Genomic DNA, 288,358 nt, shown 5'->3' on the forward strand with positions numbered 1-288,358 from the left:
AATGAATGGAGTAGCTTGGCCTTATTAACTTCTTTGCTTCTGCCACCTGAAAGATCTCTGTGTATTTGACTTTGGTGATCAGTATGAATCATAAGAATCGCTAAAATGAGTATATTGGCTATGTTGAAGCTTATTTTACCCATGGCATATAATTGCGAGCTTGGACTTAAAATGATGGATTCCTTGCTATTTATGTACAATAGTTTTAAAATATGATTTTAATATGATTAAATCTTTGTGCTTTATGGAAAAGTTTAATCTAAAATACTTTCAATCTCAAATTTTGAATTTTCCTTGGTAAAAAAATGTTCAGTAATGAAGAATTTCCACCTCTTTCAAATTCTTTAGTCAGAGCTGTTCCCCACAAATCAAAAGTATTTCATTTTAAAGATGAAACTAATACTAAACTCTACTAAAGCTTATAGAATCAAAAAAGATAAGAATATTTGATATTTATTATATTAACCTGAGATGTGGGAGTAAGACAGTGGGAACAAAAAGCAAAAAAGATAGAAAAAAGAAATAGGAAATATTTTAATGTGGTGAAAATATTAAGAGATTATACTGGTATAGAAAAATAAGGGGATATAAATGTAACGGTAAGGAAGTGCCTGACAGAAGTCGGATTAAACAGGAGAACAAAGTCTACATTTAGCTGGTAAATCTAAGTAGACAACTAAACTACATGTTTAGAAATTGTAGTTTCATGAGGATAGATCCTGTGTGAAATAGATGTAATAACAGGTGTTCAGACTGGGTTTTAGGAGGTGATTAAGAAACAACCGAAATGTTGAAAACTTAACAAGGCCTCAAAGCCCAGCCTCATGATTTATATATGTATTAGCTCAATGGCCAGCTGAAATTCATCTGAAAATGGCTAACTCTTGCCATTATTTTGCTTATAGCATATATTCAAACAAGACAGCCTATTTTGTGTTGGAAAATCCATCAATATACTTGTCGTTGTGTCTGTGTGTGAGTTACAGCATCCCTGAGTACGAGTAGATTAGCAATTACTCTAGTGGGATAAAGATAGAGGGGTATATAGAATGTCTCCCCTTTACACAAGGAAAGGAGCTCTGAGAATTTTTTTTTTGGTTTGCTTATGTTTATACATCTGGAATGGGTACAAGACGTAGATGAATAATGACTAAGTTGAAAGAGCGATTTGTTCAAGTGCTCTTCAGCATCCTCTCATCTGCCGCTAAAGTCAGCTATCATCTTTTAGTGCCCTATTTCTTAGAAGTGCAGCTTCTGCAGCAGCTAGATGATTCTTCAACATAGTCAGGAAAATGCTCGCTGCTCTACAGGTTATGAAAGTGTTAGAGAAAGGTTATTTCATCCTCTGCACCAGTAGTTTTCAAATTTTTGAGTTTCAGGACTACTTTATACTTCTGAAAAATTATTGTGACCCTCTTGCCTCCTAAGAGCTTTTTTTTTTTGCATGTTAATTATATCTACTGATATTTATCATATTAGAAATTAAAACATCTTAGTATTATTATGAAAAGTTTTGACCTCAAGGAATGCCTAAAAAGGTTTCAGGGACCTCAAGGATCCACAATTTGGGAACCACTGCTCTGCACTAATGAAGGTAAACGTTTATCTTCCTTTCCTATATGAAGGAAGAGATGAGTTAAGTAAAAACTTTTTCCCCTAAAGAATATGTGTCTTCAGATAAAATTTTGGCTTGTTATATAATCTAAGTAATAATGATGATGAGGAGGATAATACTCTATTCTAAACTTCTAAAGATGAATGATTTAATTGGCATGGATATTTCCTCTACTAAATGCAGACACCACCACCACAACCCCTTCCACTCCCAAAAACACACACACATACACATACACACACATATATATCCTGGTAAAGCCTCAATAGGTGATTGTATGAGTTGCTGTTGACAAAAATAACCATCACCTCGTAGTTAACCTTCTGGTAAATGAATTTTTCCAACACTCCAGATTGTTAAACAGTCAACCAACAAGCATTTATTAAGCACTTACAATGTGTTAGACCCTTTGAAAACAAAATAAAAAAGTCTTTACCCTGAAGGAATTTACATTCTACTTGGGGATACAACATGTTCACAGATGAGTAAAATACAAGGTAATTTCAGGATAAAGAGAAAATTTTTAAAAATGGAGGTGGAGGGTAATAAAAAATGGTTCACAGAGATAGCACCTGATCTACCTCAAAGAAAGACAAGGATTCTAAAAAGGAGAGATGAGAAGTGGGCACATTCCATTCATAGGACACAAATGCAATGACTAATCATTGGCTATTTTGAGCCAGGTGAGATCTGTAGATCTTACTGTCTGCTGTCATAGCCTTTTTGAACTCAAAGCCCCTCTCATCACATAAGGAGGTATTGGTGGAGGAGGACCTTACAGAAGTAATAATGGCACTTGTAAGCACTTTCAAGCTTTTCAAAGTGCTACATACACCTTATTTCACAAAGCACATAGTTTAAGTCAACTACTCAGATGTGTCTAAGTATGTTTACCATTATAGAAACATGTAGATTATATGTCTTTTCTTAAAAATAAACTTAATCATTTTGAAATCCCACTTAAATAAAACAGATAATAGATTTATAAAAACAGTAAATTAAAAATACAAAAGGACCTTTCTAAAGAAATTTTAAATAAAAACATTCATGCTTTTGCCAGATTCCGATTGCAAATTGGAATCAGGTCTGCTCTCACTTATGCATTAAAGAAAGGATGTCTTCTGTGTTAGAAGGGAAAAAGACTTTCCTCAAGACTTCTTTAATATAATCTCCTTGTTATTTATGTTAGATATAGGCAGAAAATTGCTTAACTAGGTGTCTGCATGGAGCAGCCAACATTCTTGTGCATGCCTCTCGACAGCTGCACACAGAAATGATGTAAAGTAATTAGGTAGCATCACTCCACCAACTGGAGAATTAGGGTGGGGGATGATGTTTGTTCTTTTGTGTTCTGTTCTCCAGAAAGAGTGAGAGTAAAATTTGTATTCAGAGAGCTGACCTACCATTTGCTTAACGCAATATCTTCCATTTCTGCCTGCACAAGGCACCTTCTACCTCCTGCTGCCTGCCCAACTTTGGGCACATCTAGACCCTCTAGTGCAAAGAAGAGCAACCTACCCTTCTGTTGCACTGTCTTCCTGCCTATCCTCCCATCTGACCATCTGACTGTAGGCCTTCCATCTCATATTGCACTTGCCTCCAGCCTGAACTCCAACCTCTGCTGGGAAGAAGAATGGGACTCTTCATTCAATCATGAATATTCTCACACTTGGTCATAACCTCCACATGCCAATGAACCTCCTTAATTCCTGCCTTCATATCAGGGAACTTCAACATACATAATGCTTCTCCCTCAAATTTCCTGACCATTCAATTACTGAACCTACTCCTCTCCCATAAGCTACTTTTCCACCTCACCTTAGCCACACACAAAGATGGTCATACCCCCGTCTTGCTATTATCCACAAATACGCTACCTATATGTTCAAGAATTTCACAATCCCCTAATTGGCCATAATCTATTGGCTTTTCTCCTCTCCCTCACCCTTCCCTTACAAAACTCTGCTCTTCATCTGTATTGTGACCTTCAGCCCTTTGACCCCTCAATTACCTCCAAGGCCATCTCTTAGGAACTAATCACTCTCTCCTCCCCATTTTCTCCCTTTACTGTCCTCCTCTCTTGAATCTCTAGTTCCCTCATCATATCACTGATTAGGCCCAACCAAACTCCAGTCTTGGATCACTCCCATCACTTATCACCTTCATTCCTACACACATGCTGCTGAATGAAAGTGGACAAAATCCACTCGGTCATTCTGACTGGGTGCGTCACAGTGCACTACACTACTCAGCTAGGCCCTCAATCCTACTATAGATCCCTTAACAACCCACTATCCCACCTTCCACAGTAGTTTTTCTACATCTTTTCATCCTTCCTCAAACATCCTGTGACTTCTTTTCCCTTCACTCTGTCAGCTGAGAAACTTGACTCATATTTTATAGAAAAAATTGAGGCCATTTGCCATAACTCCTACTTCTCTCCTCTTCCTCAGTTCCTATCTCTCAGATGCCTTCTGCCACTTTCTTCTCCTTCACTCCTGTCTCATATAATGAGGTAGACCTACTGCTCACTGAGGCTAACCCCTATAACTGCTGAAGGGATCCAATTCTATCCTATCTCTTCCAACAGATTGCCCTCTCTGTCATCCTTACTTTATGTTAAACCATTGACACTTATTTTAAATCATTCCCTGATTTCTGTCTCATTCCTTATTGCCTACAAACATACCCATGTCTCCATTATCCTGAAAAAAATCCCTCACTTGATCTGTCCATCCCCATGAACTATCATTCTAGATCTTCCTGCCCTTAATAGCTAAACTTGAAAAAGCAGAGAACAACAGTTGTCTCCATGTTCTCTATTCTTAACCTCTTACAATTTGGCTTCCCACACATTCCACTGAAACTTCTCTCTTCAAAGTTACTAATAATCTCTTAGTTGCCGAATCCAATGGTCTTTTCTCAATTCTCATTCTCCTTGACATCTCTGAAGTCTTTGACACTGTTGAGCACTCTCTCTTCCTTGATACTCTCTTCTTTCTAGATTTTTAGGACGCCGCTCTCTCCTGGTTCTCCTCACATCTATTTTTCTGCCTCCTTTGCTGGATCCTCTTCCAGGTCGATTCTATTCTGAGCCTTCTTTTCTTCTCCCTTCACTGAGTGATCTTATCAGCTCTCATACCATCTCTATGCTGATGATTCTCAAATCTACCTATCCTGCCCCAACTCTGCTTACCTCCAATCTCTCATCTCCAACTGGCTTTCAGACATCTTGAACTGAATGGTCTACTGACATCTTCAACTCAACATGTCCAAAACTATTCCCTTCCTTCCCCCCTGCCCACTCTCCCTATTACTGTAAAGAGCAGTACCACCCTCCCAGTCCCTTGAAACCTAGGAGTCATCTTGGCTTCTTACTATCTTTCAGCACCCCACACTCCCCATGCAATCTGTTGCTGAGGCCTATTGATTTTGCTGTTGCAACATCTCTTGCAACACGTCTTCTCTTCTCTGGCACTGCTACTACTCCATTTCAAGTCCTCATCACTTCACCTCTGGACTATTGTAAGATCCTGCTAGTAGGTCTGGTTGCTTCAAGTCTCTCCCCACTCTACTCCATCCTCCATATAGACACTAAAGTGATTTTCCTAAGCACAGGTCCCATTATCCCTGCCCCCCTTCTCCATACCTACTCAATAAACTTCAGTGGCTCCCTATTGCCTCCAGGATCAAATATAAAATCCTTTCTGGCCTCAAACCCTTCAAAACCTAGCCTTTTCTACCTCTCCAGTCTTTATATACCTTACTCCCCATCACGTATTCTTCTGAACATTTTCTCTGCTGTCCTCCATGCCTGGAATACTCTCCCTCCTCACCTCTGCCTATTGACTTCTCTGGCCTCCTTTCAATCCCAACTAAAATCCCACATTTTACTGGAAACCTTCCTCAAACCCTCATATTTCTAGTGCCTTCTCTTTGTTAATTATTTCCTATTTATCCTGTATATAGCTTGCCTGTATATAGCAGCTATATATGTGTACGGGCACACATACATATATTTGCATGTTGTTTCCCGCATTGGATTAAGCTTCTCCAGGGCAGGGGCTGTCTTTACTTTCTTTTTATATCCCCAGTGCTTAGCACAGTGCCTGGCACATAGAAGGTGCTTAATAAATGTTTATTGATTGATTGCTTTCAATAAACACAGGAATTTGATTTGACTAAATTCACGGATGCTTTCTCTTGACAAATTAATGTGATCTTCAGTCCTTAATCTGTAGGTCAGGGAACCAGACTTTGGTTAAGTAACACAGCATTTCATAATCTCTAGTCTCTAGTCTTAGAAAATAATCTGAAATGAATGAATGCAAAACATGGTATTGCGGAATTTGTGAGTCCACTATCCATTGCACATTAATCCCCATCAAATCACCCCAGATTTAAAAATAAATACAAGAATGATATTCCGGTTAGTTATCCCTTACTCCCACTGCTACTCCATAATTAGAATAAATTTTTCAAATGACCAAAAAATAAAACTATTCTTACCAGTGGGGCAGCAAACCTCTCAGAGAAAGTATAAGCCAAGGACTGAAGGAACAAGCTAGGTTTGTTTCACTGGTATTTTCAGAGGGGAGTAGAGAATTTGACAATATGAAGATTAGAGAGGGTTCAAAGGAAAGTCATAGAAAGAGAATAAAACCTCTGAGGGGGGAAAAAGAGATTGGAATTATTTATCCAGGAGAAGAGAAGGCTGGGCAGGGAGTCATTTAATAATTGTCCTCATGTATTAACTAGCTATTATCAGTATACCCAAAATAAGGAAGGGCTTTAAGCTGAAGTATGAGAGATTTAGGTTCAACAAGTATATGGAGGAATTTCCTGATTGTGAAGTAATTTTTGGAATAGACTTTGGAATAGGTCTCAGTGGAATATTTTCTCTGACGAACTTTAAATTGTAGATTCTTCTTTATCTGTGGCAGGTTATGAATAGATCTGCTTGAAGCCTGGGAGTTGAGGAGATGACTTCTCAAGGTTCCATCTAGCCCTGTGATTCTTAGCCACTTCAGCAGACCTCCTGGTGATGGGAAACACACAGTTTAAGGAGAGGCCCTAGAAGAATTCAGGCAGAGAAGAAAGTAACAGCAGCTGCATCAACAGTACCTATTAGAATATCTAACTATAGGTGAGTCAGGTCACCTTGATCTAAGGTACTCCTTCAGACTTGGGTGAGCGGAAGAGGAGCACTGCCTTTGGTTTGGGGTGGGGAGTCTCCACTACCCTTCCGAACCTCCCAGGCAAATGCTTAGTCAGCTGAAACAGGAGACATAGAACGATGTTTGGCGGGTGACTCGTGGGAGCGACCCACTGCAGGAACCCTGGGAGAAGAGGCTGGAGGGGAGAGGAGTGAGCCCCTGGGCCATAGCATCAGCACCAGAGGGTTCCACTCTCCCTCGTGTGTCTCCAACGCCATTCTAGCTTCCTCAGGAATTGCGGTGCCCTCCCCCCTGTTCAGTGGCTTTTTCTTTTTCAGTTGCTGCAGGAGAGTCTCCCCTTTCCAAGTGTCTGGACCTGGGGGTCATGCAAGTCACTGCCACCACTGCCTTCTGTGGAGAAACGGAGGGAGGGAGGGGAGAGGAAGAAGAAAGGAAGGAGGGAAGGAGGAAGGAAGGAAAAAACAGGGGAAAGAGAAGAGATAACACCTCCTCTTCTTTCTCTCCCTTTTCTTGGTCTCTCTGCTCTCTTGTCTCTCCGCGCTTTTTGTTTCACTCCCTCCCACCCCTCCTCCTCCTCCTCCACCGCTTCAGTCTCGATAACTGAATTTTCGTTCCTCCTCCTCCTCCTCCTCCTCCTCCTCCTCCTCCTCCTCCTCCTCCTCCTCCTTCTCTTCCCCCTCCTCCTCCTCCCCCCCTCCCCCCCACCTCACTCTCCTCCTCCTCGCCTTCCTCCTCCTCTTCACTCCCCCTCCCTTCTCTCCCTCTGCACCCTTGCACACCAGAGAGGAGCTGCTGTAAGAGAGGAGTGTGTGGGAGAACAGGAGAAGGAAGAGGTGGCCGTGGTGGGTGTGGGTGTGTGTAAGGACACGGACTCGCTTCTTGTTCTTGCACTTGCAGTCGGCGAGGGAGCCCGAGGAGACCTGGTGAGCCGCAGTAAGCGGACTTCTGCTAGGAAGATGCTGAAAGTCACCGTACCCACCTCTACTTCCTCCTCCAGTTCTTCCTCGTCTACCTTGTCTGGGAACGCCTCGGCCACTCCCGACTATTGGATCGAGGGCTCCAATAAAGATTCTTTGGATGATTTCTTCGAGGTGGAGACGGAGCTGGGACGGTAAGACGGAGGAAGAGGAGGAGATGGAGTGTGTGTGTGTGTGGGGGGGGGGGCGGTGGGATGGAGGTGAGGCGGGGTGCAGAGGCAGGAGAGCGGGCCGGCTGCAGAAAATCGGGGATTCTGTCCCTCAGTCTCTGTTAGCTTCTCTGGCTGCCGTAGCTTAGCAAAACCAGACAAGCCGCTCCCGGCTGTGTGCAGGTAAACAAATGGGAAGAAGGGAGTGTGCGTGCGTGCTTCAGGGGGCCACAAGCGGAAGGGAGCCTCCCCACCCTCTGGTTTTCAGGGACACTGACTTTCTCCCTTTCCTTGCTCCATTATCATCATCATCGTCATTATTATCTCATTTCAATTGCTCCCTCAGTACAATTAACTAAATTTCGAGTGGACACTTCTTGGTCAAGGTGTTCTCCTTGCAGAGGAAATTTAGGTTTGCTGTAATAGTATGGAGCAGTATTCGATCCCTACGCCATCCCTGTTCTCCCCAGCCATCTCCAGCCCCAGCCTCTTTTTAGGCAGCTTTCTCCTCCACTTTTGAACCCCACTCTGTCATCCATCCTAATTCACTTAATCCAGGACTACAACCTATTTGAGCGTCCTTTTGTCTTGGGGATGGGAGGAGCAGAAACATGACAAAAACGTTAAAATTTGATTCCCCTCCCCCTGCCCCATCTTGCTCTCTAAATTAAGTGACATTGGAAATTAAACTTAAATACCAGCTTCCTTGCAGTGGTTGTTCAGAAGCAGGGAGCAGAATGAATCACTTACAAGAGTTTGTGGCAGAATAGTAATCTAGTGATGCTTTAAAGAAAAAAAATGCAGCATAAAGGGTTTAGATGAGTGATCATTAGTGAGAAGGGTCCTAGCTATTCTTCTTTCATGTATTGTAGTTCCTTGTTTAAATTATGTAGCAGTTTCTCCTGGGCTGCAGAATTATCCCTTCTGATCTGATGTTTACAGTGGCCTAAGACTTTTGCTATGGGACTGGTGCCATATGCTATTGTATTTTTACATTTTGGGTTCTCTTTTTGTTTTTCTATTCAGACATGGGGGAAATTCTAATTACTCATTTAAGATTCAGATCCTTTATTGTGGGAGCACCTAAAGATAAAAAGTTGTTGGTTCCTTTCAGTTTTCATGCTCGATGATGCCAGGAAATTCCACTGGGGGTGAGGGTGGAGGAGGGTAAGGAGTTTAGCTAATAGAGATTTCTTTTTTTTTTCTGTTGTTAAAAGTTCTAAATTAGATTTTGTAATTTGAACACTGTGTGCAAGGATTCAGAGAACCTTTTTCCTCATTGCTTCTCTTTCATTCTTCCTCCTTTCTCTTTCCCCTCAAATCTAATTGGGTTGAGGAGCTGTATTAGATGACTCTAAGATGCAAAACATTTGAATTCAAAGGGATAATTGTCAGTTATCGAATGTTTCCAAATGTACAATATTATACAAATGAAACATCCAGGTCATTGAATGAACTAAAAAAATTATCAATAATATGAAAGGTAGAAAGGTGAAGTAGATAGAGAATTTGCAGTGGGGTAGTGTAGGATTCTTACCTATGACACAATTGTTGTGTAACCATGGGCATGTCACTGAACTTCTTCATGATCTAGGCAACTGTTTAATACTTATAGATGATTATAGACTTCCACACTGGGAGTTTCTCCTCTGAAGAAATTACAGGTAGGGACTGTTCCTCTACTGATGAAATGCCAGTACTCTTCCTCCTTCAAAAAAATTGAAAAATGTATGTAAAATGTACATTCCAGTAACGGTAAATAGAACAACCTAATTTTGTAAATAAAATGATAGGTTGTGTTTCTGTGCAGAGGATTAAACTTTTAATTAAACAGTCTACTTAAATTTTTTTTGATTGGCATCTTAGAAATTGTTAGATCATTAAAGAAATTCTTATAATCAGGTTAGGAGGGGCCATTCCTGGCAGTAAACTTACATGCCTTTCTAAATATTGTTTATCGTAAATCTGTCATTAATATGCTTTGAATTGACATGTGTGAGCACATCTAAGAGTATCTAAGTCTAATAGGGAAAATATAAGAATTTTGAGGGTTATACTGAAATTTATAAGTAAAAAAAAAGAGACTGTGTTGATTGAATATTTATAGAATAACTTTCTGGTACATTAGCTGTAGCCTGAGAGAGCATGTCCTCAGAGCCAGAAAGACCTGGGTTCAAGCTCTGCTTCTGACATATATTGACTGTTTCAACCTGTGCAATTCGCTTTAACCTCTCAATGGTCGAGAAAACTCTTTAAGACCTTAAGCTGCAGAGAAGATGCCAAGCTGCACTACTAAGGACTAGCAAGGAATTTCCTGTAACAGTCCAATCACTATCCCATTCTGTCTAAATAGCTTGTTGAACATACTGTACTTAGTTCTCTTAAACATATGTTAATAATACCATAGATACTTCACCCAGGATTGAAGTATATTAAGATCTAAAGGTTTAAAATTATAAACTCTTTGGCTGTGCTCATTAGCAATAATCTAAAATGTTAATTATCTGTAGATTGCAGCATTAATAAGTTACACATTTTATGTCTCCTCATAATTTAAAAACTAATTTCCTGATCAAAGTCTTTTACTAATAAATAAATGGAAAACTTTAATTTTGTGGCATTTAAAAATGCCTTCTGTCCACATATGTCTTTAAAGCAATTAATATAGTTTTTAAGAGCAAAAGATTGTAATGATGCTATAATTGTTTATGGGACAAATTTCCTTTTAATTATACAATGATTGGAAAAATTAGAAAATTAAGGCTGAATCAACCAGTTTCAAGCCCTTGACTTTTTGGTCATAACTATATGACTTCAACAAACAAAATTAATAACACAAAACTGAACCAATTGATTGTCCGTGGGCCACTACGATACTGTCCTTTTGGATGACAAAGAGAAATGTTGACAGAATTAATTAGAGATAATTTATAGCTCTCCATAAGTTATAATCTTTATTATAAAGTAGTACTTATTGAATGCATAAGAACTTTGTTTCTCCCTACCCAATTTTATTTTTTAGGATCATCCCATCATAATCAACCCAAAGCCTTCTATCTATACTCTTTTTGAAGTATACTCTTTTGAATGATAACATTCTTAAGAGTTACAAATACCATTTTCCCATATAAGAAGTAAACAGTTTAACCTTATTACATCCGCTATAATTAGTCTTTCATATTTACCTGTTTATGTTTCTCCTGATTCTTATAAGTCAGATTTTCTGTTCAGTTCTGGTTTTTTCCCCAAGAATACCTGGAAGTCCTTTAGTTCACTAAAAATCCATTTTTTCCCCTTGCAGGATTACACTCAGTTTTGTTGGGTAGGTTATTCTTTCTATTTGCTTGTAACACTTTCTCCTTTACCTGGGAACTTTTAAACTTAGCTATAATGCTCTCTCAAGGTTTCATTTTGGGATCTCTTTCAGGTGGTGATCAGTAAATTTTTTCCATTTCTATTTTACCCTCTAGTTCTAGAACTTCAGAGCAATTTTCCTTAATAATTTCTTTCAGTATATTGCCTAGACTGTTTTTAAAATTATAACTTTCAAGTAGTCCAACAACTCCTATATTATCTCTCCTTGATCTCTTTTGCAAGCAGCTATTTTTCTAATGAGATATTTTACCCTCTAGTTCTAGAACTTCAGAGCAATTTTCCTTAATAATTTCTTTCAGTGTATTGCTTAGACTCTAAAATTATAACTTTCAAGTAGTCCAACAACTCTTATATTATTCTTCTTAAGAGAACTCACTATAAAGAAAGGTACAGGAAATTAGGGGAAGCTGATTTTTGGAGGCTGCATTTACAACAACAATCTAGAACTCCCCACTTCCTTGCTGTATACTCTATGACCTAGGGTGTGGCAGCAAAAGAAGAGAAGTCATAGTTCTGTAATTTGCATGAAGTCGTATTTACACAAAGTAATAATGAAGTGTCTTTTCTCTTTTAAAGAAGTGTTAGTTTACCTAGTTAGTCAGCAAGCATTTATTAAGACTTAGTGTGGAGGAAATTGTGGGAAGATGGTGGAATATGGCAGGAAACTATCTAATTTTCCCAAATTCCCCCACAAATACCTTAAGATAATGCCTTAAAGTAAAATTTAGAGCTGCAGAAATAATTAAAAGTTAAGATGAAGCACTGTCCAGCTTGACAACTTGGGAAGACATTAGGAAAGACCTGACCTCCAGGGGAGGTTCTGGCCTGATTGAAGTTCAGATACCAGGTAGATACCAGAAGTTGTCATTCAGAAAGCCCTGGGGGCGGTTGCATCTGGGGTGCTTTCCCACAACCAGTATGGGGGTTGGGCAGCTGATAAGGGGAAGATTGTGGGGCCCTCCACTAGTGCTGGATGGGGTCCCAGACTCTGACCAGATGGGGTCCCAGGATATGACTGCATTGAGGAGGAGTGAGGAAATGTTGGTGCATGTGGTCACTTGGAGGAAAGCATTGTCCCAGATTTCAGTTCCAGGGCAGAGGGGTGAGCTGACACTTGTAAATTCGTTTGAGGGACTGAAGTGAGCAAAAGTGTTTTTGGTGACAGTGGTGCTGGGGGCCCTAGTCAAGGCTCAAGGGCAGAGAGGAGTACCTGAGGTCACTTATAGATCAAGGTGTGAACTAGAGGAATAGTGACCATGCCTAGCCTTGGATTATAGAGCATTGGAAGAACCAAGGGGTCAAAGGCCACCAGATAGAGCTCATAAAACAATAGCATGAAAAACCTGAAGCCTGAAACATTATCCCATGCATCCTGGGAGCAGAGCCTACTCTAACATAAAGTGAACAGCCAAGAAATAGGCCATTTAAAAATGAGTTAAAAAAGCAGAGAAAGAACCTGATCATAGATAGGTACTGTGGTGATAGAGAAGATCAGCGTTCAAACTCAGAAAAAGACAAAACAGCTTTTTATAAAGCTTCAAAGAAAATGTAAAATGGTCACAACCAAAAATAGTTCTTGGGAGATCTTAAAAAACTTTAAGAATCAAATAAAGACAAGTTGAAGAAAAATTGGAAAAAGAAATGAGTAATGCAAGAAAAGTAAGAAAATTATAAAAAGAAGGTCAACCAATTGGAAAAAAGAGATCCACAAACTTATGGAAGAAAATAATTCCTTAAAAATTAGAATTGGGCAAGGGGAAGCTAATAACTTCTTAAGACACCAAAAAATAATAAAATAAAATAAAAAGAATGAAAAAAATAGAAGAGAATTTGAAATATCTCATTAGAAAAACAACTACTTGAAAAACAGATCAAGGAGAGATAATATAAGAGTGGTTGGACTACTTGAAAGTTATAATTTTAAAAAGAGTCTAGTCAATACACAGAAAGAAATTATTAAGGAAAATTGCTTTGAAGTTCAAGAACTAGAGGGTAAAATAGAAGTGGAAAAAATCTACTTATCACCACCTGAAAGAGATCCTAAAATGAAAACTCATGACAGCATTATAGGTAAGTTTAAAAGCTCCCAGGTAAAGGAGAAAGTATTACAAGCAAATAGAAAGAAACAATTTAAATATTGTAGATAGCAAGATGACATAAGATTTAGCAGCTTCTACATTATATGTGGAATATAATATTCTGAAGAGCAAAGCATGTGGGTTTGCAGTCAAGAATAACCCACCCAGCAAAACTGAGTGTAATCCTGCAAGGGAAAAAAATGGATTTTTTAGTGAAGTAAAGGACTTCCAGGTATCCTTGAGGAAAAGACCAGAACTGAACAGAAAATCTGACTTATAAGAATCAGGAGAAACATAAACAGGTAAATGTGAAAGACTATAGCAGATGTAATAAGGTTAAACTGTTTACTTATATGGGAAAATGGTATTTGTAACTCTTAAGAATGTTATCATTCAAAAGAGGATAGTTCAAAAGAGGATAGATAGAAGGCTTTGGGTTGATTATGATGGGATGATCCTAAAAAATAAAATTGGGTAGGGAGAGATAAAATGGAGCAAATTATCTAATATAAAAGAGGCATTAATGGAAGAACTGTTATGCTGGGTGGGGGGAGGTGGATAGGATGGAGGGCAGGTAGTGCTGTAACATTATTCTCATCAGAACTAGGTTAAAGAGAGAATAACATATACACTTAGTATGGCATAAAAGTCTTTTTAACTTACAGAGAAATAGGAGGGCAAGGAGATAGGACAAAAGAGGGACTTTTAGAAGGATATGTGGATTAGAGGGGCAGTAGTCAGTAGTAAATTAGAATTCTGAGGAGGGATAGGGTAAAAAGAGAGAGAAAAAGAAGGATAAACAGTGAGGAAAATAGAATGGAGGGAAGTACACAACTAGTAATTAGAACTTTGAATGTTAATGGTATGAACTCACCCATAAGATGAAAACAGATAGTAGAATAGATTTAAAAAAAAAACCCACAACCCTAGAATCTGGCAATATGTTGTTCACAAGAAATGCATTTAAAAATAAGAGACACCCATAGAGTAAAATAAATTCTGGAATAGAATTTATTATGCTTCAGATTGTATAAAAAAACAAGGGTAGCAATCAAAAACTCAGACAAAGTTAAAGCTAAAATAGATTTAATTAAAAATGATAAGCAGAGAAGCTATGTTATGTTAAAAGGTATCATAGATAATGAAGTAATATCGGTACTAAACCTATATGCACCAAATGCCATAGCATTCAAATATTTAAAAGAAAAGGTAAAAAAGTTCGATAGCAAAATAGATAGCAAAACTATAATAGTGGGGGATTTCAACCTTCCCCTCTCAGAACTAGATAAATCTAACCAAAAAATAAATAGGAAAAAAGTCAAGGAGATTAATATAATCTTAGATAAGCTAGATATAATAAACATTTGGTGAGAAATGAATGGGGATAGAAAGGAATACACCTTTATCGCAGTGGTACATGTCATCTTTGCAAAAACTCACCATATGGTAGGCCCTAAAAACTTTATAGTTAAATGCAGAAACACAGATATATTAAATGCATCCTTTCCCAGATCATAATGCAATAAGATTTACATTTAATAAAGGACCATGTAAATGCAGATTAAAAATTAATTGGAGACTAAATAACCTGTTTTTAAAGAATGAATGGGTTAAAGAACAAGACATGGAAACAATAAATGATTTTATTAGAATGATGGTGATAGGACAGCATATCAGAGCTTGAGGGGTGCAATGATTAGGGAGAATTTGTGTCTAAGTGCTTGTACCACTAGGGTAGATAGGGAGCAGATCAATAAATTGATTGTGCAGTTGGAAAGACTGGAATGGGAACAGATTAGGAATCCCCAGTTGAAAACCAGGTTGCAGGTCCTCAAAGTTTAAGATGGGAATTAATAAAATTGAATGTAAGAAAACCATTGAATTGGTGAATGAAGCTAGGAGTTGGTTTTGTGAAATAACTAGTGGAGTAGATAAATCGTTGATAAACATGAGTAGAGGCGGGAGAAAGGAGAACCAGATCACTGGTATTGGAAATGAGGGGGGTGAATGTACTACTGATGAAGATGAAATTGGAGTAATTATTGGGAGTTGTTTTTCCCAATTGTATGCCAATAAATTTGACAGTTTGAGTGATATGGAAGAATGCTTGCAGAAATATGGACTGCCCAGATTAACAGAAGAAAAGTGGAATTTCTAATTAAACCAATTTTAGAGGGGGAGATTAGTCAGGCCATAGATGAGCTTCCTAGTAAAAAAGAATCAGGACCAGATAAATTGGCAGGTGAATTCCACCAAAATTTTAAGGATCAGCTAATTCAGATATTAAATAGATTATTTGGAATGGTGGGTAGAGAAGGAGTCCTACCAGACTTTTTTTTGTGTGAGGCAAGTGTGGTGCTGATGCCTAGGCCAGGAGGAGCAAAATCAGAAAGGGAAAATTGTGGAACAGATTCACTGATTAATGTTAATGCAAGGATTCTAGGTAGGATACTAGCTGGGAGACTACAGCACCATATCACAAGGATTGTATATTATGACCAGGTGAGATTTGTACCAGGAGTGCAGGGCTCATCCAAAGTGATATATCTGATTATATTAGTGATGAGTAAACAAGTATCACATAATTATGTCAACGGATGTAGAGAAGACATTTGACAGAATGCAACACCTTCTTATTGAAAACGCTTGAAGGAATGGATGTAGATGGATTTTTACTTGAAATGATGGGAAGCATTTGCCTAGAGACATCAGTGAGCATTGTCTGTGGTGGAGATGGGCTAGAGGTCTTCCCAGTGGGATTGGGAGTGAGACAGGGATGCCCATGATTACCGATATTGTTCAGTGTTGTTCTGGAGATGCTGGCAAAAGCAATGAGAGAGGAAACGGAGATTGAGGGAATCAGAATGGGCCATGGAGTAGTGAAACTATCTCTTTTTACAAACTATGTGGTGGTATATTTGGAAAATCCTGGAGATTCAACTAGAAAGCTAGTTGAAACAATTAGTAATTTTAGCAGGGTAGCAAATATGAAGTGGATCCACATGAATCATCAGCATTTCTATCACTAGAGGAATCTTTTTAGGAGGAGATTGTAGGAGATGGTTCATTTGAGGTAACTGCAGGCAATGTGGTATGCTTTCCATCCATCCCAATTGAATTGCCAAGAGGTAATTTTTCTGAGCTGGAAAAGGTAGTGGCAGAGTTCATTTGGAAGAGCAGGGGGTTGGGAGTGTTGGGAGAACTGGTATGGGGAAAGGTGGGGGAAGGAGGCTATCAGTGCCAGATCTTGCACTCTATTTTGGGTTGGTGATTGTCAAGGCTATTTGGTGTTGGCCAGGAGATGGAATGGTGGATCAGTGGAATAGAGTGGATAAACAATGCACAGTGGTGAAGGATTATGGTTACCTTGTATTTGATGAATGTGAGGATTTGAGCTTTTGGGATCGGAATTCACTGTTTGGTGAAGATGAGCAGTCTGGCAGAAACTAGGTGTAGACCAGTGCCTTGTACCATTTGCCAGGGTAGAGTTTGTTGTTTTTTGTGTTTTGGAGGGGGGAAGGCAGGGCAATTGGGGTTGTGTCTGAGGCCGGATTTGAACTCAGATCCTCCTGACTCCAGGGCCGGTGCTCTAATCACTGTGCCACCTAGCTGCCTCGTGAGATGAAATTTGTAAAATACTTTGCAAACCTAAAGGCTATAAGCTGTGGCTATTATATGTTTTGGACATGTTGCATTTGATGTGACAACAGGATATGCGTTATCAGGTGTGCAAAAGACAGTTGGTGGTGCAGAATGGGTTTCAGGAAGGATCTGGATTTACAGATCTGGGGTCATTTATCTAGAGATGATAATTGATCCCATGAGAGATGATGAGATCAATGTAGGTACCATAGAAGAAGAGAGAGTGCCAATACAGAGCTTTGAAGGATACCCATGAATAATGGGCATGACTTAGATAAAAATCCTTGAAGGAGACTGAGAAGGAGCAATTACATAGGTAGAAGGAGTCTTGTCAAAATATAATTTGAATATATGATAAAAGCCATGCAAATTTGTAAATAGTTTACAGCAATCATTGCCTTTAATACATTCCATTCTGTCTAAGAATAGAGGTTGAATTTGCTTCTGTTCAGGCTTGTATTATTCTAGAGGACAGATAGTCATTTTTCCAGTGACCTATTTCTTCTTATGTATTTTTATGCTTTTTCAACTGATGAAGTAACCTTCTTCCCCTGGAAACTTTGGTGAGTGTCTTGGAATAACAGAACTTTTACTTGGTATGCTTTGTGAAGGTAATTTAAGTATGACTACGTTTACCCATTTGCACCCCAACCACCTGCAGAGCTCTTGAAATAAAAACGACTCATGGTATGGTTTGATAATTTGTTATGACGTACCTGCCTTATCTACTTTTTGTGCTCTGCTTCTGCCTGATATCACAAACATGAGTTTCCCTCTGGAAGTTCTTTTGCTTAGAGCCTCTAGCCAGGAACTAAAAGTTCACACTTTTGTACCTTTCCCCCTCCCCCACCCCAGCTTTAGCAGAAACCAGGCCTCAGGTTGGTCAGGCGAAAGGTCAGAGGCTTTTACGCATGCTTAAACAAGTCATTTGAGGAGGGCATGGTGTAGGCAGTCATGGGTCTGTATCTGGCCAACGAAGAGCCTGGTGGGAGATTCAAGGTGAGGGTCTATTAAAGGACTGGTGTCCAACTGAGTCATTTGTACTTTCTCCTTGTACTCTGTTCAGGGGAGGTACCCATTTATTCAGGAGGAATAAATGTAAATTATAATTTAAAAAAAAGTTCACACTTTTGCCTCTGTGCTTATATATCTACCTTTCTTCTCTCCTTGTTGTAAGCTGACTGAAGATGGATTGCTACTTGGAGAATTAGGAGGGAGAATTTATTTGTCCACTGCAAAAGGGATTGGAACCAAAGGGGATTAGGAGTATGTGGAAAGAAAGATTATTTCCTTTTGTCCTAGTGGGCAGGCACCTTCTCAAGATGACAAAATTCCAGTAGCTCCTGGGAAATGAGAAAATTAGGGATCTCTTCCCAGCTCCTCTACAAATGTAGGGCCTCAAGCCTTAATAAATTACTAACCCTTTGCTTCTCCATCTCTGCATTAGGACCTGTGATAACCACTACCTCTCTATCTTGCAGGTGTTAAAAAGAATGAATGCGTTTATGTTGGGCAACTATCTTGTGACTTTGAGACAGGAGATATTTTGTGGTTATTTAGTTTCACCATCATTTTACCACAGAAACAGTTCAGAATTGGGGGTGAAATATATGTTAAAATTGAATGTGTGAAGTGCCCTCAGACTCTACCATTATGTAATGTTAACTACAAAGTAAATGTAATTTGGAAACACACTTCATGCAAAGAAATTTTTAAAAGTTGTCAGGTGTGTTATAGAATCAGTGTTTTGTGGAAACACACGTTTCCCATGCTTAAGTATTATTAAATAAAAAATAACTTCAACTGAAAACAGATCCAGGTGCTGCCTGATACTGCCACATACACTGTTCTAAGGAAATTTCTTTGAAAAAACACTTTCCACACTAACCACAAGGTAGCTTCACAGCACTTTATTCTCATAAACACTACCCACAAAGCTAGGTATCTGCAGAACCCAGATTAGGAATAAAGTTGTGGGTGGTAGGCAGATGAATTAACTCCATTGCCATTTTTGGTGATTCTTTTTTATTCCCTCCTAATATACCTAAAAATATAACATTGCATTTTATTTTCTTTCAACATTGGATTTACAAAACTTACAAAACTGAATTTAGTCAATTATTCAGAAAATTGAGGCCCAAATCACATCCACCTGGAACTGATAGATGCTAGGAGCAGGTTTGGGTTTTTTTGTTGCAGGAATTATGTATAAGTGACCTAATTTTCTTGTCTCTATATTTATGTAGAAACAACTAAAGAGATTATAACTCAAAAATGAAAATTTTAAATTCCAGTTTGTAAATTAGATCTAAATAGTTGTGGTTCATTATTAATATTATATATATATATATATATAATACACACACACATATATGGAATCTAATGAATCTGTTCTCTTTCTCATGAATGCTAATGGAGAGAAGTAGTAGTGTGGATAATATTAAATCACAAGAAACTTGATTGAGTCTTAACTTCCTGTCACAGTGTTGTCTAAGACAAAGATTAAATAATTAGAGAAAGAAGTAGCTTGGGCACTGTCTTAGAGAAGTTATGATGCAACTCTAGTCGTCTTTGGTCCAATGACACTAAGCCTTCCCCCTTGATGCTTATCTTCTAAATAGACTCTTTTCTGTTCTTTATCAGTGTCAGTCAGCAACCTGTTAGACCTCCAACTCAAAAATCTTCCATGGCTTCTTATTGATTCTAGCCTTAAAAGTAAATTCCTCGGCATGGCATTTAAGGATGTCCACAGCATGGTTCTAAACAACCTCTCCAGATTTATTTTGCATTGTTTCCATTTGCAGTTAAAATGACTCCATTTTAAGAATGATATTAACTTCCCCAAAACACCATAGCTTCACACAAGAGAATCCCATTGGCTTCCTTCAGGGCTCCATTTAGTGTCATCTTCCCTGGGGAGTCTTTCCTGAATTTCCTGCTGTTAATACTCTCTTATTTACTCTTATCTGTGTACTAAAGTATCCATCCAGTAAAAAGTAAGGTCCTTGAGGGTAGAGAATGTTTTTTTTTAATTTATCTTTGTTTGACTAATATGACAAAAAAAGGAAAATGATAAATGTTGGAGGGGATGAGGGAAAACTGGGACACTAATGCACTGTTGGTGAAGTTGTGAATGGATCCAACCATTCTGGAGAACAATTTGGAACTATGCCCAAAGTACTATAAAACTGTTTATACTCTTTGATCAAGCAATACCACTGCTAGCTCTATATTTCAAGGAGGGGGAGAGAGAGAGAGAGAGAGAAAGAGAGAGAGAGAGAGAGAGAGAGAGAGAGAGAGAGAGAGAGAGAGAGAGAGAAAGAGAGAGAGAAGGACCTACTTGTATAAAAATATTTATATTGGATTTAAGTGAGGCAGAGTTACATTGTTAATACAGACAGCATCTTTTTTTCCTAAGGCAATTGGGGTTAAGTGACTTGCCCAGAGTCACACAACTGGTAAGTGTCTGAGGCCACATTTGAACGTAGGTCCTCTTGACTCCAGGGCTGGTGCCCTATCCACCTAGAAGCCCCTGCGTCATTCTTTTTTAATTTGGGCATCTAGCTACTTTCTAGATTTTTAGCTTTGACTGCTAAATCTCATAATTCATTTTTTAACTAACTTTATTACAGTGTTCCACCTATTTGTCCTAGTGACCAGCTCCATTTACTACCCTTTCTTTCAGTTGCTTTTATTGCATGCATCCCAAAACATTATATTTTAGCTCTCATTCAGTGATAATCTTGAATAAGATATGTTTGTTTCTTTTAGTGGCAAAATTGATTTCAGTGTGGTAGATGTACGTTAGATGTTTTATGTTTTTATGTGTGTGACTAAGATATATTCTGAAGGCCCAAAAATTTCCTTTTAAAGTGGGCTCCTATTTAAATAGGAAAGGAAATAAGCACTTATTAAGTACCTACTATGTGCCTGACACTGTAGTAAATGCTTTCCAAATATTATCTCATTTGTTCCATACAATAACTGTGGGAGGTGGGTGCTGCTATTATCCCCGTTGTTGAGGAAACTGAAGCAGACAGGTTAAGTGACAGTGTTCAGGGTTGTTACACAATAATTGTCTGAGGCTGCATTTGAACTCAGGTCTTCCTGACTCTAGGCTCAGTGCTCTATCCATTGCACCACTTAGCTGCCTGTACATGTCCCAATATGTTCCTATGACATCAAATCAGAATTTTGACACTAGAACAAACCTTGGGTACACAATTCTGATGTCACTCCACTCTGCATCTGCTGCTCTGCCTGGATTCAACTCTACTGGAACAAGATGTCCCTTCCAGGTTAAGCTCATCACCTCTAATTTCATCACCATGCTGCTAACTCAGACCTTGACTGACACCACTTCCTTTAGCTTCTTCTACCTTCTGATTGGTTGTTTTCTTGAAAAAAATACTGGAGTGATTGGCTATTTCCTTCTCTGGCGGACTAAGTCAGAAGTAAACTGACTTGCCCAGGGTCAGACAGCTAGTGAGTGAGGCTGGATTTGAACTCTTGTCTTCCTGACTGCAGGCCCAGTGCTCGATTCACTGAGCCATTTGGCTGCCTCCTTCTGATTGGTTTTCCCCCTCCACTTTCCCACCTTCTTTTATTTGTTGTTTGGCCCTATTAGATTGTAAGCCCCTTGAGGATAGAAACTGTCTTTTTTATTATTCGTTGCCAAATTAACTAATCAGAGTCATGCCATTACTAGCAGTAATCAGCTGGTTTGAAATCAGACCTCCTGACTTTCAAGTAATTACTGCTTGTCAACAAATATTATATGTAAAAAGCACAGAATATTATATTTTCTATTGGGAGTCCAGTCTCACTGAACATATTTTCAGATAATGATAATAGAGGATTTGGTTTCCCAGACATTGTCCTGGGTCCTTATTATGACCACAGGTTTGATTTTTGTCCTGGCATTGAAGATCTTTCATTAATTGGGTGAACCCTTCTAGCCTGGCCCACTATTGCCACATCAAAGTCACGTTAAGACATGGGGCTATCACTGGTTCTTGGCCTTGACAAGAGCTTTTGTCCCCCATATTTATAATACTACACAAAGATTGAAATCTGAAAGGAGGAAGAACTAGGGGTTGCTGGACAATCAAACAAACAACCTCTGTATCCAGCTCTGCCTCCCCCAGGGACTGAGCCTGTTTTCCAGACTTTTAACACCACCCTGAGATTCAGAACTGAGCACCTCTAAAGAGAGAAAATCCATTTCCACTGAATCTGAATGGTCTGTATTGCTCACTGTATTGGTGAAGAGTAAGGTCCAGATTTATTCCTCTATATAGTGGATTTGTCCTTTATTGTTCCATGCCTCTGGCTTTTGCTTGGTGCTAGAATTCCTTCATTTGGTGCAGAAACTCAGTGTTGTCCAGGAACTACTTCTCTGTAGGAAACCCTGGTCAGAAATTTGGCCTTGTTCAGGAGCTTTCTACTCCATATAATTTCCTTTATCCACTGTCATATTTGGCTCTCTGGCGGGAGGGGGCATGCCTCACAGATGCACAGGCTTCCCTTCTAGGAGAATTGCTGCATAAGTTCTTTTTGTGGTAGCAAAGAATTAGAAATTGAGGGGATGCCCATCAATTAGGGAATGGCTGAACAAATCGTGGTATATAGTTGTGATGGAATCCTGTTATACTATAAGAAATGAATGAGCAAGTTGTTTTCAGAAAAACTGGCGAGAGTTACATGACCTCATTCAAAGTGAAATAAGCAGAACCAGGAGAACATCGGACATACACACACACAGCAATATTGTACAATGGTCAATTGTGAATGACAGCTATTCTCAACAATACAAAGATCCAAGACAATTCCAAAGGACTTATGATGAAAAATGCTATCTACCTCCAGAGAAAGAATTGATAATCTGAGTGAAGATCGAAGCAGGCTATTTTTTACTTTCTTTTTTTGTGTTTTACAGCATTACTAATATGGAAATATGTTTTGCATGATTGCGCATGTATAACATATCAAATTGCTTACCTTCTCAGTGAGGGGGAAGGGAGGAAGGGAGGGAGAGAATTTGGATCTCAAGATTTAAAAAAATGTTAAAATTGTTTTATATGTAACTAAAAAATAAAAATATTACAATTGTTAAAAAAATGGCTGCAAAATTTTTGTGTGTAGCCTCTTTCCTATCTCCCTATCTCATCTCTGGTTCCCTCTCTCTGCCTTTTAAAGGTCATGTCCAAGCGAACAGCCCAAGGTTTATAAAATAGCTAGAATCAGGAATCTTGAATGGGATATTGATGGTACTTGAGGACCCAAGACAATACCTAGGCAGAATCTTACTTAAGTTAATAATTATCATTTTAATAAATCTACAGATTGAACCCTAATAAATAGTTTAGGTTGTAAGCTCCTTGAAAGAAGGGTCTTTGTCAGATCTTCCTTTGTATACTAATGGAAACATTTATATAGTATTTGGAAGTTTGCAAAGCACTTTGCTCACAATAACCCATCGACATCAATAGTGTAAGCTTTATCATCTCCATTTTACAGAAGAGGAAACTGAGACTCTGTGGAGTGAAAGGCCATCCTAGGGTCGCATAGTTATTAAGTATTTGAGGTGGAATTAAAACCCAAATCTCCTTTTGCAAGTCCATCACACTCACACCATACTGCCTCTTTCTATTGAGAGTGCCTACCTAAGTACCTTGTACATAACAGTTGGTTAATAATAATGGTCATAAGAGCTGACATTTATATATCCCTTTAAGGTTTGCAAAATGCTTTTTACTTGCCTAGGGTCACACAATTAATAAGTGCCTGAGGGAGGATTTGAATGCATGTCCTTATAACTCCAAATCAAGTATTCTGTCTGCTATGCCACCTAGCTGTTTAATAACTGTTTGTTGAGTTGGAAAAAATTGAATTATGTGTTGTTGGTGGATGTTAGAGTGCTACTGCATTCTTGAGATGCTGTCGTAGCACAAAAATTACTAAACAAATATCCATGTGTAGCACATTCTCTGGAATGACTATCCTAATTCTCATTCTATCTCAATTCCCATTAATATTGTCAAATTAGGTCCTTAGTGGCTAACTACTGACTCCTCCCTCAGGAGGGGGAGTGTGTGTGTGTGTGTGTGTGGGGGGTGCCTGCCACCTAATAGGTACTATATAAATGTTTATTCCCTTTCTGCACTGATTGTTTTAAGCCCAGTTTGTGCCTAAATTGCTTTTGGTCCATTCAGTTGGGCTTTATGCTTTCATAAGATTTTTGTAATATGATTATAGTTTCTATTTCTACCTTTTTTTCCTCCCCCTCAGTTGTATTTAACCCCAAAAGACACTCACACAAGCCAGCAATACAGTAAGTTGACACATTAATTTGGAGGAACCAGTTTCTTTAAAATCCAGCAGCAAAAATAAAACAGAAAGCGACTCTTGAAGGACGAAGATTGGGAATAGAGTTCATCACTCTGAGAGTAGGAGTGGTAATGGGGGAAAATTTGGATGTCACCAGTTTTGTTCTTGGCTTATAGATGTGCCACAACAGTTCCATAGTTCAGTTCATTCCCATTTGGCAGTCTCTTTCCTGCAGGCTCACTTGCTGTTATGGGAGCAGCAGCAACAAGCAAAATGCACTTACTTTCTTCTTTTCCCCATCTCCTCTTCTCCAGTTTCTTATGTCATCAACTCTTGTTGGAATCCTTTCCTCCCTTAGGGATGGGACATTTGCTGAGCCTCCCAGCCTCAGCCAATAAGTACTGGACACTGGTTGCTAGCGTTTCTGAAGCACAGATGAAATTAAAAACAATCTCTTCCTTGAATAATCAAGTTGAGAGGAAAGTTAAACAGCACACACAAGTAGTCAAACCAGTAAGCATTTATTAAGGCTTACTGTGTGCCAGGCACACAGTCCTTACGTCAAGAACCTTTCATTCTAATAAGTGAAGAAAACACAAAAAGAAGTTGGAAGACACCCATTCCTGGACATTGTAGATAAAGTCTCAGAGGAGAATCAGGAATGATATGGGTAAACTGGCTGTCCTCCTTAAGATGGAAGGTTCTGGGAGGAACCAGTCATTCAGAGGGAGCTGCCAAAGGGACAGACAGTATAGTCCAGGACTAGAGTGAGCTTCCAGGGTGAAAAGGTTTCTGGGACATGGTAAAGAAAGACTGGGAAAAAGAGTCAAGAGTGCCTCCTGGAAAGGAATGACACACAAATAATAACTTCAATTGAAATTAGAATATGACAAAGTTCATAGGAGAGATCAGAGTGGCATAGGAGATTTGAAGAGGGAGGTGTAATTTTTATCTGGAAAAATTAGGTAAGATTTCATGAAGGAGGTACCGTTATATGAGAGATATAAAAAATGATGAAGCATGTCTTTGAGTCAACCCTAGTTTATACGTTGTTATATTGCTGAATCCTACCCATTGTTTAAGGTGCAAATCAAATGCTATGTATTCTCTCATACTTTCAGTAAACAATAACTTCTTCACCTTGACTTTCGCATAGTACTTGTATCTTATGTACTTTTCGAGTATTATTATTTGTGTATGTTTTAATAATCATATATTACTATAAAAAGGCAAGGACCATGTCTTGTTAATCTTTGTATCTTCCTCAGTGTCTAGCAGAGTCTTCTGCATATATTAGGTACTTATTAATATGGTTTATTGTTGCCCACCCTTGTTCTTTTCCTTTATGCCACTATTTTAAAAATTCTCATGTTTTATTTTTCTTTTTCAAAATTTTAATTAATAAGATACAAATATTGTACCAACTTTACCTGATACTGTATATCCAACTCTTTAAACCCTTAGCATGATGTAGTGTTAGTCATTAACATTTATTAAGTGCCTACTATGTGCCTATTACTATGTGCCAGGATAAGAAATTAACAAATATATCATTTGCTAGTTGAAAAGGAAATGGATTTGGAATCAGAAGTGGGATATACAAATCCCTTTTCTGCTACTTAGTGTGCCCTTAGGCAAATCATGCCACTTCTCTGGACCCAAATATCCTTATCATAATTTCTAAAATCCTACTCTAAATCCTATGATTCTTGGCCCAGTAACCTAATCCTTTCCCCTATGCTGTCAGGGCACTACACTATAGTACCTCACTTGGATCAGATCCCCTAAGGCCTGGCGTTTCCTATTTTCTTGACCTTTCCCTGTTCTTCCCTTTCCTTTCCAAAGACTAATATGTCCTTGTTCTGTATCTCATATTTTTGGTCCCTGTTCTCTGTGCCTTCCAAGGTGAATGCAAGTGAATCTCTGCTATGTGGCTAAAAGAGAGGATTTGAGTAGAAGCTGGCAGCCAATCTACTTTTAATAATAGCCTTCAAACACAATTCTGTCCTTTTTGGGCTCAGTCCAGAGTAGTGACTCCTAGGCTTTATTTTCAGGCCAAGAGAAGAGAAGGATAGTGCCAAGGATGGCACATGGGGGAACTATGTTTGGACCTTCAGTGTTCTTCAAAACATTCTGTATAGGTGACCTACTTTGTATATGTATAGAATCAGATTTGCGTGGTTCTATTATTCATAAGATGGTGTTTTGTCCCACTGGCACCTCAATATTTTCTATACTCAATATGATTCATCTATGGGTTCAATTTCTTCTCTCATACCTTCCCCATACTCACACCTTTGCCCATTACAATACTTCATTACCTGTTGGCTTGAAAAATGTCACTACTTGGCAACTCACAGCTTATTACTTCCTTGTCATATGGCATGAAATTTTTTCAGTGCCAACTTGAAGGTTCTGCTATGAAAAAAACAACAACTTGGCATTTCTTCTGTGGTCATATGGTTCCAACAGGTTTCTAGATGCACTTTCTAGAATGGCTCATGGTGATCAGTTCAGTAGCCTTCAAAAATGTAAGTGAAAATAATAACTCACATTTACTTGGTGATTTTAGACTTAGAACAAAGTTTTCCTTAGAACCACTCTATGAAGTAGGAATTACTATCCTCACTATGCAGCTGATTAAACTGAGGCTTATAGAATTTGAGTGGCCCTGGTCACACAAGGAGAAGTCTCACCCAGGTTTTCCTGAATTTAGTCTGGTGCTTTTTCCACTCCATCATGTGACTTCTTCAGAATTCCCATCAGAGATCTGATATATTTACTTGCTCTTTGAAATTTCTGCCTATGACTTACATCCTTTAAAATATTTAGATGACCTGAGGATTCTGCTCAGGTGACTAGCAGCTAATACTTCTGTGTTAAATTCATGGACTCTTTTTTTTTAGTGTTGTAGTAACTGAATTTCCTTCACATATGCTAATGTCTGATATTGTTGTTGGACCTTAAGGTCTCAGAGGGCAAGGATCATATCTATTAACTTCCTATAGTTAAAAAAAAAGAAAAGAGCAAAGTAAAGATGGCTGGGGGGAGGGGATGTGATGCTTATTTTTTTCCAATGGTGATGAGATATTAGAAAGGCAAAAGTGACTGTGTAGATTTTCAGCATGGGAATTGGTTGCTCTTGGTAGAATCATTTCTGGATGGGTTAGGTGAATTGCCCAGGGTCACATAGGTATGCAGTAAATATTTAGAATTCAAAACTAGGTGTTCTGACTCCAAATCTATTACTCTTTCTATTGCATCATTTGGCTTCTCTAATGATCTTTATGCTCTCTTCTAAGATTCTATTATCTGAAATTTATTGAGTGTTGAATTTTAGAAGTTTTCCCCCTGCTATCTCAGATATTCCATGTCATAAGGAAAGCCCGATTCACCTTTGTTAAAGGATCCACCTATCAATGGAAAACATACATGTATAACTAAGGGATTTGAGACATTGGTGCTTTGACTATATTTGGGATTCTGGAAGTGCAAGTCTTGGTTATTATTCCAAACCAAATTGTTTTGGTACAGAGGTCTCCTCAAATTTTACATAAGGTAATTTTTCAGAGCTTTCATTATTGATAGAGAAATAATGTAGCAAAATGTTTCATGTAGAATATATCTATTCTCACTCCAACTGTATTAAAGTCAACTGCTTGTGCCATTGATTTTTACACAATTAATGTAATTTACATAGCCTGAAATTATATCCATGTAAACTGTCATTTTCAATTTTGTAATCTGTATAAAATAGCTTCTCATAACCTCTATGCTGAAAATGCCAGAGACAGGACCAGAAGGACTCAAAACACATCTCTATTCCAAAATATATGCAGAACTATTTCTGGAAGCAGAAGCTATGAGTATAATCTCCTGTTGCTCAGCTTGAGATAGCTTTCCTTCCTCGCTCCACCGCACATTTTTTTTTTAACTTTTCATTCCCTCGACTAGCACTTTTCCTCCACAAGAATATTCTTCCTCTTCCTCACCTTCCCCTGGCCTCTGGCAAGTGAAAACACATTTTCTGCCCTAGAGTGTAATGAGGATAGAAATCAGTGAAACTGGATTTGTAGCGTCTTGGACCAGACGGGAGGAGGTGTTTACTGGAGGCAGATGGGGTCCAGAGGCTTATAGCTGAAATAAGTCAGTGATTGCTATAAGTCGGACCTTCTTCCTGTATCATTTCTTAGGAAGAAACTCCACAGCACTGAAACACTAACACTGAAGGGTTTAATATGAGTAATACCATTATCACATCAGAGTTCAAATCTGATAAAGTATAAAGAGAGACAGCATAAAAACATTGTGCAAGTAAAGGACCTATCAGAGGTAAGGGTGAAATAAATTAAAGTTTTTATTAGTGATAACTTCTTTTTGATATATTTTAAAATATCACCTTCTGTAAATCCAAGTTCTACTTATAGGATTCCAAATGTTCCTTCTCTGCTTCCTACTTGTCACTCCAAATGAACTGAAAAGTCAATGCTAGAATCTATCCTTCTCCCAGTTTTTCCACGAGGAGATTTCATAATTCTTAACTTTCACTCTTTTCTGTCTTTTTTTTTGTTATACCTCTTCTGCTTGCATGCCCCACCAATGCCCCAAATTAAACATGTACAGAAACAAGTTCGCTACTTTCCTTCTAGCTCATTTTTCATTTACAACTACTCTGTTTTTTAAAAAGATAAATTTTTAAAATAATTATAGTTTTTCCTAGTATCCGCCCTCCTCTCCTTCCCAGAGAGCCATCCCATATAACAAATACAATTTTTAAAGGCAAAGAAGAGAAAAAAATCAGTACAACTGATAATACATTGAAAACTGAAAAAAAAAATCCCAAATGAGCAATGTGCTCCCACCTCCATGAATGGTTGTAGGTGGCCTTTTAGATCTAGTCATTCAAGTTAGCTTGATATTTATAATTTTGTTACATTCACTTTTGTTTTTGGGTTTGTTTGTCACATTTACATTGTAGTAGTCATTGTATATTGTTTTCACGGTTCTGTTTCATTCAGCATCAGCTCATGGAAGTATATAATTTTTAATAGCTCGATAATACTCCCTTATATTTATGCACTATAATTGCTTAGCTATTCCCTAGTTGATGAACATCTACTTTGTTTCTAGTTCTTAGCTATCATAAAAAGTGTTCCTATAAACTATTTTTGCGTATATGGGAACTTTCTGCCTATCAATGGCTTCCTTGGGTTATAAGCCCAGTAATGGAGTCTCTGGTTTGGAAAGGATGGACATTTTAGTCACTTTATTTACCTAATTCCAAACTGCTTTCCCAAATGGTTGTACCATTTCACAGCTCTACCACTTATAATTCCACAATTCCTCCAACATTGACTATTACCATTTTTTGTAATCTTTGCCAATTTTTAGGGTGTGAAATAAAACATCCGTCTTCTTTTAATTTGCATTTCTCTCAGTAATGATTTGGACTTTCTCTTGCTACTAGTGATGTCATTTTCATGTGGCTGGTTCATACTTTGCAATTCTTTTTTGTTCATAGCCTTTGATCACTTATCTACTGGGGAATGTCTATTAGCAATTACAGTATAATCTTTAATGTTAAGGTCACATACTCATTTAGGATGTATTGTAGAATAAGGTGAATTGTGTTAGTCTAAGTCTAGTCTAATTTTGCCACACTGTTTTCAAGTTTTCCCAGCAGTTTTTTTTGGAGGGGGGAAGGCAGGGCAATTGGGGTTAAGTGACTTGCCCAAGATCACACAGCTAGTAAATGTCAAGTGTCTGAGGCCGCATTTGAACTGAGGTCCTCCTGACTCCAGGGCCAGTGCTCTACTCACTGTGCCACCTAGCTGCCCCAGCAGTTTTTTTAAAAATCATCAATAATAGGTTCTTTCCCAGGTAATTTATGTTCTCCGTTCCATCAAAGAATGAGTTACTGAGTTTTTTTGTTTCTTATTTTCCTTGTCTAACCTCTTCCACTGATCTATCTCTATCTTTTTAACCCATACCAGATGGTTTTTATGGCTACTGCTTTAGGTTTGAAAGTGCTATTCTTCCTTCACTACTTTTCATCATTTCATTTGATATTCTAGATATTTTGTTTTTCCAAATGAATTTGTTAGTATTTTATCAAGTTTTGTAAAATATCTCCTTAATAATTTCATTGATATAGCATTAAAAGTTTTAAGCATTAACTATGGAAGTGTTGTCATTTTTATTATATTGGCATGACCTAGTCATGAGCATTGACTATTCCTACCGTTGTTTAAGTTGTTCTTTATTTCTTTTAGGAGCACTTTGTAACTTAATCTATACAATTATAGATTCTTCCATAAAAAATATTTTAGTAGAATCATCCCCAGATGTTTTATGGATGTTGTAGTCATTTGAAATGAAATTTTCTTTCCTCTTGGATCTTCTCATTATTATATAGAAATGCTGTTGATTTTTGAAGATGAAATTGGATTAAAGATAGCAGGAGACTAAACAAAAATCTTAGATAACTTAATCTCGGAAAAGGAAATTGAACTAGTTGTAAAGGAACTACCAAAGGGAGGGAAAAAACAAAGCAAAATAAGACAAAAAGCCCTTTTGATGCTAATAGATTCACAGAATTGTATCAGACTTTTAAAGAACAATTAATACCCACAGTATACCAATTATTGTCAACATCTGAGAAATAAAGAATCCTACCAGAATTTTTCTGTGGGACTAATGTAGTCAAAATACCTAAACCAGGGAAGGATAAAACACAGGAGGTAAAACAGAACTATAGACGAATAGCATTAATGAATATCCATTTTAAAATTTCAAATAAAATCATGGCAGGGAAAAGAAACAAAAAAACCCCTTTTTCTTAAAAATACAAAAAAGGAAATCATCTTCCAAATGAATGTACTTTGGTTGTTTCTGAAGAAAGACTGTTATTATATCTGCCAGTAGTGTGCAAAGTAGCGTAGTAGAACTTTTCAGCTAACCTAAATAAAGGGAACTAACCTTTTTTTTTGGAGGGGGGAAGGCAGGGCAATTGGGGTTAAGTGACTTGCCCAAGGTCACACAGCTAGCAACTGTGTCAGGTATCTGAGGTCGGATTTGAACTCAGGTCCTCCTGACTCCTGGGCCGGTGCTGTATTCAGTGCGCTACCTAGCTGCCCCAAACTAACCTCTTTTTAACGTGGTTTTTTCTGTTCAGACATAATTTCCAAAAGGCAGTGAATGTGGCTGAGTGGAAATAACACCAGGCTTGAAGTCCTCTTATTTCTTTGAGCCTTGGTTTCCTTACCTGTAAAATGAGGAAACTAGATTACATGATTTTTATGGTCTCTTACCATTCTAGGCCCATTGATTTAAGGCTTCTTGTCTCTTTTGAAAATACAAATATATCATGGAGAAGTAGCACATATTGCTCTATTTACAACTTTCTGCCAAGTTATAAGCAAAGTTACTAGTACAAAGACAGGGCTGACCCTCTGCAATATTGTAAAGTAGGTACAATTTGTCATCCAGGACCCTAGTCTCCCCTTTCCTATTCTACATATTATTCTCACCTTCATCCCCTGCTTGTCTAGTTGGCTCAGGCTCTCTTTTTTCCTCCTCTTCCTTTTCCTCCAGTTCAATCTATCCTTTCTTATTAAAGATGTAAAAGACTGAATAAGTAATCTGCTACTACTTTCAGGGATATTTACATTTTAAAAAGAGACAAGAAACCTTGAGTCTAGGTACAGAAGTTCTCTAAGTGTAGAATAATAGACATCAGTGTACAATTGGAAGAAATATTTAGGGGGACAATACAGTCCCCCTAAAGTTTCAAACAATATTCATTTATTTTGAATTCAATTTTATTTTATTTTCAGGTCCACATCTTCTTCCTTCCACCACCTCTATTGAGAAAAAAGGAAAACAAAACCTATTACAAATATGTAAAATCAAGCAAATATGTTCCTACATTGGTCTTATCTGTATTTGTGTTTGTATACACACAGAAATTTTTGACAATATTTCAAATATAATCAATCATATAATATTTGAAAGATAGCTATTAATATATGTTTTGTGTAGTATGATAGTATTATCATGAGCTAATTTTTAGCTGTGGTGTTCAACAACAACACGACAACGTAAACAACATCATTTGGACACTGAGTAGGTTGATTTAAAAATATATTCAGCAGCAATGATCATTTTATTTTTAAAAAACTTTTCTTTAATCACATCATCTCTCTGTGTTTCTATCTTTGTGTCTGTCATTCTTTCTGTTAATGTGTCTCCATTTCTCTCTTCTCATACAAGATTTTGAGAATTTACAAATTGATTCCCTCATGTGGAGACAGGACTCTCCCAATATGGTTATTCCTTGAAAACATGAAGTTAAGTGAAACTGCATTACAAGGGACAGCTGGTTTCAAACGAACAGTGCTATTAATGAGATAAGTAGACCAAAGCTTTAGTGAGTTAAGGGTACTTAAAGCTCAAGTGTTTCCCTGGATTTCAACCAGGCATCCAGTATCATCCTGGGAAATTGGCCAAAGAATACTGCAACGGGGTTTTGCAACATTACAATGAAGTTTAGTTATAATCTATCAATACCATTATATCAAAATGACATTGAGACAACATTATTTGGAATTTGCCTGTATCTTGTAAAATCATTTATGACACTTGTAGCAAAGTTCATATGCTTTGCATACATTTTATGTGTACTTATATTGAATATTTTGTTTCTCTTGATAGAATACAAGTCCCTTGAGGACTAGGACTATTTCATTTTTCTTTTATATCTCCAGCACCTATCACACAGAAGAAGCTTAATAAATTCCTACTGATTTATTTGAAAATTCTAAGATACATGGAGATTCCCAGATGAGAGAGTATGCTTAAGCATGAATGTTTTGCCCAAATCAATCAAATAAAAAATTGAAGTCACACTAACATCTGTTTTTAAGCATGTGCAAGTTAAGGTTTGAAAATTGACTTTTAGCCTGTGAAAAATGGAAGTCTATTGTAAAATGATCCCCTCTGATGATATACCAGCATCTTTTTGATATTGATCTTTCTCATAATAAATTCTAATTTATATGCTATATAACAGAGCATATTAGTTATAACTCACAGAATAAGCATGATGATATGTCAGAGAACATCACAATGGAATATAACATATAACAATGGAATATAACATATAACATGGAATATAACATATAACAATGGAATATAACATATAATATAACATAACGTAACAACATAACAATGGAAGAATCAGAAGAACAGGTCACATGCTGCCAGTATATTGAGATTATACTATGGTTGTGAGGTACTGGAATGCATGGACAAAAGAAGTTTTGTAATATTCTCAAGAGTTTGAGAAATGTGGACGGCTCCCTTTAAAAACATTCAAGGTCAACTAAGAAACCATTAATCTTTGAAACAGTAATTTGAGAAGTGTGGCAAATATTGTTTCTACTTCAGATATGAAAAAAATGTAAGTGCTAATAGCAAGTGAAGTACAAAGAGATCAGTTTGCTCAAAACCTCACAGAAATATGTTACCATGAATAATTACCCTACTCTTACTCTCCTTTATCTTGTTTGTCTTTATCCCTATTTACAGTGCCACCAAAATTATGTGTGTGTGTGTGTGTGTGTGTGTGTGTGTGTGTGTGTCTGTGAGATACGATCGGACTTGCATGAAGATCAGTGTGGGAGTGACTTGAGACAGGCAGACCAGCCATCAGGCTATTGTAATAGTCCAGGAATGAGATGATGAGGGCTTGCACTTACAGTGTCAGAGTAGAGAAGATGGAATATTCAAGAGATGTTATAGAGCTAAATCAACAGTTTTTGGCAACAGATTGGATATCACAGGGGTGGGAAAGAGGAAGAGAATGAAATGCTAAGGATGATACCTAGGTTTTGAGCCTGACTGAAGAGATGATGGTTACCTCCACAATAACAGGGAGGTTTGGAAGGGGTGAGGATTTCAGGGGAAAATAATGAGTTCTGTTTTGGACATGTTGAGCTTAAGATTTCTATGGGTTTCAAGTTGTTCAGTAGGCAGCTGCGGATGTGAGACTGAAGGTCAGTAGAAAGTTTAGAACTGGATAAAAATCATCAAATGAAATAGCATAGAGGGAGATGAGAAGAGGGCCCAGGACATGTTGCTATGGGACACCACGTGTGGTTAGCTCACACGACCTAGATGAAGATCCAGCAAAGGAGCCTGAGAAGGAATAGTCAGAGAAGTTAAGAGAAGAGTCAGAAAAGAGTAATATCATGAAAACTTAAAGAGAAAAAAATGCTTAAGAAGACAGTGATCAGTTGTGTCAAAGGCTGCAGAAAGGTCAAGAAGGCTGAGAATTGAGATAATAGGTTTGTCAAGATACTGTTACTAACTCTGGAATTGCAATTGAATGCTGAGGTTGAAAGACAGATTGTAGAGTTATAAAGAGAGTGAAGAAGTAAAAGGAAAGGAAGTAGAGGCACCTTCTGAAAGAAACAACCAAATGAAAACTTTCAGGAACCTCATAGCTAAAATTCAGAAATTCTAGGCAAAAAAAAATACTACAGATAACCATAAAGCAAGAATTCAAGTACCAAAAACCATGGTCAGATCACACAGAATTTGACATCCACTCCTTTTAGTTTTATTTTTGTTTTAAAATATTTTTCCAATTACGTGTAAAAACAATTTTTAATATTCATTTTTAAAAAATTAAGTTCCAAATTATTTCCCTTCCTCTATCCCCTCACCTTCCCCTTCTCCCACCCCATTGAGAAGGCAAGTGATTTGATATAGGTTATGCATGTGCAGTCATGGAAAACATCTTTCCATATTAGTCATGTTGTAAAAGAAAACACAGACAAAAGTGTGAAAAAAGTATAAAATAGCATGCTTTGATCTGCATGCAGATCAGTTCTTTCTCTGGAAGTGGATAGCATTTTTCATCATGAGTCCTTCGGAATTGTATTGTATCTTTGTATTGCTGAGAATAGCTAAGTCATTCATAGTTGTTGTTACTGTGTACGTTGTTCTCCCGTTTCTGCTCATTTCACTTTGCAGTGGGTTCATGTAAGTCTTTCCAGGTGTTTCTAAAATCATCCTGGTCATTATTTCTTATAGTACAGTAGTATTCCATCACAATCATATATCACAACTTTTTCAGCCGTCCTTCAAAGGATAGACACCTTCTCAATTGCCAATTCTTTGCCACCACAAAAAGAGCTGCTATACATATTTTTGTATACATAGTTCTTTTTTTTTTTTTTTTATCTCTTTGTGATACAGACCTAGTTAGTGGTATTGCTAGGTCAAAAGGTATTCACAGTTTTATGGCCATTTGGGTAGTAGTTCCAAAATGCACTCCAGAATGATTGGATCTATTCACAACTCCACCAACAGTGGTTTAGTGTCCCACCTTTCCTACATCTTTTCAACATTTGTCATTTTCCTTTTCTGCCAATCTAATAGGTGTGAGGTGATTCTTCAGAATTGTTTTAATTTGCATTTCTTTAATCAATAGCAAATGAGAGCATTTTTTCATATGACTATAGATAGCTTTGATTTCTTCTTCTGAGAAGTGTTCATATCGTAACTATTTATCAGTTGGGGAGTGACTCATATTCTTGTAAATTTGACTCAGTGCTCTCTGTATTTGAGAAATGAGGGCTTTAACAGAGAAACTTGCTCTAAAACTTTTTTTTTTAGCTTTCTGCTTTCCTTCAAATCTTGCCTGCATTGGTTTTGTTTGTGCAGAAACTTTTTAGATTTAATGTAATCAAAATTAACCATTCTACATTTTGTGATGCTCTCTATTTCCTATTCAATCATAAATTCTTCCCTTATCAATAAATCTGAGAGTTAACTATTCTATGATCCCCCAATTTGCTTTGGTGTCACCCTTTATGTCTAAATCATGTATCCCTTTTGATCTTATCTTGGTATACAGTGTGAGATGTTGGTATATACCTAGTTTTTTGCCAAATGGCTTTCCAGTTTTCACAGCAGTTTTTTGTCAAATAGTGAGCTTTTGTCCCAAAACGAGGATCTAAACAACTATCAAACACTAGATTATGATGTTAATCACATTTTATGTGTTGTGAACCCAGTCTATTCCACTGATCCACCTTTCTGTCTCTTAGCCAGTACCAGATTGTTTTGATGATTACTACTTTGTAATACAGTTGAAAGTCTGGAACTGATAGACCACCTTCCTTCACATTATTTTCTCCTATTAATTCCCTTGATATTTTTGATCTTTTCTTCTTGCAGATGAATCTTGTTATGATTTTTCCAGCTCTATAAAATAATTTTTTGTAGTTTAATTTGCATGGTACTGAATAAGTAAATTAATATAGGTAGAATTGTCATTTTTATTTTGTTGGCTAAGTCTGCCCATGAGTAATTAGTATTTTTCCAATTGTTCAGATCTGAGTATGTGAAAAGTGTTTTGTAATTGTGTTCATATAGTTCTTGGGCTTGTCTTAGCAGGTAGGCTTCAAAGTATTTTATATTGTCTGCAGTTATTTAAAATGGAATTTCTCTTTTTATCTTTTGTTCTTGGACTTTGTTTTGTAATGTATAGAAATGCTAATGATTTATGTGGGTTTATTTTATATCTTGCAAGTCTACTAAAATTGTTAATTACTTCAGCTAGTTTTTTTTAGTTGATTCTCTAGAATTCTCTAAGTATATCTCATCACATCATCTGCAAAGAATGATAGTTTTATTTCCTTATTGCCGATTCAATTTCTTTTCTTCTCTTATTGGTATACGTATCATTTCTAGTGTAATATTGAACAATAGTAATGATAATGAGCATCCTTGCTTCACTCCTGATCTCATTGAGAAGGCTTTTAGCTTATCCCCATTACAGATAATGGTTGCTGATGGTTTTAGAGAGATACTTCTCATCATTTTGAGGAAAGCTCCATTTATTCCTATGCTTTCAGTCTTTTTCATAATGATGTGTTGTATTTTGTCAAAAGCTTTTCCTGTTAAGATATATTATATTAAGATAATAAATGATTTTTGTTGTTTTGTTATTGCTATAATCAATTATGCTGATATTTTTCCTAATATTGAACCAGCCCTGCATTCCTGGTATAAATCCTACCTGATCATAGCATAGAGTCCTTGTGATATATTGCTGTAATCTCCTTGCTAGCATTTTATTTAAAACTTTTGCAGCAATATTCATTAGAGAAATTGGTCAATAGTTTTTTTACTCTGTTTTTGTTTTCTCTGGTTTAGGTATCAAAACCATATTTGGGTCAAAGAAGGTATTTGGAAGGACTCTTTCTTTGCCTATTTTCCCAAATATATATATGTATATATATGTGTGTGTGTTTATGTATGTTTGTGTATATATATATATTATGTATATTATTGAAATTAATTGTTCTTTAAATGTTTGGCAGATGTACACATGTAGAGATATATATTTTCCCCTAAGTCCTGTTTTGGTTGCATCCCACAATTTTTGGTGTCTCACTGCTGTCATTATTTTTAATGAAATTATTGATTATTTCCATGATTTGTCCTCTGATTCACTTATTCTTTAGGATTAAATTATTTAGTTTTCAATTAATTTTTAATCTGTGGTTCCAAAGTCCTTTATTGAATAGAATTTTTATTGCATTTTATTCCTAAAAGGATGTGCTAAATATTTCTTCTTTTCTGCATTTGTTCATGATATTTTTATCCCCTAATGTACATGGTCAATTTTTGTGGATGTGTCAGGTACAGCTGAGAAAAAGGTATACTCATTCTATTTCCAATCAGTTTTCTCTAGAAGTCTACCTTATCCATTTTCTCTAAAGTTCTATTTCTCTTCTTAACTTCTTTCTTATTTATTTTATCGTTATCATTCTAAGAGGGAAAAACCAAAGTCCACTACTAGAATATTTTTATTATCTATTTCCTCCTATAATTCATTTAACTTTTCTCTTAAGAAAAATTCTATGACATTTGGTGCATATATATTTAGTATTTATATTATTTTCTGTGGTACCTTTTAGCAAGATGTAGTTTCCCTCTTTATCTTGTCTAGTTAGGCCTATTTTTGCTTTTGCTTTGTCTGAGATCTTGATTACTACTCTTGCCTTTTTTTTAACCTCAGCTGAAGCATAATAGATTATGTTTGAGGCCCTTATTTTAAGTCTCTGCATGTCTTTCTGTTTCAAGTGTATTCCCTGAAAACAACATATTGTTGGATTCTAATCCATTCTGCTATCCACTTATGAGTGAGTTCATTTCATTCACATTCACAACTATGATTACTGACTGCATCTTTCTCTTCATCCAGTTTTCTTCTGTTTATTTTTATCTCTCTCTTTACCCTGTTCCTCCTCAATCATCTGTTTTGCTTTCCTAATTCCCTTAATCTGCTCTTCCTCTTACCAGTTTCCTACTTTTCTCTTATCCCCTTCCCCTCCTACTTCCTGTTGGGTAAAATAAACTTCTATACTCAACTTAGTGTGTACATGTATTCTGCTGTCTTTGAACCGTTGTGGTGACAGTGCAATTTAACTGTTGCCTGTTCCCCCTCCCATTTTCCACTCTACTATAAAAGTTCTTCCTTTAATGCCTCTTTTATGAGAGATAATTTGCCCCATTTTTCCTCTCCTTTCTTTCTTCTCCCAGTTCATCTCTCTTTCTCACCCCTCCATTTAAAAAAAATCATCACAACATAATCAATTCACACCACTGCCCTCTGTCTATGTAGACTCTTTCTAACCACCCTAATAATGATAAAGTTCTTAGGAGTGATGTGTATCATATAGGCATATAAACAGTTTTAACCTAATTGAGTCCCTTATGATTTCTCTTTCATGTTTGCCTTTTTATGCTTTTCTTAAGTCTTATATTTGAAAGTCAGATTTTTTATTCAGCTCTGGTCTTTTCATCAGGAATGCTTGAAAATCCTCCATTTCATTAGATGCTTATTTTTCTCCCTGAAGGATTATACTCAGTTTTGCTGGGTACATTATTTTGATTGTAATCCTACCTCCTTTGCCTTCTAGAATGTCACATTCCAAGCCCTCTGCTCTTTTACCTTGGGAGCTGCTAAATCCTGTGTGATACTGACTGTGACTCCAGTGTATTTGAATGGTTTCTTGCTGTATTTTCTCTTTGACATGGGTGCTCTGGAATTTGGCTATAATATTTCTGGGAGTTTTCATTCTGGGATCTCTTTCAAGAGGTGATTGGTGAATTCTGTCAATTTCCATTTTACTCAGTTTCTAAGATATTAGGGCAGTTTTCTTTTATAAATATTAAAATATCATGTCTGGGTTCTTTATTTGATTGTGGCTTTCAGGTAATCCAACAATTCTCAAATTATCTTTCCTCAATCTGTTTTCTAGGTCAGTTATTTTTTTCTATGAGATATTTCACATTTTATTTATTTATTTTTTGGTGGGTGGAAGGCAGGGCAATTGGGATTAAGTGACTTGTCCAAGGTCAGACAGCTAGTAAGTGTGTCAAGTGTCTGAGGTCGAATTTGAACTCAGGTCCTCCTGACTCCAGGACCAGTGCTCTACTCACTGCACCACCTAGTTGCCCCACTTTAATTATTTCTTAATATATTTTGTCATTATTAACTTCCATTTGCATGATTCTAATTTTTAAAGCATTATTTTCTTCAACAAATTTTTGTGTCTCCTTTTCCATTTGGTAAACTCTGCTTTTTAAGGAATTCTTTTCTTCAGTGAGGTTTTATATCTCTTTCTGCCAATTTGGCCAATATTGTTTTTTAAGTTGTTATTTTCTTCAACATTTTTTGTGCCTCTTTTGCCAAGCTGTTATTTCTCCTTTCATAATTTTCTTCCTTCACTCTTATTTCTTTTCCCAATATTTACTCTACCACTATAATTTAATTTTTAAAATAAGTTGGTTTTTTTAAAGTTGTAACAGGAATTTTTGTTGCATGACTGTCCAAATTGTATCTTTCTCTGAGGCTTTGCTTATAGCTATTTTCATATTGTTGTCTTCTTTTGAGTTTGTGTTGTGATCTTCCCTGTCATCACAGTAGCTCTTAATTGTAACTTTTCCCCTCATTTTTCCAACCTTTTTCTTGACTTTGATCTTTATGTTAAAGTTGGGCTCTTCCAGGAATTTATGAGGGAGTATTCTCCCAAGCATTAGACTTTTTTTTGGTGGTATTTTATTCACAGCTAGTTCTGGGTGTTTGTAAGTGGTGTTTCCAAGGTAGTATGATCTGGGGAGAGGTGTGGTCACTGCTTTCTTGGTCTCTGCTGTGGTCTTTACCCTGAGAGGGCCCCTGACTTCTTATAACCCCAAGTGCTCTTGTTCCTCAAGGCTCCAGCTCCCTTGTGACCAAATGCTCTCTTCCTTTGAACTGTGACTCTGAAGTGGGTATGAACAATGGAGCTGCTGAACATCACCCTGTCCTGCTCCCTTTTCTAGCACATGGGTCCCCTGTAATCTCTTTCTAACCAGTTGACCAGTCTCCTTACTATCTCTGGGCTGAGAACTCTGAAGCTGCTGCTGTTGTTGACACGGCCATCAAGTACCACAAGTTTGTATTGCTGCCGTGTTCACTCTTGGTCAGCCCACAGTCCTGTGTTACAGACCTCTCCTTCTGACATCCTATCTTGTCTTGGGCTAGAAAAATGTCTTATCCTGACCTTTTGTTGGCTGTGCTACTCCAGAATATGAGTTGAAGCATTATTTTAAAGTTGTTTAGAGGGGAATGTTGGGAGAACTCTACTGTAGTGCTTCCTCTACTCTGCCCTCTTGGCCAAGAGACTTCTATTACTGTATTTACAAATTGTACAAATTTCCTACTGTTCTCTGTTTTGTCCATTTCCACAAATACAGAGGGTTACACTGATTCTATTTTTTTCTATTATTCTTGGCATCCTTCCCTACTACTGATTTAGATGCAAAGATTTTCATTATTTAATGGAACCTTAACCACAGGTCATCCACATGGGGTGAAGAACACCACAGAGGTGCAGTGGAAATGAAACAAAGCCTCTTTTTACCTTTTGCGTTTCTAGTTTTGCACATTTGCCAAGTTCTGTCAATAGTTCTTGTCTGACTCAATGCGTATTTTACGTTTAATCATTTTAGCAACTAATGACTTCCTTTCTAGCTTTTTATTGTTGCCCATCTTGGAAGTTATTTATTCTTTTTTTTTTGCACTGAACCCAAAATGAACAATATATTCTTGAGATGTAATCTACCAAAGGCAAGAAAAATAGCCCAGATTTTTATGCCAATTCATGGAAAAGTTTACAAACATGGATTCAATAATGTAGGCAATATGCAATCTAAAACGATTTTCAGTTCTAGGGGTCTGTAAGTTTTTAGTTTTTCCAAGGATGGTATGATCTAAGGCGAGGTGTGGTCACTGCTCTCCTGACCTGTGCTCTGGTCTTTGAGTGACCACAAGCACTCTTTTCTGCCTTGGAACTATGACCTAGGGTCCCTGCTCCCTAGCTTTGGGACTTCTACCTGGAACCTTGCATGGACAATGCAGCAGAGTCCTGCATCCTGTAGCAGCAAAAGTCTCCTGTAATCTCCTTCTGACCAGTTGTCTGACCCCCTTATCATCTTGGGCTGAGAGCTCTGAAAGCTGCTGCTGCTGCTTGATTCAGTCACCCTGCAAGGCTTGCTGCTGGCCTCTGCTCCATTCTCACCCCAGTGAGACGGACTTTCCCTGCTGACCTCCTAAGTTGTCTTGGGCTGGAAATTTGTTTCACCCCATCCTTTTGTTGGTTCTGCTGCTCCAGAATTAGTTTTGAGGCCTTATTTTGAAGTTCTTTGGAGGAGAATTTGGGAGAGCTCAGGTGAGCCCCTGCCTTTACTTGACCATCCCATGCTGAATTCACTTCTGAATGCGCCATTGTGGATGAGTCACTCTTCGTTGTAGGACTGGGAATCTTCTCTTGGGATCAATTCACTATTAGGTTAAGTCCTGGCTCTTCTGCTCTTTGGCATTGTATGGGCAGACCTAAAACTCTGTCATGAATTCAAGCTCCCAGACCTCTGACAGCTTTCTTCCCTCACCTTTTGAAGCTTACAAGGTTACAGCTTACTTTATTCCATATCCAATATTTCTCCACCTCAAATAGGAAAGGCTAGACACAACAGGGACAGAAGCAACATCAGGGCTTTGTGTCACCTCAGGTAGCAAGAACAGGCCACTAGTGCTAGCTCTCTTTTCCCCCACTAGGGGAAATTATCAAATTATGTCAAATTATTTATAGCTCATAGACTATCTTCACACTGATACACTCATGTATTACCTAGGGTAATCAGAATTTCTTCTCTTAAAGATTATTAAAGTTTTGACCTCCATCTAATAGGAAATCTTTTGAGCAAGGCAATCAGTCTTAAACTTGGTCCTGGGTTCATTTTAGGCCGTCTGGAGTTTAAGATAGGGTATGGACACCCTGGAAAGTTACACACACAAACACACACACACACACACACACACACACACACACACACACACACGTTAGCAGAAGACCTTAACAGAAAAATTAAGAATGGTCTGTTCTGCTTACCATGAGGAAGAGGGATGACAATGTCAATTTTAAGATATTCAAAGGTTTAATTTATGAATAACAGTGACTATTTTCTATAGAGATCAGATATAGGTATAGGTTAGGTAAACTTCTGTAGAAATTTAGGTTAGGTAAAAAGTAATAGCTTTCTGATCATTATGGTTAATAAATGTGTAATGTTATCTTCCCTGGAATTCTGATAAGACATGTTCATCTGTTTGGTATGGCTTTTATACGATCCTTCTTTAAAAACAGGAGTTGGTCACTTGCAAGCCAACAAATCTATGGAATAGACTCTATTTTAGAATCCAATATGCATCCCATTATTAATTGAGTTTAAGTAATGTCAGTTTCCATAGTAGATTAAAATAGATTGTTTCTAAAGATAACTTACACTGCAGTTGTGTGCCTGTCCCCAAATTAGACTTTTTGAAATTTGTATCTCTTACAAATTTAATTTTTAATTTTTTAAACAAACAGATTTTTAGTTTCCTAGACTACATAGCTATAATATATCAGTCATGGTGAGGAGGGGCCATTATTCCTTAGAGCTCCTTGCTATTGTGAACAAATACCAGAGTGTGATAGTGGCTGGATATAGTCCTTGGCTTATACTTGTAGCCCTTGGCTCACTGAAATAACAGTTCTTTGTGGGCACAGCATATCATAAAGCCCTGGGAATGTAATAAACCAAAGAGGTCCCTAAGAGCTGATTTTCTGGGATGGAAAGTAACATTTTATTTAGCTATCATTCTTTGTTCTTTCAATAAATGTCAAGCCATTTTATTCTCATTTCCTTTCTTATTTCACAAAGTTGCCTGGAATTTGATTTGCAGTGAGTTTTGGCATAGGATCATAATTTTAAATGTCTATCAAAGTGTTAGGATAATCAGCAGTGAGGTGCAGTCAACATAATTCTTTCAAACTTATTTATATATTTTAAAAAAACTTTTGCTTTTATCAACATATGTATTTCTTCCACTGAGCAGATCTCAGTGTTTCAACATTGTTCCATCCTGTGTGAGTCTTGTCCTTATGCATCTTTATAAAGGCACTACCCAAGACATTGGAGGTCTTCCTTAGAATACTGAAGAGTACTAACATTCTTCTTAGGCTATCTAAAATGTTGCCTGTGGTTTTCCTTCATATATTGTCTTAATGACATCTTTTCATTTTTTTGATTGATAAGATTTGACTAAATTTATTTTTATGCCTTACCTGAATTTTAAAATTATGAATGTGAGAAACACCAGCAAACATGAACAAAACCCTCTATATGAATGCTGACCTCCTGTCTTCTCTAGCAGATTGTATTCTCCCACTCTCGAATCTCCGATCTTTCCAAAGTTAGTTTCTTTCCTACTGACTTGAAATATGTCCAAATGTAATAGCTTTTTTGGCAAGGTTGGGCTAGCTGCCTACAATGAAGCATATGCCTCTGAATACCCTAGAAATTTTCTTTCCTCCAAGAGAATAATCACCTCAAGATCAGGACTGAAGAATGGGGATTCCAGATATCTAAAGTTTAAAAAACCTCTCTGGAGGACAAGAAGAGAGTTGGAGACCAGCATCAACAGATGGATGACTTCTCAGGAGACTTGGAAGCCTCTGAGTGTTTCCTTTCCCTGGCTCACAGCTAGGCTTATTAAGAGAATCTAGCAGAGAGGAACTGAATTTTGGCTTCTATCTACCTCCTGGACAATAGTGAATCCAGGTGGAAGTGGGATCTTTGCCCTAAAATTCCCAGGAGCTTATCTCATTATCTCTTAGCCAACTGATGTCTTTGTACCTGGGCTTTTGAATTTTATTTATTTGTTTTTCTCCACTTGCTTTGGGAGAGGAAGAGCGTGGCAAAGACCTTAAGAGAACATTATAACCTGAGTAAGCCATAGTAACTTCTGCTGGGCAACACAAATCTTAAGCTATCCTCAAAAATTTTTTTTTCACTAGACCCCATCATCTTCTCAAGCTATTGCCTGAATCTTCCCTCTCATTTTCAGCCAAACTCCTTGAAAAAAAATCATCTAGACTTGATGCCTCCTCTTCTTCTCCTCCCTCTTCTCTCTCTCCTCAGCCTTCTGTGGTCTGATCTCATAATTCAACTGAAACTGCACTCTCCACAGTTACCTAAGATCTCCTAATGACCAAATTCGAAGATCTTTTTTTTCAGACCTATTCCTTCTCAAACTGTCTATTGCTTTTGACACTGTTAAGCACCCTCTCCTCTAGCAATCTCTCCTCTCTGGGTTTTTTGTGACACTACTCCATCCTGGTTTTCCTTCTACCTGTATAACTTCTCCTTTCCAGTTTCCTTTACTGGTTCATCATTCACATCATACCCCTAAGTTGTAGGCATTCCCTACATTTCTGTCCTGGACCCTCTTTTCATCTCATTCTATACTTTTGATAATCTCATCAACTCCGATTGGTTTAACTATCATCTTTATGCAGATGACTCTCAGATCTATATCTCCAGCCCCAGTCTTTCCTGTGAGCTTTAAGTCCCACATCACCAATTCAGTATTAGACATTCCAAACTGGATGCCCTAGAGCAAGGCTGTCCAAAATGCGGCAATATGATTTATGTGGCCTGCCTACAAGCATAGAAATTTACATAAATGCTTTAGTAAATGAAGCCGAGCTACCTCAGAGCTCTCACTAAAATGGCAAATCAAAATATATTGTCTATTGTTTCAATATTGTTTCAATAAAAACCTAAGGTTGGATAGCTCTGCCCTAGAGACACATGTTGAATGGAGACATCCATTCAACACGTCTAAAACTGAACTCATAATCTTTACCTACAGTCTCCTAACTCCCTTCTAAACTTCCCTATGTCTGTCCAAAGCACCAATACTGTTCAAGTCTCTTAGGTATAGTCTTGACCTTATAATGGATTCTTAACCTCCAAGATCCACTCAGTTGCCAAATCTCACCATTTCTACCTTTATAACATTTCTATCCCTTCACATCTGACCCCAGAGCTATCACCTTAGTTCAGGCTCTCATCACTTTTCACCTCCATATATTGCAATAGCTTTCTAACTGGTTTATCTGACAAGCGCCTCAGCACTCCAGTCAGTCAATCAATCAATCAGCTTGCCTACTGTCAAGCATTGGGCCTTTAGATACAAAGAAAGGGAAAAGATAGTCCCTGTTCTCAAGGATCTCATGGTCTAATGAGGGAGACAACATGAAAAACAACTATGCACAAACAAGATATTATATAGGATGCATTGTTGCCAAATTATTTTCCTTACGTGCAGAACTCTCCCTGCAACTTCCCTATTCAATCAATTCTAGTGGATCCTATTGCATCTAGGATAAAATATAAACTCTTCTGTTTAGCTTTTAGAGCTCCAAATAATCTAGTCCCAAGCTATCTTTTCAGCATTGCTGTAATTAGTTTCTCTCCTTCATTCTGTGATCCAGCCAATCTGGTCTTCTCGCTCTTCCTCACACAGGAGAGTCAATATCCCATTTCTTTGTCTTTGCAACTTGGTCATCCCCCCTGTCCTGGTACCTAAAATATACTCCTTCCTTAACTCCGCTTCCTAGAGACTCTTTCTTTCTCTAAGATGTGGCTTAAACATTATCTTTCAGATTAAATATTTTCTGTATCTTGATTTTGGCTCACATATAAAGAGGCCAAGGGTTAGTTGTAGATACACAAAAAAAATTTAATTAGGGCAAGGAACCAAACCACTGTCTAAATGTTAATAATTTTCCTAACTAGCAATTATGAGACATTCAATTAATCAACCAACCAACTGGCCTACTGTTTGTTAAATACTGGGGATGTGAAGAAAGACAAAAATTAGTCCCTGCTCTGGGAGACAACAAGCAAGCAACTATGTACAAACAAGATATATACAGGGATTTGTTGGAACCATTTCATGCCAGCTCTTGCTCCATCATTAAAATTTCAGTGTGAGTAGTTAGACCTTGGAAATTGGCAAGTGCTACAACTCAGGACTTGATTTATTGTTTTGTTGATTGCCTAGACTTAAGAAAAGTGATGGAGAAAATGTTAATAATGCATATTAAACTTTAAAACATGTCCTGTGTGCATTTTTCTCAAAAAGCCAGTTAAACATTTATTAAAACACCCCTGTATACATGAAAAATTAAACATAATCTCAAAGGTAAGACACCAATATTAAAGATGACTGGAGAAGGCTTCTTGCAGAAAGTGGGACTTTAGGTGATACTTGAAGGAGTCCAGGGAAGCCAGGAGGTGGAGATGAGGAGGGATAGTGTTTCTAGGCATAGGAGACCATCAGTGAAAACATTCAGAGTTGGGATATTGAGGGTTTTGTCTTCCCCAACAGATTACCCTCCTTCTTACTTTTCTTCAATTTCTCTATATCTACTGGCTCCTTCCTTACTGACGACAAACATGCCCATGTCTCCTCTATCCTTAGAGAACCTTCACTAGATCAGTACCTCCCTGCTACCATATTGTCCCATATCTCTCCTTTTCTTTGTGACTAGGAAGGAATGTGCAATTTTTACCAATTGTACCAAGTTTAAATATTCCTTTAAAATATGCTAGCTCCAAAGAAAATTGTCAGAATTATTCATGAATTGCTTTACATCCATCTGTACTGACTTTAAACACTATCCAAATGGCCCTTGTGTGTCATGATGAATGGAGAACTGCTTATTTTGCAACTAACTAATGGTTGGGAAGGCATTTATGAATTTTATGCTTGGAGGCATTGGGTCTAGAATTTAGCCTAATGTTATTAAGTTAATATTTTTCTTTTAAGTTGTGCCTGAGATCTTATTCTGTTTAAGTTTATTAAGCCCACTCCACTTTCCCAAACCATAGGGATGGGACCTGGACATGTGATTTTTTTGATATAGGGAATTCCTGGATGGGAAACTATCAGTGCCTACTAATGCACATTGGCACTTTATCAGAAACTGTTGGTGGAGCTGGGAATTGGTCCAATTTTTCCAGAAAGCAGTTTGGAACTAAGGAGAGAAAGTTACCAAACTGTGTATTCCCTTTGATCCAGCTATACCTCTATTAGGCCTATACACCAAAGAAATTGAGAGAGGGAGGGGGGGGAGAGAGAGAGAGAGAGAGAGAGAGAGAGAGAGAGAGAGAGAGAGGGAGGGAGAGAGAGAGGATCTATATATAAGAAATGTATTTATATCAGCTCTTTTGACATGGCAGCCATTTAGTAGTTTCAAAAAATTGGCTAGAATTTAGTGTGGGCAAGTAATAATAATAATAATAACAATTAATAATAATAAGCCTTGAAAGATAGGCTGAAACAATATTGTGGAATGTCTTTAAAAGCTAAAGAGGACTTTGTATTTTATCCTGGAACTAATAGGGAACCACTGGACTTTTTGAACAAGGGAATGACATATGCTTTAGGGATATTGATTTGGTGTGAAGGACTGATTGAAGAGTGAAGAGACTGGAGGCAAGGAGATCGATTAACAGATGATTATTGAATGAATGTATGAGGTTAGTGCAGTAGTCCAGGAGAGAGGTGATAAAGCATGGAATCATCAATGTGAGTGGAGAGAAGTGGATAGATATGAGAGATGTTATGGAGGTAGAATGTAAGCTCTCTGACAGAAAGAATTATTTCCATATTTAAATTTGTCCCCACAGTACAAAGCATAGTGGCTGTCATATAATAGGCATTTGATAAAAGTATGTGGATTTAATGATTGCTTGACAAGACCTGACAACAAATCGAATATGAGGGATGAAAGAACTCAGAGATGAGGTCTTTGTTGTGATGTTACTGATGGTTTGTGTCCAATTCTTTAGGGGTTCTATATGCCTGCTAACTTTCCCTTTTATTGACCCAGAAACCTTACATAGCGCGCACGCACACACACACACACACACACACACACCCCTCTGCCAACTGATGAATTATGATGTCATGGCATCATTGTCCTAGCAATCTGTGTTAGGTTGGGTAATGGTAACAATGGGAGTGTGGGGGTGTGGGTGATCCCTAGTGACTTCGTTGGAGACTGTACTCATGTCTGATGCTCGTCTCTGGTAGAAGATTAAAGGGATGGTGTAACTTTTCTCATCAGTTCTGCATTGGTGTCAATAAACTACTTTCCCAAGCCATTTGCAATAAAAGCAAACAAGTACAAACAAACAAAACCCTGGGGGGGGGGGCGGGACGGGGTGGGGTTTGAGCTGGACCCTGTAAACCTGAGAAGGGGTTAACTTTGGGTGTAGACACAATTTGCAAAGTCTTTAGTGTTGAGGAAACTTCAAAGCTCTTCTCTTTACTATAAAATTACTTTTTATCACAAATGCCAGAACAAAAGGCAGAACTGTTAGGTGCTTGTCCTGGAGTTAGTGAAAATTCGGACCCTGTCCTCTCCTACAGCTTTGGCAAATTTGATGGCGCTGTCAGTTACTCAACCAGCCACAGGGTCTGCCTTATTCTCTTCACAGAAATGAGGTGCCTGTCATAGAATGGAAGATGACCCACAGGCTGTTTGCCTCAACAAGGTAAATGGATGCCTTGGCCCCTAAATTGAGGCTGACTCTCAGCTCTCCAAGGCTTTGTGAAGAGTCTCATTGGCTTTCTCAGCTGTCAGCTTCTATACTATAGAGATGCTCTGGGGTATCTCAGCATAGCCTGTCCCTCCAGGCTTAGCTTCTACTTGATCAGGCAAAATTTATTTTTTTTTCCCATCCAGGCCATAATGGGGATATTTCTGTGTGGAGCTCAGAGGCTGCACCTCCAAGAATTTTTCAGTTTCTTAGAGGGACAGACATTCGGTTGTAATTCAGCATTGGATCAGAGGCCCACAGATAGGAAGTGCCAGTTAAGTTCAGAGACTTCATGAGGCAACCTTGGTAGTACTGGGGTGACAACTAGCATCACGTTGCCTGAGGGGGATATTGAAAATTTAACAGATTTGCTAGGGTTAATGACTGTATGAAGCCACTGTCTAGCTCTTATTGCTCAAAGGGGTACAGAGATGGTGAGTTTTGTTGGGGAATTCCTCAGCCCAAATTGGGTCCTAAGATCCTTCTAGACAGTATTTACTCCACCTTGGTGTCAGTGTGATGGTAGGTCAATAAATTAAGAGGCAAGGCTAAAAGATAAAACAGTTTAACTAACCGCAGCAGCTGATGGGCAATTGCCAGGCAGAAAAAAATACCCTGAACAAAGGAAGATATATACACACATACATAAGGTTTTACACAGCCTTAGGATGACATTATGAGTGGCAAAATGAGCCTATCAGGTGAGGCTGCTCAGGCACTTTCCTTATTTGGGAGGGTGAATAATAGAGAGAGGATGTTAGGTGACTTGGAGGATGTTAGGTAATTGGGACAGGATGTTGTTATGGGAGAAATATCTGTTCTCTGAGTTATGTGGTGGGTAACTGTTGGAAATATATGTCTGTGTGTACATATATATGTATATGTATATATATGCCACAATGCATAAATTATGGAGGTAAAAACCTAGTTTTTATTATTATATTCAAGCATAGATTCAGGTCTCAGAGAAAACCTGAACAACCATGAGGCTTCTGGCAAAGCTTGTTATAGGCAAAATTATGTCAGAGTAACAGAGAAATAATTCAATTTCATATTGCAATTTTGTATGTTCCTCTTAGGCCATAAAAGTTGAAGAAAAGATAGATCTGTAATGCTATACTTCCTTCAATGTCATAAAGGTTGAACAAATTTAGTTAAATGGAGTCAGTTATAGTCTCATACATCCCCTAAGGAAACAAACCTCAAATCAACTCTGTAGGCAAATTAAGTCAGGTTACAGATTAAAATTATGTTTAGAGAGTTCACAAATGGACTGGTTAAGAAGGAGGATTTGCATGTCTCTAAGAAGTCAAGGACAGTAAAAATTCTTGTTCTGGCTTCTTATCTGAGGAATGCTTAAGGTTCTAAGTAAATTTTCATATCCCATGGGATAGTTTTTGATTGGCTGAAGTTAATATTAACCAAAGAGGAATGGCCCGAGTCCCAAATAATAAAAGGAAATTTAAAAAAAAATCCCATAATGATGTTAACCTTAGGAAGAAAACATGCTAACCTTGAAGTTTCAGGAGGTGCCAAAGACCAGGTGTTTTTAGTTTTTTCTGAGGTTAGTCTTATCAGAATGTCTTAGCTGTGGAGGTCTCTAAGATAGTGGAGCCCTCCTTCTGGGTAAAATCATCCTGTTATTGAATAAAATGTAGCCTGAGGGTCTACCTTCATTTACATTGCCCTATAGCTCTGTTTCTTTGATTTCTAAGGTTATTTTCTGGGGAGAAGATATGTCCTTAACCCTCATAGTCTATCTTCTCCATAGTTCTAGACCAGGGCATCATCTGAGGCACCATATAAGAAAATGTCATATACACAATACCACAGCTGAGTCTGTAACCTGTGATGTTGGAGGTTGGTCATCTCTTCAGAATGAGAGGTGCACTAGGCATGACCTTTGTTCTATTAGTGAAGTTAATTTTCACCTCTTTTGGATTTGCCTGATATCAGCCAAGAGGGCACATCTAGGCTTCCAAATTGCCATTCAAAGGGTAACAGGTATGACCTGTAACTCTCCCTACCTCCCTTCTCCACACTGTGGCCTATGAGACTGAGGCTTCTTCCATGGGCTGAGATGAGTATACACTTTGGATGTGGCTGGTGTTGCATTCAGGTGTAACTAAGGCTTTTCCTACATTTGTAACCTGCCTGAGAAGAGGTAGGAGGATGCCCTAGAGTTAGGAGTGGCTCCCCTCCATTTTGGGGGAATCAGCATCTAAAGGCATTTGCTCAGGGTTGGGCAGCTATTTAATTTCCATGCAATTAAGCATGAGTTCTACCCCGCTGATGTAGAGGCAGGCCATATACCATGCCCTGTGTTCATCTATGTTCTGTTGGTATTTATTAATAAAGGTATGCATTTTCAGGCAGGTGAATTCCCTACTTTCCCTCTGAGTTTCTAGCTCTTCCCTTCCCCTCCTGTCCCCCTTAGCCCATTACCATCAGTTTTTTGGATGGTGTCTTTGAGGAGTCCCTCTTTCCTACCAGCAATATTCCTTTGGTGTCAGTGACAACACCCTGACCTGGTTGGGTAGCATGAACTTGCTTTTGCCCCATTTAGGATCAGATCTTTCACATTTCTCATCTCTCCCAAGGTTCTTCAGTATCCTGAGGGGTTGCAATTTCTCTCATTTCTGCCATTGTCCAGAATCCCTAACAATTTGTGTTTCCCAATTTTAGGGACCCAGTGATTAGCACCCCACTTCCATTTAACCATTGGATTAGCATTGGATTGGTTTTTGCAAAGTAATAATTATTTCAAAGTTATAGCAAGAACAAACATACAAACATTTCCCCTTAACACCTCTGAGGCATCCCTTCCATAGCGGGAGAGTGGGAGGAATTAGGCCCACAGCTTAACTCAATTCCTACTTTCAAGACCTACCAAGTTCAAGTCTAAAGCCATACCTTGATTGGTATTCCAGACTATTGCTTTTTAAGACTTCTCTTCTGGGCTGGCTGTAACATCTGACCTGGAATCTTGGGCTCCAAGATGCCCATGGCTTGAACACCCAGGGTGAGGACACCACTCCATGCACCTAGAACTGAAAAGGATAAACAAAACACAACAAAACCCCAAGATCATTTCATGGGGCCAGTGGCCCATTTGGAGAGGTGGAAGTGGCCCTCAGTCCCTTCATCCCCTACTGTATGGTGTCATCTGCTGAGAGGGAATGAGTCTTTCATCTCTGTATATGAATGCTGGAATGTGACTTGCTTACTCTGGTAGATTTAAAGACAAAGACAGTTCAGACTATAAAGCCAATAGAAAAAGGCTGCTTCCATCTACATGATAGACCAACACAGAATGTATGTCCACATATACACCAGTTCTCTTGTCTCCCAGAAGCAGGTCCCAAGCACCTTCCATGTGGGTGAAACTATTTTGAGCACTTCAAACATTGGTCTAATTACATCAATTCAAAACACTGAAGGTTCCCTATTGGCTCTAGAATTGAAGGTTATTTAATTTTTATCACATTTTTAAAAAAATTTCCACTTTTTGAGTAAGTCTTATAATGAACAGAATTATCATCACAATAATGCGTGCACTACACATATATGTAACTTACAAATAAATAATACACATATTGGGAGTATGTGTTCAAATTTTTTTTTATTGAAGGGATACATTATCAAAAAAGTTCACAGTTTTGTTTTTCTATTTATCCTTCCTCTCTCCTTAAGGGGTGCTACATCAGTTGTGTACAGATGTATCCAGAAGGGGACACAGAAGCCTTATGCTCTCAAAGTGCTAAAGAAAACAGTAAGTGTATTTAATTATATGTCTGCCTTTCCAAGAGACTGCAGGGACTAAAGCAGGGGTGGGGAACCTGCAACCTCAAGGCCACATGTGGCCCTCTAGGTCTTCAAGTAAAAATTCAAAGGGCCATACTTGAAGGTTCCCCACCCCTGGACTAGAGCATTCTGGGGTGTGGACTGAAAAAGATCATGGGAAAAGAGACTCTTATCCCTGACTGACTTTGAATATTGGTCATACTGAAAAACAATGAAAATTTTATCTGATTGGAATTTCATGGATCTTTGAAAGAAATTTGTGGCCTTATCTCTGTTTTGACTAAAACAATGTTCATATTTTTAGGGTGCAGAAAAGAGCAGCTTTGTGTATAATAGGAGATAGACCTATTGGGGCTCCATCCTCAGAATATGCACAATGTGTTCTACCTGCTGCCAAAGCCCATGGGGAGGCTTGGCGAACCTGCTACAGTAATTTCACGATGGTATATAATCTACATGTGCTCAGCAAAGAGCAGACACAGTCTGAGTGTTTCTGGCCTACTATCAATGTGACAAAGAAATGGATTTTTAATTTAACTGTTCGACTGGAAGTAGGAGTACATACAGAATACTCTAATGGGGACAGCCTGGTCATTTTCCCCACCTTCCTTTGGATTACATCCAGGAAAAAAAAGAGACTTGAGTTATTCCCCCAGAAGTCTTTTGTATTTATACTCTGTCCTGACTCAGTAGCCAGTCAAAAAAGTCCTTTCCTCACCACAGGGCCAGTGGGGGAAACAGTCACAGAATATTTGTGCATGTTTCAAAATTCATGTGTGGGATTGCTTCAAGATGAGCAAATACTTATGAGGGTTGGTTTCTCATTGGGGAGCCCCCATTACACTTAATAGTTATGATTCTGAAAAATTGTACATAGAAGGGTGAGGGCAGCTTAGAAAAATATCCCACTCCAACTAAAGAAAGCAATGATATATAACAATCTCACACATATACATACCCACCCACAAATTCCTGAACCAATTGAGAATATAGCTCAATAAAAAAATCGACAATGTAAGATATCAGACTAAAAGTGAAAAGTCTTTGGAAGCCACTGGATAAACTGGAGTGGCATTGCACAGGAGGCATCCTTTGATGGGCTGAGGAAATCTGGTCATGCCTTGATGGTCATCCATAAAATATTGAGCCAGTTTTAGAATTGTGCTATTGAAGCAAGGAAATTTAAGCCAGGCGAGATTATAGTTCTGGCCAAGCCCCTGAGAAGTAGTTAGTAATTGTGGGGGGTGGGGTGCAGGGGTAGAAGTAGAATACAGGACCTGAATCTCAGTTTTGGTTTCCTTTCTCCTCCCTTTGCCAGAAGAGTACCTTGTGAACATCAGAGCATCACAGAATGTAGACTTTTTGATTTATGGAATAAAACAAACATTCCCATAACATAGTATAATGAAAAAGATGATTGCAAATGAAGCTGCAAATCTACTAGGTACAACTTGCTATTCTTTTAAAATATACAACAAAGTTATCGTGTAAATTTATTTTTAAATTTTCTTCCCTTCCACTCTACCTACCCTAGATATGGCCACTATAGATGCAAATAGGTATATATGTATATATACATATATATATATATACACACACACACATATATGTATATATGTAAAATTATTCTATACATCTATTTATCAATTCTTTCTCTGGTTGCAGAGGGCATCTTTCTTCATATGTCCTTTAGAGTTAATTTGGGTATTTATAATAGTCAAAATAACTTATTCTTTCAAAGTCGTTCTTAAAACAATATTGCTGTTTCTGTATACATTGTTCTCTTGGTTCTGCTCATTTCACTCTTCATTATTTCGTGCAAGTCTTTCCATGTTTTTCATCATTTCTTATAGCACAGTAGTATTCCATCACAATCATGTACCACAACTTGTTCAGCCATTCCCCAATTGATAGGCATCCCTGCAATTTCCAGTTCTTTGCCACCCCACAGAGAGCTGCCATAAACATTTTAGAACATAGATGTTCTTTTCCTTTTCCCATAGTCATCTTTGGAAATAAACCTAGAAGTAGTAGACATTTTCATTAGCATCCTACTCCTAGCACTGCTTCCAGAACAGCTAATGCAGTGTCTGCACTGGGAGCCAAGAATAGATTTGACTTGATATGAGAAAATAGTCTAAAGATTCTATAAGAAAGCAGTACTAGCAGAGACCAGTCAGAATATCAAAGTGGAAGAAATAGTATATAGCTTAGTTCCTTCAATAACTATTCTAACAAAAATTTCAGAAGAGTGCCAGACCAAGTAATGGTCAGAACTCTAAAAAGAAACCAAAATGTTTCATCTTTCACAATGCGACTCACAAATAAAGGACTAGGACAGATACTATGGAAGAAGGTGGGCCAAAATCACAAAGCTAGAATAAGGGGTAAAACAGGACCACACTATTTTCTTTCTAATCCTAGAGAAGAGATTGGAATCTTGGACTCAGCTGCCATATAAAGAAGAAGTCTACGAATCTGCCTTTCTGACCAAGGAAAGGCTCTCTAAGATTCAGCTACTGAATCCAGGGATGAACACCTATTGCTCTGCCCCAAGAGAGAGCATCTAAGAGCCAGATGTCTGGTGTAGAATAGGGTCAATGTATTGTCATTCTAACCCAGGAGAGGGATTCTTGCCTCAGAGCCATAACCCTGGAGCAGCACAGAAACATAGTGCTGTTGCGCTGACTTCAGCCCCAGGATGCCATATAAGACAGGCCAAGATAAGCAAGGATCATACAAGGTTAAAACAGACCCAAAGGAGGTAGATAGAGTTTAGCATAGACCAATAGACGGAGCAAAGGCCCAAATCTGAGAGGTGAGGCTAAAAGGATGAATAAAGGAAAAAAAGAGCTATTAAGGTTCTAGAAATGCCCGGTCTTATGCGGCATCTTGGGGCTGAAGTCAGGCTATAACGAAACTGAGCACCACAGAATCATCTGAATTAATTTATTTAAGTATAAGTTGACTGAATTGATCTCCTTGCAATCCAAGGGACTCTAAAGAGTCTTTAGCACCACAATTCAAAAGCATAGATTCTGTGGTGCTCAGTTTCGTTATAGTCCAGCCTTCACAGACATACATTGTTACTGAAAAAAAAAACAGAGCTTTGACAATACAGACTTTTGTTGGCAAGGTCATGCCTTTGCTTTTTAGTATGCTGTCCAGATTTTCCATAGCTTTCCTTTCAAGGAGCAAGCAAGTGTCTTTTAATTTCATGGCTGAAGTCACTATCTGTAGTGATCTTTGGGCCCAAGAATATAAAATCTAACACTGTTTCCATTTTTTCTCCCTCTGTTTGCCAGGAAGTGATGGGACTAATTGTCATGATATTAGTTTTTTTATATTAATCTTTAAACTAGCTTTTACACTCTTTTCTTTCACTCTCATTTCTGCCATCAGAGTGGTATCACCTGCATATCTAAGATTGTTGATATTTCTCCCAGCAACCTTAATTCCAGCATTTGATTCATCCAGCCTGGCATTTTGCATGATATATTCTGCATATCAGTTAAATAAGTAAAGTGACAATATATAGCCTTGTTGTACTCCTTTTCAAATGTTAAACTAATTAGTTGTTCCATCTTCAGTTCTAATAGTTCCTTCTTCTCCCTTCTGCACCCCCCCAACCCCCCCTCCCAGGTTCCTCAGGAGACAAGTAAGACGATCTGGTATTGCCATGTCTTTGAGGACTTGCCACATTTTGTTGTGATCCACACATCAAAGGCTTAGTGTAATCAGTGAAGCAGAAGAACATTTTTTTCTGGAACTCCCTTGCTTGCTCCATAATCCAGTAAATGTTGGCAATTTGGTCTGTAATTCCTCTGCCTCTTCAAAAAAAATAGCCAGCTCTTCTGGTAATTCTCGGTTCACATATTGCAGAATCCTAACGTGCAGAATCTTAAGCATAACCTTGCTAGTGTGTGAAATGAACACAATTGTTTGGTAATTTGAACATTCCTCGCATTGCCCTTCTTTAGGATTGGGACGTAAAATGATCTTTTCCAATCTAGTGGCCATGGTTGAGTTTTCCAAATTTTCTGGCATTTTGAGTGCTTCACTTTAACAAGCATCGTCTTTAGGATTTTAAATAGCTCAGCTAGAATTCCATTACCTCTACTGGCCCTTTTGTTAGCGGTGCTTCCTAAGGCCCACAAGACTTCATTTTACAGGATATCTGGCTCTAGATCAGTGACCACACCTTCATGGTTGTTGGTGATGTCAAAATCTTTCTTCTATAATTCTTCTGTGTATTCTTGTCACCTCTTCGTAATCTCTTCTACTACTGTTAAGCCCCTACCAGTGTTGTCTTTCATCATGCTCATTTTTTGCATGAAACATGCAAAGGTGGCACTGTCCTAAGCTTCAGTACTTTTATGCTGCTGTTTTTCAGAGCTAACTCTGGAGGTCTGTAGGTTTTTGGTTCCTCCAAGGCAGTATGATCTAAGGAGAGGTGTGGTCACTCCACTCTTCTCCATCATGGAACTATGACCAGGTCCTCTGCTCCCCTGAGGTCATAAGTGTTAGTCATCTAGTGCACCTCTTAACTCTGGTACTGACCCAGAACTGTGCATAGGCAATGTGACAGTGCAAGCAAAAGGTCCCCTCTAATCTCCTTCTGACCAGTTGTCCTACCCCCTTACTGTCTGTGGGTTGAAAGCTCTCAAAGCTGTGGCTGCTGATGCTGAACTGCCCCCAAGATCTGCTGCTGCCATCCTGGCATGGCCTGCCCTTCAGGTCAGTGCTGGACTCCAGGTTCATCCACTACCCCATGAGATAGATCTTTCTCGCCAACCTCCTAAGTTGTCTTGAGCTGGCAAATTCTTTCACCTTGACCTTTTCCTGGTTCTGCCGTTCCAGAATTTGACTTAAAGTGTTACTTTAAAGTTGTTTGGAGGAGAATTTGAGAAAGCTTAGATTAGTCCCTGCCTTTACTCTGTCATCTTGGCTCTGTCCCAGACAATTTCAAAAGCATTTTAATATTTACAAAATTTTCATTGTGCTGATCATCCTATTCCTTTACCATCTATTCAGTCATCTCTCTTATTGCTCTTTTCTATTGCATCAAACTAGTCTAAGAAAACAGAAGTATAGTAACTCTTTAAATTTCTTCATAGACATAAAAATATCACAAGGTGATAGAATATAATTATCAATTTTTCCTAGGCCCTTATTGTGTAAACTAGTGGCATTTTTGGAGGTCTGTGATAAAATCTAAAGTCTTGGATGACAACAAGGAATAGTATATTTAACTTCTCACTGAGTAAGATAAACTGCTTGTTTGCCTAAAGTAAGGTAACTGCTGTCTCAAGTTCATTTTCATTATAATGTTGAAAACAGAGGTGAAATGTCATTGAAAGGGTTGGCAAAAACATCGGAGTCATAAAATACTAGATTCATAACCTGATTTGGAATAGGTAGCATCATGAACAATGAACCAATCAATAAGTATTCATTAAGAGCCTATGCTGTGCCAGGTTCTGTGCTATGCTTTGGCGACACAAAGACAAAAATGAAAAAGTTCATGCCCTCCAGGGACTCCCTTCCCTGAGCTTTGAGTAAAGTAAAGGAGGTCATTTGTAAAGTAGGGAAGATATTATGTGGGAGGCTTTCAGCTTGATATAGGGGAAGGCTTCCTAAAATCAGAGCTGTTCAGAAGTCGCAGTGATTGGAGGCAGAAGATTCTCCACCATGGAAGACCTTCCAGAAGGATCTGGATGACTATTAGATCCCTTCTGAGATTCTCTCTAACGCTGACATTCTATGATACTGTGATGCCACATGAAGCAGCTGAGAGAAAAGCCTCTGTGAATTTTAAATTGCTATAGAAATGTGAGTTGGTGTTATTTTAAATTTTACTCTGTAGGTTTAAAATGACATAAGTCAATATTCAGGTCATCAACAAGCACTTATTAAGCTCAGACCAGGTACTATGCTAAGTGCTAGGGATTCAAAGAAAGGGGAAAAAATAGCCCACAATCTAATGGGGTAGAAAGTATGCAAATGATCAGGTACAAATAAGATATTTCCAGAAGTTGATAAGGATTTAAGTTAAAGTTTTCCTACTTTCAGGTTTCCCTAGATACTATCCTTCTTATTCAAGAGAACTGGAAATAGAGTGCTATTTCACAATTATAAGAAGTAATTATAACACTCCTTTGGATATCCAAGTATTTTCATCGTGTTTATATTTGTTGGGATTTAGTACCTCCTCTGAGTGGCTTTGCAGAGATAGAGTAAAAAAAAATCTAGGAATAGGGATAGGTCTCCTTATTTTTTGACTGGTAAGAGCCCTGCCACTCACATCTTTACTCACAAAGTTTTCAAATCCTCTCTAGAGGAGGCTGGGTTGTAAGAATAGTAGCTAGTCATTATAAGAGGCAGAATGGTGTAATAGAGAGTGGGCCCTGAAATCAGAGAAATCAAGAATCAAGTCCCATCTTTGACACATATTGACCATGTGACCCTGGGTAAATCACTTACCACTCAAGGTCCTACACAATTCTAAGAATATAAGCTGCTGACCAGTTCTGATGGGCATTCATCACCAAAGAGAATTCGCTACACTAATGAAATCAAAGATCTGCACCAACCTTTCACTCTCCAAAAAAAGTAGTCATGTTAGAGTATAACTTGAGCCAGTAATACAAAAATATTTTCAATTGATAATATATTAAATATTTTTTAGTAAAACATGTAGTTCTGATCACATTTTGTTGTTGTTGTTCAATCCAGTTGTGTCTGACCCTTTGTGACCTCATTTGGGGTTTTCTTGGCAAAGATACTAGAGTGGTTTACCATTTCCCGCTCCAGTGGATCCATATTGTCAGGCAATCAGAAGTTAAGTGACTTGCCCAGGGTCACATAGCTAGGAGGTATATGAGACTGGATTTGAACTCAGAGTCTTCCTGACTCCAGGTCATAACATTACCCTTAAGAGAAAGAGCACATTGGAACTTTATCTAGGTGAGGGGATCTTCCATCATGAATTTGCCTATCATTGCTGCAGATGTATTTTTTTTTCCTATTTAGGGTCTGGGCATACTGGCTTTGAAATCTCAGTGCAGTAGAGGGGTAGGAGTAAGGCATCTTCTTTCCCTTGATCTCTTCCTCGGAACATACATAGTAAGAACCTTCTTGAATCCAAAAGGAAGATTCTTGCACAGATGTATAAGGTCTTGTTGTTCATTTCCCCCAGTATTTAGGCTTTCTTGTTCATTTATTTACTTCCCTCATATGTCTTGGATATAACAAGGCACATATTAGCCAGATCAGTATTGTAATGAAATCTTTCTTCCCAGCATTCACTTTATATTTTTGTAAAGTAAGAACAGACCTCTTTTTTGGCAGTGTTGAAAATGCCATGTGTTAGAAGGAAGGAAGAGGAAAGAGTGTGGAATAATACGTATGTGCAAATTGGGAGACAGTAAGTCTAGTTAGACTTTCACTCTATATTCTTCATAAAGTCTGTTATAAAGTCAGATTTTCACCTTGAGCTCTGGAAGGGATATTCATCTTTAAATAAATCCATTTATGGCACATGCACAACAAGCTACAAGGTGTTAACTTCTCTAGGACCTGGAAAAGTCTAGCTCCCTAACTATTAGAGAGGAAACATTCATTCCAGCAATCATTGGTGCCCATAAAATAAAACACCAAAAAGTCAGCATAGGTTTGAATTCCGGGGATTATATGGGCAATCAGATGAGTCTCTATTAACCTTGGATTCCCATAGCTGGAGAAATAAACTACCACATTTTCTGCATACAATATTTGATTTATCTTCCTAGGGCTTGGTCCTAAACTTGTGACATTTGTAATTTTTTTTAATGGTACGCCAGTCTATTCTTTGTCTATACCCTCCCCCCATCCCTTCTTTGACATTTTTCCTTATGATCACTCTTCTAATTCTCTTCCCTCTTGCTCTCCTGAAATGGTATGGTATGGCCTCATTTCAATTTTAGTGTGTTATTCTAATTTCAAGTCTTTTTTAAAAAATGTTGTGGAAAGAAAGGATTTATCTCCATTTAGAGTACTGTGAGGTACGGATGAATAGGCAGAAAGGACAGCAGGCAGGGGAACCTTTCATGCAGATATCATGACTAGATTTGTCTACTTCCTAATTTAATCTACTTCCTACCTCTAATGAGGTAGATTGTGAGCTTCTCTGTGTTCTACACTGCTACAACATCTCTGTTTCTCTGCTATACTCCTTAGAAAAACATAGCCCAGGTCTTGGAGGCAGAGAATCTTGTTTTAAATTCTGACTCTGGTACTTGGGATTTATAATTTCATAGAACTAGAAGGGACCTTAGAATATACCTGATCTAATCCAACCCATGATTTTGTAAATGAGCAAACTGATACCCAGAGAGGAAAAGTGATGTGCTCAAAGTGTAGAGAAGAAAGCACTCAAAATTTCATGTAAATATATATAAAGTAATGTGGTGGCTGATGGAGCACCTGTGTTTTCTTGGTGTTAATTACCAGCGCCATGCGAGGAAACTGAATTGCTTCCATTTGAATTGTCTTATGAAGACTCTGAAGATCACCTGGCAGGATAAGGTATCAGACACTGAGGTCTTTAGTCGAACTAAACTGCCAAGCATTCAAACTCTGCTTCAGAGAGCACAACTCCAATGGGCTGGCCATGTTGTTTGAATGCAAAACATATGCTTGCCAAAAAGACTACTCTATGGAGAACTCACACAGGGCAAGCACTCACATTGTGGTCAGAAGAAGCGATACAAGGACACTCGGGTATCTCTGAAGACCTTTGGAACTGATTTTTGACATGGGAGATGCTGGCACAGGACAGTTCAGTGTGGTATTCCCACATCAGGGAAGGTGCTGTGCTTATGAGTAAAGCAGAACTGAAATAGCTGAAAGGAAATGCAGGATGTGCAAATTTATAGAATCTACCCCAAATGTTCACATGGACTATTTGTGCCTGATCTGTGGTAGAGCATTGAGAGCTCATATTGATCTGATCAGCCACAGTCAGACACATTGAAACTTGACTCTAACATAGTGATGTCATTTTGGTCCTCCTTGAGAACGAAGGACAACAACCAAGCATAAAGTAATGATATTATTTTCACAGTGTTTTAAGTTTTGTAGGGCATTTTCTTCATCACAGCCCTGTGATAGAGGTAATGCAAATATTGCTATGCCTCATTTACAGATACAGAAACAGGTTAAATAGTGACTAGATTATTTCTTCGCAAGAGCCACAATATTATACAGGTCGTAGAGGATACAATGCTATGATTTGAAGGTCAGAAAGAAAGCTTTTTACTTACAGATCTGTCATAGAAGCCTGATGTTCTACCGTCCATTTCTTTGGAGTTAGATATTTTCCTTTCTTCTTTCTTTCACTTAAAATATATCCTTTCTGTATCACAAGAATATTATTTGTTAAGATGCCTTAATACTAGTTAATTTATCAGCTACTTTCCAAACTTGAGATCCGCTGAGATTAGAGTTAATAGAGAGGCAGCATGGTGTAGTGAGAAAGATAAGTGAATTTAGAGTTAAAGGGTTTATATGCCCCAGTTTTGCTAATATTACCTGTGTGAACTTGAGCAAGTTACTTTATATAACTAGGCCTCAATTTCCTCATTTTCTAAATGAGGGTGTTGGGTTAGATGACTGCAACAGCAATGTTACTGGCAGCTGCTGTGGAGGTATAAGACCAACAACACCAGCACACAGGAGGGCTGCTAGCAGAGGAGCTTTGACCTACTTTTCTGAAGGAAAGTAACTTAAAGTGGTTTACAATCTCACTTTAAATAAGCATACATAATATCATTCACTTAGGTCAGGAGGAAAGTCAGCACCCTGAACTTCAGAAAAAACACAAACAGGAATTACAAGCAGAAATTAACACAAATCAACAGACAGGGCTTCTGTCTGATCATAGCAATATACACATAGTCACCAGAGAGAGAAGCACCAACATCTGGGTTTTTCAAAGCCGGGAGGCTCCTTAATGCCTACCCAGAGTCTCATCTGGCTACATCACACAAATACTCTTCCCATGAGTGAGCCCCAAAGCAAAATTCTAACCTCAGAGTATATATACACTCCTTCAGGGTCAGAGGGCATTGCAACCCTCCAGCTTTAACTGCTCTAACTGCTTTAACTTTCTGCTCCACCCCGTCCCGTTCCACTCATTCAGCGAGCTCCTCCCAGCATAAGGTTCATGTAACTTAGGCTTCCATGTGACTTAAGCAGGATACATGGGCCTATTAATGGTTGAGAAGATCTTCAAATCAAACAAAAATACATTAACAATACATGGGGCACCATGATCTTTCTCATTCATTACATAGGAATTAACATTTCTCAAATACAACAAAATAAACCCATCACATTTTACATAACATAACAACTCATTACCAGAGTGACCCCAAGGCCTTAAACACAAAGTATATAACATTATAATCCCTTCAGTCCAAAACAAAAGTTCAAATAAAGTTCTTCTTGGGGGTGTGTCCCGCTCTTCACACAACTCCAGCCCCTGCTTCCAAGTCCTGAGGGGCATCTGGGCAACAAAGCCAACAAGGTAGGGTCCTTGGGGGTCTATGGCACTTCCCCTCACCCCCCACGGACAACTCCACCCTCCCCCGGGTCCCAGATGATCCCAGGGAGACACAGCAGTAAAGCACATTCAGGACCTTGCTGCAAAGTTTTTATCTTGTCCTGGGGCTGAATTGTGAGCTCCAGGGTTCCTCCTTTTATTGCATCCAAGTGCTCTTGGCTCTTGCCTGCATCCAACTGCTCCCAGCTCTTCTTGCCTGTGTCCGCAGGCAGGCAGCTCTCCGTTCCTGCTCAGTGGCTCCACAGAACCATAGCCGCAACCGCTTGGAAGCAAACAATAATCTCAGCCCCCATACTTTCCTTCTAGTTTGCAGATCCTGCCGACTGTGCCATTTTGTAACACCGATGTTGCTAACAGCTGCTGTGGAGGTGTAAGACCAACAACACCAGCACACAGGAGGGCTTCTAGCACAGGTTGTTTGATCTGCTTTTCTGAAGGAAAGCAACTTAAAGTGGTTTACAATCTCACTTTAATTAAACATACACATATCATTCACTTAGTTCAGGGGGAAAAGTCAGCACTCTGCACTTCTGAGAAAACACAAACAGGAATTACAAGCAGAAATTAACACAAATCAACAGACAGGGTTTCCAACTGTCTGACCAAAAGCAATACACACATAGTCACCAGAGAGAGAAGCACCAATATCTGGGTTTTTCAAAGCCAGGAGGTTCCTTAACACCTACCCAGAGTCTCATCTGGCTACATCATATGAATACTCTTCCCATGAATGAGCCCCAAAGCAAAATTCTAACCTTAGAGTATACATATATTTCTCCAGGGTCAGAGGGCATCACAACCCTCCACCTCTAACTGCTCTAACTTTCTGCTCCACCCCATCCTGTTCCACTCATTCACCAAGCTCCTCCCACCACAGGCTTCATGCAACCCAGGCTTCCATGTGACTTAAGCAGGGCACATGGGCCTATTAATGGTTGAGAAGATCTTCAAATTGAACAAAAATACATTAACAATACATTGGGCCCCAAGATCTTGGAATGTAATGGTAAGCAAAGTGAGATTTTTGCGGGATTGAATGTGCATTGAGTTCTAGCCAATCAGATGTGCATGAGTTTCAGCCAACCAGAGACTTACATGTGGCTCTAGCCAGTCAGATCCCAGCTAGAACTGTATATAAGGAGAGCCCAGAGTATGAGAGAAGCAGACATTGAGAGAGCTGGTGTCCAGAGAGTTGTCAGCATTGAGAAGAAGAGAAGAATGAAGAGAAAAGGAGAAGGAGAAGGAGGAGAAGGAGAAGGAGGAGAAGGAGCAGGAGAAGGAAGAGAAGGAGAAGGAGAAGGAGAAGAAAAAGAAGCAGCTTTGAGCTAAGAGCTGGGGAGAGGAAACCTAAAAGAGCTGGGAAGAGGAACCTCTGAGAGAGCAGAGGAGAGCCTCCAAGAGTGCAGAGTAGACCTTCCGAGAGCACAGAGGAGACCTCTAAAAGAGAAGAGAAGTTGTTAAAGTGAACTGAGCTGTTGACACGAGGCCTCTGGCCTTTGGGGGTGAATTGGGATGGTGTTGCTGGTAGTATGTGTTGTTGCCCTGTTAGGTGTCATTTTCACAGGGATAGAAGCTGTGGGCAGGAGCCCGTAATGCCTGCTGTCAAGAAGGAGTTGGGAAGAGTTTGGAGTGGAGCAGTCCCTGTGAGCTTGAGATGTGGAGCAAGAGTGGAATGCTGCCTACCTGTGAGTCTAGGCAACAGTTGGGAGTGGTCAGCCCATGGAGGAAGAAATATGGGACTTGAAGGTCGCCCTAGGGTCAAGATGAAAAGAGGACTTTGCTTGGACACTTGGTAGTGATTAAGAATATGTTGTGCTAGGTAAAACCCTAGCCTGGGACCCCCTGTTGTGTAAATAAGTGATTTGGGGTTGCAATGATACATGCAATGGAGTGTGATGTTCTTACTAGATGCAATGATATATATAATGGAATGTGATGTTCTTACTGTAACCTAGGGGCGTATATGAGATATATGATATACTGAGATATGAGGTATATATGAATGTTAAGTGATATACTTTGCTTAAAGATATTATGAATGTTATGCTTTGCTTTAATTGAACAGTGCTTGGTTTGTTGATGAATAAATAGAGAGTTCTACATACTGTGCGATTGGACCTCTGAAATTGTTCACAGCAGCGGTCCTCGAATGTGCTGCCGTGATTGTTGATACAATGACCTCTAAAGTGCCTTGTACTTTTAAATTATATGAGCTTTAGGACCCCAGACTTCAGAGACATTAGAGAAAGATGGCATTGTTAGGAATCTGTGTTTATTTAGCTTTGGAAAACTTGAATTGTGAAAAGAGATCAGGACCTGAAGACAAAGATCATTGTGATTTTAGTCACAAACCATCTGTGATGTTAATGAAGTCTCCCAGTTAATGAAGGCCCCAATTTGATTAACATTAGGAGAAAAATTTATGATAAATAAAATTATAATTTATGATAGATAAAATGATAAACAGAAATTTGAAAATTCAGGAGTTGTTCAAGTTATCAAGATAAAATTTATTATTTTGCTCAGCATTGCATTTTATTTCTACTTGTTCAGTTGGAAGATCTTAACCTGAGACTTTTAAGCCCATGTGGATTTATGCTAATAAAAGAATTTTTAAAAAAATCTGAACTTTGCATCATTGCCATATCTTCTCACCAGCATGTTGTACTGACATACACTTGCTGATGTGTGTTATGAGGAACACAAATAGTATAAATACAGAGGTAGCAAACCATAGATTAGCAGTGATGAAAACTTAAAAGCTTTCTGTCTTTGTCATGATGTCCTGAGGTCATATTTCTCAAATTACAGCCAAGAATGATGGATAGGTAGGAAATAAAGGAAAATTAACAATTTCAGTCTCTTACAAAAGAAAAGAAGGAAGGAAGGAAGGGAGAAAGGAAGGGAAGAAAAGATAAGGCAGAATATTGTGTGTAATTTTGCTATCTGTATTTACTTAGCTGGAACAGAATCCAAGTTACAAAGAAATTCCCTGCAGATGATGAGGTGCTAGAGTTCCCTGTGTTTGTGGATAACACCAATGTTTACAACATTGCAGAACCTCTTGGAAAAGATCCACAGCCAATCAAAAATATTTGGCCGATCATTTACAAAGTAACTACCAAGTGGGCAAAGAATGTCCATTTTACATACTTTGAAAAGTTGTTCAGTTATAATGTACCAAAGTGCATATTCATCAGTAGATATATCAGGAACGTAGTATAAATGAATAATTTGGTGGGTCCAGAATTAAGAGTGCTGGATTGCCTTTAGGAAACTGCAAAGCTCTTTTAATAACCCACAAACTTCTAGAAACAAGGGCCTATTTTTTTAATATTGAAATTTGCAAAGGCCCATGCTTTTAATACTAATATTCTGCTTGTACTATATAGCTCCATGACATGGAACACAACAGTCTCCAAAAAATTAAAAATAAATATCACACAGAACATATGTGATGAGTGTGAACTGGCTGTGATATTTAACAAAAGGGAACTTTGAAGAACAGGAATAAAGGCAGTCTTCAGGAAATGATGATATGTCATCAGCATTCTAGAAAAAGAAGATGGAGTGGTCATATGAAAATGATAGAGGGTAGCCCATGACAGCATAAATGCTCTATTGATATTCATATAATGTCATGAAAAAGTAAGGAAAGCCTCCAGCACTTTGAAAGACCAGGGCTTCTTAAATTTTTTCCACTTGTTTATAACCCTTAACCCCATATGGGGTCACGACTCACAGTTTAAGAAGTACCGAGAGGACATGGACAAGAGTCACACAAAGGGCAGGTACAGCTAGATGATCTATATTGTCAGAGGCGATGTCCAAAATGATGTGATCACAGACATGTTTAAGAGTTTGAGTATTTAATTTTTGCTTTTTTTCTTCTCTTCAGTCATTTTTAGTTACATCTGACTCCTCATGATCCCATCTGGGGTTTCCTTTGCAAAGATACTAGAATGGTTTGCCATGTCTTCTCTAGCTCATTTTAAAGATGAGGAAACTGAGGCAAACAGAACTAAGTGACTTGCCCAGGGTGACACAGCTAGTAAATGTCTGTGGCCAGATTTGAACTCAAGAAGATGAGTCCTCCTAACTACAGGCCAGGCACCTTATCCACTGTGCCACCTAGATTATTAACTTATTCTTAAGTGTTGAATAATTACTTATTATGTGCCCTCAGGCCCTGTGCTAAGTATTGCAGATACATAGAAGGACTAAAATATTTCTTGTGGAGACAACATAAATAATTAAGGATTTATAAGATATATATGAAGTAAATGGAAATAATGTATACTTGAATTCTTTTTTTCTAGGAATGTTAGTATCAACATGTTCTTGGTGATTTGTAGGAGAAGATAGGAATCTAAATCTAGCAGTAGAAATTCATACAGATGTTTCATTAAGATTGTTATTTTGTTAAAATAATTCCTGTGAAATTTCCATTAAGTTAGAGGAATATAACCAATTGACTTCAGAGGTGAAGCTGGGAAAAATGGTTGGAAATTACAGGGACAAAATAAAGAAGGATGTATTAGGAAAAACTTTTTAATAATGTGAGCTAATAAAAAATGCAATTGACTTGATAATGCAGTGAGTTTTCTATCTCTGGAAATTCTGAAGCAGAGAATGAATGAAGATTGAAGTGTGTTGTAGGAGGGATTTATCTGCTCAAACAAGGTGTTAAGGTAAATGTTCTCTGAGGTCTCTTCCATCTCTAGGCAATTGTGAGAAGTAGTGTGATATAGTGGATAGAGTCCTGGACTATCAGGAGAGCTGGGTTTTGAACCCAACTGTGACACTTAATTCTTGCTATGTGATCATGGTGAAACCACTTAATCTATCTGTTCTTCAGTTTTCTTATCTGTTAAGAATAATATGGTATTTATACTATCTAATTCACAGGATCGTTGTGAAGAAAATGTTTTTTATATCTCAAAGTTCTCTATAGATATAAGCTGTTATTAATCTTTGAGATCTAATTTTAAATTCTTAAAATATTTTAATATCAGATCATTGCTCTTTCATCTCTGTGGAGACTAAATGTCTTTCATTTTTTCCTTCATTATTTGCTCCATCAGGGGCTTACTATATTTTTCTTTGAGGTGGTACCTATTTCAATCACCAGGTTGGTAAATCAAAGAAAAACAGAAATGAGACCTTATTTAAAAAAACAGCCCGAGCTCAAAAACTGTTAGTTTTTGAAGATTATTTCTTTGATATCAGCTATTGGTCCTGTATTTTTCTCAGGAAAATAAAAACTCAAGTGGAAAATTAAAAGTTGTTTTCTTGCTGCAGTGATAGTCAATGTTGAACAAGCTCTGCCTTGTGGGCAATAAAAGAGTAGCTCTGTGTTTCTACTGCTGAATGTTGGTTTATCTTATTTAGTCATTCCTCATAAAAATTCAAGAATGTGTTCCTAACTGCAAATAACAAAGTGGCAAGGAAATACATTTTCAAAGTTTTAAATGTTCATAGGCATCATTGAGTACTGGCAGTACTCTGCCATGTCTGAGAGCTCTTTTCGGTTTCTAAATAAAGGCAGATTTTGTTCTTATGCTTCCAGTCTTACTGTCAAGGTAACTTGAGAGAGCCTACCCTTTACATTCTTCCAGACATTCTTATATGGACATTAAGCAGCCAGTGGTAAAAATGACATCAGAAATAGATCTATGAACTTTGATTATTTGTTTGTTAGATATTAGGTAGGGAAATATTACAAGGCTTTCCTTGGAATTTTTCCATCAAAGCTCATTGGTAGACTCCTCTCTGTTCAAATGACCATCCAAACATCAACTCTAAAACCTGATTTACATAATATCATAAGATTTAGGGCTGAATGGAAACTTAGAGGTCATGGAGTGCACCCTTTTTATTTTACAAATGAAGAAACTAAGGTCTAAGATTGTTACATGACTTGCCAAAATCTGTGACAGAGATGGAATTCAGATGCAGGTCTTCTTACTCTAGATCTAGTTTCATTGGTATACCTTTTCTATATTCTGTTACTGAAAGTTAAATGAAAAGTAAGGGTGCAACCAGAAAAATCATGTGTTAGAAGGTGATAGCCACATGCATTCAGAAGACCTAGGTTGTAAATTGTAGATCTGCCTCATATTAGCTGTGTCATCTTAGGCAATTCCCTTCTCTGCTCTGGGTCTCAGTTCCTTCATCTGTGGAATGAAGGAATTGGATTAGATCAGAAATTCTTAATGTGGGGCAAACAAAATTCCAAGGGGGCCCAAGGATGAATTTCTGGGGGCTCAATAAATTTGGATGGGAAAAAATTTGATAACTGTAAAAAGACTGATAAAATTTTGATAACTTCAACATAGTTTCTTTTATAATCCTATGCATTTTACTTTATGCACTTAAAAGTGTCATCCTGAGAAAGGATTCATAGACAGATAAGGGATCTGTGACACAAAAAAGGTTAAGAAATTCTGAACTTTAAGGTCTCTTTCAGCTCTAGATTTATGATCCTATGAAGTCTTAAGCGCAATAAAATACTTGATGCTCTTCTGTAGCCACAAGAGAGTAAACTTAAGGAATAAAATCTCTTCAAAGTTTTGACAAAGCTGTGATATATTCCTTAGGAATGCTTTTCATTAGAAATCTTTTCTATTTAATTAAATGTTCATTTCCACCCTCCTACCCTGCAGTTTTGCTGGATAAATTATACTTGGTTATGTTGGGTAAGTTTTCTTCACTGTAAGCCTACATCCTTTGATTTCTGTAGTGTTATGTTCCAAACTCTCTATTACTTTATAGCAGTGGCTGCTAAACTGTCTGATCCTGACTATGGCTGCTTGGTATTTGAATTCTTGCTTTCCAGGTGCTTGAAGTATTTTTTAGTTTGACCTAGAAGTTCTAGACTTTGGCTGCCATGAGGTTTCTTTTAGGAGGTGACTAGTGCATTCCTTCTTTACCCTATGCTTCTAAGGGATCTGGGCAGTTTTCTTTTTTCTTTTCTTAATTTTTTTTGTCATGGCTTTCAGTAATTCTTAAATTTTTTTTTCCTTGGCCTGTTTTCCAGGTCAATTATTTTTGCTATGAGACTTGCATTTTCTTCAACTTTTTAAGACCTTTTGATTTTGTTTTAATATTTCTGAATGTCTCATGGAGTCATTGGCTTAACTTGGTCTGTTCTAATTTTCCAGCAGTTTGTTGCTTGAGCACATTTTTGTAACTCTTGTGCCAGACTACTAATTCCCTTTCAAATTCTTCCTTAACTTTTTTTTTAAAAATTTTTTCCTCTAGTGCTCTCATTCCATTTATAAAAAAAAAACATTTTTAAGCTCTTTTAAAACTCTTGCTTCATCTCTTGCTAGAATTCTAGTTGAATATGCTACCAAGCTTTATTTTTCTTTGAGGCTTTGCTTGTAGTTGTTTTGTAGTATTTTTTTTTCTTTTGGGTTTGTATCTTGAGTGTCCCTGTCTGTGTTTTATGGTGGGACATTTTTTTTTGCTTGCTCATTCTTCTAGCTTACTTCCTGATTTCAGATTTGATACTAGGGATAGGCTCTAAACACTTCTGGAGGGAAGGTCTGGGCTATTTTTGCTGTTTCTTTTCTGGTGCATTGAGTATTGTAGGGACATCTCAGATTTGCATTGAAAAGCTTCCAGTGTTCCAGATTGGTCTGAATCAGGGCAAAGCTTAATTTCTTTCCCCCTGGTCTGAGCTCAGCCAGATCCTGACCTGAGTTTGGGTGTGAGCAATAGTAGACTGCTGCTAGACTCAGACACTATCATTTAGCTGGAGATTCAGCTGGTGAAAAAATGATAGAACTGCAGATCGCTTTTGGCCTGTGGTTTCTGTCATTCTTCTTTCATCTTCATGTTTCATACTAGGCTGGAAGCTAAAACTAAGACTGTGCTCTACTCTTGGGATCTGAGAAATATAGCTTTAGACAGTTACTTGCTATGTGACACTGAGTAAGTCACTTAACTTCTGTTTGCCTTAGTTTCTCCAAATGTAAAAGGGGGATAATAATAGCACCTAACTCTCAGCATTGTTGTGAGTATTTAATGAGATATTTGCAAAAAGCACTTAGCACAGTGCCTAGCACATAGTAAGCACTATTGAAATGCTTATTCTCTTCCCTCATTCACCATATAAGCTCTTAAAGGGCCGTACTTAGGCTCCTTAGGCTCCTCCCAAATCTTCTAGAATGCCTCACATCGGCTATTTGCTCAGAGAAGAAACTCATTTATAGTGATGGAAGGATTATTCTTGGAAAGTGAGGGAGCAGAGAAACTAAATAAATGAGTTTCTATAAGTGTTTCATAAAAAGGAGGTAAAGAAAATTATGGACTAAGCAGAAAATTCTACCCATAAATCTGATTAAAAGAAACCATATTTGAGACCTGCTCCATGGCAAAGTTAGTGAAACAGCCTCCAAAGTTTATAGATAATTGATGTTTGGTCATAACAGGATTCATCTCTCCCTTTTATTTCTGGTAATATGAAAAGGCATCAGGTACTTCAATTTAAAGTCAAGTAACTTGAATAAGACCTTTTTAAAAATCAATTTTCTGTCTGTTCTTAGGAGTCCTCTAACACCATCCCTTCATATTATGTCATTTAAATAACATCATTTCGCTTCTCCTTAGCGAGATTCAGTAGTCAAAGCTATAGATTCTTTGTATGTAAAATGTTTATGAATATTTTAAGATGAAAATGATCAATGAATGTGGTCTGGCATTCTTTCAAATAAATTGGCAATCCACAATGACTCTAGGATCATTAGCCCGAATTAGGAAATCTCTTATAATACTGTATGCCTTATTATTACAATAATTGTTTAGTGTTTTTGACATATATTAAATGCTGTCTTGAGTGAATAGATGATAAAAATGTCCTAGAGAAATGTGTACTTTGTTAACAGTTGCCATCTTAATAGACATGCCACTTTGCCTCTGCTGCTTGGCCTGCTTTCAATTCCATGGAACAAGATGCCTCTTCTACTTCTAAACTCTCAACTATGCTGCTAACTCAAGCCTTGATTAACACCCCACCTCCCTCAGTCTTCTCTCCCCTCTTTTTTAAAAAAATTTATTTATTTAATATATTTAATTTTCAGCGTTGATTTTCACAAGAGTTTGAATTACAAATTTTCTCCCCATTTCTACCCTCCCGCCCACTCCAAGATGGCATATATTCTGGTTGCCCCACTCCCAAGTCAGCCCTCCCTTCTGTCACCCGACTCCCCTCCCATCCCCTTTTCCCTTACTTTCTTGTAGGGCAAGATAAATTTCTATGCCCCATTGCCTGTGTATCTTATTTCCTAGTTGCATGCAAAAACATTTTCTTTTGTTTTTGAACATCTGTTTTTAAAACTTTGAGCTCCAAATTCTTTACCCTCTTCCCTTCCCACCCACCCTCCCTAAGAAGGCAAGCAATTCAACATAGGCCACATGCATATCCTTATGTAAAACCCTTCCACAATACTCGTGTTGTGAAAGACCAACTATATTTTGCTCCTTCCTAACCTATCCCCCTTTATTGAATTTTCTCCCTTGACCCTGTCCCTTTTTGAAAGTGTTTGTTTTTGATTGCCTCCTCCTCCTATCTGCCCTCCCTTCTATTGTCCCCCCTTTTTTATCTTCTTCCTCTTTCTTTCCTGTGAGGTAAGATACCCAATTGAGTGTGTATGGTATTCCCTCCTCAAGTCAAATCCAATGAGAGCAAGATTCACTCATTCCCCCTCACCTGCCCCCTCTACCCTTCCTACGGAACTGCTTTTTCTTACCACTTTTATGCAAGATAATTTACCCCATTCTATCTCTCCCATTCTCCCTTTCTCAATATATTCCTCTCCCATCCCTTAATTTGATTTTATTTTTTTAGATATCATCCCTTCAAATTCAACTCACCCTGTACCCTCTGTCTATATATATATATATATATATATATATATATATATATACACACACACACACACACACACACATGCCCATACATATATACATACATACACACACATATACATATGTATATGTATACACACACACATATATATTTATATATATATGCATATTCCCTTCAGCTATCCTAATACTGAGGTCTCATGAATTATACACATCATCTTTCCATATAGGAATGTAAACAAAATAGTTCCACTTTAGTAAGTCCCTTATGATTTCTCTTTCTTGTTTACCTTTTCATGCTTCTCTTGATTCTTGTGTTTGAAAGTCAGATTTTCTATTCAGCTCTGGGCTTTTCACTGAGAAAGCTTGAAAGTCCTCTATTTTATTGAAAATCCTTATTTTGCCTTGGAGCATGATACTCAGTATTGCTGGGTAGGTGATTCTTGGTTTTAATCCTAGCTCCATTGACCTCCAGAATATCGTATTCCAAGCCCTTTGATCCCTTAATGTAGAAGCTGCTAGATCTTGTGCTATTCTGATTGTGTTTCCACAATACTCAAATTGTTTCTTTCTGGCTGCTTGCAGTATTTTCTCCTTGATCTGGGAGCTCTGGAATTTGGCAACAATATTCCTAGGAGTTTTCTTTTTGAGATCTTTTTGAGGAGGTGATCTGTGGATTCTTTCAATTTCTATTTTACCCTCTGGCTCTAGAATATCAGGGCAGTTCTCCTTGATAATTTCTTGAAAGATCTAGGCCCTTTTTTTGATCATTGCTTTCAGGTAGTCCAATAATTTTTAAATTATCTCTCCTGGATCTATTCTCCAGGTCAGTGGTTTTTCCAGTGAGATATTTCACATTGTCTTCAAATTTTTCATTCCTTTGGTTCTCTTTGATAATTTCTTGATTTCTCATAAAGTCACTAGCTTCCACTTGCTGCAATCTAATTTTTAAGGTAGTATTTTCTTCAGTGGTCTTTTGGACCTCCTTTTCCATTTGGCTAATTCTGCCTTTCAAGGCATTCTTCTCCTCATTGGCTTTTTGGACCTCTTTTGCCATTTGAGTTAGTCTATTTTTTAAGGTGTTGTTTTCTTCAGTATTTTTCCGTATTTTTGGGGAGTCTCCTTTAGCAAGTCATTGACTTGTTTTTCATGGTTTTCTCACATCCTTCTCATTTCTCTTCCCAATTTTTCCTCTACTTCTCTAACTTGCTTTTCCAAATCCTTTTTGAGCTCTTCCATGGCCTGGGACCAATTCATGTTTTTCTTGGAGGCTTTCGATGTAGGCTCTTTGACTTTGTTGACTTCTTCTTGCTGTATGTTTTGGTCTTCTTTGTCTCCAGAGAAAGAATCCAAAGTCTGAGACTGAGTCTGAGTCCATTTTTGCTGCCTGGCCATGTTCCCAGGCAACTTACTTGACCCTTGAGTTTTTCATTGGGGTATGACTGCTTGTAGATTAAAGAGTACTTTGTTCCAAGCTTGAGGGGATGCGCTGTTGTTTTCAGAGCTATTTCTATACAGCCAGCCCTGCCACACCAGCAATCCTCCTTCCCCAAGAACCTCCAGCCTGGACCTCACTCAGATCTTAAGCAGTCTCTGCACTCCTGCTCTGATCTGCCACTTAATTCCTCCCACCAGGTGGTCCTGGGGCCTCAAGCAACTGCAGCTATAGTTCTGTAGCTTCACCACCCCCGCTGCCTCCAAGGGTGGTGGCCGAACGGCAAACTCCTTTCATTCTGTCCCCACAGCTTTTCCCACTAATCTTCTCTGTTGCCTTTGGTGTTTGTGGGTTGAGAAGTCTGGTAACTGCCACAGCTCACTGATTCAGGGCACTAGGGGCTGTTCCACCCAGCTCCTGGTCTGGCTGGTCCTGCTGCTGCCCACATTGGGCTCCACTCCCCTCTGCTCCCAGCTCTGTGCATGATAGACCTCACCCAGTGACCATCCAGGCTGTCCTGGGCTGGAGCCCTGCTTCCCTCTGCTATTTTGTGGGTTCTGCAGTTCTAGAATTTGTTCAGAGCCATTTTTTATAGGTTTCTGGAGGGACTTGACGGGGAGCTCATGCAAGACCCTGCTTTCCAGCCGCCATCTTGGCTTTGCCCTCCCTTCTCTCCCCTCTTGATTAGAGGGCTGGAGGGTGGAGTACCAAACTCCTCCTAATGCTTGACTTTATAGAGGGCAGAAACTGGACTTTCAACTCATTCCACTTTGTATCTGCTACTCTTCCTGGTTTCATCTCCATGGGACAAGATGGTTCTGTGCTGGGTACTCTTTGGTGTCCCCCCTCCCTGCCTCATTGTCCTTCCTCCTTTTATGTGTTGTCTCCCACTTTAGATTGTAAGCTTCCTGAGAGTAAGGACTGTATTGTATTAATTTATCCCAGTGCTTAACACAGTGACTGGCACATAGTAGGTGCTTAATAGATGGTTATTGGATTGGATTGGGCCTTGGATGGGATTGAGATGATCTTGGATCCTAGTTGTTAAAAAGCACTGGATGCAAAAGGAAAAGAAAAGGTAAAAAAGAAACAGAACTGGTCATCTCTAAGTTGTAGGAGTAACTAACTTTGCTTTAAAACTAAAGGTCAGAGTTCACTAGAGGTGCCAAGATACTGCTATTAATCACAAGGTAATGGGAAAGAAAAAGGGAAGAGAAATCACAAGGACTTCTGGACCTAGCTATGACATCTCCCACTGTTGCCTGCTTCACTGTTGCCTTTAATAAAGTAAAAAGTTTCTAAGACAGGTGTTTCTTTTAACTTTTATTTATTTTGTTTTTTAGGTGGACAAAAAAATAATTCGAACTGAAATAGGAGTCCTTCTTCGCCTTTCACATCCCAACATCGTAAGTGATTTTCCACCGTTCTAACTTGAATTGTTTCCAAAGCCTCAGTATAGATCTGTCCTACACCTTCTGTTAATGAAGGGGACACAAGTATATTTGTGGCAAGCCTAGTCTGTCTGTTTTCTTTCTTTTGACCACATTTACAACTGATACAAAATTGGAGGCTGAAGCAGGCTTATAGTAATTCATGGTGGTAAATATGACTCAAAGTAGCAGATCAGCAGCATTCCTCTTGTGCATTCATTTCAAGCACAAATTCCATGCCTTAAATTGGTTATCTGAGGTGGATAACGTGTTGCCATCTAATCACTGAGCATTTAGTGAGTGTGTTTTTTTCTTCTAGGAACCACTCCATTTCTCTAGGTCCATAGATCCTGAAATCCTGAAAAGACACTCTCATCCTCCCTACCTGTCTTTTATACTCTTATAATTAGAAATCTTCAAGTCTACCTTATAGTGAAATTTTTAATTTCCAAAATACCTTGAAAAACCATTCCTAACTTCAGATTGAATGCTGAACAATTAAAGCAATCAATCATTCAGTTCACTGTGTTAAGTACTGGGAACAAAGACAAAAATTAAAAAAAAAAACCAAATCTACCTGAAAGATCCACCTACCTTTTGGGGAACTTAATGGGAGGAACACTGGACTGAGAATAAAAGAACATGAGTTCTAGTTCTAGATCTGCTCGTAACTAGCCATGTGATTTGGGTCATATCATTTCACCGTTTGGGCCTCAGTTTACTCATCTGTAAAATAAGTGGGTTAGATTATATTACTTTTGAGATCTATTTCTATTTTTAACACACTGTACTTTTATGATGACTATATTTAGTGTTCAGATGCTGTGTACACAATAAAATGCCATAGAAATGTGAGTGAATATTATTATTGTTATCTTTATAATCTTGTTTTCCCATTGGGACAAGTAGCTCTCATTCTATCATTTCACTATGTTCATTTTTTTCTACAGCCTATTATACTGGTGGATGAAGAAAATAAATTGATGCTACTTTGATTCTATATTGTATTGATTTTATATTGTAATTGAATCTGCATCTGCCTAAAGTTAATGTTTCTATGTCCTTGAGTTGACCTCAGGAATTTAGCTTTCCTTTTGTGTTAGTTTAAAATTATAATTTAAAGAAAAGTTGCTGTCTCTCATACCAGTAGCCTCTGGGATACCTTCAAGATTATTATCTTTAGGCCCAACATGTTGACTCAGTACCACCTCCAAAAGATAGAGTGTCTGTCCTTGCCTGTCCTTATACAATTAGGGGAATTTTTAATGTCTTCCAAGGAAACAGCAAGTCTGTTAGTTTTGATCCACTCACAAAGATTACAAGATGCAAGTGGATTCCATAAAACAATTAATATTCCTTAATTGTCAAAGAGGGGCATATTGTGAGTGCCAGTTCACCTTTCTTAGTATAACCAATCAAAATATTCCTGCCCCAACCCTACGACTTATCACTTTTTTCTCCATGCTTACCAAGACCCCTTCTTTGTTGTGCACCAATAAAGAGGGTTCTTTTCTTTTCATTGGCTTTACTGAGGTTGTAAGTCTGACCCACTGTAACAACAATGTTACTTGCAGCTACTGTATAGGAGTAAGGCCAATAACACCAGCACACAGGAGGGCTGCTAGCACAGGTTCTTTGATCTATTTTTCTAAGGAAAGCAACTTTAAGGGGTTTACAATCTCACTCTAATTAAACATACTTATATCATTCACTTAGCTCAGGGGGAAAAGTCAACACCCTGAACTTCAGAAAAAACACAAACAGAAATTACAAATGGAAAAAATAACAAACCAACAGACAGGCTTCTAACTGTCTGACTATAGCAATACATACAGTTAGCAGAGGGAGAAGCACTAATATCTAGGTTTTCAAAGCCAGGGGGCTCCTTAACAGCTGCCCAGAGTCTTGTCTGACGAAATCACATGAACACTCTTTCAGTGAGTGAGCCCCCAAGCAAAATGCTAACCTCAGAGTATATATACTGTTTCCAATCAAGAACTCTTGATTCAATCAAAGTCTCTTGATTCAAACAAGGGCAAGACTCAATCAAAAGTACCTGATTGTCTTAGTGCTAAGAAGCACTCCAAAAGAAAAAAACAGCAAAAAGTCCCACTTTGCTTGCCATTACACCCACTTTAACAGTTATATGCATCACTGTTAATAAAATTATTTTGTTCAGAGCTCTGTACCTCAGTTTACCTTTATTAATTTTATTTGCCACATGAATAAAATATTTGCTTTTTGTTGAATAAAATTATTAGGATATAAGCTTATTCTCTGCAGAGTCATTGAAAGAATCCCTGGTACAACTCCATATGATTTTTATATCTTCTATCAGTTCTCTACACTTTGAAAGCTTTTCATTCCATGTGGTTTAGAGATTATTAATATTATGAATATGTGGATTGGCTTCATTATTATCTCAAGTGAGTGTCTGTCTAAGGCAAAGTACTTCTGAAGAGTCACAGAATCACAGAATCTCAGAGTTGGAAGGAATGTCTAACTCCTACCTGAACAAGAATCCCCTCAATGACATGATTGGAAGTGGCCATCCAGCCTTTGTTTGAAGATCTCTAGTCAGGTGGGAGGGGCCCAGTATCTCCTGACATTAAAATGCCTCCAAATGGTGTTAAACTATATCCATTCAAAGCCACTGACTTAGTTTGATCAGAAGCTTTTTTGGATGCCTATCTCTATGAGGCCAAAAGGAATTTGTACCACCAATATGCTGAAGGTATTGCCATAAGGATTATTCCTTCCTGTGCACTGAGAAAACTTGTAGAGCCTGGAACACCTGTCTGGAGTGCTTAAGAGTAATGGCTAAGTACTTATTAAAGGCTAGTCATTGTTTTGGCCTAGTCATTTACAAAGAGCTATCCATCCATCAATTTCTGCATACACGCCAGGGAACTGGAGAGGAAAACATTCCTTTATAAACAGATTTGATTATCTTGAAATAGGTCAATTTTAATTTTTTTAAAAAAAACATTCTAGTTTGTCTCCAGTTTCATGACCACTGATTTTTTTTCACCTTCAGTACATTTTCAGGCCATCATATAAACACAGAATTTGTTTAGTATTTGTCCCTTCTACTCTCATTTCCCATTCACTCCAGGCTCTATGATTTCAAAGCAGAATTTTGATTCTCTAAACTTAACATGGCTTGATATAATTCAGAAATATCGTTATTCTAATATAGTCCTGAAACTGGATAGTTTGTTTAAATAAATAGGGTAACTGAGATTTGTGATCTTCAATATGCCAGATAAAAGCTTCCCTATAAAGATAAGCGGAAGAAAAGGTAATAAGGAATTATTAAGCATATACTATGTGCTAGGCTAACTGCTTCTCAAATATTTTCTTATTTGATCCTCACAACTCTGTGAAGTGTGTTATTATTATCTCCACTTTACAGATGAAGAAACTGAGGCAGTTCAAGGTTAAGTGACCTCCCCAAGGTCATACAACTAGTATGCATCTGAGGCCAGACTTGAATTCCGCACCCAGTGGCAATATTCACTGTACCTCCTTGCTATCTCTGATAAAAGTCAAAATAGCTTGATTCTGTTTTGACCAACTTTAATGCTAGGAAGTGGCAAATGAGTTCTTTTGATCCTTTTCTACTATTTTGGTGTTGATGGAATGTTCCTTTAGTTTCAGTTAACTTGCCAGCATATAGTATTAGGAAAGGTGAAAATAATGAACTTGTGACTTTTGTATTCTTCTCTGCAGATAAAACTAAAAGAGATATTTGAAACACAAGCAGAAATCAGCCTGGTTCTGGAATTGGTCACAGGAGGGGAACTGTTTGATAGGTGAGTGGTCTATGAAAGTCAATTCTCAGAAAAGTTTATATTTTGGACTATAAAAAAGTATCTAGGGAGAATTTCTTCTGTTCGTCCATCCATCCATTCATCCAATATTTATTAAATACTGTATGCTAAAAAGTCTAGTAGAGGGGTAAGGCACAAACAGAGTGGTGAGTCACAATAATATATAATCAGCTTATTAAAGAGGAGCAGAATAAATATTTATGTGAGGTTTGTGTGGGAAGTCTGTAGCACTAAGAAAAATATAGACTGGTTAGTTAATTTGCATATCAGTTTTTTGGAAATTCCTCTAAGGAACATTTTTTAAAAAGAAATTTCTACCAAAATAAATTCTCAACAGGGAAAAGAGTACCATTGAATAGTTGTCAATTGATAGACTCCTGGGAGAATGATTTAGTAGACCAAAATCCATGGAGCGTAGGCAATTAAAGAGAATATTACAACATATAATTATGCTGGCAGACTATAACCAACTTTATAGTTATGTAAGAATGTTACTGTAGCTTAGAGGAAGAAATGTAAGTCTAATTGTATCTTATAAGAAAAATGTTATATAAGGGGAAGAACCAGTATTTACCAGTGTTGTATATTTATTAGAGCTTTAATGCTGGATATTCTGCTACACAAGGCATTTCTTTTAAATCATTCAGTTAAAACCCGATTTTTCTATGCAGCAGTTTTCTCAGAGCCCTGACCTCAGAGAGCTTCAAGTTGCCCATCACAGTATATTATATAAATGACTCATTTTGTAAAGTTATGCTTTTTTTCCAGGGGAAGCTAAGGGTTGAGAGTGGATATTGCCCCACAGAAATATAAACCCAGCTTAGCATATTGAAATCATGCATCTTGTCAGCAGAACTTTAACTCTGCCACTATGTGAGAAAACAGCATTACACATTGATTAAACATATTTTCTATCATTTTTTATCTAATCCATAAGATTATTTCTAACTTTTTGTATGCCTCCTATATTGGATTTTAAACATACAAATAAAGTGAGCTCTTATAACATAGATACGTACAATAGATAGCTACATAGTCCTTTATTTCCCTTGTTCATTTTTATTAAAGCCTGTTCATATTCACATCCTCTCTTTTTATAACATGGAACAATTCTGGATATGTAGTAGGTAGTCAATTGATTACTTTTAATTACTTTGTAATTTAATTTATCAATTGTATTAATTAAATGCATTGAAAGTAAATACATATTAATGCATTGATAATTGTTATTTTTATAATTTAGCATTTAATGTTTCTTACCATATCCTGCCTCTACCTTGTAGAATTTTCTAGTTATGTAGTTCATGTCTTTTAGACATCTTAGAATCCAGATCTGAGAGCAAGAAGATCGCTTATAAGCTTCTGGAAGTGTACTTACTGTACATAGTAAAATTCTTTTCATGTTGTAGGCACTTAATAAATATTTGTTAATTTGAATTGAATAAACAGAATAGAAGTTGGGTCATATTCTATCTATAGCAATCATCTACTTCTATACCTATCTGTTGTATAAGTTTATCTTTGCATCTATTATCTATTTCTCTATTTTCTGTGTCTGTAAGACTTTTTGCTTATCAGTATGTCTGTTTGTCTGTCTGTTTCTCTTTATCTAATTACTCATATCTGTTTCTGTGCGTATTACCTATTCTTAGCTATAAAAAAGGTAAGAAAATTGGAAATGGAGTCAGAGAGCCTGGGCTCAAATCTCAGCTCTGCTACTTACTAACCTGTGTGACCTTGGGTCACTCTGAGCCCCAATATCCTCATTTGTGAAATGAAGGGGTTAAACTAGATGATCTTTAAAGTCTCTTCCAGCATTAATGGATCTATTTCTATAAACATTTTCATCCATTTCTATAAACATTTTGATAGAAACAATATTTTCATGGACTGGCTAGGGATATCTTAAGACTCTGCCCCATTCTAAGAAGACTTAATTTTTCCTTAAAGAGAGTTGAAACTATCCTTGAGATTTAATTGGGTTAGGGAACTAAGACCCAGTCCTTGATGTAGCACAGAAAAGTCATGAAGAACTCCAACTGGCTCCGGAGAATTTGGACCAGCAAGATTGTCAATGTGACCACATTGGATAACTAACCCTGGGAAGCTGTATCCAGCTAAATCATATATCCTTTCCCTTCTCTGAATGTCCCTCCTCTACTATAACTAAGTAAACCTCCCTTTTCTAACTCTTAGGTAAAATTCTAAGTGTCTTATTTCATTCCAGTGTTGTATCTGAGCCACTGGACCCTCTTGGTCAGCTTTAACCCACCGTAATATCTATGCAATCTACATCTGCCTGTGTATTCAGGAACATGTTTGCTTTGATGTATGCTAAAGGACCATAGCTAGTTGGTTGTATTAGGCATGGTTTAAAGTCAGCTTCACATGAAAAAGGAAAAGAAAAGGGGTTTTGTTAAATCCAATGATTCTAAGTTTATCAATTTCATATATAATGACCATGTGATATTTTAATGAAAGTCATTTAAAGATTGGCAGACAGCCAGTAAGCATTCAACAGAAACTCTAAACTCAGTGGTTTTTATGGGTGGGATTTTTTTCAAATGAAAAATTTGCCAACAATACCAATAGAATCACTAACACTGAAATAGACTTGTTTCCTCCATTAAAATACTGAATTTCTCAGTTTTTAAAAAAAATTTCTTCAGGCTGAAACTGTCCCTGGATTAGAATATAAGTTTGAAAATTAATTTTATTTAAATGAATTTTATCTAAAAACAATTTGAATCTAATTTAAAAAGGAATTACATTATGGTTACTTGAATTTCCAATCTATTATAGTGATTACCTTTATTTTTATACTAACAATGGTCCTGATCAGTTCTTCTTAAACATTTATGCATAATCAAGATGATGCAATATAATATATGAAATGAAAAAATTGTTCAGAAATACTTTAAATGAAAACAAATTTCTTTAGGATTCTAGGCAGATACCCAACCAAGTATCAGTTTCTGGTTGCCCACATTTTAGCAAACAGACTGAGAATAACTCACCTAATTTGATTTGTTTCTGTGAAAACATAACATTAGGAGAAAGAACATTATGGGGTAAGTTACTTTTACAACTTTACAGTAGGGTTTATAGGATTTAGTTATATTAATGTGAAGTGATATTGATTAGGGCTAAATTATATGGAATTTGACTGTGGACAGTTGTTTCAGTTAACATGGGAACTTTTGAGGGGCTTGTAGAGCACCATTATCCTCTCTCTTTCTAAAGCAGGAAAGGTAACCTGTCATAATGGATAGAGTTCTGGATTTGGAGTCAGGAAGGTCTGGGTTCAAATCTCACCTCTGACACATACTAGTAAGGTTAATGGGGTATAAGATCTTCCTCACCCATTAAGGGAAGCTTGCTGAGGGGAAGCTTGCTTGTAGGAAGGCTTCCACACCTTTGAGCACTAAGCTAATTAGGCACTGAGTCTTGAGGGTTGTCATGCCTTCTGACTCTGAGCCTATTAGCCAAAAGAGTATATATTCTGAGAGGTAAGCATTTGCTTTGGGGGCTCACTTATGAGAAGGATCTTGTGATTCCCTGGTCGAGACTCTGAGTGACCATATGTTCAGAGCTCCCTGACTACTCAGATGTAAAGGCTCTCTAGATCCAGTGGCGTATGTTAAGTATGTAGCAATATTGCTCTGATTCAGGCAGTCAGAGCACTATCTGTTGGTTTAATTTCTCTGCTTATATTTCTCTGTATTTTCTCTGAAGTTCAGGGTGCTGACTTTTCCCCTGAACTAGTGAATGTAATTAAAAGAAGATTATTGACACCTTTTTGAGCAGTCTTTCCTAGTAAAGCAGATAAAAGAGCCTGTGCTAGCAGCCATCTTGGGTGTGCCAGTGTGATTGCTGTTACATATGGCATAGTTGGCAGAATCTGCATAAACTAAAAGGAAAGCCTGGGGACTGGGATAATTGTTTGCTTCCCAGTTGTGGTAGCTATGATTCTGTGGAGCCCCAGGAGCAGCAGTGGCCTGAGGGGAAATAGGCAAGTAGCAGTGATGGGAGTAGTTTCCCAGGCACCCAGAGCAGGGACCCTGGGAGATAACCTCTCCTTCCTTCTCCCTACCCCACTAGCACTCCTGAGGAGAGAGAGGTTGGACTGGGATAATTGTGATGTAACAGTAACCACACTGGCATACCCAGGATGACTGTTAGTACAGGTTCTTAGATCTTCTTTACTAGGAAAGATAGCTGTTTAAGGGGTCAACAATTTTTAATTGCATTCACTAGTTCAGGGGAAAAGTCAGCACCCTGAACTTCAGAGAAAATACAAACATAGAAAATACACACAGAGAAATAACGACCAATAGACAGGACTCTGACTGCCTGAATCAAAGTAATATTGCTATACATTTTACATACACCACTGGATTGAGAGAGCCTTTACATCTGAGTAGTCAGGGAGCTCTGAACATATGGCCACTCAGAGTCTTGACCAGGGAATCACAAGACCCTTCTCTTAAGCAAGCCCCCAAAGCAAAAGCTCACCTCTCAGAATGTATACTCTTTTGGCTAATAGGCTCAGAGCCAGAAGGCATGACAACCCTCGTGACTCAGTGCCTAATTAGCTTAGTGCGCAAAGGTATGGAAGCCTTCCTACAAGCAAGCTTCCCTTAATGGCCTCCATGTGAGGCCTATTAATGGGCAGGGAAGATCTTATACCCCAATAACCTTACATTGTGTGATAACAGAGAAATCTGTGAACCAATATAAGCCTCATTTTCTTAATTTGTAAAAACAGTGACAATAGCCGAATGTGTTATTGCATGCCTGTAATCCCTGTTACTGGAGAGGCTGACTGGTAGATTGCTCCAGCATAGAAGTTCTAAGCTGTAGTGGGCTAAAACAATTGGCTATCAGCCCTTAGTCTGGGACCTATATGGTAAGCCCCTGGGAGCAGGTGGCTAGCAGAAGCGAATTAAGAAGGAGCGAATTGGTCCAGGTCAGAAATAGAGCAGGTCAAAGCTTCTGAGCTTATTAGAAATGGCACTGGGCCCTTCAGGGGCCACTACATTTCCAGCCTGGGGTGATCTAGTCTCAAAAAAGAAAGAAAGAAGGAAGGAAGGAAGGAAGGAAGGAAGGAAGGAAGGAAGGAAGGAAGGAAGAAGAAGAAAGGAAGGAAAGAAAGAAAGAAAGAAAGAAGAAAGAAGAAAGAAAGAAAGAAGAAGAGGAAGAGAGAACAGAAGAGAGAGAGAGAAAGAAGGAAGGAAGGAAGGAAAGAAAAAAAGAAAAATGACATAATAAAATAATACCTGTATTACCTACTTCATAGAATTATTGTGAAGTTCAAATGAAATAATGTATGTATGTTGCACATGTTAAAACACCTAAATATATGTCAATGATTGTCATACAGAAAGTGAAGGAATTGTTTCAGTTGCCAACTGCACATATGTTAGAAACATGCTGATATTCTTGATTAAAGACTCAAGGAATACTTTCTCATACACTGGATTTCTTCCAAAGAATGAAAATTTCCTAGAGATGAAGAACACTAAGAAGCAAGTCAAGAAGAAAAAGATGATGAGAAGAAAGTTTTCTAACTGGAAGAACTGAAAAAGGGAAGGGTTTGAAATACTTACCAACAAGAACTACATGATAACAATGAGACTTTTCATGAGCATAGATCTGGACCTTCTATGGAAGAAACATGATTTTATATACCATGGAAATAGAAGGTGGAGTCATAGCTGGTACCAACAGGTTCAAAAATGTGTTATGGTTTTAAGAGGAACAGGTACATGAAGTTGGTTGGTGATGCCCTTGTTTAGGCTAAGGATGTGGCCACCTCTAGGTATCATGGTCAGACAGATGCATGACTTTCCTGGACTACACATCAAAAAGATTATGCAAACACTTCTGAGTCACAAAAACTGTTAGCCAAAATTGTTGGCTTATTCATGTGGAATCAAATCTGAATAACACAAAGGCAGAAGGGAATGCTAATGGACTGTTTGGCAGAATTAGGATCCAAAAATATCTTAGTAGGCTGGAATTAGGGTGCTAATAGAATAGGATGATATTTACTAAAATTAAGTGCAAGATCCTACACTTACGAAGTATAGGCTCAGGGAGCCATGGCCTAACAGCAGCTTGTATGAAAACAGGCTGAGGGGTTTCAGTCACCTGTAAGCTTAATAGGAGCCAGTAGTCTGATTTATCTAACACATAGGCTGCATACAAGTACAGCATCCAAAACAAAGAACATGATCTATTTATCAATTTCATTCTCTGCTGCTCAGATCCTATGTAGAATATTTTGAGAAGATAAGGAGGGCATTGATAAACTAGAACAGAGGTGTCAAAGTCCTGGTGGAGCTATGCTGCCTGCAAAACCTGAATGCAGCCAAACCAGATTAAAATGTAAGTGGGAAATGTTCAACAAAAGAAATAAAAATACAGTACAGCATAGTAATGTTCAGTTGTGGTTTTCTAAGTCAATATGCCCCCAACAGGGATCTATTTCTATTTGAGTTTGGCACAACTGAGCTAGAGGACTTCCATAAGAGGATGAGCATAATGAAGAAGGGATTCAAAATTGTATCATATGAGTGGCAGTTAAACTAATTGAGCATATTTAGCTCACATGATTCAATTAAACAAACATTTATACCTACTTTGTATATATATATATATATATATATATATACATATATATGTGTATATACACACACATTTGTACTATACATTTGTACCCATTTTATCCAGGGCACTATGCTAGATTTTGGGATGATTCAAGGTTCAGATAAGACAAAGTTCCTGTCCTTATGGAACTTATGTTCTAATAGCTCAGAGTTACAGATACAGTACTTACAGTTACAATAGTTACAGAGACCCAGAGGGCACATGATAGCTTTCTTTAAATAGTTGAAGGTTTGTCATGTGGAAGTTATGTTAAACTTACTCTGTGTGGCTCCACACAACACAACTAGGACCAATCAGTGGAATTTATAAGGAAGCAGATTTTGTCTCAATACTCCCCACTAAAGTCCTTTTCTGATGCCTTATAATGGCAGGGAGATGGTCCTGGGTTCTTGAAGGAAGCACCAATAGACCACATGTTCTGGCAGGTTTTGCCAAGCCAGAAAGATTTCAAGTCAGGCACCTGTGATGGAATATATATCTCCTATCTGAGGACTAGCTTAACTAAATTGGGAGAGGCTTATTACCAGGTTGGCTGAAGGGTAGTGAATTTTGTTTTTTTACCACAGCACCTCTTGAAGAACATCTACTAAGTCACTGAGGACTTGTTATCTGTATTAGTGGAGGGAATAACCACACCAATTAAATCATGGATATTTGACATATTGACAGGTAAGAAAGAACTTTGTAACATTAGAGCTGTCCAAACATCAAATAAGTTGCCTTATAAGGTGATGAGTTCATTGTCATTGGACATAGGGAAGAAGAGGTTAAATGAAATCTTGTGGAGGATATTTTTTTTTACAGTGAATAGGGGCTTGCACTTGATAACCTCAAAAATTACTTCCAACTCTTAAGCTGCTATGTGAATTTATGAGAATTCAAGCAAACCTGATTAGCAAATTGTTTCAGGCTAAATTTAAATGAAAAAAATTCATAGTTCAATCATTAAAACTTCTTTGGACTAAAATGTTGAATCTTACATGTTCCTAAAATGAAGCAATTTTAAAAATCATGGGCTTGTAGGAACAGTAGAGGCTTAGAAGACATTCAGCAATCCTCTAGTACATCTCTCTTTGGCTAGCTTCATCTAATATATTTCAATATCACTAATTGAGTTTTAAAATTAAGCTACAAAGTTTTTGCAAAAAAGTCAGTTTAAAAGATGTTTTTCAGAAACATTTTATCATATTTAAAAATAGAACATACTTACCCTGGAGATTTATTGCCATTTATATACTAACTTATAGGTAGCTAACATTTTCCTTACAGTATTACCTAAAAAATATTGGATGGCCAACAAAATGATTGCATTATGTATAATCAAAAGTAGTTTAAGAAGAAGTACAGTCAGTCCAATATATTAAAAAAAGGGGATTAGGCAAGGATTGGACTTGATCTTCCACACACGCTTACCTGAGTGAGGGTTCTATTGCTGATGAGTAAAATGTCTCATCAAGTCAAAAGCCAGGGCTTCAGTCAGAGTGACCTGGGTGAGTTTTTGGGGAAGTTGGGGAAGGAAGGAAAGGACAGACACATCAGGACCCAAAGATTTAAGGCCAAAAGTCAGGAAGTACTGTTCCACATGTTTGAGGAGACAAGTGAAGATGTTCAAGGCAACATGAATATCGAAGACCCTAGCAGTGACTTCCCTAGATGAAGGCCCCCTTGCTTCTATTCTTTAGAGCAGGTTTTCCATTCCTTCCCTACCTCTTCCCAAATCCTGACCCAAACTTTTTGCCCCCATTTGGAGATGTTGTCCTTGCTCACTTCCTAAGGCCCTTTATATGATATCCAAGCTGTGCAACATGTCTAAGGGGAGGATCCAGGGAAGGAAGTTCAGATTCCTTGAGCTCTCAAACAGAGGTATGGCTGTCTCTGAATAATCCACCCATTCATCATTACATTAACACACAACAGCAATTAACTTGATAACCCTCCTTTCTCACAAATCTTCATGTGTGAGCAGGCAAGCATTTAGACTTGAGTAAGTGTTATTTCTATATGCTGTTCACTGTTCTATCTTGTAATTCACCAGGGTCTTCACACAATTTCTACTTTGGTAAAACTCACTAGAAACATCATGAATTGATACGGATTGTTAATTATTCCCTGATGTAGGCAACTAAAATAAATGTCTCTAAAATATGGCTTCCCCAAAAGAAGGTTAAGAGTCGCTAATGTAGTGACTTGATTGATACTACTTCCCTCAGCCTTGTTTCGCCTCTGACTGAAGGACTAGAGGGTAGAGTGCCAAAATCTTCCCAAAGTCTTCCTTTGTTGAGTGCTGAAATTGGACTTTCAGCTCACCCTTCTCTGCATCTTTTGTTTTACCTGGTTCTCCAATGAACAAGATATTCCAGCCATGCTAGGTGCCCTCTGATATCTTCCCCCATCCATTTACCTGCTGCCTTTTGTGTGCTGTCTCTTCTCTCCTCCCCTCCCCCATCAGATTGTAAGCAACTTGAAGGCAGGGGCTGGCTTTCTTTTCCTCAGTTGTATCCCTAGTACTTACTACTGGTACATAGAAGGTAATAAATGTTTATTGAATTGAAGGCTATATAAAGACTTGAACACAAAGACCTCTGAAACCAGGAGCCCATTCTCCTTTATTGCCTCAGTTCTGTGTAAGCAGATTCAAACTTAAAGTGACAACTAATAACATTTCTCCCCCAAGTTCTCTTCTGGGGGTTTCAAATGGAAGAGTCCCTCCCTTGCTAGTTGGACATAGTGCCTTGGCTGTCAGGTCAATTCATTGCTGGGCAGGGTCATATAGGTTACTCCTAAGGGCTCAGCCTATTCAGCTTTTGGCAAATTCTGCCATAGACTCCTGTTGCTGTTTCTAAAGTTCTTCTGAACTTTCACAGTTCATTGATTCTATGTCCCTGATGCCTCTGTCTCCAAAATTAGTTCACCTAAAATCATGAAAGAATAGATACAACAGAGAGAGAAGAAACAGCAGCACCGTTTGCTGCCACATGGAGAACCATGGGGTGTAAGAATCCCCCACTTGGAGGCTAGTATTTCTTCCTCCTCACCTGAAATTCCCAAGGGAGAAGACAGAATTTCATTTCTTAATGCCTTTTCTTTGTATCCTCAGTTTCAGCTCAGCAGCCAATTAAAAGGCTTGTTGGCTCCATGCAATAACCTCACAGGAAACAATAGCAGAATACAGCTATAGGCGGCATAGTGGATGGGTGCTGAGCTCAAAGTCAGGAAAATCTGAGTCCAAATGTGGCCTCAGGTACTTACTCTGTGCCTTAGTTTCTTCATCTATAAAATGGAGATACCTTACCGGATTGTTGTGGGGATCAAATGTGATGACACTTGTAAAATACTTAGCATAATGCCTGGCACATAATAAGCTCTATATAAATGCTAGCTATTATAATTAATGCTGGCAATTATCTGAATTGGGGCGAGGTCTTACACCATAGTATATATTTCCAATAGCAGGTTCATCAAGCTGATACACAAATTGCCAAAGGCAGAGCATACTGCTTATGCTCCAAGACTTACAGTAAAAAGAGTAAGCCAAGAAAAGACTGTTGGAGAGGACCTACAATAAGAAGTTGAGAGGGTGGATGAATGACTAGTGAAAGAAATAGATGATTTTCTAATGCTTGTTGTAGAAGCCCTCCCCCACCTCCGAGGAGCCAGCATTTTTCCCCTGTATTTTCTATTATAAACCAAAAAATGTGAAGAATGGGGCTGAGTTATTTTTAACTGTACCGAGCACAGGTAAATGGGGTGAGAGCAACTGGCTAAGACATACTTACTCTACCCTCATCAGACCTTATATGAAGTTCAGTTCTGTTAGAGTTTAAGAACATCTGTAATCTATAGAGTGTCCAGAGCGTGGCAATAGGACAGTTAAAGGTCTCACTTCATGTCTTAGAAGGATCAATTGAAGAAACAGGGCATGTGTGATCTGGAGGAGAGATGGACTCAAAGGGGAACAGTCTAACTGTGTTTAATATTTAAAAGTTTGTCCTTTGGAGTAGGGATTAATTAGGCCCATATGTTTTTTTTCCTGACGGCATGCTTAGGCTTGGTGTAAGAGAAAACTTTCTAACGATTCTGTCCAAAAGTGGAATGGTCTCCCTTTCTTGGAGGTCTTCAGGCAGAGGGTAGATTCCAACTAGTTGGGTGTGATATTGGAAATGCTTTCTGGATATGGGTTAGACTAGATGACCACTGGGTTCCTTTTCAACTCTTTAATTCTGTGATTCTATGATATACCAAGAAACATATCAACAGTTTTCTTTTTAAATGATGCAGCACTTTATGTCTTTCTTGTCTACATGGGCGTTCTCTTTCTTGATTGGAGGACTTGTTCTCTATTGCTCCCAGGATGCAAATTTAGAAGGTAACCATGTTTGCATCCTGATGGACAGTAAGAAGGAAGCTGATCAACCCATGGAGGAACTGAGCAGCAGACGTCCTTTGGCTGCTTGTACTTGCTGTCTGGAATTCCTCAGGAACAGTTGTGATCTCTCACAAGGACATGTGGAAGAAAACACTGGCTACATTCCATAGGATAGCTATCTGTGTTTCTAATTACAAGCTTGCCAAGTAGGCAACTCAGTTGAGAGCAATTACTATTCAAGCACAGAATAATGAGATGATTCCTACTTCTCATGTGGTATTGATGTTCACTAGATGCTTATGATGCTTCCCTACATAGGGCTTTAGGGAAAACAGAAAATCCATCTTGAGAAATAAGCTATGAAGAATTGAAAATTCAGATTGTATTAGGAAGTGACTGCAATAACATTAAAATTTTGAAGTTGCATTTTCTATTACCTTTGTTTTCACTAGTAAAGCCTCCATTTAATTTCTGTGTGAGGGAATAATATTTTTGGTGTCATGCAAACTTGGGAATGAATTTAAAATCCTGTGGGAATGGGAGCTAGAAACATTTGATAAGTTATGAATTGTTAGGAGTATATGTATTCCTATATTAGATAGGAATCTGGGGAAGAATTCAAAGGGAAAAATTTCAGGAGATGTAGGGAATTAGGCTGCTGTGCCATTTGGTGCATATATGTTTAGTGATGCACAGTTTCCACAGTACCTTCCAATCAGATGGAGTTTCCCTGATTATCTCTTTTAATTAGGTTTATTTTTGCTTTTAATTTGTCTGAGATCATGATCGCTACCCCCTGCCTTTTTCTTAACTTCAGCTGAAGTATAATAGATTCTGCTCTAGCCCCTTATTTTTTTTTCCCTGCTTCAAGTGTGTTCCTTGTAAACTACATATTTTTTTGGCTTCTAGCTTCTAATCCATTCTACTATCGACTTCCATTTTATGAGTGAGTTCATCTCATTCACATTACTACCTGTCTTTCCCTTCATCCTATTTTCTTCTGTTTATCCTTCTTTCTCTCTTTTGTAGCCTTCCTCAAAAGTTTGCTTTGCTCTGACTACTGCCTCCCTTAATCTTCTCTCCTTTTTATCAGCCCCCCTTCTCTTATCCCGTTTCCCTCCTACTACCCTGTTTGATGAGATAGAATTCTCTACCCAACTGAATTTGTATATATAGTCTTCCTTCTTTGAACTGATTAAGAGGAGAGTGAGGTTTAGGCATTGCCTGCTCTCCTTCCCCCACCCCCACCCCCGCCATTTCCCACCCTACTGTAAAAGCTCTTCCTTGCACGCCTCTTTTACATGAGATAATTTTTCCTATTCTTCCTCTGCCTTCCCCCTTCTCCCAATGCCTTTCTCTTTCTCATCCCTCCATTTTTTAGATCATTCCAAAATAATTGATTTGTACCCACACCCTTTGTCTATATAGACTTCTTCTAACTACTCTAATAATGATAAAGTCCTCAAGAGTTACGTGCATCATCTTCTCTTATAGAAATGTAAACAGTTTAACCTTATTAAGTTCTTATGATTTCTCTCTCTTTTTTGTTTACATTTGTATGCTTCTGAGTCCTGTGTTTGAATGTCAACTTTTCTATTTAACTTTGGTCTTTTCATCAGGAATTCTTGAAAGTCCTCTATTTTATTAAAGATCCATTTTTCCGCATTGAATGATAATGCTCAGTTTTCCTGGGTTGGTTATTCTTGATTGCAATACTAACTCCTTTACCTTCTGGAATATTGTAGTCCAAGCACTTTGTTCCTTTAACATGAAGCTGCTAAGTCTTGTGTGATCCTGACCATGGCTCCACAATATTTGAATTGTTTGTTTCTGGCTGCTTGCAATATTTTCTACTTGATCTGGAAGCTCTGGAATTTGGTCATACTATTCCTAGGATTTTAATTTTGAGATTTCTTTAAAAAGGCGATTGAGGAATTCTTTCAATTTCTATTTTACTTTCTGCATCTAAGATTTCAGGGCAGTTTCTAGGCCTATTTTTTTCCAATGAAATATTTCACATTTTCTTCTATTTTTTTCCATTCTTTAGACTTTGTTTTATTATTATTTTTATTTCTTTTAGCATTATTAACTTCTACTTTATTATTTCTTACAATGTCATGTCTAAGCTCCTTTTTATCATGACTTTCAGGTAGTCTAATAATCCTTAAATTGTGTCTTCTGGTTTGTGCTCTGGTCCTTACTAAGAAAGTGTTCCTGCTTCCTTACAGCCACAAGTACTCTTTAAAAAATGACAAACCACTCTGGTATCTTTGCCAGGAAAACCTCATGGACAGTCCACAAAATCATGAAGAGTTGACTGATGACTAAACAACAAAAATGATAGTAATTCAATGCTGGGGCAACTAGGTGTGGGTGTGTACGTGGTGGGGTGGGGAGGTGTATAGAGTGCTGGGATTAGAGTCAGGAAGACCTGACTTCAAATCTGGCTTTGAATACTTACTAAGTGCTTGATCCTGGGAAAATCACTTAACCTCTGTTTGCCTAAATCCACTGGAGGAGAAAATGGCAAACCACTCCAGTATCTTTGCCAAGAAAAACCCATGGACAGTATGGTCCATGGGCTCACAAAAAGCTGGACATGATTAAATGATTGAACAACAACAACAGTCCAATGTTACTGGAAGGAAGGAGGAGGGGTATGCCTATGCCATTTTTTTTTCAGAGAAACACTGGTACATATTAGTCCTCCCAAAACAGAATTAGGGAGCTAATTCAAGGGAACAGCATGTTCCTGTGATTTGTCACTTGTATAATTATTCTAGAGTTACAAATATAATATAGGACATTGATGTTTTAGTGTGTGACTCTATGAGGTTTCTTCCTGAGACATCCCTTTCTTTTTGATTAAGGCAGCTTGACATCTGGGTAAGGAAAAATAGAGAAGAGGTGCTCTCAGGGCAGTGTGAGGGGGCAAAATAGATAATTTTGATTACATTACGTTAAATTTTTACATACAAATAAAGCAAGTATAGCCAAGATCAGAAGGAAAGCAGGAAATTGGGAGAAAAATTTTATAGACAGATTCTCAGATAAAGGTCTCATATTTCAAATATATAAAGACCTTTGTCAAATCTCTAAGAATACAAAGCATTCCCCAATTGATAAATGGTCAGTCAGTTTTCCAATAAAGAAATCAAAACAATTTATAGTCATACAGAAATGCTGAGGTTAGATTTGAACTCAGGTATTTCCTGACTCCTGGCCCAGTACTCTATCCATCCTGCAACCAGATGCTTAAAGTCATAGAACTTCCACAAAAGAGTCTGGTAGAAAATTAACTTCCTAAATTGCTTTGAATTGGGGATTTAAAAGCTCAATCTAGTTTTTAACCCAATTATTTAAATAATAACCCACTCTCATTCGAGAGTGGGCCTGATTACAGAGAAAAGAATTACAGTAAGCCTACCTCAAATTCAATTGAATATACCAACTATTTATTAAGTGTTTACTATGTGCAAGCTAATATACACGACATTGAAAATCTGGAGGCCTATTCTGATTCCTTCCTCGCTCCTCAGTTGCTAGTGTTTTTCCCTATGCCCCATGCTGAAATAATTTTAAATTTACTTTCTATGTATTTTCTATATACTTAAGTGTGTGTGTGCGCACGCGCATGTGCGTGTTATTTCCCTTTATACTATACGAATGACCTGAGGGCAGGGATTGTTTCATTTTTTTTTGTATCTTGAGTCTAACATAGCATCTGGCACTATGAAATAGATTCATATTCATATCGTAATTTGCTCAACCATTTCTCACTTGCTGGTTTACTACAACAAAAGCAGAGCTATAAGTATTTTTGCATGTATGGATCCTTTTATTTTCTTCTTGGCCTCTTTGAGGTACTTGCCTATAGGAGTGTCATTGAGTTTTGATATAATTACAGATTAATTTCCAGAAGAGTTGAATCAATTAACAGTTTCACCAACAGTACATTGGCATGCCTGTCCTTTAACATACTCTCCAACAATGATTATTTTCCATTTTTGTCATTTTGTCAATCTGATAGGTAAAGTGGAGTCCTCTGAATTTCTTTAATTTGTGCTTTTCTTATTATTAGTGATTCGGAGCATTTCTCATATGGTTGTTGATAACTTGCATTCTTGTTCTTGAGAGCTGTCTTCATATCTTGTAACTATTTGTTCATCTATTGCAGTATGGCTCTTACTAGTTTTTAAAAATCAGTTTCTTAGATACTTTTATCAGAAATTTTTTCTGGACTTTTCCCCTTTTAAATTGTTTCTCTTTTAATCTTAATTGGGCTAATTTTGTGCAAAACCTTTTCAGTTTGATGTAGTTAAAATTGTTCATTTAATCTACTAGGAGCCTCTCTGTCCTTTCTTTGGTTAAGAAGACTTCCTCTGTTCAGAGCTGTCAAAGGAATCTATGTCCCTGTTCCTCTAATTTAATTATGTTATGATTTATTAAATCTAAGTCTTTTCTTCATTTGGAGCTTTTTACGGTATATGGTATGATGTGCTGCTAGAGAACCAAATTTCTGCCAGACTCCTCTCCTTTCCTAGTTTGTTTTGTTTTGTTTTGTTTTGTTTCATAGGGAATTCTCACAACAGTAGGTAAGATATCTTGAGTTTATCTTGAGGCATCTAAGTGGAACTTCCAGTCAGGAAGAACTCAGTTCAAATCCTGTCTTAGGAACTTGCTAGCTGTGTGACCTGAGCAAGTCATGTGTTCTTTAGGCCTAAGTTTCCCATAAAATAATGCACCTACCTAACAGGGTTGTTATGAGAATCAAATGAGATAACATATATAAAGTACTTTGGAAATTTTAAAATATTACATAAATGCCAGTTATTATTATCAAACACTATGCTCTATGGTCTGTTACTTTTGGATGTTATATACCTAATATGTTGTACTGATAAATGTTTCTGTTTTTAAAATCACTATCAAATAGTTTTGATGATTGCTTCTTTGTAATCTAACTTGAGCCCTGTTACAGTAAGCCCCTCTTCCTTCTTCACTTTTTCTGTTACTTCCCTCAAAAATTCTCCAAATTCACTTTTTCTAGTTCTACAAGTAACCCTTTGCTAGTTTGATTGGTATGATACTGAATCTGAAGAATAATTTAGATAATATTATCACTTTTATTGTAATAGTACTGCCCAACCATAAGTAATTAATATCTGTACAATTTGAGTATGTTTATTTCTATAAAGTATTTATAGTTGCATTTACAAAATTTCTGAGTGTTATAATAGATAAGCTCCCAGTTTTTTATACATTCTTTAGTTATTTCAAAAGTAATTTTTCTGTTGTTTCTTAAAGGGACATTCAATATTCAGCAATACTTATCAATATTCAAAAGGTTGATGATTTTGGGGGAGGGGTTTATATTCTGCCACTTTATTGAAGTTATTAATTATTTCAATTAACTTGGTTTACTTAGAGAACTCTAAAGATTCAGCTATCATATCATATTTAAAAAGAGATTATTCTGTTTCTTGCTGTCGCTTATTTCCCTAACTTCTTTCTCCCTTTTTTTTTATCATTGCTATAGCTAGAGTATCTAGAACTCCATAAAATAATAGTGATGGCAATGGTTATCCTTGCTTTTACCCATTATGGGTATTGGAAAGGCTTCTAGCATTATTCCATTGCACATAATATTGTTTTTTGGGTTTTGTTATTTATAAATCCTATTAAGTAATGTTCTGTTTATTCCTAAATTCCTCAAAGTTTTAAATAAAGGGATACTGCACTTCATAAGAAAATAAACCTATAAAGAAATCATATGATTTTGTTCTTGTTATTAGTATGACCTATCGTTTATGGCTTATTGCTGAACCAACCCTATATTCCTAGAATATATCCAACTTGGTGATTTAATATGATGTCATAGGCTCTTAGCTTATATTTTATTGATTATTTTTGCACTGATCTATCATTTTTTTCTCTTTGCATTTCTTTTTAAGATTAAATTTTGGCTTTTTTTGGAAAATAAAGAAATTTATTTTCTCCCTCTCACTTTATTCTTCATTGGGGGAAAAATCCTTGTAATGTATGATCAAACAAAAATTTTCTCATTGACTGTATCACACACACACACACACACACACACACACACAGAGGTATGTAGGAGCTAGGTGGAACACAGTGGATAGAGTGCCAGGCTTGGAGTTGGGAAGACCTGAATTTAATTCCAGACACTGGGCAAGTCACTTAACCCTGTTTGCCTCAATTTCCTCATCTGTCAAATAAGCTGGAGAAGGAAATGGCAAATCATTCCAGTATCTCAAGGGTTCTCCAGCATGGCAAATTGAAAGGCTTATGGGTTCTTGAGTTATATCAGTAGATGCCAGGCATCTAGAGGCTAGATAAGTATTGGAGGATCTTAGGAGGCAGTGATAGGGAAGATGATAAGGTCTGGTGGTCCTTCATCCCATAAGAAAAAATAGTGTTGGTGATTCTCATTTCATTCAAGGCTTGTGAACAGTTAATTAGCCTGCATGGTTTCTTGACAGCCCAAAGCTAAGACGGAGGGTAAAGGGGGCAGGAAAGTAGGAGGGAGGGAGGAAGGACACTGCCAATGGTGATATTTCATCTTAATTCTTAACTATCTTGAGTGAGTTTTGGATGGCCCAGGGCCAAAGGAAAGGGAAAGGGTGAAAAGTACCATTAATAATGGCAGATCATCCAGGCCATCCTAGATGTGTTCTATTCAGATCCTTAAATTCTTCCTTATTTATCTTTTTGTTAGGTCTGTTCTGTTGGGAAAGGGGGCACAGCTATTCTTTCTACCTATTTCTTCTTATAATTGTATTGTTTTTCTCTAGATACTATGCCCTTCCACTCATACATATTCAGTTCGTAATATATTGTCTATCATGCCTTTGAGTATAACATAGGTACCTTAATTATTTTTTTATGTCTTAATCTATTGAGATTATGATTGCTGTCTTCACTTTTATGAATTAACTTGAAGCATAATACACTTTGCACCACTGGATCTTCATTTTAACTATGTGTGAATTTTTGTTTCACTTATGTTTCTTATAAATAACATAATATTGAATTCTACTTCCTGATCCGTTCTGCTACCCCATTTCATTTTATGAAGGAGTTAATAATTGTCACATTCATTTATTAATATCATTTTTTCAATTATAAACATTTATTTTTTTCTTATTTTTTTCTCATTTCTATCACCTCCCTCAGTGGGGGAAAAAAGAAATAAAACCAGAATCTATGCAACACATATGCATAGACAAGGAAATTACTATGTTAGCTATCTCCAAAAAATGTATGTCTCATTCTGCCCATTAGTCAACTCTCTCTCTGTCAGGAGGTAGGTGATTCTGACTGTGAATTTTTGGTACCCAAACTCATTTTTTTTCTGGCTGCTGGCTATATTTTATTCCTTTGACTTGGAAGGTCTGAATTTAGGCATTTTCGGTTTTAGGTTTCTTTCAAGTATATTTTTTCAAGCTCATTCTTTCTAGTTTCACTTTGCTTTCTGGCCCCAATAAATCTTAACAGTTTTATTTTCTGATTTCTTGAAATATGCTATCCAGGTTTTTGATTTAGTCATGGTTTCTAGGGGGAGAAATAATTTTAGAATTATGTTTCCTCAAGCTGTTTTCTGGATCAGTCATTTTTTATAGTAAGTATTTTATCTTTTTCCCCATTTTTTAACCATTTTATTTTTTCTATTAATTATTGTTGTCTGATGGAATCATTAATTACTTCATTCTGTTTTTCAAGGAATCTACTACTTGGATATGATTTCTATCTGCTGTTTGAAGCTGCTCATCCTCTTTCCACTTTTTTGCTCCAGAATTCTAATTTCATATATTATCTCTTCCTTTATTTCTTCTAGTCCCTGTGGCCAAGGAATTTTTTCCCCTTGATGCTCTATTTGTCTTTGTTATGGAGCTAAACATTTCTTCTGGGTTTACTTCTTGTGCATCTCAAACCCACAGTACTTTTTCATTGTGTTTGGTGTTTTCTTCTGTTTACTCTTATTTCTACCCTCAATTCTTAGATTGGAACATTGTACCGTGGCCATAGTTCACCCCCTCCAGCCTGCTTGGGTGGGCTGGGTAGACCTTGTTTTTCTGTGTCCCTGTGGAGTATGGATGCCACTGTCACTGTCATTCCGAATGGAGTTGCTGGTATCCTCTCTCACCTTCTTCTACCCCACCACTGCACACACTTACTTTAATCCCTAATTTCTACCTATAAAACCATTTAGTATTGGTTCCTGGACACTGAATTGGTCTTGTCTCTGTTGCTTTTAGGAGTAAACAGGCTGATCTTATCTCCCTGAATAGGGATCTATCAGAGCTTGCCAGAGCTGAGAATGGGGTGAACTACTTTTTTGTGTGTGCTTATTGTGCCATTGACACCACACTGATGGCAACTAAGGATCACTTTGATGATGATGGACTAGTTCATATCCCTGAGATACTCTCTTAGTTTTGACTTTTAAAAGGCAGGGTGTGGGAATACACAGCGATTTATAGGGCTAAAGAGCTAAAAAGTGACAGAGAGAATAAGGAGAGGAGAATAGACAGAGATACAGATTCATATCCCTGGAGGGAGGCTTGGGCCTCTGTATGAGGTCCCTCTAGATAACCACATGCCCTGCAGGGAAAGTAGCACTGAAGAGGCAGCCCTAACAGAGAACTAATTAAAGGTAGTCCCAGTATAATGAATCTTTTCTGCATGTCTGAACAACTTGATATGGCATCATCCATGTGGAAGATGTTGAGGACCTGTTACCAGAGACAAGGACTGAAACATAAATGACATTCTGCACCCACCTACCAAATGATTGGAAGCATCTTTTTTCCATTCACTGCATGGCTAGAATGGACATTTTAAAAAAAGCCTTACTCATTACCTATGTGGCTTTTATGACATTCCTATCTGATGGAATTGCACCATGTAGAAAGGGTGGGTGGGGAGGGCCTGAGGGCTCTCTTCTCCCTCACTTAGGCCATATAATCTTAAGAAATGGGCCTAGGTCTTTGGCCTTTTCGTTCGTTCTTTTCTGTTCTAGGTCCAGGGAGTGGAATGTCTGATTTGCCAAGGAGTTCAAGCTACAAGGATCCAGGAGTCCAAGAATCCAGGCCTGGTGTTGCAGCCTACCCAGCAGAAGCCAGCAAGGCCAGCTTTGGACTTGAATTTGGTGGGACGAATGCTATGTAGGAACTGAGCCAAGCTGTGAGCCTAATTCCTCTTTACCCTTTCCATCCCTCCTCCTGCCCTCTCGAAAAACAACAATAAGGTGGTATAGGGGATGTTATACCCCTGAAGTTTAAGGGGAAATATTTATACATTTTTTTCTTGCTGTATCTTTGAAGTAAATATCCATTTGTATAAGTTAATCTTGGGACTCCAAAAATGATTGGCAATATAGGGAACGGGGGTATTAGAGAGACTATTGAACTTCCTGAGAGTGCTGGAGTACCCTGTGAGGGACGAAATATAATAGGCCTGACTCTGAAAGCATGGAGCCAGAGTTAGCTATGATACACTAGATCAAATGAAGGAACTCCTGAGTAAAGCCAAGAACCTGCTTCAAAGTTAGGTGTACAAGAACAGGCACTAAGAAGCAATAAGGAACAGAACAAGAAGCAGTAAATCTTAACTCACCATCCAGAGTAGTGCTCTGTCTGGAATATTGTATAGGTACCAGGGAAGGTAGGGCCCACCAGAAGGGATATTTGACTCTCTAGAAACCTAAGTTGTTTTAAGCTGGTGATGAAGAGAAGGCAACATTGATATTTTTTTTTCTGCTGTCAATGACAATGATTTTTAGATTGTAAAGGACTAAAAAATATTGCTAATAGAGATTTGATTACTAAGACAAATAAGTAGATAAGAGAATGCCCAACTTCCCTTAAGGAATTTATGTTAGTCACCTAGCCAAAATTTTGGATAGTGTAGAAACCGGCAAATGTGATTGCTATGCCACAGACAATGATCTTTTAAGGATCATGAAGAACAGAAGTACCTCAAAAATGGGGAAGTAAAATGTTGCTAAGAGTACTTCAAAAAAAGGAAAGAGAGTAGAGTCTGAAAATTATAGGCTATTGATTTTCATTTTGATTGCTGGGAAAGTTCTACAACATATTAGGATGAAGCTAGATAGTGCAGAAATTTAGGTTTAAGAGTCAGAAAGACCTCAGGTCAAATACTGCCTCAGACATTTAGAAAGTCACTTAATCTCTCAGCCTCAGTGTCCCAATCATACGAAATGAGGAACTTAGACTCAACTGGTCTCTACGGTCCTTTCTAGCTCTAAATCTATGCTATTATTTATGATTAATGAACATCTAGAAATTAAATCTGTCATCACAAAGACCGTCATTAAGTCATGCCCAAACCATGATTCTAGAGTAATAAAGATAAACATGTTACCTTCTTCTAACAGAGAAGTTAAAGACTGAAGATGTTTAAGTTGCTGTACATTTTTGGATTCCAATTCCAGTTTGGGTTCTAAATTACAACATAGGATTTACTTTATTTGTTCATATTTGTTACAGGCATTTTTGTTTGTTTTTATCCAATTGGGAGGGGAGAAAATGAAAAGATAGAAAATAAATGCTTGTTAGTGAAACAAATAAATTTAAACAAGAAAAGTAGGTCATGGCAAAGTCACTCCATTTCCTTTTTCTTTAAAATGAGATTATGAGACTGATAGATTATGGGAATAGTAGAAATATATTCACCAACATTTTAGTAAAAAATTTATCAATCTCCCATTTTCTTGTGGATGGGACTTTGAAACTTTAACTTGGATAAGACTCCTTCAAATGTTGTATTAGGTGAAATAAAAACTGTCCTTCATTAAGTCAGAGTATGGGTTGTAGTAGATAAGTCGTAGTTCCTTCTAATTCTGGAATTCTGTGATTCTGTGAGTATTTGCATTAGAGCTGAGGGTCTTTTTTCTTTCTTTCTTTCTTTTTTGTAGTTACCTAAGTGTGAAAAAAATCCTGACGTTCTTAGGGAAAACCCTGGGTAACAGCACGAGCCATAGATAACCTGGTTTGTGTAAACTCAGAGCTATGATTGTAAGCATAAATATTTCATCTCTGTCTATAGTACAATTCTTTGCCCATAGTAGAGAATGTAAGCATTAAAGCCACTATATTGAAAAGTCTATGTTATGAAGATTGTTAATCAATACTGAGAGGACAGAGAGGAGGAGAAGTAGGGGAGATTGTCCAGGATACAGCAGAGTAGTGGGCAGGGGGAAATGCAATGGGGAGAATAAAATGAGAAATGCTTTTAGTTTACTTTTTAAATAGATACTTTCCTAATTGCAAAATAAATAAATCCTGCTCTCTATAGTACTTGCTTTTTGGGAAGTCCCATAAAAGTGCCATAGAAGGCAAAATTTTCAACTGTGTAGAGGAGGAGATGGAAGTATTTTCAAAAATGTCAAAATTTTCAAATATTTCAAAAAGTCAAACTTGTTGTTTCAACTCTGACAAAGGGAATAATAGAGTTAACATAAGATAGTAGGGCAACAATTATACTGAAAATGAGTACTACACTTTCGTAAGGATATCCTATTGTGGGATGTTATTATGATGCATAGCACATTGCTCAGTAATCCTCTGGGTTTTCCCAAAGTTCAGAGTATATGCTGTACTCCTAAACTGTCAGGGGAGTAAAAATCTAGTTCAGTAGTAGTTATTAGTAAAACAGAGTGCTGATTTCAGCATAGCACTTTTACACTGAAAACTATAATGACCACAGTCTACTACTACAGCACATAGACAACCACACTGAAAGCAAATGAAGAGTGTCTTAAAGAATGGTTTTGCTCAAGGCAACTTGCTTAGAACAGCACTAGAGTTAAATTCAAGTTCTTATTGTTCAACCAACTTTCATTATCCATTCAGCAAACAATAACCTAAATTTTCTCACCTGAAAAATTGAGCTCTTTAAAAGAGATAATCTTTAAATTCCCTTCTGTTTCTAAATCCTATGACATTTCACTTTCCCCCCACATACTAATCTCTTCTAGGAGATGCAATGGCTAGAAATGACTAGAAAGCTAGCCTAAGAGTCACGAAGACCTGGATTCAAATGTGACCTCTGATACATATTGATTATATGACTCTGAGTGTCAGTTTAACCTCTCAGTGCCCCAAGCAACTTTCGAAGATCTGTGCTGCATAGGTTGCATAGCAATGCCCATCTGCTTCAGTAGCACCGGTTGACTTACCGATAATTCCCTATACTAATGATGTCATAGGTTCAGTTCCCCTCTCTTGGCCCCCATTTCTTTTATGAGTTTGAGCCCTGTTTCTTAGATTTGAATTATTTTATATTCTAATAAAGCTATAAAAATAAAACCTCTCTGACAGTGATGTAGCCCTTCTCCTTACCAAAGCCACCCCATAGACTCATAAATAGTTGGAAGGGATCTTAGTGGTCATTGAATCTAACCCTTCCATTTTAATGAGAAAATGAAATTTCCTTAATGCAGAGAGGTTAAATGACATGCTCCCTGTAAATATTGAGGCAAGATTCAAACCCAGATCTCCTTCCTTTCAAGTAAACATGCTATTTGCTGTACCATGCTGTCTCAATCCCACTGCATATGCACTCTGATCCCTGTCCCCTTCCACAGTCTATAGATGATTATAATCTCAGTCATCTTTCAGCCTTCTATTGGTTCCTTCTCTACTGCCTTCAAATATGCTGAAGTCTCTCCCATCCTAAAAAGTAAAACAAAACTAAAAGCAAAACCTTCCCTAGACAGTACCATCTTCTCAAGCTACCATTCTAATTTCCTATTCTCCCTTTCTCAGCCAAATTCCTAGGAAAAACTGTCTACACTTGACTACCTTTACTTCCTTTCCTCTCACTCCTCGATCTTTTGCAATTTGGCTTCCAAACTCATCATTCAAATAGAACTGCTTTCTCTATGTTGCCAGCAATCTCTTAATTGCCAAATCTGCTGGATATTTCCTAGACCTCTTCCTCTTGGACCTATCTGCTCTATTTAACATGGTATGGTTTTCCAGTAGCAATGTATGGCTATTAGAGTTGGACTATAAGGAAAGCTGAGCATCACAGAATTGGTGCTTTTGAATGGTGGTGCTGGAGAAGACTTTTGAGAGTCCATTGGATAGCAAGGAGATCAAATCAGTCGATATTTAAAGACATTAATTGAGGCTACTTACTTGAATGTCAAATACTGAAGCTGAAGCATAAATACTTTGACCACATAATGGGAAGACAGGACTCGTTGGAAAAGACCCTGATGTTAGGAAAGACTGAAGGCAAAAGGAAAAGGGGATGGCAGAAGATGAGATAGATAGTGTTATGGAAACAATGAACATGAACTTGGACAAACTTCAGGATTTAGTGGAGGATAGAAAGGCCTGGTATGCTATGGTTCATGAGGTCACAAAGAGTCAGACAGGACTGACTGACTCAACAACAACAACAAAAACAACTTCTATATACTCTTTCCTCTCTGGATTTTGTGACACTACTTATTCTCTCTAGGTTTTCCTATTATTTGTCTGACCATTCCTTCATCTCCTTTGCTGGCTTTTGATTCATATTTAGTAAGTCTCTGTACTTAATATTTTAGAGTAAAGCCAGATAGTTTTCTCCCCCAAGGATCTAGGCTCTGAGGACCTGGGGTATCTTTCTCTGATACTGTTGGCTCAAGCTCCCGTTCTAATGTGTTCCAGCTACTGTTAGCTGCCAGTAATCTATAGTCCAGTTCCACTCAGTCAATTAATGTAAATTAGCTTCCTTAAGGGATATTTACTTCAAAGATATAAGAAGATCAGAAGTACAAGTATCTTTCCCAAAAACCTGGGGGAATACTTCCCTGTACTACCTCAGTCCTTAGGCTCAGACTTGAAACAATTTATACATAGCATTCCCCCCAACTGAGTTCATTTCCAAGTGAAACAGTGATCGATAGCTGAGTCTGCATCTCTGCTACTGTTAGACTGGATTGAGCAGGTCTCTTGGGACTTACCACCTGGCTTGCAGCAAATCTCAACATGAACTCCAGTCCCTGGACTTCTGGTGGCACACTCTGCCAATCTTCTAAAGCTCACAAAGCCATACTCATCTCTAATTTCTTTCACCTAAAAGCAGGAATGAATAAATACAACAGAGGCAGGTTTCATCTGCTTCTAGGCAAGAGAGGAACAAATGTCCCTACCCAACTCAGAGACTCTGAGGTTCACCCTAGCTAGACAGTGCCTTTTGAATGCACCCCAGTTCCAGCTCCATAGGCAATCAAAAAAGGCTTATCTTCACCATGTGGCTAGCATATTGGGACAATTATAGAATGTTTGACCATTCTATTTGTGGATTCCATCATCTGAGCATACTGTGCACACTCATAAATTACTAAACTAATTATCTGTTCTTTTTATTACATGCATCATAATCCCTAACTGTAGTTCTTCTCCAAAGTTCTTTCCCAGGCCTTTTCTCTTCTGCTCTACATTTTCTCGTGGTGGCCTTACAAGATCCCCAAATCATCTCTATGCAAATGTCTCAGATCTTTATATAAAGTTTCAGTCTCTTCCCAGAGCCTGTCCTATATTGCCAATTTCCTATTGAACATTTCAAACTCAATGTCCTTAAGGCATCTAAAACTCAGCATGTTCAAAACTGAAACCATTATCATTGCTGTATTTAAAATCTGAGACTAATTTAGCAAATTATGTAATAGTACGGAACTATAATATCTGGGTTAGTTAGTCATATTGGTCTGCGTGTTATTCTTTCTCCCTTACCTAGAACTCGAAACACTGAACCATAGAATAGGAGAATTGGACCTCAGACAGAGAAACCTTAGAGGTCATCGACTCCAACAACCTCATGTTACAGATGAGAAAACTGAGGCACGAAGAGTTGACTCATCTAAGGCATGAGACCACTCCTTGACAGAACAACCCTATAGTGGTAATAAAAAACTAAAATTATTCAACTCAACATTTATTAAAGGCCTACAAGATCCTGTACAAAGACAAAAATTCATTAAAGAGTCCCTGCCCCCAAGTAGCTCACGTTCTACTGGGGAGATACAGTAAGCAAAAACTTGTTTTCCCTAAAGACATTCATGTTCTTCAGGGGCATTTCTTTTATATATCTTTCTAGCCTCATCTCTTACGTTTCTCAGTTTCTCTGCATATGATCTCTTTGGTCAAGAATATCTTTGAAAATAATTCAAATACTAAAACCTTTAACTAAATCCTAGAGAGGTAAGAAATTTGCTGCTATTTTTGTTTTTGTTTTTGTTTTTAGTGAGGTATTATAGAGCTAGGGGAATAGTTAAATTTATAAAATATTTTACAAAATATTTTATAAAATGCTCATATTTGAAAAAATCAAAGGGTATGAATGAAAACTCAGTTAATAAATCTCAATTTCCAATTCTGTATCACCACAAAAAGAGCTGCTACAGTATTTTTGTACATATGGGTCCTTTTTCTTTGATCTCTTGGAGTACAGGCCTACTATTACTGGGTAAAAGGGCATGTACACTTTAGTAGCCCTTTAGGAATAGTTCCAAATTGTTCTCCAGAATGACCAGACCAGTGTGCAACTACATGAATAGTCCACCACTGTATCTATTTTTCCCCATCCCCTCCAGCATTTGTCATTTCTGACAGGTGTGAGGTGATACCTCAGAGTTTTAATTTGCATTTCTCTAGTCAATAGTGATTTAGAGCATTTCATATAGGTAGCTTTAATTTCTTCTTCTGAAAACTGCCTATTCATATCCTTTTATCAATTGGAAAATTACGGTTATTTCTATAAATTTGAGTTACTTCTCTATATATTTGAGAACTGAGTCCTTCATCAGAGAAACTTGCTATAAAAAATTTTGATATTACTTCATTGGCACCTTTTGGTGCCAATTGGTGCACTATTGGTACCTTTTAACAAAATGTAGTTTCCCTGATTATCTTCTTTAATTAGGTCTATTTTTGCTCTTGCTTTGTCTGATGTGCCTTTTTTATGTCTGCTGAAACATAATTAATTCTGTTCTAGCCTTTTACTTTAACTCTACGTGTGTCTTTTTGTTTCAAATGCGTCCTGTGTAAAAAATATGTTGCTGTATTCTGGTTTCTAATCCATTCTGCTATCTGCTTCTGTTTTTGGATGAGCTCATCCCATTTACATTCACAGTTATGATTACCAACTATATTTTTCCTCCAACCTATTTTCTTCTGTTCATCCTCTTTCTCTTTTTATCCTGTTCCTCCTCAAAAATCTATTTTACTTCTGACCACTGTCTCCCTTAATTTGCCCTCCCTTTTATTACTCCCCTTAGGCCCCCCCCATATCTCTTATTCACTTTGTCTCCTATTTGCTTATTTAGTAAGATATATTTCTGTAGTCAGTTGAGTGTGTGTGTATACATATATATATACATACATATATGTATATATTATTCCCTCTTTGCCAATTCCAGTGAGAGTGAGGTTCAAGTATTATTCCCAACCCCTTCCATTTTAAAACTTTTCTTTGTATGCCTTTTTATGTGAGATAAATTTTCCCTTTCTACCTCTCCTTTCCCCCTTCACCCAGTGCTTTCTCATTCCATTTTTTTTGAGGGGGGAGGGATTCTGTTTTTTAAGGCATTATTTTCTTCAGCATTTTTTGTACTTCTTTACCAAGCTGTTGACCCTCTTTTCACAATTTTTCTGCATCATTCTCGTTCATTTTCCCATTTTCCTCCATTACTCTTATCTCTTTCTCTCTCTTAAAAAAAACTTCCAGGAATTCTTGTTGTTTTTGGATCCAGTTAGCATTTTTTTCTTTGAGGCTTTGCTTGTAGCAGGTTTCACATTGTTATCTTTTTCTGAGTTTATGTCTTGGTCTTCCCTGTTATCACAGTAACTTCTTAAGGTCAAATTCTTTTTTTGTTTGCTCATTTTCCCAGCCCATTTCTTGATTTTGAACTTTACATTAAAGTTAGTGTCCGCTCACCTTGGGGTAGGGAAGCACTGTCCCAAGCTTCAGGCTTTTTATGTTGCTATTTTCAGAGTTAGTTCTGGGTGTCCCCAAGTTTTCAGTACCTTCAAGGTGGTGTGATCAGGGGAGAGGTATGGTTGCTGCTCACCTGGTCTGTGCTCTGGTCTACCCAGGAAGGCCCTCTGCTTCCCTGTAGCCACAAATGCCGGCACTCCTCTTGGCCCTGGAACCAGGGTCCCTCTTCTCCTGCAACCAGGGCCCCTGTTCTCCTGCAACTGTAAGTGCTAGCATTCTTCTCTGCTTTGCAACTGTGACCAGGGCCCTCGCTCTCTTGTGACCAAACAGAAGTTCTCTTCTCCACTCTGGAAATGTGACCCAGAACTGCATATGGACAATAGACTTGTCAATCAGCATCAACTGCACCCAGTGGCAGCAAAGGACCCTTTGCAATCCCTTTCTTACCAATTTTCTTATTTCCTTACCGTTTCTGGGCTAAGAGCTTCTGAATGCTGCTTCTGCTGCTGCTGCTTCTGCTGCTGCTGCTGTTCCAGGTCAGTCTCCACCCCAGCTTCACAGACCTCTTCTGCCCACTTTCTAGTTTGTGGTAGGCTGGAAAAATGTCTCACCCTTACCCTTTGTTGGCTCTGCCACTCAAAAATTTTATTTGAGACATTATTTTAAAGTTGTTTGGAGGGAAATGTTGGCAGGGTTCAGCTGGCTTGCTGTCTATACTCTGCCCTCTTTACTCCACTTCTAGTTCTTTTTTTTTAAGGACCTCTTCTGAAGCCAGGTCTTCCCCAGGTCTGCCTACCTTTATTTATTTATTTCTCTTTCTTACCATGATATACCTTCTCTTTCTTGGATGATTTGTTCATGCAAGGTGCTTGTGGCTATTAACAGGAAATATTTATGCTGCTCATTAGTTCCCAGAAGATTACAAGAACACTGTATTTTGCTTTGAATTTACATTATCTACTGTTGGAAGAGATGTAATGAACCTACCACTCTACTTGGAGGAAACACCCGTTTAAGAGATCAGCTCAAGGCAATATATGATTAAATAACAAAGAAGAATAAAAAAAGTGAAAAGTTCAAAAGGGTAAGATAATCTTGGAATGAAGGGATCAGGAAAAGGCTTAATAAAGGAACCACGGACTATCTTAGCTAGAAAAAGACACTGAAATACCATAAATGAACTATCAAAGCAGAAACAAAAACAACAAGAAACAAATCTGATTCATTTATAAGTGTAAGGTGTTTGTGGGTGTATTTAGATTATATATATATATATATATGTGTGTATATACATATGTATACATACATACATACATACATATATATATGTGTGTGTGTGTATATATATATACACACTCAGGTGATATATGTATATATATATGTGTATATATATGTGTGTGTATATATATATATACATATATATATACATATATCACCTGAGTTTGACTGAATATGTGGCTTACTAGGAGACTTAGATAGATGTCTCAAAGATCTTGTCCCCTTCCTTCCTCCAAGGGAGAATTTGATTCCTGCATCAAGGAGAGCTGGAAAAGTGACTACAATACTAGCCACCCTGCTCTACTAAGGATGGAGACATTAAAGTAGAATTATATCTATCTGCCTTCTAAATATTGCTAGTCTAGGGAAAATGATTTCATTAGGTACTGATTTCCTGCTTGCTAGGAGAGCTTCAAAGTTATATCTGAAGCCTTGACCCATATCATGTGCAAAAAACCCCATCACAAATAATGAGCAGGAAGCAAATCCATTTATATAAACCAAACAGTTCTCAGAGTGAATGAGCTTTCCCACTGAGAGCAAAATATCTCAGCCCAACCAGAAGTCCCTGATGACTCCCAAGGAGAAATCTCCTAAAATTTCTAAGGAGTGAAATATCTAAGGAAATCAGGGACCTTTTGAGTATCAAAACACACACATACTCTCTCTGTCTCTGTCTCTCTCTGTCTCTGTCTCTCTGTCTCTCTCTCCACCCTCTTCCCTCCCTCAACTCCCCCCCCCAAGAGGATCTGGATTCTTTCTTGAAGAAGAAAGGAAGATAATTTCTCCCAAGTACTTCTTCCAACTCATCAACTCTCTACCAGAGTCTTATGAAAATTCTCCAGGTTTAAACCTAAGGTTGCACAAGCATATTTTATCAAATTTTTAAAGTTTAAAAATCGTGTGATACAAAAATTAGAAAAATTCTTCTCATAAATGGAGACAAGAGATACTCTCTCACATACCTTTAATGAAACATGTTAGATTCTGATAAATAAACCCGAGAGAAACAAGGCAGAGAAAGAGAATTTTGAATCGATGGATACTGAGGCAAAAATTTAAATAAAACCTTTGAAATGTGACTACAGAAATATATTCAGAAAATAATTCACTATGACTTAGTTCTATTTATATCAGGTTTGCAAAAATGGTTTGATAGTAGGAAAACAATTACCACATTTCATTATAAAAACAACAAAGACAACACAAACTAAATGATTGTTTCAATAAAGAAAAAAAGATCTGAAAACTGCAGCATTCCTTTATGTTAAAAACTCTTAAAAGCAAAGGCATTGAAGTTACCCTTTTTAATGATGAAAAATATATATTTAAAACCAGGACAGAAAAGCAAGAACTATTATTATCAGCACCATGATTATCATATTATATCTAAAATACATCATATATTGTATGATTATTATTTCCCAGTTGTTTTTTCATGTAGCTTTGGAAATGCAATAATATAAGAGCAATAGCAAAAGAGAATTTTTCAAAAATTTAAAATTCCTTTGGAAGAAAAAAACCTAGAATGCAAAAAAAAATTAGAAAAAGTAGGAAAGGTATCAAGCTATATTGCAAAAGCCAATTTTTTACCAGTTAAAAAAAGAGTGGATCATTGGAGCAGACTAAATAAATAAGAATTAAAAACAATGTTATTTAAGAGCTCAGTGTCTGATAAATCCAAAAACATAAATTACTAGGGGAAAGGAGTCCTTTTTTGGGCAATAGGTGATTGAATACTTTAACCAAAACTAGGTTTAAACTGCAAGCTTACACTTTAAACTACAATAAACTCAAAATGGATATGCAACAATAAAAGGTCAAAGCACAAAAATATTAGAGAACAAGATCAGGTACCTTTCACAACTATGGTTGAAGAAAGAATTCTTGACTAAACAAAAGACAGAGGACATCATCAAACATAAAATAGACAATTTTGACTACATTGATTTAGAAGCTTTTACAGTATTAAAATCAATGGAGGTAAAATTAGAAGAGAAAGAGTAAAGTGTGTAAATATTTACAGCAAGTATTACTGACAAAAGTTGGATAGCACAAATATACAAAGAATTGAATCAAGTATCAATTAACAATTAATCATTTATCAAACTCCTACTATACATCTATCTATCTATCTATCTATCTATCTATATATAACAGCAAATGTCATTCCCCAAAAGCCAAATGGCCAAAGGATATGAAGAGTTTTCAAAAAAAGAATCACAAGCTGTAAATTCCCATGTGAGGGTATTCTCCTAATCAGTCATAGTGAAAGAAATATAAAAGAAAACTCAGATATTCTACTTCACACCCTGCAAATTAGCAAACATAACAAAAGACACAAAAAAGTTTTGCATGGACTTTGGGACAAAAGGCATACTGACGCACTCTTAATTGAGCTGTAAAGTGCTCCAGTCACTTTCAATGAGAAATTCAGAGAAACATGGGATAATATATATTAAATGATGCAAGGCAAAATTAGCAGAACAAAGAGAATAATATACACAATAATTACAACAACGTAAATAAAAAGATCACTAAAAGGAAGTTGAACTCTGAGTAACTGAAAAACCAATGCAGATTCCCTAGAGAAGAAAAGGAAACATGTTTAACTCCTCAAGACAGCAAGTTGTGAGGCTACTAGGACAGAATACTGTTTACATTATCAGATACAGTCTACCAGATGTTTTTGCTTTATTGTTTTCCTTCATCACAGAGAGGATTCAATAGAGGTGGTGAAATGACCATGATGTAAAAGCAAAGGGCACCGTTAAAATATATATTTAAAAACTTTGAGCAAAATGTGCTTTCACCCAATATTCTAGTTGTTGAATTGCTTAGATCTTTCTAACCTAATAAATCTTATCTTTCCCTTTTCCTGACATTATGTTTCTTTGGTTTTCAAATTTATAATGCATGCACAGTATGATTATTTCAATTTCATGCTTTATTAATCTCCTTATGAAGATTTATCAGGAATTGGAAAAGTCTGTGGTTTATGGTCTTTTAAATAAAACAAAAGTATTTAGTTGATTTTTGGAAACTACAAAAATCAATTGATCATACATCCTTCCCTTAATGAACTTGACCTTGGTATATCACAAAATTTGACCATGAGTCAAAAGAATTTGACTCTTTGAAATATTGATTATTTTGTGGTTTTTATAAATGTTTTAAATGTTGTCAAATTTGCAAAAGAAAATAATTTAGTTTTAGGTATTATAATATATATACATATTCAGAATTAGCTTTGTGAATATTGATAGCTCATTCTATAGGTCTCTTCATGTATTATTTAGTATTGGCCATTATATCTATAAGGGATTGTCCCTCTCTGGTAATGTCTGTTTCCCAAGGATCATTCTACCTGAGTTAGAAAGGTTGATTATAAGATTGGTTAGTTTCAGGGTGATAAATTTCTCAGCCACAGCTACTCTCCAGAGCTATGGTTCCAGTCAACACTGATAAAGGGAATGCCTACACTGAAAAACCAAAGAGACCTGAAATTTGAGGAAGTAATAGTAGTAGCAGTAGTAGCAGTAGCAGTTTCATTGGTACCCATATAATGTCAAGAAATCTAGGAGTCTGCAAACACAAGTCAAAGAGACTTGAAATATTGAGGAAGTAGTAGTAGTAGTAGTAGTAGTAGTAGTAGTAGTAGTAGTAGTCACAGCAGCAGCAGTAGCAGTAGTATCTCTATGACATAAGCCTCAAGTAAGACTTTAAAAATAAAAGGCAAGTTTGCAGCTCTAAATGCTTTTAGTAGCAGGTTGGCAGTCCAAGACAAAACAAAAGAAATCCTTTCTATTCCCCCAAAGTAAGTGGAGATCTAAAGACATTTCTGTGCTTAAACTCCTTAATTCACAAGGAAAATGATAACCCAGTCTAACTATTTGAATGTTACTATATTTTGGTTAACTATTCATCTGACTACATTGTCCTATCTGAATCTAACTATTTCCTTAATTTCTTTTAGAATTGTGGAAAAAGGCTATTACAGTGAGCGTGATGCAGCACAGGCAGTTAAGCAAATCCTGGAGGCAGTTGCCGTAAGTATTAAGTAATGCTTTAGTAATTAAGTATTAAGACTCATCACTAACTAGTCTTTCTCCTTAATAATAAAGTGGTCATGACAGTATGATTATTATAGGAAATCATCTTGAAAATATTATTTTCTTATTGATTTTTTCCTTTTTCATTGATACAAATAGCCCTAAGTGGCAAAAAACATATTCACTAAAATGAATTCTCTCATTAGCCAAATGTTTTCTAATTAAACTACTGGATATTAGCTTTGGAGCCCTTCTCCCTTGCCCTTGTTTTTTCTTTTTTTAATCTACTTTCCACACCCCACCCCCCCACCATGATAAAAATATATCATGGAGCTTTTAAATTGGTAGTATTGACTTTTTTTCCTGATTGGAGCAGCAGCACACAAAATGGATACGAAATATGGCAATTTTAGCTTTGGAAAGGAAACACAATTCTGAATGCATAACATTTCAAGACAGAGCATTAATAGAGGCAAAAATATACTGATAAATGCTTGTTATAAAACATTCCTTCCTGAGAAGCTTATTTGGATAAAAAGAATTAGAGGTGATGCCACAGTTATTGAGATTCTACCAGTTAAAACCTTTCAAATGTATTCAGGAGGGTGATAGCTGGTAAAATATACATGATTGATTCAGTTATTGAAAATAAACTCAGATTAAATTATTCTCCAAATAAGTAGGACAGACCTCAAGGGAAGATGCTTAACATAAGCAGTTAAAAGGAAAATTCATAAATCATGTCCAAGATTAAAGTACATTATTATTATTAACTATCATTTATCAGTTTAAAAGTTAGCTATTCAGTGCACTAAGAAACCAGGGTTGACTGACAGGCATATACTGGCCTGACAATCACACACACAATTAAATCCACTTAAAAGAAAGTAGTTCCCTGTGTCCAGAACTACAATTTTGAAACCAAAGGGGGAAAAAACTCTTCACAATCTCTGCAAAAAGCTGATAAGAACAGTAAAACTGTATTCTAACTAAACATTGCATTAAATAAATAGGATTCAGCGTTAGTTGGGTTTATAGATTTATCTTGCCAAATTTGTATTTTGTTGTTGGTAGGGTTTTTTGGAGTGAGATGGATGAGAGGGATGACTATGGGAAAATCCCACATACTTGCTTTTAATAATTTTTTTCATGACATGGCTCCTGCATATTTGGCTTAAAATGTTGAAAACTGTAATTATTGTTCCCTCCCCCCTGCCAGTCACCCCAATTTCACCATCATTGTCTATGGCACCACCACTTTGTGTATTCCCTAGGCTGGTAACCTCAAATGTAACCTCATTTTTCATTTATCTCTTTCCTTTGACCATCACATCCATTCACCAAGCTTTTGTCAATTTTTAAAAATAATAGTGTTCTTTTTATAATCATGAACCTAGTTCAGGTCTCTATTATCTTATGCTTCAATAACTGCAATATAGCTTCCCACCCAAGTTTCCCTACCTTCTGTGTCTCCCTGCTGTAATCCAAACTGTCTTAAATACCATGTCACTGTCCTGTTCACTGAAGGATTTCCCATCTCAGCAAAGTCCTTTCTCATTACTCCACAATATATATTCTACTTCAGTCAAATAAAATGGCCTGCTGTGCCCCAACCCTGCTTTTTATTCCTATATTCATAACTGTAAATGAGATATTTTCTTCTGCAAATAATTTCCTTCCCACCTCCTCCTCTCTTTCTATCTCCTCTCCTAAAATTTGATTCAAAAATCCCTTTCTTCAGAATGCCAATTTTAAATCAAACCAGTTTGGTTTTATTCTTCATCCAATCATCACTTAGATATGGATATTCTTCCATGTAACACTTCAAGTAATTTTCTAAGTTACTTTAGTTCTATGATTCTGTCATGGACCAGTGAGTATTCTGGTTAACAAAACTTTCCATGTAAAACTGAGTATCTATTTGTGCAGTGAAACTACACCTAAGCAAGGATATCTCTGCAACGTATGTAGGGACCTGAGTGTCCAGAACTCTCTCCAAGGCGTGAAAAATGAATTGCTTGATGTCCCAACTATGTATCTTTAGGAAAATAATTCTTGGACCAAAACTTTGTGGGTGGCAAAATTGATTATCATGGCAAACAAAAATCCAATTTGAAGATAGACTAAAAAAATACCAGAATTGTCATAGTTGGTTTAAGTTTAGCAGAATAAACCTATAAGATAAATTAAGTTTTTCTCTAAGACTTCTCAAAAGCAAAAAGGATTAGAATTCTGTGACTTGGTCATATAATTGGCAAGATGACTACACAGTTATTTTCAGCATGTCTTCTCTAACCTAACAGCATCAAAAGAAGGAAATATACACAAAATCAATAGTAATCTCAGTTGAGTCAAGATAGAAAGACCAATCCTGCACAAAGGTAAAAGTGCCATTAAATAACACCAGAGAAGTTAAATACTTAAACATCCTACTCAGCCTTCTCCTCCAGCCTCTCCATCCAGCATAATCTCATATGATTGAAATTTGGGGTTCAGTTATGGTAGCCCCTAACCAGTTTCTGCTAGGCAATGACCCAGTTCATACAACCCACACCAAATAAAAGGCAGAAGTCAATAATTCTGTCCACCTCTGTGAAGGGAAGTACAACTGAATGTATATATATTGGGGAAGAGTGCAGAAGTTGAAGCTTGCACAGCTGGCTAGAAAGCAAGGAACTTTCATACCTAAGAAAGAGGACAGAAGAAATCTAGCTGTAGGCTATAGCCAGGACTTTCTTCTGAAGATTTATTTGCTCTAGGGAGGAAACCAGCTGGATCCCTACCTTCCAAATTCAAGGATGCTGAGTACATTCAGGCTTAGGAATCTGAGGAGAAAAACTGTGCCCCAAAAGCAAAAGAGAAAAGAAAAGGAAACAAATAGCAAAGAGCAAAGCCAGAAGCAAGCTACAGGGAACAAAAGGAAAGAGACTGAAAAACAAGAAGTACAAGAGAGATGGCTTGCGTATAAGTCTATATTGCAAGAAAATAAATTAGTGTGACCCCCCCTTCCTCCTGAGAAGGAAAAATAAACAATTTTTTAAAAAGTCCACAATGAATAAGGAATATACCATGAAGAGAAATGAGCCAAAAAACCCTACTGAAATTTTAGACTGCTCAGAGATCATGAAAGAAGAGGGAAAAAACCCTCCAAAGTAGTTCAAAAGAGAAATAAAACTTAAAAGGAGTAGAATGGAAAATATGCCAGAAACCAGAACTCTCAAGGCACATTTTACTAAGACAAGAACTCACAGCAACAGAAAATTTCTTAAAATAGCAGAAGTCATTCAAAAGAAAATGCCACATATAGAGTTTAAAAATTCAGAAATAAAAGAAAATTATACAGAAGAGAAGCAGAAAACAACTTTGAGGAACTTATGAATTTTCTATAGTTCAATGTTGCTGACCTTGAAAACAGGACATATAAATAAAGGATCGAAGCTCTCTTTCACCTTCTAAAAAATGATAAAATAAAAAATCTGACCACAATACCACAGAAAACAAGAAATACCATCTAGAACTTTTGAATGTGAAAAAAAAATGCTGATTGATCAAATTCACAGATTGTGGCCAGAGAAAAACCCTTTACTTGAAATGAATGGATTGTTGAAGTGTTGATTTAAAATAGGATCTGAGGCAAAAATAAGTACAAAAGAAATGGTGAAAGCAATGTTAAGAATCATGACTTTAAATGTGAATGGATTAAACCGTTCAATTAAATGAAAGGAAATGACATAATGAATAAAAAAGAAGGGAATAATTTGCTGCATAAAAGAAACATATTTACTAAAGATGAATACAAAAAGAAAATGATAACTAAAAACACATTATTGGGAGATTTTTTAAAAATCATCAATCATAATCATGCTATCACATAATGCTAGAAAAACATCCAAAATGTCAAGAAAGAGAAATATGGAACCTGCTTTATGTTTAAAGTTACCATAAACAATAAAATGATATTATTATTAAATATACATTCATGAAATGGCTTAGCAAATAAAATTTACAAAGGAAAACCTAAATAAATTGCAATAAAGAAATAGAATGCCACAATTATTGTAGAAAATAATACTCTTCCTTCCTTCCAACTGGTTAAGTCTAACAAAAAGATAAAAAGGACCAGGCAGGCCACCTGAGAAGCTGGTTTGAAAGACTTCTAATGAGAATACTAAAGAATATACCAATTTCTCAGCATAAATTATACCTTTTAAATAGAGTTTAAATAGAAATTATTAATGTACATAAAAAGGCAAATGTATTAAACACATTTTTTCACAGAATATGTTCAAATACTCAAGTGGATCTGTGATCTTGTAAATGTAGATGTTCTCTTGAACAATGGAGATGCTCTGTTTGGTTTGGACTCCGAGAACATCATGCTTTCCCCTGGATAAACTCATCACCGGAAATCTCATCATCATGGAGATTCCTTCAGCTTTGTTCCTCATCTTCTCCTCAGGACTCTCAGTTGCCTCTTCCCTCTGATTGAAGGGCTAGAGGGTAGAACAAAAAACTGCTCCCAAACATCCCTTTATAAACGGCTCAGAATTTTTCGGCCAACTCTTCATTTGTTCTCAGCTGCTCTGCTTGGTGTTGACTCCATGAGCATCATAACCCTGTGACAGGTACCCTTTGGCAGTTCCTTTCAGCTTCCTTTTGTGTATTGTCTTCACCCCCAGATTGTAAGCTCCTTGAGGGCAGGGACTGTTTTTCTTTTTCTTTCCTTTTTTTTTGTATCCCCAGGGCTTGGCACAGTGCCTGGCACATAGTAGGCACTTAATAAAAGTTTATCAACTATTGAAAATGACAAACCATCCATGTTTACTCATTCATTGGTATTCTTGTTCATGTCATCCCATAAGTTGTTCACAGTGCATCCATCCAACATGCTGGAATCCTGCCTCTCTTTTTCCTGAATCACAGAGATAGCAATGCAGCACTCAGGATGTCTAATTGTTATCATCCATCATCCGCTCGTCCTGACTAACCTGTAGTCTCTTCCTGTCACACATTTCTCTGATGGTATTTTTCACTTCAATTTTTCTTTTAATTTCTTTATTGGTTATATGTTATAGTCTGCTCACACTCAACATTTGCCTCCCCCTCGCCCTTTATGTGATACTCATTTTCAGTCCTTTGAAAATTGTGTTCCATGTCTTTTAGACATATAACAAAAATTATAACTAATACAGAACATAAAAGAAAAGAAATCTGACCAAAATGTAGATTTAATCATTGTCTCCTTCCTTTTTCCTAATCAATCTACTCCCACCTCCTCTCAGACAGTTATATTGCTCTCCTACATTTTCTGTCTTTTCCTTTCCACTAGTCCCTTTCCCTTCCCCTATGAACAAGAGAAGCAGTATTATGTTAGTGGTTGAAGAGCTAATGTTGGAGCCAAGAAGCCCTGAGTTCAAGTCTTGTCTCTGACATACACTGGCTATGAGACCCTGAACAGCTCAATTAACTTCTTGGTGCTCTAGACAACTCTAAGTCTTTAAATTCACAGAGAATTTGCCGACAAGCATCGGCAGAAGCACTTTCCTCAAGTGAGAATTCCGTATTCAAAGGAACCATAGTTTTGGTCTCCATCTCAAAAAACAAACAAACAACACAAAACCTTTATCTTAAAAAAGCCCTCTGCTAACCTTGCTACGTCCTCATGCTAATTTCCTTTCTTACTCTCGATGCCAAAATTCTAGAAAGAGTCATTTATAGTCATTGTGTCCATTTTTTTAAACACTTGTTTATTCCATAACTTACGGCTTCTGTATTGCGCTTTCATGACACTATTCTCTTTAAAGTCACCAGAGCTCTCCTGATTCGAAAGCCTTTATTCTCTTTGATTTCTTTATAGCCTTTGAGAAAGTTTGAAAACTTTCTTTATATACTCCTCTTAGTTTCTGTGATAACTCCATTTTTATGATTATTTCTCCATCTCTCTGATCCTTTTCTCTCTCTGTTATAGACTCTTCTCCTCAACATATTTCATAAGTATAGATGTTCCCTCTTATTCTGTCTACAGTTGTTTTCTCTTCTTTTTCTACACTTTTCATATTGCAATCCTATGATTAAACTATCACCTCTATTAGAAAACATATAAAACATCTGTATCTTTAACATTTATTTCTTTTCTAAGCTCCAAATCTATGTTTTAAATGACTGACTAGACATCTCCACTGGAGGTCCTCTCAGCACCTCTGTCTTATCATCTTTCTCTCCAAATCCTCCTTTCCTCCTTCTCTATGTCTATTAATGGCACTTTCACTCTGCTATTCACCCATATTGGAAACCACAGAGTCACATAATGAGTTTTTTAAGTGCTATTGATTAGCTTTGTTTTTATATTACATACATTCACAAGTTACTCCCACTGTGAAAAGTGTCTTATGGCAAAATAAAACAATAAAAACTAACAATATGGGGCGAAGCCAAGATGGCGGCTGGTAAGCAGGGACTAGAGTGAGCTCCGTACTGAGTCCCTCCAAAAACCTATAAAAAATGGCTCTGAACCAATTCTAGAATGGTAAAACCCACAGAACAGCAGAGGGAAGCAGGGTTCCAGCCCAGGACAGCCTGGATGGTCTCTGGGTGAGGTCTATTCCACGCGGAGCTGGGAGCTGGGAGCTGGGAACAGAGTGGAGCAGAGCCCAGCCTGAGCAGCGTGGAACAACCAAACTTGGAGTTGGGCGGATGGGGCCCCTAGTGCCCTGGATATGTGAGCTGCGGCAGTTACCAGACCCCCTCAACCCACAAACACCAAAGACTGCAGAGAAGGTTAGTGGGAAAAGCTGCAGGAGTGGAAGGAGTTCGTGGTTTGGCTTCCAGGCCCGGGGGCAGCGGAGGTGGGGTAGCTACAGTTGCTGCTGCTTCTGGCCCCAGGCCCACCTGGTGGGAGGAATTAAGTGGCAGATCAGAGCAGGAGTGCACAGCCTGTTGAAGATCTAAGCCTAGCCCGGGCTGAGGTTTCTTGGAGAAGGAGTAGTGCTGGTGTGACAGAGCTGGCACCTCCCCCCCAAACGTGGAACATAGAACTCGTTAGTCTACAAGCAGTCATACCCCACTGAAAAACTCAAGGGTCAAGTTAGTTGGCTGGGAATATGGCCAGGCAGCGAAAGCACACCCAGATTCAGTGTCAGACTTTGGATTCTTTCTTTGGTGACAAAGAAGACCAAAACATACAGCCTAAAGAAGACAACAAAGTCATAGAGCCTACAACAAAAGCCTCCAAGAAAAACATGAACTGGTCCCAGGCCATGGAAGAGCTCAAAAAGGATTTGGAAAAGCAAGTTAGAGAAGTAGAGGAAAAGTTGGGAAGAAAAATGAGAAGGATGCGAGAAAACCATGAAAAACAAGTCAATGACTTGCTAAAGGAGACCCAAAAAAATACTGAAAAATACACTGATGAAAACAACACCTTAAAAAATAGATTAACTCAAATGGCAAAAGAGCTCCAAAAAGCCAATGAGGAGAAGAATGCCTTGAAAGGCAGAATTAGCCAAATGGAAAAGGAGGTCCAAAAGACCACTGAAGAAAATACTACCTTAAAAATTAGATTGGAGCAAGTGGAAGCTAGTGACTTTATGAGAAATCAGGATATTATAAAACAGAACCAAAGGAATGAAAAAATGGAAGACAATGTGAAATATCTCCTTGGAAAAACCACTGACCTGGAAAATAGATCCAGGAGAGATAATTTAAAAATTATTGGACTACCTGAAAGCCATGATCAAAAAAAGAGTCTAGATACCATCTTTCAGGAAATTATCAAGGAGAACTGCCCTGATATTCTAGAGCCACAGGGCAAAACAGAAATTGAAAGAATCCACCAATCAAGAATCCACAGATCGCCTCCTTTTGAAAAAGATCCCAAAAAGAAAACTCCTAGGAATATTGTTGCCAAATTCCAGAGCTCCCAGATCAAGGAGAAAATATTGCAAGCAGCCAGAAAGAAACCATTTGAGTATTGTGGAAACACAATCAGAATAACACAAGATCTAGCAGCTTCTACATTAAGGGATAGAAGGGCTTGGAATATGATATTCTGGGGGTCAGTGGAGCTAGGATTAAAACCAAGAATCACCTACCAAGCAAAACTGAGTATCATGCTCCAAGGCAAAATATGGACTTTCAATAAAATAGAGGACTTTCAAGCTTTCTCAGTGAAAAGACCAGAGCTGAATAGAAAATTTGACTTTCAAAAACAAGACTCAAGAGAAGCATGAAAAGGTAATCAAGAAAGAGAAATCATAAGGGACTTACTAAAGTGGAACTGTTTTGTTTACATTCCTACATGGAAAGATGATGTGTATAATTCATGAAACCTCAGTATTAGGATAGCTGAAGGGAATATACATACATATATATATATATATATATATATATATACACACACACACACACACACACACACAGAGAGAGGGCACAGGGTGAGTTGAATATGAAGGGATGATATCTAAAAAAAATAAATCAAATTAAGGGATGAGAGAGGAACATATTGAAAGAGGGAGAAAAGGAGAGATAGAATGGGGTAAATTATCTCACAAAAAAAGTGGCAAGAAAAAGCAGTTCTTCTGGGAGGGAAGAGGGGCCAGGTGAGGGAGAAATGAGTGAATCTTGCTCTCATCGAATTTGACCTGAGGAGGGAATAACATACACACTCAGTTGGGTATCTTACCCCACAGGAAAGGAGGAAGGAGATAAAAAAAGGGGGGACGATAGAAGGGAGGGAAGATAGGGGGAGGAGGTAATCAAAAGCAAACACTTTTGAAAAGGGACAGGGTCAAGGGGGAAAACTGGATAAAGAGGGATAGGATAGGAAGGAGTAAAATACAGTTAGTCTTTCACAACATGAGTATTGTGGAAGGGCTTTGTATAATGATACACATGTGGCCTAGGTTGAATTGCTTGCCTTCTTAGAGAGGGTGGGTGGGGAGGGAAGAGAGGAGAGAATTTGGAACTCAAAGTTTTAAAAGCAGATGTTCAAAAAAAAGTTTTTGCATGAAACTAGGAAGTAAGATATACAGGCAGTGGGGCATAAAAATCTATCTTGCCCTACAAGAAAGTAGGGGATGGGGGGGAGTGGGGTGACAGAAGGGAGAATTGACTGGGGAATGGGGCAATAAGAATATATGCCATCTTGGGGTGGGGTGGGGTAGAAATGGGGAGAAAATTTGTAATTCAAACTCTTGTGAAAATCAGTGCTGAAAACTAAAAATATTAAATAAATAATGATTAAAGAAATATCACTCAAAAAGGAAAAAAAGGCACCTAAAACATATAGGCTATAGGGACATAAATACAACAAATGAAATAAACCCTACTTTCAATGAAGTTACATTTTCTAGTGTAATATTAGGATATAAGTATATACCAAATTTATATAAAACAAACAAATACAAAGAAGGGAGAAGGAAGGATTTCATGTAGCAATAGTGTTTGGGCTGTATCTTGAAGGAAGAAGAAGATTCTATGAGGCAGACATGAGTACAGGAGTGCATTTCAGGCATGTGGGATGGAGACGAAAGACGGAATGTTATATGTAAGGAACAGAGAAAAGTCTGGTTTGGTAGATTCAGAGTGCTAGAAGAAGAATAATGTCCAATGAAGCTGGAAAGATGGACTAGGGAAAGGTTATGAAAGGCTTTAAGAACTAAACAGAGGAGTTTATATTTTATCCTCAAGGCAATGGGCAGTCACTGAATTAATTGTGTGGGGTAATAACATGATCATATATGTTCTTAAGGAAAATCACTTTAGCAGTAGTGTAGATTGGAGACAAGTCAGGGAAACCACTTAAGAGACGATGACAATATCTGTAGGTAGAAATGGTGAGATCTGTAAACTGACTGAATATGTAGGGTGAGGAGTTGAGTATAACGCCAAAGTTACAAACCTGAGAAATTAGAAGAATGCTGTTACTTTTAACAGAAGTACTAATTTGTAATTTTTCTATATGTTTATATATATTCTAATTGCATTATAAATGTGTGTGTATGTGATCTCATCAGCAGAAATGAACTTAAAGAAGAGTCATTAACATCTGTTTTGCCCTAACCATGAAATTTTCCCATTTGACTTACCACTGAAACCTTCCATATGTGTTATATCTCCCATAAAAATATGAGCTCCTTAAGATTATGACCTGCCTTTCTTTTCTATTAAGCACTTAACAGATTCTTCAGTCATTAATTGTTCTTTATTGTCAAGAAAAGTTAAATTTAGTTCTGTAGTCTCACTTCAGAAATTAGAGTTTTAAGTTTGTCTAGTCCTATGGAAATTGGATGCCTTTTTTTCTGGAGAATTTTGTCTCTTGTTATTTAAATTTGAATTAATCCCTGTGGTCTGATGTGGAGTTAAGATTTTGAAATTTAAAAAATTATAATAATAATTGTACAATTGCGTTGGAAAAAAAAAAGACTTATGGTATCTTGTTCCAAGGAAACATGGGAACTTAATTGGAGATGATGGAAAACTATCAATGTAAAGTCATTGAACTGTCATTTATTAAGAGGATGAAATAGAGGAAAAGTTCTCATTTATAGCATTAAGATATAACCAGGAAAATTTTGAGGGAAAAGGGATATTCAACAATCCACTGATCCTGGGGAAATATCAGGGCCTATGGTCCAATTCATAAAGAGAATAGTATTAGATTTGCTTTTTTAATGTTCACGTGCTGAATATGCAATCAGTTGTCAAAATGTATCAAATCAGTTTTTAGAACATCTCTCATATCTGTCCTCTTCTGCAACCACACCTTAGTTAGTTTAGGTTTTTATCATCAATTGTCTGGATTTAGTGCAGTAACCTCCTTTCCCTGCCTCCCCCCATTTCTAGTCCCATTTTTCTCCAGTTGCCAAAAAAACCCTTAAGACAAAGATCCAAACATATTCTTTCCCTAAACATATTCTTTCTCCTCAGTGGGGTCCCTGGTACCTTTCTGATAAAATACAAATTCCTCAACTTTGGATTTAAGGTTCTATGCTTCATCTTTCCTTTCCAGTCTTATTCCACATTATTCCTTCAAGTATTCTATGGTAAATTATACAACTAATTGTGACCCAAATGTGATTTTCCATCTCCCACACTTGTATGGAATGAGAAATGTATTACCTCCATCTCTACTTCTAACAGTCTTTTTCATCCTTCAAGGCTCAAGTCAGATGTCACTTTCTTTATGAAACTCAAATATCACTTCCTCCCTAATCCACATAGTGTTCTTTTTCTTCTCATATTCCCTTACATACCCTTTTACATGTTCTATGCATGTTGTATTTCCCTAATAGAATGTAAGCTCTCTGAAGGTAAGGACTGTTTTGGTCTTTGTATCACCACTACCTAGTATAGTATTTTATACATAGTAGGTACTTAATAAACATTTATTGAATTAAATATCAACTGAGGTTCTTCATATATGATCATCTTTCTTCTGCCTCCTGGGATGCCAATGGAATATGGAGGATAAAAGTACATGAAGTTTCTAACTCATATTTAAAAGATACTTGTCATGCTATATGTATGTATTAAATATTCAAAAATAAGTGAGACATCTCACACATAAGACTTCAGCCAAAGCTGAGTGTCTGAAGTGGCTCTAAGAGAGAGAGTTTGAAAGATAAGGGGAAAGCTTTCAGATACAAAATAGACATTCCCTACCTCAGAATGGGTGGAAGGTTTAGATACCTTAATTGTGTATGAAGAAGTAAAAAAGACAATGACAATGCCTCTAGGGCATAAACTGAATTAATACAATTGTCCTTAGTACTTATCTGTATAAGAATCCCAAAGCAATATTGGATGTAAAAAATAGCAAAGGGAACCTGGAGTTGTTTATAAAGGGAAGGAGCTTTTGAGCAGGAAGAAAAGGAGAGGTGAGTCTTCTCTCTTCTGCCTTGAGGTGACTAATAGTCTTAGAGCTGAGGTTCTGAGGGACTCAAAGTAAAGAAGCTTTTCCTGATTCCCAGCTAAGAGTGACTCCCCCAGATGAAAGAGCTTTTGTAGCACTCCAGCTAAAAAGAGCACAGTAACACTCTAGGTGAAGAGAGTGCAGTAGCCCTCAGCTTGGTCAGTGCTGAAGGTTTAAAAAAGTGTGTAGCTGCCCATTAAAGAGTGATCCTAGATGACCAACAGATTGACCTGTCAAGCAGAGACTCTGCACCCTGAGAAGAGCCCTGTGGTAGAGTGGCCTTCCCAGCTTGCTACCCATTGGCAGAGCATCCTGCTAACACAGTCTAGCAGGAGACACATTGGCTAGCCTAGCTCAATAGCAGAGCCACTTCTTTGAAACTTCGTGTGGACTCTTTGAAGAAAGATAATCTAAATCTTGTATAGTTGTGAATTGCCATGGTCACATATATCTCCTATACTTGTGCCCTATTACCATTGTACTTTGTATCCCCTTGTAGATTTTGTGTGTATTTGTGGGAAAGTGTGCTTCTGATGTAGGGGAAAACTATTTGTAATTTCTGTTCTTGTATCATTTGAATAAATGCCTTTGCTAAATATCTAACTGATCTGCTGCCTGATTGTTAAAGGGAAACCCACTACTGGGGGCTTCTCAACTAATTATTGAGAGGATAGCCACCCACAGAGCCACCACCCACAACTTTGGAACCCTCAGAGTAGTAACAGCTCCCTGTCTGTAGAGTAGTGGTACAAGTTGGGTGAATGAGCCCTAAGGGGACAATAGGAATCTATATGAACTGCATAGCTCCTCAGAGGTTAGTTCTTCAATATTGATTTCTGTGGGATGTTGCTGAATGAATAAACTTTAATGCACTTTCCAAAAATTCTGATCCCCTGCTCCACTAGCACCACCCAATATATTCAAGAATCTCTTAAAATTAAAACAAAGCAGATTTTACTTCAATAAAAGAAAGAACTTTCTAATAATTACAGCTGTCACTTAGAAGCATTCAAGTTGAGACTAAATTGTTCTTGTCATGAGTATCATGCAAAGGATTCATGGTCAGGAGAGAAAGTTATACTAGAGGACCTCTAAGATCTTACCCAGGTCCAAGATTCAATGATTGTACAGCATTTGCAACCCTTCTCTCAGTATTATTAAGTGGTGCATGGCAAACTGCTAAAGGCCAAGGAACAGAATTCATAATATCCTCCATAACTGAGGGTATTGTTAAGCTCAAATGAGGTAATGAATGTAAATTACTTTGCAAACCTTAACACACTATATAAATGCCAGTTAGCATCATCATTGTTGGCAGTTGCAGCATAGTGGTTGTTGTTAGCCTGTGATCACCAAGCTTACAGTCAGGTGATGACTTTATTTTCTGAGCCTTCTACTGCACTGCTGCTGAGCTCAAGTGATATTTCTAGAAAAACACAAGTATGTGCTAGTAAATGTTTAACATCCAGGCTGGGGTGGGGGGATATATAAATACACTTTAAAGTTTAAAATGCATTTTTCACACTTTTTTAAGTCTATCAATCAACAAAGCAATAAATCACACACAGTTTTGTAGTGAGTATGGATTTCTGAGGTTCATGCTGAAAATTTAACAATAGGCCCTCAAGCAGGTTAGAGCTGGCTGGAGCACACTCCATCTATAATTGAGTACTGACTTCTTTAGAAATCTGGATGTAGTTTGCATGCAAGAGACTGCTCTGGAACATGAGGTGCTGCCTCAGCTGGGAAAAAATCATCAGATGCCTATCCTTTTTCAGATAGGAATGAGATCAAAAGCTAGGTTTTTTTGAAGGCAGACAGAAATTTCTTTTTTTTTCTCGTTAGGAATGGCAAAGAATTACTGAGGTCAATCTCTAGCTAACCACTTCAATAATTGGCCATCAGAGGAAACCTTGAGATTACTTTCATTTATGTACATTAATAGCCAGCTGCCAGAATTATTGGAGCATTTCCTGTCTCAGGAGGAATTAAATTTTATTTTGTATTATCTTGAGTAATAGGACCCTGCTAAGTCTGCAGATTTTGATTCATAGAAGGGAATATTTATTTTTGTTCTAGTTAACTCGGATGTAGGCTTAAAAAGGTTAATACCCTGAAATAGTCAGTAGAGATTTATGGGATGCTTATACTGGAGGAAAATCTGTTCAGGACCTCTACAATAATAATATAGTGTTAGCCTTGCTACCTCAAACTTACTCTGAATGCTGAAGCTGAATTTTGATTGTTATTCCAAGATGTAGCTGCAACAGTTCCTAAAGATCAATCCATCAATCAACAGGTGCTTATTAAGCACCTCCCAGATGCCAAGTACTAGTCTAGTCTCTGGGAATATACAGACAAAAATGAAACAATTCCTGCCCTCAGGAAGTTTACGTTCTACTGGCAGAAACAACACAGAGACATCTATACCTACATGTATAGATACATGCAAACACACATGTGTGTGCATGTATGTTTAATGACTTTATAAATTAACCCAACAACATGTGTGTACATTTACATGTGCTTATAGATGTGTGTGTATATATGCATATATGCACACATTTATACATATTTATATGTGAGTGTTGTTCATTCATTTCAGTCATGTCTGACACTTCATGACTGGGGTTTTCTTGGCACAGATGCTGGACTGGTTTGCCATTTCCTGCTCCAGCTCATTTTACAGATGAGGAAACTGAGGCAAACAGGGTTAAGTGACTTGGCCAGGTTGCACAACTATTAACTATCTGAGGCTGCATCTGAACTCAGGTCTTCCTGACTCCAGGCCTGGCACCCTTTCTACTGTGCCACCTAGCTGCCCTATATGTGTATATATAATACAATGTCTGTGTATACTATGTATGTGTATATGTATGTGTATATATATGTGTACATATATACTGTATATATATACATGTGTGTGTGTAACATTTATAAATGCATATGTGTGTATATATACAAGCATACACATATAGTTAATTTTAGGGGAGGAAGGGAAGCACTAGAAGAAATAAGAAATAAGATTGGGAAATAAGAAAGGCTTCATGCAGAAGATGTTACTTGAATAGAGTTTTTAAAAAACTGATGAATTTTCAGAGCTGGAGTTGAGATGGGAGTGCATTTCAATCCAAAAGCCATGCAAAAGCACAAGGATGGGAGGTAAATGTGCCGTGTGAGGAATAGCAACAAAGCCACTTTGGCCCGTAGAACGATATGGGAAGGGGGGTAAGGTATAAGTTTGGAAAGGTAGGTTTGGGATCAGGTTTTTAAGGTTTCTGAAAACTAAACAAAGGAACTTCCATTGCTAGGGGCAATGTGGAGCCATTGAAGTTTATTGAGTGCTGGAGTGAGATCAGCTTTAGGAAGGTCACTTTGGCAACTGTGTGGAGAATGGATTGGAGAGAAGAGAGATGAAATAGTAAGATAAATCAGGAGACTGTGGCAATAGGCCAAGCAAGAGGAGATGAAGGCCTGAACTAGGGAGGCAGCTTTGTGAAGAGAGGACAGGGATGGATGTGGGAGATAACACTGAGGTAGAAATGACAAGATTTGATAAGTGAGTATATATGTGGGGTAAAGGAGACAGAGAAGTCAAGGAGAATGCCAGAATTGCAAACCTGGGGCCCTGGAAGGATGAAAATGCTTGAAAAAGAACCAAGGAAATTCGGAGTAGGAGAGGAATTGGAGACATTGCTTACTTATGTGAAAGCTGCCAGAGAAGAGAATTCAACTGCTAGAACCATCTATCTATCTATCTGTCTCTCTATCATCTATGTATGTATGTATGTATGTATCTATCTATCATCTATGTATGTATGTATGTATCTATCTATTTATCATCTATGTATGTATCTACCTATCTATATATCATGTATGTATGTATGATCTACGTATCTATGTATGTGTGTATCTATCATCTATGTATGTATTTATGTATCTATCATCTATGTATGTTTATATCTATCTATCCTCTATGTATGTATGTATCTATCTATCTGTCATCTATGTATGTATGTATCTATCTACCTATCTATCTATCCTGTATGTATGCATGTATGTATCTATCTATCTTATCTTTATCTTCTGTTCCAGCTCAATAGCCAGTTGAAAGACTTTTCTTTCCTACCCAATAAACTGATAGGAAATAGAGCATGCTTTCAAGTAGGAATGGAAAGGGACCTTCTATAATGCATTCCTGGAAGGAGGCTCATTAAACCTTTATCTGGGTTTGTTATAAGACAAAGCATATTACTTGTACTTTAAGGACTGGGCCCTAATTAACCAATATCTCCATTATCCTGGGTATCATTAATGTGTATGATTTTAGTGAAAGTCAACATGGAGTAATGGAAAGTGAACTGGGCTTGAGCTAAGAAGATCTGGGTTCAAATCCTTTCTGTGACAATTACTAGACATGTGGACATGGAAAAGTCTCTTAGCTCCTCTGAGCTTTAGTAACATCTTCTTCTATCAGATGTGGTAATGCTACTTGAACTTCCCCTTAGTGTTATTGTAGAGAAAGTGCTTTGTAAATATTAAAGTTCTTTACCATGGCATCATGGCATGGTAGAAAGAACACTGACTATGGATTCAAAGACTTTGGACTTAAATTCCCCATCTGACATTTACTACTTATGTGACTTAGGACAAGTCATTTCACCTGTGGGCCTCTGTTTCCTGATCTGTAAAATGACAGTATGAGATCATTTGGACCCTGAGATCCCTTTCAGCTCTAGATCTATGCAGCTCTAGATCTAATAGCTCTAGATCTTTTTTTTTACTTGATTTGACTCCCATCCTGTAGCATATAAGTGATCATTAAAATACTAAAAAGTGATATTGTACCAAAGCAGAGTAATGAACACTGTCCTTGCCTTTAGCATAGCATTCGTCCTTACCATTCTTCTGTATTTTTGTATTTTCTACATTACTTAACATCTCCTTGTACACTGTCAACTAATTTTTAGGTCATGGATGAATTATTGGTAGAATCTTAATACATTTAAAATATATAGTTATTTGATATTTGAATTTGTGCATTCTAGTTTTCTATGGTTTTGATATATGAGTTTTTATTTTGCACAAAGCTGACATAGCCTGGGCAATCTGTTCATTTTTTTTTCAAGGAAGTTTTTCTCCACAGAAATGAAAGTAACATAGCAACACACCAAGAATGGCAGAATACCAGGGATCACAGATTGGAACACATCTCTTTTTTCCCCAAGGAAAAGTCTTAAATATATACTTACATATTTGTATTCTGGGTGATTTTCATTTCCAAAATGGAGATTTGGATAACAGTAAATACTGATTTTTTTAAAAAAAAAACTGCATTTAGATTAGCAGATGTTGGTCATTAAGTCAATCAGTACTTTTACATACATAATGCAGAGTAGAGAAATTATCATTATTTCAGAATATTTGTGACTTTGTTTTAGCATATGCAGTAACCAACTACATTAATCTGAATGCTTCATAACTAAGTTGAAAGGAATGCCCTTTAATACTTTCTTTTAAAAAAATAAATTCATTTATTTATTTTTAGTTTTCAACATTCACTTCTACAAGATTTTGAGTTCCAAATTTTCTCCCCATCTCTCCCCTCCCTTCACCCCAAGATGGCATGTAATTTGATATAGGCTCTACATATACATTCATATTAAGTCTAATTTTACATTAGTTATGTTGTAAAGAAGAATTAGAAACAATGGGAGAAAACATGAGAAAGAAGAAACCAAAAAAAAGAGAGAGAGTAAGTAATATGCTTCAATCTGCATTCAGACTCCACAGTTCTTTTTCTGGATGTGGATGGCATTTTTCCATCATGAGTCCTTTGGAGTTGTCTTAGATTCTTGCATCGCTAAGAGGAGATACAAGTCTATCAAAGTTAGTCATTGCACAATGTGGTGTTACCATGTACAAAGTTCTCCTGGTTCTGCTCATTTCACTCAGCATCAGTTCATATAAGTTTTTCTAGGTTTTTCTGAAGTCCACCTGATCATTATTTCTTATAGCCAGTAGTATTCCATCACATTCACAAACCACAACTTGTTCAGCCATTCCCCAACTGATGGGTATCCCCTCAATTTCCAATTCTTTGCCACCACAAAAAGAGCTGCTATACCTTCAATATTTTCAATTAGCAACTACAGAATGAATACATAGGAATTAGCAACCCAGTGGTTACCAGTGATCACTTCCCTCACATGTATATGGCCCCCATTGTGAAGGGTCAGTTGTTACATATATAGCATCATTGTGGTTTAATAGTAATTGAATAATCAAATTATCAGCCAAAACCACCATATTTCATAACAGCAGTTTTGCTAGGCCATGACAAATACCACATGGTAGTGGAAAGAGTTTGAGTCAAAGGACCTGGGCTTTGAATCTTACCTCTGTTGCTTATTAGCTGTATGACCTTGGATAAGTCATCTCATCTCCCTAGATTTTAGTTTCCCCATCATGTAAAAAGAAGAGAATTGAACTTGAGCATCTCTAAGATCATTTCCAGCACTAGTCCTCTATGATTCTATAATTATGAAGGGTGTAATAATTATAAAGAGAGTACATAACCAGGATGATTTCATTTTGTTTTGGGTTTTTGCTGCTAAAGTGGTCATTAGTAGTCTTTCTGAACAGAATTCCTCAATGGTCCATCATAAGCCAAAAGTATGTTTGCTCATTTTATAGTTACTAAATTATATTAATAACAACCACAGCTTATATTTCCATAGCATTAGTAGGTTATTTACACAAGAGACTATGGCAGACACAAAGTCATACAATGTGTCCCTGCCTTCCATGAGTAGACATCCAATAGAACCTAATAATGATAGCTGGTATTTACATAGCACTTTAGGCTACAGAGCACTCGACATACATTTTCTCATTACATCCCCCCACTAGACCTGTGAGGTAGGTATTGTAAGTATTATGATCTCCATTTTATAAAGTAGTAGACTGAGGCCCATAGAGGTTAAGTCACTTGTCCAAGATCATGTAGCTGGTGTCAGAGTTAAATTTAATCCAAATGTGGATTTAATTACTTTAAATTAATTAAGTTAATTTAAATATGGGATTTAAACCCATATCCTTTCAAATCCAGCATGTTTTTTCCATTATAACACACTCCATCTTTTCTACTGCTCTTACTTTTCAGACTGCCTTCTGATTCTGGTCCATTGGTTCCTTGACCAAAGCCTGGCAAATTGGGGAACTGACCTGTTCTCTTCCTCTGAGAATCAGAACCAGAGATTTAGAGCACCTTATAGGTGCTTTAGCCTGATCCTTGCTTTACAGATGAGGAATTCAAGATTCAAAGGAAGGAAGTAATTTGCCCAAGATCATGTAGATGGAAAAGTGGCAGAAGTAAGAGTCAAACCCATGTCTTCTGAATCTAATTCTAGTACTGACCCATCATAACTGTGTTCACCCATCCTTGGTGTAAGAACCGAATCCTAGCAAAAGGCTTAGACTTGGACTACGGAGTGCTTCTGTTTTGCTTCCTCATTTGTATCTCTCACTTATGTTTCCCTCTCTATTACCCTTGCAGGTGAACTTCCTGCCACGCTAGGAGCTAGACACAATACCTGTCCAGTCTTGTTGTCTGCCGAACCACAGAGGTTCTAGATTCTTCTTAGTTATTGTTAGCTCAGATTTTTCTAGTTACAAAATATCATAGCCAGACTAAAATGCAGCTTGAAAGGTCATGGTGTGAAAGCAGAATTTTCATAGACCTTGTATGTTGAAATCAGAAGGCATAATTTGTGACCTTTATCTTTGAGAGCATATATGATGAGGAGAATGAGAGATTTTATCACTCCTAGTTTTACCCCATATCTTTTTTTTTGCTCTGGGATGGTTTTCTATCCAGTAATAATTCACATGAACCAACAGAGCTCCTTGTTCTAGGGTTTATAAGGAAGGATACAACTTCTGCTCTGAAGGATTTTAGAGATACTGAAGTTCAATTCTCTTCTTATAGATGGGAAAACTGAAAGCCAGGGAGATGAGGTGACTTAGCCAAGGTCACATATCTAACAAGCAGCAGAGATGAGACTCAAACATCAGGTCCTTTGACTCAAACTCCAATACTCTTTCTATTGCCATGCTAAACTAAATACAAGTTGTAACAGCATGGTCTAGTATGACTGTTACTACTCTCTGTGGTGTTGGGATTTTCTTGGTTATTTGGAATTTGAAATTAATTTTTGAATTGGTTTTTAAATTAAAGTTATTAATTGAAATAATTTTTTTAATATTTAGAATTTGAAATTAATTTCCTAATAGAAACAACATTATATTTGAGTACTAGATTCATAGGCCAGATAAAAGTCAATTTGATCCAAATGTATTTTTGATCATGATTCTGTGGGAAAATGCATTCTAAATTCCTGTTGGAGATGCTTGGAACACCTTATATTCACTTGCTCTCCACCTCTCTTTCCATCTCAACCCATTTGCCAAGCTCTAAGGTAGGAGATAAAAGAAAGATTTTTGGATGAGGGTCCAGGCAAGACTCCCAAGGTGTCAGTGGGAGAACAGGAATTGAACTTCATCCTAGCATGGCAGCATCTGTTATTCCTGCAGGTGGCAGTGGGCAGGAACCCAGTGGAGTGAATTGACCCACATATTCAGAAATTATGAACTGCCTGTCCTTGGTGAGGAATTGACACTTGTTCTGAGTTGCTTTAATATCTTGTTCCCTTTACCACAGAGCAAAGTTGACTCAGACATGGGAGTCACTTATTATGCTTTAGGCTACTGAACATAGAGAAGATGTGGGCTTGAACCCTAGCCCCTGCCACTTCATATTTGTGCATCTGGACAAATCACTTAGCCTCTCTGAGTTGCCTAATCTGTAAAACTGGGGCAAGTTACTTGTACTATCTACCTGGAAGGTGCTTTATAAACTATAAAGCTTTTATTGACTTTGGTTTTCTAAATGACAATTATTTCCTGGACAATTCACAGACTTGGAAGAATTAATAATTTATCTGCTCTACTTCCTCTGAAATGCACCTACATTATCTCCATTAATAAATTACTTACCACAATAGCCACTTTTGAAAGGTTTTACAAAAGGTGCTAAAGCATATACATATTGATGATTGAAAAGAGAAGATTCTAATTTGGATAGAGGTTATATGGATCATTCAAATCTATATTTTATCTCAAGGGATTTTTAACAATTTAAAGAAGCCAAACATCTTACAATACAAAGTCACCTTATATCATATCTACCATGTCTATACCCCTGCGCTTGGGTATCCTCAGAAGACTGTCAGACAGAGATAGAGACAGAGACAGAGGACAAGTGCAGCCTTAGAAAAAGACAAGAAACAAAAGACGTCAGAAGTGGAAAAGGCTTTTCTTTTCCTTTTCATTTTAGGAATTTCAAATAAGAAGCAAAGATATGACTTGGAATCACACATCTAACCAAATTGTGGCTGGTCTTTGCAGTAGAGAGAATATTGGCCTTGAAGTCAGGAAGACTTGAATTAAATCTGGCCTCAGGTCAGCTTTGTGACCCTAGACAAATTGCCTAGCTTTGTTTGCCACAGTTTCCTCAACTGCAAAATGGGGATAATAGTAGCACCTACCTCCCAGGATTATTATAAATATCAAATGATACAATATTTGTCAAGTGCTTAGCACAGTACCTGGAACATAGCTATACAAATATTAACTATTATTATTGTTGTTGTTGTTATTACTACCTCATAGGGTTATTGTGAGAATCAAATGAAATAATATTTGTTAAAAAAAAAGAGCTCTTGGTCCAGTGCCTGGCACATAGTAGGCACTATGTAAATGTTCATTCCCTTCCCCAGGGCCTTCCCCTATTTTAAGAGAGGCATTCTGATTTTCTACAGATTAATTCTTCCCCAATTCCTCTATCTTTAAACTTCATACAAAAGCGGTGGGTGGTTTTTCTCATATCTTTTCATTAATGACTATCATTTATCGCATATGTTGTCTTATTTATAAACTCTTTGGAGAGTAGGAACTATATAACTTGTACTGAATCTAGCCAGAACCTTATAAGTATGTAAACTATTTTTTCATAGATTTGGGGTTTATTTGTCACTAATAAAGGTACAGTGTCACATAGTAGACAGAGAGAGTTGGCTTTGGAGCCAGAAAGACCAGTGTTCATGTCCTATGAAAACCTGTATTTTGGACCTTATCTGACCCAGGCAAATCTAATGATTCAGCATCAGGATTGGAATGCAATGAGATTTATGGATAGGCAAACAATTTATGAATAAACAAGACATAGAGAGCAAAGATAGGTATAAAGTGGATAATTTCAATTACATTAAATTAAAATGATTTTATGCAAATAAAACAAATGTAGCCAAGATCAGAAGGAAAACAGAATATTTGGGAAAAAAATTTGTATAGACAGTTTATTAGATGAAGGTCTCATATCTAAATATATAAAGAACTTTGTCAAATCTATAAGAATACAAGTCAATCCCCAATTGATAAATGGACAAAGGACATGAATGGCAGTTTTCTGATGAAGAAATAAAAAAATGTATAGTCATGTGAAAAAATGCCCCAAATCATCATTGAAATGGAAATTAAAATAGTCTCGAGATATCATTTTACACCTACCAGACTGGCTAAAATGATTGAAGGAAAAAGTGAAAAATGTTGGGGGGGACGTGGAAAAATTGGCACAATAACTCATTGGTAGAATTGTGAACTGTTCCAGTCATTTTGAAGAGCAATCCAGAATTATGCCCAAAGAGTTATTAAACTACCTATACCCTCTGACCCAGAAATACCATTACTTGTCTATTCTTGAAGATAATTAGGGAAAAAGGAAAAGAACCTATATGTTCTAAAATGTTTGTAGCAGCTCTCTTTGTGGTGGCAAAGAACTGGAACTTGGGGAATGGCTGAACAAGTTGTGGTATATGGTTCTGATGGACTACTATGATGCTATAAGAAATGATGAGGTCAATGATTTTAGAAAAAACATGGGAAGACTTGCACAAAATAATGAGTGAAATGAGCAGAGACAAGAGAACATTGTATACATTAACAGCAATGTTTTAAGAATGACTTTGAGTGAATAAGTTATTTTTACTGTCATAAATAGCCAAATTAACTATAAAGGACACATGAAGGAAGATGCTATCTGAACCCAGAGAAAGAATTGATAAATAGAAGTATGTATAAATAATTTTACATATATATATATATGTTATTTATGTCTAATAGCAGCCACCTCTATGATGGGGGATGGGGGAAGGAGAGAAAAAATAAATTTACATGATAATTTTGTTGTATATTTGAAAGGAATAGCAAGTTGTGCATAGTAGGTTTGCAGTTTCATGTGCAGTCATCTTTTTTTATTGCACTATGTTATGGAAATGCTTGTTTTATCCCATAAATTAAAAATAAAAATTTTTAAAAATTGAATAACAAAAGAATGCAGTGAAAAACTTGTGAACCATAAAATGTAGTACAAACAACTTTACTTAGAATAATTTAAAAGGAAACATTTCTTAAAGTGAAAAAAAAACCACCAGCAATACTGACTTAGGAAAAAACACTACTCTCCTCTACCTCCATATTTACCACAGCAACTGGGACACACTAGGTCAGAAGGGCATTCCAGAAGGGTAATGGGAATTTTGCTAAAACCTCTAACACCAATTCATCATAGGCTGAGCCTTTTATTCCTTAGAAGGCAAGAAAGCTAAATGGCCCTTTCATTCCTTTAAATGTCCAGCCTAAGCTACATAAAATAAGTTAACACTTCAACCACTTACCAACATTTGGTAGGGTCCCTAAATTTTCTAGGAGACTTCTACCATGAAAATAGTCTTAAAACAACTCTGGCCTCATAAGCAGCACTGGTGGAGGGACCTGAAACAAATATTAAAAGGATAAAATAATACAAAAGTTTCTTTTAAAAGTAACTCCAAAAAATAAAATAAAAGTAGTGTTAGTGCCAGCGGTAGTTTGGAGGAAATTTCCTGATATAAAAACAGCTATAATGAAAAGGAGTAGTGCCAGGAATGTCAGATTCATGGCACAGATGATGAAAGCTCCAACAGCATCACTGAGTTCCATTACAAGTTGAGGTCATTTGTATCTAAGTGGTCATAGGCTGCTTGCATGTAATTTATTCCAGGTCTGAGGTAATACTACGATTCACCCTGTACCACAAATCAATAAAAATCAAATTTCCCTAACCTGTCAACCAAAACCTTTTCCTCCCTGGGAAGCCCATTTGGTGATGGTACCAAATTTTAGAGGCATCTACCAAGGGCCTACCTGCTTCTTCCGTTGTAATTAGATGAAATCTTCCCTTTGTTCTTCATCCAGAAACTTAGATTACCAAGACAGCTAAAGAATATACTTTATTCCAGGTGAATTCTCATTCACTGTGACTATAAAAAGATAACTTCACCACCTCTGTATTTTAAAAGAGTAATTCATTCCCTCCCCTTCCCACCCCCAATAATTCACCCCTTGCTTGGTCTTTCAAAACCTTTTTAAAAAGAACTTGTACATACCATCTGAAATTTTCCCTGGGGCAAAAGAATTTGCTAATGATGGGGAACCTGAACTGTTTCTACTGATCAGATAGAATCTTTTGATTCTCAAAAGCCTCGAGACCCAGGGAACTCTGCAAACAGAATCAAATAAGAATGGCTGAACACATTGTGGTATATGGTTGTGATGTGCTACAAGAAATCATGAGCTCAATGATCTTAGAAAAACATGGAAAGACTTAGATGAAATAATGAAGAGCGAAATCAGCAGAACTATTGTATACTTTAACAGCATTGTTGTTTTAAGAACATTTTTTGCTGAGGCAAACAAGATTGGGTGGCTTGCCCAGGGTTACATAACTAGTGAGGGTCTGGGGCTGGGTTTGATTTTAGGTCCTCCTGACTCCAGAGCTGACATTCTTTCTATATACTGCACCACTTAGCTACCCATTTCTTTGAAAGCCTCTTTTTCTTTCAATAATCTATCCGCTGCTGAACTTTGCAGGATAATACCTTGACTCCACTCTCCCTCATCCCCCTAAACTCTCCTCAGACCTCTAGGAAATATGAGCAGGTGTTTGTTTTAATGCTCATCATTGTGATAGGTTTCCTCTCGATGCCGGATTTCTCAGGCGAGGGAACCCTTCACATTAAAAGTAGTTGAATGAATACTTTGTGTTAACTCCAGCTCTCTTGATTGTGTCCTTTTGGTTCCAGAGGCTCATAAATTGGGATGGATGTAGTATGACCTGACACCTAAGTGACTGTTGCCTTCCTAATGTTCTTGTAAGTTAGATTTTAGACATGGATAAAAATGAGTTTTATTTAATCTGCTGTTTTGACAGAAGAGGCAAAGAGAGGACTTGTATATAGGCTTCTTAGGGAGTCTACTACTCAAATCCAAAGACGACTATGCAGATTTTATTTATATGCAGAAGAGAAATCTGACTATTTATTTCTTCATGTAAAACATAGGGATTATCTGTCTATCACAGTCATGGCATTATGCTTGTTGTTGTGGAGATAAAAATGATTAAGACATAATTCCTGTCCTCATAGAGGTTACTCTGTCCTCATAGAGGTTACTATCTAGTAGAATTGGTGTCAAAATCAACTAGCTGGCTACATATTGACCTATAAAACCACTAATTAGCATCTATTTTCTATTGTATTTTTTGTTTATTTTATTAAACATTTTCTAACTACTTTTTAATATGGTTCAACCAGCGCTTAGGAGTTTAGCCAGCCCCCTGTGGGTCTCAAATTTGACGCCTCTGGTCTAATGTATTCTCTTCAAAAGAGAAAGGAACTGGGAAGTGGAAGCAGCTAAGTATCCTAGTAGACAGAGTGCTACACTTAGAGACAGGAAGATGTGAGTTCAGATTCGGCCTCAGATATTAGCACCGCAACCCTGAGCAAGTCACTTACCTTCGATTTCTTCATTTATAAAATTAGGATAGAAATACCACTTGCTCACTAGAAAACATGCATCAAGCTCTTTGAAAATCTTGAAGTGCTACATAAATGCTAGCTATTATTGTAAGAACGAGCTAAAGGTTTTCAGAGATTTTTGGATTTCCCTCCTCCCCACCCTACCACCAAGACCAACACAACCAAGAACTACTCCTGCTTACCCAGATATAGCTTCCTCTTTCATGGCTGGGTTTTTGAGGGTGTTCAGGGACACACCACTTCTGGTTCAGCACATAAAGGTGGTATTCAGGAAGCTTTCCAGGACATGGCAGTATTACCTGTCACAAGTCTAGGCAGTTGAAGACTGCGCCAAGACACCTCCAGGACTTGGGCCCTGGGGAGAATTTGAATCTTCTAATAACCTACCTGAATAAAGAGACATCTTCCCATCTAATAAAATAAAAGAATGATGTTGAGCGAATAAGTAATTTTGACTATTGTAAATGTCCAAATTAATTGTAAAGGACATATGAAGAAAGACGCCACCTGCATCCAGAGAAAGAACTGATAAATAAAAGTTCATATGGAATAATTTTATGTATATATGTACTTATTTTTGTCTAATGGTAGCCATCTCTAAGGTAAGGGAGAGAGGGAAGGAAAAAAAGGAAAAAAAAAGAAAATTACATGATAACTTTATTATATATTTAAAAGGAATAACAAGTTGTACATAATAGATTTGTAGTTTCATGTGCAATCATATTTTTACCATACTATGTTATGGAAATGCTTGTTTTATTCCACAAATTAAAAATAAAATAAATAAATGTGGGAAAAGAAAAGACAAGACTGCAGAGGATAAACTATTTTATATCTATGTCAAAAAGTAGTAAATCCTTAACAAGTGCATCTTTTTGGGCGTCAGATTCAAAAAACTGTTAGAATGGAAAGCCCTCCTCTTTTTTTTGGCTAGTGTTGACTCATCAGACATCACCTCCTTAAAGTGTAATATCCTTCCCTAAATATAATGGTAGTGATGCTAAAGCTGTTGTTTTAAAAGTCCACTTCAACATTAATGATACCACCTACTTGGAGATGGAATAGGAGGTGGAAAATATAGTGAATGTGATGGCATTGGGCCCTGTTTCAGACTTTTACAGTAAAATGAATGCCCAAATTAGATAACCCATTTTAAGGGAGTGGTAGGGAAAAATAAGGAAGATGGATATATATTCTTTTAACTTTCCATTCCAAATTCACTCCCTTTTTTCTATCCCTCTCCCATCCATTAAGAAGCAAAAAAAACCAACCCAAAACCCATTACAAACAGGTATAACCATAAAAATCATTCCTGCATTAGCCATTAAGAAAGATGTATTCTGTAACAGCTCTGACAGTATCTGCCATGGTACAACAATGATATGCACCATTGAAACATATGATAGACAGACAGATAGATAGACTGATGTCATTGATACATACATATTGAATCAGCTTCACTGAGAGCAACTTCTTGCCCTGAGATGATAGAAGGGGGATAATATAACCAATATGAAAATATAAGGTAGATCAAGAACAACAAGGCATACTATTCTGATCTTTCAAAGGTGGATTCTCAACTTGGCCCAAAGAGCATCCACTGAGCATAAGTAACATCAGTATTCTGACTTAAGCGATTTATATGGTTTTTAGCCCACTGTAGCATATTGTCATGACCCACATATCCAGATTTTCAAAAAATTTCTATTTTATTTTTTCTTAATTACATGGAAATGAAAATCATTTACATTCTTTTTTAAAAAAACATTCAGTTTCAAATTCTCTTCCTCCCTTCTTTCCTTCACTCTCCTTTAAGAAGGCAAACAATTTGACGTAGATTATACATATGCAGTCATGCAGAACATTTCCATATTAGCCATGTTGCAAAAGAAAATTCAGACCAAAAAACCAAGAATAATAAAGTTTTTTTTTGAAGTATGCTTCAATCTGCATTCATATGCCATCAGTTCTTTTTCTGGAGGTGGGTAGCATTTTACACCATCAGTCCTTTAGGATTGTTTTTGATCTTTGTAGTGCCAAGGGTAACTAAGTCTTGCACAGCTGATCATCATACAATATTGCTGTGACTGTATACAATGTTCTCTTCTCATTTCATTCTGCTCATTTCACTTTGCGTTAGTTCATGAAAGTCTTCCCAGGGTTTTTTTTGAAAGCATCCTGCTCATCATTTCTTATGGCACTGTAGTATTCCATCACAATCGTATACCTCAAGTTGGTCAGCCATTCCCCAATTAAGAGCATGCCCTCAATTTCCAATTATTGCCTCCACAAAAACGTTGCTGTAAATATGGGTCTTATTCTTTTTTCTTTGATCTCTTTGGGGGTACAGAGCTAGTAGTGGTATTGCTAGGTCAAAGGGTATGCAGAGTTTTATATCCCTTTGGGCAAAGTTCCAAATTTCTCTCTAGAATGGTTGGATCAGTTCATAACTCTACTACCAGTGCATTAATATCTCAATTTTTCCACATCCCCTCCAACATTTGTCATTTTCCTTTTCTGTCATATTAGCCAACCTGATAGATATGAGGTGGTACCTCAGAGTTGTTTTTTTAAAATTTGCATTTCTCTAAGCAATAGCAATTTAGAGCAATTTTTTCATATCACTATGGATAGCTTTGATTTCTTTGTCTGGAAACTGCCTGTTCATATCCTTTGATCATTTATCAATTGGGAAATGCCTTGTATTCTTATAAATCTGACTTAATTTTCTCTGTATTTGAGAAATGAGGTTTTGTCAGAGAAGCTTGCTGTAAAAATTTTTCCCACTTTCTTGATTTCCTTCTAATCTTGACTGCATCGATTTATGCAAAACCTTTTAAATTTGATATAATCAAAATTATCCATTTTGCATCCTACAGTGCTATCTATCCATTTTCTGGTCATAAATTTTTCCTCTGTCCATAAGTCTGACAGGTAACATATTCTATGCTCCCCTAATTTGCTTATACTATCACCCTTTCTGTCTGAGTTATTTTTGACCTCATCTCAGTATGGTGTGAAATATAGGTTTATATCTAGTTTCTGCAAAACTACTTTCCAGTTTTCCCAGCAATTTTGGTCAAATAGTGATTTCTTATTCCAAAATCTTGGATCTTTGGGTTTGTCAAACACTAGATTATTTGGTTCATTTGCTACTGTGTTTGGTGTCTATGCTGCTGATCTGCCACTCTATCTCTTAGCCAATACCTGATTGATTGATTACTGCTTTGTTATGCAATTTGAGATCCAATATTGCTAAGCCACCTACCTTCACATTTTTTCCATTGATTTCCTTGACATTCTTCACCTTTTATCCTTCTGGATGGATTTTGTTATGATTTTTTTCTAGCTCTATAAAATATTTTTTGGTGATTTAATTGATATGGCATTGAATAAGTAAATTAATTTAGGTAGAATTGTCATTTTTATTATATTGGCTCAGCCTATCCACGAGCAATGAATATTTCTCCAGTTGTTTAGATCTGACTTTATTTGTATGAAAAGTATTTTGTAATTATGATCATATAGTTCCTAGGTTGGTCTTGGCAGGTAGACTCTCGAGCATTTTATATTGTCTACAGTTACTTCTATCTCTTCCTGTTGGATTATAGAAGTGCTAATGATTTATGGGGGTTTATTTTATATCCTGCAACTTTTCTGGAGATATTAATAATTTCAAATAGTTTTTAGTTGATTCTCTAGAATTCTCCAAGTATACCATCATATTATCTGCAAGAATGATAGTTTTGTTTCCTCATTGCCTATTCTAGTTCTTTCAATTTCTTCTTCTTGTTTTATTGTTATTAACTAGCATTTCTAGTACACTATTTAATATGACTGGTGATAAGAGGCATACTTGTTTCACCCTGATCTCATTGGAAAGTCTTATCCCCATCATAGATAATGCTTACTGGTGGTTTTTAGGTGTTACTTATTTTAAGGAAAGCTCCATTCATTCTTATGATTTCTAGTGTTTCTAGTGTTTTTAATAGGAATGTATTGTATTTTGTCAAAAGTTTTTTCTGCATCTATTGAGATAATCATACAATTTTGCTGATTTTCTTATTGATATGGTTAATTATGCTGTAGCACTATAACATAATGCATAATAATGAGGGGAAGTGAGGGAGTACTGAGTGGAAAAAGGGTGTGTGATAAGCAAGGTTGAGTTGGAAAGCCCCACTGTTGGCTCTCCTGGGAAGGGTTGGATGTGTCTTGTCTTTCCAACCTTCTATTGTTTCAATGAAATACCCCTTGGGGTCATGCTTTCCTTCTTTCCTCCCTCCTCCCACTTTTATACGAGCCATTCATGCTAGATTGAAGTACTATATGTTTTTTAAATTTTTTAACTTCTTACAGCTATTTCCTCTTTTTTAAAGAAAAAATTTCACTACTATTTCCCGTTTCTTATATCACTATAGTATTCCATATAGCCTCTCCCTTGCCACCTCTCCTCCTCCACCTCAAGAACCATTCCGTATGACAAATAGTATTTTCTGAAGAAGAGATAAAAGCACAACTGATCAGTACATTGAAAAAGTCTGAAAATGTGAAAAGTGTAACACCTCCACAAAGGGGCAGGTTGGGAGTGTCTTCTCACATATTCACTCAAGTCCCAATTGATCTTTATAATTTTGTTAGATTTACTTCTGATTTTTTTTTTGGTGTGTCATTCTTTACATTGTTACTGTGTATATTGTTATCCTGGCTTTGCTTACTTCCCTATGCCTCAGTCAATATAGCTCTTTCCATGCTTCTCTGTATTAATCACACAAATTACAGTAATGTTTGTTTTGCTTAGTCATTACTGCAACTCCTTCTTTTTGGGATGCATTTGATGTATAATGTACTTTTTTCCATCCTCTCACTTTTATATTGAATAGGTCTTTTTTTTAATGTGTTACTTCTAAACAACAGATTGTAGGTTCTTGTTTTCTTACCCAATATGTCATTCTTTTTTGTCTTATTGGACTGTTTAGTCTGTTCACATTTAAAGTTATGAGTTAAATTTATATTTTCTTCCATCTGTTTCTAAAATTCAGTTTTTTAAAGTTATGATTTCCCCCTCTTCTGCTGCAAACACAGTATTTTCTTCCCTCAGTTACTTTAATCTTTTTTTTTAAGGTGGCATTGTTTTCCCTTCACCTCGATTCCCTTTTTTCATTTGTTATTCCTTTCCATTTAGGCTTTTATTAGTTCCTTTTTCTTTCCTTCTTTTATCTGGTTATATATTTCTTCTCCTTTTTTCTTCTGTTAGTGAAGTAGATTCCTCCTTCATCTTCTCCCCTTCAGCTAGTCCTGTTCATTAGTTTTTTTAATTTAATTTTTTGTGCCCCTTTCCAAAAAGAATTTCTTTCACTCTTTATTATCCATCTTCTCTTTCTTTTTACTTGAGACCCTCAGGCTCTGATTCATGATCCCTATAATTATCTGGTCTGTCTCTTCTGTGTATTCTTCAGGCAATCAAACCTTCCAAGGTGTCTTGGAAGGTATCTATCCAAGGCTCTCTCCTCTAGGCACTTTCTGCTATTGACTTGTAGAATTTTCTCTGTAGATTCCTCTTTCCCATCATGTCTCATTCCTAGTAGAGTGTCAATTATTGTAGAAGTCAGAGAGGACACTACTCCATGGGAGGGATCTTTCCTCACCACTAATCCAGGGGTAGGGAACCTGCAACCTCGAGGCCACATGTGGCCCTTCAGGTCCTGAGGTGCGGCCCTTTGACTGAATCCAAATTTCACAGGACAAATCCTTTTATTAATAAAAATGAAATCCTCAATAAAATAAAAAATAAAATCTTTAATAAAAGGATTTGTTCTGTGAAGTTTGGTTTCATTCAAAAAGCTGCTTTTGAGGACCTGGAGGGCCACATGTGGCCTCGAGGCTGCAGGTTCCCCACCCCTGCCCTAAGTTCCATTCCCTGGGTAGAGAATGGGGCTAGTACTTGGTAGTTTGTTGCTATCCAACTTCCACCACCACAGGGAACTATGCTAAGAAATAAATATGCTCTCTGACCCATGCTTGTTCTTTTACCTGCTTTGCCTTCTCCCTCCTCACTCTGGCTCCTTTTCCCCTTGCTTCCCTTTGAACCTCTCTTCTTTTCCATTCCTTTTCTGTAGTATATCCTTCTCAAGCTTTTTGTTTTGATGAGAGAAAAACTTTTTTAGATACAATGAGATTCAAAAAGTAGAGTTTCTATGGAAGCAATGTGGTGCACATCCAAGTGAAAATGGCATTAATCATTTCCTGTTTCAAAAAAGAGAGCGAGTCAGTACAGGGGAAACCAAGGGAGCCAGAAGCAGAGCCAGAGGTCAGGACAGGTGGGCACCTGGGGTAAGGGATTAGACAATAGAGGAGGCAGGGACCTTGACAAGAATAACAAATATGACTACCCAACGGGATAGAAAAGACCATTTTTATTGGGCCCCAAAAGGAAGGAGGCTCAAAGTAGTTGGAAAACTTTATAATTAGCTGCAGATGGGGAAAGTGGGTTGGCCTTCAGGTGTGGTTAATCACAATCCTCTCTGACAGTTAAGGAATATACGTTGCTCTATGGACCTCAACTGCCTCTTAGTAATCTTGGCTAGAAAATCAGAACCACCCTAGTCAGGATCACCTTGGTTAGCTGTTCCCTTGGGGAGCTCAAATCGCCCTTAATTTTGACAAGAAGAGACAAGAACAGAACTATCCCTTGGGAAGGGGCCTGAGACTAAGCTAATTCTTTGTTTACAAATAAACAAAGCAGAGTTCCCAGCAAAAGGTTAACAAGCAATGTCCTAGGGCTAAGAGTGTTCAAATTATTCAACCACACCTTTAGTTTGGACTGGGAGAGGAGGCCTTTAGATTACATTGAGAATTGGGGTTTGACAGGATCAAGTATAGAGTAGAATCAGTTATTAAATGATATAGCATAGTTTTAATTATGCTGATAAGGTTCTGGTAAGGGGTGAGAATAAAACATCAAAGGACATAGCTGCTGCACCTGTGTACTTTGGCTCCTTTGAAGTCAGGGTCAGGAGTTCATGTCTTTGTTCACTTCTTCCATATAGGCAAATGGTGAAATCTCATTTCATTTGTTCTAAAAATGGGAAAAATTTCTAATGGACATTTGGTCCTTTTAGAGAGGCACTGCATAAATGCAGGGATGATAAGATCTCCATGAACATTTAAGGGTGCTTCTGTCTTTGATAATTGAGGATAATTGTGTCAAACAAAGCTGGCTCTATATTTTAAAATGAATGGGAGAATTTTAAATTTCCAGAGAGATAATTTCTTTAGTTATTTTGATATTTCTAATGTTAAAATGGAGCTTGAGCCCTGAAAGATTTCATTTGTAGGCAGTTTGGGGATCACAGAGTACACAATTGTACATAAAAATCACTGCCCTCTGCACTATAGAAGCATATTATTAAGTTTTGTTTTCAGAATCTGTTGGAAGGGTTTGCAGAAGCCATCTGTCTTACTGATTGATACATGACAAAGAATCTCCTCTACACCATACCTCACCCCTCCAAAATCAAAAGGTCCCAAATTACTTCCTAAGGCTGCCCATTCTACTTTTGGAAACCTTAAATTATTATCAAATCTATATCAATCAAAATTTGTGACTTTGAAATTTCAACCCATTGTTCTGCCATCTAGGGTCAAATAGATCCTTATTTCTACAAATGATTGAGGAAAGCCCTCATATCTCCCCAATCTTCTTTTGTATAGACTAAATATCTCTAGTCATCTTATGGTATGATCACAAAGTTCTTCATTATTCTTCATTATCATCTCCAGTGCATCAATGTACTTCTTAAAATGGAGCTTCCAAAACTGAAAATAATACTCCATGTGTGGTAAAATCAGAGCAGAATATAGCAAGTCTATCACTTCCCTGATGTTGAACACTATGTCACTTTTTTGTTTGTTTTGGAGCTGGGGAGGCAAGGCAATTGAGGTAAGTGACTTGCCCAAGGTCACACAGCTAGTAAATGTGTCAAGTGTCTGAGATCAAATTTGAACTCAGGTCCTCCCGACTCCAGGGCCAGTGCTCTACTCACTGCGCCACCTAGCTGCCCCTTTATGCCACTTTTGATGCAGCCTAGATTGCATTAGCTTGGGAGACTAGCCAAGAAGCAGAGTAGAAGAAGCAAAACCTAACCCAATCTTAAATCTTCTATAAAATAACCAGGCCAGGAAACTGAGGCCAAAGGGCAACCACAGTTCTGTCCGTTGGAACGAGAAAGAGTCTGGAAAACAACTGACTTGGAAAATGGACCAAAGAGAGATAATTTAAGAATCATTGAATTACCTGAAAATCATGAAATCCTCCCCAAAAGAAACAAAACTGCCTAAATATCTTAGAATTAGAGGACAAAATAAAAATAGAAAGAATCCACTGATAACATCCTGAAAGAAACTACAAAATGGAAACTCAAAGAAGCATCATAACCAAAATCTAGAGCTTTCAGGTCAAAGAAAAATTACAAACAGCCAGAAATAAAGAATTTATATACTGAGGAATCACAGTCAGGATCATGCAAAATTTAGTAGCTACATCTATGAAGGAATGAAGAGATTATAATATGATGTTCCTTAAGGAAAAAGATGGAGGTTTATAACCAAGAATATCTATACTCAGCAAAATTGAGTATAATCCTATGTGGAAATATATGGATCTTTAATGAAAGAGAAGACTTCCAAGCATTCTTTGTGCAAAGACCAGAACTGAATAGAAACTTTGAAATAAAATCATAGGAGTCAGGAGAATCATAAGAAGGTAAACAGGATTAAGCAATCATAAAGGACTAAACAAGCAAATGATGTTTACATTCGAACTGGGAGAGATTATACTAGTGCCTCCTGAGAATGCTAATGGCATCAGGAATCATAGAAGGAATTAAATGAGATAGATGGTCTAGGAGTGATTTTATTATGTTTTAGTGATCTTTTGGAAAAGGAATATATTGGGAGGGGGAAGGAAGAGGAAAAATGGGGGAAAGTATCTCAAATAAATCTCAGATGTAAGTAGAAAACCATAAACAAATAAAAAGGTATGGGAGGAGTGGCTGACTCCTTAAACTCACTTTTATCTGAACTGGTCAAAGAAGAGAAGAATACAGACACAGCCTGGTGTAGAGACACATTTCATGCGACAGGGAAACTGAAGTAAAATGGGAGACAGAGACAGGATGGGAGAAATAAGAAAGATGATAAATTCAGGAGGGAGACTAGTCGTAAACCAAACGAAATCTAACTACAGAAGGTATATTGTGAAGAGGGGCTTAAAGGGGAAAAAAGAAAGGGTAAGAATCTGTAATTGGGCTGTGAGTGACAGAAAGAGAAGAGGGGCAGGTGAGCATTGGTGCTTCCTACCTTCTTTTCTGAGTAGGAAACAAAGAGAAAGAAAGTATAAGAGAATAGGATAGAGGGAAATATATAATTATTATAATTGTTAAAGTGAATGGAATGACCTCACCCATAAAAGGGAAGAGGATAGTGGAATACATTAGAAAACAGAATCTAATCTGTTTTTGTTTTGTTTTGTTTTGTTTAAACAGGAAACATACCCTGAAACATAAAGATTCACATAGTTAAAATAAGGGGTTGGATTAAAATCTATTAACTTTCAGATGAAGTGTTAAAAAAAAGACATGGAAATCTTGATCACAGACAAGGCAAGAACAAAAATATTTGACTAAAAGAGATAAACAGGGAAACTGAAGCATATGCTGACAATGAATATCAGTGCTAAGAATGTATGCACCAAATGGTATTGTATCCATACATGTAGATGTTGATTCATTTTGAGCTTGCCTCCCAGATCTTTTTGAGACAGACAGTTGTCTAACAATACCTCGCCAAACTTGTACTTCTGAAGTTGATTTTTTGAAATGACTTATTGGAGAAAAAACAACAAAACTCTGAACTTGGAGTAAAGTGACCTGATTTCAAAACCAGCTCTACCTCGTATTTCCTGGGTGACCTTGACACTTTACCTTTCTAGGCCTCAGTTTCTTCATCTGTAAAATTAGAGAATTGCCCTAGATGAACTCTTAAGGTCCCTTCCAGTTCTATGTGCCATTATAATTTTACATTCATCCTTCAACTTATTACAGTCATGCCCATGTTCCAGTCTATCAAAATATTCTTAGAATGTAACTGTAGAGGGAGAAATGAACCCAGGGATGCAGAAATCCCAAACCAAAATTCCCAAGGCAAGGCCGCCTGGAATGAATTCGCGGACCCAAGCATTCTTTAAGTCAAGGAGGCAAAGATTTATTACACTTTAATAAAGTGGGCAAGAGTTCTTAGGGAACCTGTAACCATACAGGGCTACAGGGAAAGTTTAAGTACAAGATTTAGGGATGAAACCTGTCAATCTGGTGTGTTGGGGTGGAATTAGGGATTGGTTAGGGCATGATTAGGGGTTGGTCAGTTCTTAAAGGAACATGCACTTTTTGTATCTACTGCGCAAGTATCTTACCCAGAGTTCACTGGGAAATAGCCCGGGGCAGGCAGGAAGAGGTGTGGTTTTGCCTGTGAAACGTCACTAAGTCACCAGGAGTTCAGGGCTAGCTGGAGATACTGGCTAGGTTCTATCAAGAACCTTGTTAGTCGAGATTAATGTAAGGGAGTATACATTTGAACTACATCTAGGATACATGTTAGACTCAGTATATGGTCAGTTATCAACACCTGGGAATCAAACTATAAATGGGCATAGCTGCTTACTAAGGAAGAAGCAGAGATAATTTTGGGGCACACTGCCCTCTAGCTAGAGAGGCTGCCTGGGAAAGAATGTTTGAGAACTAGATGTGTTCTGAAATTGGAATTCTGCCACAGGCACAGGCACCCAGGCAGAGGCTATGGGGAAATGTGATGTTAGAATGAGGGTCCAAGCACAAGCACCCCATCATAACTATCATCAGCTATGCCTCCTAACTTTGCCTAATCTGTAAATATATATTTCATCTACTTCTATATCAAATTCATTGAGTATAATTTAAAAAAAAAAACACAAGGCTAAGCACACACACTACTGGAGACCAACTTTTATGCTGACATAGAACCATTCATGATTGAATTAGCTCTGAATCCACCTCATTTCTCTATCATTTGCCCAAATCTATTTTTTTCTCACAAGTCATACTATTTCATGACTGTCAAATATTTCACAAAAATCTAGATAACTACAGAATTCCCTTTATCTGCCAATATAGCCAAAAAAAAGGAGATAAAGTCAATCTGTTCTGAGCTAGTTTTGATGAAGTCATACTAACTCTTTCAGTCACTATTTCATTTATCATCCTTTTAATAATATGTAAGGGTATATACCAGAGATGGGGAATCTGTGGCCTCAAGGCCACATGTGGCCCTCTGAGTCCTCAAGTGCATCCTTTTGACTAAATCCAAACTTCACAGAAAAAACTCCCCTTAATGAAAGGATTTGTTCTATAAAACTTGGACTTAGTCAACCTAGAAGGCTACCTACATACGTCCTCAAGGCCATAGGTTCCTTACTCCTGGACTACAGACCTTTGAGACCTTAACAAGGTTAAAAGTTGTAAGGGGCAAGAACAAAGGCATTGAAACATTCAAGGGAAGTATAACAGTGATTTCTCCAGCTCCCACTTTCTGAGAACCATGTATGTATGTTACATGTTACTCCTCCTCCAAGGTGCTCTTGTACCCTTAAGAGATCTGGGAGTATCTAGTCTCTTTGCCATTTGCTCAAGCCCCCATTCATTGGGTTCTTTGAATTTTTAGGGGTCCTCTTCACCGTAGTTCCATTTTGCCACTTAACAGGTTGACTTGTACAAAAGAATATTTATTTCAAAGTATAGCAAGAATGAACATACAAAAAACACCCCTCTCCAAAAATGTTTAGAAGGAATAATCCCCCTGTTAAAATACTCCAGGCACTGGGAAGAAGAGGAGGATTAGGGTCACATCTTAACTTGGTTCCTATATAGCACGGTCCACCAAGTTCTAAGTTTAAGTCATCTCTGGGCTTTTGTCCCAGGATCCAGGTTCTCCAGGCTTCCCTGCTGGACTGGTCCAAGGTTTCCATGGCTTGAGCTCCTTGGGCTAGAGACTCCATGTAGACCTAATAAAAAGGCCAAAAACAGAAAACAAAAAGCCAAACCCCAGACAAACCACCCCCCACCCCAGCCCATTTCACTGGGCCAAAGAACCTAAAGGAGGGCAGGGAGGAGGTAACCCTTCTCACCAGATAGGTTCATTATGCCCATTCTACGGATGAACTGTATCTTTACCCCCTGGACACAGTTGGCAAGATAGAATGAGACTAGAGTCTAGACACTAGAGAGAGTCTGGTAGCTTTAAAGATGCAGCCAGTTTCAGTTACAAAGTCAATGGAAGGAAGCTACTCCTATCCATGTGGTCAGGGAATACAGAATGTCTTCTTCCAGAAGCAGGTCTTTGCCATATCCCACATCATCTTAGGAGACTCACATATGTTCAAAGCCTGATTACAGAAGCATTTTAGAGATTTAAGAAGACCTCAGAAAGGGCTTCAGACCTTAACTCTGAGATTTAAATAGCTCAACTGCATATGAAAATGCCAGAAAGACAATGAATTTGCCTCAAGACACAGCATGCTTCAGTGTCGTCATCCTTACTCACTCACGAATTCCGACTGGAGCCTAGGAAGTGTATTTGGAGTGTGATCATAAGTAAAGGTCAAGTCTCAATGACAGGTGACAAACCTCAGAAGTAAGGCCCTGAGGGAGTCACAGAGGAGACATTTCTAGCAGTTCTGGGCTGTCATTGCTCTTGCTTTCTGAAAAGAGCTCTTTAACTAAGCAAGGGGGATGAGAGGAGAGAGATAGAGAGAGAGAGAGAGAGAGAGAGAGAGAGAGAGAGAAATCAGTTGCCTCACATTACCATTCAAAATATTTGGAATTTGGCCCCAGATCTGTGATTGCATTGGCAGAGGGAGCTCCTTGTGAAGAAACTCTTCTAATGCAGATCCATATCCGCTCTGCTCCTCGTAGTCTCAGTTACTTGGAGTTAAGTGTCAGAGGCAGGTACTACAGAGTCAACATAGCTTTTGGTAATATATACACTGAAAATACCTTTTGCCATTAAGTGTCTGTTATAAATTATAGTACAATGCAAAAAGTGTTGGCTTTAACGTTAGAGGGCCTGGGTTCAAATCCCACTTGTATGATCTTAAGTCACTTAACCTCTTTGGGCCTCACTTTCCTCATCTGTAAAATGGGAGTGTCCTTTCTAACTCTAAATCTATGTGTGATCAATCCTATGATTGAGTGTTGACCGAAAGGTCAACTGCTTACTTTAGGGGTACCTACTTTAAAAGTTACGTAAGACAGATAACACAGGGTAGAAAGTTTCATATTTTCTGAATGTCACCTTTAACTACTATTCTGGTACATTCCTCTTTGTGGATATGCTTTCCTTTCATCCTTTAAGTTCAGTCCTCGGAAGCTATTTTTTGGGGAAAAAAGCTATTTTTTTGCCAGCTAGAAAGATAATGCTAAAACCATCAAAAAAAAAATAAAGCTCAAAATGAATCGTATCAAATTAAGATTTTGAGCATGATTTTTAGCTTATTCATTTTTAGGAAAAGAGGGGGAGGAAAGAGCAATAGCTTTATAAGTATAGCTCCTTCCATTCCACAGTTCATTTGTGGAATGATTAAAGGTGCCTAAAGAACTGTTCAGAATAGTTAACAGTAAGAAAATAGGAAGGAGGATCTATACAATCTTCGGTTCTATATTCGGTTCATGCTCATAATTATGATTTGTCAACCTGAAGTGTAGCACCATGTCATTTTCTGGATTGTAGGTATATACACTAATTGTATTTGCTTATGGTAATGACACGTTTGGAACTTCTCCATCTCTGCTTTTGGATAGAAATGAAGGCAATAACAAATATGAAGGAAATTATCTAGGTTGCTTTACCTGGTAGTAAAGTATTAGTGATTCTGGAACATATATGGGTGTCAAGAATAGCAGTTGTGTTAGCCATTTTTGAAGTCAAAATTAAGGTAAACTGAGGCACAAAGCTCCAAGCATGATCTAATAAAACATGAATTTACCAATAAATAGGATCTTTAACTTCCTCAGAAAAGCTAAGACCATGAAGTAAGCTAGATATTTTATAGTTTTTTTTGTTTTTTGTTTTTTTTTCTAGAAAGTACAGAACACACACAAAAAAGGACTTCATAGGCATGAAAGGAGTTATGATTGGTTAAACAGCCTAATGAAAACAATATGATTGGTAGTATCATAGATGTGGGAGACGACATGATTGGCTGGAAATTGGGAATGTGGGGCTAGTAACAACCCATCCATATTATTAAGGAATGCTTATTGATTTATAAAGCCCATCTGCATCCTGCCGGGCTTGTTAGTGGAGCAGAGATAAACAGACTTCCTGGCACCCACCTGCGTCTTCCAAGGCTTCTTAACCAATCTCCTTAATTGTGGATGGATATGCTCATTAGTAGGAAAATAGGTGGGGCATGTAGCAACCTCTCCTGGTTGTGGAGAGAGAGAGAGTAAAAACATGTGCAGAACCTTCAATGGCAGCAAGCTTGGCAGCTGCATCAGCGCAATTGTTTCCTCTTGACACAGGGTCAGTTCCACCAACGTGGGCAGGACAATGGACAATGGCCAGGGCAGCAGTTTCAGAGCAGACAAGAGATCTTTGATAAAATTCACAATAGCAATGACATTATTGGCAGATGTTAAAAACAGCTCTCTGTAGCCAGTGCTCCAACATTATGGAAGATACCAAATGCATAGTGTGAGTCAGTATAGATTGTGGTTTTGGCTAGCTCATGCCTGGGTAAGGGTCACAAGCTCAGCAGTCTGGGCACTGAGACAAGAGGGCAGTGAAGCCTCCCAGACAATGTCATAATCGGAAACATCAGTGGTGCCAATGTAATGAGTACCATCTCTCATAAAGAAAACAAAGTCAGGATTATACAAGAAAGGCTTGAGTTTAGTAATGAAATAAGAGGGCCTCAATTAAACCAAACTAAACCCAACCTAAACTCAACTTAACTCAACTCAACCAAACTAAATCACAAGCCTGCTCTACCAAAAGGGTGGTTGTGGCCTCAGCCTGGATACAGGGAAGTATTCCAGCTGCCCCAGAATGAGGCTAAACAGAATAGTAACTTACTGGGTATGGAGTGGATCAGATGTTTCAGTAATGACACCAGAAGCCACCCCTCTTTGTTCGTGTACAAAAAAAGAGGAGGACTTACTGTAAACGGGAGTCCCAGTGAAGGTGCTGTAGAGCAAGCCACAAAGGTTCTGAGCAGTCTTTAGTCACAGAGACAAGAAGTTGAGTTATCTGACCAAATGAAGGCTTCCATTGCTGGCAGTACCTGGCTGCTCCAAGGATAGTATGCAACTGCCACTCAGTGGTGGATATAGTGAACTGCTGGGTGGCCTGAATGCTTTTAGGAAAGACCTAATGGGTCCCAGCAGCCCAAATAATTCACAAATATTCCACCTGTGGAAGGTATCAATGGAATTTTGACTTAGAGGCTTTATGACCCCTCTTGTGAAGCTGTAACATGGGATGACAACCATCCTCTTGGCACAATTAAGCACTGGGGGTGTAAGCAGGAGGTTGTCCACATAATGGATCAGAGAGGAGCCCTTTAAAGTGATAGAAGCTAAGTCCTGCTGTAAAATTCAAGAGAATAAAGTGGGACTCTCTACATAATCTTGTGACAGACAAGCCCATATCCAACGTGTGTTTTTCCAGGCAAAGGCAAATAGATATTGGGCATCTGAGTGAATGGAAATTATAAAAAATGCTGAACAAAGACATATCACCATAAAATAGGTAGTTTCACAAGGAATTGAGGAAATGATAGTAGCAGGATTAGACACCACTGGATACCCAGGGTTAACATAAGCACTGATAGCATGTAAATCTTGTACAAAGTGATAAGCAGGCTTGACATCTGGTTTAGGCTTCTTAATAGGGACAATGTATTGCAAGATGATTTTCAAGGCATCTTGATGCCATAAATATCTTGATCACTTAAAGATTTAATGATGGATGAAATGCCCTCACTAGCCCTCTGGGTAAAGGGTACTGAAAAATAGATGGTGAGGGCTTCCCCTAACTTTGACGGTAATAGGGTTGACAGATTTCAGGAGTCCCATGTCTGAAGATGTAGAGGTCCATAGGGTGTCTGGGATATAAGATGGTATGCTAAATGTATCCCTGAGTATCTCTGGGTCATTCTGAATGAGGATGGGGAATAAGGAAAGGGAGTCCTTGGATAGAGTACCATGTTCTGATCAGGAAATAGGTTTGCATAAGAGATCTCTCACCAATAGATGTATAGGGGATTTGGGCATGAGGAAGAAAGAGTGTTCAACAGACAGGAGGCCAACAAATACCATGCAATAGGACAATCTAGGAACATTCCGAGGTTTTCCTGAGATCCCAACAACATTTAAAGACCCAATGGAGCTCCAGTTGGAATCGGGTTTACTCATTATAACTGAATTAGAGGCTCCACTATCCAGTAAGCAATCATAGAGTATGTCATGAATTTTAAGGGTGACATGGGGTTCACCATTTTAGGGAGATGAATGGATCAGATAAAACTGGGGCCAGGACATCAGGTTCAGAAAAAATAAAATAATCCTCTCTGGAATCTACAGCCTCTTCCCCTTCCACACACACCTTCATGCAGCAAAGTTACCCTGGGAATCTTTAAGGTTACTCTTCCTTCTATTTCTTAGGTCCTATTTTTTTTTACAGTCATGGATAATGTGTCCCTTCTTTCTACAATATACACATTCATGTGATTTGCAAATTTTTTCATATGGCCTCTGAAACAGCCTATATTAGTGGCCTCTCAAAGAGCCAGTACCTATACCTTAGCTTTTCCCTTTTCCTTGTCCTTTCTTCTTTATCCATTCTTTCATAAATGTATAGGGCAATGCTCTAAGTTGGCTTATAGGCATTTCATGCCATCTATGCCATCCATCTTTTATGGAAATGTTTTTATATCAGTGATTGATTAGCTAAATGTATGCTAACAATGCATACATCTCATGGGTTAAGTGGGTCTAATTTTGCATATCATTCAGCACTTTTATACAATCTATTATAGAAATGGTTAGGGGTGTCTTTCTCCTCGTGTACTCTCTTGGAATTTACTCCAGTTTTCAGATCTGGTGGCGCAAACTTATGTGACCACATTTAAGTACTGCAACAATCTAGTACAATGAACCTGAAGATTAGTATTTTCAACAGAGATCCTGTAGTGGCCAATTGGGAAGACCTGCAGGGTCTTGAGGGTCCCCTCCTATAAGAAGCATTCTATTTGTCACCTCTATGATGGCAGTTCTTTCTCCAGGGGAAAGTAGATCTCCATAAGGTCAGTAACATTTCCCCAAGTGAGTTGAAATCTCTAAAATAGCCTTAAATTGGGAAATAACAGCCCAAGAATTTTCATCAAATTTGAGGGCATCCTTCCTCCTGATGGAGAGATCAGAGGGACTGAAAGACTGATGGTACCTATGAATAATTATGTGCCCCATGGTGTAATAACTAATCTTTCTCAGAAAGGGAACATACCAGTAGATTGTTCCTCAATTTTAGAAGGAACTAAGTTGTCATTTGATTTAGAAGGAGAATAAGATAGGTGTGAAGAATAAAGAGGAGAACAAGAGGTGGTGGAGAAAGAAGAGGAAGGGGAGAAGGAGGATATAGCGGGGAAGGCAAGACTATAGCAACAGAGGAAGAAGTAGCTGAAAGGAACTGTAGAGAAGCAGGAGGGGATAAAGAACTGGGGAAAGGTAGGGAAGCAGGAAGAGATACTGGCAAGGAAGGACAGAAAGAAGGTGCTTCTGGGCGGTGTTGGGCATGTGCCATTAGATAGGGCAGCCCAGCTGAACCAAAATTCTATCTGGCTTTGATATTAATTAAATGCTTTAATTAACAATTAAAGTTAGGGCAAATTTAGGTACCAAACTTAGTTCAAACAAACTATTAGCTGAATCCTTAGCTGATTTAGACCAAATTTAGCTGACTGAGAAGACAGGCTTCTCCAACTGCTTCTTGAATGGGAAGTACCCCTCCCAGCTTAATCTGGGAGCCTCCATTGAAGAAAGAAAAATTATCCAAAGGTTTGGTATCCATCCTGGATGGAATCAGGATCCTCCCTTCAAGGGATTAGACTTCCCTGAAGGGGCATTAATGATCCCTCTCAGCATGTACCAAGATCCCCTCTTGAAGAAAGAAAAAAAATTCTCCAAAGGTTTGAATCCTTTAGGTGATTTCCTGGGTTTCTTGGCTAATTATTTCCAAACAAACAAAATTCCAACTTTTCCTCAATGTAGGGTCCTTACCTTGCTTGGAGAAGTTGAGATCAAGGGAAACTTGTGGCTCTGCCACAGTCATCTGTGGAGAAGTCTTCCTGCTCAATGAAAATTTCACTGAGTGTTCCGGGTGAAAGGGATTCCTGAAGAGGTTGCCTTGGGGACCAGGCTCCCTCTCCCACCTCATATGTGGCTCACCAATTGTTGTGGTTGAAAGTAAGGTAAACTGAGGTACAAAGCTCTGATCACAATCAAGTTATTAGTAAATCATGAATTTGGCAATAAATAGGATCTTCGTTCTCTTAGAAAACCTAAGACCAAGAGGTGAGGCAAGTTAGCCTTTTTCTGGGAAACACAGAACAAGGTACAGGACTTCATAGGTGAGACTTCATAGCCAGGAAACAAATTATGTTTGGTTACAAAGCCTAAAGAAAACAATATGATTAGTAGAATCATAGATGTGGGAGACAACACAATTGGCCAGAAATCCAGAATGTGGGGCTAGTAACAACCCCTCCCTTTTTTTAATGAATGCTGATTGATTTATGGAGCCCTTCTGCAAGCCTGGCTTATTAGTGGAACAGAGATAACAGAATTTCTGGCACCTGCATCTTGCAAGGCTTGTTTAGTGACATACCATATCTCCTGTAATTGAACATGGGTATTTAAGACATATTAGTAAGATAACAGGTTTCTCTTAATTGTGCATAGGCATCTCCACTCCAAAAGCAGAGCCCAACCTTAATTTAAAGTGAAAAGCCATGAAATAAGTTGGAAACAAAAGCAAAAAAAAGAGAAAGTTACCATGGCAACATGGAGGATCAAGGTACAGACCTAGAAAAGGACAACAATGTTAAAATGGCTATACTCAAAGCCTCAAAGAAAAATGTGAATTGGTGTCATGCCCAAAAAAAGAACTCCTGGAGGAGCTCAAAAAGGATTTTAAAAATCAAATAAGAGAGGTAGAAGAAAAATTAGGAAAAGAAATTAGAATAATGCAAGAGAATCATGAAAAAAAAGAATCAAGTAATGGTAGCACAAAAAGGAAGTTTGGTAAAGGAAGCACAAAAAATGTAAAAAGAGGTAAAAAAAATTCACTGAAGAAAACAACTTCTCAAAAAGTAGAATTGGTCAAATGGAAAAAGAGATACAAAAGCTCACTGAAGAAAATAATTCCTTAAAAATTATAATTCAGCAAATAGAAGCTCCATGAAACATCAACAAATGCTAAAATGAAACCAAAAGAACGGGAAAAAATAAAAGAAAATGTGAAATTTCTCATTGGAAAAACAACTGACATGGAAAATAGATTGAGGACACATCATTTAAGAATTATTGGACTACCTGAAAGCCATGATCAAACATAGCCTGGACAGAATATTTTAAGAAATTACCAAAGAAAACTTCTGTGATATCCTAAAACCAGAGGGTAATTTAATTGAATTTAAGGAATCCATTGATCTCCTTCTAAAAGAGATACCCAAATAAAAACTCACAGGAATATTAGCGTCAAATTCCAGAGCTACCGGGTCAAGGAGAAAATATTGCAAACATCCAAAAAGAAAAATTTCAGATACCATGGAACCACAGTCAGGATTACACAGGATTTAGCAGCTTCTACATTAAAGTATTGGAGGGCTTTGGAATATTCTTTGGATGTTCTTAAAGAAAAAGGAGCTAGGATTACAACCAAGAATCACCTACCCAACAATACCGAGTATTATTCTTCAGCAGGGAAAATAGATATTTAATGAAATAGAGGACTTTGAGGCATTCCTAATGAAAAGACCAGAGCTGAACAAAAAATTTGATCTTCAAAAACAACACTGAAGAGAAGCATCAAATGGTAAAGAGGAAAGAGAATACATAAGGGATCAAATGAAAGTTGAACTGTGATATGAATAGCTCTTAAAAAACTTTATCACTATTAGGGCAATTAGAAGGTGTATACACAGAGAGGGTGCAGGTGTTAAGTTGACTATGAAAATGATCACCAAATAAACAAAGAATGGGGCAAATTATTTCACATAAAAGAGGCATTGCAATGGAGGAAAATGTGAAAAGAGGGTGGTAGTAAATGCTTGACTCTCACTCTCATCAGAATTGCCTCAAAGAGGGAATAACATACACACTCAGTTGGGGTATAGAGATCTATCTTACTCTATAGAGAAGTAGGAAGGGACAAGAATAAGTGAAGGAGGAGGATGGGTAGTCAGAAGTAAAACACTTGCGAGGGGATAAGATGGAAGGTAAGAGAGAGAAGGATAAATAGGGGAAAAATAAGATGGAGGGAAATACACAGTCAGTAATCATAACTATAAATGTGAATGGGATGAACTCATCTGTAAAATGGAAGCAGATAGAAAAATGGATTAAATACCAGAATCCTACAATATGTTGTTTACAAGAAACACATTTGAAGCACAGAGACACATACAGAGTAAAAGTAAGAGGCTGAATCAGAATCTATTATGTTTCTGCTGGAATTTTAAAAAAAAGTAGGGATAGCAATCATGATTTCAGACAAAGCAAAAGCAAAAGTAGACCTATTTAAAACAGATAAAGAAGGAAACTATATCTGACTACAAGGTACCATAGACAATGAAGTAATATAAATACTAAATATATGTGCCCCAAATAGTATAGCATTCAAATTTCTAATGGAGAAGCTAAATGAATTACAGGAGGAGTTAGTAAAACTATACTAGTGGGCAACCTCAACTTTGTACTTTCAGAACTAGATAAATTTAATGAAAAAATAAAAAAGAAAGAAGTTAAGGAGGTGAATAAAATTCTAGAAAAGTTAGATATGATAGACTTCTGAAGGAAATTGAATGGGAATAGAAAGGAATATACCTTTTTCTCAACAATATATGGCACTTGCACAAAAACTGAACATGTATTAGACTAGAGCATAAAAACCTCACAACCAAATGCAGAAAAACAGATTTAAAATTATTTTTAGTTTTCAGCATTCATTTTTATGAAATTTTGAATTTCAAATTTTTCTCCCTCCCTTCCTCCCTCCACTCCCCACTCTCCAAGATAGCAAGCAATCTAATATAGGTTATACATGTACAATCATATTAAACATATTTCCACATTAGTCATGTGAGAGAAGAAACAGAATAAAAGGGAAAAACATGAGAAAAAAAACAAAAAAAGGTGAGTATGCTTAGATCTGCATTCAGACTCCATGATTCTTTTTCTGGATGTGGATAGCATTTTCCATAATGAATCTTTTGGAATTGTCTTACATCATTGCATTGCTGAGAAGAGCTAAGTCATTCACAATTGATCATCATACAATATTGCTGTTACTGTGTGCAATACTCTTTTGTTTCTACTCACTTCACTCAGTACCAGTTCATGTACATCTTTCCAGGTTTTTCTGAAATCCATCTGCTAATCATTTCTTATAGCACAATAGTATTCCATTACATTTATATACCACAACTTGTTCAGCCATTCCCCAATTTATGGACTTTCCCTCAATTTCCAATTCTTTGACACCCCAAAAGAGCTGCTATAAATATTTTTGTACATGTAAGTCCTTTTCCCTTTTTTATGATCTCTTTGGGAGCCAGACCCAGAAGTGGTATTACTGTATCAAAGGGTATGCACAGTTTTGAAGCCCTTTAGGCATAGCTCCAAATTGCTCTCCAGAATAGTTGGATCAGTTCACAACTCCACCAAGACATTAGTGTCCCAATTTTCCCACATCTTCTCCAACATTTATCATTTTCATTTTTGGTCATACTAGTCAACCTGATAAGTGTGAGGTGGTACCTCAGAGTTGTTTTAGTTTGCACGTCTCTAATTAGTAGTGACTTAGAGCATCTAGAAAAGCAGAAATATTAAGTGCATCCTTTTCAGATCGTAATGCAATAACAATCTCATTCATTACATGAAAAGATAGATTAAAAATTAATTGGAAACTTATTGTCTGACCCCCTTACCATTTCTGAGCTGAGAGCTACCAAAAGTGATGCTGCTACTGTCATTGTTGCTGCTATGGCATATACTCTGGACCAGCCTCCTCCGCGGTATCACAGCCCTCTTCTACCTATCTCCTAAGTTTTCTTAGGCTGGTAAAATGTCTCACCCTGACTTTTTGTCGACTCTGCTTCTCCAAAATTTGATTTGAGGTATTATTTTAAAGTTGTTTGGAGGAGAATGTTGAGAGAGTTCAGATGGGTTGCCATCTTGGTTCCACCCTCCAAGACCTTTCCATTTCCACAAAATCTGGATTTCAAAATCCAAAAAGTCTTTTTCCTGTACATTTAACATGAATGGATCGCATAGGACAATATAAAGGATGGTTCACACAAGAATTTGCTTTGTGAAATATCTGGAAGTCATGACAGAGCCAAATAGAGTGAGTGATCCACATTTCTACTATGTGTTATTTTCTCACTAATTGGCCATCTTGAGCCAATCTGGGCAGAAAGTCATAGAGAGTGGGGGGTGAGTTTGCAGTAATGACTTTTGTCCTCATCATGGAATTAACCTCTCAGAAGTTCTCTGAATTTCTCTGTTTGTTGTATGGTGATAATGATATTCATAATCCTCAACTAGCATAGTTGTTATGATACTCAAAAGGAATCCGATTCCATTCATTTCAACTTGATAAACATTTATTAGGAGCCAAAGATTATAGAAAATGCTATATAGATGTCAACTTTTATTACTGAACTTCAGAGAAGCTGTTATCCAGGTGCTTCATCAGTTCTGTTGATAGACTATTACCATGGGAAGAATATTAATGCAAAGAGAGTCAGCTAAATTGCTACTTACATGTAAAATTTTGTTTTCTCTGTGAAAGATTGTAAAAATGTTCTTTATAGCATTACTTGCTCATTAAAAGTTTATTAAACACACACACACAAACACACATGAAAGAAATAGTAGTTTCTTTGAATCTTAACCTCAAATTGTTCTTCCTTTTCTGCCTGAAATACTTATGTCTTTAAGAAAGAAAAGGATATAGACTTATAGAATTTCAAAATTGTAAAGGACTTCATTGGCCACTAATCCTACTCATACCCCATAAGAATACCCAATACAATGCAAATATTTATTGTTTTTTGCTTAATAGCCTCTGATGAGGAAAAACTTGCTAATTCCTGAGGGTGTCTGTTCCATTTTGGGATAGCTCAAATTATTGTCATCTTTTCTTTTTATTGACACCTTTTACTATAACTTTTATTTCCCAATATGTTCCTCCAATTTCCCTCATGGAGAGACCCATCCCTGAAAATAAGCAATAAAAAAGCATTCATCAAAATTAGCTAACACATCAAGTCCAACATATTGTGCAATGTTTTACACATACAGTTTTCACCGTTTCAAAGGAGGGAGAAAAGTCCATTTTCAGAGATATTATTTGAAGCCAAGTTGCTCATTATCATTATATAACATTCAGTTTTGATTTTTTTGTTCTTTGTATTTACATTTGTTTAGCCACTGTATACAATGCTTCACTTTGTACCAGTTCATATAAGTCTTCCCATACTTCTCTGAATTCTTCATACTTATCATTTCTTATAGCAAAGTAATATTTCATTACATCCACGTAGAGCAGTTTGCTTAGTTATTCCCTTGTCAATGGATACTTATTTTATTTATAGTTCTTTGCTACTAAAAGAAAATTTTGCTACACATATTTAGAAGTGTATAGGATTTTTATATTAATCTTTGCCTTCCTTGAGATATATTCCTAACAATGGATTCTCTGGGTCAGTAATCACCAAATAGCATAATAAATATCTATATGTGTGTGTAAATATACATACATACATACATGAATGATATATACACATATTTTTGTAAACCTTAAAGTACTATATTAGTTATTTTTATATTAGTTCTGTAAGTAACTATTGTTATCATCATCAAAACTATTTGATACTGGCTAAAAAAATACATCAGTGGAAATCAGAAACAATTTAACTCAACAACCTGATGTTTTACAAACAATATCATAAATTACTTAGAGAAGAACTCCCTGTTTGACAAAAACAGCTGGGAATATTGTAGAGAAATTTTACAGAAATTACCTTTAGACCAACATCTTATAATATATATTACAACATGCTCAAAATGTATATGTAATTTCAATACTAAAAGCCATACTATCCAAAACTTAGACCATCAAATGTCTTTCATAGGTATGATTGCTATGCCTAGGCTAGTGAGACAGAATTCTTAACAAAACAGAGGAAAGAGGTGATCCTAAAAACTAAAATAGATCATTTTGGTTCCATGAAATTAAAAAACTTTTGCATGAATAAAATCAATGTGACTAGGATAAGAAGAGAATCAATAGATTGAGGAAAATATTTTAATCATGTATCTTTGACAACAATCTGGTATCTAATATCTAGGGAACTAACAAATATATAATGACAAGAGTTATACACCAATCAATAGGTGGTTAAAAAGATATGAACAAACAGTTCTAAAAGAAAAATCTCAAGTTACTAAGAGAAACAACTCTGAAGTTTTACCTTACATCCATCAAACTTACAGAGAAGATAAAAGAAATCATCAGTGTTGGAGGAATTATGAAAAGACATGCAGATTAATATTGTTGAAGGGGCTTTGATAGGTTCAACCATTTTGTAAAGCAATTTGGACTTAGGTTGAAAGGAATAGTTATAATTGTTAGGAAATTTTCCCTGACATCAAATGTAAATTTCCCTCTTTGCAATTTTTATCCTTATTCCTAATTCTTTACTCTCAGGCAGTTGGGTTTTTGCTTCAGAAATCCTCAACATTTACATAATATCACTCTCTTACTCCCATCTACAACTTTAGTATTGATCCCACAAAATAATTCAATAATTTAGAGGAAATACTTTGAGATCTCATGTAAGCAATATAATTAACACAAAAATCTACAATGTGGTTATAAACAAATGATAATTAGAGTATTACTGCATAAATATTCATCATACAAAATGATGTGTTAAAATGATCTTTTTAATATTAGCAGAGAAAGTAGATTTCATAGGCCAATAATATGACTGCCATCATCTTTCCTTGACTCCTTATCCTGAATTTTCACTGAGAAAATAACTCAGTGATTTCATAAGGAAATCTAATTCACTGTATTTAGATGAGCTTGATATGCAGCTTCAGTAGTATAAAATAAAGTATGATTCTCTCCTTCCCCACGTGTTCTATTTTTAATAGAATTAGGCAATATTTCACTTATTTTTCTGGTTTGTCCATAAGCTAAAGCACTAAAGCCTTGAGTCAGAGCCTGTCACTAAGAATAGGGAAGGTAGGCAGTGGTATCAAAGGAATAGTGGGATCAAGGAGAGATGTTTTAAAATACAAATGTATACATGTACAGTAGTAACTTACTTTGTGTTAAGTGTTGTAGTAAAGGCTCTAGGTCAGCTAGGTGGCACAATGTAGTGAATGCTGGGCCTGAAGTCAGGAAGACTCATCTTTGTGAGTTCAAATCTGGTCTCAGACATTTATTAGTTATGTGACCGTGGACAAGTCACTTAACTCTGCCTCAGTTCCTCGTTTGTAAAATGGCAAACCATTCCAGTATCTCTGCCAAGAAAACCCCAAATGATGTCGTGGAGAGTCAGACATTACTGAAAAATGACTAAACAACAAGAAGAAGAACAAAAGCTCAAAGCCTGTAGTCAAACACAGGGGCTGCAATTTTCAAATGTATGGTAACCAGTTCCAGGAGGGTACTATATAAAGGTCTTATCTCGGTTCTAGTCTTGTGAATGAAATTCAACTTTCAGGTTCCACCTCTGGTTTCCTCTCTAATCCTCAATATGCCAAGACAATGAGATGAACCCCACTTATCCAGATATTATGAATTGGTGGAAAATTTGCATGTGACTACTTTTAAAGAAATGCAGTTTCTTACATACTATGTAAACTATAAACATAAAATGCAGTTCACATACCATATAAAATTGTCTTTAGAAATATTATCCACTTACAGGTGATGGTTTATGCATTTAACAGTTATTCAATTTTAGGAAGCACATTGACAAAGTGGAGAGTGTACAAAGGAGGCTGACCAGGATGGTGAAAGGGGCATACTATTGTCTATGACCTGTTATAATAATTAACTTAGTTTAAGCTGAAGAACAATGTAATGACCCCTAAAGTCTACATTTCTGTACAGATTTAGGGAGTTTATTTTCGACAAAAATTACAAATTCAATCACAATCTCTCTGAGCCCCCAGTTAGGAAAATTCCTAACATTTAGGCAGATGTTAGTTTCCCTGTCTTAATTTACATTTACACATTTACATATATCTTTAACCATCTTTGTGGTTGAAATGAAATTCAAGTTACTAGAAACATTTGGGTAACAGAAGAACAGGTGAATCGACAGGCACTCAAGGAGAAGCTGGGAAAAGAGCAAATCTTTTCTTAGGTCTGCTCAAGATTTCTCCTTGAATCCATGAGTAGGTGGGTACACTGGCACTATCAGTCCAAGTCTATTGCTGCAAGATGCCTGTTGGACTGATGACCCTCCAATACATTTCTTTTCTCTGGCACAACTTAGTTTTACCTTCTCTTTCTATTTTCTTCAGTTGCTTTTGGGCACTGGCTCTTTCTGGCTCATCTTGGCAAGATCCCAGTCATTTGTCTCTGTATCTAGGACCCCCAGAATCGCTACCTGTTTCTAAGATAACTCCCTTTTTATAAAAATTCCTTGGGAAATAATCAAGTCTCTCAAAAAATGGCTTTGCTTTATTTTATTTTACTAAAGGCTGGGTCTTCCCATCTCATCCAGGCTGGCAGTGCAGTGGGATCTGACTTTGACTCCCATTTCCAATATGGGCTCTTTAGATAAGGTGGTCTCCTCCTCCTACTCTTCTTCCTTGGGGGAAGGGTATTCACTATAGTGACGCCACACAGTACAAACACCTAATCAACTTAGACCATTATAGCTCAGAACTCTGGAGCTCAAGATATCCATGATTCTTCGTCTTCTAGGAAGCAGAGATTACAGGGTATACTGTGACATTTATATTTATTCAAAGAAATGTATGGGCCTTCCTCGTAACTCAGTTCTGATTCATTGATTCAATCAAGAAGTATTCTTATCTAACAAAGGTAATCACTTTAATGGGTAGAAATACACAGTTATGAGTAACTGGGAATTTTTTTAGCTTGGAGAAGACACTAGATGGAGCTATTATCAAATATTTAAGTCTTTCTTTGATGTAAAAGAGGGATTGTTGTTCAAATAGAGCTTTACAAAAGTGAAATGGATTTCCTTAATAGGTATTAAGTTAATTACCATCAGAAGTCTTCAAGCAGAGTTGATTGACAGCTTGTCAGAAATGGGATTATTCCGAACATTTTCCTTTTTCCGAAGTGCCCATCTTTAGGCAGCTCACTCATGCTCCAACCACCCAGATTTGCCTCCATTTTGACTAAGTTAGATCATATCACTCCAGCTCAAAAGTTGTCAGGGGCTATTGGATGACTCAAGATCTTTTGCCTGGCATTCAAGTTCCTCAACAATTTGACACTACCCAACCTTTTTTGCTTTAATTCATATTACTCCCTTGACCTACTCTATACTGCAGCTAAGTGAGGATATTCTGTGTTCCTGAACACACCCTCTAAGTTTCTGCCTTCCTGACTCTGCCTACTATATTTCTCACTTTTATTTCTACCTGAAGTTATGGTACCCACTGAGCCCAATTCAAATGCTACCTCCTCTGTGAATTTTTCCTAATCCCCCTCCATGTCAATGTATACCACCCCCATACCTGGGCACTGCTATAGCTACTATGAAGATGACTACACTGTCAATGACAGGGATCACTGTTATTGCCATCACCACCACTACAATCACTTCTGTACTGGAAAGGCTTTCCCATTTGGTGCAATGGACCACTTGGAGCCCAAAGGTTAAGATTATAGATGGGGTCTTAGAAGCCTCCTGCTGAATCCACAGAATTATATTTATATATTCCCTGGCAAAGAGCTCACAGCGGGATTTCAGGTCAATGTACCTGGAAGTCACATTAACTCAAAATGTGCTCAGCTCTGTTTCACAGTGTCAATTCACTATAACCCGGGGGGAAACTAAATCAAGCTGCTCAGGATGTATATAAGTGTCCTGCCCACAACAAAGAATGACTCACATTTCTAAAGCACTTTAAGATTTATATTTCCTCACAAACAGCCCTGTAAGGTACATATTATAAATATCCCTATTTAACGGGTTAGTGAACTGAGGTGGAGAGTTTCAATGACTTACCCAAGGTCATACAACTTATTTTGTAATATTGTCTATTATAGCCATCTATTTTTAGGTGTTCTTTCCCTATTAAGCCATATTGTAAGCTTCAGGAGGGATGAGAAAATGATTTACCTAAATGTTGTCTCTCCCTCAGTACTTAGTACAGTTCTCGGCACACAGTAAGCACAATAAGTGCTTAATAAATTGGTTTTTTTTAAATTGTTGTTTCCTTCTTGTGTCTACTTGGGGCAAGATGGATTCTGAGATAATATCTGTTGGAGGTGGCTCTAACATTAGCATTCTCTTAATTCAAATTCAACATTGGAATGAATTGAGACACTTAAGCTATTAAACAGTTAATGAAGCGGGGTTCACTTTGCCCTAACATGGCAAGAATATTGTAACAACAGTGTTACTAGCAGCTACTGTGGCCATGTAAGGCCAATAACACCAGCACACAGGAGGGCTGCTAGCACAGATTCTTTGATCTGCTTTTCTAAAGAAAGCAACTTTAAGGGGTTAACAATCTCACTTTAATTAAACACGCGCGCGTGCGCGCGCGCACACACACACACACATATATATCATTCATTTAGTTCAGGGGAAAAAGTCAGCACCATGAACTTTCAGAGAAAATACGAATAGAAATTACAAACAAAAAGTATAAGCAGAGCAAATAACACAAACCAACAGACAGACTTCTAGCTATCTGACCAAAGCTATACATACATAGTTACTAGAGAGAGAAGCACCAACATCTGGGTTTTTAAAGCCAGGAGAGGGGGGACCTCCTTAACGGCTACCCAGAGTCTCCACACCATCACTCTTCCAATGAGTGAGCCCCAAACAAAATGCTAACCTCAAAGTATATATACACTTCTTCAGGGTCAGAGCACTTCACACTTCTTGAGGGTTTCACAGCTCTTGTGACCTAACTAGCAAAAGGGTGTGGGCCTTCCTACAAACAAAGGCAAGACTCAATCAAAGGCACTTGATTTATCTAATGCCTTGCCACATCAAAGATTTGGAAACTGAAGGGATGCCTATCAATTGGAGATCAGTTTAAATGATAGATTACTATTTTGCTACAAGAAATGATGAGGGAGATGGTTTCAGAAAAATCTGGGAAGACATATGAACTGATATAGAGTGAAGCTAAAAGAATAAGGAGAAAATTCGTATAATAATAATATCATAAAGACAAACAACTTTGAAAGACATGGAAACTCTGATTAACAAAATAAACAATCACAATGCATGTTGTTCACTTGAAATTCACCATTGTCTCTAAAAGCTCATCTTCCTGAAAGATCAAATCAAATCTACAACTTACACCAAAGTACTCCCTATCTTTTGGACCCCATCCCTTCCTCTAATTGGAGAGGGTGGAGGGTGGACATCAATGGGCTTCTCATAAATCCTCTATTTAAGAAGGGGACCTAGGGAGACACCTCATCATTTTCCATTTGGCTGCAGGACTTCATCATGCCCCAACAGTCAGATACCTTACCCTGTTTCCCTTTTCATCTGTAAAATGAGCTAGAGAAGTAAATTACAAACCACTCCAATATCTTTGCTAAGAAAACCCCAAATGAGCTCACAGAGTCCGAAATGACTGAACAACAACAAAGCAGGAATGCAGAATATTTTTTTTTGCTTGACATGTTTATTACAAAGGTTTTCTTTTTCTTGCTTTCTGATTGGGGGTGTTGGTAAGGGTGGGGAAGAGAGGTGGGAGGAAGGGATGGTGCATCTTCATTTGAAAATATAATGAAATTTGATTTAAAAAATTACTTGCCACATAAATGGAAAAGTAATTACTTTGTGATTTTGTCATGGTATCCCTTATATCTAAACTTGTACATGGGCAGAATGCTGCTCATTTATTTTCTAACCTGTAATTACAGAATCTTATTTGATTAGTAAGCTATTAATATTGAAAGTAGGCTAAATGTACATATGTTATATTCATTCTTCAGACAGGAAGTTCTACTGATCAAATCATAAGATAATTATGTTTCTAATTTACTTAGAATATTTTTGTATTAGGAAAGGTATTAAGTTTTACTCCATCAGCTATTATCTGATTTCTCTCATAAATAGGTGCCTATTATGTAACATGATGCTGATAGTCATAGAGATAATGAACATAATAAAATAAATGGATAATTTATTTTTCTACCACAGAAAACCCAGCAGATTTTTTAGTTCTTTAAAGCCTTCCATACAGATTTATGAATTATCAAGGGCATTATCTCCAAATCAAGTATTATTGTCACTAGATAACTCATTTGATTCCACACTTATTCTCTACAGTTCTACAATTTTGGATCTATTTCACATCTGGATTTATTCTCACTCTCAAAGGATCATGATGAGGGAAAAACTGTTGCTAGTAAATACAGCATAGCAAGACAGTACTTCATTTTCTTTTGACAATTTGGAAGATTTGAAGAGGTATTGAAGAATACTGTAGAAATTCTGTGTCACTGCTATGGAACCCATTAGGGATATTGTTGCAAATTGGTACAACATGTCTTTTTTTGCAGGAATAACCAAAAATTGTCTAGAGAAAATTTGTAATTTCCAGAATATAGCTGAAGGCAGTCTGCAAGTGGTTGTGACTAAGTACTGTGAATGACTTTCCTCTTTTTTTTCCACAATATAGCTAAGAGTTAATCAAGAGAGAAAGCAGGAGGATTCAGAACTTCTAGGACCTTTAGGGTCATCCTAAGAATGTAGGATGGACCTGGCTAGAAATAAGACATAGTCTGTTTCCAATAACAATACAAGGTGTGACTAGTCTCTAGAACTTTGAATCTACTGAATAGTTTTCCCCCAAAAAAGCTAAGTATATTTCATAACCCTTTTAAATAAGGTAAAAAAAAACACCTCAGGATATTCTAGAATCAAATTGTTTTCTTATTTGAATGGAATTTTCTGGATGACTGCCTTGGATAAATATTCCAGAAATATCATGGTTTCTCCTCTAACATCTGCCTCTAGAATCTTGAAGCAATGCTGAGATATAATCAGAAATCACACCCATGGAGAAACAACCTTAAGTGTTCTTCTTGTATGACACCAGTATTGTTGCCTAGATATGTGTATATTTTTAAGAATTCCCTGAAGTAAGTTAGCCTGGTGACTGGTCTGATGGGTCTAGTTCTCTTGTCATCGATTGATCTCTTGGCTCCTATGCCTGACTTAGTATTCTTTATGGGCTTACCATCAAGATCATTATAGTTTTGTTTATCTACTCTTGGGCAGGCTATCAGTATTTATAACAGTCAGGGTGGCCATTATTATTGATCCTTGAAACTCAGGAGCACATGTTCTCACTTTGGACAGTGGTTTCTGTGAATGCGTAGTTCTGTTGACATTAAATATATGAGGGTCATTTACAAACCCCTGCCTCAATCTCTGTGATGCAATTTTACCTGCATTCTCAGAATCCAGAATGCCTGTCTGTAAAAGCCTTTGTAGGAATAACCAAAAATTGTCTACAAAAAGTCTACAAAAGACTTTTTGCTCCATCTTGGGGAGGGACTGAGCAAGCTTTTCTCCTTTGTGCTGCGTAGTATTAGAGTATCTTAAATGTAATAGAGCCAAAAGTAAACCCATTTGTCTTTTCCCCTAAACCCTTCCTAGCTCCAAACTTCCCTCTTACTGTCCAGAGCAACACCACCCTCCCAGTCCCTCAGGATCATAACCTAAGCATCATCCTCAGCTCCTCATATCTAACTCTGCTCTCTCCCCGCCACCCCACATCCAATCTACTGTCTGTTGTCAAGGCATGTCAATTTTACCTTTGCAGCATCTCTCCAATATACCTCCTTTTCTCCTCTGATATTGCCACCACCCCAGTCCAGATTGGTCCTCATCACCTCATGCTTGGGTTTTTGCAATAGGCTTCTGGTTGGTCTGCCTGCCTTCAGTCTCTCCCTACTCCAATATGTCCTCCATTCAGCTGCCAAAGTGCTTTCCCTAAACCACAGGTCTGACCATTTCATCTCCCTCCACCCCCAATAAACTCCCATCAAATACAAAATCCTATGTTTGATGTTTAAAGGCCTTCATTAACCTAACCATCTCCCCGCCCCGCCATACACACACACACACACACACACACACACACACACACACACACACACATGCATCTTTTCAGTCTTCTTACACCTCCCTCCCCTAGCCCTATGTTCTCTTTGATCCACAATGGTCTTGTTGCTGTTACAGAAACAAGACACTCCATCTATTGGCTCTGGGGATTTTCGCTGGCCATCTCTCATGCCTGGAAAGCTCTCCCTCCTCATCACTGTCTCCTGGCTTCCCTTACTTTCAAGCCCCAACTAAAATCCAATCTTCCCACTGGGAAGCAATTCCCAATCCCTCTTAATTCTAGTACCTTCTCTCTATTAATTATTTCCTATTTATCCTGTATGTATTTATTTCTCTGCTTATTCTCCCCCTCTTCCTTATTATATTATGAACTCCTTGAGTGCAGGGACTGTCTTTTGACTCTCTTTTGTACCCCAGCTCTTAGCACAGTGCCCAACATTGTAGGTCCTTAATAAATAGTTATTGACTGACACAAAATTATCAGAGATCTTATTCCAAGAGACATCTAGCCTTACCTTTAGTTCCCCTCTATTACAGTTACCCCCTCCTAGGCTATCTGTACTTTGTCTGGTTCAAGGACCTTCCATCATCCCAGGCATTTTCTTGACTATCCAATGCAAATTTCCCAGTATTGTTCTTAGGGACATGACACACGCCTAGAGAAAATGCAAACTTCGGACCTTTAGCTCTCACCAACTCCACCCCTCAAATAGGCATGAAACATTGAGTAATCTATCTCCACCAAAGTGGAGAATTATATGCAAATGGCTGCTTGAGCCAAAGGTTCAAATGTAATGGGATACTTTCATGCAACAAGAAATGACAAAGTTGAAATGCTGACTACTTTAGACAGAGGTTCAAACCACTGTCCTATCTCAGTTTGGTGTATTCCTAGATAGTAATCACCCTCTTTCACTGCACTCCCCCTTACACATAATTAATTAATAGACATGAAGCACAGATTCTTTATGATTGGCCATTCTTTAGAGAAGACAAAAATTCAGACAATAGAAACATCTTAAAGAAATAGAGTACCAATGGCAAGAGGCATATGGGAACAGAGCTAATGCTTATGGCTCTTGTCTTGATCTTCAATGAGTGGTCATCTTTAGCATCTATCAGAATGTTACAGTTTCCCTTTATCCTCCAATAGTTTTTATCATTTTCTCCTTAGAGGAGCATTCATTGTAGGAGTTAAGCCTACAGTACATAAAATCTAGTCTCTTCTCTTTGATCACCATCATTGCCACCCTTCTCCTCAGTGGTGGTCTCCTGGTGGGGATGAATGGAGGTGGGAGGAGTACCCTGCTGTTGCCAGTCATCATTCAAAAACTTCAGATGAGAAGAAACCTTCCCCAGGCCCAAGAAACAAGATCATTAGTCCCTTCCAGAAAGGAAAAAAAACACTGCACAAGAATCCAATTCGCAGAGTTCACAGTTAGGCTTCAGAATTTTTTCCTTTCTGGTTACAGTTCTATGTGGAAATGTCTATGTTTATTGATGTTTGGCAAGTTCATAACAAAAAAAAATTAATCTAGTTGAACTATATTTTACTAACTATCCTTTTAATAACACGTATTAGAATTTTAGGAATCAAAACCAAACTCATTGGTCTATGATTTTATAGACTCCATTTTCTTCCCTTTTTTTTTTGAAAATCAGGACATTTAATGGTATGTGCTTTGTATTATCATAGTTTTTATCATTTGCTATAGTTATTATGCTATGCAAGTGATAACCAAGTCATATTTATATTCTTTTGTGGCCACTGAATTCCTTACTCTCTTTTCTCTGAAGCAATTGTTAAGCAATAATAATTAAATTATTGTATCTGCACATGTGAGTAGAATAGCCAATACTATTTCTTAGTAGGTATTATCTCAGTCCACCTATTTGATACTATGGCATTGAAACTGCCTTTCACATTCAGATAACCATTAGAGTCAACAATTTGATCACTCCTACTTTTAAAAAATTTCTGGTTTTCAGGTTAATTTCTTTATTTATATGCAAATAGTAAAATTGCCTATCATATATATACACATATATATTATAAGAGTATACAATAAATAAAGTTTTCTGAATTTCTTAACATGTGTTTTCCTGTTTAGTACCTACATGAAAATGGAATTGTTCATCGTGATCTTAAACCTGAGAATCTTCTCTATGCAACTCCAGAACCAGATGCACCACTCAAAATAGGTAAGAAATAACCCTAATAACTTATCACTCCTCTTTTTATAGGGAGATAAATGTTTTTAGTAGGATGCAAAATATTTCTTCTCTCCAGTAATTCCTGGATTATTTTGAATCTTAAAAGAAATGAAAAATGCTTTATGTCTGAAGTGGTTGTGCCCCATATTGTGGTGTTAAATATAGAAAAGTGGTTGCTGTAGTAAAAACTTGACTCTAAGCAAATGAGAATTTTAGCCCAAGGTTACTCGGCCTGATCCAAAAAGGAACGAATTGTCCATCTCTGGGTATTAGTAGTTTTCCAAACAGTACTCCACTTAAAAAAAGAGCTGGACAGTGCAAAGGTGTTTGGAATTACCCTTCCATGAATCTTGAAGCAAATTCTTATTAGTTGTTAGTCATGGACAGAACATTGTTCTAACTTTTGGTTTTGTTTTTTCTCTTACTAAAGAAAGGATTTTTTTAACACAATTATCATTTGCTGCCCCCCAAATAGATGTGGCCTTAGGATAAAAGGGAGAAAGCAAAAACATGAGGAACAAAAAGCCAGAATGATGCAACTTCTTTTTAATTAAGCTCTAGCTAACCAAGAGTGGACTATATATCATGAAAATGTCAATACATTCCCTCAACATGACTTTGTTCTGTAATGCACATATGGCACCTTCTGTGTATTTAATCTGTGTGTTTATCTCTAGCCATTGAAAATGAGCTCATACATATGATGGTAGGGTCCATTTCATGAATGGAGACACTAAAAAGAAATTCTGAAAATGGTGAAAATCATCTAGAATTTGCTGTGGACAGCCATTAGAAAAACACACAAAAAACAGTGGACTTCAGGAAAGATCTCATTTTCCTTGACCTCCCTTTCAGAAATGTTATACTAAAAGAAGCTTATCTGATGATGGATTAATAGATAATAATTTATGCAATAGAACTTTGCATTCTGAAGTACTTTCAACTCATAGTCATCTTTAATGGGAACATAGTTACTTTTTAAAGTTAAAATGCCAAGAATTTCACTCCAGCTTCTAGAAGTAAAAGATTTCCAATGAAAAGTACTTAATGTGTTTCCTGAGTCAGATGATTCTAGCTTGACAAATCACTCAAAATAATGGCAACTTTAAACGATGCTTAGCCCAAATGAAATTTTTGACTGAAGAAATTTTCTTTAAGTTTGAAAAACTGTTTTTCTTTCCTTTGTGATAACAATTGATTATTGTCCCCCAAATACCCAAGAGCAATTTGCTATCTACATTCTGGCAGAATACAGATATTTCATATTTCTGTTCATGAATGACCATTTTTTTCCAAACTTTGTTGAAAAGTTCTTTTGTTTTGCATTTCAGTCTCACTAAATGATTCAGAAGTTTTGAATTGTTCTATTTGTCTGTACTGTTCTTGGCAATAATTGTGCATTTCACTACTGTCAGGACTGGTAACCTAATGTTATTTTATTTTGCTTGTACTATTTCATTGAAAGAAACTTTTAATACATTAGCATAGATTGGGGATTCTTAATCTGGGGTTCATGAACTTTTTTTAATATTTCAATAACTATCTGAACATACTTGGTTTCCATTGAAATTCTACATATTTGATTTATGCACTTAAAACAGTGATCATAAAAATAACAATTGCTGATATTTACATATCACTTTAAGAGTTACAAACCCTTTGACATATATTCACTCATTTGATCATTGACATATTAACTAATTTAAAACTATTCTGAGAAGCAGTCCTCACCAGAGTGCCGAAAGGATCTATGACCCCCCAAAATTTAAGAACTTCTGGCATGGATTGAAGAGAGGATAGTCATAAGATTACTTTTTTGGAATTTTCTCTATTATTAAAATCTTCCAACTTTTCTCCCTATAATCCTTTCTTTTTTGCCCCCAACCCTCCACCAACAAAAAAAGTATTTTATTGAGGATCATGTGCACAGTAGAATAGTCTGTCATTGAACAGTAGATGTGAGAATATTGAATTGTTTTGTGATTTGCTCCCTTTATTTTAACAGCTGATTTTGGACTTTCTAAAATTGTGGAGGATCAAGTTACCATGAAGACTGTATGTGGAACACCAGGATACTGTGGTAAGTCCTTTATTACTGGCTTTCCCTCTACTTTTGTTTCTATTTACAACCTAACTTGTGTGTTCTACAGTTTGTATCTACTCTAAAGTATTGTCACCTCTGGATTCAAATGGTTGAAATAGAAAAAACTAGAACATTATATTAAGGTAGCTCCTTTCCATGAGTTTTTCCCAAAGGAAGCAACCTCCTAATAGAGAATCCAATCTGATTGCATGAAAAGTTGAATGGACAAAAAAGAATGCAGGTCAAACCTTTCTACAAAAACAAATGTTGATTACATTTAAATAATAGTCAAATATTTAATAAGTGCCTCCAATGTGCCAAGCACTGTGCTAAGTACTGGGAATACAAAGGAAGGCAAAAGACAGTCCCTGCCCTCAAGGACCTCACAATCTAACGGGGAGACAACAAGCAAAGAGAGATGTACACATAATCCATATAGAGGATTAAAAGGGGGAAAATTAAAAAGAGAGAAGGCATTGGAAATAAGAGAGGTTGAAAAAGGTTTCCTATAGAAGATAGGATTTTAATTGGGACTTAAAGGAAACCAGGGAAAGCCAAGAAACAAAGAAGGTTAAGGGGGGCATTTCAGGCATGGGGGACAACCAGAGAAAATGCACAGACAAAAGATGGAATGCCTTACTGGTGGAAGAGCAAGGGGTCCAGTGACAATGTATCAAAGTATGTGGCAAGGAGTAAGGTGTAAGAATACTGGAAAGGTAGGTGTTAAGTTATAAAGATATTTATCCTAGAGGTGATAGGGAGCTACTGAAGTTTATTGAGGAGGGTTACATGGTCAGACCTGTGTTTTAGGAAAAAGCACTTTGGCAGCTAAACAAAAGATGAATTAGAATGGGAGAGACTTGAGGCAGGCAGACCACTCTTTCAATGGGAGGCTATTACAGTACTTCAGGTGTGATGAGGGTGGTGGTAGTATCAAATGAGAAAAGGGGGCATTTTTGAAAGATGTTACAAAGGTGAAATTGGCAAGCCTCGGGCAACATATTGGACATTGGATATGAGGGTGATGGTAGTTAGAGATAATGAGGAGCTGAGGCTCCTACTTAGGTTTTTGAGCCTAGGGGACTAAGAGGATAATGTTGCCTTGAACAATAATAGGGAAGTTTTGAGGGGAGAGGGTTTGGAGAAAAGGTAATGAGTTCAGTTTTGGACATGCAGGGTTTAAGATGTCTACTAGACATCCAGTTTAAAATATCTGAAAGGCAGTTGGAGATGTGAGATTTGAAGTCAGAAGAGATGTTAGGTCAGAATGGATAGGTTTGAGAAATATCAGTATAGAGTTAGTAATTAAATCCAAGGGAACCGATGAGATCCCCAAGTGAGTAGTACAGAAGGAGAAGAGAAGAAGGCCTAGGAGAGGATTCTGTAGGGTTGTAGATGAGGATCTGGATTAGGATCCAGTGAAGGAGACAGAAATAGATTAGGAGGAGAGAATAGGCAGGAAGAGAACCAAAAGAGAGTAGTGTCCCAAAAACCTGGAGTGAAGGGACTGTCAAGAAGAGGGTAGTCAACAGTGTCAAAGGCTGCAGAGGGATGAAGAAGAATGAGGATTGAGAACAAGCCATTACATTTGGCAAGTAGATCATTGGTAACTTTGGGGAGAGCAATTTCGTGGAATGATAAGGTTGGAGGCCATAAAGGGTTACGAAGAGAATGGGAGGAGAGAAAGTAGCAATATCCATTGTAGGTAACCTTTTCAAGCAGTTTAGTCACAAAAGTAAGAAGAGATCTAGGATAATAGTTAATGAGGATGGAGGTATCATATGAAGGTTGTTTGTGGATAGGAGAGACTTGGACATATTTGTGGTCAGAAAAGAACAAGCCTGTAGACAGAAAAAGATTAAAAATTAGTGAGAGAGTGTGGATGACAGCGGGGATGATGTGTTGGAGGACAGAAGATGGAAGGGGACCACTTGTATAGGTAGAGGGGTTAGCCTTGCTAAGGAGTAAGTCTGCTTCTTCACGTTATGCCAAGGTGAAAGAGGAGATAGTTGGCATAATATATGTGAGTCATGTGAAATGAGGAAGAGGGGAGAAGAGGGAGTTCACGGCAAATAATTTCAATTTTATTCATAAAATATGAGTTAAGGTTCTCAGCTGAAAGGATGGCAGGAGGGGAAGCAATGGTAGGTTTGAAAAGGGACCAAAAAAGTATAAAAGAGCCTTTGTGGAGAATGGGAGAGTGAGTTGATAAGGATAGTGTTCAAGGGTTGCTGTGCAGTAGTGAAGTAGTGAAGGGTTGCTGTGCAGTTGAGGTTGTATAACATTCTCATGGGGAAACAACATGTACACAAATAAGTGTGTACAAAATAAATTCTAGGTCTTTTCAGAAGCTAGGAACTGGCGGTAATGGGATCAGTGAAAGCTTGATGTAGGAAGTAGCTTTAAAGGAAACTAAGAATTATAAGAGAAAGGGATAAGAAGGAAGTACATTTTAGGTGGGGAGACCACCGATGTAAACGTACAGAGACGGAGAAGTAATGTATCATGCGAGAAACAGAAAGCCAGTTTGGCTAAACTATAGAATGCATGAAGGGACTAATATGTAATAAAACTGATATATAATGGAGGCAGGTTGAAGGCAGGTTGTAAAGTGCTTTGAATGCCAAACAAATGAGTTTACATTTGTTCCTAAAAGAGCCGGTTGAATATGTTAAATAGGAGAGTGACATAGCCAGATCTGTGCCTTAGGAATATCACTTTTTGAGCTATACAAAGGATTGGAGAGGAGAGAAACTGGATACAAGGAGACCAATGAATAGGCTGTTGCACAAGTAGATATGAAAGGTGATGAAGAGCTGAATTAGGGTTGTGACTGTGTGAGTGGAGAGGTGAGGACAAATACAAGAGATGTTGTTGAGGTAGAATTAACAAGACATGACAATTGATTGGATATGTGGAATGCAGGAGAGTATGGAATTGAGGATGATTCTGGGTTATGAACCTCATGACTGGAAGGATGATGACATCCTTAAAAAATATATTGGGAAGTTAGGAAGAATAATGAATCTAGGGAACAATGTTTTCTTCTGTCTGGAACATATTGAGTGTGAGTTTTTTATGTGACATACATTTAGAAATATCTAACAGGCAGATGGTACTGGAGCTACGGATACTCGGGATAAATATATAGATCTGGAGTCATCTGCGTTTTTGACATTTTAACCCATGGGATGATGGGGTCACCAGGAAAGAAAATATTTAGAGAAAAGGTCCAGGGCAGAATCTTAGCTATCTAACCCATAGTTAAGTGATCATGTATGAATAATGATACTACAAAAGAGACTGAGAAGGGGTGAACAGAAAGGTAGAAAGAGAGAAAGCATCTAAAAGGAGAGGATGATTAACAATGTCAAATAATGCAGAGCATTATAGTAGTAACAAAATTAATAATGATGCTAATAATAATAATTAGCATTTATATTTAGCACCTACTGTATGCCAGGCACTGTGCTAAAGACTTTTATAAATATTATCTCATTTGATCTTCACAACAACCCTGCAAAATAGGTATTATTATTATTATCATCCTGATTTTACAGTTGAAGAAACTGAGGCAAACAGACATTAAGTGACTTATCCAAGGTCATACAACCAGAAAGTCTCTGAGGCCAGATTTGAAATCAGGTCTTCCTGACTTCAGGCCCAGCACTTTATCCACTGAAACACAGTAAAGAAATGAAAAATAAAAAAGACCATCAGTTTAATAATGAGGTCACAAGCCAAATTGCAAAGTGGTTGAGAAGTAAATGAAAATGTAGGCAGTGAGTGTAGATTTTTTTTCTTCTAGAAGTTTGTCTTTGAAAGGGAGTAGTGCAGGATGAAAGCTTTAAGAAATGGTTTAAAAAAGAGGGCTTAAAAACCCTAGGATAAAAGTGGAAAAAATTGAGAAGTTTTTTGTTTGTTTGTTTTTGTTTTTTAGGGAATGAAGCAGTAGATAGTGAGAGAAAGAAGACTGAAGAGAGAGGGGGGATGGTCATGGGGACATTATTCTAAATGAGACAGGATTTAATAGGATCAAGGGCAAAAGTAGGGGAATTAGCCTTGGTAAGAGAGGGGCCACATTTTCATCATGGATGGGAGTGAAGGAAGATAATGTGTGTAAGGGGCGGGGTGTCAATGGGTTTGAGAAATAGAGGAAAATAAGGAGCTCTTGGCAAATGATGTCTATTTTCAGTAGAAAAATATCAGGTGTGTTAGTTTACTAGGTGTAAGTAGAGAGAGCTGGAATGATAGAAGGGTATAGTCAGATAGATAAATTTAAGAATTCTCAATATGGAACTGGAATACTTGTGGTTAATGGCAAAAATAAGGGTGTACCTGTCTCTGTTTGTGGCTGAGGTGGAATGAAGGAGCAGATGATGGTAGTTGAGGAGGCTAAGGTTGGGAGGTCAGGATGTTTGAGAGAATATCCACCTATATGTTGAAGACTCTTCATATAAGCATGGACACTGAGGCAGAAAGGAAGATGATAAACCATGTGCTGAACTCCTTGGAAAAGAATGGGAATGACCTCAGCGCCAATAGATACCTATAGCCAGAGTCTGGATTGGGTGATGTGTTTCTTCATAGTGATCCTTGAAGGAAGAAAGATTGTTATTACTATAAAAAAGGTATCTCCTCCTGGTCTCCTTTAAATTTGTTATAAATTTATTTTTGTATTCAGGTTGTATATCCACTTGAAGGTGGTATAGTCTTATATTTAGATTGTATATATATAATTTGAAATTTTTTGTGAAATACTAGACTAAACTAAATTTTTGCAAAGTTGCTTTCCAGTTTTTTAGTAGTTTATAAATAATTTTTAAAAACACCAGTTGTAGTACTTTACAGATATCCCTATTAAATATTTCGCTAGATTTGTTCATTCAGCTTATGTTCACATTCTTAGTTTCACTTCTGTCACCCAATGCATTTTTTTAAACTGGGCATGTTTATTTTTTTAATTTAATTTAGTTTTCATGATCTTCCTTCTCTCCCTTCCATCATTCCCTGCTTCTACCCATTAAGAAAATAAGAAAAACAAAAACCCCGTTACAAATAGGCAGAGTCAAGTAAAATAAATTCCTGCCTTGGCCATGTCAAAATATACTCAATCTGTACTATGAGTCCATTGCCATCTCTCTGTCAGGAGGTGGGTAGCTTGTTCATGGATTGATCATCCCCTTCCAATTTTGTGACATGAGAAAATTTATTAATGTCTTCATCTAGGTCATTGATAAAAAATGATGAACACATTAAGACTAAAGACTGAACTCTGAAATATGATAGCTCTGCCTTCCAGTTTGATATGTATCTATTAATACTCTTTGGAAGAAGGTTATTCTACCAGCTACAAATCTAGCTTCATCTTCAGTTCATTGCCGAAACTATTTTTCTCTTCCTACACTGTTGGTTCCATCAGTTCCATTCTGTGAAATTCACCCATTACAGGGGTGAAGGGTAAGGGTGATTACCATGAGTGCTTAAAAGAAAAAAAGAGCCTTACACTCTGCACATTCAACTAGGGGTTAGTTAGCAATCACAATGAGCAGATTTATTGGGACATACAGCCCCAGAAAAGGACATTTTCTAAGGAAAAAAGGTAGAAGATTTAGAGGTGGACAAAAGGTCAAGAAACACTGGGTAATTAGGGAGTGAATCTAGGGAAAATGAAGTTTATTTGAAGTAGAAAATAAACTATTCTGTTGCAGTGTTCCCTGGAATCTTTTAAGCTCTCCTATTAGATCCCTGTGCATCAAAAATTATCTTGTAGAATGGACTTAACTAAAGTCTTCCATTCTCCAGAAAGCCCTACCCCATTATTCCAGCCCATAAGTTTTCTCTCTTCTCTACACTTAAAGTCTATGAGATACAAATTAACAATTTTATACTACCCTAATTTCATTCTGTTCTGTTTTATCTAGGTTAGTTTTATCTTTCCCACTCTCCAGGGGCAGAGATGGTCATGTTTCTTCTTTATAGTGTCCGTCTAGTCTTGTCTCCTCTGGTGTAGGCCTTGAACATAACAGTTGTTTAATAGAATGGGAGCTCCTCGAGAGTGTTTGATTTTTTGTATCTATATATCCACAATGCCTAGCACAGTGCCTGGTGCCCAGTAGGTACTTAATAAATAAATGCTTATGGATTGATTAATATATTTGTTGAATAAATGAATCCTTCCTATGTCCTTCACAATGCTAGGCACACAGAAAATGCTCAATAAATGCTTGCTAGTTAGTTGCTGCACTCCTAGGAGTATGGTTAAATGATATCTTGAATGACTATCAGGTAAAGAATTTGAAGAGGTTAGAAGAAAAGTTTTGACTTTCCACCAAGAGGGTACATTGCTGGAATTTTCCTAGGTATCAAGAGGAATGTCTTCAGGTGCAATGAGAGGTAAAATTAGGAGCTGATAGGAAAGGCACAGGGGAGAGAAAGAATTGAATCTAGAGGAAACAACATAGCTTTCTCTCAAAACTTCTGAAGGAGAGGGCTTTACTGAAGGTAGAAAGGCCAGGGTCTTCGACATCCTTCCTTTAAGATCAATAAAGAAAATTCAAGGTGGAAAAAGTGATAAAAATGAGATGGTGGAAAAGTAAGTTTAGGTTGGATATTCTGGCCAGAGGGGTATAATATCATCCTAGCAAAAGGAGGTTGTATTCTCTTTGCTTTCCATTCCCACCAAGATTTTACCCCCAAGGAAATCTCCAAATATCCTGGAATCTAGCTTTCCATAAATGTGGCTAATAGAGCAGAAGACAGAAGATTTGTAGGATCAAATAAACCTGATAAGGTTGCCCCTGGGGCAACATTCCAAATTCTAGTGAATTCCTAGCCCTTCCACAGGGTCTTAAACAGTCTATTTGAGATTTACAGAGACCCCTGGGTTTGGGGTCCCAGAAAGCACACACTTTGTAACTGCTAGACAGGCAATACCCATCACATCAGACCACCACTATATAAAAATACACACTGTAATAGTAGGAGAAAGGAAGCAAAGCCCTGATCTCTTGTTCCTTTATGATGTGTCTATATATCTTACCTGTTGCTTTGACTACAGGGACTTTGTGGACATTCCTCTTCTTTTTCCAAGAGGTGCACTACTCAAGAAATACCCTTTCTCTTTCCCAGAAGTTTGGGTCCTTGAAATCTCAAACTTGGGGTTACACTTGAGTCAGTCTCTAGGGCTAGTATTACCCAAAAAAAACCCTACTTCTTCTGCTAGAAGACTAGATATGAGGATCAAACTGCTTGGGAATCTGATGTCTTCCATGATCAATCCCACTACCATCTTCTCTACACAGGACACTAGCAATTTAGGAACATTGTTGATAGAATCCCTCTTGAGCAATGTGAGTGAGCATGTGTCTATATTTGTTACCTCAGTTCTGTTACAGTGGGGTTCAAAATTCTCCTTCACAAGTATAAGGTTGGAGAGACATAGTTAAACAACAAATTGGAAAAATTAGTGGGGGGAGAAGTAGTACACAAATTCAATATGAATCAGCAGTATAATATATCAATCAACAAAGCAAATGGAATTTCGGAATCCATTAAGAGGGTCTCATAGTTTCCAGTAATAAGGAAGTGATTGCCATTCTGTACTTTGCCTTGATCAAATTATGTCTGGAGTTCACTTCTGGGAACTCCATGTTAGTACAAATATTGTTAAGCCAGAGATCACCTTGAACAATGCAAGAAGGACTGAAAAAAGCCTCAAATTTAAGAGATATGAATGGGAGCCAAGGTGGTGGCTGTAAAGCAGGAACTTGCCTAGGGCTCTCCCCCAGGACCCTCCAAACACCAATAAAAAATGGCTCTGAACAAATTCTAGAACTGCAGAACCCATGAAATAGAAGAGGGAAGCAGGGCTCCAGCCAGGACAGCTTGGATGGTTGCTGGGTAAGGTCTATCGCGCACAGAGCTGGGAGCAGAGCGGAGCAGAGCCCAGCATGGGCTGCGCCTGGACCAACCAGACCAGGAGCCAGGCAGAACACGCCCTACAGCCCTGAATCAGTGAGCTGTGGCAGTTACCAGACTCCTCAACCCACAAACACACAAGAGAAGCTTAGTGGGAAAAGCTTCTGGGACAGAGTGAAAGGAGTTCCCACTTCAGCCACCACCCGGGGGGGCGCAGTGGGGGTGGTGCAGCTACAGAACTACAGCTGCAGTTGTTTCTGGCCCCAGGCCCACCTGGTGGGAGGAATTAAGTGGCAGATCAGAGCAGGAGTGCAGAGCCTGCTTAAGATCCGAGTCTAGTCCTGGTTGGTGGTTCTTGGGGGAGGAGGAGTGCTGGTGTGGCAGAGCTTGCTGTATAGAAATAGCTCTGAAAACAACAGCACATCCCCTCAAGCTTGGAACAAAGTACCCTCTACTCTACAAGCAGTCATACCCTGAAAAAAAGCTCAAGGGTCAAATACTTGGCTGAGAACATGAACAGGCAGCGAAAACAGACTCAGACTTTGGAATCTTTCTTTGGTGACAAAGAAGACCAAAACATACAGCCAGAACAAGTCAACAAAGTCAAAGAGACTACACCAAAAGCCTCCAAGAAAAACGTGAACTGGTGTCAGGCCATGGAAGAGCTCAAAAAGCATTTGGAAAAGCAAGTTAGAGAAGTAGAGGAAAATTTGGGAAGAGAAATGACAGCAATATGAGAAAACTATGAAAAACAAGTCAATGACTTGCTAAAGGAGACCCAAAAAAATACTGAAAAATACACTGAAGAAAACAACACCTTAAAAAATAGACTAACTCAAATGGCAAAAGAGCTCCAAAAAGCCAATGAGGGGAAGAATGCCTTGAAAGGCAGAATTAGCCAAATGGAAAAGGAGGTCTAAAAGACCACTGAAGAAAATACTACCTTAAAAATTAGATTGGAGCAAGTGGAAGCTAGTGACTTGATGAGAAATCAAGATATTATAAAACAGAAGCAAAGGAATGAAAAAATGGAAGACAATGTGAAATATCTCATTGGAAAAACCACTGACCTGGAAAATAGATCCAGGAGAGATAACTTAAAAATTATTGGACTACTTGAAAGCCATGATCAAAAAAAGAGCCTAGATATCATCTTTCAAGAAATTGTCAAGTAAAACTGCCCTGATATTCTAGAGCCAGAGGGTAAAATAGAAATGGAAAGAATCCACCTCTCACTTCCTGAAAAAGATCCCAAAAAGAAAACTACTAGGAATGTTGTCACCAAATTTCAGAGCTCTGAGATCAAGGAGAAAATACTGCAAACAGCCAGAAAGACACTGAGTATTGTAGAAACACAATCAGAGTAACGCAGGGTCTAGCAGCTTCTACGTTAAGGCTTGGAATATGATATTCTGGAGGTCAATGGAGCTAGGATTAAAACCAGGAATCACCTACCCAGCAAAACTAAGTATCATGCTCCAAGGCAAAATATAGATTTTCAGTAAAATAGAGGACTTTCAAGCTTTCTCAATGAAAAGACCAGAGCTGAATAGAAAATTTAACTTTCAAACACAAGAATTAAGAGAAGCATGAAAAGGTAATCAAGAAAGAGAAATCATAAGGGACTTACTAAAGTTGAACTGTTTTATTTACATTCCTACATGGAAAGATGATGTATATAATTCATGTGACCTCAGTATTAGGGTAGCTGAAGGGAATATACATAAAACATACATACACACACACACACACATATACATATATATACGTAGACAGAGGGCACAGGGTGAGTTGAATATGAAGGGATGATATCTAAAAAAATAAAATCAAATTAAAGGATGAGAGAGGAATATATTGAGAGGGAGGAAGGGAGAGATAGGTAGAATGGGGTAAATTATCTCACATAAAAGTGGCAAGAAAAAGCAGTTCTGTTGGAAGGGAAGAGGGAGCAGGTGAGGGGGAATGAGTGGGTCTTGCTCTCATTGGATTTGACCTGAGGAGGGAATAACATACACACTCAATTGGGTATCTTACCCCCCAGGAAAGAAGGAGGAAGGAGATAAAAAAGAGGTCACCATAGAAGGGAGGGCAGATTGGGGGAGGAGGTAATCAAAAGCAAACACTTTTGAAAAGGGACAGGGTCAAGGGAGAAAATTGAATAAAGGGAGATAGGAAGGAGCAAAACATGGTTAGTCTTTCGCAACATGAGTATTGTGGAAGGGTTTTGCATAATGATACACATGTGGCCTAGGTTGAATTTCTTGCTTTCTTAGGGAGGGTGGGTAGGGAGGGAAGAGGGGAGAGAATTTGGAACTCAAAGTTTTAAAAGCAGATGTTCAAAAAAAAGTTTTTGCATGCAACTAGGAAATAAGACAGGCAATGGGGCATAAACATCTATCTTGCCCTACAAGAAAGTAAGGGAAAAGGGGTTGGGGGGGAGTGAGGTGACAGAAGGCTGGGGTGACTGGAGAATGGGGCCATCAGAATATATGCAGTCTTGGAGTGGGGGGAGGGTAGAAATGGGGAGAAAATTTGTAATTCAAACTCTTGTGAAAATTAATGCTGAAAATTAAACATATTAAATAAATAAATAATGATTTAAAAAGAGAAAATAGGAAAAAAAGAGATACGAATATAGTAGAAGAAATTGGGGGTATTAGTCTAAAGAAGAGAAGACTCAAGGAGATATTTTAACTTTCTTCAAGTATTTGAAGGTATACCACAAAAATGGAGGCATTTGATTTGTTCTGCTTAATCCCAGAGGGCAAAAATAGGAGTAATATGTATAAATTACACAGTAGAAAATTTGGGTTTTATGTAAGAAAAAATTTCTTAGCAATTGGAGGTATCCAGAAGTAGAAAGGATAGCCTTGAAAAGTGATGAGTTCCAAATAATTGGAAATCTTCAAATAAAGTCTGGATGATCACTTGTCTGACATGCTGTAAAGGGGTTTCTCTTTCAGGTATTTGTTAAGTTCTGGTCCCCTCTAGCTTTGAAATTCTATGATTCTCTAGGAGAAAAAAAAATGTAGTTTGTTAAAATAGAAAAAAATAGTCATTGTTTTGCAATTTTTGGAAATTATTTTTGGACAATTTTGGAAAAATTGGAATTTTTAAAAAATCATACCTTGTTTTGATGGATGCCCTTGTTTCCACTGACATAAAAGCATCCATTTGCTTGTTTAAATTAAATTTTATTTTATTTTCAGATCCAAGTTCTCTACCTCTTATCCCCCTCCCCCACCATGAAAAAGAAAAAACTCTGTTACAAACATGTTTAGTCAAGCAAAACAAATTCCTGTATTGATCATGTCACATATATATGTATATTTATACATACATATACATACAGATACGTATATGTGTGTGTCTCAGTCTGCACTCTGAGTTCATCACTTCTGTATCAGGAAGTATGGAGCATGTTTAATCATGAATCTTCTGGAATTGTGGTTGGTCATTGTGTTACTCAGAATTCTTAAATCTCGTAAAACTGTTTGTCTTTACAACATTGTTGTTATTGTATAAATTGTTTTCCTGGATTGTTCATTTCACTCTGCATCAATTCATACAAGACTTCCCAGATTTCTCTGAAACCACACCCTTCATCACTTCTTGCAGCAAAATAGTATTCCATCACATTCATATATTGTGATTTATTCAGCCATTCCCAGGTTGATAGACACCCCTAAGTTTCCGATTCTTTGCATATACATGCATATACACACATACACACTGCTATAAATACCTTTGTATATATGCTTTTTCCCCTCTTTGATCTTTTTGGGGTATCAGTTTAGTAGTGGTGTCTCTGGGACAAATCTTATGTATAGTTTAAAAGCTTTTTGATCATAGTTCCAAATCCCTTTACAGAATAGTTGAACTTCCAACAGTACATTAATGTACCTGTTTTCCCTTAGCCTCTTCAGCAATTATCATTTTCCTTTTTTGTCAACTTTACTTATCTGATGGGTGTGAGGTGGTACCTCAGAGTTCTTTTAATTTTCATTTTTAAAGAATATTAGTGATTTAGAGCATTTTTCCATAAGAGTATTGATAGTTTATAGTTCTGAAAAATTGTTTTATCATATCCTTTGATTATTTATCACTTGGGCTCTGGAAAAGCATTCATTTACAAATATATTCTCCTTCATCCCTTTCCCCAATGAACCACTCCTTGTAACAGTGATTTTTAAAGTAGAAAAAAAAATTCAGCAAAACTAATTGTAATGGAGGTGGAAAGATTAGAAGCCTGTTTCTGGGAGAGTTGACATAATTTGTTATATTTGTGGTCTTTCTTAATTTGACCCAATCCTGAATTCCTGGTATAAATACAAACTAGTCATAATGCATACTCCTTCTAATATGCTTTTTAAACTCACTTCCTAATGATTTGTTTAATTTTTTGCATCAGTGTTCATTAATGAAAATAGTCTATAGTTCTTTCTGATTTTTTTCTCCATGGATTTGATATCAAGACCATATTTGTATAGTATACTACATACATATAGTTTAATTATATGTGTATGTCTATATGTATATGTGTATATAAAATTATGTAGTGCATATATATATTAATATTTTGTACATATGTTTCATCTTACAGAAGCACAAAGTATTTTACAGGGTTTGATCCTCTCTTCAAGTATGTTAACAGGCTTCTAGGGTTTTTTCAGCCTACCACTGACTTTCTCCATCTTTCTACCAAGTATCTGTTGGTGGGGCTACAATACCTCAAATCAGTTAAAGGCCAGTACTCTTTTTACCTCTTTTCAACTAGAAACCACTGGTGAACTACAGCCTATGAGATGAATACAATGTGTGTGTATGTGTGTGTTTGTGAGAAAGAGAGAGACAGAGAGAAAGAGAGAGAGATTTATGGAGAGTCGGGAGAATTAAGTACATGAACTATTAGTGGAAATCCATAACTCAGTACAAACAGAAAATCTATCAAAAATGAGAAACATATAATAATATACAATAACCAACAATTCAACAATAAAATATAAGGCACACAATTATTACTGAAAGTAGTATGGCCATTCTTGGGCCTAATTTGGCCAACTTTGACTTGAGATCATATAAACTTCCCAAGAGTGATGGTTAATCCTGTGTCTGCCACAAGAGCAGTCATCATTCTATCTTCCACTTCTTGCTGAGGTGAGCGATAGTAGATTTTAAAAAAAAGTCTGCTTTTGTTTGAATGAATGAATGAATGCATTCATTAAATGTTTACTGTGTGCAAAGAACTGCACTGAGCACTTGGGGACACTAGTAGAAAAGTTCTCAAGGTGCTTCCTTTCTAATAAGGAGAGATAAAATAAATATAAAGACCAAAAGGTCCAGTGATCCTTAGTGAGCAACAACAAGGCAGAAGTAATTTTAAAAAATCTACATCCATTTTTGATACTGAGCCATTTAAAGGTGCCAAGAACTTTTGTTCTATAAGATTAGATTTTGGCAGAACAGCAAATATATATCCTTCTAAAATGAATGTAACATGAGTTACAGAGAAGTTGCTCAGGAGAGCATGATCCAATTGATGAAGTTAGAAGGATGAGGCTGTTGTTTGAAATGTTGATTACATCTATCTGAGGACAGTGTGAATGTTTTCATTAACACCTATATGAGGACATTTCCTGGACCTAGGTACAATTATATTTGAAGATAAGCAATTAAATGATAGCACTGGGAATGATAGCTTAGTCTATTGTAGATCTAAGATTCCCATTTGTGTTGGGCCTATAAAAGACACAACTGTAGGGCCTGTTAGTGAGGAAATAAGATGAAACTTTGGTCCCTGGAGTTTGGGGGGCAGGAGGAAAATGAGTAAAGCAAAGCTTTGAAATAACAGGTGCTGGTTCACCTATTCTGGAATCCCTGAAAAGAGGGTTGCAGAGTTTCTCAATCCAAGAGATTGTAGTTTCTAGGAACAGTGATAGGGTAGCAAGAACTCTTTATCCCTGAGTTCCTGGATGTAGCTATAAAGAAGCAGTGGCTGAATCTTTTAGCCTGAAAGATGGCAGCCGTGGAAAGGAAAACTACATGAAAGAATTGCATTTTGTAATGTAATATCTCCTTAAGATACTGTTCTGTTCATAGGAAATGGTTTAAAAGTAACAAGGACAGAAACAGTATTTTTACATAAAAAAGATATGGCCTCAAAGAATGTAAGATATTTTCACTGTCCTAGGTGAACATTTTGTTGCTTGATAAAAGTAAGAAAATAATTTCATTTTAATAAAAACTATTAAAATATGTGTATGAAGAAATAACTTTTAGTTTGATTTGAACAATTTTTTTCGGGGGGGGGGAATGAACCTTGATGGAAATATAAAAACTCAAATTACTTTGTGAACAAAGAAGTGTGAAGCCTTATGTATTAACAGTTTGGTGGTTTAAAGGGAAAGAGAAAACTTTCATTTATTAAAACCCAGAAAGATATGAGCAAAAGAAGTAGTTCAAGGTCACAAAATGAGTTGGCCGCTCACCTTGAAGACTTTAGAGCTTCAGGGCATTGTGGTGCCTGGTCTAATTTGCATATAATCGTTACTGGTTAAGGATGGCAATTTTAAAAAGTGATAAATCATATAAACTTCAGATAGTAAGGTGAGTCCCTGAGAGCCGGGATCTGATTTAAACCATTTAAAGCTATAAGGATACTTTCTGCTTCAGTGGACAATGTAAGGTCATCCTCCCACAGCTTTCTGTTGCTTGCCAAAAGATGAGAGGCAAGCATAGGTAGCCAATGGTCAGCTTTGGGGCCCAGCCCACATGTTTCAGGCTGCCCAAAGCTGAGCAGAAGAGAATCTTCTTGATCTCAGAGCTCTTCCTCTGCAGGCCACCCCAGTGGCTACAGCTTTCTCAGTCCAAGACCACTGAGAAGAAAAGTATACTGAACTTCATCTGAAAGGCCTTTTTTGCAGCCATTCCCTCTTAAAAGAATCATGATTCAGATATATCAGAGAAGAAGCTTATTGGTGATTATGAAAAGATATTTACCATGGTGTACTATAGGAGGCAGTGATGGGGTGCTTGAGTGCTTATGCTTGGACTCTAATTCTAACAGCCTCTGCTTGGGTGCCTGTGCCTGGACCCCAATTCCAAAACCACATCCGGTTCTAAAATTACATCTCTTCCTAGCCTCAAAATACTGTCTCTCTAGTTTCTCTCTAGTTCAAGGGCAGCATGCCCTAGCAGAATACTTATCTCTACTCCTTTCACAGTAGACAGCTGTGCCTATGTATAGGCTGACTCCCTGTGTCTTGCTAATTGGCTGTGCATGGGATATAACAATATTTACTGACTACTGACCTTAATGATATGCATCCTAGACATAGTCAAATGTATACTCCTTTACATTAATCTTGCCTAACAAGACATTTGATGGAAGCAGCCTGTATATTCCCAGTCAGCCCTGACTATTAGTTGACTTAGTGACATTTCATGGTCAAAACCACACCTCCTTCTAGCACCCCCCTTGGGCTATTTCCCAGTGAACTCTGGGTAATACACCTGCGCAGTAGATATTAAAAGTGCATGTTCCTTTAAGAACTAACCACTCCTTAACCATGCCTTAACCACTCCCTAATCCCACCCCAAGACACTTGATATATGTTTCCCCCAAAAATGCCCTATATAAGATATAATTGTGTCCCCTTTAAGATTGCAGGTTCCCTAAGAACTCTTGCCCACTGTAAAGCATAACAATAACCTTTTGCCAACTTGACTTAAAGATTGCTTGGGTCCATGAATTCATTCCAGGCAACCTTGCCCTGGGAACTTTAGTTTTGGGATTCCTGGATCCCCAGGTTTTTCACCCTCAACAGCAGCAGAGACTGTCATGAATCAACTGTGAGGAGATCCTTACCTCCTTTTCCTCCTCTTCCTCCTCCTTCTCCATCGATGCCTAGAAGAAGGTCAACTACTTCATCTCAGAAGATCTCCTGTATAGCCCTTTCCTCACCAGATATGCCTCAAATGACAGAGAAGAGATAAATATTGATAACTGCAGGTCTTTTTTTGATAAGCTTTCTTTCCCTTTATGAGAAATTAAGACTCGGGAAAACCAAGAAGGACACTAAAAGCAGTCCAAAAGTCCTGCAGTGTCCCAGAAATACTCTGCATACCAAGACACTAAAGCCCTGGTAAAACCATAACTTCAATGATACTACTGGACCACAAATCACTTGAAAATTCCTATATTCCTCATTACCCAACTCTAAAGGAAAATGTTTGCTGCCATTCAGATGGGACTGTTGTAGAGCACATGCTTTTCTAGGTAGCAGTTGAACCAGATGATCATCTTGTCCTCCTTTTGACTTTAACAATCAAAAGAGAAAAACACTTGGTTATCAGAGAAGTCTAATGGTCATTAATCCTCATATCTGCCTGGTGTCAGTGATAATGAGTGGTGGCAGGAGAAGAGTTTTGAGGAGTTTCTGGATCAAACTTCAGTGGCAAAGTAAATGGATGGAGAATAGGAGTTACTGAACAAAGTGGGAACTGGAATCAATTCGAAGCAAGGAATTTGGAGACTTACCTAATAAGGGAGTTAAACCAGATGATCATTTATAGCTCAAAATTTATAATTCTGTCACAGCTTTGCACAATATGGAGAGATTGAGACCTTCATTGATTCACTGATACCATGAATTGTATAGACTGTTTGCATTACATAGACTGGCCGAAACGCGAACAATTGCCATTTATATTCATTCTGTGTTCAGGGTGAACTCTCTAATCTCAAATACTTCCCCTTTAAGAGGTGAGGAATTCAACTTTGTAGATAAGTAAACTTAGGTAGTTCTGTAAGTCTTAGGAAGGTGGGGCGAAGGGAGACAGTCTGAGTTTTTATGGGCTTGAGTGGGAATTCTTTGTGCCCTGTAATTTTTACCAGGTTAAATAAATCCTTTTTAAAAAAAGAAAGAAAGAAAAATATAGGAATATAGGAGTTAAAGTAGATATATAAGAGGATCAGATTGAAAAACCAAAGAATAGCAGACCAGGCAGTGTTTGAAGGGAACAACAACAAAAAAAAGAGTAGATAACTTCAGCTATGTGATTCTTGACTGGCTGAATGAAGTTTAGATTGGAGAAGCTTCTCACAGATGCGTGTTGCCCTTTTCTGTCCCCTCTTGTTTGAGAAGGAAAAGCTGACAGGTGTAAGACAGCTTGAAGCTGTTGTTGTTGTTATTGTTTGTTCTTCATTCTTGAAGGAGATGATGCCATGACCTGCAACTGAAGTGGATATAAGTGAGGGAGGGCTGTATAAAGTCACCAGCCTCACTTTCTTCTCCAGAGCCATCTGGGTCCAGTGGCCAGATATAGATCAGAACGACTGGAGATGGCCCAAGATGCAGTGGGAGACCTTAGCCTTTCCTTTTCAAGCTAAAGTCTTTAACAGGTTTCCTTTTGACTGAGGCAATGCCCATTCAATGATTAAGGCTTAATAAGAAATGAGGCAGAGACTGGTCTCTTAGTAAAAAAAGAAAAATCAATCTGGGAGGGGAAGACCCTCAGGGTTTCTGGCCAAAACAGAAACAATTGCCATTTACATTTATTCTGAGCCAATCCAGGCCCAAACAATGACTTGCAGCTCCTTTTGCTATATAAGAAGAGCTGGCTAAGTTGATCTGCTTTGTTCAGAGTCAACCTGAGCTAACTGGTGTGAGATAATTCTGATTGACCACACTGCATCTTAATGAGTGAATAATTGGTTGGTGTGGCCTATATAGCCCAGAGATCACAAGCGGTGGTGAGTTCCTCAGCATAAAAGGAACTGCTGTTCACTTTAAGAGGTAATACTTTCTAAACTGCCATTTAAAAGGTAAGTTGTAAGTTGAAACAGTTGTAAATGTCATGTTCAAGAAAATAGTAGAAGAGGATTTGCCCAACTGGAGAGCAGTGAAAAGCAATGGACAAACTATAGATAGCAAAGAAGCAGTTTCATGGGGTACAGATCATAGGATTATAAACTTAGAACTGGAAGCAATCTTAGAGACTATCAAATTCAGCCCCTCATTTTATTTAAGAGGAAATTGAAGCATAGGAAGATTAAATGACTTATCCAAGGTCATATAACTGCTAAGCGTCTGAGGTAGACTTTAAACTCAAGTTTTCCTGATTCCAAGTTCAGATCACATTGTCCTGGACTTTCAAGACCAATGCCTGGAGTACAGAGTTGTAAACTCTATACTATGGGGACAACCCCCCCAACCCCTCCCCAGCACATGTGTTTTTCTTCTAAGAGTACTCCTCTTCCTGGTTCTGGTAAGGTGTGCCTGCTCCCTCTCCCATTCCCTCATCTCCATCAGGTACTGACTGGATTGATAGAAGAGTATGACCCAGGTTTATATATGGATTGTGATGTATTTGATTATTTCTGCACTTGCTTCATTATGTAAATAGCTATTGCATTATCATTATTTATTTTGCTTCATTACTAAAGTATATTTAAGATATAAAAATGTCATTATTGTGAATGACTGGTTTGTGTAAATGTAGCACTTGGTACATTGATTTTCAGGTATCCACTGTGTCCTAGTATGGTATGTTACAGTGTGAATGGCTAATTTCGTAAATAGGAACATCAGTGGGGGTTCAAGAGCTAAAGTGCTGAGTAGAGGGTGAGGTATATTTTCCTTCAACAGTTACCTGAGAGAATTTGATTGTAATTGTGGTAGTACTCTAGCTCTGGGAACCTAGTCCTACCAGTAGGAGAACAGGTTGCAATGACCAAGTTAACCCAGAGAGTGAGTTGGTGTCTACAGACTCAATGTGAGGGGTGACATAGTTGAGGGTTGGGGGAACTGAGGTCCAGGAACCCCAAGACTGGAGTTCCCAGATGAGGTCATTGAGGGGGAGTGCCCCTCAAGGACCCGAGTACTGGAGAGAGTCTGGCTGTCTGGAATGAATTCACAATCTCAAACATTCTTTAAGTCAAGGTGGCAAAGATTTATTAGGCTTTACAGCAGGCAAGAGTTCTTAGGGAACCTGCAACCTTACAGGGGTGCAGGAAAAGTTTTTATACGATATTTTAGGGTAAAACCTGTCAACTAGGTGTTTTGGGATGGGATTAGGGAGTAGTTAAGGGGTGGTCAATTCTTAAAGGAACATGTACTTTTTGTATCTACTGCGCAGGTATCTTACCCAGAGTTCACTGGGAAATAGCCCAAGTTGGGGGGGGGGAGGTCTAGGAGGAGGTGTGGTTTTGACTGTAAAATGTCATTAAGTCAACTAACAGTCAGGGCTGACTGGAAATATCCAGGTGGCTTCCATCAAATGTCTTGTTAGACAAGATGAATGTGAGGGAGTATACATTTGACTATGTCTAGGATATATATCAGTAAGGTCTATAAGTAGTAAATATCATTATGGCCCAGTGCACAGCCAATAATCATGTACACAGGGAGTTCAATAAGTTCTATAGGTGCAGCTGGCCGCAGTATCAGGAGGAGAGGTAAGTGTTTTGCTAAGGTATGCTGCCCTTTAACTGCAGAGGAACTGCCTGAGGCAGTATTTTGAGGCTAAGGAGAGATGTTATTTTGGAACTGGATGTAGTTTGGGAATTGGGGTCCAGGCACAGGCACCCAAGCAGAGGTTAAAGAGAAATGTTAGAATTAGGGTCCAAGCACAAGCACCCAAGCACCCCATCAACATTGAGAAGGCGACATCCCAGCTACCCCACATATTGTGTTATATTGTTGGAATAGTGACCACACCACTACTATTACTCTTGCACAAAAACTGGGACCCCTTTTACTCACACCGGGGAAAAATTAGACAAGATTTATTCTAAAGTTCCCAGAAGAAACGAGTGGGGAAGGGGGTGTGAAATGAATCAAATAAATCTGATTTGGGGGTATATCCTTCTTCTCAGAACCTATTCCATGTAAACTCAAATCTTGGGGTTCTGTTCCATAGTTTATGCTCTAGTATAAGGAGTATTCCAGCTTAATAGTTATTCCTGAGACCCTGGAGTAGGAAAGAAGGATCAGACAACATAATGAAGGGATTGAATAGTGACCTTATGAAATTGAATGAGTTGAAATGCTGCCTTGGGGTCTGACTACGTGAACTTGAGTAAGTCACCTAACCTGTCTGTGTTTCAGTTGCTTTACTATAAAATAGAGACAATAACAACGGATCATCTTGTTCTGAGGACTATTCTGAAGATCTAATAAAGCTAATGTGTGTGAAAATGTTACATGGGGTATGTAGCATATATGAAGTATTAGTGACGAAAATCATTTCCATCTTATTTGATGGCATTCAGATAGAAAGAGTCCTTGGGACAAATCACTGTTTTGCTATTCTTTTATGTTTAATGTTCTGGGGACTACTTCATTAGTCAATGACTTCTTTTTGTATTTAAATAAAAGGATATAAACATTTTCTGTAGGCTTACTGAAAGAATTCTTGGTACAACTCCAATAACAGAACAATAGGGAGGATATGAAATGTCATATGTACACATTTATGTAGAAAGACATTATTGCCGCATGATTTTAATTTCTTCTGCTAAGTTTTTGTATCTTGAAAGTTTTTCATTCAATGTAACATAGATATTATAAATATTTGATATAGTTACATTTATTTAAAATCTTAGTAAATGTTTATGCATCAGCGTTATATCCAAGCAATTGTGGGTAACAGTTGAGCCTGGAAGGTTGAGCTTTCAATGATATTTTATAGAATGGAGATTTTTATAGAATGGTCATTTGTCAGTCCATGAAAAAACAAATCATGTCTTACTCAATATTCAGCAGGTGCTAAATATTTGCAGCCTGAAGTGGTGTTGCACAGTTGCTACACCTAATCTATACTGATCACTAAATGTGGGCTTCTTCAGGATAATCTTCCTGTTTGCTACCCCTAAACCCCTCAATTTCCAAAATGGTTCTGACAGTCATGCTTCTTTGTGAACATATTGTTGGCTAAGTCCTCAAGGATGTTACTTATGGAGGACCTTTTGATTCTCCCCTCAGACCCTTAGTCATTTGACAGGCTCCATCTAGAGTTAGACTTTCTTCAGTTATATTCAACAAATCCAATAGGATGCTCCTGAAATTGTCATTTATTGTAGCTTAGTGAAATGATGTCTGTTTATTCCAAAAGTATTTCTGTAGGTTTTTTACTTCTTGATCACAGACTGTCAGAATGCCTATCTTCTTCCACCTCTCTGGCAAGGAAGTCCTGTTTTTTGTTACTATTTGTAACAGTAAGGCAATAAACACATCAACGACAATTGTGAATATGCCTATGTAGCTCTGTATCGCAAAGCATGAGAGACTCTCCATAAAGAAGGTAAAAGAAGTATAACATTTATTCAGACACCAGAAATATCACATCCCATAACCAAATGTTCAGCTCCCACAGCCAGTCAGCCCACTTTATCATAACAGCAAGGAACTTAAACCATGATATCACAGCCTGGACCCTCACCATCCCAAAACCTCTCCAACCCCATGCTGGGGGTCATCCCCCAAAACAAACTCACAGTACAGCTAAGTCAGCTTGTTCAGTTCTAACAATCACAAGTGTGGCCATTAGCAGCCATAACTTCTCTCTCTCTCTCTCTCTCTCTCTCTCTCTCTCTCTCTCTCTCTCTCTCTCAGCATTTCCTGTGACATAACTGCCTTTTCCTGTCAGAAGCTCCTCCCACCACATGTAACTTAGGCTTCCTGTGATGTAAGCAGGTCACATGGCCTATTAATGGGTGGGAAAGATCTTCAAATCTAATTGCTACTACACTATTGCACAGGTTTTTGTTAGGATGCTTTCCAAACAGGTTATGGTTCACTTTACAGTTCTGAAAGTATATATTGAGGATGGTATTGCATAGGTGTTAACTGTTTTAAATATCTTCTTCCCATTGAACTTTGATTTAAGGGTGACAGTAAGTCTTTTAATATTTCTAGCCATAGCTTTCTCCTTCATAGCTTTATACTCAATGTGTCTTGCATGAAGGAGACCAAGTGTCATCTTTATCTAACTCTTGTGTTAGCTTTGTCCATTTGTTCAGTTTGACTTTTGTTTTCAAACTGGATGCCTTCAGTCTCCATCTTTCCTTGATCTACATTGAGATTTCACATTTATTGAGTCCAAATAATATTTTTATATCCTTGGAGAAAGATTCTACAAGATGAAGGATCTGTTCATGGTATTTTTAGGTGGCGCTAAATAGCTTGATGCCTTCCACGTAGAACCAATGATTAATAAGATGTTTTGTTTCAATTCCCTCTTGAATTTAGAAACCATACTTATTTCTATTATGGGGAGGTAATAGAGAATTAGACTAGCCTAGGGTTGGGGAACCTGCAGCCTCAAGGACACATGTGGTCCTCTAGATCCTCAAGTTCTGCTCTTTGATGGAATCCAAATTGTTCTGAGAAATTTGGATTCATTCAAAGAGTGACACTTGAGGACCTAGAGGGTCACATGTGGCCTCAAGGCCACAGATTTCCACCCCTGGGCTAGACAGAACCATAATAGGTTTAAACTATCACTTGAAAAATGCCACATTTTATATCAATTGCTTTTGACAGTATTGTACTGGTCATTTGCTTTCAATAGAAAACAGTTTTCTATGGTGACAAATACTCTTGCATACTCACCATACTTGCGCCTATTTTATATATTTGAAATACGTGAATGAGCCATGAGCATGAAACTGAGGTAAACCTTGTGATTCTACTGTTGATAGAAAAAAAATTCATTCTCGCCTTTTTGAAAATTGTTGTTGTTGTTGTTATAATGCTTACTTTCATTGCAAATTCATTCTTCTCATCTTGAATGATAGAGTTCAGGCAGAAACAGTCTAGAGATAAATAATTATACTGCTATTATTACTTAGTGTTCTATGGATTATTACAATAGGTCGATAAGAGAGAAAATAATGGGGTTTTTGTTGTAATACAACTCCAGTTGCAAACAGAACAAAGATCATGATCCTATTTTAACATTACTTTGATTTCTTTTGCTAGATCTCTATAAAGCTTTTTCTTTCAGGCATCTTAGAGATTATTATTTTTGCTATTATTATTGAAATGCATTGTTATTAATTTATTCTTATTTTTGTGGTCGCTATTGCTATTTTTATTACTTAATATTGTTATCATTACTGGAATGTAGGCTAAGTAGACAATAATATAATATTATATATAATATATAGTATAATATAGCCAAGGTCTATGTTGTTTTGAAGAGATCAAAAATAATGTATGTGATATTTGGCTTTGGAATACAGTTTTGCACTTAGATTTCAGTAAGAATATGTGTAAAGTTTTTGGAATTCATAATTCTTCAAGCAGTTAAGGAAACCATGATGTAAAGACATAATTCAGAAAGACTTGGAAATGTATCTAGCTTTTCTACTCTGCATTTATGTATAGAATTCTTCCCTTTACCGCATGCACCAGAATTTGCTTTGGAGTTTTATCTCTTTGCCAGGTTTTAGGGCAATAACTGGATGTTTTGTTATAAGGAGTTGCCGGTTTTAAGAGCAAATTGTCAAAGTGAATTGTGTCAACACTGAATTCTCTCACAAACTTTTTAATCATGATATTAAATATGTAAAAGTAAGATTTACATGACTAATTTAGAGTTGATTAATTTCCTGGGCTCTGTATACATACCTTGAAAGAATAATATCTTAGCACTTTAGAATTCTGTTAAATTGAGTTATTTGCTGCTCTTACAGAAGGTCTCTTCTCCTATGTTATAGGAAATATTTTTCTTCTTTTTTCAGAAAGCTGTTTTCCCGTTATATTGTTTCTTCCTTGATTCACAAAGCACACTTTGAAATTTGGAAATATTTCCACACAGATGTGAAAATAATAAACAGTAATTCATAGAATCCCCAACTGTAAAAGAATAATAACAGAATATAAACTTATCTCAAGGCTGTCTCTATCTGAATGTCATAAAAATGAGAAGAATGAGATGATAACTAATACAATGTACTGGTTCTAAAGCTTTACTATCAACAATACTATTAACTGCTAAAGTGTCTTGTACATAAGATTGATTCATGAATGTTTAACAACATTGTGTTCAATAGATGTCACCATTTTGAACATTTGTACTCTCCAAATTATGTGAAATAAAAAGCTTTCAAAATACAGAGCTTGAGTGGAAGGAATAAAAATTAAATAGGAAGAAAGTGAGGCGTATTATCATCCTGTCCAGTACTATTGTCCTGATGACATTCTCAGTGAGACTACAGGTGATCTAATAACACAGCGCTTTAAATTAACAAAAGGCAATGATCTTATCCACCTGTGCTGTAGAACATTAAATATAAAACAATAATAGCATGAGAATGACCTTTCCTTGCACTGTTTCTATCTGAACTCCATTGAAAAACATGAGAACGAGATAATAATTATAACTCACATTTATATAGTTCTCTAAGGTTTACAAAGCACTTTACTTATAACAACCTTAACAGGTAGATAGTGTATTACTCCCATGTTAGAGATGAGAAAACCGAACATCGCAGAGGTAATATTATTTACCAATGATGTCTCAATTAGTGAATATTAGTTGGGTCCAGTGCCATCTCTCTTAATATATTGTTCCATGATATTAGTAGTACCACAGCTTCTAGGATTAAAGGCACAGTGGAAAATAAGTAGAAAAGAAGCAATGATTATGGCAGTCCTAGCTTTATCAATAATTCACCTATGGCAAATCACTTTCCAACTCTGGACCAGTTTTTGCATTTGTAAAATAAAAAGTTCAGACTAGATGGTGAAGTTACATTCCACTATATTGTTCTATGTCTAGAGTATTTACTTTTATATACTCTTAATACACTTCCTCTCCTTTTACCCTCTTCTCAAATTAATTCAGGAACTTAAGTCATTATGCTCTTGGCTTAGCAATTTAGTTATTATATAAGTGGAGAAAACTTGGCACAAAGTTATTTCAGTTTATATGGTGGGAGATATGTTATTTTCTTTTTAATTCATTGTATCTAAAATGTGAATTACAAATGAATTTCTTGTTTGAAATAATGTATTATCATCTCTGCAGCACCTGAAATTCTTAGAGGATGTGCCTATGGACCTGAAGTGGATATGTGGTCCCTGGGAGTAATCACCTACATCTTGTAAGTGAAGAAAGCAAAAGTTCATTGGGCTACAACATTTTCTAGGCTCCATCCATTTGGGTCTGCCATCCCATAAAGAAGCCTTTTGTGACACTCCCTAAGCATGCCCAAGGAGAGGATTTTCTGCAAATCCAAATGATAACTCCAAATTTAACCAGCACTGAATAACAGACCAAGAAAATATGGACAGAGTCTTTGAATATGTAATTTCCTGATGGGTAAAGGCACTGCTCTTGTCTTTTCTTGTTGGTTTTTCCTCCTATTTAATATTTTTCAACTTTGGGAGTAATCATTTAGTACTGAAGATAAAATTAAACTCAAATTGGTTTTTTACCCTGATATTGCTTTACTTTTATATATCTACTAAATTAATTGTTTTAGACTCTCTCTCATGCCTGCAATTTACCTTCTCCTTATTTCTATCTGCCAAAATCCTTTTCTTCTTTCTAGGCTTGGTTCAAGTACCATTTCCTCATTGAGGTCTTAATATCCCAAGCTCCAAGAATTCTTTTTCTCCTCAGATTTTCCTAGACCACATTGCCTATCTCTCCTTTGCTTCCATCATTTCTATCTTATAAAAATGTTTATAAAGCACTGGATTCTCTCTAATAGAATAACATGTCCTGAGGAGGAGGATGTTAGGATCATAGATTGAGATCTAGAAAGGACCTTTGAGGCCAAATCCAAAACCCTTTCACTGCCCACGATACTTTTGAAGATGGGGAAATTGAGAGATTAAATGACCTATTCAGGGTCACCTAACTAGTGTCTAAGTCAGAATCTGAAGCTGCATCCTCCTGACTACAATACAATGTCCTTTCTACCATTTTATGCTACTTTCCAATAAGCTCAATACATGTTGGCTGATAAGACAGAATATTACCTTTTTCTCCTTTTATACTCTGTGAGAATAAATTTAGTGGCATTTTAGACATTTTAAAGTCATACTAAATTGTGACCATTCATTGAAAGCACTTTCTCTTCCACTCATCCCAATTATTAGCACTTTAGATGCTTATTCTTATTTTTGTTACCTTTTTCCTGAATAAAAATACCTACAGAAGTTATGTTCATGTTATCATTCTATAGATTTATTAATTTTCTTTTAAAAAATTCATCTTATTGATGCTCTTTTGTTTTTAAGCTATCTAAATTTCTTCTTGGATCCCTACCTATCCCTTTTTCCACATAACAAAGACTATTTTTCAGAAACAAGAGAAAGAGAAATGATCAATACATTAAACAATCAATATATTAAAAAAGTGAAGACATATGTAATGTTCTGCCTCATCTTTCATGTTATTTCATTGTTTTTAGTCATTCTTCCTACTATCCTCCTTTTAAAAGTCTGTCTACTCCTACAGCAATGCTTTATTCTGTACATCCTTCTAGCACAGGAGGTTGGTGGTGAGAGCCGGACTGTTCCCAGCCCAGGGAGTCAGGGCAGACAATACAGGCTAATTTTCTTTTTGCCTGCCATGCTGATCAGAATCATGAATGTGTTAAAGATGGACAATCTCCAACTCTGGAATGATCTAACAGTTCTGCACACAAACCAACAGCTATCATAAGCATTAGCACCTTGGGCTTTTTACCACCTGGGGACCAGGGAAAGGGTTAATATTTTAACCTTAAAATGTCTGTGGGGATTCCTTCTTTTCCTAGGTGTTTTAATGATGGAATCCTACTGCTCTACATCTGATTCCTTCCAATGTTATAATTTTCTGATTGCCTGTAGCATCTGGTTGCTTTCTTGCTTCTGTGTCCCCCCACCAATTTTATATTTTATCTCTGTCTCAACTAACACTAAAAGCTTGATACAGCTGTAGATAGGGAAGAGGCATTCAAGCAGTATACCTCCTCTATTTGTTATTTCCCCTTTTGTATTTTAGTAGCTAGGAAGCAATGTAGATTGAATCAATTAATCATCTTGAAAGATTCATGCTTGTGTCAATATCAAAGCATAACACCTTAATGAATTCATTCAGTGATCATTCTGCCAGTGGATAACAACTCCTATTTTACCAACAGTACTCAGAGAAGCACTATTCTTCACACTAGCCATGAAGAGAATTCATCCAGTAAAGGCTGGCTGATGAAGACTAAATACATTTTTATTTATGCTGCTTGGCAAAGCAAATCTAGTAAAATTTAAGAAATTTTGAATTGAGATGACATTATCATCATCCTTCAAAGTCCTTTCCTTTTGAATATGCAGTTATGTACTGGATGTTTCTATCATTAACTATAGAATGTAAATTTGTTGCTTGGTCTTGAATAAAGGGAATTCTCTGTCCCTTCCTTCCTTTTCCATTGCTCCTGCCCAAGTCTACATTTAGAATACCAGGTAAGCAGCAGTGAGCTTAGTGCATGCAGGCTCCTCTAACAAGAGTGCAAAGGGAATGTCTGACAGAATGTCCTCAGCCATTCTGCGGATGACTCCCCTCCATCCCATCCTCAATACCCACAGGCCATTTCTTTCCATCGCAGGCTATGCTTCAGAATACTTTTAGAAGTATAAGAGAACACATCTACTCTGTGTTCTCATTCTTCCAGTGGACAGATCTTCTTTTTTTCTCCCTCCACAGTATGTAGTCGCCCCGACCAGTGTGATATAGTAAAAAGAATGCTAGATTAGAGTTAAGAAGGACTTTGGTTCAAATTTCATCTTTGACACTGTGATCCTGGCCATGTATGTCTCCATGTCTTTGGGGCTTCATTTTCACATATGTAAAATGGAGATAAGAACTATGTTGCTTCACAGCATTATTATGAGCATCAAACAACAGTGAATTATAAAATATATTGTAAGCCTTAAATTTCTACCAAAAAAGTTAGTTCTTATTATAAGAATGTAGATGACATGCTACAGTCTTCTGGGAAAGAATTAAGCAAAATGAGAATTCTTTAGCTACCTAATTCCAATTTTTATTAGTTATGGACTTAAGCATTGCTGATGATTTTTTTCCCTACTGTTTCATGAGTCTCAACCTGTTAGTTTTCTGAAGGCTTTGGTTTCCGTTTTCAGGAGCCCATATTAGCAGTAAAGTGCAACTGCTTTAGTTAGCAAAAAAAATTTCAGCCTCCCAAAACATAACCTACATGATTTTGGAAAAGTCACATAAATCTTGGCACTTGTTGTTTTGGACAGTTTCCTTTCAATCACCGTCCATGCCATTTTTAATTTTTCTAGATCTCTATTCTTTCAGTGATTTTTGAAATGGAGTGTAACTTTGTGTGGACGGTGATATTTTAATCCATTAGCATCTCTAAAATTTGGAGATTGGTATGAATGAAAATGTTGGAAAAAGTTTCAATTTCCCATTGCTCAAATTGCTTCTCAAAAGCATCTTCATTTTCTTACATCTTGCTTACAGAGTATGCATGCACTAAGCTCATTTTATTAACATCAGGAAATATACCGAATTCTCTCTCCCTTTTTCTCATTTCCTGAGGAGAATGAGGATACCTGTTATAGAAATCAGTGTGCTTGAATTCCTACTCTTATTTCATAAGAACATCAAAGTTAATTTCTGTTGTAAAGTCACAGAAAAGTTTAACAAAATGACATTTCGCCCATCAGGAGTTTGCTTACCATGAGGAAAACACCGTTAACAGAGAAGGATGATTTCTTCAGGAGCAAAATATGCTTAACTATTTAATAAAGCTGTTCATTATCTCTTTCTTCTTCAGACTTTGTGGATTTGAACCATTCTATGATGAAAGGGGAGATCAGTACATGTTTAAAAGAATTCTCAACTGTCATTATCGCTTTGTCTCCCCCTGGTGGGATGATGTCTCTTTGAATGCTAAGGATCTGGTAAGGTGGATCAAAAAAAATCCCTTGTTAAAAATCAAATTAAAGAGGAAAATAACATATTATTTGTCAGTCATGGCTTAAGTTTGTGTTCCTGTGTATTCCATGCATTTTTTTCTTCAGTTAAGCAATTTTAGTGTGAGTTAGTAATGTTCTTATTCATTTGTCATTTGACTGCAGGAATTCAGGATGACAACAGTAGAAAGAGCAATGAACTGCAGGAGATCTGTTTTTCTCATTCAGGCCCAGCCAATAATTATGTTATTTTGAGCAAATTCCCACCCCTTCCTCCACCCCCAGCATCTTCGCGTTTTCATTTCTCCATCTGTAAAGTAGGGTACAAGGTGCTTCTCAAAGTTTCTTCCAACATCTATTATTTTAAAATGTAAATAATTCTGAAAATGAAGGAACAGCGATCTAAATAAGTGACAAGTATAGATTATAGAAAGTTGCAATTCAGTTTTATTACTTCAGGACATTCAGTAGTAACTCAGTGCTAACAAAAGTCCTTTAATCAATGGACAAGGAATTGTATTTAGTTAACACATGATAATATGTATTCAAATGAACTTTTCTATAAAGTGCTTCAGAGTCCTTAAGGTTCCTTTTCAGTAACTGCATTATTCTCTGAGGACTGCTAATTTGCTCTAAAAAAACCTTTTCATCTTAGATAATAAAAAGCCTCATCCAAATTATCATAAATTCCTTATTGGTACATCTTTAAGGTACTCAGTTCTCCACTCTACATACTAAGAGAAAGATGCTGCTGTGAACACATTCAATTGGAGCTAAAGTTTTGGCTAGAATTCATTTAGATTCTGTTTCTGCTACTTACTAGCTCTATGAGCCCTGGCAAGCCACTGAAATGTTCAGGGCCTGTTTCTTACTATGAAAATGAGGATAATCCTACTAGAGGACCTTATGAAGGACTTTATACTTTAGACAGTGAGCCATTAGCTCCTCCTCTTCAGCTATACTTTAAGTCATACAAGTAATGTTTGTGGAAATATGATTACTTCATCCATTCAAGCAAGCATTTATTAAATGATCACCCTGTGCCAGGCACAGGGGATCCAAACACAAAAATGAAATGGTCACTGCCCTTAAGGAGTTTACATTATACTGAAGGTAAACAACTTGAACATAGGTAAGTAAATATAAAATATATACAAAATAATTTCCAGGGTAAGTATAGTATAGGGGTGGGAGAGATGAGCACCTAGAAGAATTACGGCAGGCCTTTTGAAAGAAGTAGCATTTCTTCTGAGCCTAAAGGAAGCTAGGCATTCTAAGAGGTTGAAGTGAGGAGATAGAGTATTCTGGGAATGAGCACAGAAATAAGGAGATAGATCACCACAAGTGAGAAACAGCATGTAGACCACTATAGCTAGAACGTGGAGTGCATGAAGGAGAACAATATATAATAAACAATAAAGCTGTAGTCTAGAACCAGATTGGGGAAAGCATTAAAAGCCCAAGTTTACATTTTATATAAAATGCAAGAGGGAGCCTTTAGAACTTCTTAAGTAGAGTAGTGACCCTAATCAGACTTATGCTTCATGGATTTCAGTTTGGCAATTACACAGAGGAGAGACTGGAGAGGGGAGAACCTGGAGGTGAAGAGGACAATAAGGATGCTATTATTATAGTCTAAGAATGAGTTTTTATAAAGTTAAAGAATAGTGAAATATGAAAGATTACTAATTCTATTGGTCATACATTATACCAACCTCAGAAAAAAGGCTCCATCCTATTTACAATGGATTGTGTAATTTTTATTGATTATATTTTACTTAGGTTAATATGAAAATGCATGTGAATTCATTAAATAAATACCTAAGCTCACAGCTGGAAAGGTGGTTCAACTGTTCCAAATGAAACAGAGATATTAGCATGATATTAAAAGTTTCCCTGTGAGCCAGTTCTGAAAGAAACAACACATATAAGCATAATCAAATCTTCTAGTAGAACTATATGTAGAATGGTAGAGTGGGAAGTTACTTTATAGATTATTCAGTTGTGATCTTCTGGAAATCACAGAGCTAGAACCCAGGACTTCTAGTGAGGTGCTTTTTTTCATGGCCCAAAACTGCTTCTGTAATGAGCAAGGATCACTACTGCCCATAGGAATTTGAAATTCATCCAAATTAACTACATTTTAGTGACTGTTCATTCCTGCTAAATAATGCCAAAGCCCCAGGGGTGAAGGACATCCCTGTAATTAAAACTAACCCTAGGCCATTAATTAACAATATTTCTTTTATTTTCAGTGGATTTTTCCTGTAAGTAGCACATAAGTCAGAGACCAGAGATTTAGAAGTAGGAGAGTCCTTAAACTCCTCTAAACCTCTCATTTCACAAATGAAACTGAGACCTGGAATAGTGAAGTGACTTGCCCACAGCTATATTTCTTCTGAACTATTAGTATGTTCATTATTTTAAAAATATATTAAAAATATTTCTCATTACATATGGTTACTTAGGCATAGAAGAGAACTCCATAGGTATAATCTTTGACTTGAAGGAATATAATGGGACATGAAATGACATAACATAAGACATGAAATGATATAATAACATAATAACATAACTATACCACAGCACACATCACATTGCACCATATAACATAACATCATGATATAATTTAGTCTACAGTAATATAATTTCAGTGATGATAAAACCAGGACCTATTTCTTTGATCCCTAGATGGGAAACGAACAAGAGTGCTTATAGATGGTATCCATGCTTGCCTTCCTTGACCCTACAACTGTTGCCACAAAGGGTCATTTGTCTTTTATGACTTCTAGGTGCTTAGTTTTTGTTTTTCTCTCTTTTTATCCAGATACTTGAGGGCACACCTTTTTATTTTACAGATGAAGAACTTTTAGTGGTGAAGTGACTTATCCCAGGTCACATAGGTAGTAGTGGCCAACCCATGATTCAAACCTAGCTCTTTTCATTTTACCACACTATCCTTTTTTTTGGACTCTCTTAGAGGTATAGCTGGAAGTAATAGGCAGGCTTTTGGTATTCGCAGGCCAGGTGGCATGCCAGTGCCCATTTTGTCATCATAGAGTTTTTGTAAATAGGGTTCTGTCCCTCCTCATGTTTATTTTGAAATTAATATCCCCACTAAGGAGCCCATCATGCTCTGTTGCTATAGGTGAGGAAACTGATTGTTTTGGATCCTAAGAAGCGTCTGACCACCTTCCAAGCTCTGCAGCACCCTTGGGTCACAGGGAAGGCAGCTAATTTTATACATATGGACACTGCCCAAAAGAAACTCCAAGAATTCAATGCACGGAGAAAGCTTAAGGTAAGAAATCACAGGGGGAAGTGACTCATTTTACTAGGAAATTCAGGAGTCTTCTAATAAGTAAAAATGCTACAGTTTCAACATTCCTCTTCAAATATTATGTATTAAGCATTTTATAATATATCATAGCTAGAAAGGAGTTAGATGTCATCTTATCTAACCCCCTCATTTTATATTTGAGAAAATTGAGGTTCAGAGAGAGAAAGTGACTTGTGATACAAAAAATGTCTGGTCTGAAATTCTGAAAACTCAAACTGGTGGAGGATGTTCGTCCTCTCTCTTAGAACTCTGCTACACCTCCGACATTGCTTCTTAAGAATGACAAATTTTTTCTACATTTATTCTACTGAGGACAAATTGTTCAAAAACCCTGAGCAGATTATTTCTATTTTTTACCTACCAAAAATTAAGAAGAATGGTTTAAACATCAACATTTAGTTAAAATGATGCTTATTTTTACAGTCATTTTGGGGGATGTGCATGGATGAAACAAATGTAACTCACTAAACAAATGAAATAAAATGACTATTCCACTTGTTTATAACTAAAATGTTATAAATCACTTTGTAGAAAATCACTCCTCAGATTTCACTGACTCTTAACACAACAATTTCTTATATTCACTAATCCCAAAATAATTTTATAAATTATTTCAAACCAAGAGGTTAATGAGAAATTGTCAGAATGATGAAGAGATGGCCTCAACTCAAATTCTGCCTATCCTCTCTCTCTCTCTCTCTCTCTCTCTCTCTCTCTCTCTCTCTCTCTGTCTCACACACACACACACACACACGTAAACACAGTTATCCCTTTCACATCACAGGGTTTAGGGGTACAGCACCCCCATGATCTGGAAAATCTGTGCAAAACTTTTTGGCTTTCCGTACATAGCAGTGAAGTCTGAATTTTTTCTTTTTCTTTCATGGGGTGTTTACAGTACCTCGTTGCAAAATTTGGATTAAGTATTTGATCATAGGCTCTGTGTCATCACTTGGCCTTAAGATGTGTCATCTGTGGCTTCTGCAAAACTCCCCAAAAATTCCCATTTAATTTCTTATGCTGACCCTCGATATAGTGAAACCTCAATGGGGAAAGTCACTATGTGGAAGGGATAATAATATGTGCATGCATGCATACATACATACACATCACATACATACATATATACATATATACATATATTTCTTTTGGTTTATTTCCCCATTTTGTAGACATAGCTAATAGATAATAGAGTTTTAGAGACATTGAATAGTTTCATTCTTTTGGCTGAGAAAATTCTGAAAGACTTCCAAGGAAGAGCAAAGAAACGCATTTGTAAGGAAAACCTTTTGCACATATGTACCTTTTATTTGAGTGTAAGCAACACAATTATAGTGACAAAGGTTTTGTGGTTGACCAAAGAAAGTCTATTTTAAGCATTTCCAAAGTTCTGAGTTACTACGAAGTGGAATTCAGACCAGGACCTTCCCTGTCCAGAACTTCCAAAAAACAGAATTATCTACTTTAAATATACACATGTATATTTATGCACACACATACACATATGTATGTGTATATATACATATATGCACACACACACAGGTATGTGTGTGTGTGTGTAATTTCAGGAAAATTGTTCTGTTTGAAGCTGGATCTCCAAAGGATATGCATAGCATTTTTATAGCTAGCTTTTCAGACACTTGGAAGTTATTTTAAAAAATCAGATCTTAAACTTATGATTCAATAAATCTGAAAATATAAATTACTTAGGAAAGAACTCCCTTTGACAAGAATTACTAGGAAATCTAGTAAACAATCTGAAAGAATTAGGCTTAAACTAATACCTTACATTATATTCCACAATGAATTCAAAATGGACACACAACCTGAATATTAAAGATCATACCATTTAAAAAATTAGAAGAAAAGCAGATCATATACCTTTCACAGCTTTGGGTAGGAAATATATTCTTAACTAGTGTTAGCTGAGAATAAAACCCAGAACTAAAGTAATTTAGAAACAAATTTAAGACATCTTTTAGCGAGAGAACTAAAAAAGAGATGGCCCGCCTCTTCCCCCAGTGTCTGTAGCTTACACATTATGTAGGATTCAAACAAAGGAACAAGGAAACAGTATCTGATTGGCCAGCACAGAAAACAGTTTCTAGATAAGATGTGTTGCTTGAGATGCATAATGGGAAAAAACTCCTCACATTCCTTTGCATCAGTCTTTGGATCTAACTGGGTTTCTGGTCAGCATAATCTAGCCCCTCAATTAAGCATTAAACTTATCTGATCTCTAAGCGACAAGTCTGATTTCAGCCATACAGAACTAAGTTCAAATAATGCAATTAATAAAAGTTTTCCCACACCAGATAAAATAGCTAATTTTGATTATGTGAAATTGAAAAATTTCTGTACAAACTCCTATGTTAAGCTCTTGCATTAAAAATGTACCTAAGAAGGGAAGTGGTTGAATGGGGAGGAAATCTTTGTATCACCTTTTTTAGATAAGAATTTGCTGTCCAAGATATGTAGACAATGGACAGAAGTGTAAAACCCAAATCCATTCCCCAATAAATACATGGTCAAAGTATGCGAATAGAAAGTTGTCAAAAGAATTATAAAGCATTAAAAATCATATGTAATGTTCCAGATTACTAATAGAAAAAAGCAAATCAAAACAACCCTGACATTTTAGAAAATGTTATGGATGAAACTTGATCCTAGAGAGAAGTTGAGAAAAATGCACTTCCCTTTCTTCTTTGCAGAGGTAGGAGACTATGGGTATAGATTATTACATACACTGACAAACACAATTGATATATTGAAGTTTTTTACTGAACTACTTAAAAAAATCTTTGACAGAGGGGGTAACTTACTTGGTAGGGAAGGGTGAAAAGAAATATTCAAAAATGAAGGTGATTTAAAACATTTTTCTATACTGCTGTGTTATAGAAACACTTGCTTTATTTCTTAAGTTCAGAATAAAATAAACAAAAAAATTTTAAATCCATCAATGAAAACTCTGAGAAGATTCATAAGGACTGATGGATAATGATATAAACTGAATCAGGAAAACAATACATACAATGATTACAAAAATATAAGTGAAAAGAAAAAAATGAAAATGAATCCCATATAATTATAATGGCCATAATTGGCTCCAGATAATAATTGAGAAAATGTACTTCCCTCCTGTCATTAACAACAGAAAATTGCATATACTGTCAGATACAGTCATTATATTGATTGACTTTCTTGAACTACTTTTCTTTCTTTTTAAATTTTTGTTACAAAGGAGGCTCACAGAGGCATATTCAGAAATTACTGTTAAAAACAAAAGGCATAAATAAAATTAGTTTAAAATAACAAAAACAACAAACCTGAGATTTCACCCTGTACCTAGAACATGGGCAAAGATGACAAAAGGTGAAAAGTCAATGTTAGAGGGGTTATGAAAAAATAGGCACACTAATATATTGTTGATGGAGCTGTGAATCCATATGATAATTTTTGAAAGTAATTTGGAATCATGTAAACAAATAAAGTGGCTAAAATGTCTATACCTTTTGACCCAGATATTCCACTGTTAGGCATATGCTTCAAGATGGTCACAATACGTGGCCAAAATATTTATAGCAAAACTTTTTGTGGTAGTAAGAAAATGGAAAGTAAATGTTGGGGAATAGCCACAAATTGCAGTACATAAATGTAACGGGATGCTACTGTACTGTAAAAAAGAACAAGCATGATAAACACAGGGAAACAGGAAAAGATTCACATGAACGGATGAAAAGCTGAAATAAACAGCATCAAGAAAACAAGACACATGATTACAGTGATGAAAACAGAAAGAACCACTACCAAAAAACAATGAAAAATAAATGTTGCAAACTTTCTACAGGCTTGATGCCAAAGAGAAAATATGAAAAGATACTTCCACTTTGCAGGGAAGATGAGTGGCAGGGTGTAGATTGAATATAGAACGCTTCATATATTGTCAGATTTCTTTTTCAATATACTGATTGGTGTTTCTATTTTTTTTTTACTTTTCTTTTTTGCAAAAAGAATCCTTTGTTGCATGAGGGAAGCTAGGGGAAAATTTGAACTATGAAAACAAAAAATATATTCTAAATATATTTATACTTAAAATTCATAACATTTATAAAAAGTAATATATATTTCATAAGTATAAACATTTTAAAGTAAAAAGCAAAAATAAAACAAAACGGATCTAAGTCAATAATTACAATATTGTGCAGCTTCACTCAGACTATGGGTACCTGTATCCACTCTGGAATTTTTAATTTGGGTTTTCTTCCTACTACTGGGAATTCCTAAATATAGTCTTATTTTAAAAAGTTAATTGAAGTGAGCACTAAATATATTATGATATAGATATAAATAGTTATAGATAGATATGGACATAGAAGTTTTTAAAAATTAATTTTTTACATTTTCTACATTTCTACACTAAGTGTTTTGAAAGTAATATTTGAATGTGGTCAGTGGGTTTATACAATGGCCTTAGTAAGATACGAGTGAAAGCATTGCTAAACAAGATATTACTGAAGTGTGATGGAGCCTCTTTTAAGAGTAAACATTTTAAAATTCCACCTTTTTCATTCCTTCATTTAACAGACATTTTATATGTATCTACTATTTTGCAAGATCTATACCAGGCATCAGAGATATGCAGATACCTAAAACATAGTATCTGTTCTCATCAATCTTACAATATAACAAAATAATAAAAATGAGACTATAGTAAATGCTTTAGAGTAATACAAGGTGCTATTAGATCAGATAAGGAAGAGATACTTGCAGTTGATGTGAGACAAGCCACTGTAGTACAGTCCCTGCATGAACCCTTAAAAAGTGATGAGCTCCTCCCAGAAATTCCATTTAAGAAGGGTACCTAGGCCAGTTATCTTTTCATTCCTTACCTGGATCCACTCCTCTAGACTTCACCGTCATGCTCCAGGAACTTCATCATCTTGCAAGACCATTTAAGTTCTGGAACTAACATCCTACCAGTACACCTTGCCTCTGGAACCCTACCCTCTGATCAGAGAGGGTAGAATTAGATCACTCCTCCCAGGACATCCATTTAAGTGTAGCACCTGGGCCACCCATCTATTTCCCACCTGGCTGGACACTTTTGAACTTCATCATCTTTCTTCTCCCCTCCCACCCCATGCTGTGCTTTAGCTTCTTTTTGTACTCCCCCATTAGACTGTAATTTCCTTGCAGGTAGGGTCTTTTTTTCCTTTTTCCTTTTTGTTGTATTCTCAGCACTTAGCTCAGTGCCTGGCACGTAGTAGATGCTTAATAAATGTTTATTAACTGACTGATTCTTGATTCAATACATTTTCAAAAGTACAGTTCAAAAACCCTCATCTGGTGTTTCTCTTTTTCCAAACTAAACTAAATTAAAGTGTATATTTCTTCAAAGCAAAAGGCATAGAACTAAAACAGAACAAGAACAGAAATAGAAAGGAAAATTATTTTGCCACCTCACACACACACTCTCCATTAGGCACAATATAAATATTCTCATTACCACTGCTTATAGGGGAAATGTGCATAGCCAAGATCAGAGAGAGAAGAGGGAACTTGTGAAGAGAATACATATAGCCAGAGCCCAACTGGGATAGAGAATGTGTGCAACCTGATCAATTCATATTCCTCAGGCTATAGCCCACCTAGAATATTTCTTTGTTTCCAAAGCTGCCACTTGCTGCTTCTTACATTTCTGCTGATAAATTCTATCTGCTGTTCTATTGAAGTCAGCTGCTCAGATGATTTCTTTTCCAAGCTACAAGTTTTTAGTGTTACCTACTGTGATTTCTGCTCCACAAAATGCCATTTTCAGCTGATTTATTACCCCTTTTCCAAAAAGAAGGGACAAAGCGCATCTCTGAAATAACCTTAAGCAGATGATTATTTTGGCTCTTTTGTGAATCAAACCTACACTTGCATCCAGTCAGCCAGCAAAAAATCATCTGTCTTTTGAAATACTTTGTTTATGCTTCAGTGCCCACTCCCCCCCAGCATTGATGAAGATTATCTTAGAGCTTAATTTAAAGATTAGGAAAGTATGGTGGCACTGGCAATCTTTGTCTTTCATTCTTACAGCTATACCCACATCACTGCTTTCTATTTTTACATAAAAGAAAGTAGGCATCTTTTTAAAAAAAACACAAATTCCTCTCCATCTAGAATACAACAAATCAAAATATTCAGATAAGCAGATATTTTACTGTATCCTACTTTTATGACAAAATATAAAAAGCTCAGTAAGCCTCTGTTTACCTGAGATTTATTAAAATATCAATTTTTAGGGTATGTTATTGGGTTAGTATAGCTTCAACTCAATCTCCTATACTTTTTTTAACCACTAACAATACCACGAAATGATTATTGATGTTCAGAATGATAATTCTGAGGAACTTCAAGATCCTTAAGTGCCTACTGATTCTTTAGAGAAAGATTAGGATTGTAGGATCATAGATTTAGAAAACTGACTATTATCTAGTCCATCCCCTCATTGTTATGGATAAGAAAATTAAAACTTGGAAAAGTGTAGTGAGTGACTTGCTTTAGGTCATAGAGGTAGCAGATATGGATATCAGTTACATTTTTCTTGACTTAAAATCTAGTAATACTCTTACTATAAATATGCTCCAAATGAAATTATGTTTAACATGGTTTCAGTGTCAAATGATTTTTTTCATTATTCTAATTTAAAAAAACCAGTGTTCCATGGATCACTAGTTTTTAAAGAATTAAACATATGAGAAATCACTGAAATTAAATTAATTTAATTTAAGTATCCCATATAAAGTATTCCTCTCAAAACCTGGTCTTTCCTCCCGATTTCCATATTTCTGTTGATCTATATAATCTTCTAATATCCCAGGTACATACTATAACACTGGAATCATCTTTGACTCTTCTCTCCCTTATTTCTCATATGTAATCAGTTACAGAGTTCTACCAATTCTACCACCATGAAGTCTCACAAATCTATCCCTTTTTCTTCACTCAAAGACCATCATTATAATAATTTAGTTTCTCATCACTTCTTTCATAGACTATGGGAATAGGCTCCTAATCTGTTTACCTGCTTCTTCTCTCTTCCTTTTCTAATCTACACTTCATATAGCTGCCAAAATAATTTTAGTAATTCATGGGTCTGACAATGACATTACCCTGTTCTAAAACCTTCAGTAGCTTGGTATTTTTTCCAGTGGGACAAAATACAATCATCTTAGTCTAGCATTTAAGGCCCTTTCCAATATGGTTCTGATCTATCTTCCCAACCTTATTTCATATTCACTCTCTTCCATACATTTTACATTTCATTTTACGTTCCATCCAAACTCTATCATCTGAATTTCATATGCTCTTTCCTCCTTCATTGACATCTTCCATGCATTTTTGTAGGCTTTCCCTTATTCTTGGAATGCACTCCGTCCTCACCTATACCTTCCAAAATTCTTCCCTCCCTCAAGACATCATAGCTCAAGTGCCACCATGAAATCTTCCTTGTTCTATCATTAATACTAACTGAAAGACCTATGGTGCAAGGCTCATAGATTTGGAAAGAACTTTAGAAAACATCTAGTCTAACTCCCTTACTCTTAGATGAGCAAACTATGATTTATAGAGACTAAGATCTCAGTCTCATAATAAAAGAAAATCTATTTGAATGAATTGTTTTATGTGGGTTTTTATTTAAATGAAATTTTTATTAGAACAGTTTTGAAAACCATTTTCTTAAATTGCCAAGAAATATGTGTGAATGATATTGAAAAGGCATTCTAATGGACTTACTGATAAGATGGTGGTGTGATAGGACCTAGAAAACCTCAGATCTCCCATAAAGATCTCAGCAAAGCTCTAGAAATTTACCAGAAGGGAAAATAATAAAGAAAGCTAAAGAGAAATGGCTATAAGCCTCATAATCACGTCTAGGACTGCACAAGAAGACTATCAGGTTTGTCAGGCTCTGAGTAGACACATTCTAAGGTCTAACAGAAGGGAAATCAGGAGAGAAGGCCAGATTAATGTCCAACACAGAATCTAAGTATCTGACCCATAGCAGTAGACAGGGCCAGGCAAGGACTTAAGCAACCTAATCCAGCACTTAGACAGGCAATACCTAAGACAACTAAGGAGACAGCAGGGGTATTATAAAAGACCTGTTATCAATAAAATTGGTTGGGACCTGTCAGCATCACAGTAAGGAACAAAACCAACTCTGAGTTTGTGACTGTGAAAAAAGGAGAGAGAGGAAATGCCATGGCCAAAATGTAAGTTAAGCCATCAGGAGACTGAGCCAAACAAAATGTAGGAATTCCTGCAGAAGCCAAGGCCTGGGCCCTTTGACTGAATCCAAACTTCAGAAACAAAAGAGGCTACACATGTGGCCTCTAGGCTGCAGGTTCCCACCCCCCCAGCCAAGGCTTAAGCACCACAACCAGGACCAAGTCAGGCTTGTCCAAACTATCAGGGAGTAAGGAGCAGAGTCTGACCCAGACACAGTGCTCTAACTCAGAAACTGAGGCTTCAAATATGAGAAAAAAAAAAAACAAATAAACCACTAAACACAATGAGTACTTTTTTATTATTATTTTTAACATACTTCATTTTGGCATTCATTTAAAAAATAAGTTCCAAAATCTCTCTTCCCATACCCATTGAAAGGCAAATCATATAATATCAAATATACATATGAGGGCATGCAAAACATAGTTCCATAATAGCCATGTTGCAAAGGAAGAAAGAAAGGAAGGAAGGAAGGAACAAAAGAAGAATAAAAGGAAGGATGGGAGGCAAAGTTAGTGAAAAAATATGCTTTAATATCTATTCAGTTCATCTGTTCTTTCTATGGAGATGGACAGCATTTATCATCATGAGTCCTTTGGAATCATCTTGGACTATTGTATGATCAGAGTGGCTAAGTTTTTCACAGTTGATCATCATTACAATATTACTATTACTGTGTACAATATTCTCCTGGCTCTGCTCACTTCACTTTGCATCAGTCCATAAGTCTTCCCAGGTTTGTTTGAAACCATGATGCTCATCATTTCTTTTTTTGTTACTTAATATTTTTGGTTTTCAATATTGATTTCCACAAGATTTTGAGTTACAAATTTTCTCCCCATTTCTACCCTCCCCCCCTATTCCAAGATAGCATTTAATTCTGATTGCCCTTTTTCCCAGTCTGCCCTCCCTTCTTTCACCCCACTCCTCCCCCCATCCCCTCTCCTCTTACTTTCTTGTAGGGCAAGATAGATTTCTATACCCCATTGCCTGTATATCTTGTTTCCCAGTTGCATGTAAAAACAACTTTTTTGAGCATTTGTTTTTAGAACTTTGAGTTCCCAATTCTCTCCCTTCTTCCCTCCCTACCTACCCTCCTTGAGAAGGCACACATGTATCATTATGCAAAATGCTTCCATATTAGTCATGTTGTGAAAGACTAGCTATATTTCTCTCCAAACTATCCTGTCCCCCTTTATTCAATTTTATCCCTTGACCCTGTCCCTTTTTCAAAAGTGTTTGATTTTGATTACCTCCTCCTCCCCCAATCTGCCCTCCCTTCTATCATCCCCTCTCTCTTGTCTCCTTCCTCCCTACTTTCCTGTGGGCAAGATACCCAATTGAGTGTGTATGTTATTCCCTCCTTAAGTCAAATATGATGAGAGCAAGATTCACTTATTCCTTTTCACCTGCCCCCTCTTCCCTTCCAATAGAACTGATGTTTCTTGCCACTTTTATGTGAGATAATTTACCCCATTCTACCTATCTCTCCCTTTCTCCCTCTCTCAATATATTTCTCTTTTACCCCTTAATTTGATTTTATTTTGTAGATATCTACAATATATATGTGCATATATATATATATGTATATATATACACACACACACATGCATATTCCCTTCAACTATCCTAATACTGAGAAAGGTCTCATGAATTACACATATTATCTTTCCATGTAGGAATGTAAACATAAGAGTTCAACTTTAGTAAGTCTCTTATGATTTTTCTTTCTTGTTTAACTTTTCATGCTTTTCTTGATTCTTGTGTTTGAAAGTCAAATTTTCTATTCAGCTCTGGTCTTTTCATCGAGAAAGCTTGAAAGTCCTCTATTTTACCGAAAATCCATATTTTGCCTTGGAGCATTATACTCAGTTTTGCTGGGTAAGTGATTCTTGGTTTTAATCCTAATTCCTTTGACCTCCAGAATATCATATTCCTAGCCCTTTAATCCCTTAATGTAGAAGCTGCTAGATCTTGTGTTATCCTGATTGTGTTTCCACAATATTTGAATTATTTCTTTCTGGCTGCTTACAATATTTTCTCCTTGACCTGGGAACTCTGGAATTTGGCTACAATATTCCTAGGAGTTTTCCTTTTGGGATCTTTTTCAAGAGACAATAAATGGATTCTTTCAATTTCTATTTTACCCTCTTGTTCTAGAATCTCAGGGAAGTTTTCCTTGATAACTTCTTGAAAGATGATGTCTAGGCTCTTTTTTGATCATGGTTTTCAGAGTAGTCCAATAATTTTTAAATTATCTCTCCTGCATGTATTCTCAAGATCAGTGGTTTTTCCAATGAGATAGTTCACATTGTCTTCCATTTTTTTCATTCTTTTGGCTCTGTTTTTATAATATCTTGATTTCTCATACAGTCATTACTTCCCACTTGCTCCAATCTAATTTTTAAGGTAGTATTTTCTTCAATGGTCTTTTGGATCTCCTTTTCCATTTGGCTAATTCTGCCTTTCAAGGCATTCTTCTCCGCATTGGCTTTTTGGAGCTCTTTTGCCATTTGAGTTAGTCTATTTTTAAGGTGTTATTTTCTTCAGTATTTTGGGGGTTCTCCTTTAGCAAGTCATTGGCTTGTTTTTCATGGTTTTCTCACATCACTCTCATTTCCATTTGGCTAATTCTGCCTTTTAATTGGCTTTTTGGAGCTCTTTTGCCATTTGGGTTAGTCTATTCTTTAAAGTGTTATTTTCTTCAGTATTTTTGGGGTCTCCTTTAGCAAGTTGTTGACTTGTTTTTCATGATATTCTTGCATCACTCTCATTTCTCTTCCCAATTTTTCCTCTACTTCACTTACTTGCTTTTCCAGGTCCTTTCTGAGCTCTTCCATGGCCTGAGACCAATTCATATTTTTCTTAGAGGCTTTTGATGTAGGCTCTTTGACTTTGTTGACTTCTTCTGCCTGTATGTTTTGATCTTCTTTGTCACCAAAAAAAAAAGATTCTATAGTCTGAGTCTGAGTCCTTTTACACTGCCTGCTCATGTTCCCAGCCAACTACTTGACCCTTGAGCTTTTTGTCAGGATATGACTGCTTTTAGAGTGGAGAGTACTTTGTCCCAATCTTTAGGGGCCTTGCACTGCTGTTTTCAGATCTATTTGTACTCCACAGTCACCACAAGCTCTGCCACACCAGTGCTCCTCCTCCCCCAGAACTGCCAACCAAGACCTTGACCCAGATCCAGGCATGGCAAAGCAAGAGAACCCTGCCTCTGTGCCAGCAAAGCAATCCCTGTATTCCTTCTCTGATCCTCCACTTGATTCCTCCCACCAGGTGGGCCTGCAGCCAGAAGCAGCCACAGCTGGAGCTCTGGAAGCCACCTCTGCCACTCCCAGGGCTGGAGCCAGACTGTGCACTTCTCTCACCCAGATCCAGCAGTTTTCCCACTAAACTGCTCAGTTGTCTTTGGTGTTTGTGGGTTGAGAAGTCTAGTAACTGCTACAGTTCAGTGATTCATGGCCCTAAGACCTGCTCCACCTGACTTCCTATCTGGTCTGTCCTGCCGCAGCCCACGCTGGGCTGCACTCTGCTCCCAGCACAGTGCAATAAACCCTTCCCAGGGGCCATTCAGGCTATCTTGGGCTGGAGACTTGTTTCCCTCTGCTATTTCATGGGTTCTGTAGCTCTAGAATTTGTTCAGAGCCATTTTTACAAGTGTTTGGAGGGATTCGTGGGAGAGCTTAAGCGAGTCCCTGTTTTTCAGCTGCCATCTTGGCTCTGCCCACACAATGAGTATTTTCAATTGAGAGAAGCCCAAGAGGAAAACTCTGACAATAGACCAAATCCACAAGTCTAAGTACTGCCTTATAGAAAAGAATAACTTGACTATAAGGACTACAAGATTGCTTGGAAGAAATAAAGCAAGAGATTTTTTAAAAATGTGATTTTAAACAACAAGATAGCTATAGAGGCAAGAATGGGAAGGAAAATTAATGGTTTAGAAAAGTAAATTAATGTTATCCCTAAAAATATATGCTGAAAATTATAATAAGCTAAATAAAAAGCCTTGATTTCATGAGACTAGAAGAAATATTCGAAGAAAATCAAAAGATTGAAAAGACAGAAGAACGTATAAGGTATATATTTTCAAAAACAGCTGACCTGGAAAATGGGTCAAAGAGAGATAATCTAAGAACTATCAATTGACTGAAAATAGACACCTCCCCCAAATAAAACCTTAAATATTATAGTTCAAGAAATAATGAACAAAAATTTTCTAGATCTATTCTATTACAGCCAGAGGGCAAAGTAAAAATGGAAATAACCCACTGAAAGAAAGACCCAAGTGAAAACTCCCAATAATGTTACAGCCAAATTTGAGAACTTCCAAGTAAGAGGAAAGTTACCACAAGCACCTGAAAAGAAATAATCAAGTACCAACACAGTCAGGATGAAACATTTTTGCAGCTATCACTATATAAAAGAGAAGAGATCTTAGAATATTATACACCAAAAGGCAAAGGATAAAGCTTACAAAAAAAAAACACCTGACAAAATTGAATATTATCCTACAGGGAGAAAAATTAACCTGTATGGTAATAGAATTACAATCATTCCTAATGAAAATACCAGATAGAAAAAAAATACTGATTTGGAAGAAGCCTCTCAGTGATAAGCTAATTCTATTTTAATAAAAAGAAGAAATAAATGTCTCTTCAGGACACCAATCTCTTCAAGAACCATAGAAAGTATTAAGGCAAATAGAGGGTCTGAGATGGTTTTATTCTGTTCTGATGGTCCAAAGAGAAGAAAGAAAAGGGAGAGCAAGGGAGGATACACCAGAGAAGAAAAAAGGAAGAAGTTACACACATGTACACTAAATAGGGTATATAACATAGAGGAAGAAGTGTGGGGAATGGGCATCACATAAACCTGACTTTCATCTAGACCACACAAAAACTTGAACTCACAACATATAGTTACATACATACATACAGGTGTTTGTTTAGAAATACATTAAACTCAAGAGGAAAATAGAAGATATGGGAATAGGGGAGAGGGAGTTAAGAGGAAAAGGAGAATTCATGAGGAATTCGTTCATTATGAGCAAAATAAACTCCACTGTGAGGTTAGAGTTTGAAGGAGGAATTTAAGTAATGAAAGAAATAGTAAAAACCTGTGATTGAAGGCAGGGTGAACTGAAGAGAAGAGTAGCCATGCAGAAACAGACTATCTCAATTAAAGATGATTAGTATTAAGCACAATCCTTTTTCACCACTTATTCTTTGTCATCATTAAAGTATACAGGGGACAAAGAGAGGGAAAAAAAGCAATAAAATAGTATGAAGGAAAAAAATTAACAATCACAGCTATGGATATAAATGTAAAGAACTCACCCATAAAATGAAAGAGGATCATAGAACGGATAAGAAAGCAGAATCCAACAATATGTTCTTTATAAAATAAACATTTAAAATATAGATATTTACGCAGAGTTAAAATAAGGTTCTGGAGCAGAATGTATTACAGAAGGGTAAACTAAAAAATGCAGGCCTAGCAACCATGATCTCACATAAGATAAAAGTGAAAATAGACACAAAAGAAATAAATGGAGACTACATTTTGCTTAAAACATCAAGATAATGAGTCAATATCAATCATTCATAGATATGCATGGAATGGGATAATATATAAATACTTAAAGACAAAAATTAATTGAATTACAGAGAGAAATACACAGCCAAACTATTATAGTGAGGACTTCAGTGAACCCCTTTCACATCTAGACAAATTTAATTAGATCGTCAAAAAAAAGTTAAGGACTTGAACAGAATTTAAGAAACGTTAGATATGGTAAATCTCTGGAAAATATTGAATGGTAAAATAAAAGATTATACATATTTCTTAGTTATGCATTGTTACATTTTGTTACTCAATTAACCATTATTAGGGTATTAAGAACTTCAAAACTGAATGTATAAAAGCAGAAATATTTTTTTAAATTCCTTTACTGACCACAAAGAAAAATTCTCTTCAAAGAGGTCTTTGAAAAGAGGATTAAATTTTTAATTGGAGACTAAATGCTTTAATTCTAAAAAATTTCTGGGTCAAAAACAAAACATTAAAGCATTAGAAAATTTCATCAAATAAAACAACAATAATTAGATAGCATACGAAAACTTTTAAAGCATTTCTAGGAAGCATTTATATCTCTAAATTCCTTTATTAACAACAAAAATAAAGAAAAAGAACACATCAATTCAACTGAAGACAAACTAGAAAAGCAAAGTATTTTAAAATATCAAATCTGAAATTTTAAATATCAAATAAGGGTTTAATAAAACTGAAAGTAAAGAAATGAATTTATAAAACTAGAAGCTTTAAAAAAACTAAAATTAGTTAGCTAAGGATAAGGAAAACCACATTGATGCTATCAAAATGAAAAAAGAACTCACAGCAATAAAAAGTAAAGTAAAGGAAATTATTTAAAAACTATTTTGCTTATTATATGGGAACAAAGCTGAAAATGAAATGAAATGGATGGATACTTAGAAAATATAAAATATCAGGTTGATAGAATGAGAAATAGACATTTTAATTACTCCAATTTGGAAAAAATCAAGCCATAAATTCCCTTAGGAAAAAAAGGAGAACCAGGTAGAGTCACAAGCTAATTCTTTCAAAGATTTGAAGAATAATTAATTCCAATATTACATGAAATGCAAAAATAAGGAGTTGTACAAAACAGTATCTATGCCACAAATAAGGTATTGATGCCTAAATCAGGAAGAAGGAAAGTAGGAAAAAAATACTATGACCTAATCAACATCGATGCAAACAAAATAAAAGTACTAGCATAGAGATCACAACAATATACCTGAAAGACTGTGTGCGTGCGTGTGTGTGTGTGTGTGTGTGTGTGTGTGTGTGTATTGTGGCCAAGTTGTATTTATAAAAGCAATTCAGATTTGGTTATACATGAGAAATGCAATAATCATAGCAGAACATATTAATAACAAATAACAAAAATCACATGCTTATATCAATCATTATTGAAAACACTTTTGATAAAATTCAAAATAGTTTCTGTTTAAAAACTCTAAAAAGCCTCTGATAAAGGCCTCATTTCTAAAATATACAGGGAACTGAGCCAAATATATAGGAATACAAGCCAATCCCCAATTGAGAAATGGTCAAAGGATATGAACAGGCAGTTTTCAGAGGAAGAAATTAAAGCTATCTACAGGCATATGAAAAAATGCTGTAAATCACTACTGATTAGAGAAATGCAAATCAAAACAACTCTTAGATACCACATCTCTCCTGTCAGATTGGCTAAAATAACAAAACAGGAAAATGATAAATGCTGGAGAGGATGTGGGAAAATTGGAACATTGTTACATTGCTGGTGGAGTTGTGAACTGATCCAGCCATTTTGGAGAGCAATTTGGAACTACACCCAAAGGCCTATAAAAATGTTCACACCCTTTGACCCAGCAATACTACTTCTAGGGTTGTATCCCAAAGAAATCACACAAGTGGGAAAAGGACCCATATGCACAAAAATATTTATAGCGGTTCTTTTTGTGGTAGCCAAGAATTGGAAATCAAAGGGATGCCCATCAATTGGGGAATGGCTGAACAAGCCGTGGTATATGAAGGTAATGGAATACTATTGTGCTATAAGAAATGGGGAAGATACGGACTTCATAACAACCTGGAAAAACCTACAAGACATAACGCTGAGTGAGCGGAGCAGAGCCAGGAGAACACTGTACACAACCATAGATATATGGATTCCGTGAGGACCAACCCTGACAAATTTCGCTCTTCTCAGCAACACAAGGTGCAAGGACAACTCCAAAGGACTCACGATGGAGAATGCTATCTACATCCAGAGAAAGAACTATGAAGTTTGAATGCAGATTGAGGCACACTTCATGCTCGCCTTTTTTACTTCTCTTTCGTTTTTGTTTTTGGGTTTTTTTTTTGGTTCTGTTTCTTCTTTCTCATGATTCATTCCATTGGTCATAATTCTTCTCCACAACTTGACTGGGGTATAAATTAATTCAATGAGAAGTTATACGTGGTAGTTATATGAGATTCCATGCCGTCTTGGGGAGGGAAGGGGGAGGGAGGGGAGAAAATCTGGAACTCAAAATTATGTAGAACCGTGTGTTGTAAACTAAAAATAAAAATAAAAAAAGAAAAAAAACTCTAAAAAGCAAATAAATAGAATACTATGATGAAAAGTCTTTATCTAAAAACTAAGACCCAACATTATATATCATGGAAAGAGGCTAAAGACTTTTCGAATTAAAGCAACAATGTCCAGTATAACCACTATTATTTAACATAGTACTAGAAATGCTTGCTATAGCAATAACACACATACACAAAAGAAATTGAGGGAATAAGCATAGGCAGAGAGGAAACAAAGCTGTTACTTTATGCAGATGAGCTGATTAGAGAAACCTATAGAATCAACTAAAAATTAATTGAAACATTTAAGATCTTTAGCAAAATTGTAGGACATAAAATACCCCCTACAAACCATTGGCCTTTCTAAACAATGTCAACAAAACTTAGTAAAAAGACATGGAGAAATTCTATTCAAAATAACTAAAGGCATAAAATTTGGGGAAATCTTATCAAGACATACACAGGATACATACGAATACAACTACAAAACACTCAACGAAAGAATGACCTAGTCAATAGTAGAAAAAATAATTGCTCATGATTAGAACATGCCAATAAAACAAAATTGAAAACTACCCAAATGAATTAATTTATTCAGTGCCATGGCAATTAAACTACCAATGGGTTACTTTAAAGAGCTTTAAAAATATGAAATTCACCTAGACTGCCAAAATGTCAAGATTCTCAAAGGAAACAACAAAAAAAAGTAGGAAGGAAGGCACCCTAGCATCCCAGATATCAAACTACAAACTAATAACCATTAAAAACTATATTGTACAGGATAAAAATAGAAAAGTTGATCAGTAGAACCAATTAGGTATACAACATATGGACACAAATGAACATAATAGCACAGTATTTAATAAACACACCACCACTGCCTATTTGATAAAAACTGCTGGAAAACCTGGAAAGCATCCTAGCAGAAATTTGGTTTAGAACATCGCACCAAGGTAATTTCCAAATAGATATATTACTTAGGTCACCTTATAAACAGAGGAGAAATAAGAAAAAAAAAATTTTTTGCAACTTTGAATAGGGAAAGAGATCATGATCTAACCAAAAAATTGAAGAGAGTTTGCATATATACATATATATATATATATATATATACATACATACACATATACAGGGTCAATTCAATTAAAATTAGAAAGAAAACAGACAACTAAGAGAAAAAAATCTTTGTGATATCTCTTACAAAGATTGTAAACCGGCTATACAAGGAAGTAATTCAAATATATAAAAACACAAAACCCTACCCAATTGATAAATCATCAAAAGACAGTCCTCAAAAGAAGAAATCCAAATTATCAACAGCTATGTTTTTAAAAAACCTTTTTAGACAGTAATAATCAGAGAACTGCAAATTTAAGTAACTGAAGTTCTACCTCATACTCATCAAATTGGCAAAGATTATTTGAAAAAGGAAAATTAGATTTATTGGATGGAAGGAAAATAGTGCATGGTTGATGGAGTATTGAATTTATGTAGCCATTCTGGAAAGCAACTTGGGATTATGCTCCAAAACTCAGTATAATGTGCATACCCTTTGACTCAGCGAAACCATTCTAAGGACTAAACACCAAGAGAATCAAAGAAAAAGGAAAATATACAGTTTTTTTGCTGTAGAAATAGAAAGCTAAGCAGGTGCCTATACATTGAAGAATAGCTGAACCAAATTAAAGCATGCAACCATAACAGATTTACAAAGTATGAAATGATAAAATAGACAGTTTCAGAGAAACTTAGAAAGCCCTGTATAAACTGATACAGAGTGAACTTGGAGGTTTATATAAAAAATACAAACTGCCACCTATAAGGCAGGAAAGCCAGCCTAGCTATACAGTAGGGTACCCTCAGGGAGAGACAGGAGGCAGCTTGTGCCAGGCAAGTCCCACTACTACTGCTATCTTAGCCACCAGCTTTGAATACCACATGTCCTCATATGCTGATAGAGATAAACCAGAACCCTGAAACCAAGAACCTCAGGAATGGTAGTGACCTCCAGCCTTGAAGGTCCTATTTCCATCATGAGGCCATGAATCACTATGGAGAGAGGGCTATATTTCTTGCCACCACTAATACCAACTTTTGACCAGATGTTGCTGATGGGAAGGTAAGTCCAAAATCCCTTGGAGTGGTGGTACCACCCTCACCAACCCCTTACTCCCATCCCTGCCCTTGCTTCCAGCCTAGCCCCACACAGCCATTACTCAGGGAAGTAACCCTGGTGGAGATGTTGGTTAGCGACTTCTTCCTGCTGATGATGCCACTACAGCTACAGAAGACCCAGAAAAGAAAGTTCTTACCAGCAAAGTCCTTGGCACTGCTAAAAGATTAGATATCAGAGACTAATACGATTTTATCAATAAATTACATTAAATAACATTAAAGATGACACATTACCATCTGCTTTGCTGCTGACCCTAAGCATCATGGGACCTTTCTCTGTCTCCTCCATTAGAATGTGAGCTCCTTGAAAGCAGAAACTATGCACATAATAAATTCTTTAATTAAAATGTGCACTTAATAAATTCTTTTTTACTCATTCATTCAAAAACAACAACATTGTAAAGAAAAGCAACCGTGAATGACTTAATGCACTCATAGTTCAGAATTAGATACACATTTTTTGGAAATGCATAATTTTGACATCTGTTTTGCTTGACTTTGTTACAGAAGTTTTGTTTGTTTTTCAGTGGGGATAAGGAGAAGAGTTGGGAAAAGAAGGGTCTTGGGACAGAGAGCATTGCCAAAAAAAAAAAAAAAGAATCGTTGAAGCATTTTTCTCCAAAAAATGTGCAGAAGAGAACAGAAAGAAAGTCGGGGGAAATACAGAAAATCAGAACAACTTTGAAAGACACATGTTAAATTCATTATATACTGAAAAGGAAAAGCAGGATGTTAGAAATACAGATTTGTGGTTTTATGTTAAATCTTCTCCTTATTCTATTCTATGTTATATAGAGAGATGCTCATTTTACTTTTTTGTTCTGTGTAAAATCAAACTTTGACGATTTTTTTTAAAAGAAAAGGCAATCTGCCACTTCCTAAGTATTTAAGGAGGCTTTGGCAATTCACTTCACCTCTCTAAGCCACAGCCTCCTCATCTTTTTAGTAGAGATAACAACATTTAACTACTCCAAACAGATCTGTAAACAGATCTCCTTTTAAGATAATGTAAATATAAGTTATTATTCTTACTTAACTTTTTCATTTTCAAAATGATGTTTAAAAAGTCATTTGGACTAATATCTAGAATACTTCTTGGAAGAATGAATGAATATTTACCCCTCGTATCAATTCCCTGACAGCATCAGGACTGATCTTTACTGATCCATTTTCAAAGGAAGCTAAAGGTCTCACTTTTCTCTTTTCCATTAGGCTGCAGTGAAAGCAGTGGTGGCCTCCAGCCGACTGGGCAGTGCCAGCAGCCACAGTAACACCTGCCTTCCAGACACCTGTCAGTCCAACCTTACTCCAATATCCCATGAAGACAGTGAGGGGAAAGAAAGTACATCTCAGAAGGAAATAGAAATTCAAAAACATAGCTCCACCGAGGTAGTAATTGCAGTAACAGAACCTCAGGATGAAATAGAAATAGAAGTAAGTGACAACGAGGAACCCCCAAAAGAACCTGAGGCTGCATCAGAAGCTACATCAGAAGCTGCAATAGAAGCTGCAGCAGAACCTGCAGTAGAAGCTGCAGCAGAAGCCGAAGCCGAAGCAGAAGCCAAAGCAGAGGCCTTACCTAGAGAAGGAGAAATCCTGGAAGTCAGTGCGCAAGAAGGGGAAGGGCTGCAAGAGTCCTAAATCACCCCTTTCCCAATAGAGGGCTGAAGCTAGTCACTTTCATGCATGGGCTAATTTGTCCTTCAGCCAGGAAGATTTGTAAGTGTGACCCTCACTGTAGTGGTTCTGTTTTTGAGGTGCAAAACAATGTGTAATAATACATCAGCTGGTGACCCTAACTCTAATGCATGTGACTGCTTATGAATAGTAGTGTCCTCTAATGGCATGTAACGGATTACATGTAATGTTATCTAATAGCAACAAGTGAAATTTGACAGTGAGTAAACACAGCATAACACTTAAACTTCATGTATATTTGCAGAGGGCAGAAGTTAATGTTTGAAGTGAATCATATTTATATTTTCTGTTTGCAAAACTTAGCCTTCTAAGGGAGATATCTGATTTTTGCAAAATGGTAGTTATTTCTATTGGCATACTGATCATCTGCTACATGTTGTTATGAAACCATTTAAATGGTTTTTTATTCATATGTAAAAACTGTTTACAAGAAGATAGAAAATAGATGTACAGTATATGCAAAAACATTCCATAAATTCTGGTATGAAATTGAAGCATTACTTTCAAGGGCCATGAAGCTATATGCCCCTCCAGCTTGTGTTGCGAATGCCTTACTATACCTTTAACTGTTTATATACTCTATATTACTAATAACCAAAAAGCTCTTTCATAGAATTCTGCCATTTCATTATCCTGGCAAATTTTCAATACAACTGGGTTGGTCCCTATTCCCTTCTGAACCTTCACAGGAATCCTTTTGAAGAAAAACTCTTTAGAGGGTGATGAGAGCTAAGCCCGTGTAGAGTAGCAAAAAATAATAGGGTCCTTGTCATTTTTTAAAGATATAATTATACTTGTCCAGTAGTTTATAAAACTATGTAGCTAAAAAAGCACTAATTTTTATGGATAAAATCTGTAATTACCAAGTTTTAAATACTTAGAAAAATCTTCCAAGGCTAAATCTTATGAAAGTAATTTTTAAAAATAAAATCATTACCAACTTTGCTATAGCTTAGGAAACCTTTTTTGCCATTAAAAGTCATCTTCCCTTGTTTGTTAAACAGATATAATGTTTATGAACTAAAGCATCTTCAACAAAGGTACTTTGTGTGTTTTTATGCTCCAAACTAGTGGTTTCTGAATTTCACAAAAAAGAATTTTTAAAGTGTCTATGTTAGAGATATGTGACAATATCATATTATTTTACTTTTTTATTGAAACATTGATCTTAGAGAACTGAGATCCCAATATTCCTTTATTCTGATTGTTTTCATTTTAAAATAAACTCTTTTTTGGGTTTTATAGTACATTTTCCCTTTTTAACATAGAATCCAGTGATTCACAGAAATTAGGCTAATAAACATGTATAATTTTTTAAGTTCAAGTTAAATATTTTATCAAGTCAAAGGCTTATATGTTTTATAAGCTTATTTATTATAATCTATTATCTTTCTGGTAAAACTGAAAAGTCAATTGACTACAACCAGAGCTGTAATGAGACATTTGTTTTTTCCAAATAATGGTTTAGAAATTGCTACCCCCCTACTCACTGCACTATTACCATTCAGTAGTGGCTTTGAGCCTTCTTATTAACCATACATATTACTATGAGGTAAATCCCTACATGAAGAACAGAAATTTATGGCATTAAGAATATGTATATTTGTAAAAAGTAATATTGAAAGTGCCCCTTACTGTGCTCTACTTCACATTTCATGGCAAATGGCTACATACCTTTCCTATCTTTAGCTTTTGGCTCTAAATACAACTTTAAAATCCTCGTTGAGTAATCTAATAAGTTTTCTGATATATGTAATTTTCATTTCTTTTGGCCCCTTCCTCTAAAACATACATTGGAAAATAAAATTACTTCACTTCCCGAAGATCACTAGAGTTTTACTGAAGGTATGTTTCCAAAGTTCTTCCTTTCTCCCTTCTTCCACTCTGAAGAAAAGGTGCTTATTGGTGAACAAAGAGGAAGAGATGTCCTGTTCTACAGGTGAAAATTGTTCTATTTACTGGTCCTTGATTTAATTTAACTCGACAGGGGTAAGCTGGATGAGTTCTTTGCACAAGTGTGGCAGCAATGACTTACAAATGGTGCTTTTTATATTCCATCTTTTTTTTTCCACATGACATAGAAGCTCACTATTTTCTAATCTGGGTGAATACTAGGGCAATAAGAAAAAACATTTATTTTAGAAAGACTAGCTATCATCTGGAAAACTACTTCCTCATGGTCTGTTCTGAGTAAAATTATCTAACAGAAATGTCATATCTATCCCACATTTCAAGGAGCAATGGCAGGTTAGGGCATCAAGCTGTAAGTCAATAAATTAACCTACCGGAATCACCACCATTCATTACCTTAATCATTGTTATTACATTGTTATCCTTGATTTGGGCAGCCATGCCCAAATACATGTTGCCCCTTTACTCCCTCATAACAACAAGGTTACTTGCTGCTACTGTGGGCTGTGTAAGGCCAATAACACCAGCACACAGGAGGGCTGCTAGCACAGGTTCTTTGATCTGCTTTTCTAAGGAAAGCAACTTTAAGGGGTTAACAATCTTATCTTAATTAAGCATACATATATCATTCACTTAGCTTAGGGGGAAAAGTCAGCACCCTGAACTTCAGAGCAAATACAAACAGAAATTACAAACAGAAAAAATAACACAAATCAACAGACAGGCTTCTAACTGTCTCACATATGGTTGCCAGAGAGAAAAGCACCAACATCTAGGTTTTCAAAGCTGGGGGGGGGGGGCTCCTTAATGGCTATCCAGAGTCTCCACACCCACACTCTTCCAAAGAGTGAGCCCCAAAACAAAATCTCTCCTCCTGCAGTTCTGAGAGTTCTAGATTCTCCATTCTCAATTCTTGATTCTGAGTTCAATGGCTATCCTCTGGGTATATATACCCTTTTTCAGGGCCTGAGAGCTTCACACCTGTCAAGGGCTTCACACCTCTTGAGGGTTTCACATTTCTCATGACCTAAATAGCAAAAGGGTATGGGCCTTCCTACAAACAAAGGCAAGACTCAATCAAAGGCACCTGAATGCCTTGATGCTGAGAAGCACTCCAAAATAAAAAACTAAAAAAAAAAGGCCCACTTTGCTTGCCCTTACATCCCTTTCCCGTTTTAGCCTTAAACATGCTGGAGTTTATTATAATTGCCCCACAGTATCCACCTTATCTATAGTTTAATGTGAGATTGAACAAAAATTGCAAGACAAGAATTATACCTATTGGACTAATCCCTAATGATTTCTTTTAAAATCTACATGCACGCACATGCACACACACACACACACACACACACACACGTATGTACGTATGTATATTATATATATATATACATATATGATTGTCATTAATAGTATACTCTACAGAAACTAGTTTATCAGTTATGGTTTTAATTTACTTCTCCCCCATTTAAAATATTGTCCCAAGACAGTATCTAAATAATTCTTAAACATCCAGTGTCAGTCAATTCAGAAAAAAATGTATGAATTCAATCGAAATGGCTGGTGATGACATTATATAAATGCAACCTTCTTTAGAAGGAATTTTTTTAACATATGAGAATGAATATAACAACCAAAGGGTCTTTAAGCCCCTTAAATATATAATATTTTGTGATTTCAAATCATAATTTATAATTTACTAGATATCTATATTTCTCCCAGAGTATCCCTTAGCCAAATAATATTTGACTATGTAGTTGGAAATCTAAATTTAGGTAAAAATTGTGCAGCTTTATTTCTTATTGACAACTGCTACACATACTGAAGAATGAAAATTATTCAATTTGGTGAAGTCCAAATGCTCACTAGGTTATTCATTCTTGCTAATCCAAGAGTTAGTCTCTAAGTTTATTAAGTCAGAATTTATAGATGTCAGTTAATGCTGCCATAAGACACAGATTACAAACAAAACTTGTGGCACAAAAGATTTATAATCAATTAACCAATAAAGTATTATTAAGTGCCTACTATGTTCCAGGCACGGCACTAAGCACTAGGGATTTCAAAAAAAAGAAGCAAAAAATGGTCCCTGTAGTCAAGGAGTTATCTTAAGAGTGAGACAACAAACATGCCAATAAATATAGATAAAGCAAGTTATATGCAGAATAAACAGAAAAAAATTTACAGAAAGGAAGCACTAGAATTAAGAGGAGTTGGAGAAAGCTTCTAGGAAAAGATGGGATTTTATTTGGGACTTAAAGCCAGAAAAGAAAAGCATTCCAGGCATGAGGGACAGCCAGAGAAAATGCCCAGAGCTGAGAAATTGAGTGTCTTGTTCACGGAAAAGCCAAGAGGCCAGTATTACTGGATCAAACAAAGAGTACCTGTTGGGGAGTGATGTGTAAGAAGACTGGAAAGGTAGGAGGGGGATAGGATATGGAGGGTTTTAAATGCCAAACAGAGCATTTTGTATTTGATCCTAGAAGTAATAGGGAGTCACTGGAATTTATTGAGTAATGGGGTCCGACAGGATTAGACTTGTGCTTTAGGAAAATCATTTTAGTGGCTAAATGAAAGATGGATTAGAGTGGGGAAAGAGTTGAAGCAGGCAGACCCACCATCAAGTTGATGCAATGATGTAGGTGTGAATTGCTGAGGGCCTCCTCTAGAGAGGCAGTGATGTCAGAGGAGACAAGAGGGCACATAGGAAAGATTCTGCAAAGGCGAAATTGACAGGCCTTGGCAACAGATTGGATATGGTGAGATGAGAGATAGAGAGGAATCCAGGGTGACTAGATAGTGAGCCTGAGGAACTCGGTCTTTTCAGGGAATTTAGCTATAAAAGGTACAAGATATATATAGGAGGATAGTTAGCAGAGATGGAAGAATTAAGTGAGGATTTTTTTGTTTGTGGAAGACGTGAGCACATAGGGAACAAGCCAGTAGATAGGGAGAGATTGAAAATATTGTACATTTGCCGATTAAGTATTATGTTATCAATTTTGTAAAAGAAAGTATTCATGTATGTGGATGATCAGCTACATTGTTATTGTAATAGTCATATCAAAGAGAGAAATTTATTACCATATTTCCCCATGTATAAGATGCACCTTAATTTTGGGGCCCGAAATTTGAAAAAAAAATGTATTACATAAAGTTATTGAACTCAAGTTTTATTCATCTGCTCATAGCTTTCAGGCATCTTTTGGGTAAGTCTGGTGTGTCTATGCATGCTTAGTCCATTCCATCTCATGAACCTGAAGCACCAATTGTGTCCTCCTTTGAAATCAGTAACTTCTTTTTCACCAGCAATAGTTCTTGCCTCATGCTGAACCATCTTTGTGGACACAGGAATTCCAATTGCCCTTTGCTCTTCAATCCATATCTTCAATTCCCTCTCTAAATCAGGCCATTTTGCTGACTTGCCTCTCATGGCCTTCTTCTGCTGTGGCGTTTTCAGTAGGGTTTCTTCTTCCCGTAGCCAGTCTCGGATTGTTTTCTCAGTTGGAGGAGGACCAAACTTACGTTCAGCAGCATGATTTCCCATCACTTTTCAAACTGGATCACTTTTAACTTGAATTCAGCACTGTATGAAAATATTTTCTGAGCCATTTCTGGGCAGAACGTGGCAAAACATAACCTAACATACCGGTAACAAACGTGAAACAATGAGTGCAAAGACAACAGGCGTGAAAAAGAGGGAAATGCAAGTAAAAAAATCTACAACGAGTGCAAAAACAAGTGCGAAAAAGCAGGAAATGCAAGTAAAAAAATCTACAACCACTGTATAAGATGCTTTTATTTAGAGTTTTTAGACCCCAAATTTTTTGAAAAAATGTGTGTTTTATACATGGGGAAATACAGTACATGTTTTTCTATCAGAAAAAAAGTAAGGAATTTTCTCCCATAGACTTGTGACAAGGTTCAATTCCCTCAATGATGACTAGAAAATTTAATTGGCTATTCAGAAGACACATCAACTAGCCCATTATTTCCTTTGTTGCTTATTACCTATATAACATTGAACAAGTCATTATACATTATATATACTTACATATACATACACTGCCACCAATAGACTATAAAACCTCTCTGTGCCTCAGTTTTATCACATATAAAACAAGAGGATTGTGTTGCTTGGCCTCTGAGATCCCTTATATCCCTATATATAAATCTATGATCCTGTTTATAAAACATTAAGCAGACCAAAGATCTCACCATTGTTAGGTAATTGTACTACAGGATATTCTGATAAATAGATATGCATGTGTATGGACATATTTATGTAAGTGTGGATATGTGTATGTCTATATACATATATGTATGCACATATATGTTTGTATATGTATGTGTGTGTATATCAGTGAGGATGGCGGTGGGTGTGTTGTATGTCATTTTTTTGGTACCCACCCCTATGTAAGTTGGATTAATCCTCCTTTAGTTACTTCTTGGGTGTAGCTAAGTGGCACAATAGATAGAGGATTGGGCCTGGAGTTAGGAAGACTCATCTTCCTGAGTTCAAATCTGGCTTCAGACACTTACTATTTGTGTGACCCTGGGGACGTCACTTAACCCTGTTTGCCTCAGTTTCTTCATCTGTAAAATGAACTGGAGAAGGAAATGACAAACCACTCCAGTATCTCTGCCAAGAAAACCCCAAGTGGGGTCACAAAGAATTGGACATTACTGAAACAACTGCACAAAAACATGCAGATGACCCCTAAATCTATGTTCTCATGCTTAATCTCTCTCCTAAATTCTAGATTGTCAATCTCCTTCTGGACATCTTCATATCCCATAAACATCTCAAACCCAACGTGTCCAGCAGAAATGATTACCTTCTCCCTCTACATTTGCTCCTCTTCCAAAATTTCTTTTGGCTGAGGTTACTTCCATCTTCCCATTCATTCAGGTTTGCAATCTCATCCTTAACTCTTCCCTCTCCTTCATTCCCCGTGTCCAGTCAAGTCCTGTTGATTCTACCTCTCTAAAATCGCTCAAATCCATTCCCCTCTCTACACCCAAATGATGCCCTGTTTTAGACCCTCACCTTCTCTTGTCTAGGCTACTATAGTAGTCTCTTAAATGATCTCTCATTCTGTCACCCAATTCATCTTCCCAATAACTGCCAAAATAGTATTCCTAAGGGACAGGTCTGACAATGCTATACAGTTGCTCTAGTGTTTGGACTAAAACAATCTTCTATGTTTAAAATAGACATTTAGTCTGGCACTTACAACCCTCCCTCCACAGTATGACACCCATCTTCCTTTGTAACCTCAGATTACATTACTCTCTTTCATGTATTCTACATTCTAACCAAGCTGTACTACTAAATATTCCTCACACTTGACATACCATCTCCTGCTTATAAACTGTCCTTCATGGTTTGAATGCATTTCCTCCTCATCCCAACTTCTCATAATTTTTGTCTTTCTTCAAAGTTCAGCACAAGTGCCAAGCCCTCTGGGAAGCTTCCCCTTATCTTCTCCTTCCTCTCTTTGCCCAGTTAGTGCTATTCTCTTCTCAATTTACCTTGTATTAGACATATACATTATATATATATATATATATATATATATATATATATATATTATATATATATATATATATACACACACACACACATATACAGCCACCAATAGACTATAAGCTCCAGAGACTATTTGTTTTAGCCTACGTGGGTGTAGCACAGTGCTTTATCCATGATGAGTACCTTGGTGAATTGAATTATTAGGTATTCTGGTCCTTGTATGAGAGACATAATCTGGCCCCATATCTGAAGCCTTTCAAGGTTGACAGCAGTTGCCAAAACTTACAGTGTGGTAGCACGGTCTTTAAAATCTCGGGGTAGCTTCCGTGCTGTGGTAAAGTGTAGGAAAGGACTTTCAGGGAGGCTGACTTGGGTTACATTGATAATTCATTATCCCCTGATTAAGAATTAATCTGAGCATCAGTCTTTCCATGGCTGTCATTGTTCTTTCCTTGGGAAATGGTTTCCAATTCTTTCCTGCTTTTGTGTTCTGTTTCTCATTTCAAAGGAAGAACGACCACCATCCTTCGAAGGATAGTATGTTCATGTAGTTAGAGCATACTACTGTACTCCCTTACATCTTATGATAGGAATGTGTGGCATTACAGACTTACTGCAGGGAGTCAAGGAATATAGCCGCTTGGGATCTGGGAGACTGTTATGATTCAGCATCTTCTAAGAGGGCTTAAAGAGCAGTGACAAAACTGTGGAAGAACAAAGAAACCTTTCAAAGACTTTAAGGAAACTAAGGTTGAAGATTGGGCCTTAGAAATGATAGGTATAGGATGCCTAAAGAAAAATAGCGTTATTATCACTGTTAATACTCTGTTAAAATGAGGAATCACCAGTGTAAACTGACAGAAGAATACAACTGTAGCAAGTCTAATTTTTATTATTTCTTTGAAAGATTATTTCAAGCTATTTAAGAACTGTAGACTTTATATGAAAACATTGGAAGGTTTTCTCATACTCTGGTCATCAGTCCTCATTGATCAAAACAATCCACCAGGCTAGCAGATATTGTATATATAGCATAATTTATAAGGTAAAATATTCTGCAAAATCATTTTACATTTAAAAAGATTCATTTAAGGTGAATATAACTTGAAAACTTTAAGCTTATAGCTAGTTTCCAGCAGCAGGCAAATAGAATCACTAGATTTTTTTAACTATGATTTACCCAGTTCCTACTGTGCAAGTGAATCACTCCAGTTTAAATTAAGTCTTATGTTTAGTTGGTTAAGGATATCTAGTCTGAACCCCTACTATGTAAATGAAGAACAAAATTAAAACACAACAATGGAAATTCAGGCATATTATTATTTAATGATAGACAGATGGCATTAATTCAGTGACAGAAAAACATTCTTTCAATAAGAATTATTGCGTGCAGAGTATTCTGCCAGACATCTGGGGAAATTTCGAAAGTTTAGATAAGTTGAAGTAGGGCAATGTGCTAGCCTTCTTGGAGTTTCTAGTCTAGTAGGGTGATTTACCACATATGTAATTATTATACAAAATAATAGCATCTTATTTAGAAGCTTTGATAGTATTAGAATTAAAAAAACTTATTAGTATGACAATTATTCTTAGCTACTGCCTGGTTTTTAGTTATGACATACATACAGAACTTATGAACAAATGTATATTTCTATGTTTTCTAAGTTTATTTTCAAGTGATTAAATTTGTCTTCAAAGGACAAGATAATCAATCACATTATATGTTAAACTTGGACTGTGTGGTGAACCCAAGGTATACATTCTATGCTTACTTTTTCTTCCCAATACTCCAAGTTTCTGATCCTTTCTTTACCTTCTGCTGACTGTTTCTCTCATGATGCAGACACTCAAAGAACACAAATTTCAGTACAGCTAAATGATGAATGATGTCTGACAAAGTATTGGTTTATGTTCTGGTGCAATTAGATGTTTTGATTTCTATTTGCACTGAGAAGAAAATTTGGCATGACTGCATTCCTCAGAAAAGATGGATGAAGTGCAAGACTATCTTAATTAGAAATGGGAAATTGATGTTATCCTTTCTCCCAAAGAATGGAATGATCATGATTCTAACAGAACATGTTCTATTTTATAAATGTTTATCATCTAAAAGAATCTAAAGAGTCCATATTTCTGTAACTTTTCGTAGTTGGGATATTATATTACAGATCATTTTGTCTGCTCTTATGGTTCATCTTATCCTCGTCTTTTACTTTTATTTCCAACTTGGCAATCTTCTCTATTCTACAATTCCAACAGAATTTAGGCTGGAAAGCCAAATTCACTAAAACCCAAAGCCCCTTACCTAGTTGTTTTCTATGATAGTCTTGCATCTGTAGCAGAATATAAGGACAATTGCTTATTTTAGAATTGTTGTGATTTGTTTCTCAATAAACTATGCTCATACTTTGTTATCAAGAATATGTACTTATAGCTTTGCATTATTATCTACTTACTTTCAGGCTGTTCCCTTGTGTCTACTTAGTAATTTAAGAACAGAAATAGTCTGCTGTCTCTGCATCTTCTTTTGTACTCTGTTATATTAATTGTTGCCATCACATGAAGTCCATAGTGTATGTATTTCATCATGACATTGATTATACATAACTCAGGAATAAAATAAAATGCAACTTTTTCATAAAAGACAGCCATCACTCAGTTTTTCTCTATTTTACATCCAAAGTTATCTAGTTTGTTTTTTTAAGAGGAGGAAGGAGGCAAAAGAACATTTTCTTTTATTTTTATTATGAATTTGAAAATTCAAACCCATCCCCTTAATCGGTTTATGATGTTGGTACCACTGAAAAAAGTGCCCATATTCACAGGACCCATAGAAATATAGAAGAAATTGATACCAAATAAATCATTGTATTGTTGTTCAGTCGTTTTTCAGTCATGTCCAACATTATTCCTTCTCCAATTCATTTTACAGATGAAGAACTGAAGCAAACAGGGTTAAGTGGCTTGTCCAGGGTCACACAGTAAGTGTCTGAAGCCAGATTTGTGTGTCAGTAGGGCAAGATTCATGACCTCGACTATGACAATGAATGTGCCCATATAGTTAGGAATCATGAAGTATCAAAGATTCTCTCTATAGAAGGCAGAAGTAAAACATTTATTCGGACACCAGAGGATCAAATCTCAGAACGACATAGCAACAGTTGTATTCCAAAGCCAGTAAGTCCACCTCAATGTTACAGCAAGAAATTACAACACAGTATTGCAGTAAAGAGCCAAGTCATCGTGTAACCTTCCCCTCCTGCTAGGGCCTTCCTGTAAACACTCATGAATCCTAACTGTCTGCTTGCTTGCATCCTCTTCCTTCTCAGTTCTCTGATCACCCCAGCTCTCTGGTCTCCACTCTCTGCTCTGCACTCTCTCTGCAGCTCTCTTGTCCCCTCACAGCTCTCTGAGTTCTGTATCTCTGTAGGTTCTGTAGCTCCTGAGTTCTGTGATCTCTAAGTTCTGTCACTCACTAGTCTCTGAGCTCTCTGTAGATTCTGAGTTCTATGACTACCTTCTAGGTATATACACTTTCCTTAGGGCCTGAGGGCTTCATACCCAGTCAGCGAAAGGGTGTAGGCCTGGGGTTTAGCACTTGGTAAGTAAAGAGCATAGGCCTGCCCACAAACAAACCTCTAATCAAACTTGCCCCAACTAACCCTACCTGAAGCCTATTGAATGGGTGGGAAAGATCTTTGATCACTGATTGGCATCACAATTTGAAATCAGGAAGAAGAGTCATCCTGACTCCAGGTCCAGTAATCTATCCACTGCGCCACCTAGCTGCCCCTAAGAAATGATTCATCTCAAAATATTGGCAGCTCTGAAGTACTTAAGGTTTTTGCATCTGAATAGCTCTGATTTTTCATATCTACAAAGGACTTATACCTGATACTAGATACCACCTTTTTATATTGTGTTTCCATAAAACAATAGTTCCAATGAGATTAAGACATATAGTTCTTTGTTGCTCATGGAAATATATGTATGTGTGTGTGTATGTTTGTGTGTGTGTGTATCTCTCTCTCCATATATGTATAATATATATATGTGTGTGTGTGTGTGTGTGTATACACATACATATATATACTGAAACATGAAACCTCACACAGACAAGATAGATGAATCTTTTGTTTAAATTTTGTGGGTAGACTTTATTACAATGTTGAGGAAAGTGGGAGAGGAATCAGAGGATAAAAATGACCAAATGTGATTCTCAGTTCCATCCTTCTAGCTTTCTCAGGTACCAACACGATGCCCTATGAGAAAAGGATTTTCCTCCATATTAGCAATGTTGTGAAAGAAAACAGACAAAAAACAACAACAACAAAAAATAACAGAAGTTTTTTTTAAGTATGCTTCAATCTGTATTCAGACTCCATCAGTTCTTTCTTTGGAGGGGAATAGAATTTTTCCTCATAAGTCCTTTGGAACTGTCTTAGATCATTGTATTGCTGAGAATAGCTAATTCATACACAATTGTACAATATTGCTGTTACTGTGCACACTCTTCTCCTGCTTCTCACTTCCCTTTGCGTTAGTTTATGTACGTCTTTCCAGAAAGCGTCCTGCTCATCGTTTTTTAATAGCACAATGGTATTCCATTACAATCATATATCACAACTTGTTCAGCCATTGCCCAACTGATGAGCATCCCCTCAATTTCCAATTGTTTGCCACCACAAAATACATATAGGTCCTTTTCCTTTTTGTTTTTGATCTCTTGAGGATATAGACATAGTAGAGGCATTGTTGGGTCAAAAGGGTGTATGCATGGTTTTTAAAGCTCTTTGGGCATAATTCCAAATTGCTCTCCAGAATGCTTGAATGAGTTCACAACTCCACCAACAATGCTGTATTGTCCCAATTTTCTTAAATTCCCTCCAACATTTATCCATTTTCCTTTTCTGTCATGTTAGCAATCTGATAGGTATAAGGTGGTATCTCAGAGTTGTTTTAATTTGCATTTCTCTAATTAAAAATGTTTTAGAAAATTTTTATATGACTATAGGTAGTTCTGATTTCTTCACCTGAAAACTGCCTGTTCATATCATTTAACCATTTATCATATGGGGAATGACTTTATTCTTATAAATTTGACTCAGTTGTCTATAAATTTGAGAAATATGGCTTTTATCAAGGAAACTTGCTGTAAAAATTTTCACAGGTATGATTGCTGTATATTTCCCTCCATCCTACTTTCACCTTGTTTATCCTTTTCTCTCTCTCCTTTCACCCTGTCCTTCCTCAAAAATGTTTTGCTTTTGACCACTGACTTCCCCAATCAGCCTTCCCTTCTATCAGTACCCCCATTTCTCTGGTTCCCTTCTCCTCCTACTTTCCTGTAGGATTTCTATACCCAAATGAGTGGGTATGTTATTCCCTCTTTGAGCCAATTCTGATCAGAGTAAGGTTCAAGCATTGTCTGCCACCCCACCTCCCATCTTCCCTTCCACTGGAGAAGCTTTTTTGTGCCTATTTTATGTAAGATAATTTACCCCATTCTACCTCTCCCAATCCCCTCCTCCCAAGATATCTTTATTTCTCATTTCTCTGCTTAATTTTTTTACATTAACCCATCATGGTCAACTTGCACACATGCCCTCTGTCTATCTCTACTTCTTCTAAGTGCCTTAATCAAAATTCTTAGTAGTTACAGGTATCATTTTTCCCATATAGGAATGAAAACAGTTCAACCTTATCGAATCCCTCATCATCTTTCTTTCCTTTTTACCTTTTTATACTTCTCTTGAGTCTTATATTTGAAAATCTAATTTTCTATTTAGCTCTGGTCTTTTTATCATGAATGCTTGAAGATCCCGTATTTCATTAATTATCCAATTTTCCCCCTGAAGGATTGGACTCAGTTTTACTGGTTAGATTATTAGTTGTAACCCTAGCTCTTTTGCCCTCTGAAATATCATATTCCAAGCCCTCTGATTCTTTAATGTTTGATGCTGCTAAATTTTGTATGATCCTGACCGTGGCTACATGATATTTGAATTGTTTCTCTCTGGCTGCTTGGAATATTTTCCTTTTGACCTGGGAGCTCTGGAATTTGCCTATAATATTCCTGTGAGTTTTCATTTTGGGATCCCTTTTAGGAGGTAATTATTGGATTCTTTCTGTTTTACCCTCTGGTTCTAGGATATCAGAAAAGTTTTTCTTGATAATATCTTGAAGTATGATGGCTAGGCTCCTTTTTGATTGTGGTTTTCTGGTGGTACAATAATTCTTAAATGATCTTTCTTCAAGTTATTTTCCAGGTCAGTCATTTTTCCAGTGACATAGTTCATATTTTCTTCTGTTTTCTTTCCCTTTTGATTTTGTTTTATGGATTCTTGATGACTTATGGAGTCATCACCTTCCACTTACCAGCTTCTAATTTTTAAGGAATGATTTCTCTTCAGTGAACTTTTATACCTCCTTTTCCACTTAGCCAATTCTATTTTTTGAGAAATTATTTTCTTCAGTGAATTTTTGTACATCTTTTTCCATTTGGCTAATTCTTCTTTTCGAGGAGGTCTCTTCAGTGGATTTTTATGCCTCTTTTACCATTTGGCCTATTTTCATTTTTAAGGTGTTATTTTCTTCAGTATTTTTGTGTGCTTCCTTTACCAAGCTGTTGACTCTTTTTCTCATTATTTTATTGCGTTACTTTCATTTCTTTCTCCAAAATTTCCCTCTATCTCTCTTATTTGAGTTTTAAAATCCATTTTGCGTTCTTCCAGGAATTCTTTTTGTGCCTGAGACCAATTCACATTTTTCTTTGAGGTTTTGCATGTAGCTGCTTTGATTCTATTGTCTTCTTCCAAGTTTGTGTTTTTATTGTCTCTGTCACCATAGTAGTTTTCTATGGTCAGATTCTTTTTTTTCATTTTTTGTTCATTTCCCAGCCTATTTCTTGACTCCTAACTGTATGTTGAAGTTGGGTTTTGCTTCTGGGGGGAAGGGAGCACTGTCCTAAGGTTCGAATTTATAGCTATTTTCAGAGCAAGTTCTGGGTGTCTGTAAGTTTTCTATTCTTCCAAGATGATATGCTCTAAGGAGAGGTATGGTTGCTCATTGCTCTCCTGATCTGTGCTCTGGTCTATGAGTGATGACGAGCACTCTTTTGCACCCTGGAATTGTGACCAGGGTCCCTGCTCCCCTGAGGTTGCAAGCTATGGTGTGCTAGTGTTTTGTCCTACCTTGAGATTGCAACTTGGAACCACATTTGGGCAATGCCACAGAGTCCTTCACCCAGTGCCAGCAGAGGGTCTTCTGTAATCTCCTTATGACTACTTGTCTGACCCCCTTACTATCTGTGAGCTGAAAGCTCCAGGAGCCACCACTGCAGATTCATTCACCGCTTCCCCCACCTCCACCTCAAGGCCATTCACTGAACATATATTTCTTGACAGTCTGCCTATGTGTTAGGTATGGTGTTGGGGGTAGGGAGAGAAGAAAAGAAATAAAAGATATAGCCTTTCATTTATTCAGAGTCTTGTAATCTTCTTACAGAGATATATACAAAAGTACGTATCTTACTGAAAGTATTAAATTATTACTGTAGGGAATAAATGATAAATTATGAGAAAGAGATCACTTTGCAACTGGGGTGATCAAAGAAAGATCCATAAAAAATGAAAGACTGTAGTCACACCTTGAGAAATGAGCGGGATATGAATATTTAGAGATGTTTGGAAGTATCCTTCAGGTGGGAGGAATACAAGGACTTAACTGGAATGAGAAAAGGAATGAGAAAAGCCTAAGAACTAGGGCAATGGTGTCAAGTTCACACATACAAAGCTGAATTGGGGGCTGAGGGTAGGAAGCACTTGCAGATCTCTATTATCCTATGTGCATAAGAACATAATCTCTCTGTCTCTGTCTCCCCCTCAAAGCATCTACATTTGACCTGCATACTTGAGGGGCAGGTCCTATATGATTCTTTTTTACATTTTTGGCTTACCCATCACTCAGCAGGATATAGACAAATCAACATATTAAAGGTATTTTTATTTGATTCTTGACAATTACCAAACAAAATCTATAGTCACACGTAACTTCATATTCCCCCTCCTCCAACTAACATATAAAGTGAAGGAAGTAACTCTAAGTCATTTTTTGTATTACTTAGGTCAAAGTGGACATTTAGGCCTGAGAAATGCCGATAATTGCCGCAATATTTTTATTCCCTTCATAAATACATTTCCATATAAGTCATTCATTATCAGGTAAGATATTTTCTCCATGGAATTTAGTAGCCTTTTAAAAGACACATATCCAAGATATATACACACATTCACATATGCACACATATACATATATATGTATATATACTCATATACATATGTATATATGTGGCACATATGCATGTTCATTGAGTGAAATCAAATTATTTTTTAAATTTTTAATTAAAAAAATTATGCCACTTATTTACATGGGATTGGGGGGAAGAGATGAGGCTCTTGTTCTCAACTATCATGGTCTCCAGTAACAGTTCAAAAAAATGACTTTATAACCACTTCCTCCTTCAAATAGGGTTTTCTGGCATAGAGGACAAAAGGAAAAACTTGGGGGGAAAGGTAAGAAAGGCATAGGATCAAGATGCAGAGGCTGAGGGTCCCCATCCTTTTTTCTATCCTATGATCTCAAACCATTTACAAATGAGGTGATTATGTAGGTGTGTGTATGTGGAGGTTGTGGTGATAGATATCCCTATTTGGCATCAAGACTTCTGTATACCAGCTACTTTCATCCCACCCCCCAGACTGGCAAGCCGCCATTTCTCTTTGGGGGAGATGGTTCTAAAACTAGACCATAGGAACTTACTACCCCTTACAACATCTCTCAGGGGTAGGGAAGAAATTCCAGCCTCTTCTGGGACAAACTCTATTTCCCAGGAGAGGGCCAAAGGCACTGGTTACTTGAGACCTGGACAAGCCCCTGGTGGTCTTGAGTACATGAAGAACATGTTTATGTTGGGGAGGGGGTGAACAGGTGGAGAGGGAGACAAAGAAGAAGGATATCAAAATTCTGTGCTTGGAGGTTCTGTAGTCAACAGAGAGGGGTCAACATTGGGGGTATTGAGAATTACCCTCTCTCCCTTCTAATTCCAGTCCCTAATCAGGATTTGTAAATCCCTTCTATTAGATTCACTCTCCATTCTAGTCTGGCAAACCACAATCTTCCTTCAGACTCTTGGCTTTTTCTAGCTTCTGACTCTTTACCCATTCTGATCTGCCCCAACAAGTGGGACATCTACTCTCTCCTCCTGGAAGTTTCACTGAACCCTAACACCAGACTCAACTCCATATCTGCAGCACAGATATCTAGATTCCTGTCTGCCTTCCTTGTCTCTGTGTCCTGAAAGAGTGATACATCTTCCTCCCCAAATGCGGAAACATTTTCTCTTTTTCTATCTCACAGCAGAGACCACAAAAGGGCTGTGCACACAAAGGGTGTTCAAAATAGGAGTATATGCTGAGGGAACAGTAAGGAAGGTGTCTTAAACTAACTGCCCGTTCCACCTGCCCTCTTCTGTTTGGAAGAATGGAAATTCACAACCCTTCATTAGGGAGGGAGAGAATAAGGCTGGAGATGGGGCTGGTGGGAAATGAGGACTCTCATAAGGGAGCTGGGATGTGGCCAGAATTCAACACCAAAAGATTCCATAATCAACTATGGGGACAGACCAATATCCCTTGATAAATTAAGTGAATCAGTCAGATGATTCCATGATTCAGTTCCATTATTGATAAATTATGTAGAATATGGGGGCAGTCAGGGATGGAGTTGGGAAACTCAAGTAAAAGTCAAAATTGATTAAACATCTCTGCCAAAGGTCAGGCAGGGCAGAATGGAGGAGAGATGTACATTTAGAACCAAGAGACTCAAGACTGAACCATGGGGTTAGGCTGCCATACCCCAAATGTACCCCTCTCCCTGCTATTTGAAGAGGCTTGAAGGCCAAAGAGACAGGGGGTGAAGAGTCATAGGAGTTGATATTATGGATTCAGAGAGGTCAGGGAGCTGTCAGAGGAAGTGAATGATGTAAGGGAGGTCGGTGTATTGGTGTGCTTATGTGGGTGGGGTTGGTGGTGGTAGGGGATGGACTCAGGGATCAAGAGGGCTGAGAGCCCAGCAGTCTCTCAATGGCTGCATTCATATCACCACCCTCAGTAATCAAGGTCTGCCACCCCTCTCAAATGATGAAGCCCATGGCCTGGAGTTGCTCCAGCTGTTGCTGAACTCAAATCTCTGGTGTCTACATGTGGGAATTTCGACTGCTAGCAAAAAGCTGAATCACCTGTTGCATCTGCTGCTGGTGGTGCCCCACCACTGGAGAGGCACTAGCTGGCATGGAAGGGCAAGTGATGGGGGTTCTGGGCCACTGCTACCTTCTGCAGGGGGAGGTAGGATCCAAGGTTTCTCAAAGTTCCCAAGGCTGGGCACCAGCTCTGGGGCCTCCGTCTGCAGGGTCTACAGCCCCTGTTGGATCTATAATTTTACATGAAACTGCAGGTCTTTATTATATACGGCTTATTTTTCTTTTCCATTTTATACTAAGTACAAACTGTACTTTCCAAAAATGTTCTGCTCATTTTCTCTTTCTACCCTTCCTTCTATTCTCTTCTCCACATTAAAAAAAAAAAAGTAGGGTTTTTTGAGAATTTTTTTTTTTGCTACACTAGCTTTCTAATTAGATTTTTTTATATGATGATTCATGATGATAAGGTTCTGAGCAGATACGTGTATATCTCCCCCATATTAGAATATAGTTTATCCCTCTTTTTAAGTCTTTTGTGATTGCTCATTTACGTTTACCCTTTTGTATTTTTCTTAACTCTTGTGTTTGCACTCAAAATTTTTATGCAGCTCTGGTCTTTTCATTAAGAATGCTTAGAAGTGGGGCAACTAGGTGGCACAGTGAGTAAAGCACTGGCCCTGGAGTCAGGAGGACTGGAGTTCAAATCTGGCCTCAGACACTTGACACACTTTACTAGCTGTGTGACCTTGGGCAAGTCACTTAACCCCAATTGCCCTGACTTCCCCCTGCAAAAAAAAAAGAGAGAATGTTTAGAAGTCCTTTAATTCACTAAAATTTGATTTTCCCTGCTATAGGATAGTACTCAGTTTTGTTTTGTAAGTTATTCTTGGTTGTGTCTATCCTTAGCTTTCTGCAATACTGCACTACATGCCAAGTTTTTGGTTCCTTTGGAGTGGTGGCCACTAATTAGTGTGTGATCCTGACAAATGTAGTATTTTTTTTTTCTTTCTGGATGCTTTGATCTGCAAGCTCTGGGATTTGGATATAATGTTCCTGGCACTTTGGGATTCTTTCTATTTCCACTTTGCCCTCTTGTTCTAAGAGATCTGGGCCATCCCCTTTTTATGAAATATGACTAACCTCTTTATTTTGGTCAGCTAGTTCAATGATTCTTACATTCTCTCTCCTCAATTTGTTTTCCAGATTACTTGCTTTTGCTATGATGTCTTGCATTTTCTTTTTTTCAATCTTTTGACTTTCTTGTTGACTTATTTTAATATTTCTTGTTTCATAGTTATTCTCTTCTAATTTTCAGGGCATTTATCACATGGGTAAATTTTTACCTTTTATGCCAAACTTAATTCCCTTTCCAGTTCTTTCATTCATAGCTCTTTTTTCACCCATTCTTTTCCACTGTAGCTCTCATTTCACTTATGAAAATATTTTTTAATTCTTGCTTCATTTCTTCCAAGAATTCTAGTTGAAATGCCCTTGATTTGCCCATCCCCCACAAACGTACTACATCTATATTCAATAATTCTAAAATCCCCCTTTCCAACCGTAGTCTATTGGCTTTTCACCTTTCCCTCTGCCTTCCCTTGCAAAAGCCTGTTTTTTGTGCACACCACTATTTCCACTCCTTTAACCCCTCAATTCTCTCCCATGCCACTTCCCTGCAGTAACCATCATCAAATCAATCAAAGCCTTATCAGAACCAATCAAATAATCTGCATTTGCCTATTTTGCAATTTCCTTCATATAATCAAAAGCAGACCATCACAGTTGTTAATGGCAGTAGCATTTATTCTTTGCTCCTTTCCTAAAATACAAAAAATGACTTTAAGCAGTATCCTATTTTCCCACAGCAATAGAAATTACCGGTCTCTCCTCACTATCCCCCAAAAGAATAACTGAAACACAGTATCTGCCAAGAGCTCTCAACCCTGCCAAGTGCTTTGTGGCACCTAACCCTAACTGGGGCCAAGGCTGTTAATACTGGGTAGGCATCCTTTATGACTTCAACCTACCTCCATTGCCAATGGTAGTGACTTTGTTGTACTGATTAAGGGGCATGCTTACGTTTCCTCTGGCATAATCTGCTGTGCTCATCACTGGCACCAGGGCATTCTTCCTTCCTGGTTTAGATGTTTTTGGTCAATGGTACTACATCTGTCACCATTAACCTCAGTGATTTAATTAAATAAAAGGTATCAGATACCTGTCCCCAGAGGCCAGACTGTAGCCTATTCCTCCTGGTTATTCCTAAACCCATCCCCAAAAGGGTGCCAATACATCATTATTTCTTAATATGGCAGGTTCAATTCACGCAGTAAATTTTGGCTCATATAATTTTAGCACCATAATTTGTAATTCAACAATGTAACTTTAAAGTCTAGGGATGCTAAATGTGATTTAGTATTTATTTAGCATCACTGTAAGGAAGACAGAACACATTCATCATTCCCCTGCTTATCTTTTACCAAATAAAAATTCCTAAGTGTCCACAAACAACAAAATTGCAGGATTCATTGTTAGGTGACAATGTTTATTTCCTGCATTTTGTTAATCTCATTGCAGTTTCTAGGGTGGTATCTTTTGATGAAGAAGTCATTGTTATCCTGTGTGGACTTCTTTAAAGATGAAGCGCGAGAAACTGAGGAAAGCTGAGGGTTTATTCAGTCCTCCCAGTAGCTCAAAATATGAAGTAAATTTGCACCAAAACTGATTTCTAAGTTTCATTAACAACTAACAACAGTCTCTGGAAATTTTTCTTATAATACATCTTACAGTGAAAAAAATAAATATACTTCCTTCGTTCAACACTTAGCACAGTGTGGTAAGAGTTTAATGTTTACGAATTGATTCAAATTAAGGCATACTCTTCAATTAAAAGCAAATCTCAATTTCACATATATATTCTCATAAGTCTAATAAAATCTAGCTATTTTAGAGTTTTTCTTTAGTTAGGCAATGTTATTTTCATTTAATCATTAAAGTGACATAAGAAATTACCATTCCAAACTCCTCTTCGTTCCATTTGAGTCTCCCCTTCACATTCAGGTCCCACTACATTAAGGCCTCCTATCTGGTTTCTAGTCTGCTATTGGTCAGCTGTGAGAATGTGATTAAATCATTCTCTCGCTAGATTTGTTTTCTCATCAGTAAAATGGGAATGCTTTCCCTTCTTATATGGTACAGTTCTTGTGAAGATCAGATGGTGAAATATAATGTTCATCCCCTTAAAGCTGGGCTTGCGTTTGCAGTAGAGAATGGCATTTCAGTTAAAACTTATGCCTATTTTGGTGACAATGAGAAATTCAGTTTTAGCAAGAAGGGTGGGAGTAGATAGAGGGGAAAATATTTTTTGACAGGTCTTGCTGAGGGTAGAGAGGAGACTGTACACTATGTCTGTGTTTTACTGGAAATCCCATATGTTTGGTGCGTGTAAATGATGACAGGCTACCAAAACCTTCAACTGTTTATAAATGATTATAAATTACACATTATTACATAGTACAGCTATAATTAGTAAAGATTAGTTTGGTAAATATAAAAAATTAAGTAATACAGGTGGGTGGGTGCATCTGCACTAGCCCTAGGCAAAAAGCCCAGATCTATAAAGATTTCCCAAAATTTGCTCTATAGAACACGATTACCTCAAATGAACATTTTTGCTTGCATAGTAAATGTAAAAATTATTAAACAAATTGAAGCAACAGAATGTTAAGCTTTTGTTTCCTTTTGATGGAACTATAAAGTTTCTACCTACATTAGTGAGAACTACTATATAGAAAAGAGTGAATGCATAACTAATTACTTAATTACATTATCTTGTCTTCTTCACTGAAGCCCCAATCCCTATCTTCTCCACTGATCTCACTTCAGTTATAAATTTTGTGCCTTTTGGGGGTTAATTCAACCTGTATCGAGGAAATGTTACTCAGTAAAAAGAAACATGTTTAACTATTAAAACTGATAGATCTGGTACAAAGAAAGATATTTAGACTTTAAATTCCTCATATTTATGTAGCACTTTAAAGTCTGAAATGCAGGCTGAAATGCACATTTTTTCCCAAAAATACTGTGATAAGGAGTCAAAAAATAGATGAGGACAAAACATTTTCCCAACATTTTAAAAATATTTTATTTTTTCCCCAATTACATGTAAAAACAATTAACATTCTTTTATTTTTTCAAGTTTTGAGTTCCAAATTCTATCCCTTCCTCCTTTCCCTATCCCCTCCCTGAGACGCTAATAGGTTATACATGTGCAATCATATAAAACATTTCCATATTAGTCATTTTGCAGAAAAAAACTTTACAAAAAAAAAGAAAAGTGAAAAACAGTAAACTTCAGTCTGTGTTCAGATGCCATCAGTACTTTCTCTGGAGGCAAATAGCAACTTTCATCATGAGTCCTTTGGGATTGTCTTGGATCGTTGTATTGCTGAGAATAGCTAAGTCATTCACAGTGTTCAACATACAATATTGCTATTACTGTGTACAGTGTTCCCCTGGTTCTACTCACTTCATTCTGTATCAGTTCATGCAAGCCTTTCTAGGTTTCTCTGAAATAATCCTGCCCATCATTTCTTGTAGCATAGTAATATTTCATTACATTCATATACCATAACTTGTTTATCCATTCCCCAATTGATGGGCACCTCCTCAATTTCCAATTCTTAGCCACTACAAAAGGAGCTTCTGTAAATATTTTTATACAAATAGGTTCCCCCCCGCCACCCCTTTTTTAATCTCTTCGGGATACAGACCTAGTAAATGCATTGTTGGATCAAAGAATATGCCTGGTTTTATAGCCCTTTGGCATAGTTCCAAATTGTTTTCCAGAATGGTTGCATCAGTTTACAACTCCACCAACAATGCATTAGTGCCTCAGTTTTCCCACATCCCCTCCAACATTCATCATTTTCCTTTAGCAAATATAATGGATGTGAGATGGTACCTCAAAAGTTGTATTAATTTGCATTTCTCTCATCAACAGTTCTTAAAGCATTTTTTAATTTGACTATACATAGCTTTGATTTGTCTGAAAACTGCTATTCATATCCTTTGACCATTCATTAATTGGGAAACGACTTGTATTCTTTTAAATTTGACTCAGTTCCCCATATTTTTGAGAAATAAGGCCTTCATCAGGGATACATGAAGTAAACAATTCCCCCAGTTTTCTGCTTTCCTTCTCATTTTGGTTACATTGTTTTTTTGTTTTTTGCTTTTTGGCAGGGCAATTGGGGTTAAGTGATTTGCCCAAGGTCACACAGCTGGTATATGTGTCACGTATCTGAGGCTGGATTTGAACTCAAGTCCTCCTGACTCCAGGGCCAGTGCTCTACTCACTGCACCACCTTGCTGCCCCCGGTTACATTGATTTTGTTTGTGTAAAAACTTGTTTTTATATAATCAAAATTATCCATTTTGGATTTCCATAATGCTCTCTATATCTTGTTTGGTCCTAAATTCTTCCCCTATACATACACCTGACAGGTAAATTATTCCATACTCTCTTAATTTGTTTATGGTATCACCCCTTACGTCTAAATCATGTACCCATTTTGACCTTATTTTGGTATACAATATAGGATGTTGGTCTATACCTAGTTTCTGCCATATTGTTTTCCTGTTTTCCCAGTTTTTGTCAAATAACGAGTTTTTGTGCCCCAAAGCTTGGGTCTTTGGGTTTATGAAACACTAGATTACCATGGTCATTAATTACTGCATATTGTGTACCTACTCTGTTCCAGTGATCATCACTCTTATTTCTTAGCCACTACCATATTGTTTTGATGATTACCACTTTATAATTCAGTATGAGATCTGGTACAACTAAGCCAACTTATTACATAATAATAACAATTATTCATGTAACTTTTTGGTAGTTTGATTGGTATGGCACTGAATATGTAGATTAATTTAGGTAGATTTACCATTTTTATTATATTGGTTCAGCCTACCCATGAGCAATTAATATCTTCCTATAGTTTAGATCTGACTTTTAGTTGTGTGACAAGTGTTTTGTAATTGTGTTCATATAGTTTCTAGGTTTGTCTTGACAGGCAGACTCCCAAGTATTTTATATTTCCTACAGCTATTTTAAATGAGGTTTCTCTTTCTACATTTTGCTGCTTGACTTTGTTGGTAATACATATGTTGATTTATATACGTTTATTTTACATCCTGCAACTTTGCTGAAGTTATTAATTATTTCAGCTAAATTTTTTTAGATTCTCTAGGTATAACATCATATAATACCTATGTATAACATCATATCATCTGCAATGATTGTTTCCTCATTTGCCTATTTTAATTCCTGCAATTTCTTTTTCTCCTTATAGCTATAGCTTGCATTTCTAGTGCAATATTGAACAATGGTGATGATAATGGGCATCCTTGCTTCTCTCCTGATCTTGCTGGGAAGGCTTCCAGTTTAACCCCATTACAAATAATAATTGCTGATGGTTTTGGAGAGATATTACTTCTCATTTAAAGGAAAGCTTCATTTATTCCTATGCTCTCTGGTTTTTTTTTTAAAATAGTATTTTGCTAAAGGTTTTTCTGCATCTATTGAGGTAAATCATATGATTTTTGTTGGTTTTCTAATTGGTATGATCAATTATGCTGATAGTTTTCCAACATTATTAATGCACACAATTTCTATTACGGAAAAGTAAGATACGAACATAACACTGCATATTGAAAATGTTATTTACCCTAGAATTGCTTCAATTTTCAAGAGTTAACAACTGAAAAAAAAGTATCAAAATGTCACTATACTAAATAACTGCCCTGTACAAAACATTTTACAAAAGTCACAGATGCCATGTATTACCAACAATACTGAACCCATAATTTCCTTAAGATACATTTAAACTGGTTACAAATAGCAGGAAACTACATATCTCAGTAGAGGTATGAATATATGTGTGTACATGCACACATATGTGTATACTATGTGCATATATTTATCTATATTCATATATTAAAAATACATATCTTATATGTGTGTGTATTTTTATTTAATCACCTGTATCAAAATCTAATCATTCCCCAAGAGAAGATATTTTCTCATAAAAATAATTCCCTTTTAATTGATAGCAGTTAGTAACCCACTTTCTAAAAAGTTCCAAAATCTCATTTAACTAACATTAGCCCAGCCTAACACTGGAATATTCTACAGAAAAAAAAAACTAATTTCAAAATATTTGCTACTTCATTTCTTAGCATGAAGAATGTCCTTATTCACTTATCAATCAATATTATACAAAACTAGTCACAATCTTACATCTTAAATCAGTCATAATCTTATATATTTTAAATAAACTTTTGAAATAGTGACTCTGTCACCAAGGTCTGACGGTTCAATACATTATCACCACAAAATTCCTATGTTTAAGTAAAGTACTCACTTTCTCTAAGCAACATCTCTTTGGCTTGTTTCCTTCACTATTACAATCCATGGTCCATACTAGTGTTTATGCCATCTTTGGTTTATCTTGACAGTCATATTTAAAGCAAGCTGCCCAGATGAACTAACATGCAGTTCTAAAGCCAAATTTAACTTTTAGGTAATGCAAACACTGGTTTTGAACCCACCAATGATTCAGTATCTCCATGCAGATTTTTACATGGGGACAACAGCATTAGCCTAGGATGAAGCAGTAATTACTCATCATTCTGGATCCCAGAAATGTGAATTAATGACAGCAGAATAGACACTGGCATATTTGGAAATGAGCAGATCAATCAATTCAGGCAGCAGTAGACTTTTAAGTGATGCTCAATCAATGAAAATCTCTTGAATCACAGTATGAAGGGAGGAGAGGCAAGGAGGAGAATAAGCAGAAGAATCTGACAGTACAGTGCTAACCCATTTTCCTTTTGCTTTTCTGCAGCTCTTCTTAATAAGATAGCAGCTATAGTTTGTTCTTTTTTTACAAGCAGGAAAAAATGCATATTAGGAGTCTGGGCATATTAATTACTTAATACTTCCATGGCTTGAATCACTGGGCTGTGTATGGCTCAAGATGTTTTCAAAAAGTAAATATCCTTTCAGTCCACCATCATAAGTAGAAGGAGCTAGTCTGCATTTTAAAATGCCTTTTACATTTTTTATATGCAAGTTTATGTGTACATATGCATATGTGTCTACATAAGCACATTTATAAGCATCATCTTACTGCCCCTATATTTTCTACATTTCACATTTAAACCATCATTCCTTTCTCATAATTTCTTTGTACAATAGTAGATCACCTAAAATGAGCCCTTACCTGACCACATCTGTAGAACTGGAACACTTCCCTATTTGGGTCATTCAAGTCCTCATGACTTTTCACAGCTGTGCAGATAACCACCAGGCACGCCTTTGTTCTAGCTATGGCTTAAGTTATGCTATAATTGCATTGTTATTATGCACAATTAGAATGCTCCATAAGAAGCTATGAGCTTTATTTCCAAAAATAAAACACAGAGTGCATGTCTTTGATTTGCCTTTCTTTGTAGGCAATTCTCAAGTAAAAATTTTGTCATACACTACCAATATTCTGCACTGGCATGGACTACTACTGTAAAGTCTACTGCTACACTCATACATTTGAAGCAGATATTTTGTTACAGTTTTTCCCATAGCCCAAGTTTACCTACAAACACCCTCAAGTATTTCTCAAGAGGTATCAAGTCAGTGTACCTTAGGTACTTAATAAAAGAATGATGGCTGGCTATTGATATGTAAATACATTTGAATTCTAATAAATTATTTGTATCAATGGTGGGTTGAGGGAAACCCTTACATTTCTTCATTTCAATACTTAACTGGCACATTAATTACCAGTGAAAGAGAACTTCTGAAAAATAATTTTAAAAATCATTGTTTGCTCTAATTTATCTAAGTCTAAATCAATCTCAAAGCAACTGATTATAGATTTTTTTAAAACATGAATTTAACAATAAGATCAAAAAATTATTTTGAATATATATACATAAGACTCTACAACAAGCAGTATATATTAAAAAAAACAAACTAGTTTTTAGAAAGATCCTAACATGAAGTTTGTGCTTCTGATAATTCCTAAGAAGCCAACAAGTATATATTCACACTGAGACACTAGTCAGCTCTTAAGGTGAAATCCAGTTTTCTGTGTTTTTAAGCAATACGGTAGTTTCAACTCTGCTACAGCCGTATCGAAATGCCTTCTATAGGCATTAGGAATAAAAGAAAGCATCATACTCCAGACAACAAAGTTCTAACCTAGCCTGAGATTTTTACAACATAATACAGGAAAGAGGAATGGATGATGATGAGTTCCTGGTATTTTGGTCCACACCCAATTAGGCCTTCAGGGCTTTTCTGAGGTCACCAAAAAAGTTTACCAGGGTGCTAGCCATGGCTGTATCTACTGCAGACTGAGGAAGCATCCCTCGAAGATCTGTCTGAATGTAGCCAGTCAAAAGACTTCGATCAAAACTATCTTTAAGTGGGACACAAAACCAACCACAGGGATGATTATATCCACGGACAAAATCTGGTCTCACTTCTTCATAGTGGACACTTATGCCTACAAAACAATTTAAAAACAACATTATTAAGAATAATAATTTGCATCTAATTCAATATATTCATCAAAGTATATGAGGACTTCCTGCCTAAGCTTTACTGGAAAAATTAATCTCCAATAGTTTTACTAGTTTACATCAATGAACATTTATTAAGCACCTACTATTCTATTCCAAGAACCGTGCTAAAGTACTGGGTTACAAAAAGAGGCAAAAGACAGGCTATGTTCTCATGGAGCTTGTAATCTAATGGTGGAGACAATATGCAAATACGTACACACACACGTACACACACACATAGCAAGCTATAAACAGAATAAATAGGAAATAACTAAGAAAGGGAAGGTATTAGAATTAAGAGGGGTTGGGGAAGGCTTTAATAAAAAATGGGACTTTTAGTTGAGACTTAAAGGAAGCCAGGGAGGTCGGTAGTTGTAGTGTAAGTGGCAAAACGCAAAAGAAATTGTCCATTAACTCCTAGGGAGCTATGATATTTGTGCCAATACTTGACTGCCCAGGAAAGCCAAGTGCAGAGAAGTTACTTCTGGTTACTACTCCTAAAGTCTAAAACCTGTGTTGGCTAAAATACTTAAGATGATGCTTATCTGCAAGCACCAACTTTTGTAAACACAGCAGCATTACTTTCTCTTCAGAAGAAACTGTCTAGGAAGCAAAGAATTTCATTTGGGACAGTTTCCCAAGATTAGAAAAGTATTCCTTAGAATTACAAAAAAGAACTAGACAGCTATATATACTATCACAAATTCTCCTATTATGACCCAAAATCCAGTAGTTTTCTGAGACAGTAGTAAAGGGAACCCTTCTTTTTTTAAGAGAGCTATGAAATTCATATGTGCAAAAAAGCCACCTTATGACAGTGACTGCAGTTCAACAGCCATTCACATTATCTTATTTGCTAAAGTTTAATATCGATTATGTCACTAATTAAAATAGATAAAACTATATAGAGCACAGAAAAGAACATTCATTTAATAAAGAACTAACTTATAAAAGCAATATAGGTCTGAGATTATTACCACATGACAAAAGTCCATCTTCATATTGTGTTGTATAGGAGAAATCAACAAACTCTCTTGGTGCAATGAGGTTCCACAGCTGCCCAGCGGTTGTGTAACGCATCACACAGCAATTCTACAAAACAAAGGAAAGAAAGGAACTAAAATGACTGGCTGTGATAGGAAGAATACGCACAGGTCAAAATTCAAGTGATACCTAATCAATCTTTTAGAAAAAAAAAAAACATTACAAAGGCAACAAGCACAGCTAACAAAGTTCTTCTCAAAGTGACCCTAACCGATCTGTTCTGTGGTTCTGCTCTCATTACAGTGGCCCACTTGTCTTACATGGGTTCCAGAGCAATGAGTTAGAAGCTGATGCTGCAAGCTATTCAGGCTAAAACGACCTGCTCAAACACTCTGCATGAAAATAGCAAGCATAATAAGGAGTTGCATCTTCCTTGATCATCCATTTCTCCACTGGTTAAGGTGTTTTTGCCTCTGATTTCAAGGACTAATTGTCAATGGAACATCTGCATACATGCATGGAACCTGTAGATGAAGGCTATATTTTAACATGTTCATGTTACAAATGAAGGAGACTCTTAGATCTAGACCTTCAAGTCCGTTCTCTTCTTCTACCTCTTTCTTTTGTTTTTTTTTGATGAAGAAAACTTGGGCCCACAGAAGTGACTTTCCTAAGGTCAAAGAGGTAGAATTCAGGTCCTGTGACTCTAAGTTCCACTCTCTTCCCACTGTAACATTACTTACAAAAGAAGAGGTAATGGTGTCCCCGGTCATAAGGGTTTTGCTACCAGGGCAAGCAAACTCAAAACTCTGACTGGGTTTATTTTATTCACAAAATCACTTCAGTGACTTTAGTTTCTTTGAGAGAACGCACAGGGTTCTATCATGAGACTTTACTAAGGTCACTTATGACTCTTGGAGCACCATACATGCAAACACACTCAATGCCTTCTTAGAGAAATGACTTACCTCTTCAAACTGCTCAACGATATCCATGGAAGTCATTAAGCTGTCCCAATCTAGGCGACAAGGCCCTGGACGTATGTGATCTATAACGTCGTTAGTAACATGCTCCATAACACCTTGAGCTTTGTAGCTAGAGAAATAGATGTTACATGTTATCAGAGAAACATTTCTGTTATCTTTTACAAAGTAGAATTGACTCTAAACGAATAAAGGAAATTTGAAGGAGAGGTTTAAGAACAGGGTGTAGATCATAAAAATATCACTTCATAGGTTTATTCTACACATTTCCTTCATTTCCTCATCTTCCTGGCAAACAGTTATCTGAACTATATTACCTCAACATAAATACCATGAAATCTCATTAAGTCACAAAATGCATAAAAGCCTACATACTGCTACAATTCTGGGGTTATGATACATATACATCATTACTGCACATTCATCCAGTAATATCCTACTGGTACTAAACATACTACTCCCTTTGGATTTTAAACAAACTCTGGGCCGAGGATATCTCTAATAGCCTCTGTTTGGGGGTCTGTAGAGAGTTGAAAAAGGATGTAAAACAAAATCCCTACAAAGTAATTTTAAATCAACAAATTATTTAAGACCCTACGGTGTACAAAGTATTGTGTGTTTGTGTGTGTGTGTGTGTGCCTGCATGCATGCGTCTGTGTGTGCACGTGTGTGTGTAACAGGGGCTGGGGGTGGGAGGGGGTTGAAGAAATATAAGACAATCCTTTCCCTAAGAAAATTAAATCAAGCTTGGGAAACAAGGGATGTCACAAGGGATACTAACAAAAGTTAAACAACATTAAGTACAAAAACACAAGAGATATAAGGCATACGTGACTAATCATCAAGGAAGTAGTAACAATAATTATCTTAATGAGGCCCTAGAGTGTAGGAATGTAGACTGTATAGGGAGTCAAAAGACCTGGTTTCAATTTAACTTAGTTCAACAAACATATCTGTATCTCTCCATATATACATGTGCATGCGTATACACACACACACACACACACACACACACTACATATCTGAGAGACACTGTGCTGTGAACATGACAAAAAATAGCTTTTACTCTTAAGGAACTTACATTCTACTTGGATGCAAATAAGTAAACATAAAATCCTTCGAAAGCATTAATGACTGAGGGGATCAACCAGGGAAGGTTTAACTGAGAAGTTGAACTTGAATCCTAAACTAATCCCAACTTTAACACTGAACTAATCCTAAAAAGAAGCTACATATTCTTCTAAGAGGCAGAAAAAAAGAGAGTGAACTCCAGATAATGGAGACAATTTGTAAAAATGCACCAAAATAGTCTGAGATAGACAATGAAGTTCCGGGAATAACTAGTTGGGTAGAATGAAGTGTGTGAAGAAGAAGGAAGAGAGACAATTCAGAAAAGGCAGGCAGAAGCAAGTGTGGGGAGAACCTTGAATAAGTAGCAATGAGGAACAACAGGTTTTTAGGCAGGGGAGTGATGTAAGATTCTGTCACAACCTATTAATAGTCTTGGTTCTTTCATGAACTAGTTATGACTTTTAAATAAGTCACTCATTCTTTCTGGGACTAATTATCTTTCGGATGAGAGGATTTAACTAAATATTTCTCAGGTTACTTTAAGTAAATTCACCAAAAGTTTACCCCAGAATCACAGAAAGTCAATGTTGAAAGAAACCTCAGAGGTCATCCAGTCCACGTTGAATCCGAATCTCCTCTACAAGACATTGGGCAATTTGCCATCCATCCTCTGCTTGAGGGAGAACTCATTATCGACTCAAAGCAGTGAATCACACTTTTAGAAAATTAATTGCTGTCAAGTTTTTTCTTATAGGAACCCTATATTTGGAGAGTGGTTGAGGGTATGACTGGAAGGGTAGAGAAGACTGCCAGTGGAAAAAAAAATGTAAAAACAGAAAACCTTAGGATAGAACCTCAGCAGACATCTATGTTTGAAAAGAGAAAGATGATGAAAAGCCAGCAAAGACATAAGGAAAAGTCAGTAAGCACCCATCACGTAGAATCAACAAAGACTGTGAATTAAGAGTATCCAAAAAAAGGACAAGGTCACCAGTGTCCACCAATATTGCAAAGATCATGAAACAGGCCCCTCTCCAGAGGCAATTTCACTTTCTGAAATAAACAGTCCTAATCTGATCCTTTATGGATGAGCATTAGTGAAATATAAACTTAATGTTATTCTTCACAGGGAAAAGGAACAGAAAAAGCTATGAGGAAGGAAGTTGAGGAGTCCTACTACCTCTCCCTTCAAATACATCATTAATTGTTTCAGGAGTTTTCTCAGAGGATGGAGATTAACTTTCCCACTTCATCTCATTACAAAAGCATTTTGCTTTCAACAATTCATTCAATTCTAGCTTTCCCTGACCCTGTCATAGACACTGTCCGTCTCACACATCTGGTCAGTCTTGGACATTATATTTCAGAGTGTCAGGGTGCATCCTAAGTTCTTTGGGACAGCAGGAGGGACCTTGAGTATGCAAATTATATCATAGCAGCTTCATTCATTTTAATTTTTTTAAATAGCTCTAAACCAAAAGGCTAACACTTCTTGTCCAGTGTAATGCCAGTGACCATATATGTATGCGACGCTTTAAAGAGGATTAAGAACTACCTTTAGAAGATAAACTTACAGGTATCCACTGAATTCATCTGATGGTTTTCGCCAAACTGTTACATCTTTCTGAAAAAATCAAAACAGGACACTGTAATACCATAAATATCATTTAAGCTACTGAAATCAATCACTTAATATTTTCTATCTCCTCATAGCCATGTCCACTTTAAAATATAAGGAAACTCCCAATGAGAAATGTAAAAAATATCTGCACTGTGTTTTATCAAATGAGTTGAATTTGAAATTGTTCTATCCCTGATTAAAGTGCTTCAAATATAACCTAAATTATAGCATCCCAATAAAGTAATATCATACCATTAGGGGTACCAGGCAATGTGAAGCATAATGGCACCATTATTCTGCTTCATGTTATGATGTATACAAGTTAGTGCAAAAATCACTCATTCTACACTAATGACAAGTTCACCTGATACAATAATGTCTAATTTTCATTATATATTTTTAGTTGTATTTACCCATTTAAACTATATTATTCTTAATCTATATATCATTTCAGATAAGTTTCCTTTTTAAAAAAATAATTTTATTGATATAATTTTGTTTTTACAATGCCCCACTGTATCTTCCTCTTCCCCCATCCCATAGACCCATGCTCTATAACAAAGTCTTTTTTTCCCCAAAGAGGAAGAATAGAAAATATACATATACATACACATACACCCAAACACACACATATGCAATGATTCACACCCAGGGATCTCCTACCTCCAAAGCACTGAGAAATGTCTTTTCATATTTCTTTTTGGGGGTCGTGCTTAGACTTCGTGATTTTGCAACATTCAACTTTTGGGGTTTTTGGGGTTGGTGTAGTTATCGTGTATATTGTTTTCTTGGCTCTGCTTACTTCGCTATGCATCAGATTGTGCAAATGTTTCCATGTTTCTCTGTTTTCATTATAGTTGTCCTATTGTATAATGTGTACACAATCTATCCCAGTGATCCACCACTCTGTTTTCTTAGCCAGCACCAGACTGTTTTAGTGCTTACCACTTTGTAATATAGTTTGAAATCTGGTAATACTTGGCTACCTTCCTTCACATTTTTTTCACTGATTCCCTTGCTATTCTTGAAGACCTTTTGTTCTTCCCGATTTTTTTTTCTAGATGTGTAAAATGATTCTTTGGCAGTTGGATTGGTATGGCACTAAATAAGTTAATTTAGGTAGAATTATCATTTTTATTATATTGGCTCAGATTAGCCATGAGCAATTACTATTTCTCCCATTGTTTAGATAGATCTGTATTTATTTGTGGGAAAATTGTTTTGTAACTGTGTTCATATGGATGTGTCTTGGCTGGTAGACTCTTAAGTATTTTATACTGTCGACAGTTATTTTAAATGTTTCCCTTTCTGTCTTTTCCTGCCAGGTCTTATTGGTAATATCTAGAAATGCTGATAATTTATGTGGGTTTGTTTTATATCCTGCAACTTTGCTGAAGTTGTTTCAACTAAGTTTTTAGTTGATTCTCCAGGGTTTCCTAGGTACACCATCATATTATCTGAAAAGAGTGCTTGTTTTGTTTCCTCACTGTCTATTCTTACTCTTTCGATTATTTTTTTTATTCTTACTGTTATAGCTAACATTTATAGTACAATATTGTTACCATAATAATGGTGATAATGGATAATTTTGCTTCACCCTTGATCTTATTGGAAAGGTTTCTAGTTTATTTCCACTGCAGAAAAATGATTATTCTTGGTTTTAGATAGGTACTATCTAAATCATTTATCATTTTAAGAAAAGCTACATGCATTTCCATGCTTTCTACTGTTTTTTAATAGGAATGGGTGTTTTATTTTGCCAAAAAGCTTTTTCTGCCATCTATGATATACTCACATGGTTTCTGTTGCTTTTTTGTTATTGACATCATCAACTATGTATATAATTTTTCTAAAACTGAACTAGCCCTGCATTCATGGTATAAATCAAACTTGGTCATAGTGTATGAGATTTATGACAGATCTCTGTAATCTCCTTGCTACTATTTTTAAAAAATTTTTGTATTAATATTCATCAGAAAAATTTTGCTCTCCATTTTAGGTATCAAAACCACATTTGTACATTAAAAGGAATTTGGTAGGACTGTTTTACCTATTTTTTCAAAGAGGTTATATAGAATTAGAATTAATTGTTCTTTAAACGTTTGGTAGAATTCATTTGTAAATCCATAAGGGTCCTCATTTTATGGCTTGTTCAAATTCTTTTTCTAAGACAGAGTTATTTGAGTATCTATTTCATCTTCTGTCAATCTGGGCAATTTATATTTTTGTAAATATTCATCCATTTCCCTTAGATTATAATTTTTATTGACATATAATTAAGCAAAATAGCTCCTAATAACTGCTTTAATTTCTTTTCCTTGGTGATACATTCACCCTTTTAATTTTTGACAATGGTAATTTGGTTTCTTCTTTCCTTGAATCAAAATAACCAATGGTTTATCTATTTACTGGGTTCCCCACCACCACCATAAAACCAGCTCTAATTTTATTTTTTCCATTTTTAAAAATCTTTTGATTTTCTTCATTTTTCTTAAATGTCAGGGTTTCCATTTTGGTGTTTAATTGAGGATTTTTAATTCTTTCTTTTTCTAGTGTTTTTTTAAATTGTATGCCCAATTCACTGATCTGCTCTTTCTCTCTTTTGTTGATGTGTTTAGAGATATAAATATTCCCTTCAGTACTGCTTTCGCTGCATCCTATACATTTTGGTATGTTGTCTCATTACTGTCATTCCCTTTAATGAAATTATTTGTTTCTATGATTTGTTCTTTGACCCAACTCATTCTTCTGACCACCTCCTCCTTTGATCTACCTTCCCTTTTATCACTTCCCCTCCCCCCTTTCTTTAATCCCCTTCCGCTCCTACCTCCCTATTCTGAAAGGTAGATTTCTATATGACACTGAATGTGTGTGTGTATAAATATGGACATCATATATGTGGATATATGACTATATATATATATTCTTCCCTCTTTGAACCCTTTCAATTAAGAATAAAGTTCAAGTATTGCCTTTCTCCCTGCCCCATTTTCTTCTCCATTCTTGCATGCCTCTTTATGTGAGGTAATTTTCCCCATTCTTCCTCTCTCTTCCCCTTCTTCACTAAATCCCTCATAATCCCCCCTCCATTTTTTTAGATCATCTCAACATACTCAATTGTCCTAATAATGATAAAGTTCCTAGGAGTTTTATGTACCATCTTCATATATAGGAATGTAAACAGTTTAATCTTTGACTAAATTTAATTACGTGATTTCTCTTTCAGGTTTCTCTTTTATGCTTCTCTTGAATCTTGTACTTTAACGTCAAATTTTCTATTTTTCTCTGGTCTTTTCATCAGGAAGATCTATTTCATTAAATTTTCATTTCTTCCCCTGAAGGATGAGGATAGGTTATACTTGGTTGTAATTCTAGCTGCTTTGCCTTTCAGAAAATCAAATCCTAGCCGTCTGCTCCTTTATCATGGTAGCTGCTAAGTCTTTTGTGACTTGATTGTGACTCCAAGGTATTTGAATGGTTCTTTTATGGCTACTTTTGGTATTTTCTCCTGGGAGAAAATATTTTCAGAAAGTATTTTGACCTGGGAGCTTGGGGATTTTACTATAATATTCCTGGGAATTTTCATTCTGGGGTCTCTTTCATGAGATGAGATTTCTATCTTGCCCTCTGGTTCTAAGATATCCAGGAAGTTTTCCTTTATAATTTCTTGAAATATGATGTATAGGCTCGTGTGTATATATATATATATATATATACACACACACACACACATACACCCACATATATATATATATATACACACACATATATCATAATTTTTCAAGTAGTCCAACAATTCTTCAATTATCTCTCCTTAATCTATTTTCAAGGTCAATTGTTTTTCTAACAAAATATTTCACATTTTCTTCCTTTTTCTTCATTCTTTTGGTTTTAATTATTTCTTGATGCCTAATACGGTCATGAGCTTCCACTTGCCCAATTCTAATTTTTAAGGAATTATTTTCTTCAGTGAGCTTTTGTACTTCTTTTTCCATTTTGCTAATTCTGTTTTATAAGGAATTATCTTCATCTGTTAAGTTTTGTACTTTTTTTTACCAGTTGGACAACTCTACTTTTTAAGGAGTTCTTTTCTTCAGTGAGGTTCTGTACTTCTTTTACCAACTATTAATTCTCTTTTCATAATATTCTTCCATTACTCTCATTTCTTTTTATTTTTGCTCTTTAAAAAAAATCTTTCTTTTGCTCTTCTAGAAAGTCTTGTTCAATGTGCATTTTACTTTAAAGCTTTGCTTGTAGATGTTTTCAGATTGTTGTCTTCCAAGTTTCTGTTTTGAAATTCCTTGTCACCATAGTAGCTTTGTATGGTTAAATTCTTGTGGTTGCTTGCTCATTCTTCTAGCCTATTTTTTGACTGTGAACTTTATGTTAGAGTTGGGCCTGGGGTAGGTGAGGTGGGGATAACTATCCCAAGTTTTAGGCTTTTTCATTGTGCTGTTTTCAGGGGGAGAGGGAGGTAGAAGTCAGTAAGTTTTCCATGCTTTCAAGGTGGTGTGAACTGTACAGAGGTGTGCTCACTACTCTCCCCATCCGTGCTCTGGTCCTTACTCAACCCTATTTTCTTGCAATTGCAAATTCCAGCACTCCTCTCCATCCTGGAAGTGCAACCAGGACCCCCTGACCTCTTGTGACCCTCTCTACCCTAGAACTGTGACCCAAAACTGGATAATGGAACATGTTGCTGCCAAGCAGTGCTCCATATTCACCCAGTGCTAACAGAGGGTTCTCCTATAATCTCTGACAAGCTGTCCAATTCCCTTACTTTCTCTGGGAGGTAAGAGCTCTTAAAGCCTGCTGCTACGTCACTCCAGAATTTAATTCTATACATTATTTTTAAATTGTTTGGAGGGGAATGTTGAGGGAATTTGGCTGAAATGCTCCTCTACTTCACCATCTTGGTTCCATCTCCTATATAGTCCCCAAAATTCAGCTTCTTTATCTCAAGATGATAAACCATTATGATAGAGTTATTATGTTAAGAATTCAATAAGTCTATTCCTTAGTTCAATACTTAGTGAACAAATGAGAATTATTAACCAATATAAAATTAATAGTAACAGCCCTTCCTCTCCTATTGAAATTAAGCTACTAGGAATACACTTTTCTCAGATTAGTTTCACATCTACTCAAATCATTGTCTCTGGTACATAATTTCCACCTTGGTAATGACTCTCATGGTAATATAAAAAGCCCAATATATAATTAGTTTCTAAGGTAGGTATTATCTTTCCAAAAAAAAAAAGAAAAAGAAACAAGATTGAATGCAGTGCTTCGGACACAGTAATTGTTCAAGACATGTTTGCTAAATAAATGAGTGTCAACACATAAAAGCAAAATGTACTCAAGTCTCAGTTATGGTTACTGCTTCTTCCCTTAGACCTCATCCTACTACATATACATACACAATCTATTGTGTGAATCAGAAGCAAGAAATTAAGTTAGTTTGATAGCCCTTTCTTGGAGAAACTATTAATTATTATAATTGATTTTCTAAAGTTTCCTGAAAGCAAATATTTATAAGGGAAAAAGACCAAAACCTTATACTGCAAATTAAATCATGAGACAGCTGTTATCCTTCAGCACGGTAAAAGGATTCTAAAATGTTAATGCAGTGGGCATTATTTTGTGAAAATCTAGGCCTGATGATCAACAGTGTAACTTGTGTGAACCACAATATAGGAATGGTCATACTTTACAATATGGCATATACCAAAAGCCTTGGGGTAGTTTTAAGCTTTGGTAGCTTAAAATTAAGCTTTTGGGACACTAAGACTTCTGAGACACCATGAATTTCCACTGAAGAAGGAATTAAAAAACCATTAAAAATTTACCGTTTTCTTGGCAACTCTCCATTTATCATCTTCAATTCTGTGGTACTGGCAGAGTGTGTTTTTAATTTTAGTTGCAAGGAAAGTAGCATCGGTCAAGGTTTCCATTTCTTTTTCCTGTTTTAAAAACCAGGATTTAATATTAGTCATAAAATTCAGGTATCTATCAACACAAAGTAATTACTGAAATATTTTTAGCTGGGATTAAAAGTAATTACAGAAGAAAAGTTAAATTACAACCTTGTTTTTGATTTCAAATAAGAATCTATGGAAAAGAATAAGTTATAGAGGACCACTTAAAGAAAATGCACTTACAGTTCCATAACACACATAAAAACACAAACCCTCTATTTAAAGATTTATACCTTGAAAAACATTTTTCAAACAAAGTTCTACAGCTCATATTGTTAAATACAACTAGAAATGCCATTCATCTTTACAAATATCTTGAAGAGGTGACATACAGATGGACAATTATTTAGCCCCAGGATTGAACAGAAAGAGACTGGGCTAGATCACATCTGGCAAAACAAACATTGTGCTTTTAATGATCTAAACACCCTTACTGCCTTAAAAATATTTCTCTTTAATGACAATATCTTGCAGGTAGTTAAGCTATAGCTGTGGAGCATAGGCCTCATGGCCTTAAAACAATCACAACAGCAGTTGACTCAGTAAATTTTTGGCCAAGATGACTATCTGAATATAGGCAGGTAGATAAGTCTTCCTCTCTCAGTCCCCTTCCAACCCCCCTGCCCCGCCCCAATTAACTCTATCAACTATCAAAACCAGGAAATCGCAACAGGCCAAATAATAATCAAGAAAGCTAATCAAGAAAGTAAATTATTCCACTCTGGAAAACTACATGTTATCCAGAAACCCACAGGAAATAGGAAAGGGAACTACTTGCAAAGCCAGCTGCCAGCCCAAGCAAATAAGGCAGCAGCTTCCCAATAGGATGAGAGGTAGGTCAGAGGCATGCGTAATCTGCAATTCTTTGTGTCAAAGGGACAGAAGAGGGGCAGTCAGTAGAGTACCGGCCCTGGAGTCAGGAGGACCTGAGTTCAAATCCGGCCTCAGACACTTGACACATGTACTAGCTGTGTGACCTTGGGCAAGTCACTTAACCCCAATTGCCCTGCCCCCCCCCCAAAAAAAAGCAAAAACAAAGGGACAGAAGAGAGACAGCAGAGTGAAAAGTGAAAAGCTGTCTCAGAAAGCCAAAAGACAGCTGGAAACACATAGTGGAGAACTTGGAAGCCACCAACAACCAGTATAGCCCTAACGGTCCAGGGGCTCCAAGTTCCACAGAGGGCTCCACCTCAAAAATCCAGACGGGTGAACCTCAAGAAACAAGATAAACACAAGAATACAGGGGCCATATATCCTAACAAACAAGGCCAACAATTTTACCTAAAAGCCAAGAAGGGGGCAGAATCTGGTCTTGGAATAAAGCCCCCACTCAGGGACTATGGCTGGAGAGATGAGAAAACTTTAAAAAAAAATGGTCAGTATGAAAAATACTGTAGATTTAGAGATACTCCAAAATCGAGCCTAGGAGACAGTAATGCCATTACAAATATAAGCACACTTAAAAGGGAAAAAATGTACTTTTAACACGGACTAGATGAATACCTAGAATGAAGCAAGAGAAAAAAGTAAGATGAAAATCCTAGAGTAATGAAATGAAAGGAGATTAAACAGCTTAAAACAAAAACTGGTAACCATGCCCAAGTAGTACAATCCCTGAAAATTAGAATAAACCAAATAGAAATCATTGACTACATGAGACAGCAAGAAATACTGGAGTAATATAAAAGACTGAACAAGTAATGGAAGATGTAAACTACCTGATATAAAAAAAATTCACCTGGAAAATAAGAAAAGGAGGCATAATTTAAGAATGATTGCAGTCACTGAAAACTATGATTAAAAAAAAATTGGACATTATATTTCAAGAAATCATAAATGAAAACTGCCCGGATATATTAAATCAGAAGGCAAAGTGAAGATAGAAAAAATATATCAATCACCTATAAAAGTCCCAGGAATGTCATATCCAACATCTAGAGTTTGCCTGTAAAAGAAAAAATACACCAAGAGTCTAGTAAGGAATTCAAGTATCAAGGAAGCAACTACAGTGAGGATACACAACACCTTAAATATTCTATTATAAACAAGAGATCTGGAAATGCAATATTCCAAAATGGAAAAGTAATGGACTTGCAACCAAGAATAACCTACTGTGAAAAGCTGGATATACCCCTACAGAAAGAAAAATGGAACTTTAATGGAAAAGATTTTCAAGCATTCCTGATTAAAAGACCAGAATTGAATAAGAATTTTTTAATGTAAAAAAAGGTTAAAAAAAAAAACCTAGAAAGGTAAATATATTCCAGCAATTGGAAGGGGCTGTACCACGATGCTGTGCAAACATTTTTTACTGATTTTTTTTAAATTAGAAAATATTTATTTTGTCTGTCTCCTTCCCCATGGAAATAAAAATAAAATAAAAAACATCACAAATAAGCAGTCATCAGGTAAAACAAATTCCCATACTAGCCATGCCTAGAAGCATGTTTCAACCTCCGTTAGTCCATAACCTCTTTGTCAGGAGGTAAGTAGCATTTTTTCATCAGTCATCTGGAATCTACAATTGATCATTACTTAGATCAGAGTTCTGATGTCTTTCAAAACTGTCCTTTTTATACTATCACACAGGTGATGTTATAGGACATAGTCTTTTCCTGGTTCTACTTATTTCACTCTGCATCAGTTCATACAAGTCTTTCCATGTTTCTCTGAATTATTTTTCCATTTCTTACAGGACAATAGTAATCCATTACATTTCATATATCATAATTTGTTCCGTCATTCTGCAACTGATAGACATCACACCTTAGTCTCCAATCATTGCCACCACAAAAAGAACTATTATAAATATTTTTATACATTTGGGTCCTTTTCTTCTTTCTTTTAGCTATCTGGGTTGTAGGCCTAGTAATGGTATTTCAGGATTAAAGAGTATGTACAGAAACATTTTGGACATAGATTCAGGTTGTTTTCAAGAAGTGCTAGGTCATTTCACAGCTCCACTGACAACGTTTCTTTTCCCCCAATCCCTCCAACTTGTCCGTTTTCCTTTCTGTCAACTTTTCCGATATGAGTATGAGATAGAACCAAAGAGTTGCTTTAGTTTTCATTTCTCTCATTATTAATGACTTGGAGCCTTTTTTAAATATGGCTATTAATAGCCTGAATTTCTTTCCTTGAGAACTGCCTACTCATAATAAACTGGGAACTAACTCTTATAAATTTGCATAATTTCCTGATAGGTTTTGGAAATGACCTTTATCAGAAAAATTCACCACAAAGATTTTTTTTCCCATTAATTTTCCCTTCTAATCTTACATGCATTAAATTTGTTTGTGCAACTTTTAAATTTTATATAAACAATACTGCCCATTTTATTTTCTGTAATCCTCTTCATCCTTCATATGGTCATGAACTATTCCCTTATCTATGGATATGAGAAATAATTTCTTCTTTGTCTGTCTAAATTGATTATGACATGATGTGGTATATGTACATCCTGTATTCATTTGAAGCTTACCTTGATACATGGTATGAGGTGCTGATCTAATGCTAATTTGTACCAAATTGCAGTCTAATTTTTCCCAGCATCTTTTGTCAAAGAGTAAGCCATAACCCAGGATATGTGGTCTCTGGGTTTACCAAACTAATAGGCCACTCACTAGGTTTTTGTTTGCTTCTTTATGTTGCATACTTTTTTTCAATTATTTTTTTTATTTTTAGTTTACAACACTTAGTTCTACACGTTCTTGAGTTTCAAATTTTCTTCCTTTCCCTCCCCTTCCCCCTCCCCCCCAAGACAGCATGCAGTCTGATATAGATTCTATATAAACCTTTGCATTAAACTTATTTATACAATAGTCAAGTTGCAAAGAAGAATTATTACCAGTGGAATGAATCATGAGGGAGAAGAAACAAAACCAAAAAAGAAGAGGAAAAAAAAGAGACCAAATAGTTTGCCTCAATCTGCATTCACACTCCACAATTCTTTCTCTGGATTTAGCTAACTTTTATGTTGTATACTTAATCTGTTCCATTAATTAACCTTTTTAAAAAACCAGTACCAAATTATCTTGATGATTATTGCTTTGTAAAGTTTAAAATATGATATAAGTAGATCCTCCTTCTTCCTACTCTTTTTCATGTACATGAACCTTGATGGTGCTTGATCTGTTCCTACAGATGAACTGTCATGTTTTTCTAGTTTTATAAAGAATTCATTGATTGGCATGGCAGTACATAAGTAAACTGATTTAGGTAGTACTGTCAGTTTTATTATATTGGCTCGTCCTACTTATGAGCAATTAGTATATCTCCAATTATTTAGGTCTGTCTTCACTTCTGGAGTGTTTTGTAATTTCATTTAGGATAATTAGTAATTAGTGTTCAGACAGCAGAAGAAACAAGTGTCCCTTCACAACCTCCATATCTTTAAACAGTATTTAGGGAGCGAAACAGGAAAAACAGAGTACCTGTAGTGAGGGTTGGATTTCTTGTTCTGAGGGTTTTATGAGGGAAAAGAGGGCTGAAAAAGGGACATCTACATACATATATAATGTTGAAAAGAGGAAGGGGTAAAAATTTCTATTTTGCATAATCTAAATGTGTGAAATTATACAAATATGAGGAGGCACGCATGAGCTGAACCTCATTTTTGTCTGAACTAAACAAAAAACACACACAAATAAGCACAAAGAGTTTGATGTAGAAATACATCAAACTAATTGGGGGGTGTGGAAAGGTAAGGGAGAGCTAGTTAAAGAAAGGCATATAAGCAGGAAGGAACGTTATAAGCCATTTCCTTCCAAAATGAAGTTTGACCCTTATTGCTTAGGAGATAATTTCAAGTAATAAAATCAAAAGCTGATGTGATCGCAAGCAATCTTGCCCAAATCAAGTAATGAGTTATCTAAAAAGATAATGAGCTGGAATTTCAAGGCAATGAAGAAATATGGGAAAAAAAGAAATAAAGTCTTTCACAAATTTGATGAATTCACCATAAACACCTCTGTGGAAAGAAAAACTAAAACAAAGAATCTGCCTGGATCCTGGAATGTTGAAATTTTTTTTTTACTATAATGAAACACACCAAAACTCCCTAAAAGTAAAGTCTTTCTTGTTGCCTATTTATTGATTCCTTCAAATAAAGCTATCTCATGGCTGATGGACTGCATCAAAACTTTTACTTGGTCTTCTATGTGCATACACACACATGTATACATGTAACATAAAAATTGTATATGCATATGTTTCACAGGAAAAATACATGGGAGGAGTTCTGGAAGAACTCTATATCTGGGGCAGCTAAGTGGTAAAGTAGACAGAGTGCCTGGCAGGGAGTTAGGAAGGCTCCTCTTCCTGAGTTCAAATCTGGCCTCAGGCACTTACTAACTGTATAACCCTGGTCAAGTCACTGAACTCTGTTTGCCTCAGTTTCCTCATCTGTAAAATGAGCTGGAGAAGGAAATGGCAAAGCGCTCCAGTATCTTTGCCAAGAAAACCCCAAATGGGGTCACAAGGGGTTGGATAGGACGAAAACAACTTAACAACAACAAATGCTTGTGCTCTGCAAAACACGTAAACAGGTACTCAATTCTTGAATTCTTGAGTGAACTGTCTCATAAAAATTGAGCACAGAGGACGATGAGTGTGCCATTGTCTGAATCTGTCAGTAAAAACAGTTGGGCATTACTCTGCATATGCTGGACTACATTCCAAAAGTAAGAATAAACATTTAACGCAGGCTTCTTTTACATAATAAGAGAGCTGACGATAATTAAAAGGAAAGTATGAGATGGGCTCTAATGTAAGGATTAACGTGAGGATCAAAAGAGATAATGTATATGAAGGGAACTTTAAAAAAGCCCTCTAACTTTACATATGTAAAGTTATTAACATTATTACATATGCTATTGTTCTCACACACTTTCAACAGCATACATTATGCCCATTCTATAAGACCAGAGATCTAGAGCAAGAATCTGGTTCATCTAGGCACTCCCTCATTTAAGAAAACAAAAAACTAAGAGCTAAGTATGCTAAGTGGATTGCCCAAGAGGACACTTTTGTTGTTCCTTCATTTATGTAGCTGTCCTTCTGGTCACTTCAATAATTTTCCTGTCTTGTTCTTTGTAAATAGTATTTCTTTAAATTAAATTCCCACTGTATATGCTTAAATTCTGGTTGATTTTCAGTCGCTAGTAGTTAACCCAGGCTGTAAGTTACAGGTAAGTTGCTGAAGTGCTTTCATAGTGAGAATTCCTGTATAAGGAGTTTCCCCATACTGACCTCTCAGAAAACAGGTTTGAGGAAGGAAAGAGGGGGAACAGGAGGGAAAGACGGGGGCAGAAAGACTGGGAAAAGAAAGGAAAGTGGGAAGGGGGGGGAAGAAGGCAAGGAAGAGGGGTTTCTGCTCATTATTTAAAAGGATCTTTGTCAATCTTTTTTTTAAGTAAGAATCATTTTGTATATATCTGTTCCCTAAGTTCTAACTTACTTTACCTTTTCTTGAATTTTTAAAAAATTTATCAGCACATTCTACTCTAATAATTTCTGATAGATAATTGGACCATTTCTACATTTGTACAATTGCTTCATAATTTATATAACATATTCTTATCCCATTCAACCTCTAATGAGGCTGGGAGGCAGAAATTTCCCATTTCCCATCAAAGGAAATTGAAATTCCAAGAGGTAAACTAACTTTCTTGGGATACCAAAGACTGTGGCCACAGCGAGCACCTCTGCTGGGAGGTGCTGGAGTCCCTATACCAATCTGCTTATACCAGTCTTATTTTCTACTAGGAAAATGCATTTTTGGAGGCATCAATAGCCAAGCACTCTTTTCTGAGATTACAAGTATTTTTATTTCTATCTATAGGTATAATGACATCAGGAACTACTGATTTTTTTTTTTAAACAAGGGCAAAACAGGTTCAAAACAAAAAAAATTTAGAAAACTATTACTTTTAAATATGAAATTCTATAATCAACTATAAGAGTAAGCATTTAAATTTTATTACGTTTTCTTATTTTCTGTGAGCCTTCTAGTCTCAACAGCATACTTTGGGAAACAAGTTCTCCAATGACTTTACACATTGCCAATTACAATTGTGAATTGGTAATAGTTGACATAACAACAGCAATATAGAAGCTGCCCTCATTTGTAAAGGTTTTAAGGTTTACAAAATGCTTCACGTGCATTATCTCACGTGGTCCTCAAAATAACGGTGTGATAATCAGTATCATGTATTAGTTTGCCCATCTTGCAGAAGAGAAAGCTGAGACTAAGGAGTTTAGTGACTTCAAATGCTATTTCTTGATTCTGCTGTCCAACGGTGGATCAAGTAAAGCCAACGTTTAGAGGAAGTCTCAAAACTTGTCCTATAGTGAAAGAAACTCATTAATGCATTCCCACTGCAACTTAATTTAAAAGTATTTCTTTCAAGGTCTTCTAATTGATAGCAATCGGGGCATATAAAACATGGAGACTATCGTGGTTAAAAGTGTTTGCCTCTGTCATGGATGAAATAGAGTAATTCAAATCGAAGAAGGGTACCCTAAAAATCGAGAGATCCTCCAGATATTGCTGTTTGAAAATAATGTTGTATTAATTGCATTTTGCCCTCGAACACTGTGGAACCTCTTACATGAGTCAAGACAGCAAGTATTGATTAGGCGCGTGCCAGGCACTGCACTTTACAGATATCTCATTTCAGATCCATAATTGTTCACTCGGGAGAAAATATAACAAGTGAATAGAAATGCCTATTATCTATAGACTATGATATATAAACAGTCCATAGATAACCCTACATACATTTTGCACAGATATTGCAGAGACAACGAACTGGGCACCTGGGCGGAGTGAAGGAAAAGAGGCGCTGCATCTTCTTTGCCTTTTAAATTAATCATCAGTGTTAAAAGACCGACACGAAATATGAACTTAAAAAACAAAGTTAAAATTCATACCTGTAAACTGCTCCTCGAGTTTTTAGTCCAAGCCATACCTATGTAGCCAATCCCTTTAGAATTTTGCTGAATCCCAACCACAAACTGCACTATTAGGGTGAACCCAGGGTGCAGGGCTGTATGAGCAACAACTTGGAGACGGTGCTCTTTCAGGGCAGCTGAGGTTCAAAGTTTGATCCTTCCCCGGGATGCCAGCCACAGGGCAATGCCCAAAGGATCCCAGCCTATAAAGGCCAAGTGACACCCCCGGAGATTTCAGCAGGCTCCCCCCCCGGAGCCCCTGGAACCCGACCACGGAACCGCTACGTGTGTTGGCACAGACACCTTGCAGGCACCTGGGGGACGAGGTGAGCCACCAATTCAACTGCTCTCCCCACTTCCCCAGAATTTCAATTATAGACCCCCGAGCGCCCGGGCGATTTCGGCCAATGCTGCCCTCTCCTCCACAGGGTCCGCCTCGACAACCCACCAGCCTCCCACGGGGAAAAGATGAGCGGGGAGCCCGGAGCCCAAGCTGGTCCCTCCGCTGCCGGGCAGATCCTATGCCTCTATGTCATGCTTACCCTGGTAGGAAAACCGCCCGGCCAGGACCCTTTCAGCACGAAGACTTCCGGGAGACCCTTAGCTCACCAGATCTCCCGGAGATGTGCGCAGCGAGCAGCAGCCAATAGCACGGGTCCGAGCAGCTGCACAGAGGGCGGCGCTCCCCTTCTCGCTTCTCCTCCCGAGTGCCGGAGGCTGGCCTAGCTTCTGGTGAGACGAGCAGGAGGCGGTGCTGGAGAAAGAACACGTCTTTGCTCTCATTGGCTGATGGAGAAGAATGAGGTGCGCTGATTGGCCCGGCAGAGATGGAATGATGCCGCGTCAACTGAAATTGCTGGAGAAACTGGCATAGATTTCATTCGGAAAAAATATGTTGCCCATCTTTCGAATACGATGAGATTTGGCAACCCAGCTCTGCCTTCGGGTCCGTAGCTGCGTTCAAATTGGGGCCAACAGCGACAGCCTTTCCTCCGCCCCGTGGCCATAAACATAGCTTGTAAAAGCGCCATGGGGTGGAGGAATGGGTGTGCTGGTAAATGTTTAACCACGGGCTCTCCAGAAGAAAGAAAAAGTACACATGATGCACTTTAAAGTTTAATCTGCATCATTAACATTTTCTTCCATCTCTTTAAGTCTAGATGATCAATAAATCAATCCCTGATTTGTAGCATTTCCAACTTTCTAGTCGTAAATGGTCACTGAAATTTTAACAATCTGTTCTGCTCAAGCTGGCGCCAGCAACACCCGTGGGCGGAGGATTGATGCTCTACCAACACAAAATATTGGGGGGAGATGGGAAGGGTTGGTGTGGAAAAATATGTAGAAAGCTCAATAGTAGTAGAAATATAACTACAGTACGAACTTTTTTAGGCTACAGAGCTTATATTTTTTTTCTTGCCACTAAATAAGGGGCTTCCTATTTTTTTGCCTCCAGACAATATTATAATAAAAAATGCATATTAATGCCTCCTAGATGAGAGGCGTCAAACTCCCACCTGGGGTGTAAAACTCCCAAGTGTAGCCAAATCATATCAAAAGGTGATTGGAAGTGTTTAACGAAGTAAATTAAAATGCAGCGCAACATAGACTCCAAGGCTAAGAACCACTGATTTAGAGGAAGGCCTCTAACACACTGGGTAGGTATTCTGGAAAGCTTACAGGCAAGAATTATACAAAATAAGAATAATAATAACCATCACTTATGTAGCCCTTTAAGGTTTGCCAAAAGTTTTATGTATACTATCTTATTTGCATCTCACAACAATCCTTTGAGACAAGTACGGCAGGAATTTTAGAGTTGATGTACCAGGATTAGGTTAATTGGCCTGTTCATGATCAAATAGATAATAACTGTCCAAGCTAGAATTTGAACCTAGGTTTTACTGACTTCAAGTCAGGAACTTTTTGCCCTAAGGCATAGTTATATAGATACATATATACAGTGGTAGGATTCAAATAAATTAACAACCAGTTCTCCAAGGAACCTAGCTAAGGCCCTGCCCCTGCTAACAACTTTTTCCAAACTCAAACTAAAATTAGGCACTGGTTCTACTGAACCGGTGGGAACCTGCTGAATCCCACCAGCTGAACCCCAATATGTGTGTGTGTGTGTGTGTGTGTATACACACACACACATATATACACATATACATATATATTTAATATGTTTTATTTTTCCTCAATTACCTGTTAAAACAATTTTTTAACATTTGGGTTTTTTTTAAGTTTTGAATTCCAAATTCTATTCCTTGCTCCCTCCTTCCCCTGTCTCCCCCCCTTAGTAAACAATCTGATATACGTTATACATGTGTAATCATGTAAACATTTCTATATTATTCACTGATCTCCGTATCATTCGTATTATTCATTTTGTACAAGAAAGCTCAAATTTTAAAAAAGCAAAAAATAGTATACTTTAATCTGTATTCAGATGCCAACAGTTCTTTTGCTAGAGGCAGATAGCATATTTTATCTAGAACTGGATCATTGTATTGCTGAGAATAGCTAAGTCATTCACAATTCTTCACCATGCAATATTGCTGTTGCTCTGTACAGTGTTCTCCTGGTTCTTCTCACTTCACTTTGCATCAGTTCATGTAAGTCTTTCCAGGTTTTTCTGAAATCATCCTAGCTGTCATTTTTTATAGCACAATAATATTCCAACACAATCATATACCACAGCTTGTTCAGCCATTCCCCAATTGATAGGAATCCCCTCAATTTCCAATTCCTAGCCACCACAAAAAGAGCTGCTATAAATATTTTTGAACAAATAGTTTCTTCCCCCTTGCCTCCTTTTTTTGATGTCTTTGGGATTGCAGCAACAATCTGCTAGCAGCTGCTATAGGGTATAAGATCCACCAACAACCAGCACATAGAAAGCTGCCAACACAGGTTCTTTAATTTGCTTTTCTTAGGAAAGTAAGTTTAAGGGGTTGACAATCTCAGTTTAATTAAACACGTGTATCATTCACTTAGTTCAGGGGGGGGGAAAGATCAGCCCTTTGAACTTCAAGGCAAATACAAACAGAAATTGCAAACATCAACAGACAGACAATACATAGTTACTAGAGAAGAACCAATGGGTCTGGGTTAGCAAAGCCGGGGGGGGGGGGGGGGGGGGGGGGCGGGCGGGGGGGGGCAGTTACAGCTTGCCCAGAGTTTCAACACTCCTTCCATGAGGGTGCCCCCAAAAGTCAAATGCCAACCTTGGATCTTATATACCTATCTCAGGGCCCTGGGGCACTTATTACCTCAGTACTGAAAAGCACTCAAACAAAGAACAGTGAAAAATCCCATTTAGGCTGTGGGAAAGTTAATCCCTAATACCACCATATACAAGTCAATGACTCCTGATTGTTTTAGTGCTGAGAAACATTCCAAGACAAAAAGATCCCATTTTACCTGCCCCATTCAAATAAAGGCCAGAATCATTAAAGGTGCTTAAGAGAAGAACAGAAAAAAGTCCCACCTTAATTACTGATACAGGGATATAGACCTAGCAGTGGTTTTGCTGGATCAAAGGGTGTGTACAGTTTTCATAGCCCTTTGTATATTGTTTTATATTCTTGAGATTATAGACCCACTAATGAATCAAACTCCCGTATTTGAGATTCTGTATTTAAACTCTAGTCTGCATACTGAAGACTGCTCAATTCTTTGAAACAGTGTTTTGGTGTAACTCCAATGGATTTTAGCTGGGAAATCTATAGTGAGGAAGTAGGAATAAAAGAAGAAACCAGAAACTGAGAGAAGAAAAAGAAGACAATTCCTTTTCTCCTGAATCATGAGCTATTGATATTTAAAGAATTTAGTGGTTGTGGCATCTAGAACTGAATAAGTAATGAACCAATCACAGTAGGCTTCATCTTGTAGAGCCCAATTCTGAGACCAAATTCTAGTTATTTTCATGTTACATATAGAAATATTTTTACTAGAAGCATAGTACAAATGATATTAGATGGGAATGATAAAAATAGTTTGATGTTGATATTAGGAAGGAAGAAAGGAAGATGAAGTTAGAGCAAAAATAATGCATTGTCAGAGAAGGTAATGAGGAGTATAGAATTCCATTTAAATTGCAGTGTTATTGAGAAACCTTTATTCCCCACATATAATACAGCAAAGCTCTAAAAAGGATACTATACTGACTAGTGATCCAGATGTTCAAAGAGAAAAAAAGTATCCACCTGATGTGGTACTGTGGTGCTTGTGCTTGGACCCTAATTCTAACATTTCTCCTTAGCCTCTGCTTGGGTGCCTGTGCCTGGACCCCAGTTCTAAAATCGCATCTCTCCCTAGCTTCAAAGCATTGGCCCTAGCAGTTTGTCTCCAGTTCAAGGGTAGCATGCCTTAGCAAAACACTTATCTCTCCTCCTGATACTGCAGCCAGTTGCACCTATAGAATTTATTAGTTTAGACTCCCTGTGTATTGCTAATTGGCTGTGTACTGGGACATAACAATATTTCCTACTTACTGACCTTACTGATATGTATCCTAGACATAGTCAAATGTATATTCCCTTATATTCATCTTGTCTAACAAGACATTTGATGGAAGCAACTTGGATATCTTCAGCCAGCCCTGACTGATAGTTGACTTAGTGACATTTTATGGTCAAAACCGCAACCCCAGGTAGCCCCCCCCATATTTCCCAGTGAACTCTGGGTAAGATACCGGTGCAGTAGATACGAAAAGTACATGTTCCTTTAACCATTCCCTAATCCCACCCCAAAACATCTGACATGTTTCACCCACAAATCTTGTATTTACATTTTCCCCACACCCATGTAAGGTTGCAGGTTCCCTAAGAACTCTTGCCCACTGTAAAGCGTAATAAATCTTTGCCACCTAGACTTAAAGAATGTTTGAGATCGTGAATTCATCATTCTGGACAGCCCTGATCCTCTCCAGTACTGGGGAAACCTTAAGCAGTTAGAGTCTGTAAAGGGGCTCCACCCTCTGGATCCCTTCCTAAGCAGTTAGAGTCTCTAAGGATGGGTAAAACCAATTTAATTCCTGAATCCCTGGGTTTTTGTCCCTCAACACAACTTCTTCCAATCCAATATTACATAAAAACACAAACAGAAGCATACGGGCATTGGGAAACGGATACCAACACAGAACAAATATGAGGAGAAATATAAAGCAAAAACTCTTATAATGGGGGGCTTCAGTGTACCTAGATTTAGATAAACCTAACAAAAATGATAAATAAGAGAGAAGTTAAGGATATGAATACAACTTTAGAAAAATTAGAGATAATGATTCTTTGGTGATTATTGACAGGGAAGAGATAGGGTTTTATATATTTCTCAGCTACTTATGGTACTTTTACAAAAAATTGACCATGTACTGAGTTATGAAAAACTCATAAACAAATGACTAACTAGCTAAATAAATGACTAAAAGAAATAATTTACTGATCTCAGTGCAATAAAGTTATCTTCAATAAAGTTATCTTTTGAACAAAGATTAAGAATTAATTGAAACCTAAATAACATAATCCTAAAGGTTTGAGGGATCAAAAAGTAGATTATAAAAACAATAGAAAAGGTCATTAAAAATGACAATGATGAGACAACAAGCCAAATCTTACGAGATACAACTAAAGCAGTTCTTAGGAAAAATGTTATATTTATAAACACTTTTGTTAGGAAAAAAAAAAGGCGAATTAACAAATTGAGCATGCCACTAAAAAAAAATCCAGAAAAGCAACGAATCAAAAACTTCTAACTATACATAAAATTATAAATTCTGAAAATCAAAGACAACATAATCAAAAATGAAAGAAATTGAATAGTTAATTAAACATAGGACCTGGTTTCTTGAGGGGGAAAAAAAGTTGATAGAATAGACAAATTATTACCTTACCTAGTTTTTATTTTAAAAAGAAGAAAACTAAATTGATGATGTTAAAGAATTTACAACAAATGAAAAGGAAATGAAAGAAATTATTGAAAATTATACCAAATAGAATGCCAGCAAAACTGATAACTTAAATGTATTAACTCAACAATTACAGGTGGGCGGAGCCAAGATGGCTTGCATGAGCTCCCACCCAGGTCCCTCCAAAAACCTATTAAAAAAATGGCTTTGAACAAATTCTAGAACTGCAGAACCCACAAAATAGCAAAGGGAAGCAGGGCTCCAGCCCAGGACAGCCTGGATGGTCACTGGGTGAGGTCTATCAAGCACGGAGCTGAGAGTGGAGGGGAGCAGAGCCCAGCTTGGGTGGCGGCAGGACCAACCAGACCAGAAGCTGGGCAGAACAGGCCCTAACGCCCTGAATCAGTGAGCTGTGGCAGTTACCAGACTTCTCAACCCACAAGCACCAAAGACAACAGAGAAGGTTAGTGGGAAAAGTTGCGGGGAGGGAGTTTGTGGTTCAAAGAATCTACTTTAAAAGCCACCAAGAAAAATATGAATTGGTCTCAGGCCATGGAAGAGCTCAAAAAGGATTTGGAAAAGCAAGTTAGAGAAGTAGAGGAAAAATTGGGAAGAGAAATGAGAAGGATGCGAGAAAACCATGAAAAACAAGTCAATGACTTGCTAAAGGAGACCAAAAAAATACTGAAAAAAATATTGAAGAAAACAACACCTTAAAAAAATAGACTAACTCAAATGGCAAAAGAGCTCCAAAAAGCCAATGAGGAGAAGAGTGCCTTGAAAGGCAGAATTAACCAAGTGGAAAAGGAGGCCCAAAAGACCACTGAAGAAAATATTACCTTAAAAATGAGATTGGAGCAAGTGGAAGCTAGTGACTTGATGAGAAATCAAGATATTCTAAAACGGAACCAAAGGAACGAAAAAGTGGAAGACAATGTGAAACATCTCATTGGACCTGGATCTCACTGACCTGGAAAATAGATCCAGGAGAGATAATTTAAAAATTATTGGACTACCTGAAAGCCATGATCAAAAAAAGAGCCTAGATATTGTCTTTCAAGAAATTATCAAGGAGGAATGCCCTGATATTCTAGAGCCAGAGGGTAAAATAGAAATTGAAAGAATCCAATGATCACCTCCTGAAAAAAGATCCCAAAAAGAAAACTCCTAGGAATATTGTTGCCAAATTCCAGAGCTCCCAGGTCAAGGAGAAAATACTGCAAGCAGCCAGAAAGAAACGATTTGAGTATTGTGGAAACATAATCAGAATAGCACAAGATCTAGCACCTTCTACATTAAGGGATCAAAGGGCTTGGAATACGATATTCTAAAGGTGAATGGAGCTAGGATTAAAACCAAGAATCACCTACGCAGCAAAACTGAGTATCATGCTCCAAGGCAAAATAAGGATTTTCAATAAGATAGAGGACTTTCAAGCTTTCTCAGTGAGAAGACCAAAGCTGAATAGAAAATTTGACTTTCAAACACAAGAATCAAGAGAAGCATGAAAAGGTAAACAAGAAAGAGAAATCACCAGGGACTTACTAAAGTTGAACTGTTTTGTTTACATTCCTACACGGAAAGATGATGTGTATGATTCATGAGACCTCAGTATTACAGTAGCTGAAGGGAATATGCATATATATATATATGCATATATATATGTATATACATATGTATGTATATGTATATATATGTGTGTGTGTATGTTTGTGTGTGTATACATATATATATGTGTGTGTGTGTGTGTGTGTGTCTATATGTATGTATATATGTATGTGTGTATATATATAGACAGAGGGCACAGGGTGAGTTGAATATGAAGGGATGATATCTAAAAAAATAAAATCAAATTAAGGGATGAGAGAGGAATATATTCAGAGAGGGAGAAAGGGAGAGATAGAATGGGGTAAATTATCTTGCATAAAAGTGGCAAGAAAAAGGAAAGGAAGAGGGGGCAGGTGTGGGGGAATGAGTGAATCTTGCTCTCATCAGATTTGACCTGAGGAGGGAATACCATAGACACTCAATTGGGTATCTTACCCCACAGGAAAGAAGAAGGAAGAAGATAAAAAAGGGGAGACAATAGAAGGGAGGGCAGATAGGGGGAGGAGGTAATCAAAAACGAACACTTTCAAAAAGGGACAGGGAAGAGGGGAGAGAATTTGGAACTGAAAGTTTTAAAAACAGATGTTCAAAAACAAAAAAAAAAAGTTTTTGCATGCAACTAGGAAATAAGATACACAAGCAATGGGGCATATAAATTTATCTTGCCCTACAAGAAAGGAAGGGAAAAGGGGATGGGAGGGGAGTGGGGTGACAGAAGGGAGGGGTGACTGGGGAACAGGGCAACCAGAATATATGCCATCTTGGAGTGGGGGGGGAGGGTAGAAATGGGGAGAAAATTCATAATTCAAACTCTTGTGAAAATCAATGCTGAAAACTAAATATATTAAATAAATTAAATAAATAAATTAAAAAATTAAAAATAAAAATAAAGTTAACAATTACAGAAATGTTAAACAACCAATCTAAAAGAACAAGAAATAAAGATTATTAATAAACCATTCTCAAGAAAAGAAATTGAATAGTGTCAAGATCTCCATGCCATGACCACCGCTATCTTTTTACTCCTCTCTTTTTACTATTAGGAGACACCCTATTTTCAGAGTTAAGCCCTAGCAATAAATCTATGCCCTAAGCTTGGCATAACAACAATCCTTTGCTCTCACCCTCCGGATGAACTCAGCCACAGCAAAATCCCAGAATTGTTTCACACCAGCATCAGGTGGTCCCAGAGCCTGGACAAGCACCTGGAGTACCTGTGTTCCCGTCATGAAGTCTTGCTATGAATCAAACTTGTCTCATTGCTGCTGTTACCCCTCATTATCAAGGCTACAGCTCACTGTGTAGCCATTGGTATAAGTATTGAGATTTGTTCACACTGTAACAGGTCTTCTACTAGGGTGGGGCCTAGCACATGGGTTTCTAGTTTCCTTCCTACAACAGAATAAAGAAAACTTTACTTATAACCCCTGTTAGCTCTTTGGTTTTATTTTGTTTTCTTTTCTTTTCTTTTTAAAGTTAACTGTGGTTTTGATAATCTGTGTGAATTCTCTGGTTTTTTTAGAGTTAATAGCAGTAGCAAAGCTGCTGTGGCTCTTTGGTCATTTGATCAGAGTTCACAATAGCAACTCACCTAAAACTAAGTTTCTGGGTGTATAGGCTGTGAGCCATCTCTCTAAGCCAGGAGAAGGATTCTTAGAGTCAGACCCAGGAATTAAAAATGGGGCTACAGCTGTGGCTATCTGACTTCAGCCAGAAGAACATTAGATGAGACAGGAGAATAGGCCAGGATAATCTTGCCAGAAGTGTGCAGAACCTAACACTAATATAAAGCCCCAATCTGGGAAACAAAGCTGAAAGAACAAGAAAGACCAAATAAAGAACTACTATGGGGAGGTGGAGCCAAGGTGCCAAGCGGTAAGAAGTAATGCAGTCAGCTCCCCCTTCACAAAACTCCTTCAAACAGATCTAGAAAATGCACCAGACAGTATACTGATGGGGAAATCCAAGAATACTCACAATGAGTCATTTGTTCAGCCTAGCTTGACACAGAGACAGACTGGGGGAGGGGAGGGGGTCTAAGGATACCATAGATGGAATTGGGTGTGCTCGGTCTGTGTGGAATATTCTAACATCTGGGGAAAGGCTATGAACCAGAACAAGAGGAAGTCTTAGATTCATACGGGGCACCCCCTCATATGTGGCACCCCTTCATACAGGGGCCCTGAGACTGAGACAGGCATCAGCATTGTCACCTACAGAATCTGGTTCACAATTTCAGAGTGGCCTGAGAAGGAGACCTGCTCACGGGGTGACACTGCTGTCTAGGGAGGCCCAGGGCAGCATACTGAAGAAGGAGGAAGTTCAGAAGCCAGTAGCAGCAATGCAGCTCAGACCTCAGTGGCAGAGCACAATCCCATTTCCAGCAGATAACCCAGCCTGCAGAGGAATAACCAGGATGGAGCTTTCCAGCTGGCTAACTGGGGCTAAATCCAGTGGCAATCTGCTCTTGGAGAGACCCAAACCCAGGCCAGGAACTTGTAGAACTCCAACTTTGCCCTGAATCAAACCACTTTGGGAGCACTGAAAGCTTGTGTGTCCCCAGCCTGAATTGTCTCTGAGATTCTAGCATTACAAAACACTTAGTACCCCTAAGAAAGCAACAACAGGACCAGCTGGACCTTCCCTTCATAAGTACACAGAGCCAAGCCCTAACATCAAGTTTGAAGTCAGGAGCTAGGCTAGAAAAAAAATAAACAAAAAAAGAATTTCATGATAAAGAGTTATTATAACAGGGAAGCTTAAGACACAGACTCAGAAGAGGATGACCTCAAAACACCTACAAGCAAATTCTCAGAGAAAAATACAGTTGGGTTTTTGGGTGGGTATGGCGGGGAATCAATTATAACTTCTGGAAAGGATGAAGAGTTTTTAAAAGTTGAAATTTTTTTTATAAATAAGAGGATTTGAGGAAAAACTTGTGAAACAATTTTCCAGCCCAAGACAACTTAGGAGATCAGCTGGAAAGGTCCATCTCATTCGGGTGGTGGTGGGCCTCTAAAGTGAAGTACAGGCAGCACAGGCTATGCCAAGGGGGCAGTTACACTGTATCGGTAGCAGCTTCCAGAGTTCTCAGCCCACTGACAGTGGAAGTGTCAAACAACTGGTCAGAAGGTTGCAGGGCTTGGCTGGGACTGGCTTCAGGACCCAGTTGCATTCCCCATATGCAATTCCAGGTCCCAGTCTCAGGGCCAAAAAAATCAATGTTACTTGTGGCAATGGTGGGATTATGGGACTTGGACCCCTAAAAGGAAAAGACCATGTCTTTGTGACTTGGACCCCTTTGGGATCTGGACCCCTAAAAGCCCTGGAACTTTCCCACACTGGCAGTTCACTTGAGAGGCATATGGTCCATCCCAATCTACCTAGATACTCAATGATCCTTCTAACTGCCGTTTTACTGTGGCTCTCTGCCCACTTAACTCCTTTCATTGTTTGCACCTGGCCCACTCCAGGCTATTTACCACTCCTTAATCCAATCCAAATCTTCTCACTGTCTTCTCTTGTATCTAAATACCAATCTTAACCCCATTAAATTGTGCCAATTCTTAGAATCTTGCCCACTCCTACTGAAGTCACAACACTTCAGATTTACTAGGAATCTTGCCCACCTAACTGGTGTTGTAATAAAACTTCACAACTCTGAATGAAAGAAGGTTTGAGTGGTCGAATTCTTTCAAGGCAGATCCCCTGTACCCTTGCATTTCAGGGTCCCCAGCACCCCAAACCACAGCAGCAGCAGAGGAGCAGGGGAAGATAAGAGTGCCAATGGTCATTCATAGGGAAACAGGGATCCTGGTCTCAATTCCAAGAAAGAGCAGAGCACTAGCAATTACAGCTGCAGGAGAATGGGGACCTGGTCACAGTCACAGGGCCAGGAAGAATACTATTTCTAGTTCCTTCAGGGGAAGAAGGTCCCTTCCTGGGTTGTTGTTATAAATATACTTATACTGTCTAGGAATAAATACTTGTTGGAAAGCCAGGAAGGTTTTAATTATATTTTACATTTATTCATTCTGAATAAATAAGTACATCCCCTGAACAAAGCACAGGAGAGTACCAGGACTCCCAATTCGAATCCCATGCTTGGCTCTTCAATGGCCAGATGCAACCCCCTGACTACCTACATCATGCCCTCCTCAAACAGCTCCTTAAGCACACATACAAGCCTCTAACCTTTCACCAGAAAGCCTGGTCTCTGCTAGATCACAGCTGGGATTAGAACCAGTCACCAGATTTATAGTCTGCTATCACTATCCTGTGGAAACAAAGCTCCTCCCACCATTTCTCATAGCTGTTGTTGTTGTCTGTCCTTCACTTTGGAATAAGACCAATGACACCACAGGGATGATGTCTTGACTTGCATGTGAATTGGATTTAAGTGAGGCAAAGTTGCAAAAAGTTATCAGTTACAGTCTCTTTCTGAGTCATTGAATTTCAGTGGTGTGAGGATTGATTTTTTGTTTCTACAGCTTGCTTATGGCTAACTTAATTGCAAAAGAAGGCAACAAAGGGATGTTGATTATCAACCAACATATTTAAAAGAGGGTTCCCCTTTTCTTCATTCTCTGAGAGTTTTTTTCTTGCATAAAAACTTCCTGGCCAGGTGAGGCTCCCTTAAGAATAAAGTCCATTAACTCTAGACAGGGTCTCAGATAATGGGACCTTTGTGATAGATATCTTGAGCTGAATCTTCAGCTCACACTTTTTGTCAACCCCCTTTTGCAAGAAAACAACCTTTTTCTTGCTATGGAAATTGTAGGTCTGAAAGATGTCTGCATCCATAGGTTGGGGGAGGGGGAAGAGTCTTCACATGTATTTTTTTTTTAATTGATGAGTATAACTATAATAACTTTTTGGAAAACAAAACCCCAAAATATCACTTATAGGTCCTTATGGGACCTGAGATGTGACGATTCTGGAGCCAGGATTGCAAGTAGGATGATGCGACCAGCCATCCTAGCAGAGACATCTGAGAAACCAGGGCTGCCTAGAATTCAAGCCCAGGGGAATTGTAGAATTAGAGGAATTTAGCTGAGCTACCCTCAGTCTGAAGTCAAGAGAAAACAGCCAAAAGAGCAAAATCGAGGTCTTTAATCAATCGGGGCAAGTGAGTTGCAGCTCAGGGTGCCACACAGCAAGTGTTGGGGTAAGGAAAGAGTGGGCTGGGAACAGGGTTTTTTATAAGGTAGGTACTGAGGAGGGAATGGCCAAGTTGCAGGTGGGAGATTTACAAAACAATCAGAGACTGGGAGTGAAAAGGGCTGGTTAGCCCCAGGCAATTCACCTTCAATCAGCAATTCAACTACTTTTATCATTTCCTCCTTTGGGTCGAGAGGAATTCTGTAATTTCATTGATGACCAAAAGAAACTAGGGGTTCCATGTTTTGCTGGACCATGTTGGGTTGAGGGTTTTGTCCAGAAGGTGGAGAATAACCAGGCCTTTAACATTTATTCAATATCCTTTCTTGGTCTTCTCTTAGAGCCTAAGCTCATCCTGATATAAACATTCATTATTAGAAATCAAAGAAATAAATTATATTCTGGAATTCTACATAGTGAATGTGCAATCTTAAAGTATGTTAATCTACAGAATATATCTCTAAAAAGCACTTCTGTCTGTTGCCATTCTCACAAAACAAAAGCTGTTCTGCAAATATTAACTTAAGTGGCTTGAAGAGCCAATTTCTAGGTAAACTGATTTATAATGAGAGTTGATTTTTATAATCATTTGCCAACTTTGAAAGGGAATTTACTCATGGGAACAGACAGCATGCAGAT

At 37.1% G+C, this 288,358-nt stretch overlaps 2 protein-coding genes across 4 annotated transcripts; one reads left to right on the plus strand and one right to left on the minus strand.

Moving 5' to 3' along the window:
- Positions 1–7,539: 7,539 nt before the first annotated feature.
- Positions 7,540–231,507, plus strand: CAMK4 (calcium/calmodulin dependent protein kinase IV). Its single transcript, XM_036742347.1, has 11 exons — positions 7,540–7,903; positions 53,098–53,176; positions 76,463–76,525; positions 80,282–80,364; positions 113,652–113,724; positions 174,427–174,517; positions 176,535–176,609; positions 201,570–201,645; positions 205,339–205,465; positions 208,626–208,778; positions 228,633–231,507. The coding sequence occupies exons 1-11, from the start codon at positions 7,749–7,751 to the stop codon at positions 229,059–229,061; spliced, it is 1,404 nt and encodes a 467-aa protein (XP_036598242.1). The 5' UTR covers positions 7,540–7,748; the 3' UTR covers positions 229,062–231,507.
- Positions 231,508–255,839: 24,332 nt separating this feature from the next.
- Positions 255,840–275,740, minus strand: STARD4 (StAR related lipid transfer domain containing 4). Of its 3 annotated transcripts, none has more exons than XM_036768222.1 (6): positions 275,583–275,740; positions 266,959–267,072; positions 261,063–261,112; positions 258,403–258,529; positions 257,428–257,542; positions 255,840–256,392 (listed from the first exon to the last, which is right to left on the minus strand). In XM_036768222.1, the coding sequence occupies exons 2-6, from the start codon at positions 267,061–267,063 to the stop codon at positions 256,166–256,168; spliced, it is 624 nt and encodes a 207-aa protein (XP_036624117.1). In that variant the 5' UTR covers positions 267,064–267,072; positions 275,583–275,740; the 3' UTR covers positions 255,840–256,165. The 3 variants fall into 3 exon arrangements, with proteins under 3 accessions (XP_036624117.1, XP_036624119.1, XP_036624120.1); XM_036768224.1 differs by having other exon boundaries at positions 275,650–275,739; XM_036768225.1 differs by lacking the exon at positions 275,583–275,740 and having other exon boundaries at positions 261,063–261,108; positions 266,959–267,062.
- Positions 275,741–288,358: the final 12,618 nt, after the last annotated feature.

This window comes from Trichosurus vulpecula, chromosome 1, assembly GCF_011100635.1.
Source record: "Trichosurus vulpecula isolate mTriVul1 chromosome 1, mTriVul1.pri, whole genome shotgun sequence".
NCBI classification, from domain to species: Eukaryota; Metazoa; Chordata; class Mammalia; order Diprotodontia; family Phalangeridae; genus Trichosurus; species Trichosurus vulpecula.

What these genes read in the sequence shown, in the direction of transcription:
- STARD4 (XM_036768222.1), bottom strand. Translation starts at nt 267,063, where the DNA reads ATGGAAACCTTGACCGATGCTACTTTCCTTGCAACTAAAATTAAAAAC. An exon ending in GATGAATTCAGTGGATACCT is followed by an intron (nt 258,530 to 261,062) that starts GTAAGTTTATCT and finishes CTATTTCTCTAG; the next exon opens with CTACAAAGCTCAAGGTGTTA. An exon ending in TCGTTGAGCAGTTTGAAGAG is followed by an intron (nt 257,543 to 258,402) that starts GTAAGTCATTTC and finishes TTTGTTTTGTAG; the next exon opens with AATTGCTGTGTGATGCGTTA.
- CAMK4 (XM_036742347.1), top strand. Translation starts at nt 7,749, where the DNA reads ATGCTGAAAGTCACCGTACCCACCTCTACTTCCTCCTCCAGTTCTTCC. An exon ending in GTGGAGACGGAGCTGGGACG is followed by an intron (nt 7,904 to 53,097) that starts GTAAGACGGAGG and finishes TCTCTCCTTAAG; the next exon opens with GGGTGCTACATCAGTTGTGT. An exon ending in CTTTGAATGCTAAGGATCTG is followed by an intron (nt 205,466 to 208,625) that starts GTAAGGTGGATC and finishes CTGTTGCTATAG; the next exon opens with GTGAGGAAACTGATTGTTTT.